Here is a 288,358-nt window from a genome sequence, read left to right as displayed (position 1 = left end):
GCAAGGGTGATGTTTCTACCCAGTTGGGATTTGAGTGCATCATACATTTTTGATAGTTTAATTAAATCTAGTAAAAAAGATATGAACCTTGATGTACATGGAATCAAAGATGTCATAGTTGGTTCAAGATATGTGGAAGATGAAAAATCAATGTTGTCTTGGGCCTTATACCCCCTACACAAAAGGCCACAAATTATTGATGTTGATCAAGCTTTTGATCATTTGATGACACTGAAAGTAGGGGTGACAGACCCTAACAAGGTTGCAGGTATGCAAGTGGACTTAGCATTGTTTAATCAAGCAAGTGTGAAGCAAGTGACATTTGAGAGGGATAACTGGAAGACATTATATGAAAATATGTTAAAGTCAAGGCAGCCTCAAGTGCAACCAATGATACAATCATCTGTTGATGCTCTGAGAATTGAATTAAAGAAATTGCAAGAAGAGAATGAAAAATTGAAAGATGTTTTGATGATTAGAAGAGAAGTCTCTAGCACTTTGATTAGAAATTGTTTTAAGAATTTTCTTGACAAATTAGGTCAGGTTTGGGATATTTACAGTACTTATAAACCCCTAGCTTTGAGACATAATGGGATATATAACAACATGGTCACATAAAAGAATATCCTTGAAGAAGATGAAGACATTTAGGAAGCAAAAAGGTTAATTGAGGATCATACTACATATTCATAGGAATTTAAGTTTTCTTTCAAGTTAATGGAGGAATTATTTATAGAACATAGAGTTATATCTTCGCATGATGAAAATGGGGACACCACTGACCAAGAGGGATGGATGGATATGTGTTATGTGATGCAGGGATGAGCCCTAGAAGCTGCACATAATGACAACTTGGAGATGTCAAAGGCCAACATGCAGATGGAGCAAATGTTTGAAATGGAGATCAAGGCAAGAGAAGTAATCAGAGATGTAGATTTACTAGGAGATATCAAATATGCAAAACACATCAGGGCACATTAGGAAATGCACTAATTTTATTGACTAATCATCATCAAAATTAGAAACATAAGTTTTTGTTCTATAAACTTATTTTACGTGCATATAGCTAATTGTTAATGAGTCAGTTAGTTGTAAATTTTGTAAACAAAGGGACATACCCTTTCACTATGTAACCAATCCAATGCCTATAATTATAAAGGGACAAATTTAGAATAGGATATCATATCATATAGAATTACTATCAAGACATTATTCTTATAGTTATATAGAGAGAAGTCAATTCTATTGTCTACTCTAGATTTGGGCTAGAACTGTCTGCATGTTTATGATAGTAAAATACTATGGAAAAATAGAGTGATTTATTACGAGAAAATTAAAGAAAAAGATTAGATAAGTTCTAGTTGTATGTTTGTTGTAATCTAATTGAACTTTTAGATCAATTTATCTTGTATAGAGAATGCAACAAAACATATTGCAAGTTGCATTTTTGAAATTAAAGTATTAAATATAGAATATAAAATATAAACATCTATTCAACTTTTATTATTCCTTAAGATTAATTACTGCGTACCTTCAAAGAATTGACTCTAAGTATCAATTCTTCTTCTAGTGCCTCTGTCTCCTCTATTATGTTTCTCTCGAGGACAAGGTTAAGAATTTCATCACTATATTTTGTTATGAGTTTATGGACCATGAATATGGGGTCAGCACTACACGTGATGTCATCTACAAATGATGCCTGTGTCTCAGATCGCATTTGATCTGCTGTCATTTTTTCTTTTCCCTATCAATAAGTAACAAGTAATGACATCAATATCAGTAAAATTCCATCAAAATAACCCCAAAGCCATGAAGAAAATAACATAATAATATGACATTTGTTTCTATATAATTTGTACAATTACACTAATTAAGGTTTACCTTTGCTGAAGAAGGTGTGTGAGCTGGTACATCCCCATATGTGCCTTGTGGTGTATCCATGTCACCCTATGAAAAAGATTAGTAATTCTTAGCAATCAATAGAAAAATGAAAGTAATAGACTTGCCAAAAAAATTTATTAATAAAATAGTAGATTGTATATTGGAGTTAATATTCCCGTATTTTCCTCACTCAAGGAAGATAGATCAAACAAATACTTATTTGGTGATACCTACAATCCATAAAATGAGAGACATACTAGGACTAAAGTTGATGTTGACTGTAAAGAGAATATATACAAATAAAAAATTGTATCTATAGGGTCTATTGACTTATACCTATCAATCCATGTGATTGTGCAAGATCCTGGTCAAAGGTGTTAAATAGCCTACATATGTAAATCATTTATCTTAAGTTTTCCAAAAATTACATGATATATATGCTACAAATTACATAGAAGAAAAAATTTATATGATGCATTCATCGAAATAATTGTATATTTTTAAATTCTTTTCCTCTACTTTATGTTCGGTAGCTATGTAATATCATTGTATATACTCCATGGCAGTAGAGTTCAACACATAATAACTTGATTATAAAAACATACAAGTCAAACAAATCTCTATAAATAGATCATGGCCCCATCATACTTGACATTTATCATACGTCGACATACATTCCATTGATCATCATCTTCATCCATGTCATCATCATCATCATCACCATCATCGTACTTGTCACTTTGATCATTGTCATCACCACAACCATTGTCATGGCCATCATCATCATTTTCATCACCCATTATCATGACCATCATCACCTTGATCATCACCATCTGCATCAGCATGATCATGATCGTTATCATCATCACCATCATTGTCAGCATCACCAGAATCATCATCATCTTCCTCTTCTTCATCATTGTGTAACATTCGTTCATGATCATAATACACTTCATCTTTGGATTCTTTAGTATCTTCTTCTTCCATTGCATTAAAATTTATCAGACTTCCTCTTAGATCATGTCTAACAACAAATGACCAACTTGGTTAAGGTGGAACACCAAAGTAAAACACTTGCTCACATTGGCTTGGAAGAACATAGGGCTCATCTCCAATTGGCTCAAATGACCTCGTATTAATCATTGTAAATGCACTATCATGTTCAATAGCAGTTCTATCATGATCATTTTGATTTAGTCATAGCTTGTACCATTTGACAACAAATAGAACTAATTTGAATGAATTAAATTCACACTCAAGTATATCATCCAAAATGCCATAGTATCAATTTTTCAGATGTTTTGGATGTATGTCATTTCTAGATGAAATACTGGTGACCTCAAAGACTGCACTTATCCCAGAATCACAAGTTTTCTTCATTTCATCTAACTTTTCTATGCAAAATTTATGGCCATGGTAGTACATAACTTTGTGGTGTTTGGTCTGCAATTATTCAAACATGTCAAGATTATTTACATCGATCTATGAGTTGATATTAAACTTATAAGTCATGATTAGTAATCTTCTACTTACCTTTCTATCTCTTAAGCCATGTGCTAGATCAAGTACCATTGGTGTAACACTGGGATCTCCATTACGATGAGATTCTTTAACCAATGATGCAACATCATCCCATGTTAATGAACAACCATTTTCTTGAGATTGTTGAATCCTTACCGTCATCCAATCAAGATTGTTTTGCAATGTACGAATGTAGTGCATCCCACTCAAGACCAACTATAAATAAAATAGTTAGACCAGTTAAAAACAACTTATATTGATGATGGATAATAATTAATTAAATACAATAACATCTTATAATTACCTCTTACTTTCCTCAATCTACCTTTCTCTATCAAGTACTCCCCTTCAAATCTATTAATGGAGTTAGGATCCCAAATGCAATCTAAATGGAACTTTGATGCAAACTTGGGAAGATATTCTCTAATGTACACCATGGTCTGGTATAACATATATCCCTCTACCATAGAACCCTTGGGATGTGCTCTTTGTCAAACCAAGCCCTTCATAAATTTCAAGTGTCTCTCAACCATCCACATTGATCTAGTTTGTACAAGTCCACACAATTCGATCTCCTCAACTTGATTTGGAGGTAGTGTTCTTGAGCATTGAGAAAAGTTAAAGGTAGAAAATTTTGCATTTCACAGATAAGTTGTGAAATTTTTCTCTTCCAATATTTTATATATTTTTTATCAATTTCTTTAGATGATAACCACCTAAAAGAGATTCAACACACAAGAACTTATAAACAAGATTTCAGATAAAACTATACAATAAATTACATAAAAAGTAAAGCAAGTCATAAATATAATATATCTACAACAAATTTAAGAAATAGCACTTCTAACCTCATCTATATTCCAAGATCATATATAAATTGTTTAATACTGTTGTCAAACTGGTGTGGGTGGGATAGAGGTAGGACGTACTACAATCATTTAAAAATGATCTTTTCAATATATTATGAAATAATACAATATGTAGTACATGCAATTTTACAAATATATTATAAATAGAGAACATGACTTACCTTGACAAAGGTATGTCAATCCTATGTTTTCAAACCTGACCCAAAATCAGGTTTCTTTGATACAAGACTGCTTATATTTGTAGCAAATCCTATGGAAAATTTTATTTATTACATGATTTCTTTTAATGCATCACTTTATTGCTCTATTAATAACTAAGGAAGGGCACTCGTATTTATGTGGTCTCAATTGTTATTTGATTCTATAAAAAATTTCAGTGCAATTGGATTCATGAATGTCATTACAAATTTTGGCAATTTTTTCTCTATCATGCCTTCCATCCAATATTTTCCATAGTGTCTCTATTACATTCTTTCTAATATGCATAGCATCAAACAAATGCATGATTAGGAGATCTTTCTAGTACAGTAACCTACTAAATTGAGTAGGATAACTTTTTATTCCTCTAGGATGTTGGTCATTGATGCCTTGACAAACTTCATGAGCATCAATTACATCATTACTAAATAAAATATAATATCAAAATATAAATTTGAAACTTTGGATCACAAATTGGACATTACCTTGGTGATTTAGTCGACTATATTCCAACTTCCATAGATGAGGTGTCATTCTTCTTGGCCTTGATGTTGTCTCTTCCTTCCCATTAAAAAGATGTTTTTTAGTAATTTGATACTTATGATTATTGTAGAGAAAGTGCTTAAACTCATCGAACACCTGCTTTCCTAAACTTCTTGAATGATAATATTTTATCTTCAAACCACAAACTAGATATGAAATTTTTTCCTTTGTCTAAAGACCTAAAAGATAATGTACAATTGAATTATGTAAAATTATCATGTGCAACTTGAACATATAGCAATAACTTGTAAGCACTATAACATACCAAAAATATGTGACCTTAACAATATAACATACTGCAAAAATGAGTTAGCTTAGGGGCATCATGTATTGTCCATACAAGCATTGCATGGAATTGAAATTGTCTTTGTCCTATTGGTCTAGAGATGGCATACATAGTGACCCAATTCCATGACTTCAACAATTTGTCAATAAGGGGCTCAATATACACATCCATATCTTTAACTTGGTACTTACCTAGTAATTGAATGAACATAAACATTACATAATTATTATGACCATTTTGATGCATTATTTATAAATTAATTTAAATTATCTATAAATGAACAAATACCTGGTACAATCATTGAAAACATTATGTGCTCCCTCTTTATGGACATCCAAGGAGGAATGTTATTGTTAATAACAAAAATAGACCACACTAAGTAAATAGATCGCATATCTTCAAATGGATTGACACCGTCTGCTGCCAATGCTAGCTTGAGATTATGAGATTCTTCTTTAAAGAGTGGTCATATTTTTTCTATCTCTGTAAATCTAGAACCATCCACAAGCATTCGGATAATGTCATCTTGACTTCTATTGTGTGCATGCTAATCTATAAATTGTGCCAAGCTAGTGCACTTGAATAATCATTCAAGATGTGGAATAATGAGAATGTACCAAAGAACCTTGTGAGGCAACTTTTTTGTTATTTGATCTGACCTATATCTACTAATATGACAAGTAGGGCATTTTATTATAAATTCATGTTGTTTATGATATAGAATGTGATCATTGGGACATGCATGTATTGTCTGATACTTAATTCCAATTTGATTCATAATGGTAGATAATTCTTGGTACGAATGAGATAGAATGTTTAATGGTGGTAACAAAAACTCACCTATCAACCTACAACAATAAATTTGAATTGTTAATATAATGAATAGTAATGGTATGCTAACATTGAGGATGACAAAAATGGCATACCTTAGCATATGTGACATTGCTACATTGGATAAACCATTCATAACCTTCAAGTTCACCAACAACACTATAATAAAGAGAAGAGTTGTTTGGGAGCCTTGGTATAGGTGCTTGTATGTCTCCTCAAGTATAGGTATATCAAGACCATCTTCATCATCATTATCAGATGCAATAGTACCATCATCATGAGAATCATCATCAGCTACACCAATACCATCTTCTTCAATCATGTCCTCTAGCACATTATCATCTTCTTCCATGGGAGTGTTATCCTCAGCTTGGATATTCACACTTCCATGTTCCTCCAGTTGGAAATCCACACTCACCAATCGACGAAAATCATGGCCCCCTCCAATGTGACCATGTTGCCTACAATGACTCTGGGCTGTTGTGATTAGAATTCTTTGATTCTTTAAGCCCTTACACTTTTTGTAAGGATAATTACATTTATCAACTTTTCTTCAGAACTGAGACTACAATCTAGCAATTGTCTCAATTTTTTTTTCTGGGTTCATATTACCAAGCGTGGTCTTTCTTCACAAGAAAATATATCTGTAAAAGTATTGGACATGTTGTACTTAATAGTTATATTTGCACATATGGTTTTGAAAGAAAAAAATAGTGTAATTAATGTGTATATCTGCAAAAATATATCTACACATATGGTTTTGAAAGAAAAAATTGGTATAATTAATGTGTATATCTACAAAAATATTGGACATGTTGTACTTAATGTTTATATCTGCACATATGGTTTTCAAAGAAAAAATTGATCACCTCGCTCAAATTCACCCATATTATAATAAATAAAAGTTGTCCACTTATAATGCTCTTTGTTAATATCCTCCTTTGTGTCACTTCATTCTTAGTTCTTCTTGAAGATGTAAATTCTTAAATATGTTTTATTTCACTGGTTTTTGAACTTCATCACTAAAACACCTAATTCTTATTTTTTGAGTGTTTTAGTGTTCAATAATGGAAAAAAAAATGGTTTCTCCTTAGACATGAATTTCCTACTATTCCTAAAGGTTTGGGATCAGTTGCTGTCCATTAGGATCAAAAATGCAAAAAGTTGTCATATTTGACAAGAAATTGCAAATATGCAAAAATGCAATTTTGGAAAAGTTGTCAAAAATGTCTTTTTGGCCTCCCAACGTTCATAACCATCAAAATTTGGTTTGAACTGATTGGATGAAGGTTTTTAAGACTCATTTTTTCCATTTCATAACTGATCATCAAGTTGTACGAAAGTATCAACATTTTATGAATGGAAAAACCTATTTTCTGGAGCAAATTTGTTTTGTACGGCTTTGTACAGATAGATGATGCACATGTGAAGTTGGATGCCTATGTGACCTTTCATTTGTAATTGATTTGGTTGAATTTTATTGAGTTTTGAGGTAGTTATAGCAAATTTTCTAACTGCGGGTCTAAAACCCTCATTTCAAGGGTTTCAAGCCAAGAAATGGCCATAACTTGTAATTTCACCATTGGAAATTGATTTTGTTCAATGAAATGCAAGTAGGTAGGATGAATTCTGAGACTTCAAAGGCTTAGGATAGGAAAATCCCATTAGCCACTTCAAACTTGATGCCCTAGGCTAAATATGATTATGCATTTAGCCTTAGAATGCATTGTTTGAGCAAGTAATCAGCAAGGGAAGATTGTGGGTCAGATTTTCTGGATGGAATAGTTCATTCTTGGTTTGTAGGAGGTCACCAAACCAATATATTAGTTTTATGCACCCAATGGAGCCAGTTCTAGCAAGCCCTAACCTAATTTCTAACCTATAAAATAAAATCCAGAAATAATCCTATAATTGGAAGTAATTATAGTTTGGATTGTAGTAAGAGTCGTCAAAACAACTCATATTTGGTGAGTTGTTCCCTATAAAATAGGATCCAAAAAATCCTATAAATATGTTGAACAAAATGTGTGTGTGTGTGTGTGTGTGTGTGTGTGTGTGTGTGTGTGTGTGTGTGTGTGTGTGTGAGAGAGAGAGAGATTATCTTGTGTATTATGATTTTTAAAAATTTATGTTTGGTTCTTTCTAAATTTCTATCAAGAAGATGAGCCTTAGCGATTATTGTCTATTAGCAAGATTGGTTTTTTGGCTTTCTCTTAAAGTAGTTGTATTTGATCCCAAGCTCTCTTTTTCTAGAATTGTTCAACAACCTCAAAGTAGTTGTATTGATCCCAAGCTCTCTTTTTCCAGAACTGTTCAACAACCTCAAAGTGAACATTTAGGGCAGTGAAGTAGGAGGTATGATGTTTATGTATGCTATGTATTAAAAAATAATCTAAGCTATTGATCAACACTACTTTGATTGGAGAGTGCAAGGGCTCTTTTCGTAGCACAAATGATACTTCTCACTATGAAATGTAGATCCTTGTAGTGCCTGCCCCTAAGTCGCATTTCTTTCATCATTGCCAAACTCTTTTAGGCCAATTTATGTTTGATGATTAGTATTATTATTTTAGAGATTATCAGATGTTGTTTTACACTCAATTTATTATATGATGAGATGACTTGGTACTCTATATTTCATGCATGTATGATGATTATTCAATGTTTTCAATTATCAATGATGATTAGTTATATGGTTTATTATCACACGTGCTTTCTTATGGATACTTACCCCATACTGCATGTGTATGGTGTGCGTGTTTGTTTTCTTTATGTATGGTGTTTCTGATGTGGTTAAGGAAGGGAGTCGTAGTCACCTGCTAGTCAGGATCTACACGATGCACCACTTCCTGCCATTGTCTGTTTAGCTTAGAATATTGTGTCTGTACATGCGTGGATTTTATGCAGGTTGCAGGTATCGGGTATCGACTTCTCTAAATTGCCAGGATGAGCGTACCCTATCGCATTATCTCAATGGTAAGAGAGGGGAGATAAACTCTTAAGTCCAATTCCTAAACCCTTTAGCCAATTGTCCTAATTGATAATTAGGACAAGTATCTGAGTTAAGTACCCTCCGAATGCATCAAATGATGTTATTTTGTGATTATAACCCTTTTTGTTTGATTTAGTATGTGTTCTTCTATGATGGGTTTTCATATGTTGCTTTATGAGTCCTTGATGTATTTTCTATTAATTAAGATTAATTAAAAGGATTAATTAATGATTTAATTTAATAGAAATTTATTATGATATTTTAATATTTAATTATATTTAATTAATTGAGAAATTAATTGAATAAAAAGTATTAAATTTGAAAATAAAAGTTTTAAGTATAATTTTAGAATGTGATAATATTTATTTAATTTAATAATAATATATATTTAGAGTTCATTTTTAAATAAATGCTAAATATTATTATTAATTGAATTACTAAATATTTTATCAATTAAAATTTTTTAAATAAATTAAAAGTGGAAAAGATATTAAATTATTAAAGGTTTCTAGATCGCATGATCTAAGCATGAGTTTAAATATAAAAGAAATTAATTAAAACGATTAATTAATGATTTAATTTAATAGAAGATTATTATGACATTTTAATATTTAATTATTATTATTTTTATTTAAATTGAGAAATTAATTAAATGAAAGGAATTAAATTTGGAGATAAAAGCTTTAAGTCTAAATTTAGAACGTGATAATATTTAGTTAATTTAATAATAATATATTTAGAGTTCATTTTTAAATAAATGCTAAATATTATTATTATTTGAGTTAATAAATATTTTTATCAATTTAGTTTCTAAAATAATTTAAAAAGTGAAAATATAATTATTTAATAAAAGATTCTAGTTCGCATGACTTATGCATAAGATTAAATAAAAGAAATTTATTAAAAGATAAAAATAAGTGAAAATAATAATGTTACTTTAATTTCATAAAGTGCGCATGAGATTAAAAGTAATAAGGATTAAAAATAGAAGTCAAGTGGAATATTAAATAAAGTTATTTAATAATTCAACTTAATGTGCATGAAAGATGAATGCAAAATAAAATAAAAGATAATAAAGGTTAATTTGGAGTTAACTGAGTTGTGCAAAGAGTCTTCTCGGGTAAACGCACAATTAGTGCCCCGATTTGAGGAGAAATTGCTTATCAAACGTTGGGGGTTCATTCTTGGAGGAGAAAATAGGAGACAACATTTTTAGAGATGAATTTGGACGCGGATTTTGGAGGCGAATCTTCTCACAATTCTTGGGTGTTTGTGTGTTAGCATCAGATTCAGGTAGGGTCTTGTGTTTTGATCATTGCTTGAATTATGCAATTTGATATTTCTGTCTACTTCGTGATTGTAAGAACTTGTCTTCTCAAATTTCATTGTGGACCTTTTTGCTATTCGATTTCATCTGTAAATCTAGATTGGAGAACCATTTTAGAAAACCTCATTTGTAGGTAAAAAGGGAATTTGGGATCAAATTGGGATCTGTGTTTAATTAATAGACTTAAAGAATTTAAATTTGGCAGGAGTTTGAATCTTTGGAAATAAAAATTGTAGTTGAAAATTCGAACGGTTAATAGAATTTTCTCTATCAGATTATAGTTGTAAATGTTATAAAAGAAATACTAATAATAGAAAATTAGAATTAAAAAAAAAGAATTTATTTTCTTAATATTAATGAGTATTTAAAATAACATAAAATAAGAATTATTTATGTATTTAAAACATTATTATAGGAATTGAAAATAAAGTTAAATACACTTTATTAAGGATAATTTGTTTTTTTATAATAAATAAAATATAAAATAATAAAGTTCTATATATATATATATATATATATATATATATATATATATATATATATATATATATATATATATATATATATATATATATATATATATATATATATATATATATATATATCCTTTGGGAAGGATGGTTTCAATGTTTCAATTTAAAAATAAATATTATAATAATAATAATAATAATACTAATTTAAAGTAATTTAATTGGGGGCGGGGGCCACCATATCCCCACCCCCACCTACTTGCTGGGCGACGTGACTGACGCTGACGCAGGGTACTGCGACAGCGACAGTCATTGACTGTCGCAGCCGCAGGCCCCTGCGGCAGCGCAGTGGCCGCGGCCTCTTTTAAAAGGCCGGCGGGCCTTTTCAAATAAACGCATTTCTTTTTTTAAAAGAAAAACAAAAAAAGGGGGGGGTTTTATTAAATTTTATTAATATTGTTTTAATAATAGTTTTTTTTTTTTTTTATAATTGGTTAAATTAATACTAATGAAATTTAATAAGTTCATTTTAATTTAGTTATTAATAATTTTTATTAAATAGTTTTGTTAATTATTAAGTAATTAATAATTGATAAGAAACTTAATATAGTTGTAGGTTTTAATTAAAATATTTGAATGATTAATTAAATGTTAATTATTTACTTATTTTATAAATAACTAATAATTAATTATATTAACATTGATTTAATTTAATTTAAATATAAAGGGGATTAATTTTGGATTTTACCTAAACATAGAAATGGGTTAATTGAGAAGGAGTAATTGCGAAAACTTATTACTTAAAACATATGTTTAACTAAAAATGGGAACCAATCATTAACTCAACAATATATTGTCAATCAAATTCATACTTTGAAATGAGAACTGAAACTTTACTTTTAACCCTATTGTGTATTTTGAGATCAACCCAAACTATGAAATGATACTGTCTTGATTATGTTTTGGGGTTGTTTTAGCTTTGACCAATCTTAGGTTGTTACCAGAGGCTCGGGGTTGTGAATGTGATGTTATGATGATTTGTTCTCGATCTTTTCAAACCAACCAAGGTAATGTGATAGTATGCTCTATGACATGATTGTGTTTACTATTTGTTATTGCTTTCCAGTTTCCTTGTGTGAAGCTGAGATGTATGTATTTGAGATACCTGACTTAACCATTTTCGAGTCTCGATCAGTTATATTGATAACCATTTTTGAGTCTCGATCAGTTATACTTGGATTGCTTTTCGGTCGCTTGAGAGGACTGAAGTGTTTGTTATGTTCTTGATGATGTCATGTTTTGACTTGACCATTTTGGAGTCTTCGATCAGTATTGTAATTTACTATTGGGTTACTTTCTGGTTGCTCATTGGAGGACCATTGGATTTTTGTGATTTATCATTGATGCCTTCAGTTGCTGATAGAGAACTGTCGTGATCATATGATTATTATTGGATGCTTATCTGTTGCTCATGAAGAACTGATGTAATTTTGTGGCTTATCTTTTATGATGTTTTTCAGTTGCTTGTATAGGACTGAGGTGATTTTATTATGATTCTTGTTTTGTGATTTCATGAGCCTAGGGTAGGTTATCTATGTGTAGAGTCGGGAAGTGGCTTGCAATGGGGATCGGGGCCCTAAGAGGCTGCCTGGAGTAACCCATTGTAAGTTGTTTTAATAAGTGAAAACATTTACACTAAATAAGGAAAAATGAACCTAATAAGATAATTGTATGTTCTCTCCCATGCCTTGAGTGCTAGTACAGACTAGGATGGGGTAGAGAGAACGCTTGGTTACGACCTTGCATTCCATAGTATGCCTCGTCAGTACGAGAGGATACTAATGGCCGCAGGGATCAGTAGGGACCCGGGATTCCTAAGGGATTGCTCGGGTAACTTCTACGTGACTTTTGCGATGACACTTTCCCGCTTGCATATTAGGTTTCCTACGTGTCTTGTGGTACCTCTGGGATTTAGATGTCGATCTTTTTAGGAACCCTTGAGTTAGCATACTTATAGGATTTCCTAGACTTAGAGAGTATTTATGATTATAGGTTTTGTTATCCTATTTGGGACTTGAGACTATCTCCTCAGCGCGGTGGGAGTGGACCATTTAGGTTCCACGCGGTCGGGTGGTAGTGCTTTTACTCTTACCATTGAGATCCGTTCCGTGGTCACCGTGGCTGGAGTTTTCGTGATTGGCATTTACCTTCACTATGTTCTTGGATTATTATGATGGATGGTTAGATTTTATGATAGATGTTTTATCATTATGGATGTATGGATGTATCATGTATGGTGAATAGTTTTGTATATATCTTTACTATACTTTGTATCATGGATTCATGGAGGTTGATGTATTTCTATTATTACATATGTATATTCTTTTAAGCCTTTCATACCCTGTGACTTGTATAGTGGATGATTGAGCATTCCGAATTAATTTGCCGAGAGGCATTCAGAACAAATGTATATTATGGACATGGGACTTTCTGATTATTCTTTCATATGTATGTGATAGTTGTTAGACTTAGATTTAATTAAATTTAAACGTGACTCAACGTCTTGGGATCTTTAAGAAATGTAACTTACAATGTATGTTGTCAATGATTACATGTTATTGCTTTCGCTACTATGTGTTTGATGTGTATGTTATACATTCTTACTTTTTAAAAAAAAAAAAATGTTTAAAAAACTTAGTAAAACTTTAGGTTAATTCTTTTGGATCCCTTGGCGGGGCGTTACATCTGGTATCAGAGCTTGAGTTTCTACATTGGGAGCTCTGGGTATATTGGAACGCCACTAGTGTTAACTAGTTGAACAAAAATGAAAACTTTAAACTATCAAAGTGAAACTTGAAACTAGTTGAACTGAAACATTGTGTAAATTATTAGTTACCTATTTTTCATACTTCAACACTTAAGTCTTCAAAACTGAAATTATACTTAAACTGAAATTATAGGTAAACTGAAAATTGAAAATATCCTATTTTCAAAACATGTATCTTTTATCTATACATCATAAACTTGTATATTTTCCAATGAATTTGGGATGTTGATCCTTGTTTAGAATGTTTTAGGGAATCTATTTTAGTATATGTTAAAGGATGAAAGTTGGATCAATATGGTTTTCGGTTTACTATTAAACCAGAATCATATTGCTCTAACTGTGTTGCAGTGTTCTCAGTGGAGTCATATCCTCCTACAAGTGGAAAGGGTCCAATGGGACCCGCATAGTGAGTCCTTAGCTTTTCTTTTGTTGTAGGCTTCCAGGAGTAAGCCTAAGTCTAGGGGGGGTTGATGTAGTGCCTGCCCCTAAGTCGCATTTCTTTCATCATTGCCAAACTCTTTTAGGCCAATTTATGTTTGATGATTAGTATTATTATTTTAGAGATTATTAGATGTTGTTTTACACTCAATTTATTATATGATGAGATGACTTGGTACTCTATATTTCATGCATGTATGATGATTATTCAATGTTTTCAATTATCAATGATGATTAGTTATATGGTTTATTATCACACGTGCTTTCTTATGGATACTTACCCCATACTGCATGTGTATGGTGTGCGTGTTTGTTTTCTTTATGTATGGTGTTTCTGATGTGGTTAAGGAAGGGAGTCGTAGTCACCTGCTAGTCAGGATCTACACGATGCACCACTTCCTGCCATTGTCTGTTTAGCTTAGAATATTGTGTCTGTACATGCGTGGATTTTATGCAGGTTGCAGGTACCGGGTATCGACTTCCCTGAATTGCCAGGATGAGCGTACCCTATCGCATTATCTCAATGGTAAGAGAGGGGAGATAAACTCTTAAGTCCAATTCCTAAACCCTTTAGCCAATTGTCCTAATTGATAATTAGGACAAGTATCTGAGTTAAGTACCCTCCGAATGCATCAAATGATGTTATTTCGTGATTATAACCCTTTTTGTTTGATTTAGTATGTGTTCTTCTATGATGGGTTTTCATATGTTGCTTTATGAGTCCTTGATGTATTTTCTATTAATTAAGATTAATTAAAAGGATTAATTAATGATTTAATTTAATAGAAATTTATTATGATATTTTAATATTTAATTATATTTAATTAATTGAGAAATTAATTGAATAAAAAGTATTAAATTTGAAAATAAAATTTTTAAGTATAATTTTAGAATGTGATAATATTTATTTAATTTAATAATAATATATATTTAGAGTTCATTTTTAAATAAATGCTAAATATTATTATTAATTGAATTACTAAATATTTTATCAATTAAAATTTCTTAAATAAATTAAAAGTGGAAAAGATATTAAATTATTAAAGGTTTCTAGATCGCATGATCTAAGCATGAGTTTAAATATAAAAGAAATTAATTAAAACGATTAATTAATGATTTAATTTAATAGAAGATTATTATGACATTTTAATATTTAATTATTATTATTTTTATTTAAATTGAGAAATTAATTAAATGAAAGGAATTAAATTTGGAGATAAAAGCTTTAAGTCTAAATTTAGAACGTGATAATATTTAGTTAATTTAATAATAATATATTTAGAGTTCATTTTTAAATAAATGCTAAATATTATTATTATTTGAGTTAATAAATATTTTTATCAATTTAGTTTCTAAAATAATTTAAAAAGTGAAAATATAATTATTTAATAAAAGATTCTAGTTTGCATGACTTATGCATAAGATTAAATAAAAGAAATTTATTAAAAGATAAAAATAAGTGAAAAAAATAATGTTACTTTAATTTCATAAAGTGCGCATGAGATTAAAAGTAATAAGGATTAAAAATAGAAGTCAAGTGGAATATTAAATAAAGTTATTTAATAATTCAACTTAATGTGCATGAAAGATGAATGCAAAATAAAATAAAAGATAATAAAGGTTAATTTGGAGTTAACTGAGTTGTGCAAAGAGTCTTCTCGGGTAAACGCACAATTAGTGCCCCGATTTGAGGAGAAATTGCTTATCAAACGTTGGGGGTTCATTCTTGGAGGAGAAAATAGGAGACAACATTTTTAGAGACGAATTTGGACGTGGATTTTGGAGGCGAATCTTCTCACAATTCTTGGGTGTTTGTGTGTTAGCATCAGATTCAGGTAGGGTCTTGTGTTTTGATCATTGCTTGAATTATGCAATTTGATATTTCTGTCTACTTCGTGATTGTAAGAATTTGTCTTCTCAAATTTCATTGTGGACCTTTTTGCTATTCGATTTCATCTGTAAATCTAGATTGGAGAACCATTTTAGAAAACCTCGTTTGTAGGTAAAAAGGGAATTTGGGATCAAATTGGGATCTGTGTTTAATTAATAGACTTAAAGAATTTAAATTTGGTAGGAGTTTGAATCTTTGGAAATAAAAATTGTAGTTGAAAATTCGAACGGTTAATAGAATTTTCTCTATCAGATTATAGTTGTAAATGTTATAAAAGAAATAATAATAATAGAAAATTAGAATTAAAAAAAAAGAATTTATTTTCTTAATATTAATGAGTATTTAAAATAACATAAAATAAGAATTATTTATGTATTTAAAACATTATTATAGGAATTGAAAATAAAGTTAAATACACTTTATTAAGGATAATTTGTTTTTTTATAATAAATAAAATATAAAATAATAAAATTCTATTATATATATATATATATATATATATATATATATATATATATATATATATATCCTTTGGGAAGGATGGTTTCAATGTTTCAATTTAAAAATAAATATTATAATAATAATAATAATAATAATACTAATTTAAAGTAATTTAATTGGGGGCGGGGGCCACCATATCCCCACCCCCACCTACCTGCTGGGCGACGTGACTGACGCTGACGCAGGGTACTGCGACAGCGACAGTCATTGACTGTCGCGGCCGCAGGCCCCTGCGGCAGCGCAGTGGCCGCGACCTCTTTTAAAAGGCCGGCGGGCCTTTTCAAATAAACGCATTTCTTTTTTTAAAAGAAAAAAAAAGGGGGGGGGGGGGGGTTTATTAAATTTTATTAATATTGTTTTAATAATATTTTTTTTTATTTTTATAATTGGTTAAATTAATACTAATGAAATTTAATAAGTTCATTTTAATTTAGTTATTAATAATTTTTATTAAATAGTTTTGTTAATTATTAAGTAATTAATAATTGATAAGAAAATTAATATAGTTGTAGGTTTTAATTAAAATATTTGAATGATTAATTAAATGTTAATTATTTAGTTATTTTATAAATAACTAATAATTAATTATATTAACATTGATTTAATTTAATTTAAATATAAAGGGGATTAATTTTGGATTTTACCTAAACATAGAAATGGGTTAATTGAGAAGGAGTAATTGTGAAAACTTATTACTTAAAACATATGTTTAACTAAAAATGGGAACCAATCATTAACTCAACAATATATTGTCAATCAAATTCATACTTTGAAATGAGAACTGAAACTTTACTTTTAACCCTATTGTGTATTTTGAGATCAACCCAAACTATGAAATGATACTGTCTTGATTATGTTTTGGGGTTGTTTTAGCTTTGACCAATCTTAGGTTGTTACCAGAGGCTCGGGGTTGTGAATGTGATGTTATGATGATTTGTTCTCGATCTTTTCAAACCAACCAAGGTAATGTGATAGTATGCTCTATGACATGATTGTGTTTACTATTTGTTATTGCTTTCCAGTTTCCTTGTGTGAAGCTGAGATGTATGTATTTGAGATACCTAACTTAACCATTTTCGAGTCTCGATCAGTTATATTGATAACCATTTTTGAGTCTCGATCAGTTATACTTGGATTGCTTTTCGGTCGCTTGAGAGGACTGAAGTGTTTGTTATGTTCTTGATGATGTCATGTTTTGACTTGACCATTTTGGAGTCTTCGATCAGTATTGTAATTTACTATTGAGTTACTTTCTGGTTGCTCATTGGAGGACCATTGGATTTTTGTGATTTATCATTGATGCCTTCAGTTGCTGATAGAGAACTGTCGTGATCATATGATTATTATTGGATGCTTATCTGTTGCTCATGAAGAACTGATGTAATTTTGTGGCTTATCTTTTATGATGTTTTTCAGTTGCTTGTATAGGACTGAGGTGATTTTATTATGATTCTTTTTTTGTGATTTCATGAGCCTAGGGTAGGTTATCTATGTGTAGAGTCGGGAAGTGGCTTGCAATGGGGATCGGGGCCCTAAGAGGCTGCCTGGAGTAATCCATTGTAAGTTGTTTTAATAAGTGAAAACATTTACACTAAATAAGGGAAAATGAACCTAATAAGATAATTGTATGTTCTCTCCCATGCCTTGAGTGCTAGTACAAACTAGGATGGGGTAGAGAGAACGCTTGGTTACGACCTTGCATTCCATAGTATGCCTCGTCAGTACAAGAGGATACTAATGGCCGCAGGGATCAGTAGGGACCCGAGATTCCTAAGGGATTGCTCGGGTAACTTCTACGTGACTTTTGCGATGACACTTTCCCGCTTGCATATTAGGTTTCCTATGTGTCTTGTGGTACCTCTGGGATTTAGATGTCGATCTTTTTAGGAACCCTTGAGTTAGCATACTTATAGGATTTCCTGGACTTAGAGAGTATTTATGATTATACGTTTTGTTATCCTATTTGGGACTTGAGACTATCTCCTCAGCGCGGTGGGAGTGGACCATTTAGGTTCCACGCAGTCGGGTGGTAGTGCTTTTACTCTTACCATTGAGATCCGTTCCGTGGTCACCGTGGCTGGAGTTTTCGTGATTGGCATTTACCTTCACTATGTTCTTGGATTATTATGATGGATGGTTAGATTTTATGATAGATGTTTTATCATTATGGATGTATGGATGTATCATGTATGGTGAATAGTTTTGTATATATCTTTACTGTACTTTGTATCATGGATTCATGGAGGTTGATGTATTTCTATTATTACATATGTATATTCTTTTAAGCCTTTCATACCCTGTGACTTGTATAGTGGATGATTGAGCATTCCGAATTAATTTGCCGAGAGGCATTCGGAACAAATGTATATTATGGACATGGGACTTTCTGATTATTCTTTCATATGTATGTGATAGTTCTTAGACTTAGATTTAATTAAATTTAAACGTGACTCAATTTCTTGGGATCTTTAAGAAATATAACTTACAATGTATGTTGTCAATGATTACATGTTATTGCTTCCGCTACTATGTGTTTGATGTGTATGTTATACATTCTTACTTTTTTTTAAAAAAAAAATGTTTAGCAAACTTAGTAAAACTTTAGGTTAATTCTTTTGGATCCCTTGGCGGGGCGTTACAATCCTAAACAAGAATTGGCATAAAATGATAAGACAGGGTGAGAAGAAAACAAGACACAACACTCTAAGCCAACCTTATTGGAAAGCATGCTAGGTAAAATTGAATTGAGTATCTCGTGCTCTAAGTAATAGGTGTTGCTTTTGATCTAAGCTAAGTACTTGAATCGAAACCTTAGCTAAGTTATTCAAAGAATGTAATAATAATGGAAAAGAGAAGCAACATTTAAAGCCTCAAACAGAAGCACAACACTACAAAATAAGCATAATATGCCACAGTCCTTTCATTGTTGAAATGAAAACCAAGCAATAAGATACTATATGAATTACAATATTTACAATATTTCTTGTGTTTATACATAAATCCTTAGAATATAATTCAAATACTCTCCCATACTTCTCATTCATCTCTCTACTTCTAGCATCACTACAAATATGATATAATTCTAAGTATTCAACTATTCTTCAATTGAAAGAGTCTCAAACACAATTCAATTTAAGAAGCTTCACAATTAGAATTATAAGAGTTAGAGTCATGAAAACATTAACTATTCACTTGACATAGATTCTTCATATAATCATGATGAGCTTAATATTAGAAAATCTTTGAATCAAGCATGATCAAGTGTTAAAATGATACAAACTTCACAAAAAATCAGAGTCTAGGGCAATCATAACCTTAACATAATATTGGAAATAACATATTGATGCCCATCAAATTCAAACATGGTTTGATATTGTCTGCTATATTGTTTTTTAGATCTTCTACATACTTTAATTATGTAATTGTTGCCAGATGACCTTTTCTTGTATATGCACTTGTTTTTTTGATGAAACATGCATTAATATTAAAAATTCTTTTCAAAAATACAAATATATCACTTAAAAAGGTGATTAAAGCTAGGCATTGATATAGCAAGAGAGAACCTTAATCATCATATCCAAATAGAGAAACAAATCTAATAAGTAGCAAGAGCTAAAGCACCAATAGTAGAAGGCGAGTCACAGTCATCTAATTGTCAGCTAAAGTAATTTATAAAATATTCCATTTAGAATATGATCTTGGGGCTTTATTTATCTAGCATCAATATTCAAGAATTTTTTTTTGAAAAACTCTCTTTATACATGCTATAATTGTCCATGGATAGCCATAAAAAAAATCAAGTATATTGATAAGTAGAGTGGAAGAACTTAGAGAATACCAATGATCCACGAGTCAAAGAGAAAGGCGGTGTAGTGGTGATTAAGATGATGAATGAGAAATATGAACAACCAACTGAGCTTGTGGGGATTATTAGGAATAGGATCACCAAAGTCTAAAGGGAGAAGAGATGAAATTTAATTTTGAGGTTTAAGAGGCAAAGGTGATGGAGGAGAAGTATTTGAATTAGTATAATTGTCATTTATTAGTAAGGTAAATAATGATACTTTTATGAAGAACATATTTGAAATAATTTGAGGAAAATGTATTAAAAGATGTGCAAGGGAAGGCTAGAGCTAACTTCTATGTTAAAAAAACAAAATCCTAAAAAAAAAGTCCTCATTATAGATCAATCATATCTAAAGAACACTATTTTCTCCAAAAATATCTCCTGAGGTCAACCTTTAGACATATCAAAATCTAATTAACTTTGAGCATAGAAGGTATAGAAATAATTGTATGAGATGAAATCCACCTTTATGAAAATCCTATCAACCTTTATGAAACTAGTGTTGGGTCTTGTTCTCAATCAACTGAATCAATAGCTTCAACCAATGGTAATAAAACTACTGGATATGGCCCATTGTTTCTAGAGGTAGCTGGAACCGGATATGCATATGGCTCATGTAATTGGTTGTAAAATATATGCATTGACAAAATCAAATATGATTTGTGTGTTGCCAACTAGTTGGCAACAACTACTGGATTCTATTGTGAGAGAAATTATCAACATGGATATCTCTAATATATTTATTTAAACAATTGAGATTGCTTCACAATCATCTTAGCTATTTAGGGGTTATTTTAGTAGATGCTAATGTTATTCTTCTCGTCATCGAAGTTTGATTTTTTGTGTTATCATTGTTTTATGCATTTATCTACAAAGGAATAAGTTATTGTATAATCATATTTATATCATTAATTTATTATTTTATATAGTTATTCATTTAGTTGAACCATATTTTCTTATTTATTCAAATGTTGTTAATTATTTGTTTTCAATAAATAGAATTTTATTTTTCATTTCATTAACTAATTTATTTAAAGAATATTTCATTTATGATTATGATATTGATTATGTTGATTGAATCTATGGTATATTATTATAGTATAATCAACACATGAATGAAGTTCCCATCCTTGTTCATGACACTCAAGTAACTTCATTTTTGCCAAGATCTTATCATTGATAAGTAGACTCAAAATAATCTCAATGCCCACTCTCTAGAAATCTATAATCACAAATGCATATAGTAAAATCACTTTCTATTCTTTCAATTTTGAGTTGCATACCTCTTACAAAGTTTCAGGTGTTTTAGGTGCCTCTTCAAACAATCCTTCAGACTCAATAGCTTCCTTGTACACAGGTGTATCTTTAAAGTCTGCTGCACCAAAATTGTATGTTCTGACTGCTACTCCACAAACAACAATCTACAGAAAGAAGAGATCAATCTCATTCGTTATTGAACACAAACAATAATCCCACAAATATATAGGCATATGTAAAGAGCACAAGAAAATAATATTGCTTTAAATCCTTCTGTCATTAAACATAGATGAAATCTTTCTAAAATTTGAGCTTCTCATACATTGCAAGATAAATTTCTTTGAATGCCTCCTTCTCAAACAAAAAAACCATCATCGAAGGGGAACTACACTATTGAAGTAGAGTAGCGAGGGTTCCCTAAAATTATATGGGGTGTTGCTGGTGCATCTTGTGGTAGAAAATTTGTGCATTGAAAACCTGACTCTCACTATCCCAACATTGCCCGACCCACCTCTACTCCCAACTTAAAACTTCATACACAATCTCACAATCTCAAATCCTAATCACAAAATATGTCATGATGTTGCTAGGCACAATCCTAGCAATCCTAAAATCCTCAGCTCCCATGAGATATCATTATTTGGCTCCTGCAATTCTCAGCTCCAATACCTCCAAGAAAAAATAAAAAATTAACAAACAAAATTTTGGCAAGCACCAAAAAATCCCCCCTCCCCCCCCAGAATAAAAAATCCTCCCCTATCTCCAAGTTCAGTTCCCCAGAATGCAAACCTCCAAAGTGCATAGACCTCCAAATTAGCTCCCACCCAAAATGCTGAAATTGTGAAATAAATCTCACGCATTCCTATTTTTTTGTTTTGTTTATGAGCCTGGTTTGGTCAAAATTTCAATCAAATTGGGCTCATAAACAAAAAAATAAAATTTAACAAGCCAAAAAAAGGCCTTGGTTGAAATTAAAGGTCAAAATTTGACCTAAAATGTAGTAGTGTAAGGAAGTGAAGACGAAGGATAAAGAAATTTCAACATCAGGATAGTATCCACAAGCAACACCAATTCCAAATCAAAGAGGTCAGAATTCCTATGAGGCCATGAAAGGCTAGAGTGCAATGACACATCGTGCGGAGTTAAAAAGTAAATCCTTGTAATTGATAACACACTATTATAAGTCTCCAAGGTAAATGATCTATCTACCATAAAAAATCACTTGCTAATAATATAAGATTCGATGTGACATGATAAACAAATAATAATCAACCAAAGGAAATAGTGGATCCCTGGAAGAATGAGAAAGATTGATAAAGTTCCCTTTCCCCCAAGTGTAGAAACACATAGAAAAGAGGATTTATTATGCTACTCACAATGAAGACCATGTATGACAATGAGCCCCCAAGATAGAGGCTGACAATGTTACATGGTGCAGAGAAACATAATAGGGACTTGAATGTTATTTAAAGAAATGTGGATTAACATAGATCTCATTATAAGGAGATATGTGAATAACCTTATTATCAATAATTTTTTTAATTTTCTAATGTAAATCTTGACAATCATTAGTAGAGTGATCATGAAAATGATGATACACACAAAATGGAAGATTCATAAGTTTTTGACTATGATTCTCTCTAGGTTTAGGTCTAATAATCATTTTAGCACAAATAAGTGTAGGCAAAATGAGTTCTTGATTAGTAGAAGATGGTATGGGAGAGGATGTGAACAAAGAAGTACTTTGTGGCACATAATCTAATGCATGAGCAACAATGGTGTTAAATGAATGTTTATGCTCTCCATCGCCTAATGACATATTAGGTTTGATAGGTTTCTTATGACTAGAAGTAGAAATGACATAAGTAAAGAGAGGAGTGAATTGATTGCTGATAAATTAAAGATCATTAATTCTACACTCTCCAATACAAGTTGGATTAAGAAGGGTCTTCTTTAGGTTCAAGTTTCTTCACTTCATATGTAGGAGGAGCAACCCGAGTATAGTTGACATTTAAACAAGGATTAGGCACATCGTCTACATGAAGGGTATACATAAGATTGTTATAAATAGACCTAACCTTGCAATGAAAAGTGGAAGGAACAACATGCATAGAATACAACCAAGGTCTTCCTAAGAGAAGGTTATACTTGAGAGGTCTAGGAACAACATGTATATGAGTACCCAATATCACCAGACCAACTTTCATAGGTATAGTCATAATACCCAAAGTGTTTTTATCAATGTTATCAAATCCTTGAATAGAAGTGTCATCTAGTTGAATAGTAGAAAGATAAACACTCACAACCTTTAACATATCTATATTACAAATATTTAAACCAAATCTATTATCAATCAAAGTTCTTCGTATAGTAGTTTTATCAATAGACACAACAACCATAAGAGGGTTATGAGGATCTTGAATATCTCTAGAAGGAAAATCCTCATGAGTAAACACAATTAGAGGTGAGACAATGGCAATGTGCATGCGTTGTAAAAAGTCATTGATGTTATCTTGATTAGGAGGTTGAATAGAGATATTGGATAAAGCTTTTCTCAAGGCTTCATGATATGTAGGAGATGTTTGAAGAAGTCCTAAAGAGAAATCTTGGAAGGGGTATTACATATTTGTGATACTAAATCATAACCTAACCTAAGATATTGAGAAAGATGAGGTGGAGGAGGAAGAATGGGTTGAGAGGGTGGAAGAGAAGTAGTATGTTGAGGATTATTCCTTGTACGATAGTTCTGAGCTACTTCTTGAGAATTCAAAGGGTCACTAGATTTTTTCTTAATAGTCAAAGAAGGAAAACCTTTAACAGTGAGAAGAGGGTAACCTTTAACACTGAGGATGGGTTGAGAAACATTAACTCGATTAAGATCTTGCATCTTCATAGATTCTTCATTAGAAGGGAGAACATTGAGATAACTATTAGCCTCTTTTTCTAAGCAATCAATATAATAGGGATTACGAATTTCCTTTAATGGTTCCGCTTTACTGGGAGCATCAAATGAAGGAAATGTCACATAGAGAAAACAATTTATAATGTGTTCATCTTGTTCTAAAATATCAAGTTTGTCATGTTGAAATGAAATTTCATCTATGATGGTGTCCTTATAACCTAAGGTTCTCTCATGAGGAAGTGAATAATCAATGTCATCATCCAAGGGTTCATCCCAAATAGGAGATTCATCAATGGGAAGAGTAGTTTCATTAAAAAAGCACACCATAGAAGAAAAAGAAGAGTGATTAAAAGTAGGCAGAAACTTATTCTTACCAAAAGCATGATTATAGATAAGGTATTTATTAGGAGAAAGGTTAACATTAATCCTTAATTGTTCCTCATAAAGAGAAATAAAATTAAGGGAAAGGTTAACATAATCTTCTTTCCCTAATATTTATGTAAGAGGGATTTAAGAGAAGAGAAGGAAACATGACATACAAAAAATGGATTCCTTTTAGGGGAAACATATTTTAAAGGAGGATATTGTTTTACAAAAAAGAGGATAGAGGAATGGTGGAAAATTGCACTAAACAACTTTTGCGACATGAAGGAAATGCTTTCAAGCTAAATCTAAACATGCTTGATGCAAAAGGAAACTAAGTAAATATAGAAAGAATAGATGAAACAATCTAATTCCACAAGATAGCTAAATCTAACTCCAAAATATAAGAAGAGAAAGATATAATCTCACTCCAAAGAAAGATGAACCCAAAATAGAATACAATGATCTCACTCCAAAATAAAAAATGGAAATGTCGTGTGTCAGGTTCACCAAAGATGGTAAACTATCAATATAAATAATCTAACTCCAATAGGAAACGGGCACAGGGTCAGGTTCACCAAAGATGTATATGGGGAAATGTGAATCAAGGAAGTAAAACCCTAAGTTCATCACATAACCACACTTACACAACTCAAAGAGGGAGTTAAGGAGATTGATCCTTTCAATTCCAACTCTAAGTTAACTAGATCTAGGAAGATTAGTGCCAACCGACTGATAAAGGATCACTAATACAAACAAAAATATAATGGTTATAGGGTTGGAGAAAGGATACAAAAGTTCTCAAACCCTAATGCAATAAGAGCTATAAAGAGAAGCTAAGTGGGTGTGCAATATAGAACTAATATATAAAGCAATGTATTGAAATGAAAAAGGGTAAATGATATACCTTGTGAAAAAACTAAAAAATGGGCTATCAAGTGATCTCCAAAAGATCTGATTCCCTAAATCTAATTAAAACCATATGCTACAAAAAATTGCAAAAATCATTCAGCGAGATGTTAGGGGTGACCTCCCTAATCACAGTCAAAATGACATGGTCAAAATGGATCAATTAGGGTCAACTTAGACTATCCAAGGTCGACCTAGAGCCAATCAGGGTCAAACTAGGGTTATCAAGGGTGAATTGTGCCAATCAGGGCCAAACTAGGAGCATCAAGGGTGCACTGCACCCCTAATTGAATTTGTGCCACACTAATTCTAATTTTACAGCTTTGATGAAAGCTGAAAAGAGTACTCAAATATGCAACTTGTTCTCCAACTCAAGATTCACGACTTGCCTAAAAATGGTTTTTGTTTGTTGATTGGGGGCTTTCCTTGGTCAAACCCCAATTTAAGAACTAACCTTGAATTAAAATAATTGGTTTGCATAAATGTAAGGCAAATGTATGAATTCACCTTACAATAGTAGGATCTCTTGAACTGAATGTAGTGTGTTCACTTCACTAATTGATTTGGATCAAGAAGATGAAGCTGAATGGATTTGGAAGATGCAACAAAGGAGTTTGATGAAGATCTCGCTAGATAAACTCCTTCAAATGCATGAATCCTTGATCTTCAATGAAGGAATTGCTTGAAGACTACTTGAAGACTTGAATGATTGAATACTTGAAGGCTTGAGTGCTTGAGCACAACTGCTTGATCTTGTGATATCCCTATTTTGGCAAGTAATTTAAATAATAAATAAATATTTTATATAAAGTAATAATATTATATTATAAGTAATATTATATAATAATCATATTATATATGTTGTATTATAATAGTAATATGAAAATACGAATGAAATAATAAATAATGATAAAGATATATTTTAATATAGCAATACTATATTAATAAAGTTGTAATGTCCCTTTAGGGCATTTTACGAATTTTCCCTAATTTGTATAAATTTGATTATATCTTCATTTGATGATCTTCCAAGTGTTATTATTCTATATATATATATATATATATATATATATATATATATATATATATAGAAAGAGTCATGTCCTTTCATAATATTAATTATATAATAATAATAATTATATTAATTATATATTTATATTGATAAGCTTTGATTATATTAATTAATATCATAAGATATATTATATCATAACACTTTATTAATATAGTATTGCTATATTAAAATATACCTTTATCATTATTTATTATTTCATTCGTATTTTCATATCACTATTATAATACGACATATATAATATGATTATTATATAATATTACTTATAATATAAGATTATTACTTTAATATTATTTAATATTACTTTATATAAAATATTTATTTATTTATTATTTAAATTACTTGACAAAATGGGAATATCACAAAAGTGTTATGATATAATATAATATATATAGTTGATATATTATTAAAATAATATGTGCTATAATATAATCATTAATATAACATATCTTATGATATTAATTAATATAATCAAAGCTTATCAATATAAATATATAATTAATATAATTATATTATTGTTAATATAATATAATTAATATTATGAAAGGACGTGACTCTTTCTATATATATATATATATATATATATATATATATATATATATATATATATATATATATATATATATATATATATATATATATATATATAGAGTGTGTGTGTGTGTGTGTGTGTGTGTGTGTGTGTGTGTGTGTGTGAGAGAGAGAGAGAGAGAGAGAGAGAGAGAGAGAGAGAGAATAATAACACTGGGAAGATCATCAGATGAAGATATAATGAAATTTATACAAATTAGGGAAAATCTGTAAAATGCCCTAAAGGGACATTACAAGTGGTATTAGAGTAGGTCTTCTTGCCAACTTGTGAAACTTTATCAGAAATAAATTTACCAAAATAAGAAATTGTTAACCAATCCTTAAGCATTACTACTCCTGGATAGAGATCCACTACCAGAAAGATCTTTGAAAAAATTATAGAAACAAATGTGGAAGGTTGAATCAATTGAAGAGTTGGGAATTCCTAAGTCGTTGAGAATGCAAGAGAAGCATTGGAACCTTTAAAACATGGAAGCATTGTGGCGGGGTATTTTCATCCATGGTTGCTGAGCCTCTTTTGATATCGCAACTCAAATATTTCAATGTATATAGAAGTCAAATCCTTCGTATGCGATTGTTGAATATAGATATTTAATATTCAGAAATAATGTTCAAATCTTGGAAGGTGGACATATGTTCAAAAGTTTCCACCAAACATCATGGACATTTGAGAAGGATTTAGTGAATTGTGTAGAGTCCAATCATTGAGTGAGAAGGAAGTACATCCATGTATCAACACCACACCATAACTAACACCATAACTTAGCATGACCATTGATTAATGCTGAGGGAAGAGGAAAAAAAAAAGATATCTGAATAAGGCATCTAAGATGATACAATGTCGAGCATGAGCGCCATGAGTAAAGCGTGAATTGTTGGCATAGAGCAATATGGAACAAAGACTAGAAAAATACATTCATTCAAATTATACCATTGAATTTGGAGAAAACTTTGGGAGTACTTAGAGCACATTAATACATAGGGAAGTTTAATAATAAAAAGAACATCTATTGGGAAGAAGAATGAGAAAGAAAAAATAGAATATAAGTGAATAAAACTTGATATCCTCTAGCCATTTAAAATTGAGATGGAGACAAAAGGCATATAAAATTAGAAAAAGTTCTTGAAAAATCAATAGAGGGGGCTCAATGTGATAAAGCAAAGAACTTATTTTTGAAAGACCAATGAGAACAATGACTCACAAGGGGGACAACCTTCATCCTTCTACAACATGCAAATTATTACACCACAAACACCAAAAACTAAAATGCTTGATCCTAACTTTTCATCTTTCGGTGCTTTGGCTAGGAGCACAATGACGACAAACTATCTAGGTCACTGGCATTAATATATATTGTTTCACCACCTAATGTGAATGCATGCCAATAGGAGATAGAAATATTATAAAAACCATACGAATAAAAAGGTAAATAAATAAATATTATAAAAAATCATCTTGGTTGAAAGCTAGAGTTCTCGTTACAACACTCTATATGCTACCATTATCTTGTATTGGCACATGAGTTTGTATTAGTTTCAATGCCCTAAATCAATTATGCTTACCTACAGTCAGGTTCTATGGTGACAAGAACATGGTCATACACATTTTTCTACAAGGGAAGTCTAGTGGAAGAGTCTGTTCTTGCAAAGATGAAACAATGATTGTTGGAGCCCAAAATATATGTCAATCTTCATAAAGGAAGATGTAGAGTGGTATCTTTTCATGAAGTTGGATTTTATACTGGACTAGGGGATGTGAAATTCTATTTAGGTACATCATATGATAGGCCTACTAGAGGTTGGGAAAGGACACATCTATCTCAAGCTACTAATCCCAGTTATTTGGAGGCAATCGATTATGTTGGAAAACTCGAGAAAAATAGTACTACTCAAATGATAAGGATAGGAAAAAGAACATGTCTACATTGACTCACAGAGACAACATGATGTTGTTTATGAGACATTGCATCTCTGTGCTCTTCCAAATGACACAACTGGAGGGACTATTCACATTGTTGTCAGTAATCAGGTTGCACTTACATCAGGGAGATCTTCAAAAAAAACTATACAAAAGTTGCAAAAGCTCTGAATGCTCCCATTTTCCATGTGAATGGCAATGATGTGAAAATTGTGGTGCACATTTATGAACTCACTGCTGAGTGGCATTAGATATTTCAATCTAATGTTGTGGTGGATATTGTTTGTAATCACAAGTTTGGACATAATGAGATTGATGAACCATCCCTCATACAACCAACATTTTAGCCATGTGAAGAGGCAGTAGCACTAATGGGTAATAAGGAAGATAATAAGGCTTATGATTTTGTCGAGGAACTTGAAGTGTTTCAAACCAACATACAAGCAAATTTTCTCTATCAAATCGAAGGCTTAGATCTCACCACATTCACAATTATCTATATGGACTACATGGATGACTAAAATGTTACTTTGTTTTGGCAAATCTTGTGTTTGCACACATATGATTTGATGCAGTAGTGATTCACTCTTAGTTGGGTTTGTGCAATCACCATCAGCATCCCATGTTCATGCAAATGTTGAATAATTTGGGTCAACTTCATACCTGATATCCTTGTTGGAAAAGTAGGGAGATGATAAGTAGGGAGAAATATAAAGAGAAATATAAAGGAATTAGTTGCAATATGGGAGAAAAAGGAGAAAATATATACACACTAAGGTTATAAACCCTAATGTCTCTTATGATACCATGAGAGCATGGTGAATGTGTTGCAGGAAACATCGAATTCTTTCACGGTTAAATAATACTCGTTTATGTGCAAATAAAAATATTATAATTCTTAGACAAAATGGAAGTACAATGAGTAAAGAAGCATGATACATAATAGTAAATTGATACAAAGAAAATGAAACAAATTAGATTGAGGTAAAAGGATATAGATCTATTATTACAGTGGATAGTGATATTGGAAGAGATATACATACAAAGAGTTACAAGGAAAGCACAAGAAAGGATTAAAGAAAATATTATTCAGAAAGCAATTTTGTGAATTAAGGCCTCCGCTTGGCTCTACCATCAAATAATGATCTTGAAGTAGGTACAATGGGACCCATTGCCTACCAAGAGAAGGTTAAATGAGGTGAATTTAAAGCGGTTCATCATGGCATATGAAAGGTAAAAATAAGGTATGGTTACATTTTTAAATTTCTATACATTATCAAATTAAATTTTATTTCTATTATTAAAATGAAGGATTATGTTATGTTTGTTTATAATATATAAGATACATGTATTTGTATGAAATTAGAAACATATATAACCTATAGTTCAAAATTATCATATCATTTGATAATTGAAATGATTGTTACAAAAATTATTATTAATCAATTAAGTTTAAATCTTGATTGACTTGTAATTGTTTTAATGAATTATAATGTTGGTCATCATCGTCCAAGATAAGATAAGGCCTGTTGTGGAATGGTTTGGGTGACACCACTCGAAGGTACTAGGTAAGGCCTGCATTGAGATAGGCATTGGGCTGCATCATCCAAGGGTACTAGGTAAGGCCTATGGTGGAGTGAATACCCGAGGGTACATCATACAAAGGCACTATCTTGGAGATGATGATCAGAGAGAGATAACAATAATGAGGGAGAATGGTGAGGCCCGTGATTGGGTAATAGGGCACCCTATTATAGTTTCTCCTCCTGTACTCAGAAAGTGATGAATTTTTTTGACAAGTCAGGGGATTGATAGAAGGAAATATTAAAAAGAAAAAAATTATATATAAATGTGTACTAATGATTTTTTTGTGGTTGCAGGTTCACAATTAAGGAATTACATAACACATGTCTTTATCTGCTTGCATCATGTTTGCTTTGCGTTTTCATCTGTCTACATCATGTATGCTTCATGCTTTCATGCATTCATGTGACTACTTTTGTCCACTTTGTGTTTTCATTTATTAAGATGTATATTTCATCCATCTTTTAGGCCTTTTGTATCTAGGAAAGAGCTTGTGTATGAAAGATTTTGCTTGAGGACAAGCAAATCTGAGAGGGGAGGACTGTGATATCCCCATTTTGGGAAGTAATTTAAATAATAAATAAATACTTTATATAAAGTAATATTAAAGTAATAATATTATATTATAAATAATATTATATAATAATCATATTATATATGTCATATTATAATAATGATATGAAAATATTAATGAAATAATAAATAATGATAAAGATATATTTTAATATAGCAATACTATATTAATAAAGTGTTATGATATAATATAATATATATAGTTGATATATTATTAAAATAATATATGTTATAATATAATCTTTAATATAATTATTAATATAATATATCTTCTGATATTAATTAATATAATTATATTATTATTACTACTAATATAATATAATTAATATAATTATATTATTATTACTACTAATATAATATAATTAATATTATGAAAGACATGACTCTTTCTATATATATATATATATATATATATATATATATATATATATATATATATATATATATATAATAACACTAGGAAGATCATCAAATGAAGATATAATGAAATTTATACAAATTAGGGAAAATCTGTAAAATGCCCTAAAGGGACATTACAGATCTTGTGAATACTTGATTTGAAAATGAAATGAGAAGGCTTCCTTTTATACATATCTCAAAGTGGCCAATGCCTCAAAATTTAAAATAAAGTGAGACCCATCTTAAAGTGGAGCAATCAATGAGACTTCTTAGGGGAGTAATTTAAGGATTATTAATTTGAATTAATAAATATATACCCTAATTAAAAAATAAGAGGAAACACATAATATTATTTTATATGGGAGATAAAACATTATCTAATATAGGACTAATTTTAATTATTACTTAAAATTAATTAATAAATGAGGACACAATATTTAGGAGAAATATGGGCCAAACCCATTTGTATTTATTCTAAATTAATAAAGGGTCCAATGAGATGAAATGCATCATTTAAATAGAGGAAAAATAGAAGATAAATGCAAATAAATGATAGAATCACATTAAATGGGTGCTAAACATTCATTAAATTGGAGTGCTTCCAATTTAAGACCATACAATATGTTTTTCTTTAACCATTATAAACATTAAAATATCTTAATTGGGTGACCCTAAAAGGTCTTTTGTAAATCCTCTAACAAGATTACTTCTAACAGGGTATAATACTTTAACAGGTCTCCAAGGAAATGCCTTGGCTGAGTAACATTTAACAATGCTTTTGTAATCCTTAACTGGCTAGGTTCCTAACAAAGCATATTCCAAAAGAGTACCATAGTTTTCACCCTAATCTGGTTTCCATGAGATATATCTAGTGTTATGATTGTGTGGATGTTCTTATGTGATGCATATTGGTTTAATGTGTACTTTACTTATAGGGTTGATAATGGGTTAAAGAAGTTTTAAAGGTTAATATGATTGGTGAAGTTTGTTGGGCCTATAAGTTTGATTGGGTTGGTAATTATTGATCACCCAAAGTAATCATTCCTATACCTACAACTACTATCAGAGAATTAGTTCCTTGATTTCATAATGCTTAAACAACCAGGGGCAAAGATCTCAAGATATGTAGGAAGGATTTCAACAATAATGTGGATGACTTTGACACATGGAAGCCAAAGGTTAAGCTACACTTATCAAGACTTTGAAATATTGTTGTCCAATATCTTACTTCAAAATATGTACCACCTACTAGAACTCTTAGTGAAGCTAATAGGAGAGAAAATATGCTTCATAACTTAGTAATGATAAAGCTTGCAAATGCTTTGAATAATTAATTGTATGTTGACATCAAAGGCTTAAAATTAAGTTAATGATTGAACAAGGAGTAAAATTGTTAAAGAAGGGAAATATATATTCTCTTGAAGAAGCCTTTGAATGAGATCTTCCAAGAGTTAGAAAGGTTAAAAAAAAATAGATGGAGATGAATAGATGGTTGAGTTTGATGGAGCAATTGATCCATATTACCTTGCAAAAGTAGGAGACACTAAAGATTACAATGTAGATAAGTGCTTAAAGATTGCAATGAGAAGGAATACAACTCATCACAATTAGTAGTCCAAAACAATTGTAGAAATGGAAACAACCCAAATTAGAGAGAAAACTATACACAAAGATGAGTTAATGATCCCCAACAACACATATAAGTTTTCTCAAGGGAAGACACTCATAGGAAGTACCCTAGGGAAGCACCTAAGAAAAAGTACTCGAGGGAGGAAAGCACCCGGGGGAAAGTACCCGAGGGAGAGTATTTGAGGGAAAGCACCTGAGGGAAAGTACCTAAGGGAAAGTCCTAAGGGGAAGTACTTGAGGGAAACACCTCAGGGAAAGTTCTTGAGGGAAAGTGCCCAAGGGAAAGTGTCAAATGGAAAGTCTCGATGGAACGTGCCTGATGGAAAGTGCCCAAGGGAGAGTACCTAAGGGAAAGTTCTAATGCCACAATTTTGTTTGAGGAATGTGCTAAAGGGAGTGAGCTTGAGATACCAAGGGGAAGATATATCAAATAATAGTCAGACACAAAAGCATATGCCAACACAACGATATAATAATTTATTGTTGAAACTCAAAATATTGTATTTTTAAAACAAAGATGGTGCTCCTGATGTGCTAGATTTGAAGCAACATAATACAAGATGGAATAGGGTGAGGGTTGAATCCCATTGAAATTGGAATAGCCAAGTAGGGAAGATCTTCCACTTTTGAAATGATGAACAATACTGAATTGCAACAGGAATTTTGTAGTACAAAGAAATAATCCAAATCACATACTAATAACTTCCTACATGCCACACATAAATACCCCTTTAGAGAAAACTCTCAAGGGTTTACAAAGAATACTGACACAAAAAATACCAATAGAGAATTAATAAAAATTGGGCCCCTTTGTTGAATAATTAAAGGTCCAAATAATATTATCTAAATTTTGGGACCATTAATTATTGAAAGTATTTAATTAAAATTAAGGATATTACAAATCCTCACCACATAAAGATTGCTTGTCCTCAAGCAATCCACAAACTCTAGGATCACAAACCATGTGTGGATGTGTATAACTGTATATGGTGGAAACTCCATGCTTCTTCAGGATCACATGGGCGTAATTGAATTCAATTAAGATGAGTAGACCACCACCAAGCCTCTTCTGTGCCACTCTAATATAAACAATGCTATGTACAAAACTACCAGGATCCCATAGAAGCCTATCATAAAACACATCGAAGCTCTAACCCAAAACCTTCATGAGATCACACATACCAACCTCCTCTACAATCTCATTAGTTAGGTGAATCTTGCCACTCCCATGAGGATGGTCTTGTATCAACATGATTGCAAGTGCATTACACTCCACCACTGTCATTGTTATTTGTCAACACTACTATCATATCAGTGAAGAGTGTGTCTACCTTTTGCTATTGAATTCTAATAGAAATATCCCTATCAAATTCATGTTGTGCTACATTGTCATGTTTGGAGTCACCAGGATCCCAAAGAAGCCAATCATAGAATACATAAATGTCTAGATCCATAGTTTTCATGTAACCATCAATATCCTCAGGAACCTCATTACTCATATAGGTCCTATGAGAAAGCCCTCCACATGGAAAAAATGCAATCAGGCACAACTAAAGGATAAACTCCATATTCAAGCAATTGTGGTTGCTCTTGGTGAGAATCATTAGTAGCATCTCCATGAAGGTGAATAGTTGTTGGTAGAGAATTTCCATCAAGTTGATCAATGAGTGTTGGTTTGATGAAATTAGTGCATGCATTTCTTCACCATTTTAGTCATCTTGAAGTTTCATATGCTCTCCACTTGTAGGTATAGCAAAAAATTCTCGCAAATCCTCATGTGACTCTTCATTTTCCTTTTGTGCATGTATGTTACATCCCAATTTTTGATCTAATCTAAAATATAGCTGTTGAGGTTCACATGAAGTTAGTTGGCAGTTTAATTTGTTATAATCTAGCAAAATGGTAAGATAGTTAGTCATTATAATTTCAAGTGAAGATATCAAGTTAGTTGATCATTTATCACGAATTCATAGAATTGAGAAGATGGTTAACGATTGTGATTATTTATGATTAAATAATTTATTATGATAATATGAATTTAATTACAAATAAATTCCTTACAGGAAACACGTCGAAAGGGGTGAAAGCATTGTCAAAAAAGAATTAGGCAGGAGCATAACCATCACTGGGCAGGCGGGTAGAGGACCTAGCGATTTGAAACATGTTACATGGTGGAACCGCATGAGCTATAAAAAGGAACATTATAATAATAATATAAAATAAACATAAATTCTTACCTTTAAAGAATCATCAAGTATTATTAATATTTAATTATTATTATACATTCTCAAATACAAACATATGTGTATAAAAATAAGATGATGCCAATACATTATAAATTATAATCTAATGATGCACCTTATCAATATGCACACATGAACGTAGATAAGAATATAACATAATAATAAAATAATATTAACCCTTTAACTTCTTACTTTTTTTCTTCTTTTCTTCCATCCTTCTTTTCTTTTCTTTTTAATCAATTTTTGTATGGTATTCGAATGAGTTCTTATTACCGAAAGAAGCCATAGAGTCAAGCTTTCTCTATATCATTGAGTATCATATTCGTATGGCAAGACATCTTCTTTCTTTCTCCCTATTGGCAGTGTCTCTCTTTAAGTAACTAAGATTATATCGATTGAAATCATTGCACTCGTTTTCCTTCTCTTCCACGTCCCTTTTTGCGGAAATCAAAGTCATTGAATTTGCATAACTAGAGAATTCAAGGATATACCTATGGAGCCGAGTAAGAATACAACCGAACCAAGATTATGCTATTTACATTTTCTTAATACCGAGTCTATTGAAATCACATGTTTGCATTATGTATGATTATGTCCTTAATGCTAAGTTTGATAAATCGCATAACTTCATAGCATATATTCTTTTTAAAAGTCTGTCGGATTCATATAGAGTTCAAGAGTGGAATGCACATGCCATAGTAACGTGTTTTCTTTTTATTCCATAAATCACACCATTCATGCATAGATTCCATATAGACCAAGTTCTAAGTAATATCATTTAGATCATAACGTATGAAATATGATAAACAATGAAGTTACTTTAGCATATCAATCATGAGTAGTAAATATCTTAGATTCAAAAATAAAAACATAAAAGTGTATATAATTGTTCATATCATACAAAGATGAAATCATGTAATTGAACACCAAGGAATTCACCAACAATGATGCCATCAATGGTGAAGAGGTGGAGTTAAAGAGAAATCAATTATGATTAATTAATTAATTAAACATCCATATTGAAATCTTTAATAACATAATCATGTGATCACCAAGTGTGAAATACTGGATATATGTAATCTTCTAGTATAATTGGCAGAACCGATTGATCTAAGAATTTATAACACTTGGGATTCACCCAGCTGTATAGCCAAGAAAAGGGGTGACGAGGTGAAAGAGAGGAATCTATAATAATATGACTCAGTATCAGATATGCCATAGCATTGTTTATCATTTTTAATGTGAATTAAGTAATAGCTCATGTATATTCCTATTATTGTGATCTCCTACTGCCAAGTTGTATGGTGTGTTACATACCAGAATGCCTAGTGGATGACAAGATGATCCCTGCCAATTCTGGGTAGGGAGGGCCTTTCTTGTTAGAGATCATGTGGGGATAAGTTGTGGTCCGAGGTTGGGTGGTTAAGCCTTGGTAATGTTGCACCTCTCTACAAGATGTCAGTCATGTGTCAGCCAAAGATAACTATACATTCAATTGTTTATCAGAAATAGGTATTATCACTTTTATTTAGAATGAGGTAAGATTAAATTGAGTTATTTCATTGTTACCATTATTTTACACCTAGATGCAAGAAATAGATTTATGGATTGTTTTTCCATTATATGAATAACGAATATAAGTATATTTTCTAATCTTGAGTTACTATCATAGTTAAGTAATCAGATGGAAAGGAATCTGAAGCCCTATTTGAATTAGTGGTATTAGAAGCCCTAATTGAATCCATGGTAGTGGAAGCCCTATTTGAATAAGTGGTATCAGAAGCCCTAATTGAATCCGTGGTAGCGGAAGCCCTATTTGAATAAGTGGTATCAGAAGCCCTAATTGAATCCATGGTAGTGGAAGCACTATTTGAATTAGTGGTACCAGAAGCCCTAAATGAACTGATGGTAAACAATGCCCTAATTATTACAATGGTATATGATGCCCTAATGATAAATATAATGGTATTTAATTATGATCGTCATTTGATTTTGATATAGCAGTTTTTAGATGATAGCCGTCATGTGTAATTGTTATAGTGTATTTGTGGACTAACTCGGGTGGTTGTCGAAGCATCCCTAGTTTGATTTTAATCTGAGTTTTCTGAGGTAGGTGGTTTTTAATTTTTGTAGTAATTTCATTTGATGGTATTTCAAGTTTTTAGTTAAGAAATTGTGTCTAAATGATTTTAATAGTAAATCTTATTCACATGAACATGAATGATATAATTATCTTCCCATGAAACGAAGTAATAATCATATTCTTTGAGTACGTTAGATGTTAATTTAGACCCAAGAAAATCGGATGTTACAATGTATTACTTCATCTTGTAGCCACTTATCAATCTCTCACTTTAGACCATTGTCGAAGAGTTTATTGTGCTAAAATGATGGATACTTCATTCACAATTCTATATAATCCTTCAGAGACATGTTTCTCTCCCATCAACTAATCACTCAATCTTACTTTATTTTCTTCAACATCTCAACCAACGTGGGAGTTCTCATTTCCTATTGCTCCACCCTAGGAATGAATGTTTTCACCGATGTCCTTGTGCATGTCAAGAAGTTGAGTGTTTCTTTTGCCCATTCGTTGAGCCTTTGTTGACTTCTTCTTAGCTCTCTTAGAGCATCAACCAACCCATCACTTAGTGCCATGATTTGAACTCAATACTTGATAGGATGGAAAGATCACTAGCTCTTATACCACTATAATGATCCCCAACAACACACGAGTTTTCTTGAGGGAAGAAACTCATAGGAAGTACCCAAGGGAAAGTACCCGAGGGAGGAAATCACCTGAGGGAAAGTGGAAATGGGAAAGTATCCGAGGGAAAGTGCCAGAGGGAAAGTACTTGAGGGAAAGTATTTGAGGGAGAGTACCAAAGGGAAAGTACTTGAGGGAAATTATCCAAGGGAATATAATGCCCAAGGGAAAGTGTTGAGGGGAAGTACCCAAGGGAAAGTGCTCGAGGGAAAGTTCTGATGCCACAGTGTTGTTTGAGGAATGTGTTGAAGGGAGTGAACTTGAGATGCCAAGGGGAAGATATAATGCACTAAATACACCAAATAATAGTCAGACATGGAAGTGTATGCCAACATATAGATATAACAATTTATTGCCAAAACTCAAAAAATTATATTTGAAAAAAAAAGATGGCGCTCCAGATGTGTCGGATCTGAAGCAAAGTAATGCAAGACAAAATAGGGTGATGGTTGAATCCCACCAAAATTGGAATAGCCAAGTAGGAAAGATCTTCCACTTCCGAAACGATGAACAATACAAAATTCAAATAGGAATTTGCATTGCAAAGAAATAATCCAAATCACATACTAACAACTTCCTACATGCCACACATAAATACCCCTTTAGAGAAAACTCTCGAGGGTTTATAAAGACTGTTGACACGAAAACACGAAAAATACCAACTGATAATTAATAAAAATTGGGCCCTTCATTAAATAATTAAAGGTCCAAATAATATTATTTAAATTTTGGGACCGTTAATTATTTAAGGTATTTTATCAAAATTGGGGACATTACAGATGAAGACCTTTGAGATCCCCATACATGATGAAGATTTAATATTTGTAGAGAACACAAGTTTTCAAAATATAGTTAGATGAATGTCATGTAGCGAATCCAATTAGTGAGGAAGGTGTATAATATGATCATTTGATTAAATAAAGAAGAAGGGTGGTTGAGGAAGGAAAGAAAAAGCACAAAGGATTTTTTTTTGCAATAAACAAGGGCAATAAAACAAAGGAGTTTACTTGTGAATAATTTCATGCAAAGGCAAGAAACAAAGTCCCCATCAAAGAAGAGCTTTGAAGAAATGCCTAAATGACATAATATAGAAAAGGGATAACTTAATAGAAATTTGCATTTCCTTAATTTTATTTATGTTTTAATTGATTTATGTGTATGCAATATAGATTTCGTAGGCATAAATGATGATTTTTAATGGAGAAGGATTCACAAGCCTTCAAGGAGTTGGGAAAAGAAGAAGAAGACCAATTGGCAAAGGAGAACAATATCTATTTCATTAAGTGGTTAGATATGGAAGTAAAAAAAAGTGATGATTTGAAAAGATATTTAATTTGGTAGAAGGGGACACCACAACTTGACTCCTCCAGTCAGAATGATGGTTCTATCGTCTATTCCGAACTCTTTTCTAGATGTTTGATGTAGTAGAAACCTGGAAGAAAAGGTAATCCCGAATCATTAAAAAATGTAATAGTTAGGTTAGTAAGATTCTCAGTGTTTCAATTATTGAAGCATGTTCATGTAAATATGATTTGAACCAAGAGGTCAATTTGTCATTGTGTATTCAAAATTTTGATACAAATTTGTACTAAGTTGAGCATTTATATTAGAAGAAGAGATAACTCCTTTCCAAGTGAAAATAATCCAAAATATGACTAAGATCAATTTTGAAGAAATTATTTTAATACTTTAATCATTTATGCTATAAAACCTATTTATCTAAGGACTTGTTATCCATGGCTCAATGATTAAGTTTAATATTCAAATTTGAAAATTGCTTGTGATTTATGAAATATTCTACCATGGAACCACTTGCTTTTCATGATAGAAATTGAAATTCTACAAGAAAGTGCATTTTAATTGCAACACATTCCTTTAAAATACATACATGTTGAGGTCAACAATTGAGAGCTTAAGGGGCTCTACAATGAACATATTATAAGACACAACACTTGTTAAATGACGTAGCAAGCTAAGTCTTTTTAACTTTGGAGGAAACTTTACGATTAAGCAGAGTAGTATTGGAATGGGTGGCCTCTCATAATGTCTGATACTTTGTCTTTATGATCATCACCTAAATACAATGAGTACTAAATAATTAATAATTTTCATATTTCACCATCACTTTTTTTACCTTGTGGTTTTTCTACCCTTACATGTGATGTGACTTCAACCTCTTTGAGTGGCTTTGACTAGTCCACCATAGACAATGATTCCAGTTGGCATTACTCCTCTAAGTGGTTCCCAATATCAGTTTTTGTAATTTCTCCCTTAATGAAAGAGAATGAAGAATAAGACAAACCAAAATGTGGATGATCCCTCCCGAACACTTATTTCGACTCTATTGATGTTGGAATCATTTTTTGTTGCACCAAAGATCTAACTATGAATGCTCGATACGAATGATGGATTTAATTTGATCCACAAGAGACAATTAAATCATGTCACAAATCTCCAAGGAGGTGTTGACCACCAAGTAAAAAATCTTTCCCTTAACACTAACTAGGCCTTCAACACCCATTGAAAAGAGACTCAAATCCATGACCCAAGACTTTGATACCAATTATTGGAATCATTTTTCGTTACACAAAAGTTTGAACTATCAATGCTTTATACGAATGCCAAATTTAACCCGACCCATTAGAGGCGATTAAGCTATGCCACAAATGTCCAAAGAGGTGCTGACCACTAAGTCAATAGTTGATGTATGAGGTAAACAAGATGATCCTAGTCCTCTTCCTCCCTCTATTGCCACTATCTTAACAACTTATTACAATTTGTTATTATTATTTTTATTGTTAACTTTTTAGACTTAACTTGTTTGACTCTTGTGAGATGATTTTATATCCCCCAATTTTTTTAATTATAAATAGTATATTATTATTATTATCTTACTACATCTAAATTATTTATATTTCCTTTATCTCCATTTATTTAGTTTTCTACTAACTTATATATATATATATATATATATATATATATATATATATATATATATATATATATATATATATATATATATATATATATATATATATATATATATATATATATATATATATATATATATATATATATATATATATATATATATATATATATATATATATATATATATATATATAAATGGATGATTTATATCTCCAAATATTATAATTTAAATGGATATTCTATGTGGTATTTATTAAATTATTTTAAAAAGTATATTCTATTTATATTATTATGTATTTAAAAGAAACATATTTTATATGCATCTCACAATATAGCCTCTCTTTAAGTCTAAAATGCATGACTATTAATATGTATGCCTGTCTTGTTATGCATCACAATCAAGTACTAATCTCAATGATATGACATGGGCATCATAATCAAGGCCATTACCACTCAATTCATGTTACAATTAAATGATATGATAAGATTGTGGACTAAAATAACGTGATGCTATTGTAGACTACTATTCCTTTAAAAGATAACTTGTAGTATCAATTGCCATAATAATAAAGCGATATAACATAATTTTAACTACAATTATATATGAAAAAACCTTCAAACAAATTGAAGTTTTATTTAGAATAAATTTCCTTAAAAACTAATTCCAAAAAAATAAAGAAGAATAAAAGGACAATCTTTGATATTCACTCAACACTCTTTACTTTGTTCATAGGAAACTTGATGATTGGAAGTGACAAACTATCGGCTTCAAAAAAAATTGATTTAGAGCATAACCCCAAGCATCCTTTCATGTTTTGCAGTTGCCTGCTTGATGGTTTAATATTTTGAGAACCGTCGAGTGAACTTTTCCCACATGTTGCTATCCAATCTTGGACATAGAAATCCCCTTCATCTCAAAGGAGGTATGAAAAATATTTTGATGACCAAGTGCTTGAATCTATCCACATAATTGCAAACTTGCAGATGTAATAAGAAGGGAAAATCAGAGTAACACTACTTAAAGGCTTTCATTTGCAAGAAGATAATTCTTATCGAAGTTAGCTCAAACAAACCAAGTGTCTATCATAATCTACTTTTGATATCAATCATAGAGATGGTAATGAAATATTATGCATACAAAGTCATTAAATCCTTATCAAAAGGTTTATAAAGCAAGGAAAGTAAAGATTAATACACCCAAAAAGACCAACCATTCATGTAATAATTACTTACTAAAACGAAATTCAAAGCAATTGTAAGATTCTTTAAATGACTAATTTGAACCTAAAATGATACCACAGAGTAAACCAAAAATTTATTACAAACTAAAACACAGGTAGATATTACCAGGTGATAAGTTGTCTCTCACAAAATATCTTGGGTCCATTCAAAAGGCCTTGAAACACAACGTCACAAATCTTGAATATCAGTGCTTGCAACAGTTGTTACATTTCAACAATAATCAGTATATTGAATGGACAATTGATATTTAACACTATAAAAAATAGACATCTACCAAAATATTAACAATTACAAATCCAATTTGAATTTCATTCATATGAATATGTTAAATACTTTTTTTATATGCGAGTCGTCTCAAATTTGTGGTTATTTGAAATACTCTGACCCTATATTTATAGCCAGAAGTTCAAAACATGACAAGATATATGCATAGTTTTTAGGAAAAATTAAAATAATAAAAAAATAGATGATTTTTTATTTTATTTATTATTTTAGAGATTTAAGAGTCTTGTATTTTTATTTAATAAAATAGATGATTATATTGATTATTTTAATTATTAAAAATAATATATACTTTTTGGTTTTATTGCCAAAATAAAAATTTAAAAAAATAAAAATTTAATTAATATAAATATGTTTTATTTCATAAAAGAATATTTTATTTAGTATTCTAGAGATTTTGATATCTTATTATTGTTTATTTAATAAAAAATACTTTATTTTGATGGTTTTTATTTATTTTATTTTATTTTTTGATGGAGGTCATCCACAAATAAGTTTTAGGTACCTAATACGGGCCCACACGTGCCTGAAACCTCTTCGGCTAAGAGCCAAGGACTAAGGAGCATCCACGTTGCTAAATTTGCCGGGGGCACAATCTTGTCCTCATCCCTTATGATGTCTTTGAGCCTTGCACTCAACAAGACTTGATCTATTGTGGGCTCTTTGTGAGCAATTCAACTTGACCAATAGACCAAGCGCCCATTGACACAGTTTTATTTATTAACAAATAGTATTTAAAAAAAAAAGAGAATAGTTATTTATTTTTTAATATAAAAATCTTACATTTTAAGTTTGTTTAAATTAAAATGGCGAGAAAGTGAAGAGTGGAAAGTAGAGCAATAGGCTCTATTGGTCATCAATAACCTCCATTAATTTAGGGCAATTATCCCCGTGACCTTCCAGCTCCTCAGGGCTAACCATCTGCTCCATCGATTTCTAGATCTATTTATGGCTTGTCCAAGGCTCTCATAGCCACTAGGAGCTCGTTTGTTGCTTTGAACAGTGTTTGTCCTACTTCAATGAAGGGTCTAGGGTTTTCTCTCATGGCTAAACATAAAGATAACTCCAATGAAGTTCATTTTCCCTCCCAGAGGAGAAGATTAGAGGATAATTCCTTCGGTGCCTAAAATTCGACTCCAAATGAAAACAGGGCACAAAATTTTGGGATTGCTAGAAAAAAAAAAAGGGTGATCCTAATGTGAATCCCCTTGAATGTGATAGGAATAAATTCTATTCCACTAGGGCAAGGAATGATTAGATTATCCTCTGATTCTGATCCACAAAGGAGGGATAACGCTGATCAAAATCTTCGTATGGTTAATCCCTTGATTTGTAAAGGAAATAGGGTAGATCCCCTAGTGATGAATGCAACTCAATCATATGTTGAGGATCACAAACCCTAACAATTAGTAATGAAAATTTAGAAAATTGATGGAAACAATGTGAATCTTAGGGTTTATTTGCAAAGTGGAGCAACTTGAGCCCTGCTCCAACTAAATTCTTTGTATGAATGATAACAGTGTTGGGCGACTAGGTAAGTATTACCGATCTCTCCAATAACATTATTTTTATTTATCATAAATCCAATGAACTTAGAAATAAATTTCATAATGAGGCCTCTCTCTTTCTGGAAGGCCAACATGTTAAATTCTTAGAATGGAAACCTAATTTTGATTTTTAGAATTTTGATAATCATAAATTAATGAAATGGGTTGCCTTCAAAAATATGTTTGTGGAGCTCCTCCGTGAAAATATTCTACAACAAATTGGAGACTCTTTGGGAGGCTTTAGAGGGATAGGAGAAAATTTTACTAACTCTATAGATGTCAAAATTTTGGTTGAAATCAATGCGAATGTTTCTTCTCTTAAACCCCTAAGAATAATCATAAATCAATTCATTTATTATCTTAATCTAGAAATCTTCATGGCTTCCTATGAGGGTAACATTCTGTAGTAACCAATATGTTTGACCAATAGTAGTTTTAGTGCCCCTCTTCAAAGGATTACTTTGTCTAGAAAATATTGGTTAAAAATCAGTAACTTCTCCCCTAGAGTGTGTTCTCCTGCTACCCCTTCACCTTGTAGTAATGAAATTCTAGAGGGGGCTTAAAAGAAATATATGCCATCTCTTTCACATATATGTAAAGTTCCTAAGACTTTTATGTGTCTCTTAACTCTTTTTGGGGGAGGATTTTCTATTATTAGAGGGAAGAATCCTTCTATTGAAGGACCAAACTTACCTCTATCTATGAAAGACAAAAATAATATGGGGATCCAAAATTAGAATAACATCCTAGATTTGGAGCCTAGAAAACTCTCTTGAGCAATCCTTGAATCAACCTGCCAACATGGGGGTTCTTTCTGATAACACTTGAGTAATTGCTTTCAAATTTCTAGATTTGATTGTGTATAGTTTTTCTACAGCAACATTTTGGATCATACTACATGATCTATCATTAGGATGCTAGAGAGAAAAGAACATGACGATGATGGATCATGTAGTTTGAGCTAAAATGTTGATGTAAAAAAAACTATACACAATCAAATCCAAAAATTTGAAAGCATTAGCATGGATTGTGGAAATCTAATAGATCTCAATCAAGCAATTGGGAATCACAACCTCCATTCTAAGGAAGGATCCTCTTGCTCTAGCAATAGAGGATCCTTTCTCGAAAGGTTAAGTAGAGAAGAAAAAGATGCCCTCTGTGAATAATTGGCAGAGGACATAATTAACACCTTTACAAAATATGTTGTCAAAGATATACAAAAATAGATGCTTATTGATCAATTGGTTTCCCTAGGTGGTGAAGGGTATACTATAGAAGATCTTCATGCTAAATTGGTTGAAATGGAAGAACTAGACAAATTAAGAGGTATCAAACAAACTGAGGCTTCCTTGATCTCTCCCAACATAGAAAGAATCTCTTAAAAAAGGGGAAGGAAAATTAATATCTCAGGCAGTGGAACACTAGTAGATTTTGGCAAATATTTGGCTATGTGACTAAAACTTTTAGTCACTCTACTAAAACTTTTGGTCACGTGACTAAAACTGATCAAATTCCACTATTTCTTTGCAATTTACATCTATAGGTGACTAAATAAGTGACTAATTTGATCACGAGATAAAATTAAAAGATCAATCAGATATCTAAATGATTAAATAAACTACCAAATAAATGAGTAAATAAGTGATTGGATAATTAGTCACCTACAATTAGTTACCTAAACACAAACTACTAAATAAACTATTGATTAAATGACAAAATAAGTGATTAGATAATTAGTCATTTGCACTTTCTTTTTTCACGTTATCTAATTTTTTTTTATCAATGGATTAGGTTGATTTTATTTTACATAACTCATTCAGGTCCCTTGGATCTTCTATTTCTTATACTAATCATGGTTTTACTTTTCATCTTCTAAGATACATGACAATTTGTTAAATGGCTTAGGAGATTGTATTTACCAATTTAGGAGATGAAACCTCATTTGAAAATAAAAGGAATCATTTTTACTTCTAGATGTTCTTACTTGCCGATAGATATCCACTACGAAATAATTATAATTTATTTTACTACATCTAAAATTATTTATATTTCCTTTATCTCCATTTATTTAGATTTTTACTAACTTAAGTTATTAATTTTAATTTTTTAAAAAGGTCTCCAAATATTATAATTTAAAAAGATATTTTATGTGGTATTTATTAAATTATTTAAAAAAATATATTCTATTTATAATAAGATTAAATTTTTTTGACATGCACATGGTTGTCAAATTTAACCTAGAAAAAAAAATTAACATTAACATGCTCACACCATCCCACTCCACCTATTTGCCATTGTAGAATGCCTATCAGCATTAACTATTATTATTATTATTATAATATAATGAAAATAACCTATTCATTGAAAACCAAAAAATAAATAAAAATAGTCCAAATCTCATGAAGATATTTATAAACCATCTAACAATACTTAGTAATTATGAAAGATTTGCTTTACAGATGGGGTCGAGAGTCAATTTTAGGCCCTTCTTTGTGCCGCCAATCGCTTAAATATCTACCACAAAGAAGCCCACGGTATAATTATGAAAATGAGTTTAGCCAGCAATACCAATAACTCATTACCGCAATCACGACGTAGGTACTCGCTAAACATAAGAAACGTGTCGGACTAGGTACCATAAAGCCCACGGTTTTTATTTTCTGCGGTCTCCAGATGGATGCTACCATTTGAAATAATTTAAACAAACAAGGAAGTACTCTCTGCTGCTTTGCACTGCAAAACCAAACAAGAAAAAAATTTCACACACAAAATGCTGTTATTTGTGCAAAGAAGCAGCAGGCAGGTTGCACGTTCGATTGCCACTCGAAGTCTGTACGACATTTCGAAAAGTCTCTCCAATGCCGCGGAAAATTTCTGCTATTTCTCTTTCACTCGACAAATTCACAGCGCAACGAGAGATGCAAGCAGGACTAGAGATGCAATTTATGTTTACGACACGTCGGGCCGTTCAGGTTTCGAATCTGATGCCGTCACTCTGGGGTTACTCGATTCTTTGTCTAAGCTTAAACCAGGCCTCGGATTGTTTTGTCCTGTTGATCGCTGCATGAGACGCGGCTACAGGTCGGAGATGTTCAAGAAGATCATGATGTTGCATGGCTGCGATTTTGCTGTCATGAAAGGTGTTACTATGGAGCGCGCTTATCAGCTCATGGCCTCCGATAGAGAAGATGAGCTTCTTACTGAAATTCTCGAAGGTCAGGTTTGAATGTTTGGACTAGTCTTGGAAAAAGTTTTAATTTATGGAATTAAATAATATGTAGATTCTGCATCCGAACAGAGAAAGCTTTCGTTTTAACATTAATATGTGTTCGTTTTTCTTTTGGTTTCTATTTGAGTTTTCGTTTCAGACAGTATTTAAACGTAATTTTTTTTCAAGTTTGAATTTTCTTTCCAATTCAATTTTCTCTTTAAATTTCTGGCGACGGAGAATTTTAGATCTTAGATTTGCTCTTAATTTTGGGGGAAGATATAATTCTAAAACTTTTTTGTGTGTTATATATAAACTGAGAAAAGGACACTGTATTTGAGTGTAGAAAACCAATTTTACTTCAGAAAAGAACGAGTTTCTTTGTACTTGAAATAAGTAGTATTTTTAAAATTTAAAATTTCAGATTTAATTGTTTGATATATTCATTAAAAAACGACGGAAATTAGTCTGCATTGTAACACACGTGCTCTAATTTTCTGGATTCGTTAGAGACTGGAAAATTAGTCCGCGTTTCAACATAGATTCTTTTATGGTTCGGTTTAAGTTATTCATATAAATGTGGAAAAAAATGGCACGCGTTTCGGTACATGATATTTTTGGTTTGATTTACATACACGATACAGGGGAAAATTTGTTTGCGTGGAATTATTTTCGAAATTAAATGTAGAGTTCATAACAGCCGAAAATTCGTTGAATATTTCTGTGAATCACGTTCTGCAAGTGGATCCTTTAAGAAAAGTTACTTGTTTGAACAAGGAAATCAGTTTGTAGTCGTTAAACAGGGAAGATTAATGTACATCTTAACAGAGATTTTAGGTTTTCTTTTGTTGAGTGACAAATTAGGTTTTTCTTCAAACAAGAAAAACTTTGCCGTGAGTTTTGTCTTATTAACTCGTTTTTTCAAACAAGAGCTGCAATGCAGCTGGAGTCCCGCCTTATGCTAAAAAGAATAGTGGAACTAAAAATAATAGCACGGAGAAATTTGATTACTTACATAATTTTTTTGTTATGTTATAATGAGTGAAAGGTGTAAGTTATTTATTATTCTTCACTTTAGTTGATATGAACATAACGACAGACAAGTTCAATTATCATTTGGTAACATCAAATATTGGATGTTCGGCTTCGCTAGAAAAGCTGAGCTTTGCAGATATGTTGCAGTTTGCAGGTTATGGACGCAAATTGAGTTTGAACAAGGCCATGGATGATATAAATGAGCATAGACTAAGAAACCCAGAATATGCTTCTGATTTAGTTTATTTTCCCTTTTTTTGTGTTGACCTCTGATCAAAAAGCAATATCATGACTAGATGAATCTGGATATTGATTCTATAGGTAGTTATTATACAAATGGTTCTGAATTAACATGAAGTGGTTCCCACTTTTGAAAAACATGTCAAATTCAAAGCAAGAGCCAATCTACTATTTATCAATTCCAACGACGCAAAAGAAACTAGGGTATAATAAGTTGATCACCAATAGATGATCCTACCAGTGGATGGACCTAAATTGATAGGATTTTCATCTACCAGTTATAGACCAGAACCTCCTCAGAGAAAGTCTTAGAGGAGAAGATCTATGGTCTGTAAAAACAGTGAAGAAGTTCAAAGCCCAAAAATGACTCGTATTGCAGTAGAGTGCAATATAAAAAAACAAATAAATGAGCATTCGGGGGTTTGAGGTCCCTCGTGCCTGAATCCTTTGTTCAAAGAGCATGCTTCAATATCCCATTTGCATATAACTTGAATCATATGCTTATCGTTCAAAAAATTGAACTCATTCCCTAGTTGTATTGTTTAAATGTATCGATTTAAATCAGGCTTTTCCAGAAAAGGTAATTTTTTTTTTTGTTATTGAACGAATCCACAACCTCTTCTCATGTGTTGCCGTAAATATTATAGAATTCTTCATCGCATGCTCCAAGCTTTGGATAGTATGTGTTTGTATTGTTTGGCAATCTTAGGGCCTTGAGAAGACCATCAGAGATTCATAAAACATGGACATTGAGAGGAAAAATCTCTTCGATCTTGCATTCTTGGTAGCTCACATTCGAGTAAGATTTCAACAGACTTGGCCGATTTTTTTCCCTCTGATCTTGCAATCATTGTAGCTTACAATCGAGTAAGATTTCAACAGACTTGGTCGGTTTTTTCCCCTCCTGCTGAAGAATTTCATCATATTAGTTTTTTAACCTCTCTCGTGTTAGAATGAAAGTAGAGGATGTTAAGATTATAGCTACAGTCGGATTGATTTAATCGTAAGATACAATGTTGATATATATGTCATATATCATATATATAATATTATAATTATACTACATACATACATAATATTATAAATATATATTATGAATATATATTATATTATATATAATATCTGGAGTAGTACTGGGATGGGTGACCTCCCGGGAAGTCCCGGTGCTTCACCCCTGTGAGCATCACCTAGATCCAATGAGTGCTAAGTGTTCCATTTATTCTCATGAGAGATGGATTCATGTTGAATCACTACTCATGAAACATGGGTCATCGAGTTTGACTCAAAATCACACAGTTAAATCCTGATATTCACATCACAATTTGACTAGCTGTGGAAATCATCTCCTACTTATCAATTGATGAGCTTAAGGGGCTTTCTAATGAATGGTTCATAAGGCACAACACTTGGTGAAGGTTTTGCAAATGGGGTTGCAAGCTTTGGGTTTAACTGTGGAGGAAACTCCGTAGTTAAGCGCGCTCAGGCTGGAGTAGTACTGGGATGGGTGACCTCCCGGGAAGTCCCGGTGCTTCACCCTTGTGAGCATCACCTAGATCCAATGAGTGCTAAGTGTTCCATTTATTCTCATGAGAGATGGATTCATGTTGAATCACTACTCATGAAACATGGGTCATCGAGTTTGACTCAAAATCACACAGTTAAATCCTGATATTCACATCACAATTTGACTAGCTGTGGAAATCATCTCCTACTTATCAATTGATGAGCTTAAGGGGCTTTCTAATGAATGGTTCATAAGGCACAACACTTGGTGAAGATTTTGCAAATGGGGTTGCAAGCTTTGGGTTTAACTGTGGAGGAAACTCCGTAGTTAAGCGCGCTCAGGCTGGAGTAGTACTGGGATGGGTGACCTCCCGGGAAGTCCCGGTGCTTCACCCCTGTGAGCATCACCTAGATCCAATGAGTGCTAAGTGTTCCATTTATTCTCATGAGAGATGGATTCATGTTGAATCACTACTCATGAAACATGGGTCATCGAGTTTGACTCAAAATCACACAATTAAATCCTGATATTCACATCACAATTTGACTAGCTGTGGAAATCATCTCCTACTTATCAATTGATGAGCTTAAGGGGCTTTCTAATGAATGGTTCATAAGGCACAACACTTGGTGAAGGTTTTGCAAATGGGGTTGCAAGCTTTGGGTTTAACTGTGGAGGAAACTCCGTAGTTAAGCGCGCTCAGGCTGGAGTAGTACTGGGATGGGTGACCTCCCGGGAAGTCCCGGTGCTTCACCCCTGTGAGCATCACCTAAATCCAATGAGTGCTAAGTGTTCCATTTATTCTCATGAGAGATGGATTCATGTTGAATCACTACTCATGAAACATGGGTCATCGAGTTTGACTCAAAATCACACAGTTAAATCCTGATATTCACATCACAATTTGACTAGCTATGGAAATCATCTCCTACTTATCAATTGATGAGCTTAAGGGGCTTTCTAATGAATGGTTCATAAGGCACAACACTTGGTGAAGGTTTTGCAAATGGGGTTGCAAGCTTTGGGTTTAACTGTGGAGGAAACTCCGTAGTTAAGCGCGCTCAGGCTGGAGTAGTACTGGGATGGGTGACCTCCCGGGAAGTCCCGGTGCTTCACCCCTGTGAGCATCACCTAGATCCAATGAGTGCTAAGTGTTCCATTTATTCTCATGAGAGATGGATTCATGTTGAATCACTACTCATGAAACATGGGTCATCGAGTTTGACTCAAAATCACACAGTTAAATCCTGATATTCACATCACAATTTGACTAGCTGTGGAAATCATCTCCTACTTATCAATTGATGAGCTTAAGGGGCTTTCTAATGAATGGTTCATAAGGCACAACACTTGGTGAAGGTTTTGCAAATGGGGTTGCAAGCTTTGGGTTTAACTATGGAGGAAACTCCGTAGTTAAGCGCGCTCAGGCTGGAGTAGTACTAGGATGGGTGACCTCCCGGGAAGTCCCGGTGCTTCACCCCTGTGAGCATCACCTAGATCCAATGAGTGCTAAGTGTTCCATTTATTCTCATGAGAGATGGATTCATGTTGAATCACTACTCATGAAACATGGGTCATCGAGTTTGACTCAAAATCACACAGTTAAATCTTGATATTCACATCACAATTTGACTAGCTGTGGAAATCATCTCCTACTTATCAATTGATGAGCTTAAGGGGCTTTCTAATGAATGGTTCATAAGGCACAACACTTGGTGAAGGTTTTGCAAATGGGGTTGCAAGCTTTGGGTTTAACTGTGGAGGAAACTCCGTAGTTAAGCGCGCTCAGGCTGGAGTAGTACTGGGATGGGTGACCTCCCGGGAAGTCCCGGTGCTTCACCCCTGTGAGCATCACCTAGATCCAATGAGTGCTAAGTGTTCCATTTATTCTCATGAGAGATGGATTCATGTTGAATCACTACTCATGAAACATGGGTCGTCGAGTTTGACTCAAAATCACACAGTTAAATCCTGATATTCACATCACAATTTGACTAGCTGTGGAAATCATCTCCTATTTATCATATATATTATGTATAATACATATGTTGTATTGTTAATAGATATTAACTAATAATGATTAATCATAGAGACATGTCTCACCTACTTTTATATTTATAAGAGATTGGGATCTGCATTTGGAACATACCTATAACAAAGGAGTGTGATTACATTTGTAGAAACCGATCCATGTTACTCAACATGGTATCAGAGCCAGACTGCAATTGTGAGGATTTCATAAATAGCACAGAGAAAGGGATTACTAAATTGGAGTTACAAACATTAAAGGGAAGACTATCGAAGAGATAGTAGTCAACATCAAAGAGAACGCAATCTATATTGGAGTGAATAAGAATATCAGAAATTATTTAAGGAAAAAGGACGCCTCGCAGCAAAATTAAATAATAAAAATGGAAGGGATCGAATTGGTCAAAAACAGTGAATATCGAAGCCCTTAGAAGACGGGGACAATGACACTCAGGACGAGCAGGGAGAAGAAAGATTAAGGACTGTTACCAAGTTAGCATACAAGTGAGACGAACTATCATCTGCAAGCTAAGACACAGAGAAACTTAACAACCCATGTGATATGCACAATGGGAACATCAAAAAAAATAAAGTAGGAGAGATACTTTAGTCATGTTATCTTCGTTGCCTCCTGTTCAAATCCAAGAGTATGGGGTTGTGCTTGAATACAAAAGTAGGAGAGTTGCGTGCCTTATTTTGACTATGACTCTGGCTGAACCTGTTTGGGTTGATTCTGGTCTAAAGCAGCATAGACTTACACGAGATGACCGAGTGCTTTGTGTCATTCTCTTTTTCATTTCCACCATTGAATATACGTTGCATGTTACAGGATCGAGGCTGCAACTAATGGGGAGCTCGCTATGGTAGATGAGGACAAGCGCACATACATATACATCTTACTATCTTTATTTGAATTAAAAGAAAAAATTAGTTAAGTGAAATCGTGAGGAAATACGTGTGGACCGGTGAAGACTTTATGAAATTATGAATGGCGACCCTTCATAGGTCTGACCACTAACAAATAAATAATGCACCAAACACTATTAGCATCCTCAAACAATCTCCACAAAATCACAAAATATTTAAATGGAAAAGTGTGTGTAAGCAGGTGATTGCATTTGTGCCTCTCTTAAATATATTATTGTAACTGTGGAAAAGAGAACATAGACGAGAATGAGATATTGTGCAAACTATTCGACCAGATGCAAATGAGAAAAGGGGAGGAAAATCAAATGAGAATGGATTGCCACATAGGTAAGATTAAAACGCAGTAGGCCAAACAAGAGGATCAACGAGTAAAAGGGGGTGGGCCCCTTACCAAAAGGAGAGGTCAAGTGGAATCTGCTCTCATAAGTCAATATTGCTGACAAGTCATAGTCTGCTGCTTGAAGAATATTAATACACCTAATTGGTGGGGCGATGGAAGGGGTATACCCCACATTCTAAGGTATGGAATATTGTTTGATGCAAATTTAAAAGTAAGCATATGTTTGTTCCTTTTGATTATTGGATCCTTAGAATATTATTCATGTTTGTTCCTTTTGATTATTGGATCCTTAGAATATTATTCAAGGAATGTGTCATCATTAATAATTATTTCTTAGTTATATTATATAAGATAGTATAATGTAAAAAATATATGGTGACTATATCTGTAATATATATATATATATATATTTTTTTGGATGAAATTGGTTTCCTTAGATTTTTATGTGGTATTAATAAAGGAAATAATATATTGAAAATATAGATCATAGTATATATATATATAGAGAAAATGGAAGATGTGCTTATATATTCCAAGTATATACATTTATCTATATTTATTGGGATGATCTTATATTATTATGCAAAATTATTCTTGAGTATTATTTCTTATCCATATTTCTATATGAGCTATGTGCCTTGATCTTTTCCTTCGAGAATGTTACTGCAAGAAGAGGGAAACTGATATTTGAGGCAACCTTAAAAGAGAGGGAGCATATAGAGATAATGATTCAGTCAACCTTTGTGATCTTAATCATATTAATTCGGAGGGAGTAAACCATATTGTGATATATTCACTAATGATATAAATTTGGAATACACAGATTGCAAGATGTGCATAATATAGGTTTAATCAAAAGATCAAACAAATACCTTTGCATGAATAAAGGAAATTTGAGTTCTTGTGAGATGTTAATGAAGTTCTTAAGAATTCATTTGAACCATCTACGAGTCTCTCTTTGATGAATGGAGCTCAATGTATGAGTTGTAGATTCATACATGTGGCACAATCATACTCAATCAAGATATTGGTGTATTGTGGATGAGTTTGAGAAAATGAAAGGACATTTTTGCTTCTGCTGTTAAGCTAAATGAATGTTTGGACCTTCAACGGACGAAAAGAGTAAGTTGGAACTTAGAAAGGAGTTGTCATATTTGATACAATAATCTCAAATAATCTAAAAAGACAATTTTTGAATCTTCATGTGTAGATAAGTATTCTTATCGTTACATTTATCTACTCTTTGTAGTCTCTCTCTATTTTTAATTCTACTATAAGGGTTATTTGCCTTGATCTTTACATTTGAGGATATTCTTACAGAAAAAGAAGGTTTGTTCTTTACATATTCTACCTAATATTTTGCAGACTCAATCTAATGATAGTAGCTCCAAAGATATTGATGATCAAGATGGATAAAATGAGGCTCTTGAAGCAAACATCTTTGATGATTGAGATTATGAGATTCTTCTACATTAAAGAGGGAGTGTGACTCTCATTTTAAAGCAATGCAAGAACTTACAATTGATATTCAGAGGGAGTCTAGAAATACATGTGTGTGATTGCATGATTTTGATGGGCCTACCCCGATGTATATCATGAGGAAGTGATGAATTATCATCATAAAATTAGATATCAGATTCAGAGTGAGTGTGACAAGAATCCTTGGGGAAGAGAGCCTCTAAGGGAGTAACTACTGGACCTGACTTCCCAAGATCATTATTCAGAGTGAGAATTTTTGAGGTGCAATCCTTTGTGAATGATATCTTCTCTATGAGTATAATTTTTAAGTGAAACTCCTTGTAATGTATTCCTCACTGTGAGAGAAAATTAAGGTGAAAGCCTTTGTACCACCCTTTGACTGGGTTCGTAGTGGTGACTATTTCACATATGATATGTAATGAAAGGTGACGATCTTTGATTGACATATAAAAACAAAAGGTAACCATTGTAAGGTGACGTTCTTATAAATAGTAGACCAATTATCATGAAAAACTTCATTAAGTTGTTATCTTAGAGTGTTGGAAGTGATGATAACAAACGTATCAACCAGAAGGTAACTATTGTAAGGTGACGACTTTATCAATAGTTGATCTATGTACTAACACCAAAATGTGTTGGAGCAAGTGTTATCATGGTTCTTCGGGCCTGATTTTTTCGGACACTTTGATAACCAACTTATCATGGTTCTTCGGGCCAGATTTCGCTAGACACCTTGATAACCAACTTATCATGGTTCTTCGGGCCAGATTTTGCCGGATACCTTGATAATCAACTCATCATGGTTCTTAGCGCTGAATTTTGCTGGACACCATGAAAATCAAATTTTTGTGGTTCTTCAGGCCGGATTTTGCCGAACACCATAACTTAAATCTAGAGACCACACTTAAGGTGGTGTTCAAATCTTGTATTATAATTTCTTTAATTCTCTCTTTGCTAAAGAGGGAGTGTTGAGGAATTTAGGCTCATAGTGAATTGAATCATGTTAAAGTATGTAGCTTCGATCAGACATATCTATGATCAATGGTATATATATATATATATACATATACCAGTATGATTACATAATGTTATATATACATACATATATAATCCATTTAAATAATATTCTACATATGATCACTGCTTCTAACTGATGTTAATATATATAATTACATCTGAGATCGTATATTAGTAATGATTGAGATATATTCCAATCCCTATGTGTTTAAGATCATTATCGATCTGCATTATTATCTCTATCGGGCTATGATTGAAACGAGTTCTTTATGGTCGGTAATTTAAGTTTAGACTTTTGTTATGTCTAACAAATACCATATCGGGTATGATAGTTAATCATCGAACAGGTGTGATAGTGAATGGTCATGTCTCCATTTAGAGACATGCCCATTCACTCTCACACCCTTCCTTGATGTATTTATACTCGATCTGCCTGATATTGCTAGGCATCGAAATCTATTAATGCTAGCAGATCCAAAGGAACATTAGATCACAGTTTAAAAGAACATTTCATCCATATTACTGTAGAGTATTACATATATTCTGGAATAAATCAGTTTCATTGTCATCAGAGTTTGAACCTGCAAATAAAATCATACATCAGTTAGTACTATTTTGAAATCTGATAGAAACTTTACATGGTATCATAGCCTTGTAAGTAAAGATCTTATTAAGTTTAAGAGATCATATTTTCACATTGAGTTGTAGTCTCTTACTATTCTTCGAAAATGACAAACATGTTAAGATTCAAACACCACCTTACAAGTGCCGACAACTTGGAAACTTGGAAACTTCGAATATTGATGCTATTAAAAGAGAACAAATTAGAATCCTTTGTAAAAGAAGAAAAGGAAGAACCAAAAGAGGATCCATAGAAAGCTCTATGGATTGAGAATAATGAGAAAGCTATGAAAATAATAGTGGATGTTGTTCGAGATCATATAGTACCTATTGTGGAAAAACATGTAACAATATATCACATATTTAAAGCTCTTGAAAATGCACTTATAGTAAATAACACTGGTAGAAAACTTGCTCTTAAAAGGCAAATGAATAACATTAGCATGAATAAAGGAGAATCAATAAATTCCTTCTTCATGAGAATCACTAAATTAACAGATCAATTATCTTCAGTTGGTTATGAGATTGACAACCAAGAGTTATCCCAAATAGCATTAGGGGGATTACCAAATTCTTGGGAGTCATTTGTACAAGGTATAAGTGCAAGATCTAAACTTCCAAAATTATTAAGATCTGATTGTCTTCAAGAAGATTCAAGACAAATGACTAAAGGAAAACAAAAGACTATGGATGAAGACATTCATGTTCTTAACACCAACTCTCATAAGAAGGGTAAGAGGAAAAACTCCAAAAGGAAAAGAAACTTTCATGGAAAAGGACCTTCAAAACAGAAGAAAGATTTGTCTAAAATTCAATGTTTCAGATGTGATCAATATAGACATTATGCACTAAATTTGTCCTGATCGATCAAAACTTCAAGCATCATTTGCCAAAACTGATAAATCAATCGAAGGTCAAGATCCTGAGAAGTATGCCTTCTACTTAGCCTTGTCTAGTCAAATATCAGCAAAGTCCAACACTTTTATAGTTGACAGTGGATCTTCAAGACACATCACTGGATATCAAGATAATCTAAAGATCATGGAAATAGAAACAAATAAAGTTACAATTGGTGATGATTCTGCACATTCCGCAAAAGGAATTGGGACTTGCATCATCAAATTAAAATCAAGAAAATTTATTCAGCTTTCTGGAGTTCTATATGTACCAAGTATTAAAAGGAACTGAATATCTATATCAGCACTTGAAGATGATGGTTATAGAGTCACATATATGGAAGGTAAAGTACTAGCATGGGCAAAGAATTCAACTATAAAGAAGGCTCAAACTATAGGAGTGAGACAAGGGTTGCTATATGAACTTTGCACTAAGACAAACCATGCACTTGTTCATGGGACCTTAGATTCAAATGAAATCTGGCATCGAAGATTAGGTCATATCAAATTTTGTGCCCTAACATCTATGGGGAAGTTGTTTGGGGAAAAACACAAAAAAATCAATTTCTCATAGTTTGAGCAAAATTAAAAATGTGTTAGAATTAGTACACTTTGACCTATGTGGACCTATGTCTACACCATCCTTAGGAGGTTTTTTGTATTATGATATTTTTTGATGACTTTTCAAGGAAGACATGGATATACTTCCTTAAGTGCAAAGAGTTTGAAGAGATTCTTTCTAAATTTAAAGAATTCAAAACTATCACTGAAAATTCCTCAGGAAAGAATATTAAAATTCTAAGAACAGATAATAGAAAAGAATACACTTCTGAAATATTTAAAGAATTTTGCAAACGTGTTGGGATTAAGAGGGAGTTTACAATTCCTTAAAACCCTCGACAGAATGGAGTTGTTGAAAGGAAAAATAGAACTATTGTAGAAGCTGATAGGGCTATGATATATGATCAAAGCTTAAGCATGTCATTTTGGGTTGAAGCATCTAATACAACAATCTATTCTCAAACGAGATGTCCTCACTCACATCTAGACAACAAAACTCTCGAAAAAGCCTTTTCAGGTATGGAATCTGGCATTAGTCATTTGAGGATATTTGGATGTCCTGTATATGTTCATGTACCTAAGGAGAAAATAACAAAATTAGAACCTACTGGAAGAAAAGGAATCCTTATTGGTTTTAGTGAAACAGTAAAGGGTTACAAAATCTACTTGGAAAAAAAACAAATTTAACTCAACGGAGATGTCATCTTTGAAGAAGACATTGCTTTCAAAAGAGCCAAAATTTCCTAAGTTGCCGATTCGGGTTCGGCATTTGGTTCGTGGGTTCGGGCAATTTTTTTTTCCCCATTTGGGTTCGTGGGTGGGTTCGTCAGTATCAGTATATATATATATATATATATATATATATATATATATATATATATATATATATATATATATAAACTCATGTAGTTGTAAAAGTAAAATTAAGTCATTCCATAGTATGAATATATCAATGTTACTTGATTATTGATCAATGCCAAATGTCAAAGATAAACATTAAATACTCACTCATTAATCTATGCTAATGTTGTAAATAAAATCATACATTGAATTACTAAAATGCAAAATGGAATTTCAAAACATAGACTACTTCATCAAATTGATAGATAATAAATTATGACTTAATAAAGTTTGAAACTGTGAAACATAGTGATAAATCATAAATGACTCAATGAGTCAAAGACAAATGTTTAAACATAGTTTATCAAAGATGCAAATACCCTTCAAGGGTCAAATGGGTCATCAAAATATGAGGGATCAATGGCTTCATCGTCATCTATATCATTGACATTTTCCACATCATTGGAACCCAAACCGGTTCCACTAGCCCCAGATGCAGCCACGTCCTCCTCCTCGTCCTCTTCAACATCTAGCAAAGAAATTCTAGATATATCTTAGAAAGTCATATCCAAGTTAGAAGTCTCAGGTAGTACATCCCACAACTTCTCTGGTCCCTTCTTATATCTTGGATCCTTGCCTGATAAGAGGCGCCAGTTGTTGTGAATAAATACCAAGTCCTTTGCTTTCTTCGAACCCAACCGGTTACGCTTCACTGAGTGGATAAAGGAGTATGTACTCCAATTCCGCTCAGCAGCAGAAGAGCTTGCAACTTAGAGAGACAACCAACGAATTTTAAAAAATTAACTAAGTAATTTTACAATACAATAGGAATTTAAGAGTGCTAATTCGACAAGCTAAGTGGTCATAAGAAAAGGAAAAAAAACTTAAATACATACTTGTGACAAGATCTTAATGGCAAGAGGTTGGAGGTACATGTAACTTTCCCCATGTAAGTACCACCATCCAATGGCATCCAATCTACTTTGGTCATTGATTGCATCAGGCTCTGCATTTTTGCTTGAGACAAAATCAACAAACTTTCTTCTAACATTTGATGCCACATCAGGATCACTAAAGAGCCTGTTAAGTGCCCTCTTATACCCAGCAGCAACTTCAGGATCTCTATATGGTGCCACTCTACCAGGAATAGCAAGTATCTCACTGCTATAATATCTAGGAGAAAGTGCATATGCCAAGAGGTGTAAAGGTGTAGTCATCTTGTTCCAACGATGTAGAACAATTTTCTCCACCTTAGTGTACAAGGTATCAGGATCCTGCTCTCTCCTCTGAATGACCTGGGATGTCAAATAATGTACATGTAAGTTATCTTGATGTAGTGTTAATAATTTAATTAAAATAAAAAATCAAAATCTCTCAATAAACAAGGATAAAGTATTGTATAAAAATTTAAACTTACTGATTTCATTCTTTCTAGCATAGAGTCCATGGCATCATATATGTTCCCCAAACAAGGCTCATCCATGTCAGCATACCGAAGCATAGACATGATGGGCTCAGTGAGTTCTAATGCATATTCCATCCTATTCCAAAAATTATCACTCAAGATCAAATCCTTTACAGTTTTGGCCTTTTTTGTATTAGCTTGCTTCCATCCACCCCATTTGTTGCTAATAACCATTTGACCCAATGCCTCTTTCACCCTCACAAGTCGTCTAAGGACGATTGTGTGTGAAGCAAACCTTGTTTCAGCAACCTATTACCATGTTAATTCAAATTGTAAGTTAATATGATAAGTTGATAACACAAAAATTTAAGAATATGTATTAAATTTTGTAAAGTATGACACAAAAATTAATATGATAAATGAGGCTAAATAAAGTTTAAAATTTACCTTCAATAATTCCAAGCGGGAGAAAGGTCTGAAAATTGCTTGTGACATATGGTGGTTTGTCACAAACATTTGGATCTGCTCACCCTCCTCATACACATTTTTCATCCATTCAATTTGGCTGCCCATTGTTTTCATCACCAAGTTCAAGGTGTGGACAGTGCATGTGTCCAAAAGATATGCTCATATTGTGCTTCTACCAAAGCACCTGCAACCTTACAAACTTTAGCATTGTCCGTTAGTACTTGGACAACATTGTCAACTCCCACAGACTCTATGGATTCAATGAGAAGTTGGGCAATAAAATTTGCATCCTTTACTTGCCCTTCACAATCAACCGCCTTCAAAAAAATTGCCCCCTTGGGGCAAACAACAATCACATTTATTTATGGACGGTTTTTGCAATCTTTCCATCCATCAGAGACAATGCTCACCCCCGTTTGGATCCAAGAATCTCTTATTGGTTTGAGGAGGTTTTCTACATTCTTTCTCTCCTTATGCAATATGGTGGTTCTCAACTTTTCATATCCAGGGGATTGGTAACCATGAGGTGCATCATTTATTACTTTCACCATCTCTCTCCAATAAGGGGATCTCACTAGATTGAATGAAACACCATTTGTAATGAGGCAACACCCAACCTTTATGTCAGCAATTTCTCTCTTGTCATTTTCAAATGCCGTATCTAATGGGCCTCTCTTGCGGGATGCGGATGTTTCTATTTCATCTTCATCCATAGATGGGGTAGGTAGGAAGGGATGTGGTTTACTAATTGTTTGAGAGGGTGGTGTTGGTGGTATTTGCTTTGACTTATCTTTTTTTGCCTTTGACACTAACCTATCAGCCTCTTCTTGTTCTTTTAACATGCTTGCTATTTGAGGAGCCGGCAACCTTTTTTACCTCCCTCTGGGGGCCCCTCACACATGGAAATCCCTTGACCTCGTGGATCTATCAAATGATGTTTAACCCGGAAATAGGAGCTTCTATATTGGTTTTGGCAAAAATTGTATTTCCATATATACCCTCCCCCACTAGCACATTGCTCAATTCTTGTTGTATACTTCCACAAAGGAGAGCCTTTATCAATTTTAAATCTTTGGGATCCCACCCCACCCACTGAACCCTGACTACTCATTCTTGGATTCTTGCAATCTATAAAAACAAATTTTAAAAAATATTTCAAAACTTATACAAACCTTGATAAAAATTTAGAACAATAAATATAAAAAATTTAAAAAACCAAAAACAAACTATGAAAGAAGCAAAAGGAAGGATCAAATGCATACCTGGAACACTCAGCACTGATTATTTGAAGGATTTGAGACTCCACAAACAATCTCTACAACCTTCTCTTCAAACTTGCAAAATGGCCACACCAAAATGAGAGAGCAAAATGACAAAGCAAATGAGAGATTAGATGAATGAAATGCATCTAATAGGCCTTACTTTAGGGTTTGGCAAAAAAAATAATGAAAAAAAATAATTTTAATGCTTTTTTGGGCCACTTTTTGGCCCCACTTGCCGTGGGTCCACTTGGATTCACCCGGGTCCACGACGGGTCTGGGCAGGGTCCGCATTTTGGCTTGCGGGTCCTCCCCAAGCACGGACCCGGGAGGACCCGCAAGCCAAAATGCGGACCTTGCCCGGACCCGTCGCAGACCTAGGCTCGAATCCGGACTCGAATGAATGCTAACCCGAACCCGAGCTCTAGGGTGCGAATCCGGTAACATAGAAAATTTCGGATGAATTAGATATGTATGATTCACCCCGTTCCCAATAAGAGGTTCCTACTGAGATTCAGAGGGAGTACCCTGAAGAGACTTCAAATGAAAATGAGATCCGTCCAGAGACTCAAGCAGAGAGTCTTGACAATAATTCTAAGAGGCCACTTTGGGCAAGAAAAATAATACAGGAAGGAGATGAATTTGCTGCACCTTCAAGGACATTTAGAGAAAGAAAAAGACCTCACAAACTAACATACAATGCATTCATGTGTGAGATTCCAAACTCTGAACCTTCCAATGCTTCTGAAGCTCTCAAGCATCAAGTTTAGAAAGATGCAATGGTAGAAGAATATCAGTCAATACTAAAAAATGATGTTTGGGACATAGTTCCTAGACCTAAAGGAAAATGTGTTGTTTCATCTAAATGGCTCTTCAAAGTTAAGTATGTTGCAGATGGTAGCATTGAAAAACATAAAACCTGTTTTGTGGCTAGAGGATTCTCACAAAAGGAAGGAATAGACTTTGAAGAAACTTTTGCACCAGTTGCTAGGTATACCTTAGTCAAAGCTATAATAGCCATTGCAATAGCCAAAGATTGGAAAATTCATCAAATGGATGTGAAAACTGGCTTTCTAAATGGAACTATTGAGGAAGAAGTATACTTGGAGCAACTTGAAGGGTTTGTGACTCATGATGCTGCCTCTTATGTGTGTAAATTAAAAAGGGCTCTATATGGACTCAAACAGGCTCCCCGAGCTTGGTATGAAAGGATTGATAAATATCTACTAAGTCTTGGATTCTCCAAGAATGATTCTGATCCGAATCTTTATTTTAAAGTAACTAAAGGTGATATGTTGACTCTAATCCTTTATGTTGATGATCTTTTGATTACAGGAGAAGACTATCTCATTAATCAATTAAAGAAAGAATTGACTTCTGAATTTGACATGAACGACTTAGGGATTTTTCATTAATTCCTTGGATTGGAAGTTCATCAGAGTCAGGAAACATCTTTCTACATCAAAAGAAGTATACAGTCGATATTCTGAAAAGATTTGGAAAGTGGAACAGTAGACCTATGTCAACACCTATGGAAGCCAACTTACACAAGCTAAAGGAAACAACTGTTGAATCTAAACTTATGAAATCCCACTTTATACAGACAGATAATTGGGTCTCTAATCTACCTTGTGAATACTCGATCGAATATCTACTATGCTGTAAATGCATTAAGTCAGTTCATATGTGAACCTCGAGAAGTACATCTTGTTGCTTTGAAGCATATATTAAGATATCTTCAAGGCACTATTGGGAATGAACTTAAATATGAGAACACCAACTTGGAGTTACATAGATACACTGATTTTGATTGGGCTGGAAGTGTAAAAGATTGGAAAAACACATTTGGATGTTGTTTCAGTTTAGAATCAGCTATGATCTCGTGGATTTGCAGGAAGCAAGCTTCAATCGCTTAGAGTGCAACCGAGGCGGAATACATTGTAGTTGCAATGGGAGCAAGAGAAGCAGTGTGGCTTCAAAAATTGCTTGCGATTTCATTTTGTGAACCTCTGAAACCTACCATTATTCACTGCGATAAACAAAGTTGCATCAAGTTATCCGTGAATCTAGTATTTCATGATAGATCAAAGCATATAGAAATCCCTTACGTAAGAGACGTGGAAAGAAGAGTTATTCAATTGGGCTATATTAATACAAGTGATCAAACAGTTGACATTCTCCCCAAGCCTCTTTCAAAGGTGAAAGTTGATCATTTCAGAAAGAAACTTGGTATGGTTGAAATGTGAGTGTATGAGATTGAGTTTCACATTGTAAAATTTTGTATTAATATAAATAAAGATGTTTAAAGTGTAAACTCTTTTGTCATGTGTGTGACTCTATGACTTATGGGCCTATCCTATGTACATTATTAAAGGTGAGAATCTTTTATAATGAAATGTTCACTAACATTATAAGGTGATTACTTTATAATGATTAGACTACTATCATGATGAATATCACGTGACTTGATATTCATGAACAAGTCATGATAGTTAAAAGAACATATTAATAGATATCATGTGACATGATATCTGTAGAAGATCATAGTGTTCACTTATCACGGTGGATAATATGAGACGTAATATCTATGGATATACCGTGACCTCTTATGGTAGACATCATGAGACTTGATGCCTGTGCACACTCCATAATTGGAAAGAATATCACGAGACTTGATTTTCTTAAGTAGAACTTATATATATGTACTTTGTCTTCCCTAGCTAAGAGGGAGTGCTAAAGAATGTAGCTTCGGTCAGACATATATGTGATCATTGGTATATACATATGTATATATATATATCAGTATGATTACATTTTGTTATATATACATACATATATATAATCCATTTAAATAATATTCTGCATATGATCACTGCTTCTAACTGATGTTCATATATATAATTACATTTGAGATCATATCTCAGTAATGATCGCAATATATTCCGATCCCTATGTGTTTAAGATCATTATTGATCTGCATTATTATCTCTATCGGGCTATGATTGAAACGAGTTCATTATGGTCAGTAATTTAAGTTTAGACTTTTGTTATGTCTAACAAATACCATATCGGGTATGATAGTCATTCACCGAATAGGTGTAAGAGTGAATGGTGATTTCTCCATTCAGAGACATGCCCATTCACTCTCACACCCTTTCTTTATGTATTTATACTCGATTTGCCTGATATTGCTAGGCATCGAAATCTATTAATGCCAGCAGATCCAAAGGAACATTAGCATCACAGTTTAAAAGAACATTTCATCCATATTACTGTAGAGTATTACATATATTCTAGAATAAATCAGTTTCATTGTCATCAAAGTTTGAACCTGCAAATAAAAGCATACATCAGTCAGTACTATTTTGAAATCTGATAGAAACGATACAAATCAAATTCCATATCTAATATATGTTAATATATATATGTGTGTGTTGATGGATTTATGTTGATATCCGTAAATATGCCATTATAGGAATATCACATTGAGATGATATATCTCCATATGCTTGAGAGCATATTGTGTTCCATAACGAATCCTCCCTATATATGAGGGAGTGTTAAGATTATAGCTACAGTCGGACTGATTTAATCATAAGATACAATGTTGATGTATATGTCAAATATCATATATATAATATTATACAAGTAGAACTCTTGTATGAATCTCTTGCAAGCAATAATATCAGCTGGTCTTTCACAACCTCAAAATTGCAAATACATTGAAGAATTGTCTCCCTCCAATGCAGATGAATTGTAGAAACCCTTGTTTCTCCCAATTCCCTAGAACAAACTTCAAGCCAAGTCCAAAAAGAATACCCGCATAATGAAATTCTTTCCTTGAAGAGGCTTTATATACTTTTTTGTACTTGGTTCAATTTCCTTCATTGTACTTTAAATCATTTAAAATGATATCTATATTTTTCCAATTTCATTGAATGCTTTTGTGAATGTAAATCAAACCTATGATTAGACTGTTATGTGTTATTGAACAGATTGTCTTCCAAAGAAATAGATACAAACTAACTCCAAATGCCTAGACAGGAAGACTAAATCAACACTAACCATTGGGTCACTTCGCTATTGAAAAAGCGTAAGTGCCTTTTGAATTTATCCGGGTACAACTTCCCGTGTAAGATTTACAATGAATCAACTACACTATGATCGATAATGCTTTTAACCTGAGAGCAAGAAAGGTTTACAAACATCTATCCATAAACATGACATAGATGTGGAAAAACTGACTGACTGAAAGGAAATAAACACTAAACGACACAAAGTTCATTTACCCGAATGGTGCATTACATAATAAACAGAGAGAAAGGTGAATGGTCCTTTTCAAACACACAAGCAATTAAAGCACAAAGTCTAAAATATAACTGTGATGGTAATCATATAGATCAAACTGCATTCAGAGATAACCAAGAAAATGCAAAGATCAACATTGATTAGAGATTTAAAACACAAACTCAAAGTTTTAGTGCACTAAAAATACCCTTCTCCGAATACAACAAAAACAAAACAGACTTCGCTGTTTGATACACACAAAAACCAGTATCCAGAAAAATGTCTCCCTTCTCTCCCTGTATTCACAGTCCCTTATTCTGCTGTCGCTCAAAGTCTCCCCTAGCAAAATTCGGAAAAACTGGAACCTTTTGCTTGGCTTTCTTTTGCATATTTATCTTCCTCACTTGATGATGCTTGTCAGTTTATTATAACTGATTCTTGAAACTATCTCCTATTAGACTCTTTAATCTTTTTTTTCTCCTTCTGATAACATTCCTCACCTTTCTAATCTGATATCTTCATAAACTGTTTATGCAAAGTTTAAAAGGATATAATTCAATATTTTAAATGATATTTGGATACGTGACGTATGAATGTATTAATCTAAAATAAAAATATTGTTGATGCTGGGTGGATTAAGAATAATTCTGACATTAAAAATAGGCCTTAGTGCGGGGGGCATAAGTTTTTATCCCACCGTTGGATCTTGTTGATTTTCAGATATGTTGTCGGAATCCTAGTCATCCACGTTCTCACCGAAGCGATTTGAAAAATAATATGTGAGTCAAAAGTTATTCACTACTGTTTGAAGGTCTGTCAAACTGTCATAAATCAGAATTGCTAAGATAATGTTACCAGCACTAACCTTGTATTTCCCATCTTTGCTTCCATCCATTTGAGAGATTCATGATTTGTTGCAGCCATATTCCCATGCTTGTGTTTCAAGAATCATTTTTCTTGTTGCAACTCTTATTTACCATAACCATATCACATTCTTGAACCGGTGAACTTGAATGAATCAATTTGAATCATGAAACTATTCCTCTAAACTGATGAGTAAAGATCCAAACTTTGAACTTCCGATCTTGGACTTGTGAATCATTTTTGAAGCAATCTGAACTTTGCTGAACCAGTGAAATCTAATTCAGGTAGGAATTTGAACTGCACATCTGCACTTATAAACCTCTGAATCATTTCACATAAGGATGTGACAATGGTCTTGCACACTCTGGAAACAATCGTTTGAACACACCTGTTGTGCCATATCGAAACAATAAACATGTTTGAAATGCGGATTGAACCACTGAACCTTTGAACCATTGAACTGAGATGGCTTACAATAACCCATTTGAACCTGCTTTGAACTTAGTTCAAAGAGTTTGAGGACCCTATACTGAAAGTTTAATTACTGGGTCTATACGGGTGCCAACATTATGGTAATGCCTATCTGCACATTTGAGAATTCTAATCTATATATTTTTGCTTTCAGGTGATAATCAAAGTGGAATGGATATGAATTAAATCAATACTGAAAACTGTTTGCCAAGTCTTAATATAATTTGATCACTGGTTTGAAGTCCCGATCTGAAGAGATAGAATCATTTATGAATTTTGATGATCTAATCCCTTGGGTTTATTAATTGATTTCCAAGAGATAGTCCAGATTTTGATCAAAATATGAAGGGAAGATCATATATAGTCCCAATTTTGATCAAAATATGAGGGGAAATCCATGTATGGTTCAGATTTTGTGTATTTTTAATTTGTACAAACAAAAAATGATTTTATTGAGGATTCTAGCCATTTTGAACGTGAGAAATCATATTTTATAAAGATTTTAAGGCGCTTATGCATGGAATATGCATTTATATGGAACTTTGAACAATTTGACAAGCCAAAATTTAAATACACTAGGATTTTACGTTCAACCCACTATAACATGATCTTGACAGACTGCAATTTTGATATTCCCACTTTAAAATCATGACCTGGCTACTTGATTTTTGCATTGCCCCTCAATCTTTTAAAGCTCTAAATTGCCAAATGCAATGCCAAACTCTACCTAACCTAACAACTACGTGCAAAAGAGGGGAACCCCATTTGCAATGGGGTGATGGTGTGAAAAGGTCACAACATGAGGCAATATTGTTTTGTGGCAGCTTTGTCTATGTCAGTAATGTCAATCTAAGAACATTTGACTATGTGGATATTGCTATTATTGGTTATATATTTCTTTTCACATTTTGCATTAAATCTGAAAAGTAATTTTCAGTTGTGGGTATTGCACAATATTGAACATTGGGGCATTATTTCTTTTTACATCATTGTTGCAAACATGTCCATTGCAATATGTATCTCTGTTCTTCCTATTCTGCATTCAGAGACAAACTCAAATCAGAAAAGTTTCAACGAAAATATAGAAGATTATATATTACATTTTTGTTGGTATATTAAACACCTTGAGTTTCCTTAATGGCATTAGTTGCATTCTGAGGCTTCCCATGGTGGTGAATTGGACTTGTTGGGAAGTTTTTAAATATTATATTTAGTAAATTATGGTGCATCTTGTATCCTTTACAATCTTGTGCTATAAGGCTAGATATGGAATTCTTTTTGCAGGTCAAATATTTGTAAGATATAAATTTATCATGCCATTCTATGTTCTGTGCTGATAAGCAATTTCAGATTTGTAATTGTATTATATGTAGTGGAACATTGCTTGGGTTGTGATTGTGGTCTTTGTTCAATTTTTAGATGTATTTGTGGTTAGATTTGATATTAAGTGCTGACATTATGCTTGAGCTATGTTGTACTTCTTTTTGAAGGTTTCGTTTTATTTTTGTATTTTGTTGGGAAATTCTTCATTGCCATCTACATTTTCAGTGGGTCCTACAGGTCAGATGCTGCTATCTATTGGCTGTAACAGTCTTGCATACATAGTAAATACAAATCTATAAATGGAAAGATTGGTTAAATAATTAAATAGACACAGGCTGTTGATTGTTTGTGATTTAGTTTCTGCATAAGTTGACATTAGATACAAAATTTGGGATCACATTGCTGATTTTTTTATCATTCATATTGCAGCATACATGACTTTCAGAGAGAATCACGACTTCATTGTCCTGGAAGGCACAAACTTAAAAGGCTCTGAAGATGGTGCTTTGAATCTGAATGTAGATATTGTATATACATTGAATACTGCATCGCTATTGGTTGCAAATGCTAAAAGGTCTTTCAATATAAATGACAGAAGTGTTGAATTAGGAAAAATTGATTGGAAAAAAGCACTACTTGATAATATCAAAGTCAATGAATTAGCTTTTAAACATAACCATGTTGATGTCATGGGAGCCCTGGTGTACAACTTACCAGGGATGACTAAAAATAACAATTCTTTACAGAACCTTTTCGAGGATAGAAAGATTGCATGCTTTGGTATGATACCTGAAGATAGTTTTCTGCAATCTTGTCAGGTAGCGTCTCCTTATTTCCATAGCTACCTTTTTCTATTCTTAGGGCATGCATCCTGCTTTATATATAATCTTGATATATTTCTTATTTTTGTAAAATAGTTTATAGAAAATAAGGAAAAATGTGAAAAACTTTAGTTCGGGCCTGCACCCCAATGACTACATTTTTATTCCTATCCATTTTAAAGCTTCTTTCTAGAAAAATATGTGTTATTGGTTCCCTATTTGATTAGTCTGGATAAGTAGCAAGGGACTTTGGTTGGATTGTTTATGATGAATCCATCAGCAAGTTACAAATCCGATTTGGCCATCATTTTCCATCCTGAATGTAACATGATCACTAATTCCTGCAAACTATTTGATTTGTACCTGCTGTAGCTTTACTAATCTGTTTACCATTGCAGAGTTCTATTTCAGTAATAAAAATTCTGTGTTAGTAGATTCTCCATTTCTTTTATATGTAACTTTCCTATGGAATATTGTTCTGAATTTCTTGTAGAAATATATGATATTAAATTATTAATTCTAGATTCCAAGTGTCTTGGGAGATGTTACTTATGTCGTTGAAACTTTCCTTTGATTTGAGCTTTTTATTGGCCTCTTATTCTGCGGTTGTCCTATTAATGCAGAACCAAAATTCTGACTGCATGCCTCCAGACCTTGCAACTCCCTGTACATCAATTGAGAGATCATCAGCCTTGGATAATTTATGCAGTGAAATTTCATCAGATACACCTCGTAAAATTCTGTAGGCATTGGTAAGTCTCATAAGAGCTATGTAGTTTTAATCTCTCATACCTGCTGCCATTTATTTCAAGAAAAGAGTTTCTTGTCGATTTATAGAATTCTTTTGATTTTTCTTTTCTCATTTTGCTTCTTTCACATTTATCCACCAGAATGGCAGCATCAGATGTTTATGTGATCTTTGACAGATATTATGGATATAACACCCTTTTATGCCGTAGTTTTGGTTGATTTTCCCATGCTTAATGTTTAGTAAGTCAATTTGAGCACCGACAAAGCTAATTGTTAGGTTACTATTTTTAATATTGTCAGTGGATTCATTTTTTCGTGTATTCTTAACATTTAAGATAGTCCTATGGTTTTAAATAAATTAATGATAAGGTATTAATTAGTAAAGTTAAATTAAAGATTTAACTTTATCGTTATTTTGAATTATTACATTGAAAGAACTATAGTGGTGTCAAATATTAAAGAGAAAGTGTTTTATCTAATTGAAGGGGCCTTTTGGATACGGATGCCATTTTACGAGGGAGACTTTAAGGGTTTAATTAAAGTAAGTTATTTTGCTAGCTTGGGGATGGGGTTCTGTAGAGCTATTTAACTGAGGTTGAAGTCCATTTAAAATATGCTGGATTTGGTATTTGATATTTTTCTAGTTCTCGAAGGAGATTGCTTTTCTAAGGTTTTGCAAGGAGGAAACTCCTTACAGGGAATATCTTCCATGTTGTTGAAAGACACAATCTAGAGGATTCTTTTGCTAGAGACTTGTCTAGCTAGTTCTATGGAGACGGTGGATGTCAAAGAAAATAAGCTTTTAGAGGCAGCAATGATGCTGAAGAAAACCATGGAGCAGAAGATGGTAGTTGTCTGTGGTTCACAATTGATGATGCAACAAGTGTCTAAGTTGAAGGTTTGCCTAGTGTCATTTACACCACCATTGGAGCCTACATCTTCAGGGATACCTTCTTTGTCTCCTCTGTCTTGATTTTCTTGTCTTGTATACTTGTTTGGTTGTCATCATTCCCATTTTGTCGTACATCGTGAGAGAACTTTTTTTTTTTTGGGGGGGGGGGGGGGGGAGGGGAGGGTGATGTTGTCCAGAAAGTATAATACATGTTAAGGTGTTGTTAATATTGTTAATGTTTCTAGGGGTCAATTTTTTTGGCAAAAATGTCTCTTGAGCGACACCATGGACGACTGTTTGTTCAACATGATAGCAGGCATTACAATGGGCCTTCCAAACGACAATGACCTTTCAACAGGTTGTAATAACCCCAACAGGTTATAACTTCGTCAAACACAAAGTCTTCTTTAATTCACTTTTTTGACATTTTGTCAAACACTTTGTAAGCAAGAGATATATTGCATATCTAAATTCTATTTGCTTTCTAAATGCCAAACTTTAATAAATATGCTTGCAGAGAACACACCAAACATCTAACAATGAAGATGCAATTGTTTTTGTATAACACTAATTACAAATAGGAAAATATGCATCTACATCAATAAGACATTAGGGCAGCAAATTCTGATATAAATCAGATTACAATAGATTTAGAAATCATACAAATGCCCTAAATATCTATTCTCAAACAATGCATAATGTAGTAGATAAAAATCTGAAATTGCTCTAAAGATATGAATTTTCCTGTGGCAAATCACTGTAGCGGCATCATTGTGGCAGTGATACTGTAGCAAAGTTACTGTAGTAGCGGTATTGTAGCAAATCATTGTAGCGACAACACTATTGTCGTCAGTAAATATTGTGTAGCCGGCGGGTCTCGTCGGGAAGGTTCTTGTATGTAGCCGACAGGTCCCTTTGGGAAGGTTCTTGTATATAGCCGATGGGTCCCTTCGGGAAGGTTCTTGTATGTAGACGACGGGTCCTTTCGGGAAGGTTCTTGTTATTTAGCCGATGGGCCCTTCGGTAATTGTCATGTAGCCGATGGACCCCTTCGGGAATGTTCTTCGGAAAGTATTTATACCCCCTTCGGGAAGCATTGTAAGGAGGAGATATCAATGAAGCATAATGTACTGTTTGGCTTATGCAAATAATAATAAGAAGAGTTCTGCTGTTCATGTTCGTGTTCATTATCTGTGTGCAATTCTTAATTAACCTATGTGGTAAACATTTGGCGCCATTGCCCGATGGACCTGGTAGGATGACAGGCAAATGAAGATTAAATGCCAAATCAGTTGAACAAGAATAAGAATAAGTTGAAGGAAAAGGATGAATTACGCGCAACACAGGAAAATTTAATTTTGGCACAATAGGCTGAACGCAGACGGAGATTTCAGCAAGTTACCGATGGACACAAAAGCACTGAAGAATTGTTGGAAGAGACTCGATAGCGGCTTGATTTGGTGGAAGAAGCAAGGGAGGAGTTTCTGAACCTGCATATGCCACGGGAAGAGAATCCTGACGGAAGGAGATCGACTCGCACGACTCGAAGTGCCGAAAGAGCACCAGTGTGGAGTGACCTCTTCGTCTGAGATATACTTCCGGAACGAACAACTTCGGTTGACGAAACCTCTTCTCCACCAAACAGCGTGGAAGTTGAAAACAGCGCGGGTGTTGCAAACAACGCGGGTGTTGAAAACAGCGTGAAAGCCGAAAACAGCGTGGGTGTGTAGAACAGCGCGTGTGTGCAGAACAGCGTGGGTGTTCAAAATAGTGCGGGAGCTCAGAACAACGCGGGTGTTCCGAACAGTGTAGGTACACAACAAAACCCCCAACATACAGTGATAATGGCAGGTCCGAAAGAAAAGTTGCCTAAATTTGATGGTGATGAAGCAGCCGATCCCATTCAACATTGTAAAACATGTGAAACGATTTGGAGAGCGAATGGCATAACAGATGCGAATGAATGGGTCCAACAGTTTCCAACCACCCTACGGGGTGTTGCAATTGATTGGTTTACTGACACAGATTCGCAGAAATTAAACACTTGGGATAACATTAAGAAGGAGTTTTGTGTAGAATTTCAAATATTGCGCGATGATAATGAGATCGTCAATGAGATATTCAATACCAAGCAAAAGAAGAATGAAACAGTACGAGTCTTCACCTAGAGGTTGAAGGACTTAATTAGTAAAATGGAGAATAAGCCGGCAGATAGGCTCCAGAAAAGATGGTTCATTGAAGGCCTTCACCCGAAGCTGCGGAAAAAGATGAAGATTGTGCCACCATCGACATATACTGAAGCATACAATCGGGCATTGAAGCTTGAAAGTGAATAGAAGACAAAGAAGAAGAAGACTAGCTCATTCGATTCAGATGATGATGAGGCTTCAGGAGAAGATAGCAGCGACGATGAAGGCAGCAGCAAGAAAGTCCATTCTCTTCAGAAGGACACGTGTCGAATGATGAAAGAGTTCAAAAACATGAATAAGGAGACTAAGGGCAATGACCTCTGGTGTACGGAGTGCAAGAAAGAAGGCCATACAAAGGGATCCTGCCCAAAAGATCAATTTTGTGATATTTGCCAGAGTATGGGACACTCGGTAAAGGAATGCCCTTTCAATTTCAAAACAAGAACACCGCAGCAAGTGTTCTTGACACAGGAGGCATCCCCGTCAAGAGGGAACGGGAACACCAGTACGGAAGGTGCCACATCGGGTGGATATAGAAACAACCGACATGGTCAAAAAAACAACAACAGCGGCAACAACAATAATGACGGAAGGAGTCGAATTCAGTATGATGCGAATGGTCGGCCAATAGTTCAATACCGCGCATGCAATCTGTGGGGTCACTTTGCCCGAGAGTGCACAACGATGAACACACCGAAGCTGCTATGCCGATGGTGTGGACCTGGCGATCATTACGATGCTAAATGCCCAAAGTCTGGAGTAAACTTGATTATCGTCGGGACGGACGAGGAAGAAGTTTTGGCAATCACTCGAAAGCAGGCGAAGCTATACCCCGATCCGATGGAGGAAAAGAAGAGATTGGAGGAAGCATGGGAAAAGATCCAGAGAGCAACGCAGGTAGAAACAGCACACCTGAAGGACACGCCTGGTACTTCCGTACAGAACTGCGCAGAACAGAACATCGTATGACAAATATTGCAAGCTGAGGTACCCGTCAGGATAAATGATTTGTTGGTCACTATGCCTCAGTTCCGATCGGCACACAAACATTGTTCCTATTGCTCAACTACCAAGAGAACATGGAAGGAAGCAGGAAAGTGGAGCAAGTACAGCGGACAAAAAGGCAAAGGAGAGGGGCGTAAGTGCAGAAGATCTGATGCTCTTAGCCCTCTCATCCGGACGCCACCTGGCAGTCGTCGAAATGGGAATCCTCGGGATTGTATTGACGAAAATGATTGTGGACGGAGGGTTTGGTGTCAATGTGCTACCAGAGGATACCTGGAAAAAGTTGGGACAGCGAACATTGTGGCCACCTACCTTCCAGTTGTTAACAACTGATCAACATGGAATCAAGCCATTGGGAATACTCACACTGCAACCAGTAACGATTGGAACACAACCATTCCTATTGGACTTCGTCGTGATCCCACTGAAGCGAAGAGGATATGATGCCATTCTAGGTCGGGGTGGCTGATACAAGCCAAGGCGAAGCACGATTGGAAGAAAAATACTTTATCACTTGAAAGAAAAGGCCGGAAGTATGTCATCGATCTACACACTCAGATGGTTGGAGACGAAGCTCTATCGTCGGATTCCGAAGGAGAAGAGGATGAGAGGAGGCAGAGTAGGGAACCTGATCAGGAGGGAGTCCTACGATTGGAAGGAGATGACGATCTGGATTCAGTAAATGGTCTTTACTACTGGCAGATGAAGGATTACGAGCTCTTTCCGAGTTGTAATATGCTAAGGATCGACGAAGGTAAGAAAGAAGGAAATGAATGTCCAAAGGAACACAGACAAGCCGAAGAAGGAAAGGCGGGTATGACTAAAGCTAAAGGAAAGAACATACAGTACGAACCCAAAAGAAGGAAAGATTCTATTGTACGACTGCGTAGGAAGAAATTATTACGTCGAACCACAGATATAGTAGAAAGGTATCGGCAGCAAAGAAGACACACGATACGGTTTGCACAGGCAACAAAGAGGAAGGGTTCAATAAAAGTTGTAGCAGTATAAAGTGAATGTGTTATTGACGGTCAAAAGGGGCAACTGATGGAGTCCATGGTACGAAGCTTCGGGAACAAACTAGGCGATATGGAAAACTTGAGGGAGAGATCGTGTAAGTTAAATAAGCCTCGACTATTGCAGGCACAATGGGCCACAGAGGTAACGCGGAACAGGCGCAAGGCGTGGCATGATAAGCACCTGAAATTGAACAGGTTCCAACCAGGTCAGTGGGTGTTGGAATATGACAGAAGGAACGAATTTAAACTAGGAAAATTCAAAGTCAGATGGGCTGGGCCATACCAGATTCAGGAGGTAGGCGACCATGGAGCAATAAAATTGTGGACTGTGGATGGACAAGAAGTGCTGCAGGCAGTGAACGGGTCGAGGCTAAAGATGTACCATGCTAGGAAGACTCTGTCGTCGCAGAATGAATTTTGAACGACTCCTTCGTCGTTGCAGAATGGCGAAGTTGGGATGGAAAATTGAGTCTGCTGTTCTGAATTTGGAAAAAAAAAAAGAAAAAAAAAGAAAAAAAAGAAAAAAAGAAGAAAAAAAGGTGAGTGTACGGCCTCTAAGTTACTTGAGCATGCACTGTACAGTCTACCGTACGGCGTACAGATATTGGAGAATATTATTGGCGACTTACAAATCACCGTACGGATTTTGGGGAGTTCTCTTCACCGTACGGATTTTGCAAGGAGGAATGCCTTTGCTGTACGGATTTCGAAGTTATCTAGAAGATGCAACCTGGCATTATATGGCAAATTGGGGTCTGTGAAGGATAGATTCATATAGCTGGTCGTATGGATTTTGAAGAAGACATTGAATCCCAGTTTTGGCGTAGGGATTTCCTTCCTAGTTTATCGTACAGATTTAAAGAATAGCGTTTGGCCTATGGATTTGAACAATATGGTACCTGATCACCACTGTACGGATTTAAAAAGTTAAGTGTCCCACCGTACGAACTTTCAAGTAGGGTTAAGATATTTCAATTCTCATCATTAATGCGTCCGTATGGCAATATATCTGAGGTGTCCATATGGCAAGTTTCTAGAAGGATATTTGATGCGTTTGTACAACGATCTTATCAAATGAGCACCGTACGACTTCTTCTAAAAGTTTGATGTCTGCACGGACCTTGCAGTTAAGAGCAGCAAAAATGTATATCTCTGAATGCAACCATACGGGTAGTAGCAGTATTTGATTTTGACTAGCGTACGGCCATGGGAGTGTAGCATATGAGCAGAAAGAAGCAGTTAGAAAGGAAGGGCAGAAGAAAGCAGTTAGAAGGGAAAGGAGCTTTAAAAAATAAAATAAAAAAAAAAGGTCGACAAATCAAGAATGCTCAGAATGAGTATTAGATGATGCCATAGGGAAGGGGAAGCACCAGCGATTGCCAGAAAGAGTGTAGAATTGGTAGAAAATGACATAAATATTGTGTTCCGTGCATTTTTCTGTGGGCTTTAGAGTGTTAATTTGGTCTTGCGGCGAGGGGCGCTGCCCCTCAACCCCGCCGTGGGCGTTGCCCCCTGGACCCCCAGTCGTTGCGGATATTAGTCGTGGGAAGTGTGACCAGTTGATGAAACCTGGAGCTACTGTAGGCATAGTGTGCCAGATGTGGAAAGATCTACGGAACAAGCATTTCGAGAGGGGTGTTACACTTGGAGTAGGTGTTGGCCGTGAAGCTTGTCTTGGTGGATGCAGAGAGAGCTCGGGAGGAGTCGATCATCCAATTGAAGGCACTTCAGTGACACTTGGCTTAGTGGACCCAAAGTTGGAAGCAGAGCAAGCGGCATAGGTGGCTATCAAGGTCAGCTTGACTAAGGAGACAATGTGTTTTGGAAACCAGTTTGGCGCAGGCACAGGATGAATGTGAGAGTGATGTGGCAGGTCAATATTGTGGTATTAGTTGTTTGAGTTTTGTTCTGTAGTCGTCAGGAGACGACTTTTCTCTTTGGGGGGGATGATATCGTCGGTAAATATTGTGTAATCGACGAGTCTCGTCGGGAAGGTTCTTGTATGTAGCCAACGGGTCCCTTCGGTAAGGTTCTTGTATATAGCCGATGGGTCCCTTCGAGAGGGTTCTTGTATGTAGCCGACGGGTCCTTTCGGGAAGGTTCTTGTTATGTAGCCGATGGGCCCTTTGATAATTGTCATGTAGCCAACGGACCCCTTCGGGAAGGTTCTTCGGAAAGTATTTATACCCCATTCGGGAAGCATTGTAAGGAGGAGATATCAATGAAGCATAATGTACTATTTGGCTTATGCGAATAATAATAAGAAGAGTTTTGCTGTTCGTGTTCATGTTCATTATCTGTGTGCAATTCTTAATTAACCTATGTGGTAAACCACTGTAGCAGTGGTACTGTAGCAAGTTACTATAGCAGTGTCCTTGTAGCAGCGATACTATAGCAGCAATACTGTAGCAATATCCAACTTATTCCTTACCCCAAAAATCAGAATTTCTATATGGTGAGATCAATCATGGAACACAGGATTCACTAAGAGCTTGATACAACTTTGATTGTCACAGCAGATAGTGGTAGGCTTCAGGGTTCACCAAATAGTCCCACAATCAACTTTTTGAGCCATATTGCTTCTTTAGCTCCCATAGAGGCTACAATGTATTCTGCTTCTATAGAACTTTATACTACTGAAGACTGTTTCTTGCTTATCCAAGAAATCATGGCTGATTCCAAATTGAAGCAACATCCCGAGGTACTTTTTCGATTAGTCACACTTCCAACCCAATCAAAATCTGATTATCCAAGTAGATCTAAGTCAACCTCTCCATATTTGAGACCATATCCAATAGTACCTTGGCTGTGGTTCACACATAAATTGATTCAAGGCATTCACAACAAAGTAAATGTTAGGTCGAGTGTTAATCCGATAAGTTGTTTACAAAGGGTAGGATTTGCAAATCAAGATTCTGTTGCTGTCTCCTTTAACTTTTTGGAAGTTAGTTTCCATGAGTGTGGACATAGGTCTACAATTTAGCATCTCAAATCTTTTCAAAATATCAACAATGTATTTTCCTTAATTTAGAAAAATACTATCAGGTTTCTACCAGACTTGCAAACCTAGGAAGTAATGTCAAATACCCAAGTCCTTATCAAATTCTGAAGCCAAATCTCTTTTGCATTGAACAATAAGGTGATCTCCTACAATCAGTTGGTCATCAACGTATAGAATTAACATTAACATGTCACTTTTAACAATTTTAAAGAATAGATTTGGATCTACATCATTCTTTGAGAAACCTAGTTTCCTAAGATGGCTGTCAATTCTCTCATACTAGGCTTGGGTAGCTCCTTTAAGTGTGTACAGGGATTTCTTTAGTTTGCATACTTGGGAGGATGCATCATGGATCACAAAACCTTCGAGTTGTTCTAAATAAACTTCTTTTTTGACAGTCCCATTCAAGAATGTAGTCTTTACATCCATCTGGTGTATCTTCCAACCTTTAGCTGCAAAATGGCTATGACTTCTCTAACATAAGTATATCTGGCAATATGTGCAAATGTCTCCTTGTAATCAATTCCTTCCTTTTGAGAGAAACCTCTAGCCACAAAACATGCCTTCTGTTTCTCTATACTGCCATCTGCAACATGTTTGATCTTGAAGAGCCATTTGGAGGAGACAACAAATTTCCCTTCAGGTCTAGGTACTATATCCCATACACTATTTTTCAGGATGGATTGATACGCTTCTGTCATGGCATCTTTTTTTCATGTTTGATATTTAAGAGGTTCTTTTACACTAGTAGGTTATGAGTTTATAATCTTGTTTATTAGAGCTACATAGTTTGCAAATTTGTTAGGCCTTTTGCTTTCTTTGAATGTCCCTTTGGGTGCTGCAAAAATTTCTGCTTGCTCAATAATTTTTCTAGCCCAAAGAGGTCTTTTCTTGTTATTGTTTTGATTTTCCTCTTGATGCTTCCTATGAGTCTCAAGATCAGTTTGGATTTCATTAGAGCTTTCTTTTGGTTGCTCCCTTTTAGGCTCAAAAGTAGCTTCTTCCCTATAGCTTGTATTACCATCTCAAATTCATGAAAAATAGTTAGAATTCCTTGCTTTTGGAAGTCTTTGTGCCCCAATGGTAGAGGTTATTCTTATAGGATAAGTTAAAACAAGTAGAGCCAAATTGGTAAGCTTTCAATCAGCCTTTGAGTTGGTGTTAGAGAAAAAAAAGTTAATTTAATTTCATTAATTAAATTACCTTTTTCTCCCTTCTTAAGATTTCGCTTTATGCACTTTTTGCATTCTCTATTTAATAATTAGTTAGTAATTATTAAATAGTTTTTTCTTTTAGGTTATCCTTTGTAACTTTTCAGGTTACCCTTTCAGGTTTCGATCTCCTTTTATAAGGATTGATCTTTTGTAATAATTAATATCTTTTCTTTATCTGAGAATACAATTTGCATGTTTTCAGATCAAACCCTTGCCTCCTCTTGTCTTTTTCTTCTCTGTGACAGGTTTTCTACATGCAGGTATTTGAGGGCTTCGTGGATTTGATTTGTGTATTTTCTCAAATCCTTTAGTGTTGATTTATTAGTATCACCTTTTCCAACAACTAGATAGAAGTGTAGTTAGAGATTTCATCTTGCCCATTACTCGTTCCGCGGGTAAGTGGATTCTTTTATGAAAGCTAAAAGGAAAGGATATTGGTAATACCCTTTCAAATCTCTCAACTTCTTGCTTACATTGAGTTGATGCAAGGAATGGTGAGAAGGGGGAGCCTTCCCTTTAAGGTAGTAGAGGCTCTGTCTTAGACGCTATGCCTGGTCTACCTATTTTGCGACTGGATTTTACCTTAAACTGTTGGTTGCAAAATATCCACCCAATAGACAGCGCACCCACCTCCCAGAAATTATAGAACTCATAATTGGGGCAAGTGTCCATGTAATAACCCCAATCGGTTCTCACTTCAACAAACACCAATTTCCATTGCTAATCATTTGTGACATTTCGTCAAACACTTTGCCAACAATTTCTGACATTGCTGTTGATAAATCCTAAGGCAACTTTCTGTGATCAATAGTGCAATGTAATTTCTTTTTTTGATTTTTAATGCTTTTTCTATTTTGAATTTTTGGATATATATTTAGGAGAGAAATGATAGTACTAAATATTTACCGAATTACTAATAGGCGAATACTGAAATAGATTCAATTGCAATTTTATTATGCAAGTCCAATAGATATTCCACATGTGAATTAGAAAAAAACCATGGAACTTGTAGAACTCCATCTTGAAGTGACTTTTAACAGTTAACCCCCTCCCCCCCCCCCCACGCAGGTCTGATCGCAGCTTTTAGCAGTCCCAGTATTACCTAATATGTTTTCTATTTGATCACCTAACAGCTGTTACACATCCCAATGTTGCACAATAGTCACTGACGACACTCTTTACACCCATGATAGGCACTAATATTGCATCTGCTGTCTACTGAACAAACACAACTCCAGTGATTGTTGCTTATGCTCCAAACATGCACATGCCCCTAAAGAACAAGTTGCAGGCCCTTAAAACTGAATGCAAGCCTTCCGAGTATGAATGTAACCCTGTAGAAGATAAAAAACTTCCTTAGAAGGTGATGACAGCTTGTGAACTCCCCCTCCACAAATTGCAGCCTAAATGTGGTTAAGTCACCAAGTCGTCAATACCTTCTTAGCAACAACACAAACAAAAGGAAGACACCAAATTTGAGGATGCCAATTCTTAGAGATTTAATCCACAATATGTCACCTATGGATTATATGCGCAACGCAAAACCAACCCCTTATACCTCAACAAAGGAATTGAAAGATTCATGCTCAAAAACCCTCGCATAGGCAACAAAACTAAAATAGACAATTGGATGCTTTTCTCATCAATGGGCTCATATTTATAATCTCCAAATGCCACAAGTTTCCAAAATGTGATTTCACTTAAGAAGCTTCCTCATCGCAATATCATTTTATAAAGTTTAAATATGATAAAGTACCTTATTATAATGTAAATTTTTTAATTATTAATTAATACGAACTTGTGCAATAAATATTTTCATCCATTGTAGGCAATGACGAACTAGTGCCACTATTTGCACTAGCAAATATGGCAATTGCCTGAATTGGACTTACTAAAAATAGTAATCCCACCACTGAGATCCTCAAATTACACTGTCAGCTCACGAAAGTCGCTGTAACAAACGAATTTTCTTGACATAACTAATAACTGATAACAAGTAGAAAATAAATTAATTATTCAACAAACTTCCAAACATAAGATCTATTTCATGAGATATTAGCTGAAATAATGATTAACTGAAATAACGATTAGCTGAAATAAGGATCTTCTAACATTCTTTGTAAAAAAGTAAGTACATTGCTACCATTTTACTATGATGCAAGAGGAAAAACAAATTCATAGCAGGGACACAAAAAGAACATACTAAAAGTAACTAGTGGGTCTTCAACTAGTTGTGCAAGCCTCAGCTTTCGGATAAGAGGGGAATCATTGACTTAGACTTAACCTCCCAACCGCAAACCATATTCATCCCCACACAATCTTTTGAAAAGAAAGGCCCTCCCTACCTTGGGGCTAGGCTTGGGGTACCACTAGTTTAATCTTAGAATGTCCGCACAGTTATGGATGAACATGTCTGGATAATTGACACTATTGACATCTTGTGATCTTAAGAAAGCAAGCATGCCTGGAACGACCTTGGCCAAGGTTTTTGGATGGGTTTAAATACCTGATCACCACCGCTCGACTTGTCAATAGGGAACAATACAAATGGACATGCATAAGCTACCATATGATTCCTTTTTAAAAATTATATATATTTGTTATGTCACATTTGATTCTGTTTCATGTTATTGCGGATTTCTCTCTCACCTCTTCACTCTCTTCCTTGGCCATACAACCGGGTGAGTCCCAGGTGTTTAAATCTTAGAGTAATTCAACTCTTTTGTTGAGCCTCAATTGGGGTAAGAATATTGCAAATTTCAGTATATCAAAATAATCTTAATGAGCTTGCAAGGAAATATAATTTGATTCTGAAAATTCTTCAGTAAAAAAAGGGTGTATGAACTTATCATGTTTGATTGGTCTTGACTCAACACAGAAAGATTAAACTCATTGACTATCTATTTGATATTGCAGTACAAAGGTAAAGTACAGAATTTCATGGACATATTCCCTTCTACTGTAATTTTGAAAGCAGTTTTAGAAAAGAAAAAAAACATGTTTCAATCTAAATTGAAAGGCGGGTCACATAACTTGGTCTGAAATGAAGAAACGTGAGCCTTGGCTTGACACTAAACAACGAGTTCCTTTAACGTGAGCAATCTGAATGCAAAACTCAGAGTAGATATGAATTACGACTTTCAGCAAAATGGTGGAACATGGAAATAACGTAGAAAAGAGTAGAGGTAATTCGTGTGGAAGGAATAATAATAATAATGTCTTTGGTTTCTCTGGGCTTCCATAAAATAAAGAGGCATTTGTAGATAGCAAAGGCTTCTAAGAAGTCGTAACTCTTGAACGGTTAAAAGATTTGTCTTCTTGAATCGCCGATATCATATGCCAAGTGTACATTTTGACCTCTTATAAGGAAATTAATAAATATGGAAAAGAATTTGAAGGTTATAAATCAAAAGGATAATTTATAAGCGTATTTATTTACTTGCACGTAAATACATTTTATTAAGATGGCACCATATTAAATGTTAATTCAAGGTTGTATCTTGTAAATAAGTATATCTAAATACATGCTTCATCTGGAAGATTATTTTATCTTCTTGTACACGCATTTAAATGTACGTATTAAATAGATAAAATCTTTTATAAAAATCATACTCTGGTGTCACCTTTATTTTTATATCTACGTGCATGTACATAAATATGTATTATAATGAAGTGATGGAAATGTCAATCATAATCCAATAAAGGTATGTATTTTAATTAAGTTAAGAACAGTAATGTTTTTAATGTTTCTCTAATAGATCATGCATGTCCAATGATTGTATCGTGCTATACAAGTGGCTAGGTCTTTACCAAGATAGTTAGAGGTCATACTTGTCGGTCAGATAAATGGACCAAGGTAATACCCCGTTCTGTGGATCCTGTTAAGCAATGCTTATCACCTTCATCTACTCCTGCAATCACCTAAACAACATTTTCCACAATAATAAGTTCCATGGTAAATCCATGATAACATTTAACATAGATATTAGCAAGGAATTTAACCATAATTTTGAGACCAAGCAACTGCTAACTACTATTATCATCATATGACAAATAATAGATACACTCATCATCATTAAACAGTTAGACAAAGTAATTGACGGAAAACAATTTCATAGGATACAATAGTTATTTTCAACTACCCTTTTCACATGATTAGGAGAGGAAAATTTATTCAACCCAACTACTATCATAATTTTTTAAATTAAGTCAAAATTTGGGATGTAATAGTTGTTCTGATGAGTTCACTCAATCAACTGTAGGAGCTTGCTACAAATGGGGATATTACAATTTGTAAACAAACAATAGAGGTGGAGGAAGTATTCCAATCATGCAAACATTGCTTTGTCTTGCATTTTGTCACCACAAAATGCAGGTAATAGTACGAAACTTTTTCAAACTAGTTTCACATTTCTCTAGGTTGAATTTGTTATTTATTTGGTTAATGTTGAGCGATCAATTAACTCCAATTCATATAATCAATTCTTTTACTAAAGGCTTTCGTCAAGTCTTTTCCATTTTGCTGTTTGTTGAGCCTATACTTGATTTTGAGGCCTTCATCGTCCTTTTCTTCGTTTTTAAGTGTGTGTTTGTTGATTTTTAGTCCTTTGGTTTTTCTCAAGTCATGCGTTTGGTTCTTCCTTCGGTTTGATTCATCTTAAGGCTCAATCCGAGTTGGCAATCAAAAGATATGACCAATTTAGTGCCCAAAAAGTGGACCCTTTTGATGCAACTGCATGAATTAAAATTTTTTTGTTATATTTTTAAATTTGACATTCACTTTTTGAAAAATATAACTTAAATTCACTTTATGTTATGTTTTTAAGCTACTTTATCATTTAAATTTTCACTTAAAGTAACTATAGTGCACTTTATGTTATATTTTTAAGTTGAGTTTGTTTTTTAATTTTTCACTTAATTGACTATATTAACTATATAGTTCAATTTAATTTTTGATACTTAAATCAAATGCTCTAGTACATATTGTTTATTAAATGATATTTGCACATTATATTGTTTTTTTTTGATCCGTAAGAGGCCGAAGCCAATATTAATTATTATGTGTTGTGATTAATTAATTTAATTTAATTATTAAGTGTGAGTAGATTTGAACCCAAGACCTTTTCGATAGAAGACTCACAATTTACTGTTGTGTTGTAGGCTCTTGCCTATTTGCACATTATATTGTTAATATGATAATGTAAATATTATTTATGTGCCGTTTAGGTGATATTTCATTAAAATTAAATTGACATATGCTTAATTGATAATTTAAGTTGTGTGCAACATGTAAATATGCAATTGCACCTAAAAGGTGCATTTTGGCCTTTGGATTGCATAGGCAAGTTTCAAATACATGTAATTGCACCTAAAAGGTGTGTTTGTCCAAAGACCTTCAGGTGCATCTCTTAAACCCGTTTTTGGGCAAAAAACATGTTTTTAAAATATGCAAATGCACCTAAAAGGTGTGTTTTGGTCTTGAGAAAGCCCATTGCATGTTCTTAAAACATGTAATGGCTTCTAAAAGGTACATTTGGGTCAATTATGCATATTTAAAACATGTAATCACACAAGAAAAGTCCGTTTTGCATTCAACTTCATGCATTTGCCCTTCCAAACCCTGTTTTTGAGGAATTTCATGACATTGGCTTCCAAGAACCCATTTTTGGCGATTTCTCCTAGATTTCTCTATGAAATGACTTGAAATCTTTCCCTTAAGAGGTTTTTTTTTCTTTTGAATGCTTTTCCATGCATTTGGTGTCCCTATACATATCATAAATGATTTGTGTTGACTCATTTTGGACTCATGTTTTGATGAAAAACTTCCAGATTTGAAGGTTTTGCAAACTCGTTTGGGCCCCAATAGAAGTCATTTTGGCATTTCATGATGTATACAAGGGATAAGAACCACGTTTTTCCATTCTAGAGTGAAGATCGACTTATGCAATGCACTTGGAAGTCCACATTTTTACGCATAAATGTCCCAAAACTTGCATTTAACAAAAAACTTTGGAGTTGGGAGGCTTTTTAGGGCATGTTTTTGGCATTGTGCATAGAAAACGTATATTTGGGTGCTCATTCGAATTCCTCTTTGCAAGGTTGAAGAAATCCAAGTTTGTTTGAGAATGTTTCAACATTGGAGTTTCTTTCTCCTTTATTTTTGGCACACAATCATCATGTAAGTGGATATTTTCCTTGATAATTAATTTGTGCTTATCTTGCTGATTTTGTGCATGCTTTAGCGTGATGCTTCACACTTGTTGATTTTGATGTCATGGAAAGTGCATTTTTCCTTTAAAAATGATGAAATGGTTCATTTTCATGTTTTTGGTTTTTTCGCAAACTCCAAATTTGAATTTGCATGCTGAAGTAGCTTATTTGTTGACATCTTTGAGTCTTTTGCCAAAGGTACATTTTTCTTTAAGTTTATTTTTGTGTTTTGTGTGTTTGCTTTTTTCTTTTTCTTCATTTTGAAGAAGGTGCAAGCTCTTTCCCAAGAGCTTGAACATGTTTCATTTCACTCCACCATCTATTTCATGCAAGAGCGTCATTTCATTCCATTTCCATCTTTGCATGTCATAACGCTTCACATCTCATTTTTCATATGTAATTCATGTATTTCCATCCATCATCCACATGTACATGTAATCTCATTTTCCATTTCCATTTTCAGTCACCCCACTTTTTGCCTCCAATCATATGACATGATTACATGTTATTGCATCTCTAGAACCCGTTTTTGACTAAAAGTCACTTTTTAAAAGTCAAAAAATGTCATGCAAATGTTTTCCAATGTACTTTGACTTCACTTTTCCTCAAAGATGTCTATAAAGTTCACTTAGCCTCAAGTCACATTGCATTTCCGTCTTTCCATATGCACTTACACTTCATGAGCAAAATACATGTTATTTCACTTCCTTTGCCATAAAGCATTTCATCTCATTTTTCACACGCACGTACATATAAGCTCATTCTCCATCCACAATTGCATGTCATCTCACTTTCCAATTGTCATGTCCCCGTTTTGGAGGCAATTTGATTTAATTAATTTAATTAATTAGGTTGTCCAAAATAATGAATATTTTATGAGGATGACTAATTAATTATTTTAATTAAATAAATAAGTGGTATTAAGTTAATTATTTATAAAGTTATCAAATAAATAAATATTAAAAGGTAACTTTATATTTAATTAATTTAATAAAGTGACTTGAATTATAAAATATTTTATAAAGTCACTTAATAGATAAAATAAAATAATGTTCTAGAAGCTTCTGGAGAAAGTGGAGGAAAAAGAATAAATAGGCACCCTAGGCTTCATTCTAATCATCTAGATTTGTTGTTGTTGATGTTGATGTTTGTTGATGTGCATTGTGGAGCCTAGGGTTTCTGCAATAGTCACAACTGGCCATTGAGAACGAAAACTCTCAATTGGTACGCAATTTTGAGGGTGTGAAATATCACTTGAATTATTGCAGCTGGGAGGAAGATACTTCAGTCTTCTATTTGTGCTACATTGAGAAAAAATATTTGTGGCCATTGAGAACGAAAACTCTCAATTGGTACGCGATCTTGAGGATGTGAAATATCACTTGAATTATTGCAGCTGGGAGGAAGATACTTCAGTCTTCTATTTGTGCTACATTGAGGAAAAAATATTTGAGTACAAAAAGCAGGCCGAAAAAGCAGTTTGAAAAAGCAGGCTGAAAAAGCAGTTCGAAAAAGCAGGCCGAAAAAGCAGTTCGAAAAAAGCAGGCTGAAAAAGCAGTCCGAAAAAAGTAGGCCGAAAAAGCCGAACCGAAAAAGTAGGCCAAAAAAGTAGGTCCGGAAAAGCAATCCAAAAAAAAGAAGAAGAAGCAATCTGAAAAAGCAAAGAAAATTATTACAGCCATTTACAATCAGGGGCGGCAGCTAGAGAGGCACGACTTGGGCACTTGAGGAGGTTATCTTCTGTTCAGTGGTATTGCAATACATCTATTCTCTAAGGAAACTTCATATGCCAGGTCTGATGTGTATTTTTATAGTTGCCTTTCACTATAGAGTGCTGTTGTAATTGTCATTTCGTATCCGACCTATCATTCATTAATAGATACATCATTCATTTTTACATTTCTCACAATGGTATCAGCAATCCATGGCTTTAGTTGTATTTAATTATGCATGTGAATAGCGTACTGCTGTAGGGGAGTAATGAAGTTAGATATTTAGTATTGCATTAGTTTTCATTGGAAGCTGTAGGTGCATATTACTTTACCAGCAATCATCATATTTTGACATCTTTGTAAATGCCAGGAGTCTTGGCTAACTTAGTATGAATATTGTATTGGATACTCATTCTCAATCAAGGAGATACAATTGCTGGTCATTAATAGTTGTCTCTGAGCATTAATATATCATTTCTTATCAGCTAGTTAGCTTGCATACCAACAGTTTGTTAAAATACCAGTTGGCTATAGGTGATCATTTTCATGATTAGAACTCATATATGCATTCACTATTGCCAAAATTAGTTGCATATTTATGTTAGGTCATTGTTTAGACAAATTTGGAGTCTTTTGTAAGCATTCTCTTTGAGGCAAATCCAAACAAGAATCACTGCAGCAATCTGAAAAGTTATATCAGTCAGAGGACCCTTGCTTGCAAAGTGTTTGACGAAATGTCAAACCACTGAACTATAAAGATTTTTGGTGTTTGAAGAAGTTATAACCTATTGGGGTTATTACACCAATCCTCATTACATGTTGTATATACATGTAATCTACTTTTTGTTTAATGACATCTTGAAAGGTCAAGTCATTTTTTAAAATCAAGAGTCTTCATTCACACGCATTCCCATGTGTTCCACCTTCATGTCTTAAATCATATCCATCTCTTTCCATTCTCACTTCATGGTTTTTCTTTCCATCTTTCATTTCCATCCTCTGCATATGTCTAATGTCTCTTTTTGATATCATCTTATCGGGTCTACAAAGTATCTAATCCGTACTTGAACCTTTGTTTCTTATCAAGAGTCAACTTTTTATGGCAATATCCTCTGATGATGTGTTCACATTTTGGAATTTTTGTGTTGCAGCACAAGCACAAGCACAAGAGATGCCCTTGCCATCAAAATCTAAGGGAAAAATGAAATACCAATTTGATAAAGAGTTGGCTCATGCAACTCTATCTCATATCACATCCGTTCTTGATAATATATTAGATACAAAGATCGGACATGTTGACATGAATGATTTCTTGCGAAGAGTAGAAACTCTTGTTGGTCATGAAATGAAACATATCAAGAGGATTCATATTCACTTGGTGTCTACATTTGTAAAGACCCCTATCGGTGATAGCTCAGATAATACCATTTCTCTTTACAATTCAATAGTTGACATTCCATTAAACATGCAATACTGATTAAAATATGAGGTAATAAAATGAACTCCAAACGTTTGTCAACTTGTATTATCCTTGATAATAAATTGCCACTCTAAAAAATTATAATACCCAAAACCAATCAAATTGCAAGGAACGTTTCTAAACACATATAACCTCTGTAAAATTATTGCATGTGCTGATGCCAACATCTAATAGAAAAAAATATTTGCAAACAGCATCAATTGTTTCACTATACTTGAATCAAATAATCTGACCTTCAATTCATAATTATCGTCAGCAACACAACTCACAACATGCTTGAATCTAAAGCAAAATTTGCCACCTCCAATTGCTCACACACTAATGCCAAGAAGTGATGCAATATGCAGAAATAACACCTTCAAATTCGAACAGACTGGAGCTGGAAAACAACACCAGATATAGGTGTTTACACTTGGCCAAAATTGCAGACAAAGTTGTCCCAACCTAGCGTTAGAGAACCAAAAATATATACTGGCTTCAAACGCTGCAGAATACCTCAGCAAAATCGCCCCTATGAGCAGGATACATTGGCGCCAAAATACAAGGAATACATGCATTCTAAATCTGCAAGAAAAGAAGAGCCTACAGGAGCTCGATCAGTGAATTATTAAACTGAATGTTAGCATGCGAAATCTCTGAACACTGGTGCTCACATACTCTAAATTTCTTGACACCAAACCAAACTTCAAGTTGCCTCCAAATCAATGTCTTAGCCTGTAGATTGGTAGATGGAGCTTGTAGCATCCAAAACACAACTTCTTGATATGCCGTCCTTAGCTCCAACACACAAATCACTACCTGTAGGTGTTGCCACCTTTCACTAATTTGCCAATCTCTTCACCCAAAATTTGCAAATCCCAATCAAACTCTGATTACTATAATGGAAAACGTCCACAACCAATCTCTCCTTAGCCACAGGGATTCAGTAGAGAGACTCAACAAATTGTATACAACAACACAACTTGTAATGAAATTACCAGAACAAATTCCAAGACTCAGAATTCTCTGAATTATAAATCCAATCTCCCAGTCACGGAAAATCACAGTTAGGAGATTAACCAATGAAATTACTATACATCAGCAGTGACTTAAAACAATTTTCAGAAACTCAGAGACCCTTATACTTTAGCAAGGGCGCACAATTCAGAACTCAGGAAAAGCTAGAAAGGCAACAATAAAACAAATATATATTCAAGCGTTCTTTTCTCAACAAATGGGCTTGTATTTATAACCTCTAGATTTCCTTTTGTTGCCAAAATGTAACTTCACTCAAGAAGCTTCACCACACAACATTAATTAGAAGCTTCCGTTAGATTCTCTCACTTGACTTGGCTTAGCTAATTAATAAATGACACTTTTCCAATGATAATTCAACTCTCAAGTGAAATTATAAAGTTATACTTTATAATAAGCCATTTAATAATTAATAATAATTTGGCTACTAAAAATATAATAACTCCCAAAATACTCATCATTTAAATACGCCGTTTGAAATAGGATTCATACCTATTATTTCTCCATGTGACCAAATGAACTTTCCAAAAATAGAAAGTGTCCATCTCGATCAACACCAACTTACCACAAATAGTAAGTACTCAAAACTAAGCCTAAACAAAGTCCCATCTGAGCCAAACGAAGACCAACCTGTAGCTTATTGAGACGCGAAGAAGATAAGACCCTCCCAAGCCAAGCCACTGCCACAAAAGACCCTCTATCCACAATAATTAGCCTACAAGGATGATAATAATAGGCTAATCCCTAAAACTCTGATGCCAACAAAATTGGGGATATTACAACGTTTCCCATGGCTGCCATGGAACCAGAGTTTGTTCTTGGATGCGTTAAGCGTTTCAGTCCAAAGTCAAAGATGATCAAGGATGCTGATGGCAACATTATTATAAGCCTTGATCCGAAGGTTATTGAGCAAATTTTCAAAGTGCCACATAATGTAGGGTGCATAGATCTGACCAAAGATTCATCTTTAGAGATATGGAATGAGAATAAGGGAGATTATTAGAAGTATGTGAATCTATATTGATTGGATACCAAGAGAAACAACTTCTCGAGATGGCCAAAGACTGTTTATACCATAGTTGAAAAATTTGGTTTTGGCAATATCTTGGTTGGCCAAATTTTTTTGAAAATTTTGGAATCGGCAAAAACTCGGCGAAAAAATCGGCACTTTTATCAAACATTAAAAAATATGCAGTTTCTTAAAATATATAATCTATTAAAATATCAAGAACTAAATTATGAATCTACTAAAATTTAAAATACTAATTAGTAAATACATTTACATATCGAAATGTATATAATCATAAAATCTATTATTAATCAAATGAAATACTGTTATAAATCTATTCGAATCAATTATAAATCTATTAAAATGTATTTATTATTAAATTTGAATCTATTTAACATTTTTAAAAATGCAGATTTATAAATCAGTTAAAAATTAAAATACAGTAAAGTGTAGATTTATAAATACTAAACATTAATACTGTTATATATTCATAATGTTTTATTTATAAATACTAATTTATTGAATATTAAATAGTAAAAAATTGTAAAACAAAAGTAAATAGTAAAATTTAAATACTAAAATTCATTAATAAATATATTAAAACTTAATATGCCATCACTATAGTCTAGAAGAAATATTATAGAATTAGGGAAGTGTGTTTTGTTCAAATAAATTTAAAATTTATTATTTGATAATGTTAAAATCTTAAAATACCCTACTCTCTCTATCATTGACTTCAAATGTCTACAGCTGTTGATCTCCATCGTCAATTTCGAAATCTCTGCCTTTTTCGCCATCAACTATGAAATCTTTTCCCTATCCGCCATCGTCTTCTTTTGATCTAGTTTCCAAATGTATAGTTGCTTGTTGGAAGACGTTTCGTCACTTGGATATGTGTTTGTGACTCTCTGCGGAAATGGAGATACCATATAAAAGCTTTGGACGCCTTTGTCAACAATGTTTGACCGTTTTATTTGACATTTACTAGTGATATTTCAGGAAAAAAACACAGCGATTTGTTTGGGATATCATTGCTGATATTTGCAGCAATATAATTGTTGACTGCCTGTTGATGTGAAATATTGCGATTTTGGTGATCTCGCTGAATTTTTAAACTATGGTTCATAGATCTAATTTCATGCAGGAGTACAAAGATCTTATTATTCTTCTCAGTAGGATTTGTGGTCTCAAAGATTTCAGTGATTTGGAACCATGGATGTATAAGTTTATTTTCCAGATCATGGAAAATAAGGAGCATATGTTTTGGGGAGAACTAAGCAGCATTCCACTCTATCAACTGTTGCTCAATTTAGGGACTTCAGTGCCTTTCTACATGAATTCCTACCTTGTTTATATTGTTGCTACCGTGGGATCTTTTTCTTTACTCTCAGCCAAAGGAGATCGTCTTCAAATTCCAGTTTGGGATTACTATGATCAGATTATTCTGGTTAATAGTAAGTTCCATTACATAAAAGTTCAGGATGCTTTCTTTGGGCATTTCTAGTGTCTTTTTGATAGACAGTTATCCATATAAAGGGTATCTAATGAAGCTTGGGAGAAGGTAAATTAATATGGATGTATCTTTATCTAGTTTCCAACCTTTACTTACTTGAGGGTTGGATACTTTAAAGGTGAGCCATATACCTTACCTAGGTATGCTACTAATAGGATCATTTTGATGGAATTAGCCAGACAACTTATGGAAGTTCAATCTTGTCAACATGATTTGCGTAGGCCACATTTTGGTATTTCTTTTGCCAAACCCTTGGTAATTGGTAATTATATGATCAATTCTGTACGTAAAGCAAAAACTATGGAAGCAAAACTACAGTTGATCACTTTGAAGAGATTCAAAGCCAAGCTTGACTTTAATTACAAAGAAATGAATTCTCAAATCAAGAGGGCCTTTACACATGTTCATCGTATCAAAGATGTTTGGATTGACATGCAGATAGAATTAGATATAGTGAAGATGGATTACTGTAGATTAACTTTGTAGTAAATCATTGACCTTAACATGCTTGAGATCCTGTCAAATTTTCAAATCGAAGATGATGGCAATATTCTTGATCCAGAATATCATCAGACCGACTTTGATAAAAAAGATGCCTTTTTCCAATTCAACGACAACAGAAGGAAGGTGCATCTATACTTGATAGATTTCAATCCATTTTAGCAAACACCAACAAGTGGCTGGAAATTATAGGCCTAAAAAGGGTTAATTCGAAATTGGGTTTGGATTGTGGAAGTTTTGGTCCTCCCGGAAGGAGGTCACAGCTAGAAATTACAGGTAAAGAAGGAGCTTCTTCTTCTGATGTGAAGAAGTCTCTTAAATTCGAGCTGAGGGGTGGAAAGGGACTTAAATCATCTTAGATCCCTGAACTAGTTCAGGAGTTAGAGGAAGAATCAGACAAAGAAGATGAGGAAGAAGGGGAAGTTATGATCATATCTCCCCCAAGACTTGCACAAACTCATAAACCATCCATGCAGGAAACACCTTTTCTAGATGAGATAGATGATGATGTGGATTCATTTTCTACTGTTTTCACACCACCTACCTTGGCTTCAGAAGTCAATACATTGGCTCTTCCTATATATTTGGCAGCTCCTCCCATTTTAACAAATGAACAGTATGAACTTTTGGGAAGTGTGTTCAAAGATTTTCCAAATCTCACAAAAGGTCAAGTTTCTCAACTTGATACGTCTCTGATAGGTTTTGAGTTATTCATGACAAAATCGTCTCATCGCACACCTATGAATTCAATTATGCAAACTGAATCTTGCTCAGTTACAATGGAGATACAATCAGGATCAATGCCAATGGTCTCTACTGTACCTGCTTCCACAGATGAAAGTTTCAACTTGCCTGCATGGTTAAGAGGATTACAATGAACAGAAGGAAAGTGAGCGCACCCTCAGATAACCTTCCTGTAAAGAAAACTAAGTCCAAATCTTTAAAAGATAAGATTGTTTCAAGGATCTTAGTTGATTCAAAGAAAACCAAGTTTGTATAGGTTGCTGAGCCACTGGTGGACAAACTTGTTGAAGAGCTTATCCGTTTTGATTACAAGTTCACCAAGGTAGAGATCGGAAAACAGTCATGACTTAGTTGCTTGCAAGATGCTCAAGATGCACGTTCCAATGTCTCAAAGAGTAACCATGAATTATGGGAAAAGAAAAATCAGTTCAAACATGAGGTTGCTCGCTTAAATGAAGTTATTCGACAACAATCTTCTTAAAATGCTATTGTTGTGTTTGTGACATCCAGGGAGAAAATGATAGTTGAAGCTGCCAAGTCTTGGGTAGGAGAAGTCATTTTTGAAGGAGTCCAAGCTATTACAGATACGGTTAAAGTCCTTAGATGTATCAAAGGTATGGATGAAATGGAACAAGATTTGGTTTCCTCCTTGACTAAAGAAGCTAATGATTTCAAAGGGATTCTTAATGATTGGGATGGGATTTCCAAGTTTGATTTAGACGCTATGGTTTCATCTGACATTCTTCCATCATGTAGAATATTCTTTAGATATCAAGGACTTATGAAGAAACATTGAAAAAACTGATAACAAAATTGTAGGCAATGCTTCGAGATTGCCAAGCAATAGAAATAGGGATCACATTTTACTTAGAGCAAATGGGATGTCAGATTCTTGATGAACACGGTAATCTAATTACAGTTGAAAGAATGACTTTAGAATATACAATTAGGGTCAATGCTGATTTAGATTTCGAAAGATTTTGGTTCTCACACAATAAACAAGTTTGCTTCGCATAAATCTTTGGCGAAACACTTGCAAGATTCTCTAGTGACAAATTCCAAGGTTGTGTAATCAACATATGCAGATGTAGTAAGGATAGAGGCAATATCAAATACAATGGATATTTTTGATCTTCCTACAGTGTGTGATGTTATCATCAAATTCAAGGTACTAAAAAACAATCTTTAAGATTGTTATTTTGTTTTTATTTTTGTTTGTAGATCAAAGAGGACGCATTGCATGAAAAGATGTAATTACATGTAATGCAAGTTGCATGTGTAGTTGCATGTAACTTAATAATTTCTCTTCTAGTTAGACTCGGTCAAAGTTGGTTGAGTTTCTCTCTCTTTTTCCTCGATCTTTTTTCTCAACTCTTTTGCCTAAATAAAGTTGTGCCCTCTTATTGTAAAATCATCTTTTATTGTATGCAAAGCTCTGGAGAAACTGTGACAGCAGAACTTTGATTGTGTAGCACTATTTTAATAGAAAAAGTGAATACAAAGGAGCAATTAAAACTTAAATTTGATTGAGTGCAATTGTTACTTGTGCGAATTGGTAGCTTTGTCTGTGATTTGCATATGTTATCTTTGGTTCATGTAATCTTTTGTTCTTGATAATTGAGTATAAAATGAGTTAAGATGCAATTGGAGCTTGAACTTTGACTAGGAGCAATTGTAGAGATATATTGACTAGAAGCTTTGTCTGTAGTTTATATCTCTTTCTTGATTCACAAAATAATTAGGATATCTTTACTTTTGGAATTCTTTGTGCCCTATTAGTAAAGCTTATTCACATAGAAATATGACCGGGCTTAGAGCCAAATCGGTGCACTTTCAGCTAGCCTTTGAGTTAGTGTTGGTTTATCGGTATCACTGTTCTCAGCTTTTAGATAGAAGTGTAGTTAGAGATTTCACCTTGCCTATTCCACGAGTAAGTGGATTCCTTCGTGAAAGTTAAGAGAAAGGAATATTGGTAACACCTTTTTACAAAAATCTCTCAACTTCTTGCTTCCCTTGAGTTGATCCAAGGAACGGTGAGAAGGGGGAGCCTTCCTTTTAAGGTAAGGAGAGATTGTCTCACACACTGTGGCTGGTCATCCTGTTTTGCTATTGGATTTTACCCAAAACTGGCGGTTGCAAAATATTCACCCAACACATTGCAGTGGTGACATTCATCCCTTTGAAGAATTTACACACGCTGCTACTGGTAAAGGAAAGGGGTTAGAAAGTAAAATTTTGCAAGACTTCATCTTTGTTGAGGAAAGACAATCTTGGAAAGAAAACGCTACTTTCCTTATGCAAATGACACTACCCTTTTTCCAGTTGAATAATGATGAGAGGGCCCCCGCTTGTCTGGATGATCTCCAAAGCATAAGATGCTTGGTTAATTTTCAAAAGTTTGAAAATGTGACTGTTGGTTTTTGGGTTTCCCCAAAATCCTTTGAGGAATATAGGTGGCAATAGACTAGGGTGCACGATTCCCCCTTTGTGCTTGATTCATTACCAATGGTGAACCCTACTGATTTCCTACAAGACACTGGCTTGTTATTGGAGGAACTCAGATGCTTAGAATCCCTAGATTAACTAGTGAGGCTAGCTAGGATTGCCGCAAAGCAGCTAGAAATTTTTTCAGAATCTCAGTTTGTGGCAATGTGATGTCCGCACATGACCAATGTCAAATGAGATCCAGATTTGACTATGCTGGGACCCATGCAATGAGGAAGAATGAGACAACGCCCTTCTAGGACATACAAATCTATCCAGAACATAGTCTTGAGACAACCTTTGCCTCACTACTGGATATAAATGCCAATGATAGTGAAGAAATATATCACATCACAGATGACTCGGAGGGGGAGGATACCTTGGGCATTGAGGCTATCACAAGCTTATCGGGGAAAAGATTTATCAACCAAACTTTCTCTAAGAAAAATAAGTGCAAAGTTGGGTAAAAGAAAAAGAGCGGCAAGAAAAAATTTACAACCAAGCTGGAAGATGCAGGCTTTGTCGTAGGGCAAACAAAATTGAGATCACGAAAGGAGTATCACTCCTTATCCCAGGGACAATGAAGACCCTTTAGTGGAATGTCAAGGGCTGCAATGCCCTTGAAAAAGTTCATTTTATCAAGCGTTGTCTTGATCAAACACGACCTGAAATTATTCTCTTACAAGAGTCAAAGTTAAGTGGACGATTTGGTTGGTTTAAGCAGGCAATTTCGACAGTGGTAGTGCTCTTTTGTTGACGCGCAAGGTGCACTACACCTGTTTTGGAATCTAGATGTTATTGACATTAATGTAATAGCTTTACGGGTTTCATAGCAGTTGGCTGGTGTAGTTTCTAAAGAGTTGAATGGGGCTTGAATCTCTTAAATTTGTATGGCCCTACAAGTAGAGGTGGTCTTTATGGACCTATGTGAACAAATTTCAAATACTCTTCTACAACACCAAGACATTTTTTTTTAATCATTGGAGAGGACTTCAATTCTATTCTTAACCCAACTGATACAGTGGGGGGACTTGGTTGGGAGATGCAAAACAAAGGAATTTTTAAGACTTTGTTACTCAACAAATTGGCTGAAATCGCTTTCCAGTTTGGGGACTTCACCCGAACCAACAGAAGGCATGGCTTTTTAAACATTGCTGGAAAACTAGACAGGTTCTTTACAATTGGTAACTAAGCTTCCCTTCCTTGAGATTTGTTTGCAGACATTTTACCTATAATAGGTTCTGATAATTTCCCAATCAGTTTATGTATAATGGAAAGTGTCATTCTAGACCAGTGCCCATTCAAGTTTGAGAAGATGTGGCTCCACTCTAAAGGTTTCATGGATCTGATCCAAAATTGGTGGCTGGCATCTCCACAATGGGAAGGTAACAAAGCTTTTAATTTTTTCAGAAAATTGCGGTTCTAAAAGGAACAACTAAAAAAATGGAGTACAATAGTCTTAAAAAACATCTCTATAGAGAAATTGAGAATTGAAAATGAGCTCAAAGACCTCAATGAAAAGATTATAAAAAATGGAATGACTTGTTTTGATTTTGATTCTGAGAAAGCTCTGAAGGAAGAATAGATAGATGTTCTACAAAAGGAAGGAACCTTTTGGAAACAAAATCCTGAAAGACATGGCTTCAAGAAAGGGACAAAAATACCATTTCTTTTCACAACTTAGTTAAAGCGAGACGATCTATCAATAACATCTATCCCATTAAGGACTCTGTTGGCAATTACTTTTGGAGAAACAAGCCTTCACAGAGAAGGGGTCAAGTTTTCCATTGATGCGTTTAGGGTTGAAGATGTCAACTTTCAGGATCTAGAGGGTATTCCTAGTTTTATCACACAATACGTTAATAAGGTTTAGAACAAAATGTTACTAGAAAAAGTTAAACTTGTGGAGATCAAATCTTCTTTGTTTGGAATGAGAGGGGATAAAGCTCTGGGGCCAGATGGCTTCTCTAAGCTATTTTTTCAAAAATTATAGGACATTTTTCGCCAAGACATCTTGGAGGTGGTGGAGGAATCAAGTATTTGCGGTTTCATTCTCAAGGACCTAAATAATTGAATGTTCCGAAGGCAAATTCGGCTTGAAGGAATCTCATTCCAAAGGGAATCTCCGTCCATAGGTAATCTCAATCCGAAGGTGACCCAATCCGAAGGGGATCTTGATCTGAAGGGGAACTCGGTTTGAAGAGAAACTCGATCTGAAGGGGAACTCGGTCTAAAGGGTATCTCGACCCAAAAGGGATCTCATTCCGATGACAATTTGTTCGTAATTGAAGGTGTGACTCGTTTGTATACCAGTTTCTTCGGTGTTAGGTGGTTAGAGGATGTGTACGGAAGGGAGAGAGCAAACTAGAGGTCTAGAGGGAGCTGTACAGTGGTGAAACAAGTGGCCGTATGGTGGGTAGTGAAGATGGCCATATGGAAGAGGCAAATCAAGGACCTTATGGTGAGGGGAGAATAGTTTTGTACGGTGGACACAAGCAGGAGTCCGCACAAGGGTCAATGCAAGCCGTATGAAGGGTGCAGTTCGTATAGTATCTACTGCAAGTCCGTACGGGGATGATTGCAGGCCATACAGTATATGTTGCAAGCCGTACAATGATGGTTGGATGTTGTATGAAGACCAAGGTGTCCGTACGGTGGTACAACAGGAGGGTGTACGGAAAGGTTAAGGTTATCATGACAAGGGGAAATGCAGAGGAATTCGACAATGCCGCTTAGAATGCAAATACAATATATTAAACACAAATAACTTGCAGATGCCAAAATTAGAATAGATACACTTGTTACAGAATAGCAATGATATTTCCACATACAAATAATGCTCCAATTTGCTAGATCCGAGCTGAGAAGTAAACAACGGAATAGGGTGAGGGTTGAATCCCACCGAAATCAGAAAAACCAAATAGGAAAGATCTTTCACTTCCAAAATAGCGAACAATTTAGAACTCCAATAGGAATTCGCAGAACAAAGAAATAATCCAAATCGCATACCTACAACTACCTACAAGCCGATATTAAATACCCGTTGGGGAAAACCTTGCCGAGGGTGTACAAAGATAGCCGACGAAAACACTTACCAATGGAAACTAAAAAACAGGTAAGATATATTAAATCAGTCGGAACCACAAATACAAATATTAACTTGGGCCCTATATTAATTAATTAAATTAACTAATTAAAGGTCCTAATCAATTAATTAAAGTAACTAATTAAAGGGAATCTAATTCTAATCAATTTAATATTATCAAAATGAACTATCTAGATGTGTATAAACATAATCATCAAGGTATCGGAAATAACATCATCATAAGGTAGAACACCACATTACATCAATAGTATAAATCAATGTTTAAACTAGAGTAACGTGACTCGCCGTGATTCACGCGATTTCACGATCTAACTTAAGGCATGCAATTCATGGTGAGTCGGTGAATCGACTCATCGATTCATGTGCCAAAAATCACCTGAATCGCTTGAATCGGCGATTTTTGTCAAAAATTACCAGAAATCGGCAAAATCAGCCCCAAAAATCGGCGAGTTGGTAAAAAATCGCCAAAAATCACCCATTTTAAAATCTTTGAATTTCAAGGCTTTTTTCACCTTTTCGACTCGTAGCCAATTCATAGGTGATTCATAGGCGATTCATGATTTGAGTAGGCCTTGCCGATTTCGATTTTTGGTTCTTTGGTTTAAATAGTGAAATAATGTATCAGGTCTCGAATCATAGGGTATCAAATATGAACGTATCATCTGATATCAATTTTCATTAAAACTCCTAAACCATAAAACCTTAATTTGTTTCCATCATCATTATCATCTAAGTCCATTAATTTTCTAAGACCTAAGTATGCGGATGTATCCTAGAGAACACATGCAATGTTTATTATTTAATAATTTCAAACAACCAAATAACTCATCCCAATACAAAAGTAATAACCACTTGTACATAATGCCCTAATAACCTTAACACACCATGATGTACTTTTAATATTTACTATTAGGTTACCCTAAGGGTACTTATAGTGAGTTGATAATCTTTATCTTCGAATCTCTAATGATTCTTAAGAGGGTAAGTATTACATTATATTATCGTAACAACCATCAAATTAAGATACATAAATAGCATGAATTTATCATAATGTCCTCAACATGGTTTCTAGCAAGAACCACAAAAATTTCCCATACCATCACCTTGTCACGCTCCTATATCCATTCAAATCTCCTATATAGGGATTTAATAGAGAATTTCATATTTAAATAAGTACATGTGAGTAGGGTTGTTTACATGCATAATGTGCAAAACTCTAGATGCATATAGTAGGGCCTTCGATCAGAAAATAAATTTGCACAAATTTGCTATCTTCTTCCACACTTAAGGGAACAACAAAGTGAGATTGGCAGAATCTTAGGCATTAAACTGGGAACCCTACTAGGAAAATACCTTGGAGCTCCGTTGTTTGGGTGGGAAGATGAATCTTGTCTGCTGAAAAATCTAGTAAATGATTATTTTAACAGAATGGGGAGTTGGAAAAGTAGAAAATTATCACCAGCATGCAGAATTCTTATGTTGAAATCAGTTATCTCGACGAATCCAATGTATTCAATGACGTGTTTTAAAATCCTCAAAAAGATTATCAGCAAATTGAACAAAAGATGAGGAATTGTTTTTTGGAATGGTGCACAAGATCATGATAAGTTCCCTCTTCTGGCATGGGATAAAGTTTGCTCAAATAAGGCTATGGATGTCAGCCAACTGGATGGTCCCGGCCGTGTTTCTGTAGCCAACGGAATGGTTGTCGTCGGTGGTTTGTATTTTGTAGCCGACGGACTCCTTCGGTATGGTTCGGCGGATAGTATTTATATCTTGTCTGGGATCATTGTAAATCATCTTCTATCATTAATGAATCATCTTATCAAGCATAATGTATGTCTGACATATGCGAATATAATTCTGCTATTCTGTTCCATTGTCTATATGCGTTGATTTCTTTACCAGTACGGTAAACATTTGGCGCCGTTGCCTTATGAACCTGGAAGGTGGGAGGAATGAAGATTAATGCCAAATCAGCTTAACAAGGCTCGGAATAAGGTCAAGGGAAAAGATGGAATCCGTACTGCACAAGAACATTTAATTCTGGCACAGCAGGCAGACCGTCGAAGGAGATTCCAGAAGATTGCTGACTGAAACAGGAGTGCGGAGGCATTGTTGGAGGAGACTCGGCAGCGGGTGGAATTGGTGGAAGAAGCACGGGAGGAGTTTTTGAATTTGTGTTCGCCGATGGAAGAGAATCCAGACGGAAGAGCATCGACTCGCACGGCTCGGAGTGCCGACGGAGCAAGAGCGTGGAGTGAACTCTTCGTCCGGGATACACTTCCGTGGGAGACAAGTTCAGAAGATCCTTTTTCTTCACCAAGGTTCGTAGCTGTTGAGTCTGACGGTGTGGGAAAATAGTCCGTCGGTGCGGGACTGCAGTCTGCCGGTGTGGGAGACCAGTTCGCTAGTGTGGGAGTGCAGTCCGCCGGTGTGGGAGACCAGTCCGTCGGTGTGGGAGTGCAGTTCGCTGGTGTGGGAGACCAGTCCGTCGGTGTGGGAGTACAGACTGTCGGTGTGGGAGTGCAGACCGCCGGTGTGGGAGACGAGTCCGTTGGCGTGGGAGTATAGACTGCCGGTGTGGGAGTGCAGACTGCCGGTGTGGGAGTGAAGAGTGCCAGTGTTGCAGGACCGAGAAACGCTTGTTTACAGAAACCAATTGTGATGGTGGGACCAAAAGAGAAACTGCCGAAGTTCAATGGGAATGGTACGACCGATCCCATTCGACATTGCAAAACATGTGAAACGCTCTGGAAGGCAAATGGGATAACTGATGAAGACGACTGGATGAGGCAATTTTCGGCCACCCTATGAGGCTTAGCAATTGATTGGTTCACTGATACAAATCCACAAAAGCTAAACAGTTGGGATAACATTAAAAAGGAGTTTCTGGCAGAATTTAAACTGTTGTGGGATGATAATGAAATTGTAGCAGAGATCTTCAATAGTAAACAGGGGAAGAACGAAACCGTCCGCGTTTACGCCAGAAAATTAAGACTTGATAAACAAAATGGAAAGTTAAGCTGGCAGACGGACTTCAGAAAAGATGGTTCGTGGAAGGCTTATGCTCGAAGTTGTGGATGAAAATGAAAATTGTGTCACCGTCGTCATACACGGAAGCTTATAACAGAGCATTGGACCTCGAAAGTGAGCAGAAAACAAAGAAGAAGAACACTAGCTCATCTGATTCTAATGACGACGAGCCTGTCGGAGGTGATAGCAGCGACGATGAAGGCAACAATAAGAAGGTTCGTGCCCTACAGAAGGACATGATCCGCATGATGAAGGAGTTTAAAAACATGCTGAAGGAGCCAAAAGGCACTGAGTTATGGTGCAGGGAGTGTAAGACTGACGGTCATACTAAAGGATCGTGTCCAAAGAACCAATTTTGTGATATTTGTTAGATCATGGGCCATTCGACAAAAGAGTGCCCCTTTAACATGAAGACAAGAGATCTCCGCAGGTGCTTCTTACACAGGAGGCTTCCCCGTCGAGCAGTAGGGGAAATACGAATAGCGCAGGTGCCACATCCGAAGGGTATAGGAATAATAACAGAGGGCAAAATAACAACAATGCGAACAATAACAATAATAATGGGAGCTGAAGTCGAACTTAGTATTATGCAAATGAACGACCGATCGTTCAATGCCGAGCATGTAATTTGTGGGGTCATTTTGTGCGGGATTGTACAACAGAAAACACACCAAAATTATTATGCAGATGGTGTGGTCCCAGCGCTCACGAAGATTCCAAGTGTCCAAAGTCTGGAGTAAACTTGATCACTATCGGCACGGATGTAGAGGAAGTTCTGGCAATTACACAGAGGCAAGCGAAGGAAAAGAGAAAATTGGGGGAAGCACAGGGGGAAATTGCAAAGGCATCGTCGGTGGGGACATCTCAGTTGAAGGACATCACCAACACCTTGGCAAGGAACTTCGCAGAACAAAACATTGTATGACAGATCTTACAAACGGAGGTACCGGTCAAGATAAGTGACCTCTCAATGCCCCAGTTACGGACGGCCATTCTGAATCATACACCGTTTTTGAAAGCACCGGAGGACATAGGAAGGGACAGTAGGGAAGTGATGACAACAGACCCAATGCTGTTGGCACTCAGATCCGGATGGCATCTGGCGGTCGTCGAGATGGGGATTTTGGGAAATGTTTTGACAGACACAATTGTCGACGGAGGGTCCGGCGTGAATGTGTTGCCGGAGGATACTTGGAAGAAGTTGGGAAAGCCGACGCTGTGGCCACCTACATTCCGATTGCTCACGGCGGACTAGCACGGGATCAAAGCGTTAGGAACCTTGAGGGCGCAACCGGTAACCATTGGTACGCAACCATTTTTATTGGATTTTGTGGTCATTCCACTGAAAAGAAAAGGATATGATGCTATTCTCGAACGGACTTGGTTGGTGCAAAAAAAAGTAAAACATGATTGGAAACGAAATACCCTATCAATGGAGCGCAGAGGCAAAAGATTCATAATTGACCTGCACACACAAATGGTAGGTGAGGAGGCAGCATCGTTAGACTCAGAAGGTGAAGGCGACAGTGACGATGAAGGAAAGAGGAGAATGGAACCAGATGAAGGAGTATTGACACTAGGAGGATCAAATGATGATGACCTAGACTCGGTGAATGGCCTTTACCATTGGCAGATAGAAGACTACGAATTGTTTCGGAGTTGTAATATGCTAAGGGTTGACGAAGGTGAGAAAAAAGAGGAAAATGAGTGTCTGAAGGAATACAGAGCCGCAGAAGAAGGAAAGCCGGTTACGCTTGAAGCTGAGGGGAATAACATACAGTCCAAAAAAAAGAAAGATCCCACCATTCGGTACATGGTGAACGGACCGCATAGGAAGAAAAGAATGCATCGCACCATAAAATTACTTGAAGGGTACCGACAACAAGGAAATAAGCTAGAGGCGCGACGACCGCAGGCATAGTGGGTGACGGAGGTGACATAGAATAGACATAAGGCATGGCATGACAAACTCAACAGGTTTCAGTCGGGGCAGTTGGTACTCAAGTATGACGGGCGAAATGAAATCAAGCCGGGGAAGTTCAAAGTCAGATGGGTCGGACCATACTAGATCCGACAAGTCGGTGACAATGGAGCAATTAAATTGTCAACCTTGGATGGGGAAGAGATCCCTCAGGCGGTCAAGGGGTCCAAATTGAGAACATACCACGCTTGGAAGATTTCATCATCGTCGCTGTTGTTGTCATTGCAGAATGATCCGACGCTGTTGCCATCGTTGAAGAAGTCGTCACCAAATGCTCAGAGGGCTCCTTCATCGTCATCGTTGCAGAGTGGCGACGCCTGGAGGCAAAATTGAGGTACCTCTGTATTTTTCTATATTTTTATTATTGAAAAAAATTTTTAAAAAAAATTTAAAAAAAAAAATGAAAAAAAAAAATGATGAAAAGTTCTCCGCGCGGAAGGAGCCCCGCGGTCATCTGTCCGCGGAAGGAACTCCGCGAACACCTGGCTGCGGGCACCTGTCCGTGGGAGGTGCTCTGCGGACACCTTTCTGCGGACAGATGTCCGCGAGGCTCTTTTCGCACGGAAAACCTCCCGCGGAGAACTTTTCATTAATGGATGGGTTCGGCCTTAGGAAGTGGAACCTTCTAATGAAGCTTTAGGAGCAAAATTGGTTTGGAACATGTATACCCAACCATCCCAGCTTTGGGTGAGGATACTAAAATCGAGATACTTAGACACAAACATAAATGATCATATTCTTACCATTAGTACCCCCCCAAAAGGCTCTCGCATCTGAAACTTCCTTGTGTCTTGCCATCTTGTCATCATGAACCACAATGTGAATTTTGAGAAAGATATATCTTACAAAGACTACGCAGATTTGAGAATGAGATATTTGAGAGGTGATATTTAATGATGATCTTAGAAGGAAGTCGAGTAAAGTAAATTTGTCTCCATTTGACAGATCCGGATCCATATCTGTGCAAGCGTGGGTAATGAAGGCCGATTCTTCCAACTTAATCCTGTGCCAGAAGAAGAAGCAATTAAATTTGTGGCATTATACTTTGAGGGAGTAGCGCATGAATGGTGACATCATAAGACCATCACATTAGGGCATGACCAAATAAATACCTATGAGGAATTCATTGAGAGATTGATAGACCAATTTGACGGTAATGATCCAGAACTTAATTTCAAAGAATTGGTGCAACTGAAGCAAACTGGATCGGTTGACTAGTACATTACGGAATTTCAGAAACTCTCTGTTTTGGTCATAAAAATTTTTGAAAGAAGAAAGATAGTGCTTTTCATGAATGGGCTGATAGAACCATTGAAGGGTTGGGTAAAAGGGTTCAATCTTGCCACCCTTTCGGAGGCCATCAATAAGGCTTAGAGTATGGCATCATCATTGATGTCATCCTCTCGAGGATACTCACATTCCAAATCGTCAGTGTTTCCGAGGGATAGAGATAATAAACCTTTGCCGAAGAAGTTGTCGTTGGACGAAGCTACCAATTGTGAGCTCCGAAGGAAGAAACTATGTTTCAACTGCAAAGGACCATGGGAACCTAGGCATAGATGCCTTAGGAACATAAAAATTCACTACATTGAAGTCGTGTTTGATGATGACGATGAACAGGAAGATATACCCTCCGAATACAACCAACCCCATGAGGACACCAAAATGGTTAGCTTGAACTGTATGGAAAGAATTGTAGCATTGGTACGACGTAGAGGAACTATCGCCCTAGTCGGGAGCTTGAGGTGTATGGTGTTTCGTGTACAGGGAACCCTTCAAGGGCAATGGGTCATGGTGACGCTCGATAGCAGAGCCACTCTGAACTTCATAAACCAATCTCTTGTGAAACGAAGAGGTCTATCTATTGAGATGCATGCAGGATTCCAGGTCAAGGTCACTGGAGGGACCTTGTACGCACCTTGTTCCCCAACTAAGTATCACCATGGCTAACCACACAGTGACAGAGAATTTCTTCATGGTAGACCTAGGTGATATGCATGTTATTCTGGGCATATAGTGGATGAAGACACTTGATAAATACACCTAGAGCTTCAAACGAATGGACTTCACTTTTGTTGTCAATGGGAAGAAGGTTGTTCTCCGCATAATGGCCAGTGAGGGACCGAAGGAAGTTTTAGCACATCAGATGGAGGCTATCTTTCAGCATGATGACATTGTATGGGTTGCACATTGTTTTGTTTCAACAGAGCTCGTAAAAGGACAACAAACACTTCCCCAGGATGACAATCTTCAGAATATCTTGAGTGCTCATGATGAAGTTTTTATGGACATTCCTCCAGGCATACCTCCCCATCATGGGTTTGAACACACTATTGAGTTGGAAGCAGGCACGAAGCTAGTCATAAGCACACCCTGCCGCCATCCCAAGAAATTCAAAGGTGAGATCGAAAAGATGATTCAAGAACTACTTGAGAAAGAATAGATCCGTCCTAGCTCTAGCCCTTTTGCATCATCAATGGTATTGGTTAAAAAGGAGGACGGGACGATGTGCATGTGTGTGGACTACCATTTATTGAACAAAAAGACGATAAAAAATAGATATCCTATTCCAAGATCGATGAGTTGCTGGATGAATTACATGACGCGGTTTATTTTTCAAAAATAGATCTCCATTATGGATACCATCAGATCTGCATGAGGGAAAAAGACGTGGAGAAGATGACCTTTTGTTGTCACTACGGGCATTATGAGTTCTTGGTCATGCCGTTCGGATTAACAAATGCACCTGCTACATTCCAGTGATGCATGAATCGCATCTTCAACAAACAATTGCGTAAGTACTTACTAGTATTCTTTGATGATATCCTTATTTATAGCAAGACATCAAAAGAGCACTTGAAGCATTTGGATGAAGTCCTAAGGATCATGAAGGATCAGTATTTGCTCGCCAAGCAATCCAAGTGTGAATTCGGTATGACAAAAATATTGTACTTGGGGCACATTGTCAGTAAATATGGAGTACAGGTTCATCAGGAGAAGATTCAGGCTATTGGCTCCCCCAAAATTACTTTTTGGGTTGCGAGGTTTTTTTTGGACTGTGTAGTTATTATTGGAGGTTTGCAAAAGGATTCTCTTAGCTCAGCGCACCATTAACAAATTTGACAAAAAAGGGTTCCTTCCAGTGGAATAAAAAGGCGCAACGCACTTTTGATAAGTTGAAGGAAGTAATGAGCACTTGTCCAGTACTCACCTTACTTTAGTTTACTCGACCATTCTTTCTAGAATGTGACGTATCCGGAGAAGGCATTGGCACATTACTAATGCAAGATTGACACCCAATAGCCTACGAGAGTTAGAAACTTACACAAGCAAAGCGTCTATATTCCATTTATGACAGATGTTGGCTATCATTCACGAACTAAGTTCTAACAGTATTTGGTGGGTGCGAAGTTTGTCGTCCATACTGATCATAATAGCTTGAGATATTTTCTGGAGCAACAAGTCTTGAATGAAAGACAACAAAAATGGGTAAGTAAGGTTTTTAATTGACATTGAATATGTGAAGGAAAGAACAATGTGGTTGCAGATGGTTTGTCTAGGAAACTTGCTATCTGCTTACTCAGATTTCAGTTGACTGGAAAGCACATTTGTTGGTGGAATATTCCAAAAACACATTTGCATGTGAGTTAATGGATGACAACACTCAGAATGAGCGGTACAAAGTGGTGAATGACATCATTTACTATAGGGACCGGATATACTTAGTGCTTGAATCCAAACTGAAGCAAAAAATCTTGAAGGAGATACACGATTCACCCTTGGCTGGACACCCAGGTTTCTTCAAAACTTTCAGACAACTCAGGGAGAGGTTTTCATGGAAAGGTCTTAAAAGAGACATATTGTAGTATGTAAGAGAGTTGAAAAACTTGTCTGGTTCAAGGCAAAGAACCTTGCCAATAGTTTGCGCAATAGCAAGTAAAAAAGACCAGCAAGGAATGGGGAGCGGGAGCCCAGGGAACTCCACCCAAACGGTACCTTAAGTTTTCGATCATTGGAAACAACAAAATCTCGTGACCAGCACTGAAAAACCAGGAGGGAGGACCTTATAGTCTAGGGGCCTCGCACAAAAACATGTTCGGCTTGGCTTGCATTGCCAAAGTCAAAAAGATAAAAGCCTTTCGTAAAGCTTTGAATGCCTTAAAGGCAAACACGCTGAGGTGTCCAAACTTTGGAAACCCATTCCCGTAGCGTGCTTTGAGGAGGAGTACGACCCACAAAATACCCAATAAGGGTTCGTTGCTCTAACTTGGTGCATGCAGTATCAAATTCCTTAGCATTCAAAATAATATTAGGAGAGGAATTACCTCGTGGAACACTTTGGGAACAAACTTGCATGGGTTTTTGGTTGGCGGAGCCATTAACTCTAGTAGTAGCAGCAACTCCAGCACCAACATCAACTGCCAGGCCGGAGAAGGCCGAACTCATTATAAATGGAAATATTCCTGCAGTAAATGCAGTATGACAAACAGTGGAAACCAGCAAGGATTCAGACGGAGGCCGTACAAACCCTAGCAGAGCTCTTCACTACTTTCTATTTTTATTAGTTGATGAATAATATAATACAATGCTTTCAACCTAAGAATGCATGGTCTTTCCTCTCAATCTCATGGTTCAGTTTTTACCAACAACAAATGTTCTTTATAGCCCCAAAAATTTCATTAGATGTTAATTGCATCTCATTGTATAGAATTGTATGCTTTGTTTGCAGCTGTTTTCCTTGATTACATTTTTTTTGTAGTTGTCTCTTTACCTTAAAAATGGAAATATTGAAATATTGTTTTTAAATGATCTTTTGCAGACTGTGTTGTCTGACAATATCAATTCAAACATACTTGAAAAATCGCTACAGAAGGTAAGTGGTTTTTGCTTAGCTTGCTATTAGCTATGTTTATTTATGCATTTGATGCTTAGACATCATATGTATGCATGTAGATATATGGCCACTCAGTAGTGTTGATATGATTTACTTCAATTCTGCTTATTTTGAGGTGACTGGATTCCGTCATTTTTAAATTTAATGTTTAACATTCTATATTTGCATTCAACGATTCTTATATTTTCTTTAATCGTGGTTTCTGTATGAGATATTTCTAGTCCAAACATTATAGACTTATTTTTAGCTTCTGAAACTCATACAAACTTGAGATGTTTGCAGGTTCAATCTGAGCTCATGAACCCAAAGATTTTTCAATACAATCTTTTTGCACAGGCAAAGCAAGAGAGGCAGCATATTGTCCTTCCTGAGGTATTTTTTAAAAATCCCGAATCTTAGAACTGATTATATTGATTTTTTTGGAGACCATACAAACGTTAATCGCAGTATTATTTATATTGTAAATTATTAAAAGTTTTTAATTGACACAGGAAAATGAGAGTATGTATTTATCCGACAGTGAAGAGAGATCCTAGACTATCTCAAGAGTGATCAAATGTCATAAATAAGTGGATAAGTTCATGGATATTTGTAATACCCTTAATGCATATTCTACCAATTTTCCTCATAAACAGATTTTGGCACAAATAGATGAATCATGCAAACCAAACCAGTAATATAAACCAACCAATGAACTGATAAATGCTCCTTGAAATACTCAGTTTGATACAATTTCAGAGTAGTAGTTGTACCATAAATCAGCAATACAACAACAATTTCTCATGTTGGAAACCCTCAAAAATTTCTATTGTATTATAATATAAAGGCATTACAATAGCATGTATAGAAAAACCAATCTTATAAACAGTAACAACACTCAGATTGGAAAAACATAAAGAACCTGTAAACTCAGCGTGAACTGTGTCTTGAATCCACTGGGGTGATGAACCAGGGCTATATCCAATCCACCAAAAATGGCTTGAAGGTTTGGGTCCTCAGGTCTGAAATAGAAGATGTAATCTCTCCCAAATTTTTCTCCAAGAGAAACTCAAACTCTCCAAACAAACAACAATCCAGACATTTCCAAATGGAACCATCTCTCCTTTTATTGTTAAATGCCATGACTCTTCAGCTTCCTCTACCTGTCTCCTTGTCATCTTGCCATTTCATCTCTTGCTAATGCCCATTAATATTAAATTGACCTTTTTATAAATCTGCACTAGGCTCTCATAAGCCAAATTAAATATTTCATAAATCTGACTTCAGAATTTTTAATTTCCCAAAAAGGGGACATTACAATATTCAAATTCAAAGCATAAACTATCTAAACTAGGCATCACTATGTGATGATTGAATTTCACTTTTAGAATACTGTTGAATCGCCTTAAACCTGAAAATTAGATTGTTTTATTTTGAAAGAAGAAATGTTATATTATTTCAAGGCTTGCCAAATTTGGAAAGTCAGTGGTGAAGAACATTAAAATCGCATGTATAATATAAAGCCTAAAATATATAAACTTGAATCTGTTATATTATGCTATGTCCTTCCCTTAAACTGTATTTAAGTATCATAATATATATGGGTGCTTTTGTGGATTTGTAAGTTGAGAGAATTATGTGTTCTCACAATTATGGGTTTGTTATCTTACTGTTTATGTAGCACTTCTGTTAAGACATACATATAGGGCATATCTCCAAGTTTGTCAATCATTTGCATCTTCAGGTGTATCTACTGAAAAAAAATTCTAGAATACAACTTATTTGGAATTCAAACCTGGACATGAAGGTTATATAATTGACATCTGATTTTTATTTTATCACAAAATTCGTATAAACTGAGTGCTTTGCTAGTTCAATTTTAAGTTGTAAAAACTAAAATTAAGATCCTACATTATGTGTTTGGTGGTACTTTTGAATTAATGCCATCATGTCTACTTTGATACATATTTGGTCTCGGTTAAGTCTTTACCATATCTAGAAAGATTAGAAAAGTTATTGGCAATACCCGTGGAGTCAGTTTGAGTTTCCAAGTTAGGAAATTGTTCCTGCTATTGAACTTTTGCTGAACCAAATCCCCACAATATCACCTAGACTGTTCTGTTAATATATGAAAGCTTTTCTGGCCATACTAGTAGGTGAAAATTGTTTTGGAAGGTTGAAATCTTTATGCTTTTACATTCCTCAACTTTCACTTATATTTATTCACTTTGTACTCTAGTTTGATTAAGCCTATATTGAAAAGGTCACCTCAGCTTTCACTTATATGTATCCACATTATACTCTAGTTTGATTAAGCCTATATTAAAAAGGTCACCTTCCATTTGATTATACTAATCCCTGTGTGTGCAGGTTGTGTGAGAGAGAGAGAGAGAGAGATGTAACTCGGTCAAGGAACTCAAGAAAACATTATGTGACATTCAAAATGTGTGTGAGAGAGATGTTTGGATAAAACAAATCTGGTAATTGGGACTCAAAAGTATATTCAATTGCATTCAAATCGTACTAGGAGAAAATAACCTTTCGAAAAACTTAACAATCTCCTCAAAAGTAACGCAGATACAAGTAAAGGAGATAAATCCAAAAGATTGAACAATTGGTTGTATCCCAAGTTGTATGATGAAAGACAAACATCAATTTATGGATCCAATAACAATATTATCTATGCCACTATTAGCATGTGGTCAGGACTTATTCTGTTGTAAGATCTAAAAGACCATTTTTACAGGTGTCAAATGGTCCTAACTTTTTATAGATGCAAGCGAATGTGAGCTCAATTTGTTGTTATAATCATTTTCGTGAATTTCTAGTTCCAAACAAGTGAGGGAATCATGTTTGCACTGTTTCTTTAGTTATCTTGCTTCTATTTGTTTTGACCTTTAATATGGTTTTGTGATGCTTCTGCTAGAAACTAAACATTACTTTTCATTGTGCAGGGTGAGGAATCTAGAACTATTCGAGCAGCAGCTTATCTGTTAAAGAATAATCTGTGTAACCTTACCCTTTTGGGAGATCCCAAAAAGATAAATGAACTTGCCAGTCAATTTAAAGTAGATCTCAAATGTGCTCATATCATTAACGCTTTAGAATCACCTCTCAGAGACAAGTATGCCACAATGCTATATGAATATCGTAAGGCAAAGGTGCGTCTTCATTTTCCTTAGTACTGCCATTAGAGAATTATCTTAATCATTTCCATTTTCTTCAGTGAAATGCAGTTGACTTGTGATATTCACAAACATTTTATGTTTTTTAAATTTACTATGGGCTAAAATATCTATTTCTACACTAAAATGTATATGTTTTGTAAACAAACATAAGTTAATAAAGTATTTTAAACATAAGTTACGAAAGTATTTTTCTTTATCTAAATTTGTGGTTCTTTAATGAATATCTTCATTTTGTACAAACTTCTGACACATTTTATGAAGATACTTTTATTTATCTCTTTTAATAGCATTGTTAAGGAACACAAGCTATTAAAAGAGTTGTCCATTTCTTGATTATTAATTTTTATTCACTAATGATCTACTATATATCATTCTTTTACCTAGAATACATACTTTTTGAGAAATTTTGTGGTCATCCTGATGTTTTTCAATACTTACTAGTCATTTGAAGATGAGGACATGCATATTAATTGGTAATTGAGTCATGATATGACCCATTCTTCTAAACTGTGCATGGGCCTAAGATGGACCAAGTTCCTTGTGAGTGCATCTATAGATGTTGGAAAGCCAATTAACATGCACACTTACCAATATTATCAAACACATGTTCATTAGACATTGTATGCTAACTATGATTTCTCAAGGTTGCATAGCACAATCATGGATTTTTATCACTTCATACAATAGGCATTTGAGGTGCAGGCGATTCTCGTAAGTGTCGGGTTTCACTATCAACACCAACATAGATGTCTGTGAATAAGTCTCAGAATGGTTACATACCTAATCCAAGGCTGCAAGCCTTTGAGAGAGATACACAACATGCTTTGGGGAAGCTGCTGCTTTCTCTGTGTTGTGTCTAATAGATGCTTAGTTCGTGCTTGAGTACAAAAGCTAGACACGTACTTCTCTCGAATTGATGATCGAAGATGAAGCAACCAAGTTTTCCACTTTGCATGGGATGGTACAACACGTGTAGTCATACCATGGTTTGATCACTAAAGGTCAGGGTTTCATCACCTCATATGATGGATTCTAAAAACCTTGATGATAAGTTTGATCAAAAGAATCTTGAACTTTATTTCAAAGATTTGATATAGCCCAAACAATGTGATGCAGTGAGAATTGTATAACAACAGTTGTTTGTGATTGTACAAAACATCATAAAGAGAAGATTGACTATGCTCTTTGTAGGCAACTATTATACCATAATAATACTTGTTAAAGGGTAGAATAAGAAAATAGTTGTTTCCAAATGGTGTGAGTTAGGGACGGTTGGCGGACTTAACCAATCGTCAGGTCTATTTGTATCCACAATGAAAGGAAACAAACAATTATTATGATTGTGAAGAAGATTATCATGTTATGAAAATCTATATCATTCTACAATATCTCATTGCATGTTTGTACTCTCTTAGTTAATTCTCTCTTGTTAATTTTGCATGTCGGTCCACAATACTACTGAATGGTTATAATTACATTACATTGGTTACACATCTCATATTAGGTATCTAACATTTTGGCGCCATTGCCTAAGTTTGAGCTTGGAGGTCCAAGGAAGTAGGATAGGTGGATGACGACATAATGGGTCATCCCTTCAACCAACAAGTCCTGGTAATTGATAGTGATGTCGAGTAAAATACTGAAGTGACTCGAGAAGAGCAATTGAAATATGATTTGGTTCACAGTGGAATGTGTTAGTCAACGAGTACGTGCAACAGGAGGCTCAAGAGAGATGAATCTCCCTTAGTGCAGTACGTGCCAAACTCACGGTGAACAGTCCATTGTATCATCTTTTGGGTAGCCTTTGTTGGCTTGCACATTGGTGGAAGTCCAAGAACAATGCGAGACAAGGGAAAAAGAACATTGCACACAACAAATACTCCAACAATATGAAGAAAGGAACCAGAGGGAAGAAGAAACATGTAACACAAGTGGGGATTGTACTTCCGTCAACCAAAATTAATTCCCCTTTTGCCAAATAAAGATAGAAGATGCACTAGGAAGCAAGCATAGTCGAAGGACATAGAGATTTCGGTAAGGAGGTCTCAGTTAAAAGCAATTTAGTATTTGAAACAATAGATGCCACCATAATTTATGTCTTTACAAACCATACATTTTGTTTGATGTTTTGTCTTGCCTTATATAAAGGCGTCAAAGGTAGGTCCTAGAGGACTAATGAGCCATAGCCCCCGCATGTGAGATGGACTCATGAACAACATCAGTAGGGCCTGTGTTTGTTTGTGCGTGTGTACGTCTGCCAGTGCTTGAACGTGCTCTAGCCTCCTCCTTTTCCATGACCACAATCTCAGGCTCTCTATCTGCCTGGTCAACCCACTCATGGTCTTCCTCAATGAAGATGTCATGTCCCCTTCTCAATCTTAGTTTCGGGCGACAGAATTAATCTATCTCCATATCCGGATAGATTAATATTGATTACAAGCAGGATGCTCTCCAGTCACAAAAGGGGAATTTAATTTAATTTATTCCAGGACTTTATTAAGGTGCAGAGCTAAGTCACTTTAATGTTTAAAGTCATTTACTTTAGAAATAACTTTAAGTGACTACAGGACGAAAGTAACTTTTAATCCCACATTCTTTGCACGTGGTACTTTTCCCTCATTCCGAGGCTATTTATGCATGAGTTTGCATTGGGATTAACACACAAGAATATTGATAATAAATGCTCATAAACTAACTGGTTGCTTGAATGTGATTGGAACTTCTTAAGGACGAAAACCCTTAAGAGTATTGGTAGAATCTAGACGTAGCCCTAGTACTTTGCCATCTTTGCAATTTAAAAATTACAGTTGTGCAATCTTTAGGAGAACCAACTGAAATTTCAGAGATAGGGAAGCATGACTGTTAACAGCAGTGCCTCACGTTGTAGGTGAGTGGAGCTAAGTGCAAGTTTATCAGCTCAGTGATGGAAGTAAGTTTATTTTGTTTGCAATCTGGGTTTTGAAGGAAAATCTGTTTCCTTACTGGAGTTAGAGTTTATCCGCTAACAGTAGTGGTATCAGTGGTTTGAGAATCAGTAGCAGGTTTGTTTCAGCGCAGTAAATATAATCAGTCTAGAGGCAGCATAACACATACTGAAGACACCGTGGACGGTGCTAGGATTAACGTGTATTGGGATGGAAGTTGCACGCGGGACTTTTACAGGAGTTTAACAACAAGAAGTGTTTGTGTTGTTTACGTCAGTTTGAGGGAATATCCATCATTGTTCCCAGGCGAAGGGCTTCGCTTAGACATAAGTCGGGTAGCACTACGTATGGAAAGGCCTTGTGCATTCAATCAGTAAGACCCACAGAGGAGAACGTGGTCACACGTGGTCGGGTTTTACACAGCACGTAAGAGAAATAAGTCATTAATAGGAGCCATCGGGTTACGTGAGCTGGGAGCTGGAACATTTCGTTTGAAGGTAATATCAGTTTCTAGTACCCACGATTGGCATCAAGCAAGCATGCACAGTCCAGACATTAAGTTTGGTATTTTCACCACCAATCGACAAAGTCATGACTCACTGGGAGTGCTATCGCAGGTTTGGGTTGGAACAGGTGCCCTCATTCTTTTCCTTGTAAACTCTTTGCTTCCATTATAACAGTTGTGAATATACTTGCGGATTCAAGGTGATATTATAACTGTAATTGTAACAAAACAAGCTTATGCTTATGTATTCAAGTTAATGTGGGAAGTTGACTGATGGGACATTGTTCTCAAACTGTTTGATTAAATGTCACTTTGTTGGGAGTCATAATATAAAAGAAATCTCTGTTGACAGTGACATAACTGAACTTCATTGACTATGGTTATTCTAATTGTTTGTAATGGCCCTCCTCAAATCTGCTCTCAAAAAATGCTGATGAAAGCTCAAGGAATTTCATCAAACAATTCACATGCAAGGGACGTATGACTGATGTAGTATTTCAGTTGGTTTTAAATGACTCTTTTTCAATTTGCATCAATGAGAATCTTGTGCTAGAAGACTCCAAATGGACCACACAATGGCCTAACATGAGTGTGCTACTAATTTTGACAATATTCAGTGCATATATATGATCTAAGCATGAGAAATGAACACCTACGGCCAACTGGCATTTTTACAAATAGTTGGTATGCAAACTAACTAGTTGATAAATAATGATATTGAACTGCTTAAATGACACCAACAACTATTATCTTCTTAATTTGCAATGAAATTACTAATACAATGCTCATGAAATATGGCCAAGACTTTTGGCATTTACATAGATTACAAAATGATAATGCTGGTATAATGCACACTTACAGCTGAAACTTATAACACCCTAAAAAGCAATACTAACAAAGGAACCTGGTTGTAGATGGCTGTAATAATTTTTTTCAATGCTACCCCTTCTGCTTTGCTTTTCCGATTTGGTTTTTCGACTGCTTTTTCGGATCCACTTTTTGAACTGCTTTTACGGATTGCTTTTTCAGCTTGCTTTTTCAGTTCCGCTTTTTCGGACTGCTTTTTCGTATCTGCTTTTTTGGACTGCTACCATTGTTGAATCTCAAGACCATATCTTTCAATGGCGTCAAGATTTTCAGCTTGAAGGGATTTCATTCTTCAAACTATTGAGACATAATCTCTAGAAAATTTTCCAATTTCTTTGATATTTCCAAGCATGGTTAAAAGAAGCTCTTCCATTTCTTTTATAGTGTTCTCACAAGGGCTCCATCCTTCGTTTTCTCAATGTGGGATAAAACATAACTCCTTTTATGTAACTTATGTCTCCAATGTGTTATAAAATAAAATGGACTCTTTTAATTTAAATATTTCCCACAAACTATATTCTATGCATTAATAAAGTTAAATATTTAAATTTAACTTTATAAAATAGCTTTATCAATGCATAACAAATCTTATCAGTGATAAACAAGTCTTCTTGTCGATTTTAAATAATTACCATCGACATACCGTTGCCACTGGATGTCCGCCCATGCCCAAGATGACTTACTATAAATAGTAAGTATGCCCAAAGTTGCCTCAAAACCCCTTAGAAAGACCTGCAACTGAAACTATCTAAGCCAAATGGCCTCTAAGTCCCTTTAATGTCCTGGTTAGCCTACGGGACCGTGGGGAAATAGGCTAACAAAAACATCATGCTATGAATGCTAAAAAGGGGACATTACATTGTTAAAGGGGTGTCCATTGTCTAACATTTGAAATAGAGGGTAGTTGACTAGTTGATCCAACAGTCATTCAAGGAGTCCCTAGTACTGTCTGCAAATTGTTCAATATAATTCCTCATAGGTATTGTATCCGGCATTTGGTTTTCAAAATTATATCAGAACTTTATTTCACCCTCACAGTGACAGATATAGAAACATTTTAAATGTGCTTATGAATTGTTTGACAAAATTACTGTACCTATAAACCAGCTGAATATATTTGAGAAAATCGCAACAGAGATTAGTAAACAAGACTATTGCATCGGCAGCCTCAGTGAGCCACTCTAACTCTAGATCAATCTCCTCTAGAATGATTGAAGAGGAGTCAACAGCCAAATTATGTTTGGTTTTAAGGTGGAGGTTGTAATGAACAAAGACAAGCTTATTCAACCTTTGCATAGACAACCTGTTTGGCCTCTTTGAGTGGATATGCTTGAAAATGGACCAACGACACTCACATCCAGAATCACTACTAGGCTGACTAAAAATATGGATGACAATCCTCTGAAGATTTGGGGTTGAGGTCTCAAACATTTGCCACCATCTATCTGAAATTAGGGAAAAGAAAAACAATTAGTCTCATTTTGAAAATTACAAGTACAATTAAGGCTAAATTATAAAATCAAAAACCAAAATGCATAACTTATAATCTATAACCATTAACTTTAATAATATATTATTTTACTTGGTTGTAATGATATTCGAGCATCTATGGATATCTTGCTAGACAAAATCGCCCCTTATTATTGAATTTGTCTAGCTTAATAATTGCAGTGAAGGCATTGCCATCACTACTCATCTTTTGCATCACTATATATAGGTCGGTTAGAACCTCCTCATCCACCTTGAAGTTAGGACAGAAACGATATGATGGATTCAAGTAATAGGCTGCTGCATAGATGGGCCCGTGGAGCTAATTATGCCATCTCCTATTAATGATCTCCCAAATGGGGGCATACTTCTTTCACACTCTTGCATATTGGGATCTAATAGCTTCCTTGGCCCTATCTATGCCCTCATATATGTAGCCCATAGAGGACTTCACCCCATCAGTAGTTCATTGGAGAGATACAACGGGCCTACTGATCTGCATATAATGTAAAAAAAAAAAATTGAGTCAAAACTTAAATATAAAACTAAATTATTAAACAATTTAATAATAAATGGTAATACTAAATGTTAAATTGTAAGAAATTTACCGTGATTATTTCTTTAGTAGGTGCCCAAAAAGCATCCTCATCATTGAGGCAATTCACTACATCTATCCTTGCAATGGTCGTAGCATAGTGATGCAAGGATACAAGGAATCACAAATCACATAATCACAATTTCATGACTTATCAGGGCAATATTACACACTTTTGCAAACTTTTAACCAAATCAACAAACTAGGAGAGAAATAGACCTGCAGTCACCAAAACGGCTCTAACTTCTGCAAAACTTAATGAAATTCGACCAAACCAAATCCAAAAGAAAGCTAACTCAAATAACTTTCCGAAAATATAAGTTGTAGGTCTACATCTATTCATATGTTCTTGTACCAACATAAACAACAGTCAGATTTTTGGAAAGGTAACTCATAAATTTATCATAAAACTCACAAAAATAAACTTCTCTTTATTTCACCTCTTCCTCCCGCTTCTGCAGCCATTACATTCTGAAAATAACGATGAATACATGATACTTTAAAGACTCTTCAAGTTCTATAACTAATTAATTACCTCCTATGACCTTTCATCTTCTCTCTTACATCAACTTTTTCATATTGTCACATTTATGATAATATTTTATTACATATTTGACAGCTTTTGACAATCTATTACAAATGGCTTTAATTAGCCGTACATATTGAATTATATGGATTAAAAATATATTTAAAAGATAGATTCTTTCATTATCATGGATCCTTTTATTTTTCTTTTTTGATAGATGCTCCTGCAACATACTCCCAGGGACAAAAAACCTTTAATCCCTTGGGTTGTCCTTCCTCTTTCTTGTCTTCCAATTCTTTGGTATTTGTTGTTTATACTCTTGCCAAGTACCCAAGTCAAATTTCATATCTTCATAAACCTCTTCCACATAAGATTTCAAGTATAACTCCTGCAAACCTGCAATAAATGGATTAGAAAAAATAAATGGGACTTCATCATATATGAATTCATCAATTTGGTTCACTATAGGAACCTTTGCATCATTTTTTTCAATGTCTTTATGAACCTTTTCATCATAAGGCTCATGAACAACTACCACTTCAATCTCTTTCCTATCTTCAAAACCTTTTTACCATAAGGTTCATCAGAAACTATTTGCTGCAAACGTTTTATATCAGCATTAATTTGTTCACTTTGTCCTTCCAATGGACAACTCTCCTCTTCATTGGCAACCAAGTTCTCTATTCCATCTTCACATGCCTTTGTATCCTCAATGAATGGCTGTTCCAAATCACTATTTTCCTTGTCCATATTTTTCTTCAATTCCTCTTTTAGTCTCTCTAAATTTTCTTCCCTTGTTTTTAAAGTTTCTTCATTAGGAATCTTGTTTCCTCTTCTATCTCTTGTTTCATTCTAGCTTCCTCTTCTCTCTCTCTTTTTTTTCCACTTCCTCTCTTTTCTTTGCCTCTTCCGTTTTTTTTTTTGGAAATCCCAATATGAAACCCATGCATCTAATAGTATCCTCTTATCACGAGATAAATCTCCTCTTGTGACCATTTTCTCCTATCTAGGTTCTCTGCACTCAACCTAGTCTTTTAGTCACTTTATAGGTTCTCTCCTCAACTTGTCACAACAAGCACAAATTCACAACTCACCTTTGCCCAAACCTTTTTCTGAGCTTTGATACCAATTGGATGAAAGGACACAAGGAATCATAAATCACATAATCACAACTTCATGACTTATTAGGGCAATACTACATACCATGACCTTGTTGGAAAGAAGATGAATATTTTATTCTTGTTGAGTTTTGGTTGCAGGTGCATGTTTGTATCATTATAAAACCCCAAGAACCCTCACATAACTCATGAATTTCCATCTTAAATACAATTTATTCAACATTATAGAGGCATCTATACATATCTCCCAACACAACATCCATCAACAAATAACAAATCAATCTTGAAAAACATAGACTTCAATTCTGCCATTCGAGATAGGCTTGCATACAGAGATTCATAACTTCTTAACCAAATCATATTTCTTCAATCTAGCCATCCACATTAGGTGAAATTAGGTTTTCAACAACATATCAAAAAATCAGAAACATCCAACAGTAGAATCCAAAGTCACGCCCTCACACCGAGAGCCATTTTCCATGACTCCGTTGAAGATGGTTAAAAACCAAATTTTCACTAAAATGGTCATAACTGATACAAAACTTAACAAAAATGTACCAAATCAATTTCATTAGAAAACTGATTCATTCCTCTTTCCATAAACATAAGTTTCATCTCTTGAAACAACAATTAAGCATTCGTACATGTAATGACCCTCCTCAAATCTGCTCTCAAAAATGCTGATGAAAGCTCAAGGAATTTCATCAAACAATTCACATGCAAGGGACGTATGACTGATATAGTATTTCAGCTGGCTTTAAATGACTCTTTTTCAATTTGCATCAATCAGAATCTTGTGCTAGAAGACTCCAAATGGACTACACAATGGCCTAACATGAGTGTGCTACTGATTTTGACAATATTCAGTGCATATATATGATCTAAGCATGAGAAATGAACACCTACAGCCAACTGGCATTTTTACAAACAGTTGGTGTGCAAACTAACTAGTTGATGAATAATATTATTGAATTTCTGAAATGACACCAGCAACTATTATCTTCTTAATTTGCAATGAAATTTCTAATACAATGCTCATGAAATATGGCCAAGACTTTTGGCATTTACATGGATTACAAAATGATAATGCTGGTATAATGCACACTTACAGCTGAAACTTATAACACCCTAAAAAGCAATGCTAACAAAAGGACCTGGTTGTAGATGGCTGTAATAATTTCCTTCAATGCTGCCCCTTCTGCTTTGCTTTTTCGATTTGCTTTTTCAATTGCTTTTTCGAATCTATTTTTTGAACTGCTTTTACGGATTGCTTTTTCAGCCTGCTTTTTCAGTTTTGCTTTTTCGGGCTGCTTTTTCGTATCTGCTTTTTCGGACTGCTACCATGTTGAATCTCAAGACCATATCTTTCAATGGCGTCAAGATTTCCAGCTTGAAGGGATTTCGTCTTTCAAACTATTGAGACATAATCTCCAGAAAATTTTCCAATTTTTTTGATATTTCCAAGCATACTTAAAAGAAGCTCTTCCATTTTTTTTATAGTGTTCTCACAAGGGCTCCATTCTTCGTTTTCTCAATGTGGGATAAAACATAACTCCTTTTATATAACTTATGTCTCCAATGTGTTATAAAATAAAGGGGACTCTTTTAATTTAAATATTTCTCACAAACTATAGTCTATGCATTAATAAAGTTAAATATTTAAACTTAACTTTATAAAATAGCTTTATCAATGCATAACAAATCTTATCAATGATAAACAAGTCTTCTTGTCGATTTTAAACAATTACCATCGACATACGGCTGCCATTGCATGTCCGACCATATCCAAGATGACTTACTATAAATAGTAAGTATGCCCAAAGTTGCCTCAGAAAGACCTGCAACTGAAATTGTCTAAGCCAAATGGCTTCTAAGTCCTTTTAATGTTCTGGTTAGCCTACGGGACCATGTGGAAATAGGCTAACGAAAACATCATGCTATGAATGCTAAAAAGGGGACATTACAGTCCGCCCTTCCCAAAATTGCCTGTCCCCAAGCAATGGTCGAACAACAACCCAATCAATCCACCTGGATCCCAAATGTAGTCATTAACTATACTGCTGTCAGTCAACATAGGCTCCTACAACAACCTCTGAAAATTAACCAAGAGGAATCCATAATCAAATTGGCGAATACAACTCACCCAAACTCCAAAGTCAGGAACCCATGAGAAACAGGCTCTCGAAATATCAGAACCCAAGTAGAGTAGATAACCCAAACTGCCAACATAGTAAATACCATCAACACATCCCACTAGCCTATGTGGAATGTACAATACAATTTTGCAACAATGATGAATACTCCTGCATGAAATTGCACCAAATACAGAGAATCCACACACTGCACACCTACTACAATTAACACAACTCTGCAGATCACCGACCACTGTCTCATAACCATAACACCCATGCACTACTGATGGTGAATAGTCATTACACGATAGATAGCAAAAACGTGAGCCTAGACCAAACCTGTCTACCATCAACTCCTCAACACATGGATCAAAAGCAAACCGATGAACATATCCTACAGTATAATGCCGGTAAAATGAACCAATCCCAGTCAAAGACTCATCCTACAGACGTGATACAACCAACTGTGACTAATCATCAGCTAAGTCAGAGGATGATATAGCCAAGTGTGCAGAATCAACAACATCATCACTAGTCTCTGTGCCCTCCAAGTCAAACATACCACAATGCTCAACTGCAACGCCCAACTCAGTTGAACCTGCCTCTAGTGGAAACGGACCAAATATGCCAATACTAGTGTCGTGGACAGATATATCCTCATCTCCACTACCTCTATCAACCTTGACCATGGACATCCGTGGGTCACCAGACACCACGGTCCGTGATTGTATAGAATTTGGTAAAGACTGAAGTCATTCTAACTCCATGGTCACCTTAGCTAAATGAAACTGTGACTCCTTGAAAGCCAACTGTGTACTCTCAAGAAACTTAGAAGTCACCTCGAGCTGCTCAGTAAGCTCACTCACCTCATCTTCCTTGACCAATAACGCCTCATATGCTGTACCGCCCCACTCCATAAGATAATCTCCGTCAACTACCAACTGCATATAATCCTATCTCAGAATCCGGATAGCCTTCCATAAAGAGTGGATCTCTGTCAAGGAAAGATAACTGCCTCCCTGCTCATCACTAGTAGGAGAACCCCATCCATAAACTGCTAACAACTAACGAGCAGCATCGAAATGCTCGCAAGCGATAGAAATGTCTCGCTCGCCAACTCTCAGCTGACTAGACACATGATTGTGCCGACTGGTCAAACTCCTATACTCTATCCCTGGTACACTATCCAAAGGAGTAACCTCAGAATAGCTATCATCTGTAATACTCAGATCCTGGGACTCTCTTATAAACTCTGTCATCTCTGAGAAATCATCAACATGTGACGTGACTGTAAAAGAAAACTGAGTCCCTGCTATACGTGCTAACTCTCGAACTGAGCTCACCTCAAGACAAAGCTCGTCCATATGTCTCTCAGAATCTTGGAGAGCCAACTGAATACATACCAAGGAATTCAGAGTATCCTCGAGCTCATGAGAAAACCAATCAACCTCCTCCTCCTCCTTCTTTAATGCATCTAAATAGATCCCTACAAAATTAAGGAGATGATCACGATCTGAAAGTAGGGGTATGTAACTTACCTTCATTGCCTCCATGCCTTCCTTGATCTGTTGTAAGTCGTCACAAGAAGAACCTGTTGTGACTCCTTTTTGTCTCTCTTGCAGTTGAATCATCCGAATATAATTCTCAATCAATCCATGTATCCTGTCATGATGAGATAAAGCCACAACAATATCCTTGTCCCTTGTCTTCAGCTGGCTTGCCAAACCAAGTAAAGAACTACTAGCCTCTATCTCATGTGAAGAAGCATCCAACTGTGTGTGATACTCATTTTCTGCAAAGTGTTGAATGCTCACTTTCTGATCAACTGTACTATCCTCAAACATGACAGTATCCTCAACTACTGTAACTTCATCTAGCCCCACTGCACTGAAATCACTACCTGTGTCATTCACACAATCCGGTGTGCCTGTGATATCACCTTCTAATGCTACTAGCTCAACCTGCATAACATCTGTAACCCCTTCTGCCTATGAAGATGATGCAGATAAACCATTACCTGAAGATGTGCTAATGTCTCCCTGTACCGAATCAGCATGTCTGTTAAACTCCTCATACAAGTTTTTTCTTGTCATAGGGAAGGTACAATCCTTAGGCCTATCAAAACGTTAAATCAGTCTCTCCGTAAACTCTACATATGAGGTAATGTGTGCATGACCCATAGTGACCATACCATGATGCCACCACTCGTGTGCTAACCCATCCAGGTGAATTGCTGCATACTTAATAGCTTCTTCCTCAGGCATAGGGTTCATTTGAAAGTATGTGTCAAGCTTTTGAACCCAAGCTCTTGCTGTAGAGTCCCCCGAGCCATCATAATATGGTAACTGAAGTTTTCCTACTTTCTTCCGTAGCTCATAGCTCTGGTTCCTATCATGTCCATGTGGCATATGCTTCATCCGCAAATGTATATACTCCCTAAAGGTAATTGCAGTAGTAAAATCTGGACCTCCGGCTTCCCAATCTCTCCTCAGCTGGTCTTGTATATCAGTGATCTGGGGCTCTAGTACGGGCTGCTCTAGAGCTCCAGGAGGAAATGTGGGAATAATGGGCCTCAATCTCACTCTCCTAGTTTGCTGGGGTGCATGACCGAAATTGTTCCCAACTTGTTCGCCTCCATTATGAGTCCTATCCTGATTATTACCATTCTGATTATTTACTCCACCCACATTAACTTTCAACCCCATTTGACGAGCCATCATCTGCATCATAAGCTCCAATCTCTGACTCTGTTCCTGTGCTCTCTGCTCTGCTGATCGTTGTCCCTGTGCTAAGGTGTCTAATAACTGTAAAAATCTTTTCTTTCCCTGATTTGGACCGGCATACATTTGTCAAACATTTTTCTCTTTATCTGGCTATTCCAAATTCCCAATAAGACCTCCACAGGATGGCAGGAAATCGCTTTGATACCATTGTAATGACCCTCCTCAAATCTGCTCTAAAAAATGCTGATGAAAGCTCAAGAAATTTCATCAAACAATTCACATGCAAGGGACGTATGACTGATATAGTATTTCAGCTGGTTTTAAATGACTCTTTTTCAATTTGCATAAATGAGAATCTTGTGCTAGAAGACTCCAAATGGACTACACAACAGCCTAACATGAGTGTGCTACTAATTTTGACAATATTTAGTGCATATATATGATCTAAGCATGAGAAATGAACACCTACAACCAACTGACATTTTTACAAACAGTTGGTATGCAACTAACTAGCTGATAAATAATGATATTGAATTGCTTAAATGACACCAGCAACTATTATCTTCTTAATTTGCAATGAAATTTCTAATAGAATGCTCATGAAATATGGCCAAGACTTTTGGCATTTACATGGATTACAAAATGATAATGCTGGTATAATGCACATTTACAGCTGAAACTTATAACACTTAAAAAAAACAATACTATAAAGGAACCTGGTTGTAGATGGCTGTAATAATTTTCTTCAATGCTGCCCCTTCTGCTTTGCTTTTCTGATTTGCTTTTTCGGATCTGCTTTTTGAACGGCTTTTTCGAACTTCTTTTTCAGCCTGCTTTTTCGGTTCCGCTTTTTCAAGCTGCTTTTTCGTATCTCCTTTTTCGAACTGCTACCCTGTTGAATCTCAAGACCATATCTTTCAATGGCGTCAAGATTTCTAGCTTGAAGGGATTTCGTCTTTCAAACTATTGAGACATAATCACCAGAAAATTTTTCAATTTTTTTGATATTTCCAAGCATACTTAAAAGAAGCTCTTCCATTTCTTTTATAGTGTTCTCACAAGGGCTCCATCCTTCGTTTTCTTAATGTGGGATAAAACATAACTCCTTTTATGTAACTTATGTCTCCAATGTGTTATAAAATAAAGGGGACTCTTTTAATTTAAATATTTCTCACAAACTATAGTCTATGCATTAATAAAGTTAAATATTTAAACTTAACTTTATAAAATAGCTTTATCAATGCATAACAAATCTTATCAGTGATAAACAAGTCTTCTTGTCGATTTTAAACAATTATCATCGACATACCGCTGCCACTGGATCTCCGACCATATCCAAGATGACTTACTATATATAGTAAGTATGCCCAAAGTTGCCTCAAAACCCCTCAGAAAGACCTGCAACTGAAACTATCTAGGCCAAATGTCCTCTAAGTCCCTTTAATGTCCTGGTTAGCCTATGGAACCATGGGGAAATAGGCTAACGACAACATCATGCTATGAATGCTAAAAAGGGGACATTACAGTACACATTGCTTCAATATGATTGTAATTTGAAAATTTGAAAACTTGTCATCCATAGAATACTCATAACTTTCTCAAATATGCATGAAATAAACTCAAACCAAAAGAAGTGGAAGTATTATTCATTTTCCTACTCTACCATATCTATAATACATCATTTGCAGGCTATACATGGATGTTCAAAGCCCGAAAACAACAAGAGAACTAAAATGTCGATCAAAATAACAAGTTAGAATCACTCTAAGTTTGCTTCAAATATTACTAATCCCTTCTATTCTGATTTGGTTCAACCTTAAAATGAATTTTATAGTTTCTTAGCCATTTTAGACCTTACAAATACCACCCATGACCTTTGTTATCTATAGTTTGTAAAGATAAAATGTATGGTTTGTAAAGATATAAATTAATAAAAAATCATTGACTCATTGTCATGGTTTATAAAGATAAAATGTTATCTCATTTTGTTTAATGACCCATAAACTAATAAAAAACCAGCAAACTCTGTAGTCTTTTTGAGAAAATTGTAAATACATGCTTGCACATTTGTTATAAAAACATTGTAGGGTTTGCAAGATTGCACTTTGCAAGTGTTGTTATTGACTCCTTAATGCTCCCAATGGAATCTTATAGCCTCCTCAAATTGATTTTTGATTGCCTTGATGCTCTTCTTTGTTGTTGGTTGCAAACCTGTGGTTTCTTTTTTCTCTGCTCTCTCAGTTTTCCTCCCTTCTTCTCATGCTAAACAATTAGAAGGCCTTTTAGGGTTATAAGAAAGAGAAAAGGTTTAAAAAATATTTTAAAAACTTGTAATTTTTAATGCTTTTGGCTTGACATTTTTTGCTGTCATGCGGCGAATTTATTTGGTAATTTTTGGCAGGTTTTGGAGAAATTGCCTAAATCGGTGATTCATGGAAATACATGTCAAAAACTTGGCAATCCAATTCACTGAGTTAGCGAAAATCGCCCAGGCTAACCCGAATCATTGAATTGCCTTAGTCGCATGAATCGCCACAATTTTTGGTTCTCTGATATAAATTCTTCTTAGATGTATAAAAGAGTGTCAATTGAAATATAATATTTATGTAAGCATAAATCAGTCCAAGATTATTGTACCTTTGCATTCTATCTTGATGATTATAAATGCTCTAATTCTAATTAATATGGGATTGCCCAAGTTCTTTGATTTTGCTGATTTGTTGCCTTACAATTCTATGAGCAAATTAAATTCTGTCTTCTTATTTGCTGACTGCTAAAAGCTTGACTTGGTCTTGATTAATCATTGACTATGTTGTAGTATGAATGGTTGGACATGAAAATTGTGTATGTTTGTAGAACAATTTATAAATTAATTCTCAGCTTATGATCCTTGCCCTTAATTGCTGTCCATCTTAGATTCTTCGCATTCTATGTATCTTTGTGATCTCTTGTTATATGTCTCCTTGTATCATTCCTTAGTGTGAAGTCTATCTTGGATAATCTTTGTAATGGATTGATTTGGATCCCTTATGTGCTGAATTAGTTTGCGTCTATGTTTTTGTTCTTATTGATTGTGATTTGGTGAGTAATCTAGGCCATGTCATATATGCTCCTATCTTATAGGTCATTCATATCATTTTTGCTTCTCTTGATTTTAGCTGATGTGGGAGGCCCAGTTACAACCTATGTATTCAAATTCTTACTGGTCCTCCTTATGTCTACTGTGGATATCTTCTGTTCTGATTTGACTTGACGTCTTATCCTCCTTTTCTTTTTGTTAGTATTTGTGATGACTTCGAATTTCTCCTCTTGGTCTTATGTTATTGGGTGAATGTAATGGTAGTAATATTGCTTTTGGTTTCTATCGTCTGTAAGTATTGTGTAGCCAACAGGGTTTTGTCGTCGGTAAAGACTTTGTAGCTGACGGGTAGATTAGTATTGTTATGTAGCTGTAACAACCTGCCTTGTTCTATTATTTTTTTAATGTTTATTTCTTCCTGTAATTTTGTCAAACAATTGTCTTGCAACCAAATTTCTTATAGTTTTCAGCTTGATGTTGATCAATGGTTTCTCAAGATTTTTTGTGTTTCATATGAGATGCAAATAGGAGGCAACATAGAACCATGTGCAACTAATAACAATGACCATTCATTTATTTCTTGTTTCAGATTATCAGGAAATTACAACTACCATAACAATAATATCTTCTCATTAAACTCAACGCATTATATCAACTATAAAGTTCAATGATGGTCCATACCCATTGCGGTTATAGCAGTGTTAATAGTTCTGAAATTGCTACAGTAACTTGCAACTACAGTGATCCGGACTGCGACAGTAACTTGTTGCTACAGTAACTCGCTGCTATAGTGATTCGGGCTGTTACAGTAACTTGCTGCTACAGTACCGTGCTACAATGATTCGAGCTGCTACAGTAACTCGCTGCTACAGTGATTCGGACTGCTACAGTAACTCGCTATTACAGTGATTCCGACTGCTACAGTAACTCGTTGCTACAGTGATTCCGGCTGCTATAGTAACTCGCTGCTACAGTGATTCCGACTGCTACAGTAACTCGCTGCTACAGTACCGCACGATAGGAGCTTGCTGTTACCATGTTGAATCTCAAGACCATATCTTTCAATGGCATCAAGATTTCCAGCTTGAAAGGATTTCGTCCTTCAAACTATTGAGATATAATCTCCAGAATATTACCCAATTTCTTTGATATTTCTAAGCATGCTTAAAAGAAGCTCTTCCATTTCTTTTATAGTGTTCTCATAAGAGCTCCATCTTTCGTTTTCTCAATGTGGGATAAAACATAACTCCCTTTATGTAACTTATGTCTCCAATGTGTTATAAAATAAAGGGGACTTTTTAAATTTAAATATTTCCCACAAGCTATAGTCTATGTATTAATAAAGTTAAATATTTAAATTTAACTTTATAAAATAGCTTTATCAATGCATAACAAATCTTATCAATGATAAACAAGTCTTCTTGTCGATTTTAAACAATTACCATCGACATACCGTTGCCACTGGATGTCTGCCCATGTCCAAGATGACTTACTATAAATAGTAAGTATGCACAAAGTTGCATCAAAACCCCTTAGAAAGACCTGCAACTAAAACTATCTAGGCCAAATGGCCTCTAAGCCCCTTTAATGTCCTGGTTAGCTTACGGGACTGTGGGGAAATAGGCTAGTGACAACATCATGCTATGGATGCTAAAAAGGGGACATTACAATCCGCCCTTCCCAAAATTGCTTGTCCTCAAGCAATTTCAACTCTGGATGCTATAATATCTGCTTATTTTCCCAAGTAGCATCCTCCACTGGTAGATTCCTCCACTTGACCACGTACTCCTTGATGATCCGCCTACGAAGCACCCTCTCCCTGGAGTCAAGTATAGCCTCAGGAACCAAGATAAGCTTTCCCTCATCATCAAGAGGTGGCAATACTACCGAAGGCACCACATTGTGGCCCAATGCCTTCTTAAGGTGTGACACATGGAACACATTATGCACTTTACTGTCTGTGGGAAACTCCAACTCATAAGCTACTTCGCCCACTCTAATAATTACTTTGAACGGTCCATAGGAGCGTGGTTTCAATTTCTCTACTCCACTCTTCTTGAGAGAGGACTATCTATACGGCTGTAACATGAGGTACACCATGTCTCCTACCTCGAAAGACCTCTCAACCTTGTGTTGATCAGCATATTGCTTCTGCTGATTTTGTGCCTTTTGCAAATTTTCCTTCAAGGATCGCATAATGTCCTGATACTCTTGCAAAATATCCTTGGCCTTAGGCACTCTACTGTCCCTAAATAATAAATCCAGAAAATTAGGAGCATCATACCCGTATAGTGCCATGAAAGGGGACATTTGAATAGACATATGGAAAGAGGTATTATAGCAGTACTCCCCTAGATCTAGCCAGTTCACCCAAGCCCTTTGCTGCCCTGCAATGTAGTTTCGGAGATATCCCTCAACCCACTTGTTCACTATCTCTGTTTGCCCATTGGTTTGGGGGTGGTAACTGGTACTCAGAGTGAGCTCTGTTCCACATAACCTGAACAACTCCTGCCAAAAGTGGCTCATAAATTTGCTGTCTCTGTCACTGACTATGCTTCGTGGTATCCCATGTAGTCTGAATACCTCTCGAAAAAATAGTTCTACTGTTTGTGCTGCTGAATATGTAGACGAAATTGCAAAGAAATGTGCAAATTTTGTCAATCTGTCTACCACAACAAAAATACAATCCCGACCCTGTGCCTTGGGGAGGCTTGTGATGAAATCCATGGAAATGCTATCCCACTTCTTCTTTGGTATGGGTAGGGGTTGTAGTAAACCACCTAGAAAGGAATGTTCCTGTTTGTTCTGCTGACATACTGGGCACTCCCTAACAAACTGAAGCACCTCTGTTTTGAGTCCTTTCCAAGTGAAGAGCTCTCTCACCTGCCGTGTAATGACCCTTACTATAAAGGCCACTGAAACCCTCAAACTGGACTTAGGAATTTTGTCAAACAGTTGGCATGTAACCGAATAAGGCTGCAATATTACTAATTGTTGTACAGCGAAACCTCAATATATGATGCCAATAATGTATGAACAACAATTCCAGATTATAACACTACCAATCTAAGAGATAGATGACAATATGAAACTCAAATATGAAGTCCAATGCAATTCTGATTTTTATGACAGCAAATAGAACTGATTACAATGAGAGACTGTCACAACTATGCACTTCTAATACATCAAGCTCTTGACAATGCAATGTTATGATATGAACAATAACCCAGTTCAGATTTGGAATGCAAATGACGAAACTTTTACAGCACCTGGAATAGCTCCAATTTTGCTGGACATGAATGGTGAATTAATGCCACACGAAGACCTCACAATCTGCCCCAAACCGACTCACAAAATTGCTGCTGCTGCCCAACTGACAGGGCCGTACAGGTACGGCCTGGTACGGCTGCTAGATAAAAATATTGCAGCATTTTTTGTCACTCCAAAAGCAATAAATTTGGGCGCCTAGGGTTGCTGAATAACCCCCTAAAATATGAAATTCATCCGTCAAGCCAATAAGGAGTTATGAGCAAAAACATGGGTCCAAACCCTCGACTGGCAGTCTGAAAATAATGCACAACTGTGTCTTCAAACCCTGTTAATCAATCCACAAATGCTAGGGCACAACTGAAACCCTTATTCCAACCAAAGTAAACCCTTATAACTGAATCTCAATGAAGTCCAAATGAGATGGCTGAATTACCAACTCCTCAAATGCAACAATTCAGGTGATATTTCACACCCTCAAAGTCGCCAATCCAAAGGAGTGATTCGTTCCCAAAGATCAAATAATTTGCAGACCCAAGAGACTACAAATTTGCTCCACAATGGAAGAAGTAGAAGAAATCTCAAATCCAAGCATGTCCAAAATGAGAGGCCCAGCCCTCTATTTATTCACTTTTCTAAGAAGTTGCTAGAACTTCTAGAAACATCCTTTATAAAATCTCTTTATAATGCACTTTTTCTAGAACTACTAGAAACATCCTTTATAAAATCTCATTATAATGCACTTTTTATAATAAAGTAATTTTATAAAATAAAAAGTGCAACTCAACTTAAAATTATAACATGTAGGCCCTAATAACACATAATAATAAAATATAACCTCTTAACACTTCTTCAAGAGCAAGATATGACCATCTGATCCGCAGAATTGACTCTCTCTCCACACCATTTGCCTACGAGAGTCTGAAATAGGCAAAATCCATGATCAATGTCATGTCGAACTAAAGAGGGGACATTACAGTCCGCCCCTCCTGAAATTGCTTGGCCTCAAGCAATCTCAACGCCGGGTGCTGCAAAATAGCTTCCCCCTCCCAAGTAGCATCCTCAATAGGTAGATCTTTCCACTTAACCAAGTATTCTCTGATCAGTCTTCTACGAAGCTACTTTTCTCTGCTCTCCAGGATGGATTCTGGCACTAAAATCAATTTTCCCTCATCGTCTAAAGGAGGTAATACTGCGGAAGGCACCACATTCTGACCCAACGCCTTCTTGAGGCGGGACACATGAAACACATTGTGCACCCTGCTGTCTGCCGGAAGCTCCAACTCATAAGCCACCTCACCAATTCGCCTGATAACCCTGAATGGTCCGTAATAGCGTGGCTTGAGTTTCTCTGCACCACTCTTCTTAAGAGTAGATTGCCTGTATGGCTGCAACATGAGGTAAACCATATCATCCACCTCAAAACTACGCTCAGTCCTCTTCTGGTCTGCATACTGCTTCTGCTGGTTCTGAGCTCTCACAATATTATCTTTGAGAGTAGCAGCTATATCCTTACTCTCCTATAATAATTCTCCTGCACTGGGTACCCGGCTGTCGCCCAACAACAAATCCAAGAAACTAGGTGCTTCATAACCGTAAAGTGCCATGAAGGGTGTCATCTGTATAGTGATGTGATATGTAGTATTGGAACAATACTCGCAGAGATATATCCATCTGACCCAAGCTCGCTGCCACATAATTCCTTAAATACCCTTCCACCCATTTGTTCACAATCTCCGTCTGACCATCGGTTTGGGGGTGATAGCTAGTGCTGGGTGTAAGCTCCGTGCCACATAACCGGAATACCTCCTGCCAAAAATGACTCATAAAACGGCTATCCCTGTCACTCACAATGTTCCGAGGCAATCCGTGTAATCTGAAAACCTCCCAAAAGAAAACCTCTGCCACCTGAGCTGCTGAGTGGGTAGTGGTGATAGGAAAGAAATGAGCATATTTTGTTAATCTATCTACCACCACATAAATACAATCCCGTCCTTGTACCTTGGGCAAACCTGTGATAAAGTCCATGGAGATGCACTCCCACTTCCTGTCAAGGATCGGAAGTGGCTGTAGGAACCCTGCCGGATAGGTGTGTTCTTGTTTGTTTTGCTGGCAAACAAGACACTCTCGAACATACTGCAAAACATTAGCTTTCAGCCCCTTCCAAGTGAACCACTCTCGAATTGACTTGTAAGTCTTGAAGTACTCGGGATGGCCTACTGTTGGTGAGTCGTGAAATGCTCTCAAAATCAGTTGCTTAACCTTCGATCTTGGGACTAGGTAAATCCTATTCTTGTAAATGATTAAATCATTTACAAGTGTGTATTTGGTATCAATCACTGTTCCCTCCACTATATCGGAGGCCCATGTATCCCTGTAATCAACACACATCCGAAGAGTTCCATCCTTCTTTTTTACCAAAACAACAGAAGATGCAAAAGGTGACTTACTTGGTCGGATGTGCCCCATAGCTAGCAACTCCTCGATGGTCCTTTCGATCTCATCCTTGAGTCGCTTTGGGTGTCGATATGGTGTGATCATGATAGGCTTAGCACCTTCCTCCAGCTCAATAACATGCTCAATGCCTCTGTCCGGTGGCCTGCCTGGTGGAATCTCACTGAATACCTTTTCGTACTTAATCCTCAATTTCTGAATATCAGGATTATATTCCGTCTTATGTTGCTCCTCCTGTGTAGGTGTCAAAGTACAAACTGCTGCCCACTCTATATCATTATGCCTAGTTAATCTCTCCAGCCACCTAAATGAGATAGTCCTGATGTCTCCATTACGGATAACCTTAAGCACGAGTCCTACCATTCACTTCGAATTGTATCTCCATATCCTCTAGTCTCAGGGTAACCACCTTCAATGAATGTAGCCACTGCATTCCAAGTACTATATCCATGTCACCCATGTTGACCACATGATAGTCCGCCTTAAACTCATAGTTGTTCAGGCGCAAAGGTAGGTCTCGTACCATCCTGTCACAACGAAGAGTGTATCCATCAGCTACCTTGACTCTTAGTCCCATGAACTCCTCAGTAATGAGTCCACGCTTCTCCACGAATCGTGCATCAATGAAATTATGTGTGGCACCTGTGTCCAATAATGTAATAACCTTCTGCCCAGCCAAAACTCCCCGAAGTCTGAAAGATCCCTCTCTCTGGATACTAGACAGTCGTGCTTCCTGTAAATGTAGCTCTGTTCCCTGCTGTTGCCCTGCACTGTCTATCTCCTGCTCTCCCTCTGCTTCATCAGGATCCTCATCATGATGTTCTGAACTATCTGAATCTGAGCCTTCGTAATAAGCCCACATTGCTCGGTTGGCCTTCCCTTTTGGCCTCATAGGACAGTCATGGCCATACTCATACGGGCCTTTGCAATAGAAGCATAGCTTCTTCCTACGCAAGTCATTAAGTGTCTCCTTGTCCAACCTCTTACTTTCCTCCTTAGGTAGTTGTGCCTCTCTATGAAAGGATTTCCTGTCCCTATCTTTTCCTGAAGGGAAAATCTTTGCCTGGAATTTATTTTTAGAAGCTGAAGAGGAATCCATGTCACGAGCTTTCTTAATGGCTTCTTGCAAAGTGGGAGGGTTGAGAGCTTTAATCCACCCTCTCAACGGATCAACTAGCCCATCCATAAATAAAACCAATAGCCTCCGTTCAGATACATCTGTTACTAACACTGCAAGTTTCTGAAACTCTGAAATGTATGTTTCCAATGATCCCCATTGTTTAAGCTGAGCTAACTTCTTGAAATGGAGTTCTGGATCCTTCTTATCAAAACGTTCAATCAGTCTCTCCGTAAACTCCACATATGAGGTAATGTGTGCATGACCCATAGTGATCATACCATGATGCCACCACTCGTGTGCTAACCCATCCAGATGAATTGCTGCATACTTAATAGCTTCTTCCTCAGACATAGGGTTCAATTGAAAGTATGTGTCAAGTTTTTGAACCCAAGCTCTTGCTGTAGACTTCTCCGAGCCATCATAATATGGTAACTGAAATTTCCCTACTTTCTTTCGTAGCTCATAGCTCTGAGTCCTGTCATGTCCACGGGGCATATGCTTCATCCGCACATCCATATACTCTTTAAAGGTGATTGCAGCTGTAAAATCTGGACCTCCTGCTTCCCAATCTCTCCTCAACTGATCCTGTATGTCAGTGATCTGGGGTTCTGGTACTGGCTGCTATGGAGCTCTAGGAAGGAACGTGGGAATCATAGGTCTCGAACTCACTGTCCTAGCTTGCTGGGGTGCATGACCGAAATTGTTCCCAATTTGTTCGCCTCCATTATGTATCCCATCCTGATTATTCCCATTCTGATTGTTACCATTCTAATTATTTCCTCCACCTATGTTAGCGTTCAACCCCATTTGACGAGCCATCATCTGCATCAAAAGCTCCATTCTCTGATTCTGTTCCTGTGCTCTTTGTTCGGCTAATCGCTGTCCCTGTGCCAAGGTGTCTAATAACTGTAAAAATCTTTCCTCTTGCTGATCTGGACCGGCATTCCCGCCTCTATCCATATTGTAGTCGTAGTCTTGATCAAAGAATACCTCCCCTGTGTCTGTATGACTGGATTCTATGTCCACCTGTACAGATGAGCTAGACTGTTCGCTCTGCAGGTCTGTAATCCTATCTTGTCTTGCTTTGGTATTGCGGAAATTATAAAGCCTCTATCGCATGCTCAAACATAAATGTTCTGATTTTTAGTGTTTTGACATTTCGTCAAACACTTTCTCTTCTATCCAGCTGTTCCAAATTCCCTATAAGACCTCCACAGGATGGCAGGACTTATAGCTCTGATACCACTATAATGACGCTTACAATAAAGGCCACTAAAACCCTCAAACTGGACTTAGGAATTTTGTCAAACAGTTGGCATGTAACCGAATAAGGCTGCAATATTACTAATTGTTGTACAGCGAAATCTCAATATATGATGCCAATAATGTATGAACAACAATTCCAGATTATAACACTACCAATCTAAGAGATAGATGACAATATGAAACTCAAATATGAAGTCCAATGCAATTCTGATTTTTATGACAGCAAATAGAACTGATTACAATGAGAGACTGTCACAACTATGCACTTCTAATACATCAAGCTCTTGACAATGCAATGTTATGATATGAACAATAACCCAGTTCAGATTTGGAATGCAAATGACGAAACTTTTACAGCACCTGGAATAGCTCCAATTTTGCCGGACATGAATGCTGAATTAATGCCACATGAAGACCTCACAATCTGCCCCAAACCGACTCACAAAATTGCTGCTGCTGTCCAACTGACAGGGCCGTACAGGTACGGCCTGGTACGGCTGCTAGATAAAAATATTGCAGCGTTTTTTGTCACTCCAAAAGCAATAAATCTGGGCGCCTAGGGTTGCTGAATAACCCCCTAAAATATGAAATTCATCCGTCAAGCCAATTAGGAGTTATGAGCAAAAACATGGGTCCAAACCCTCGACTGACAGTCTGAAAATAATGCACAACTGTGTCTTCAAACCCTGTTAATCAATCCACAAATGCTAGGGCACAACTGAAATCCTTATTCCAACCAAAGTAAACCCTTATAACTGAATCTCAATGAAGTCCAAATGAGATGGCTGAATTACCAACTCCTCAAATGCAACAATTCAGGTGATATTTCACACCCTCAAAGTCGCCAATCCAAGGGAGTGATTCGTTCCCAAAGATCAAATAATTTGCAGACCCAAGAGACTACAAATTTGCTCCACAATGGAAGAAGTAGAAGAAATCTCAAATCCAAGCATGTCCAAAATGAGAGGCCCAGCCCTCTATTTATTCACTTTTCTAAGAAGTTGCTAGAACTTCTAGAAACATCCTTTATAAAATCTCTTTATAATGTACTTTTTCTAGAACTACTAGAAACATCCTTTATAAAATCTCATTATAATGCACTTTTTATAATAAAGTAATTTTATAAAATAAAAAGTGCAACTCAACTTAAAATTATAACATGTAGGCCCTAATAACACATAATAATAAAATATAACCTCTTAACACTTCTTCAAGAGCAAGATATGACCATCTGATCCGCAGAATTGACTCTCTCTCCACACCATTTGCCTACGAGAGTCTGGAATAGGCAAAATCCATGATCAATGTCATGTCGAACTAAAGAGGGGACATTACATGCCGATATGTCTTAAAGAATCCGGGATGTCTTGCTAATGGTGAATCATGTAATGCCCTCAAAATCTTCTGCTTCATAGCAGACCCAAGTACTAAATAAATCCTTTCCTTGTAGATCATCAGATCATTTACAACAGTGTATCGACTATCCTGAATAGTTCCTTCAATAACACTAGATGCCCAACTATCCTTGGCATACTCTGCCAAGATCAACTCTCTCCAATCATCCATGACTATCCCAACAGCAAGCAAATGAGGCCTTCTGGATAAAGCATCTACGACAATATTTTTCTTCCCCTTGACATAGACTATGTCAAAATCATAAGCCTGTAACTTACTCACCCATTTCTGTTGCCTATCATTAAGATCCTTTTGTCCAAGGAAATGTTTCAAGCTGTTATGATCTATTTTTACTGTGAATCGGCTCCCTGCTAAGTATTGCCTGAACTTAGCTAGCGCGTGCATGATTGCTAGCATTTCTTTGTCATAGATGTTTTAAGTTCTCTCAACACCTCGTAATTTCCTGCTCTCATATGCGATGGGATGTTTGTCCTGCATGAGGACAGCTCCTACGCCCTCTCTTGAGGCATCACACTGCAGCTCAAAAGGCCTAGTGAAATCTGGAATGGCTAAAACAGGGCATGTACTCATCAGCTCCTTGAACCTGTCAAAACAATCCTGAGCCTTCTCTGACCACTTGAAATTGTCTCTTCGTGTCAAATCTGTAAGTGGTGCTGCTATCTGTGAAAATCCCTTCACAAATCTGCGGTAGAACCCGCAAAGCCCAAGAAATCCCTTGAGTTGTGAAGTGTTCCTCGGTAGTGGCCAATCCAGAATGGCCCTGATCTTGTTTGGGTCAACCTGAACACTTCCTGCACTAATAATATGCCCTAGATAGAGCAACTCTGTCATCCCAAACTCGCATTTACTTATCTTGGCATATAATGACTCCCTCTCTAGAATGTTGAGCACTGCATCAATATGCTTCAAATGTTCCTCCCAAGTACGGCTGTATATCAGTATATCATCAAAAAAGATCAACACAAACTTCGTCAACTGATCTCTGAATACTCTATTCATACAGGATTGGAAAGTGGCAGGGGCATTAGTCAACCCAAAGGGCATGACTAAGAACTCAAAATGTCCGTAGTGGCATCTAAAAGCTGTCTTCTCCACATCCACCTCTCTAACCCGTATCTGGTGGTAGCCGGATCTCAAATCAATCTTAGAGAAGTAGCATGCACAGTGCAATTCATCAATAAGCTCATCGATGCGTGGAATAGGGTATCGGTTCTTGATTGTCTTCTTGTTTAGCTCCCTATAATCAATGCATATCCTCATTGTACGATCCTTCTTCACCAATACTACTGAAGAAGCGAAAGGACTCTTGCTTGGTCGTATTTGCCCCATGTCAATCAACTCCTTGATTGCCTTTTCTATTTCATCTTTATATCTCTTTGGATGGCGGTAGGGTGTGATGATGACTGGCTTAGCCCCTTCCTCTAACTCAATAACATGCTCGATTCCCCTATCCGGGGGTCTCCTTGGAGGTATCTCACCAAACACCTTAGTATGTTTGGTTATTATTTTTTGTACATCGGGTGGATACTCCTGTTTATGCTGCTCTGTCACCTCAGGCATTACGGTGAACTCTACTGTCCACTGCACTTGGTCGTGTCTGAAGAAACTCTACATCCGCTTGAGTGACACCACTCGAAGTCTCCCATCTGACAGACCTCTGAGCACTATCTTCTTACCATTTGCCTCAAACCTCATTTCCATTTTCTGGAGGTTAAATGTAAACTCTTCTAGAGATTTCATCCAATTCATCCCAAGCACCATATCCTGATCACCAATGTTGACCACAAAGAAGTCTCCCACCATGTCATAATTTCCCAAACGAAGCTGCAAGTTGGAGATTGTGTTGGTACAGTCGATTTTGAAGCCATCAGCAACCATCACCTTAAATCCCCTATGCTCCTCTGTATGTAGCCCTCTGCGTGACACAAACTTCTCATCAATGAAGTTATTTGTTGCCCCTGTATCAATGAGTGCCACAAATCTCTGTCCATCCAAAGTTCCCCTAACTCTGAAAGTGACGGCCTCCTGTATACTGGACAGTTGAGCTATCGTGCTATCACTGCGTGCTTCTTCATGTGAAGAATTATCATCATCTCCATCTGGTTTTGATGACTGCTCTGAATCTCCATCCACTGACTCTTCGGCTGAAAAGTACTCCATCTGCTTAGCTTTTGCTTTCAATGGACACTTATGTGACAAATCCCAAGGCTCCCTGCAATGAAAACAAAGCTTCTTCTTCCTGAGATGATTAAGTGTCTCATTGTCCAACCTCTTACTTTCCTCCTTAGGTGGCTGAGCCTCTCTATGAAAAGGTTTACTGTCCTTATCTTTCCTCGAAGGGAAACTCTTTGCTTGGAATATATTTTTAGAAGCTGAAGAGGAATCCATGTCACGAGCTTTCTTAATGGCTTCCTGCAAAGTGGGAGGGTTGAGAGCTTTAATCCACCCTCTCAACGGATCAGCTAACCTATCCATAAATAGAACCAATATCCTCCGTTCAGATACAGTTGTTACTAACACTACAAGTTTTTGAAATGTATGTTTCTAATGATCCCTGTTGTTTAAGCTGAGCTAACTCCTTGAAATGGAGTTCTGGATCCTTCTTATCAAAACGTTCAATCAGTCTCTCCATAAACTCCACATATGAGGTAATGTGTGCATGATCCATAGTGACCATACCATGATGCCACCACTCGTGTGCTAACCCATCCAGATGAATTGCTGCATACTTAATAGCTTCTTCCTCAGGCATAGGGTTCAATTCAAAGTATGTGTCAAGCTTTTGAACCCAAGCTCTTGCTGTGGACTTCCCTGAGCCATCATAATATGGTAACTAAAGTTTCCCTACTTTCTTCCGTAGCTCATAGCTCTGGTTCCTGTCATGTCCATGTGGCATATGTTTCATCTGCATATCCATATACTCCCTAAAAGTAATTACAGCAGTAAAATCTGGACCTCTGACTTCCCAATCTCTCCTCAATTGGTTCTATATATCAGTGATCTGGGGCTCTGGTACGGGCTGCTCTAGGGCTTTAGGAGGAAATGTGGAATAATGGGCCTTGAACTCATTGTCCTAGCTTGCTGGGGTGCATGATCGAAATTGTTCCCAACTTGTTCACCTCCATTATGTGTCCCATCCTGATTATTCCCGTTCTGATTGTTACCATTTTGATTATTACCATTCTGATTATTTCCTCCACCTATGTTAGCATTCAACCCCATTTGACGAGCCATCATCTGCATCATAAACTCCATTCTCTGATTTTGTTCCTGTGCCCTCTGTTCTGCTAATCGCTGTCCTTGTGCCAAGGTCTCTAATAACTGTAAGAATCTTTCCTCTCCAGGATCCCGAGCATTCCTGTCTCCTATATTGCCAATAACCTGTTCATCTGTATCAATATGATCCTCTAGATTTCCCTGTTCCTCTTGTCCTATGTTTAGACGAGCCTTGGTTCTTCTTAAATTATAGTGATGAGTTAAAGGTTGAACACTCCAATCTGTCATATCACCACCTATTCATTGTGTTTGTACCCACTAGGATGGCAGGATAAACAAGCTTTGATACGACTATAACAACTTGCCTTGTTCTGTTATTTTTTTAATGTTTATTTCTTCTTGTAATTTTGTCAAACAATTGTTTTGCAACCAAATTTGTTATAGTTTTCAGCTTGACGTTGATCAATGGTTTCTTAAGATTGTTTGTGTTTCATATGAGATGCAAATAGGAGGCAACATAGAACCATATGCAACTAATAACAATGACCATTCATTTATTTCTTGTTTCAGATTATCAGAAAATTACAACTACCATAACAATAATATCTTCTCATTAAACTCAACACATTATATCAACTATAAAGTTCAATGATGGTCCATACCCATTGCGGTTACATCAATGTTAATAGTTCTGAAATTGCTATAGTAACTTGCAGCTACAGTGATCCGGACTGCGACAGTAACTTGCTGCTGCAGTAACTCGCTGCTACAGTACTGCGCTACAGTGATTCGAGCTGCTACAGTAACTTGCTGCTACAATACTGCGCTATAATGATTCGAGCTGCTACAGTAACTCACTGCTATAGTGATTCGGATTGCTACAGTGACTCGCTGCTATAGTGATTTCGACTGCTACAGTAACTCGCTGGTACAGTGATTCTGGTTGCTATAATAACTCGCTGCTACAGTGATTCCGACTGCTACAGTAACTCGCTGCTACAGTACCGTGCGACAGGAGCTTGCTGTTACCATGTTGAATCTCAAGACCATATCTTTCAATGGGGTCAAGATTTTCAGCTTGAAGGGATTTCGTCCTTCAAACTATTGAGATATAATCTCCAGAATATTACCCAATTTCTTTGATATTTCTAAGCATGCTTAAAAGAAGTTCTTCCATTTCTTTTATAGTGTTCTCACAAGAGCTCCATCCTCCGTTTTTTCAATGTGGGATAAAACATAACTCCTTTTATGTAACTTATATCTCCAATGTGTTATAAAATAAAGGGGACTCTTTTAATTTAAATATTTCCCACAAACTATAGTCTATGCATTAATAAAGTTAAATATTTAAATTTAACTTTATAAAATAGCTCTATCAATGCATAACAAATCTTATCAATGATAAACAAGTCTTCTTGTCGATTTTAAACAATTACCATCGACATACCGTTGCCACTGGATGTCTACCCATGTCCAAGATGACTTACTATAAGTAGTAAGTATGCCTTGTTTACCGTATGGATTAATTAAGCAACGCACACAGGAAATAGACACGAACAGCAACCAGCAAAACTCTTATTATTATTCGCATATGCTCACAGTACATTATACTTCGATGGTATCATATGATGTCCTTACAATGCTTCCCGAAGGGGTTATAAATACTTTCCGATGAACCTTTCCGAAGGTATCTGTCGGCTGATACAAACTATTTACCGTCGGCTATATAACAAGAACTTTTACCGAAGGGACCCGTCGACCGATGCACAATTTCTGCCGACGACATCATCCCCCCCAAAAAGAAAAAGTCTTCTCCCGACGACTAGAAAAATTAGGAGACAACCCACAGTCAAGAAAAAGAAATACTAGAGAGGAGGAGGGATCCCAGAAGAGTGCTATTGACGACGCAACTCATACACCTGGTCAATCCGGATGTGCAGATCTGTCTGAATCTGTGAATTAACTTCTACGGCCTCCTTCAGTAGAAGCGCAGCATCCATAGCCTGCCTCTTGGCCAACTGTAACTCATGCTCTGCTGCATCTTTATCCCAAATAGCTACGTCCTCCTCCTGTACCACTGCTGCTATATCCTTCAATAGTTTTGCCCGCTCTGCTGCCCATTCTGCTTGCTTGTCGGCCAAATCAGTGGCTAACTTTTCTCTTGCCTCTTTTTCAACTGCTAGAGATCTCTGAGCTGCAACATTGTCTGCTGCCCTATCCACCGCCGCGCGCTGCCGCGCATAGTAAACTTCTTTGTACAGTCCCACGATCTCATGTGCCAACTTCATCATTGGAGTGTCACTCGGTCCCAACTCTGGCTTAGTGGCCCAATCTGCCAACATCTCTGGTGTCTCAACTGCCGGCCAACCTCTATCTACAAAACAAGTTTGAAATCGATTAGGACAAATCCCACGAATATACGCTCGAATCAAATGCCATTCGCTTCGCCAAGTGAGAGCCTGAATCGCCACATCATGCCCCTTCTTCAATGCAGACTTTATAGTCCTGAGGTAGTCCCTGCACTTGTCCTCATCCGAGCCGTAATCCTCTTTGGCAAAGTCCTCGAATGACCATTCGGGATCACTATTGTCCTCATCAGCGGGAGCCATGCCGACATCCGGTGCCGCCTCCTCTACTGTCGGCGCAATCACGGCATGTGGCATTCCCTCCTCCTAAGACTGAGGCTCTGGTACACGTGCTACTCCGGAATAGCTGGGGGACTGAATGGACGGGCCACGCCTGTCAGGAACGAGTCGGAACTGTTTCCTCAGAAAAACATTGGCTCTATCCATGACCTCTGGCTGCGTTGGGTCTGTACACTCCTGTACTCCTCCATCTCATACATTCTCTACTGGAAGTGCCTGAGCTTCTGCTGACTGTACTACTGTAACAACTGATACTGGCTGACTTATGGCAGACGCCATGGGTGCTGCTACCGGAAGTGCTTTAGGAGCTGAAGAAGTCTCTCGGTCAACGGGTGCGGCCAGGTGGGCAAAGCTGACTGCAAATCCTGCCCCCGGTCGGACAGGAGAAGGCCGTACCCCATGTTTCCATGGTGCGGCTAGTGTGACTGCCTAGTGGGATCCTCCAGTCATCAATATCGGTCGCTGAGTCTGCCCAAATCCTGGAATGTGAGCCATGTGTAGGCCTCGGGGTAACAACTCGGAAGTCATAGGAACCGTAGTACGTGGAAATAGCAAGGGGGTAGCCGTGACAATCTGAACCGCTTCACTATCCTCGCCCTCGCCTTCTTCTTCCTCCACACTATCCTGCTCAGAAGATGTCTCCTGTCGGCCGCTGTCAGTATCATCTGCCATTTCCATCTGGGGCATCTTTTGACCTACTGAACCCTTCTGCCCAGAGATTGTGTCCAAGTGCTTCCATTGCATGATAGGAGGTTCTCCTGGAGCTAGTGGTCCAGGCTGTGCCTCTATCTCCTCCGTTGGAATCAACCATGCTACAGCATCGAGGAACAGACCAATGGCGTAATGGGGCATATAGAAGGTCTTGTGCTAGAGAGTCATGAATTCATGCATCCGTTCAGCCAGCACAGACGCCCAATCATACACTTTCCCAGTCATTATGCCGTTCATCATGGATACCTGCGGAAATGTGATATCCGATGCCCTAGAGGATCCCGTGAGCCTGTTTTTGACCAAGTCCATCAGACACCGCCATGGCCCTTCCGGAATGTCGGTTTTCTTTAAACCCCTCCCCTTTGATGTCTCGGCTAATGTCGCCTGTTTTGCTTCAGTCAAATCTCCACATACTAATTTGATTAAAAATAGTTTTCCATCCTTTGGAATTTTCTTTGGCTGAATCTTTTTGCCCTGCTGCCCTGGAATGCCAAAAACCCGTGTGAAATCTGCTGCATTGAATGATACCACTAAGTTCCGTCCTAGATACTGAAATGTGCTTCTGCGAGAGGCTCTGCCATATGTCTCAATCATGGTACACAGATACCCTTCATACTCTCTAATGCAAAAAATCGGCATCTGAATGGCCCATTCAACCTGCGCTCTTCTGATGCTTGCTTTGACTGGATGGTCATCAGGGGTTTCTTGCCACCATTTCCGGCAATCCATTCCATTTAATCCCTCAAATTGTATACTCTGTGGTGTGACTTCAGCTACTGCAGGTGCTACGGTCTTACGCTTCTCCTTGCCGTTGCTCGAGCCTTCATTCAAATTACCTGTACCTGCCATGCTCCTGCCTTCCACAAGTTTGGATTGTGCTAATTGTTTTTTCCACTGCCGTTTACTTGTAGACTCCATTATATTTATCTTTTCCTAACGGTCTTCCAATTTCGTGCGGTGATGAATTTGAGAAATCCGTATAGCAGCAAGAGCACAAATCTATAGAGTGGTTGCCCTAAAAAAGTCCGTACAGTGGGTTATGGGAATGGTGTGGTTACCGTACGGTCATGCCATGAGAACAATTTAGAATCCATATGTTACCACTTGCAATTTGTATATTCTTTTGCAAATACCTGCCGCCATGGAAAGAGCAAGAAAACCTTGTGGGGATTTCAACTGAGATGATCGGTGAATGCTATTGTCCTCCTCCGCTGCACTGCAGGATCCGTACAAGCTCAACATCGAAGAGGGCTCATCAATTTTATTTGCAACTCTGTCTTTGGTACCCTCACAAGGCCTATATATTATAAAACCGTGTCTTCAAACCTGTACTTCATATTTGCATACGTACTACACATTACTTTTGAAAGCCGTACATTGCAAACCGCACTACACATTAGTTGTCTGGAAGCTGTACCTTGCAAACCGTACCACACATTACAAAGCCGTACGTTATTCCTCCTTTACTATGAAATCCGTATGGTGGTGCTCCTTGTTTCATGTAGTAAATACCTTACAGTGCTCTTTACTGAGAAATATGTACGATATCAATAAAAACCGTATTCTGGCAATGAATTCCATACGGTATCACTGAAATCCGTACTTATAACAATGAAACCTTGTACGGTACTATGCAATCCGTACCTTACGAATAAAAAACCATACAACACTGAAAATCGTACCTTGCTATGGAAAACCATACGGTGCTATGAAATCCGTACTTTACTGATGGAAAACTGTACGGTGCTATGAAATTCGTATTTCACTAATGAAAAACCGTACAACACTATGAAAACCGTACCTTGCTATGGAAAACCGTACGGTGCTATGAAATCTGTACTTTACTGATGGACAACTGTACGGTGCTATGAAATCCGTACTTTACTAATGAAAACTGTACGGATGGAAAACCGTACAACGCTTTTTGTCTCTCTCTCTCTTTTTTTTTTTTGCTGGTTTTTTTTTTTTTATATTAAAAAAATAGTCAATTTTCCCTTCGACCATCGTCACCGTCGATCTGCAGTGACGGAGGGGTCTCCCGAAGGCCATTTCCTGATGCAGAAGTTTTCCGCTCGTGATATATCTTCAACTTCGACCCATTGAACGCCTGAGGCACTTCGTGTCCATCCAAAGTCCATAATTTGATTGCTCCATTGTCCCCTACTTCCCGGATCTGATACGGCCCAACCCACTTAACCTTGAACTTACTCGGTTTGATCTCATTTCGGCCGTCGTACTTTAATACCCGCTAGCCGGGCTGGAACCTGTTCAGCTTCAGGTGCTTATCGTGCCATGCCTTCCGCATATTCTGTGTTACTTCAGTTGCCCACTGTGCTAATAATTGCCTCTCTTCTAACCTGTTCAGTTTATACAGCCTCTCCCTTAAGCTTTCCATGTCGCCCAACTTGTTTTCTAGTGCTATCTGCAAGCTTGGTATCATAAATTCTGCTGGTACGACGGCCTCCTATCCAAACATTAGTTGAAATGGCGTGTGTCCTGTTGTGACTTTATATGCCGTACGGTAAGCCCATAGAGCAGAAGGTAATTTCTCCTCCCAATCCTCCCCTTCGACGGTGTAGGATTTGTATATAATTGATACCAGGATTTTGTTGGTAGCTTCGGCCTGTCCGTTTGCCCTTGGGTAGTACGGACTTGACAACGAATGGTAAATTTTGAATTCCGTGGTGAGCAGTCAGATCACATGGTTTACAAAATGTCCTCCTCTATCGCTTGTTAATTGTAATGGAATGCCGTACCTAGTAATAATTTTCTCATAAATAAATTGTGCTGTACTTACCGCTGAGTTGTCCGGTAGTGCACGCGCCTCCACCCATTTAGTCAAGTACTCCGTGGCAACCACAATGTATCGGCATCTTCTGGTTCGGCTCGTCTTCAGGGGTCCTATGAAATCCAACCCCCATCGTTCAAAAAGCTCCTAAGCCTGAGAAGGATTCAGAAGCATGAAATCTCTTTTCAAGGGTTTTCCAGCTCGCTGACATGTATCGCATGCAACAACCCATTCCCTGGCGTCATTGTATACTGTTGGCCACCATAATCCTGCTAGAAGTATTTTTCGTGCAGTTGTGTCCGGCCCCATGTGTCCTCCTGCCGGTCCTTTGTGCGCTTCCTTCAGTACCCGTGGAATTTCTTCCTTCAGGATACGCCGCCGCAGGATCTGATCGGGTCCCATTTTATACAACAATCCATTAATCAGCTGTAATGTTCCACTCCGTATCACCAACTTCCGTTTTTCATTCGGTGGCATGGTATTTGGGAACTGTCCTATTGACAAGTATTCGCCGATGCTTGTATACCATTATGGTAGTGCAGCAATCTGAAACAGCTGTGCGTTAGGAAAGTCATCATTTACACCGTCTGCTAGTTCTCTTGTTCTGATACGTGATAAATGATCCGCGCTTACATGTTTGTTTCCTGGCCGGACAATAATCTTGAAAGTAAACTCCTGCAACAGGAGTAACCATCGGCTGATTCTTCCTTGAATGACTGGTTTGTTGATCATATACAACAGGGCCTGATGATCAACATAGAACACAAATGGAGTGGCCAACAAGTAATGTCGAAATTTCTGCACAGCATAGACCATCCCCAAGGCTTCCCGTTCAGTTGTACTATAATTTTGTTCAGCTTTTGATAACAAACGACTGGCGAAGTAGATCGGATGATCCAACCCGTGGCTTTCCGTCTGTGCGAGAGTCGCTCCGATCGCATAGTTTGATGCATCCACATGGACGTGAAACTCCTTCTTCCAATCAGGGTATGCCAAAATAGGTGCGGTAGCCAGTCGTACCTTGAGTTCGTCGAATGCTTCATCCTGTTCCTTGTCCCATCGGAATGATTCTATCTTGGAAGTTAACCTATCCAATGGATAGGCTATCTTGGCAAAATTCTTGATAAAACGCCTGTAATACCCTATATGCCCAAGGAAAGATTTTACCTCTGTCACATTGGTGGACGGCTGCATCTCCAATATGACCCGCACTTTGTCCGGATCTGTCTTCAGTCCTTCCTTACAGACTATGTGTTCGAGCAACCTTCCGTGTGGAACCATAGATCTGCACTTCTTTGGGTTGAGGGCCAAACGTGCACGGCGACACCTTTCCATACACTCACCTAAGGCTGCCAGATGTTTGTCCTCCGCACTGAATACTGACCAATCATCCAAAAATGCCTTGAAGTTTCCGATGGACATCTTGTCAAAGATGTGTAGTATGATCTGCTGAAATGTTGCGGGCGCATTGCACAGACCGAACGGCATCCGATTATAGGCGTAGACCCCATCTTCTACGAAAAATGTCGTCTTCAGTTTATCCTCTTCTGCGATTGAGATCTGATTGTAGCCGAAAAACCCATCCATAAATGAGTACATCTCATGTCCCGCCACCTCCTCGAGGATGCTATCCGTGAATGGGATCGGGAACGGATCCTTGATGGTGACTGCATTCAAGCATCGGAAATCAACACATATTCGGATTTGAATGGAGTCTTTCTTCAGGGAGATCGCGATCAGAGAGACCCATTCACTGGTCTATACCTTGAAAATAATTTCGGCTTCTAGCATCCGATTGATTTCTTCCGTAACCCGGGCCGCATAATTTTTGTTCATTCTGTAGGGCCTTTTCCGTACGGGTATTGCTCCTTCGATCAATGGAATGCGGTGCACACATAATTCAGGTGGTACGCCCTTCAGGTCCTTGTACATCCATGCAAAGACATCCTTATATTCTAAAAATATCTTGAAGGCTGCTGCCTTTAGTACTGGGTCCCAATTGTCCCCTACCAGTATGTTCTGTGGTTTTGCTTCATCTCCCAAATTCATGGTCTGCAACGCGACTTCATTATATTTGATGGGTTCTCCTTTAGTGAACTGATGTGCCGGGGTCACATCGAGTGATGCATCCCCTTCCTTTATTTCAGTGAATTCCTTTGGAAAGGCATCGGTATTGTTTTCTTCTATTGTCAGTACGTTGCAGGTTGGAAACAATTCATAATCCTCTATCTGCCAATGGTACAGACCATTTACTGAATCCAAATCGTCATCTCCTTCCAGTCGTAAAACTCCCTCCTGATCCGGTTCCATAATTTGCCCCTTTTCATCCTCTTCTCCCTCAGAATCTGACGAGAGGGCTTCGTCCCCGACCATCTGAGTGTGCAGATCAATGACATACTTTCGGCCTTTGCTTTCGAGTGATAAAGTATTTTTCTTCCAATCGTGCTTTGCTTTTGCTTGTATCAGCCACCCCCAACCCAAAATAGCATCGTACCCCTTCCGCTTGAGAGGAATCACAACGAAGTCCAACAGGAATGGTTGCGTTCCGATTGTCACTGGTTGCGCTGTGAGTATTCCCAACGGCTTGATTCCATGTTGATCGGCCGTTAGCAACTGGAAGGTAGGTGGCCATAATATTGGCCGGCCCAACTTTTTCCAAGTATCCTCTGGTAGCACATTGACACCGGATCCTTCGTCGACGATCGTGTCCGTTAGTACAGTCCCAAGAATGCCCATTTCAACAACCGCCAGATAGCGTCCAGAGGAAAGAGGTAACAACATCGAATCTTCTGCACTTGTACCCCCCTGTTTGTTGTTGTCTTGCTCTATGGGTTGCTTAGCACTTGGGACTATATTTGTGAGGGCCGTACGGAGTTGAGGCATCATGAGCAACAGATCATTTATCCTGACGGGTATCTCAGCTTGCAATATTTGTTGTACAATGTTCTGTTCTGCACAGTTCCGGACGGAAGTACTCGGCATGTCCTTCAGGTGTGCCATTTCTGCCTGTGTTGCCTTCTGGATCTCTGCCCTTGCTTCCTCCAGCCTCTTTTTTTCTTCCGCTGGGTCAGGGTATAGCTTCGCCTGCTTCCGAGTGATTGCCAGGACTTCTTCCTCGTCTGTCCCTACGGTAATCAAGTTTACTCTGGACTTCGGGCACTTAGTATCATCATGATCTCCAGGTTCACACCATCGGCATAGCAATTTCGGTATGTTCGTCGTTGTGCACTCCCGGGTGAAGTGACCCCACAGATTGCATGCGCGGCATTGAACAATTGGCCGACCATTCGCATTGTATTGAATTCGACTCCTTCCTCCATTGTTGTTGTTGCCACCATTGTTGTTATTGCTGTTGTTGTTTGGACTGCGCCGGTTGTTTCTATATCCGCCTGATGTGGCACCTTTTGTACTGGTGTTCCCGTTCCCTCCTGACGGGGATGCCTCCTGTGATAGGAACGCTTGCTGCGGTGTCCTTGTTTTCAGATTGAAGGGGCATTCCTTTACTGAGTGTCCCAGGATCTGACAGATTTCACAAAATTGATCTTTCGGGCAGGATCCCTTCGTATGGCCTTCTTTCTTACATTCCGTGCACCATAAGTCATTGCCCTTAGTTTCCTTGTTCATGTTTTTGAATTCCTTCATCATCCGTATCATGTCCTTCTGGAGGGCATGAACCTTCTTGTTGCTTCCTTCGTCATCGCTGCTATCATCTCCTGAGGATGCATCGTCATCTGAATCGGACGAGCTGGTCTTCTTCTTCTTCTTTGTCTTTTGGTCACTTTCGAGGTTCATTGCCCGATTGTACGCTTCATTGTATGTGGATGGTGGCACGATCTTCATTTTCTTCCGCAGCTTCGGGTGAAGGCCTTCAACGAACCATCTTTTCTGGAGCCCATCTGCTGGTTTATTCTCCATTTTACTGATTAAGTCTTTCAACCTCCTGGCAAAGACCCATACAGTTTCATTCTTCTTTTGCTTGGTATTGAATATCTCTGCGACAATTTCATTATCATCACGCAAAAGTTGAAATTCGGCGATGAACTCCTTAATGTTATCCCAACTATTTAATTTCTGTGGGTTGGCATCAGTAAACCAATCAATGGCAACACCCCGTAGGGTTGCGGGAAATTGTCGGATCCATTCGTTTGTATCTTGTATGCCATTCGCTCTCCAGATCGTTTCACATGTTTTACAATGTCGAATGGGATCAGCTGCTTCATCACCATCAAATTTAGGCAATTTTTCCTTCGGACCTGCCATTATCACTGTATGTCGAGGGTTTGGTTGTGTACCTGCGCTGTTTTGCACTCCCGCGCTGTTTTGAGCACCCGCGCTGTTCTGAGCTCCCGCGCTGTTTTGAACACCTGCGCTGGTCCGCACACCCGCGCTGTTCTGCACACCCGCGCTGTTTTCTACACCCGCACTGTTTTCTGCTTCCCCGCTGTTTTCAACACCCGCGCTGTTTGTTGAAGAAGAGGGTTCATCAACTGAAGCTGTTCGTCCCGGAAGTATTTCTCGGACGAAGAGGTCACTCCATGCTCGTGCTCCTTCGGCACACCGAGCCGTGCGAGTCGATCTCCTTCCGTCAGGATTCTCTTCCCGTGGCGTATGCAGGTTCAGAAACTCCTCCCTTGCTTCTTCCACCAAGTCAAGCTGTTGTCGAGTCTCCTTCAACAATCCTTCCGCGCTCTTATTTCCGTTGGAAATCTTCTGAAACCTCCTTCGACGCTCTATCTGCTGAGCAAAAATTAAATTTTCCTGCGCAACGCGTATGTCATCTTTTTCCTTCAGCTTACTTTTATCTTTGTTCAACTGATTCAGCATTCAATTCATATCCGCCTGCTTGCGTGCCAGATCCATCGGGCAACGGCGCCAAATGTTTATCGTATGGATTAATTAAGCAACGCACATAGGAAATAGACACGAACACCGAACAGCAACCAACAGAACTCTTATTATTATTCGCATATGCCCATAGTACATTATATTTCGATGGTATCATATGATGTCCTTACAATGCTTCTCGAAGGGGTTATAAATACTTTCCGACGAACCTTCCCGAAGGTATTTGTCGGCTGATACAAACTATTTACCATCGGCTATATAACAAGAACTTTTACCGAAGGGACCCATCGGCCGATGCACAATTTCTACCGATGACATGCCCAAAGTTGCCTCAAAACCCCTTAGAAATACCTGCAACTGAAACTATCTAGGCCAAATGGCCTCTAAGCCCCTTTGATGTCCTAGTTAGCCTATGGGACCGTGGGGAAATAGGCTAACGACAACATCATGCTATGAATGCTAAAAAGAGGACATTATAGTAGCCGATGGACCCCTTTAGGAAGGTTCTTCGGAAAGTATTTATACCCCCTCTGGGAAAATTGTAAATGTAAATCATCTTATCTGATGATCTGTATGTAATCTCTTGGCATATGTGAATGATAAACGAAGTACTGCTGTTGTTTTTCTTGTTCATTGTTTATGTGCATTAATCAATTAATCTATGTGGTAAACATTTGGCGCCGTTGCTCGATGGACCTGGAATAAAAGCTGGAATGAAGACTGATGCCAAATTAGTTAAAAATAAGAATAAGCTGAAGGACAAGGACGAAATCCGCACAACTCAAAAAAATTTAATTTTGGCGCAGCAGGCCGAACGCAGACGGAGGTTTCAGAAGATTGCTGAAGGACATCGAAGTGTTGAGGAATTATTGGAGGAGACTCGACAGCTGGTGGAATTGGTGGAAGAAGCAAGGGAGGAATTTTTGAACTTGTATTCGTCGAGCGAAGAGAATCCAGACGGAAGGGAATTAACTTGCATGGCTTGGAGTGCCGAGGGAGCACGAGTGTGGAGTGAACTCTTCGTCTGCTATACACTTCCAAAATGGGAAGACCCTTGTTCACCAGAGAACACAACTATTGGAGATAAGACAACTGTTGGAGAGAGTGCCGGTGTGGGAGTACAGATCGTTGGTGTGGGAGTGTAGAGCATCGGTGTGGGAGTGTAGATTGCCAATATGGGAGTGCAAAGCCACGGTGTAGGAGTGCAAAGCGCTTGTGTGGGAGTACAAAGCGCTAGTGTGGGAGTGAACAACACTAGTGTTGTAGGATTGAACAACGCCCGTGCACAAAATCCAGTAGTAATGGTAGGACCAAAGGAAAAGTTGCTGAAGTTTGATGGCGATGGTATGGCTGATCCGATCCGACACTGTAAACCATGCGAAATGATTTGGAGGGCAAATGACGTAACAGATACAAACAAATGGGTCCGGCAATTTTCGGCAACTCTACGGGGTGTCACAATTGATTGGTTTGCTGATACAGATCCCCAAAAGTTAACCAGTTGGGACAACAATAAGGAGGAGTTTATCACAGAATTCCAACTATTGCACGATGACAATGAGATCGTGGCAGAGATATACAACACAAAGCAAGGAAAGAATGAAACTGTCCGAGTATACGCTAGGAAATAAAAAGATTTAATAAATAAAATGGAGAATAAGCTTTCAGATGGGCTACAGAAAAGATGGTTTGTATGCCACGCTTCTCCACCATCCTAGCATCAATGAAATTATGAGTGGCACCTGTATCAACCAAGGTTATGACTCGCTGTCCAGCAAGTACTCCTCTCATCCGGAATGACCCTTCTTGCTTAATACTAGTGAGACGAGCTTCCCTAAGTTGCCCATCTCCTTCCCCATCCTTGGACTCCATTTTAGACAAGTTTTCAGCCTTGTCTTCCTCTTTTTCACCATCTATTTCCTCTATATCAGACTGCTGATCTGAATTATCTGATTCTGATTCCTCATAGTATGCCCACATAACTCTGTTAGCTTTTCCCTTTGGCCTAAGAGGACAATCATGGTTTGCATCATAGGGTCCCTTACAGTAGAAACATAATTTTTTCTTCCTCAAATCGTTTAATGTTTCCCTGTCAAAAGGTGCTGGAGTTTTATCTATAGAATCATTTTTAAAATCAGTCCTCTCTGGTTTTTTATAAAATGGTTTGTTATCCTTACTAGAAGATGCTCCTTTGGACTGAAATTTGTTTGTTGGGACTGCATGTTCCATACTTCTTGCCTTTCTCATCGCTTCCTGTAAAGAAATAGGATCAAATGCCTTTATCCAACCTCTCAGTGGTTCGGATAGGCCCTCAATGAAAAGAACTATCAATCTATGCTCTGAAATGTTTGGCACCATGACTGCCAACCGCTGAAATTCACCAATGAAATACTCCAAGTTGCCTGTTTGTTTCAGCTGTGCTAAGTCTCAGAAGTAAATCTCTGGATCTTTCTTGTCAAATCTTTCAACCAACCTATCCACGAAGTCCTGGTATTCTGTCACTTGGTTATGCTGAAGTGTTACCATACCATGGTACCACCAATGATGTGCTATTCCCTCCAAATGCAAGGTGGCATATTTGATAGCTTCAATCTCTATCATTGGCCTCAGTGCCAAAAATGTGTCAAGCTTATGAATCCAAGCTTGACCTGTCATCTTACCACTCCCATCAAATGTAGGCATAGTAAGCTTGCCTGTAGCCCTCTTCAGCTCACTATTTTGACCTCTAGACCTCCTATCTTGTCTGAGTGACCTGTAATGCTCTCTCCTCTGATTTACAAAGCGTTCAAAGGTCATCCTCTCCCGAACCTGCGGAGCTAATAATTCCCATTCATCATTTGCAGCCATGAGTGCATCTGCGAATATGGGGTCTCCTGTCGCCTACTCTACCGGAGCTTCTTCTGGCTCCTCCGAAACAAATGTAGGGCGTGTAGGCCTATCAGCTGTTCTGGAATGGGTCCGTTGTGGTCTCTGATTACCTATAGCACTCCTGTTATCTCCCTGTTCTCCTGGCTCCCCATTTTGTCTAACAGGTGGGTTCATCCTTTCTACCATAGTAGTGAGTGCCTGTAATGCCTGTGCCATCTGCTGCTGCCCTGTAACCATAGCACGGTAGAATTCTCTGGTATCCTGATCATCATTATTCCTACTGTTTCTAGGTGGACTACCATCATGCCTCTCTTCCATATTTCCTGTTTCCTGTAACTGTTCTCTTTCAATCAGAGCTCTCCTACGAGTATGGTACCTGTGTGGTCCAATTTCCAGTGGCTGCATATGACTCCCCAAACCCTCAGGATGGCAGGAATGAGGCTCTGATACCAATGTAAGAACCCCAAATAGGCTCTATGCTGATCACTGTTTGTTTCCCTGGGTGTAATAATTGTTTTTGGTTTGTTTTGAATGTTTTAAGCTGTTTTTGGGTTTTTGAGTTGATGAAAAGAAAATACAAATATTGAAAACTAATCTACCTCAAATTATAACTCAAATCTGATTATAATGCTAATCAAATTCATTTATTCAGATGGCTCCTAATGTTTGTACAATACTTATTGCTGGAAGCATACATTAAAAAACATCATCATTAATAGTTGAAAAAACCTGATTTTTGTCTCCGATACGCAACCACGCTGCTGGTTGCTTCCTCCTTGGGCAGCGCCTATTAAAAACCGCAATATTAAATCTCTGATTTTTAATTCACTGTAGCGTTGTACTGTTCACAGCACTGTTGCTGCTGTTATAACCCCTTCCAACCTGTAAATAGATTCATCCACTTTTTCCCTACTGAAACACAATATTGACTCCAGAATGAAGTCAACTCACAGGCAAAATTCAAGTGATATTTCACACCCTCAAATTGCATCAACTCTGAAGATACTACGTTCTCCACAGTTTGAATTCTTCTTAAACTTGTAGAAACCCTTGTTGCCACAACTTCAAGAAATTTCACAAGGCAAAGTTTTTAAGCAATTCTCATAACCTGCTCTTGAAGGAAGACAAGGTTTGTTTATAAGGACTCCTCAACTCCAGAATGAGTCTCCACGCTCAATGTGGGATAAAAGATATAATAATAACATAAAAAATGTTATTACATTAAAACTTAGAAAACCCCTTTTAATTTTTCCATAAGCTTGGACCCACAATTAATTGAAACGATGGCCCCTTTTATGATATCATGACCCTCACTTAAGTTATATATTATAACTTAACAATATAGGCTCAAAACCAATAATGTTTATTTTAACTAAATAAACATTAATATCTCCATTATTACTCAACATTTTTGAATGTCGTTTGGACTGGGAGCTAACATGATAGAACTTCATATGACCATACCCCTTTTCTAAAAATAGCCTGACCAAGCCAAACTCAAAGGAAAACTCATCATAAACAAACTTTGGCAACCCAGAAGAGTACTCTGCTCTGGTCCTTGCGGGATCTCCACACCAAGGTGACCCTCTATCCAATCTTATTAGCCTACGAGGGTCTCTGATAGGCTAATCACCAGCTAAAGTGATGTCTCTAGCTAGAAGGGGACATTACAAATTATTATACGGATGGTGTGGACCCGACAATCATGAAGATGACAAGTGCTCGAAGTTCGGAGTGAACTTGATCACCATCGGGATAGACGAAGAGGTGTTGGAAATCACACGGAAGCAAGCAAAATTGTACCCCGACCTAACGGAAGAAAAGAATAGGAAGTTGGAGGAAGCACGGGCGGAAATTGGAAAAGCAGAATAGGCAGAGACATCTCAGTTGAAGGACACCACCGATATCTCAACAAGGAACTGTGCGGAACAAAACATCGTACGCCAGATATTACAAACTGAAGTACTCATCAAAATAGGCGATTTGTTTCTCACAATGCCTCAACTTCGATCGACACTCACAAATATCGTGCCAACTGCCAAGTTACCAAGAGAACAAGGAAGAGGGAAGGAAATTGCCATAGGTGGAGAAGATCTAATGCTGGTAGCCCTCACATTCGGACGACATCCAACAATCGTCGAGATGGGGATTTTGGGAAATGTGCTGATGGACACGATTATCGATGGAGGGTCCGGTGTGAATGTCTTACCCGAGGATACTTGGAAGAGATTGGGACAGCCGACATTGTGGCCACCTACATTCCAGTTACTGACAGTGGACCAACATGACATTAAACCTCTTGGCGTCCTGATGGCACAACTGGTGATGATTGGCACACAACCATTCCTTCTTGACTTCGTCGTGATCTCGTTGAAGAGAAAAGGATACGATGCCATTCTAGGCCGATGATGGCTCATACAAGCCAGAGTTAAACACGATTGGAAGAAAAACACTCTATCACTTGAAAGCAAAGGGTGGAAATTCGTCATTGATTTACACACAAATGGTAGGTGAGGAGGCAGCGTCGTCGGATTCTGAAGGTGAAGGTGGAGAGGATGACGAGGGAAAGAAGAGAATGGAACTTGATAAAGAGGGAGTATTGAGACTAGAAGGAGGATCGACTGACGATGACCTAGACTCGATGAATGGCCTTTTTCATTGGCAGATAGAAGACTACAAACTCTTTCCAAATTGTAATATGTTAAGGGTCGACGAAGATGAGAAAAAAGAGGAAAATGAATGTATGGAGGAATATAGAGAAGCGGAAGAAGGAAAGGCGGTTACAGCTGAAGTTGAGGGGAAGAACATACAGTACAAACCCAGAAATGGAAAGATCCCACCGTCCAGTATATAGTGAACGGACCGCACAGAAAGAAAAGAATACACTGCACCATAAAATTAGTTGAAGGGTTCCGACAGTAAGGAAATAATCTGGATGAGCGATGACCACAGGCACAATGGGCCACGGAGGTGACACAGAAAAGACGCAAAGCATGGCGTGATAAGCACCTGGAATTGAACAGGTTTTAGCCAGGGCAGTTGGTGTGGAAGTATGACAGATGAAATAAACCAGGAAAGTTTAAGGTTAGGTGGGTTGGGTCATATTAGATCCGGGAGGTAAGTGACAATGGAGCAAAAAAATTGTGGACTTTGGATGGACAAGAAGTGCCTCAGGTAGTCAACGGGTCGAAGTTGAAGATTTACCATGCCAGGAAGACTCCGTTGTCGTTGCAGAATGGGCAAGTCCGTATGACTCCCTCATTGTCGCATTGAGTTGCTGTATTTTTCATAAAACAAAAAAAAAGGTGGAAAAAAAAAGTAGTGCCTGTTCTTGTGGATGTTTTTCCCCGTGGATATTTCTTGTTTCCCGCAGTTGCCTTATTTTTGTTTAGATGATGTGTTTAGTTCCCTCGTGGATGCCTTCTATTCTCCCGTGGATGCTTCTATCTCCATGGATAGTATTGTTTATGTAGGTTGGTGGAGCTTGTTTTCCGCAGAGTAATCTTCTCTTCTCCCGGGGATGAGATCCGTGGCAAAGTTTTTTTGCGGAGTTAACTGCTTCCCCGCAGGTTATCTTGTTTTTCCACGGACAGGTGGCTGAGGCGTTGTTTTGTCCCCGCGGATAGTCTTTTTCCCGCAGATGCTCTTATTCTCTCTGCGGCTTGGACCTCTTCTTTCCGGGTGCACCATTTCCTCTTTTTCGCAATAACATTCTATTCTACCATAGTGGTTGCCTCTATCTCCCGCGGACGGGATGCCGGTGTTATTTGCATCGGTGATGGGTTCACTTCTCCAACTTTGGCGTAGTATTATCCCCGCGGGTTGCAACATTCAACATTCTAGGAAGGAGCAAAAAGGAAAAGAAAAAAAAGACGACAGATTGAAACAGTTTGGAACGAGTAACAAATGATGCCAAAGGGAAGGGAAAACATAAGCAGTTGCCAAAAAGAGTGTGGAATCAGAGGAAAATGATAAAAATAGTATGTTCCATGAAGTTTTGTGTGGGTTTCGGAGTGCTAATTTGGTCTTGGTGGCGAGGGGCGTTGGCCCTCGACCCTGCCCTGTATTGCGAGGGGTCGACCCTGCTGGGGGCGATGCCCCCTAGACCCCCAGTTGCTGCGGTTATCAGTTGTGGGAAGTGTGAGCAGTTGATGAGACCTGGACCTGCTGCAGGCATGGAGTGTCTGTGTACCAGAGGCACTTGGAGTAGGTGTTGGACATGAGGTTGTTTTGGTGGATGCATAGAGAGCTCAGGAGGAGCTGATCATCCAGTTAAAGACAGTACAACGACACTTGGCTCAGGGTACCCAGAAGTTGGAAGCAGAGAAAGCGGCATGGGTGGCTATCAAGGTCAGCTTGATTAAGGAGACAGTATTGTGTTAGCAGAGGCTACAAATGCAATGTGAGTTGGAGACCAGTTTGGTGCAGGCACGGGACAAATGTGAAAGTGATGTGAGAAAAATAGATTATCTTATTGTAGTTAGTCAGTTAATGTATTTTGTTTGTTAATTTGTATTGGATATTTTGTAATTGTCATCCGGAGACGACTTTTTCTTTTGGGGGGGATGATGCCGTCTGTAAGTATTGTGTAGCCAATAGGGTGTTGTCGGTAAAGATTTTGTAGCCGATGGGTAGATTAGTATTGTTATGTAGCCGACGGATACCTTCGGAAAGGTTCTTCGGAAAGTATTTATACCTTGTTTGGGATCATTGTAAATCATCTTATTTGATGATCTGTATGTAATCTCTTGGCATATGCGAATGATAAATGAAGTACTGTTGTTGTTCTTTTTCATTGTTTGTGTGCATTAATCAATTAATCTATGTGGTAAACAGTTTCAATTGTGTGAGTGTAATGGTTTTCAATTTGTCTTTTATGTGGTTGCCAAAATTCTTCAATGATTGCCGACAATGGACTCCTTTCTTCTGTTCTCACCAGTGGACATCTCTTGGTACCCACTTTGCCTAATCTCTATGCTGAATTTGTAATAATCTCTTTTGTATTTCTCATACATTGATGTGTATTCTTCTTTTCTTTCTCCTGCTGGGTATATCCTAAGCCTCACTAACATTGAGTATGAATTACTCCATTATTGCCAGTCACCTGCGAATTGTTTTATGCCTCCTTCCAAGTTCCCCCTAGCACTTATTCGTTGTGTATCTATGTATCAACAAAGTTTCCTGTCTTTCTATGATTTCCCTGAATTATTTTCTTCTCCATACTTATATTGCTTTGTAGTCTTGTGTCTCACCAAATAGATGTGACTCATGGTGGTAGTGTGGCTGTCTCAAGGACATTGGTGACATTTCTTAACGAGATCAATACTGTCAAATCTTTAATGGTTAGATTATATTATTGATGATTATTATCAATGATATTATATCGATGGAAATTATATGGATTGATATTGTTTTATAATATCATATTGGTCTAGTATAATATTATAATATATATAATTAAGACATAATATTATTTTATAATATTTCTTGATTACATTGTAAAACTATTATTTATAATTAATTTGTTCATTAATTTAATTTCAATTTATTATTAAACTCTATTCTGGAAGGGGCATTAGAGCCCGCCCTTACCAAAATTGCTTGTTCTTAAGCAGTTTAAATCTTGCAATGTAAGTGGTGACTTACTATGTCAATATGTTATCCAGTAATCCTACAATGGTGATTTCAGCTTGAGGTTAGAATTGCAATACATTAATACATATAAAATTATCAAATTGGAAATACTTTACCATATTATTCAATTTAGAAAACAATTCAAAAATAAATAAATTTATCTAGTTATCTTTATTTGTTGTAGCACTTCTTCCTTGATGCATTGCTCAATAAGCTTTTGAAATATAGAATCTCAAGAATGCCCTTTGCCAATAATGACAACAATCTTTAAGAATGTCCTCTGCCAAGAATGGCAATGCTCACTAAGAAAGCCCTCTGCCAATAATGATGACTCTCACTAAGAACACCCTTTGCCAATTATGGTGGTGCTCACTAAGAACACCCTTTGCCCAACATGGTGACATTCACTAAGAACATCCTCTATCAAAAACGACGATGCTTTTCAAGAAGGCCATTTGCCAAGAATGACGACACTCACCAAAAGCGCCCTCTACCAAGCATGACAATGTTCACTAAGAACATCCTCTATAACTGACATCCATGAAGAATGCCCTCTGTGGCCAACACTCAGGTGTGCCTTCTGTGGCCGATATTCAAGAATGCTCTCTGTTGTCCTACATTTTGTCACCACAAAATGTAGGTAATAATATGAAACTTATTCAACTTAGTTTCGCATTTCTCTAAGATTACTTCGTTATTTAATTGGTTAATATTGATCGATCAATTGACTTCAATTCATATAATGAACCTTTTTATTGAAGGCTTTTGTCAAGTCTTTTTCATTTTTCTGTTTGGTGAGCTTATGCTTGGTTTTTGAAGCCTTCAATGTCCTTTTTTGTGTTTAAAAGTGTGTTTTAATGTGTTGAGTCTTTTAATTTTGTTCAAACCCTTGCTTTCGATTTTCCTTTTGATTCAATATATCTTAGGGCTTTATCAGGTTTGACAGTCAAAAGATATGACCATTTTAGTACCCAAAAGGTGGACTCTCCAGATGCAATTGCATAATTTAAAATATCATGTTATATTTTAATGTTGACATTTAGTTTTTGAAAAATATAACATAAATCACTTTATGTTATGTTTTTAAGTTACTTTATGATTTAAATTTAACACTAAAGTAACTATAGAGCACTTAATGTTATATTTTTGAGTTGAGTTGCTTTTTAATTTTTCACTTAAGTGACTATTAATTATATTGTTTGATTTTTGTTTTGTGTAACTTTATGTTTTATATGAAACATCTAAGTTAAATATTACTTTTTGAAATAATATTTGCTCTTAATATGTTAATTCTATTAAGCAAATGTTATTTTTGACTCAATTAAGTGATATTTCATAAAAAATCAATTAAACATGTGCTTAATTGATCACTTAAGTTGTGCAAAACATGTCTTTCAACTCATTTGCATGTAAATATGCAAATACTTCTAGAGACCATGTTTTTGAACGAAAGGCATGTAAATGCATGCAACTGAAAATGTGCAATGGGCCTTCTAGAGTGAGACTTGCATATTTGAGTGTTTTTAAAATATGCAATGACCTCCAGAGAATGCATTTTGCATTAAAAGTCTTATTTTAACATGTTTTTAAAATATACATTGCCCGTCCTAGAATGTGTTTTGCATCTAGATGAAAAGTCCAATTTTTAAAAATATGCCAAAGCACTCCTAGAGTGTGTTTTGCATGAGCATCACAAAAGTATGTTTTTACAATATGCAAAGGCACTTTAAGAATTGCATCCCATTCTCCACATGTGATTACATGTAATCTTACCCTCAATCTGCACTTACATGTAATTTCATTCGTTTAATTAAAAAAATTAAAAGAATCTTCTAGGAGGAATTAAATATTATTTTATTTCTTCCAGAAGGAGGTCCATCTATTGGAGGAAAAGAATAAATAGGGAGGCCAGCTTCATTGTTGAGCATCGAATGTGTTGCCATCTACTCTTCTGGATAGCTAATTAAATAAATTAAAAGAATCTTCTAGAAGGAGGAATTAAATATTATTTTATTTCTTCTAGAAGGAGGTCCATCTATTGGAGGAAAAGAATAAATAGGGAGGGCAGCCTCATTGTTGAGCATCGAATGTGTTGCCATCTACTCTTCCGGATAGCTTGTAGAGCCAAGGTTTTCTACAGTTGTTACATTGATAATTGGGAACGAACACTCCCATTGATTTGCATAACTGAGGTGGTGAAATATTTTCTAAAAGGTTGCGACTGTTGGAGAAGACAAATCAGTCTTTTCATTGTGCCAGATTTGTGGCCTAGGGCCAGATTTGTGGAGAAGGAATAAGTTGGATATTGCTACAAGAACTCTGCTATAGTATTGCTGCTACAGTCACCTTGCTACAGTGACGTTGCTATAGTGTCATTGCTGCTACAGGATCTTGCTACAGAAAAAATCTAGATTGCCTTGAGCAGTTTTCCAAGTTCCTATCTATTTCATTTGTAATGCATGGAGGTTGGATTTCAATATTTTAGGGCATGTAGAGATAATTTGTAATTTGATTTATATCAGAATTTTACATCAGAGTTGTTGCCCTAATGTCTTATTGATATAGATGCATATTTTCTCATTTATAGTCAATGCTCTATGATTCAAAAAAATACAAAAACATTTTGTTGTCAGTTGTTGGAGTTTTTGCAAGCGTATCAATTAAAGTTCGGTATTTAGAAAAAAATCAGATTATATATATATATATATATATATATATATATCCCTTGTGTGCAAAATGTTTGACGAAATTCTCAAGTTAGCAATCAGAGATATATATATATATATATATATATATATATATCCCTTGTGTGCAAAATGTTTGAAGAAATTCTCAAGTTAGCAATCAGAGATATATATATATATATATATATATATATATATATATATATATATATATATATATATCCTTGTGTGCAAAATGTTTGACGAAATTCTCAAGTTAGCGATCAGGAAATAAAATTCAGAATTGCACAGGATTTTAAGTGGTATAAGAGCTTGCTTGCAAAGTGTTTGACAAAATGTCAAACAAGTGAATTAGAGAAGAATTTGTGGTTGAAGAAGTTATAATCGGTTGGGGTTACTACAATTAATCAATCAATCTTCTTGTTGATGCCTTTTTCATTGACACCATCGTGCTTACTTGTTGACGAGTTATCCCAATTGATTATATCTGCTCATTCACGCTACTATCCCATTGGTCAATCCTTCGTCCTGTCTAAATATCCTTACAGAATTTGCTTATCCATCTGTATATGAAATTATATAATCAATAGTCGGTGTAGACGAAATTCACTTCTGTATCTTCATCTCTGATCTATAACAATCTTTATAAATTTCATGTGGATAGGTTGTTGATACTCGATGTTTATTTTATCTTTTTATGATGATGTCAAAGGTATGTAACTGTCATAATAATCTCATTCCTATTTGAAGGTGATCGTCAACTTTTTCTTTGTCTAATGACTACGAAACTGTTTCATTTTATAAGACATACAGTTTCCTCACTCCTTATTCTCCTACCATACTAAAATGTATTCTAGCTAAATCTACTCTACTAGCTTCTATCTACTGTGAGTGTCCAAGGACTACCACTTCTTGTCCACAAAATGTCTTGATGCTCTAGTAGAATTGGTTAAAAAGAAAGGACATCACAATTCACAATTATGTAGGACTGTAGGTGTGTTAATCTCACATTTAATATTCTGCTATAAGATTAAGACACAAGAATCCTAAATATCTTCATTCTAAAACTAAATCATAATTATGAAAAGGAAAATACTAACAACTAAAGTGCTTGAGTATAAGCAGAAATTACATCAACAGTAACTATTAAAATCATTTCTTAAACAAACCAAATGTTGGATTGATCTATTTCCTTTAAAGCCCAAACTCAAGTGGATGAGGAATTGGAGACATGAAAACAACAGACTTAGGTTATCTTAAAAAGCAAGAGTTGATTTCATATCATTTGGTTTCTTCCCTTGTTGATGCTTTAGTCTTGCCTCTGCAAATTATTTCCATTATTGCCTTTAAAGAATGTACTGCTCTGTTTTTTGATTAAACTTGCTCTAGCTTCAATTATGCAACAATATTAAGAAATTTTATTTCCCTATTTGTTTAAGATTAAAATAAAGAGAAAGCATTGCTATTGTATTCCTTGTTACTTAGCTATTATAGTGAATTTACTAGTTACATCTAATGATGATTTTATTCATAGAACCCTTATATGTAACGATAGTATTTAGAAAAATTATACCTCCATAAAGTTTTTTAAAATAGAAATAAACAGAAAAACGAAACTTTGCTTCTATTGTACAGGGTATTACAAAGGAAAAAGCATATGATCTTGCAAAGGATGTAACATATTTCGGTACATTAATAGTTGCTGCTGGAGATGCAGATGGTATGGTTTCAGGTGCTATACACACAACTGCAGATACTATCCGTCCTGCGTTGCAGATTATCAAGGTAAAATGTATCCCAGCAGCTTTTGTGTTGCAATGTTTTCTACATCAAACATCAATCTCAATATGATTTAACACAAGAAATATGACCTTTGGAATGTGCAACTTGTTGCATGTCAGTAATTAGTTTGTGTAAAACTATCAACTTGAAGTGACTTTATGTGTCTTGTGGTCCTTCCTAGACAGAACCAGGTATAACAGCATCAAGTGTCATCTTCATCTGCTTAAAGGACAAAGTGCAAGTTTTTGCAGATTGTGCAGTGAATGTGGAACCAACTAGTAAAGAGCTTGCTGGTATAGCAGTTGCATCTGCTGAAACGGCAATGGCATTTGGCATCAAACCATTGGTTGCCATGTTATCATATGTAACTGGTGACTCCAATGAAGGTATTTTATTTTTTAACTAATTTGTTTGGAGTCATGACTTCATAAGTTGGAGAGCTTATTTTTGGTGCCTTTTGAATTTCAGAAACTTAGTTTAAAAATTAGCAGAAATCACGAAAAACAGCATGACACCCCTTTGCTAGTTTTAGACTGTTTCTGATTTTCATATCTATTGAAGCTTGTATTTTATAGAAAAATGAGAAATAAATAAATTGTATGGATGGTTGACCATCTGGACTCAAGGCACAACCAATGGTTATTTGTAGTAAAAACATAAAAAGAAACCAAAGAGGGTTAATAAAGGGATGTAAATCCTAGAATGAATTGAAATCTTCAAGATTAATGAAAAATAATCTATACCTAGTTCAAAGGATTCATGTAATGAAGACATGGGGTGACCATTTTAGAGAGCTAGGTTTGCCAAGTATAATCCCCCTAGCATCCAAGGATGACTAGCTTGTCATAAAATACTTCACATGATGGATCTGAGTACATCATTTGGTGATGCTTTAGCTCATTATGGTTTGCTGGAGTATAGTCATCTTAATGTCAAAGATTGAATTTCTATTACTAATAAATATAGTGATACGGTTCCAATCACACAAGTTCTCAAGCAGGGGTAGAGAGAGAGAAACTATATGTTGTAAGGTTTTCACACCATTGCCCCAAAATTTTGGGTACCCCCTTTTTTTCGGTTGCCTTAGCAATTTTTCGGTCCAGAGGTTGCGAATTTGAACATTTCACAACTTGTGCGCCTTCAGGCCAGGAGGGATGTGGTTGGATTTCTTTTTTTCACTCGGTGCCAACTTGATTTTCCGGAGCCTGTAATTTTATCCTTAGGCTAAGCAAATTTCAAAGCAACATTTTTTCGATGGTTAGAATAATACTCGGTAGGATAAAATTGTAAATTTTGTACTCAACGGATTTTGGAAATTGGATGTAATTGTATAGACTTGAACATTTTCAAATGAAAATTTTAGATTTAATCGTTTTGGAAAATCTTGAATTTTTGGTGAAGAGGGAAATTTCGTGATAGTGAAATAAAAATTGGAAAATCGATTTTGGAAGCTAGAGAAAATGATTTATTTTAAAAAAAAAATTAAATTGGATTGCAAAAGTGAAAATGGATTTAATTGCAAAATTTTGCATTAAATTGGTTAAAATTGCCTTGACAATTTTTAAAATATTAAAAAAGATTGGTAAATTAAAGTTGAGAATCGATTTGAGCTTGCTAAATCCAATTTTAAATGATATTTTAATCACCAAAACATCATTAAATGAAAACTCTAACATCTCCAAGGCTTTCTTAATTTTATTTTGCAATTTTTGGTCCTAACCGGCAATTAAATGTGCAAATTTCACTATAGGCAAATTAATTTAATGTTGCATTTAAATCTAGGCCATTAATTGGGGGTATTTCAAAATTTTAGAAGGAAGTGAAGTTGAAATTAAAATCATATTTTTTGGGTTAGGTGTTTGTAATTTGAAAATTTAATTTGGCCCCCTTTATGTGTTAAATTAAATGAATTTTAAGGCCTAAGAGGTGTGAAATTCAAGGTAAATTATTGGGTCCACAATGGGGAAGGTTTAAAGCTATATTAGAGGCCTACATGACTTTTTTTAAAATTTTAAATTTTAGGGCATATGGTGATTTCGGATTTGGCTAATTTAATCCCTCTTATTTAATTTTATTTCCTTCCAATGCAGGTAGGCCCTATTCAAGGAAGGAAAGTGGTATAAGAGGGCTCCTCCCTCTCCCATTTTCTCATTCCATCACAAGCCTTCTCTTGTTTGGCAATTTTTTGAAGCAGCTTTCTTCTCTAGCTTGGCGATTTTTCTCTTGGAAGATAATTTCAGACTTAGTGATTTCTATTGGACTGGATTTCTTGTGGCTTGGCACCATTTTTTTTCCTTCAAACTAGGGCTGCGAATTTCCAGCCTAGGCAATTTTGAGCCAAATTCAGAGTTTTCTTGCTTGGGTGAATTTTATGGAGGCCTGATTTTTGGGTGAATTGAGTGGAGGATTGATTTTTTTTTTCTTGTAAAGGGGCTGCTATTTTATATTAGATCTGTTCATGGGCAGCAAGCTAAGGTTTTGAGGCATGTGTTAGCATCCATTTTTGGCAATAGAGAGGACAATTTTTGCACTTCTTCTTCAGCACTCCATTTTGGCGATTTTTGGGTAAGTCTCTAGGGTTTTAGCACCTCCATTGTGGACTGTTTTGGGCAGCATTTGTTTCATTTCCAGATCTGATCCTTTGGCGTCAATTCCAGTTTTCATAAGGCAGCAAAATCCATCACATTTGAGCACCTTCATTTTGGGCAATTCACATGTGCATGTTAGGGTTTTATTGGCGGCAACTTCTAGGGCATTTTGGACAGAATTTGGATAGTGTTTTGGAGATCTGATTTATATCATTTATGACAAATTTGAGGGCCTGGTTTGACAAGTTTTATTGCAGCACTTCATGCCCTAGTTGGGTCATAACTAAACTCTAGCAATTTTCATTGACATCTTCTACTATTGGCAATTTTTTTGAAGGATCTTGAAGGCAGATTTGAGGACATTGTTTTGTGCTCTAGATCAAGTATTTCAATGACAATTTCAAGAATTTGATCAAGTCTGATTTGGACAACATAAGGGCAGATTTTCTCACATTTTGGTGCCCTAGACAAGGAGTTTTAATAAGCATTTTCAGTATTTGCATAAGGTGGACAGAATTCCAAGGTCTTATTTCACTTGCCATGACTTCACATTCTCGCTTGGAGGGCTAAATTTTCAAATGGTGGACAATTCCAAGAGCACTAAATTCTGATTTTTCAGCTAGGGCCTCAAGATTTGCAAGGGGTTTGAAAATCTTAAGTCTGATCCTAAATTCAAAAAGAAGACCCGGCCATTGGTAAAGGTAACTTCAAATCATTTAGAGTTGAAAGGGGCCCTTAAGCTGATTTCTCTCATTCGTTCTTGTCTAGATATTGTCTCCCTTGGTTCTTCTTGCATTCATCATCCACCACTTTATCATCCTATCATAGGTTGAAGTTTGGAGATTGATAAGTGTAGAATCCATGATAGGACATTTGAAGAGGCAGAAATAAGCTAGACCATCTTAGGTATTGGAGAGGGAGATATAAGTGTAGTCCATCCTAAGGCAAAGGCGAGGCAAAAATAAGTGGTAGTCCCACCCCTAGGTTGAGGATTGAAGATTGATAAGTGTAGTGATAGGGCATTTGGTGAGGTAGAAATAAGTGTAGAATCCATCGATAGAAAGAAGGTTGGAGATCGATAAGGGTAGTCCATATCACTTAGAACCAAGGGGCAGAAATAAGTGTTTAGGATAGTAGATGTTAGTGCAAGCAGGAACCCTAGGGGAACAAATACTAAGAAAGACAAAGAGGACATGATGCCCAAAGAAACTTTCTTTTCGAAAATGAGGCGAATAACAGATACCAATGTCGGTATAGTAAATATGATACAGGTAAAGCACAGACTAAAGGTAGGACAATTCCCCATGGCAAAGATCTACAAATGTAGGATTGGCTACAGAAAGGCAAGAGAGGAGTCACTAGGTCATCAAGGCTCACCATGGAAGATTTCAAATTAGAGTATGGAGATCTCATTCCGCTTCTTAGCCAGATCATGGGCCTAGCTCAAGGTATGCAATTCAGAAACTGGATGTACTTCTTTATTGATGAAATTGAAAAAGGAAAAGAAGATTTGATTGGGCTAGGATCATAAGCAAGAACCTAGAATTGCAACTTAGGACCGTACAAAATCAAAAGCAATTCTACATGGGGTCCTACCTCTTTTATTTGATTTAGAGGCGATGAAAATTGAAAAGTGAATCTCAAGGAAGAGTGAATTTCAAGGAAAGCAAATTTGGAGGAAATGATTTGAGAATATTTGGGGCTAGAGGCCAAAGAGGTTAATTCAAGTGGATAAGAGGAGAACATCAATGAGGCAGAATTTGGGTCAAGATTGGATGAGTTGGGGAAGGTTTCCATCAAGGAGAAACATTTGGGCACCTTTTCCTCCCTCAATGCCTTTATTGGATATGCAAAAGAATATGAGGACCGTGAGAAGACATTGCAAGCAGGAAGCAATATGATGAATTCAATTGAGCTCAAGATGAAGCACACACTTTGCCTTCCCATGAAGGAAGTCAACGAAAAGCTAGCTAAGTTCATTGCTTCGGCTAAAAAGATGAAAGAAAGCGGTAGAACTATATTATAAGATCATTTGATGTAAACCCAAGTGGCAATTTCTCTTTCTTCTAGGGTAGGACAAGTGTCTAATTCTGATTGGCTACCATTTTGGTGCCTTTTCATTGGTTGCCATTTTTCTTTTTTTTCATTGGTCTATCGACGAGGTGGCATTTTCTCATTGCTTGATGGGGTGGCAACCCTAAATAGGGTTTCTAGGATCCAATCTGGATTGTTGATTTTGCTTTTGATCTGTCATGTCCCCAATTTCTGCCCTTCCTTAGTGACAACATTTCTAGCAGGGTTGATCTATTATCTGGATCCCATAGGCCAACAGAGCGTAGAGGGAACCAAACGAGGGGCTTTGAGAGTCATGCATGAGCTTCCCAAGTAGTTTGGAGCAGTAGACAATAGTTTCCTACAATTTAGGAGGGATTCCTAATTTGTAGGGATTGACTAGGAGTGGTTTAGGAAGCATTTGGAGACCTCGGCGAACGTTTTTGAAACTTAGAGTGCATCTCCTATTTTTTAGGAGGCATTCTTATTTTTTAGGAGGAACTCCCAGTATAGTGGCAATTCTCTCAGAGGTGCACATAGTAGGGCAGAGTCATTGAGACTCAATTTTGGTTGATTGGGGCTGTCTCCTACTCTTTAGGAGCATCCCTAGATTTTAGGGATGGACTGCCAGTTGACCCATCTTGTTCAGCATTAGTCACAGATAGGTGACAAGGTCAGATTCATGTTTGATTAGTCATTTTGGGCCTTTTGAGACCATTTGGGAAATATTTTAATATATTTTAATATTTCCTAAGTTGGTGATCAAATAAATTAAATAAAGTTAAGTTTTAGCCATTTTGGAGTAATAAGGGGTTTTTTGGCCTCATCTGGATGCGCATCCTATGGTGTGATAGCTCGTTGGAAAGGTCTCAAAATTCTCTAAATCTTTCTCTTTGGTCTCAAGGCATTTCAGTGAATGAAATTCTATCTATAAGGAAAAAGGTCATTTTCTAGTAACATGACCACTTCAAAATAAGAAATTATAACATTTTCACCACACAACACCACTTGGAGACACTTAGGGTTCGATTCGCAATTGAGAGGGGGTTATAAGGAGATGGAAGCTTCATTCTAAGATCATCTTTTGCATATTGAAAAACTTGTTTTTGTGAATTGGCTCTGAGAGAGCAATTCTTCATCTGGGACGCAAACCTCAGGTTCTAGATTGGCTGGGACGTAGCCTTCAGCAGTTATTGGCATTGCATTCTTCAGACAGTGTGCGTTGCTATCAGGGATAGAGTATACCATTTGTTATTGTGGATTCGGGTTACAGATTTATGGTTTCAGCGTTACAAATTGATTCTTTCAGCTGGGACGTGATTCCTTGTAGTCTTACGGTTGCCATTTGCAGTAGTTTGGCATCATTGTTGGGTGTAAGTTCCTTGGAACTGCATTGGATTTATTATTTGGCTTTATAAATAAGAAATCTGCCTGGTACGATTTATAGCAATTCTGATTTGACTCTATGTTCTTATTTATTTTCAGTCTCCTCTCATGTTTATTGTTAATTATTCATTACTATTGTGAAAACTATCAAAAACCACAGAACAAAAACAAAACTTTCTGCAACTTCTATCTATTTTCAAAGACCATCAAAGAAATCACAAGAAAATATAGTTTATTAATTTAAAAACTACAGTAGATCAGCAAGGGCATCTATCAGGGATCTTTCAAAAGAGGCCATTAGATATTTTTACGTAGGGAATTGGGATAAATATTGTCCCATATGGGATGTCATTGATCAACGATGACGCAATCTTCGTCACAGGCCTAAATATGTAGTTGCTTATCACCTTAATTCGACTTTCCAATTTGGCCCATGTTTCAAGGCCATTGATGAGGTGTGGAGTGGGCTCTATGGTGTTGTATAGAGAATGTCACACAATTCATGAGTGGGAGAAACTGTAGTCCATTAGATAGAAATTGATAAGAATTCACAAGGAGACTTATTCTCACGAGACATGCAAGAAAAATTAGACACTGTTGATGCTAGGTAAAAACGTATTTGCAATATATTCAATAGTACACCGAAGTTTTCCACCACACGTTATGATCCACTGTACCCAAGGGAAAGTACCCAAGGAAAACCACCCGAGGGAAGCACTTGAGGAAAACACTTGATGGAATCTAAGGGAAAGTACCCTAGGGAAGCATCTGCGGGAAAGTAGTCAAGGGAAGTCTATAATGTTAGAAACAATAGTCCACCAAGATAATTGAGAGGGCGGGGTGAATCAGTTATCCAACAATTAAAACAGTTATCTTCTTTAAACAAACTTAACCATTCAACCAAAGTAAATAGCAACCATACAAAGATGCACATAAACAAATACACTAGATATGTTTACTAGGGAAATCCTTGTTCAGAGGGAAAGCTCCAGTGGGAATGATGTCCACAAGATGATGTACTAATATAAATATTCTTTGTTAGAGGATGGACCGTGTTAGGAGTCTATTACAACATTTAGTACAATGAGTCCCTGTTAGGAAACTTTGAATCCCTGTTAGTAGATTTCAACGTTGTTAGGAGTTGTGCCAACCTGTTAGGAGTTGTAGTACTATGTATGCAAGAAGAGCCCACTGCCCAAACATGCAATTTCAACTACAAGAAGAACTCACTACTCAAACAAATAGTTTACTGTTATTTTCTTCTTTCCTTGTTCTTTCCTCTGTCCTGTCAACTGAACCAATCACTATCAAACATTGTAGACCAAGTCACGAACCTTGGATTTGAATACCAAATCTCATATCACTTAGCAAAACCTTGGCAATGAAGTTTCCTTCACTTCTGTACTGCTCTGCTCAACTTTGCATTCCGCACTCTCTACTGCTTTCCGAACATTCACAATTTGCATATACCATACCATGATAAAGGAAAATATCCTTCCTTTATACCAAGTTCATCAAACAATTCCTTGAGTCGGTTGCTAGTCCTTCTCAATTAATTATTATAGGACCACATTAAGAACACGTTACATTTAGTGATAACACAAATGTTTCATCTTGCAACTTGAATAACTTTCTGTACACGCTATATTATGACAAGTGAGCTTATCCACGTCATCCTCAACATGAGTTCTCCATGTCCTCAACCTCGATCCTCAAGATATCAACTCTGCTACGAGATATAACAAGTTTACTAGAACATGCCTTTGCAAACTCTATCTTAGAACAGTTATCACCAAAACCTACATAACTTCTTCTAGAGTTATCCTTTCTGCTTCCGACATTAACTGCATATGCTAGATACTCAGACGTATCTCCCATAACCTCGGGTGGTTATCATGCTCAACTAGTCATCCGTATAAACTTGATCTATCCGTTGTTCTTCTATCAGATACCACAAAAGACATCAAACATGCTATATTGACATCAATGACAAACTCAGTCATGAATGTAACATATCATGATCAAACCAATCTTCCAACATTCTCCCCCTTTGACATTGATGGCAACAGAGATGAAAGACATCTAATTCCAAGAATACCAACAAAAGATTGTCCATCTTCAAATTGTCATGTCCCTTTTCTAAAGTGGACATTAGAGACGATAGAGTTGGCCTATCATTAGAGTCCCGTAGGTTGGCAGTGATTTTTAGGGACTCAGTCAGGGTACACAGTGTTTGGATTTGGAGTTTCAGACAATAGGAGAGCAGTTGAAAGTAGTTCCTAAATTTTAGGAGGGGTTTCCTACATTTTAGGAGGTGGAGATGGGTTACATTCTTGAGTCTCTACGAGATCATTCTATGGTTTTAGTTTTGGGAGATTCAGAGACACTCCTATTTTTTTAGGAGTATCCCTAATTTTGAGGGATGGGACTGTCAGTTATTTTAGATTATCTAGCATCAGTCACAGGAGGTGACGAGTTCAATTTCACCTTGTAGAGGTGTTTTGGCTATCAATTCGCTATTTGGAAAATATTTTAATATATTTAAATATTCTCCTAAGTTTACATTTTAATAATTTAAATAAGGCTAAGTTATAGCCATTTTGGAGTAATAAGGGGTTTTTGAGCCTCATTTGGGTGAATATCCCTTGGTGTAATAGCTTGTTGGAAAGCTCTTGAATTTTTATAAATATTTCTCTTTTGACTCAAAGCATTTCGATGAACGGATTTCTTTCTATTGGGAAAAATGTCATTTTCTAGATCCTTGACAACTTTAAAAATGAGAAATATATTATTTTATAACCCAATGCCACATGGGGTTCGAGCTAAGTTTAGTGGGTTATAAGGAGGGAAAGATAAAGTTCGAAGGCATTATTGACATATTACATTTTGGATTTGTGTTTTGGGCTTTGATTGAGCTTTCAGCATTTGGGATGCCAAACCCACTTGCTTTGCCTGTTTGGGACGTAGCCCCCAAAACAGTGGTTTGGATTCTTGCAGTCAGAAGCATCGTGGAGATTGTGCCTTGTTTCTTCTGGGAAACGTAGTATTGAGTTGGAGTTTTAGCTGGGGTTTGGGTATTTTACCCATGTGTGGGCACTTTGCAGCTGTATGGCCACGCTTGGCAGCGATCTACTTTTTCACGTACAACATTTGAGAGTTGGATTCTGACCATAGCTTCCTTCTGGGCTCATATTTCACCTTCATGCCCTCAGGTTAGCTTTATTCTTGGTTGTAATCATCTGGATATTATTGTAAATCTTGATCTGGTTACATATTAGGCGTATATTCAAAAAATCTGTTTGAAGCGACTTTGCTTTAAATGTATATGGAATACATTTTCAGAACTGGTTCATGTTATTGTACTTCTGTTATTACTTATTGAGAAATTATCAAAAATATAAAACAATCAAACCCTTCTGCAACTTTTGTCTAGCTCTGCAAGAAAATTTTAATAAATAGGGAAAACATTTTTAAAAATATAAAATTACAGTAGATCAGCGGAAGAGATCCATCAGAGATCTTTCACAAATCCTTTTCATTAATCATACTCACCCATGGATATACCTCAATGTGCTCTATACCAAACTGTTATTCCGTAATCATACTCTCCCATTGATATACCTCAATTGACTCTATACCAAACTGTTATTCCGCACATTGTGCTTATGCCGAACATCTTACTTAGCATACTGCCAAACTTTTCTTCTTAGCATAATACTTCTCCCCATTTAGCATAATGTTTTTCATGCCAAACTTCTCCCCCATTGACATCAACGTCAAAGGTTTCTGCAACCCATATCTCTACAATCAACTGATACTTATTTAGCTCGAGTGTCAAAAGACATTGTTTACAACAATATCAATCAAGAGTCCTAGATGACTCTGTCCATCACAGATACTCCCCCATATAGGAAGCTCAACATCCAATCCAAACAAACAGTTTTGCTTTGTTAACCTAGACTGATGCATTCTTGCATCTTCTACTCTAATGTAGTAAGGGGCATAACCCCAAGCATATCTAGCAAATACTCAAAAGTCTCTTTGGGAAGAGGCTTAGTAAATATATTTGCAATTTGCTCTTTTGTGCTTACATACTCCAATCTAATTTCTTTTTCTGCAACTTTTTCTCTCAACATATGATACTTAATAGAAATGTGCTTAGTCGTCGAATGCAACACTGGATTCTTAGGCATATTTACCGTCCTTGTGTTGTCACAATGAATAACAACAGGTTCACTGATTTCTATCCTTTAGCATTTGTTTCATCCAAATAACTTGATTGCAATTATTTGCTGCTACAACATACTCTACTTTTGTGGTACTTTGAGATGTACAATCCTGTTTCTTGCTTAACTAAGAAACCAATCTTCCTCCAAGAAAGAAGGCTCCTCCACTGGTGCTTTTTCTGTCATCCATACTGCCTACCCAATCTGCATCATTATAAACACTTAGAGTAAATTCATTAGCTCTGTCATACCATTATCCAAATTTTGAAGTTCCTTTCAAATATCTAAATATCCTTTTTACTGCTGCATAATGTGCTTCTCCGGGATCAGCCTGGAATCTTGCAACAATTCCAACTGCATTTGCTATATCCGGCCTTGTGTGAGTCAGATATTGCAATCCTCCGATCATAGATCTGTACTTCTTTTGCTCAATAGTAGGTCTCTCATCCTTTGTAGATAACTTATGTCCAGTTACCATAGGTGTTCCAACAGGTTTACATGTTTCCAAACCAAACCTTTTTAGTAAATTCTTTAAATACTTAGTTTGAGAAATAAAGATTCCTTCTTTATTCTGTACTATTTACAATCCTAGTAAATATTTCATTTCTCCTATCATACTCATTTCAAATTCTTTCTTCATTTCTTTTGCAAACTTTTTGCTTTCTTCATCATTACCTTCAAATATAATGTCATCAACAAATATTACCAAAATCATCAAACCATTATTAATTTCTTTCCAATGCAGATTGCTATCTGCCATACTTTTGCTATGTCTGAGCTTTGTCAAATGCTTGTCTAACTTTGCATACTAGGTTCTGGATGCTTGCTTCAATCCATGCAATACTTTCCTCAATTTGCATACAATATCTTTGTCATTTGTTAAAGTATATCCTTCAGGCTGTTCAATGTATAGCTCTTCTTCGAGTTCTCCATTCAAAAATGTTGACTTGACATTCATCTGATATATTTTGAATTTCTTTTATGCTGCATAGGCTAAAAATAGTCTTATTGCTTCTATTCTAGCCACCGGAGCATATGTCTCTTCATAATCTATTCCTTCTTGCCGTGAGTAACCTTTACATACCAATCTTGCTTTGTTTCTTACAACTTCTCCTTGTTCATTCATCTTGTTCTGAAATACCCATTTGGTTCTTATCACATTCTTGTCTACTGGTCTAGGGACCAATTCCCATGTTCCATTCTTTTCTATTTGATCCATTCCTCTTTCATGGCTTGTTTCCAGTAATCATCTTTGCATGCTTCATCTGCATTTTTTGGTTAAACTTGAGATATCAAGCATAGTTCTTCATTTATTCTGCTTCTTGTCATCAGACCTTTATCTTTGCTTCCTATGATCTATTCGGATGGGTGATCCTTTATCATGTCCTTTTCTAAAGGAGTTGCTATCTCAACTCTTGGTTCCATTGAAGGTTCTGAGCTTTGTTCCTGCCTTGGTTCTCCTTCATTTTGCAAATCATTGTTAGTCTCAAAAAATATCTCATCATTCCTTGGCTTAGTAACAACATCATCATTTGAATTGTAATCAACTATTCTCTCTTGTATTCTGAACTTCTCATCAATTCTCACATTTGCACTTTCCATAATAGTCTTAGTTCTCTGATTATAACATCTGTAAGCCTTGCTTTTCAATGAATAACCAAGAAACATACCTTCATCACTTCTAGCATCAAACTTACCAATATCATAATCATTCTTTATGTAACACTTACTTCTAAATATTCTAAAATACTTAATTGTAGGTGAGTGACCAAACCACAGTTCATGAGTTGTCTTGTTTGTGTCATTCTCAACTCTATTCTTGAATATCTTGAACTTGTCAGATGCCTCCGATTTCTTTTTAAGAAATGCAACCCACATCATTCTAGAAAAATCATCCACTAGAATCATAAAATACCTTTCACCATAGAATCCTTTAGTCTTTGTAGGACCACTGGGATCTGTGTGTACAATCTCCAACTTCGCCATAGAATCCTTTAGTCTTTGTAGGACCGCTAAGATCTATGTGTACAATCTCCAACTTCGTTGTAGTGGTAAACTTCTTGCTAGGAAAAGTTCTGTTATGTTTTGCCAAAAAAAACTCCTTGCAAATTGTGTTAGTAGGCTTTACAATCTTCGACAAATCTCTAATGGAAAACATTCTACTTGTCCTCACAATACTATCAAAGTTCATATGACAAAATCTCTTATGCCATAACCAACTGTCATCTAGCTTTGCAACCAAACATGTTATTTCAGTAGGATTCAACAGAAATACATTACCTCTATAGCTGGTTCCTATTCCAGTTACCTATCCATCTTTATCTTTGATCATGCATGTCTTTTCTGAGAATTGCAACTGATAACATTTGTCTACTAGTTGTCCAACACTCAAAAGATTGTGCTTTAAACCATCAACAAAGTATACATCCTCAGTATTAGTTTTACCATCAAGAGTTATAGATCCAATACCTTTTACTTGGCATGTTGCATTGTTTCCAATTTTGACAATTCCTCTATCCTGACGTTTGAAGTCAACAAACTTGTTCATGTCATCAGTCATATGATGTGAACAACCATTGTCAATTATCCAATTAGATTTCTTCTCAACCTGTGATACCAAAGCTACCTTCTCTGGAATTTCTTCTTTAATTGCCACAAATCCAATTTCATCATCACTAGCACTCAATGCTTGTTCATCAGAATCATAATCTTCATTTGCATACAAACAGTCTCCATCTTTAAGCTTATGATTTCCCTTATACTTTTTCTCCCTTTTAGGACACTTAGATGCATAATGATTATATTCATCACAAGTCCAACATTTAAAGATTTTCTTACCTTCTTTTTCTCTTCTTACCAAAAATGGCTACTGCTTCATCAATCTTTCTGTCTTCTTCGGATCTGCTGCTGCTAGCAAAATCTCTTCGAGCACTTGTGCTCCTCAATATGTTAGGTTGAATACCTAAGGCACTGAAAGCTGTCTCTGTTCTGGTCAATTCTTCAGACTGTCTAAGTTCATTCTCAACTGCTTCAAGTCTTCTAAGCAATGTCTCCTTTGTGAAATCTTTGGTGCATTATATCAACATCTGTATCATCTGAACTGCTGAGTTAAATAGTGGTGTTAGAGTCTTCAATATCTTCCATATAACTTCATCATCATCCTTGGTTCCTCCTTGAGCTTTAATAACTACAGTAATTTCTGATATCCTGCCTATATATGTTCTTACAGATTCATCTTCCATCATCTTGGCATTTTGAAATGCATAAATCCAATTTTGTAGCTTCAACTTCTTAGAGTGTTCATCATCTTTAAAACTATTTATCAAAGCTTTTCAAATCAAATGTGAAGTAGCAAGTGATTTTATCTGATTGCACTCAATTTCAGGAAGTGCAGTCAATAGTGCTTCTCTAGCTCTCATGTCACACATGAAAAGATCTTTTTCTGCCTCGGTGCAAGTTTCTAAGTCCATTTCTTCAATGATTGTTTACGCTGTTTTTTGTCAAGATCCAATATCTCAGACCCATACACAACAAATGTGTCTTCATCTTTTCTTTTCAACTGTAGTAATTTGTTCCATCAAACTTCAGACTATCTTTCCTGAACATATTTGCCATGGATCTCTGAAAGCTATTAGACTTTTTCTTTTAAGGACCTGAAACTCTGATACCAATTGTTAGAAACAATAGTACACCAATATAACTGAGAGGGGGGGGGGGGGGGTGAATCAGTTATCAAACAATTAAAACACTTATCTTCTTTAAACAAACTTAACCATTCAACCAAAGTAAATAACAACCATACAAAGATGCACATAAATAATTAAACCAGATATGTTGATTAGGGAGACCCTTGATTAGAGGGAAAATTGTGGTGGGAATGATGCCCACAAGATGATGTACTAATATAAATATTCCTTGTTGGAGGATGGACCCTATTAGGAGTTTATTACAACATTTAGTACAATGAGTTCCTGTTAGGAGACTTTGAATCCTTGTTAGTAGATTCCAACCTTGTTAGGAGTTGTGCCAACCTTGTTAGGAGTTGTAGTACAATGTATGCAAGAAGAGCCCACTACCCAAACATGCAATTTCAACTAGAAGAAGAGCTCACTGCTCAAACAAATAGTTTACTGCTATTTTCTTCTTGCTTTGTTCTTTCCTCTGTCCTGTCAACTGAATCAATCACTATCAGACCTTGTAGACCTGGTCATGGACCTCGGATCCGAATACCAAACCACGGATCACTCAGCAAAACCTCGGCAATGAAGTTTCCTTCACTTCCACACTGCTCTGCTCAACTTTGCATTCCGCACTCTTTGTTGCTTTCCGAACATTCACAATTCACATATATCCATACTATGATAAAGGAAAATATCCTTCCTTTTTACCAAGTTCATCAAACAATTCCTTGACTCGGCTATTAGTCCTCAATTATTTATTATAGGACCACATTAAGAATACATTACACTTAGCGATAACACAAATCTTCCATCTCGCAACTTGAATAACTTTCCGTACACGCAATATTATGACGAGCGAGCTTATTCACGTCATCCTCAACATGACTTCTCCATGTCCTCAACCTCGATCCTCAAGATATCAACTCTGCTAAGAGATATAAAAAGTTTGCCAGAACATGCCTCTGTAAACTCTATCTCAGAACAGTTATCACCAAAACTTACATAACTTCTTCTAGACTTATCCTTTCTGCTTCCGACGTTAACTGCATATGCCAGATACTCAGATGTATCTCCCATAACCTCGGGTGGTTATCATGCTCAACTAGTCGTCTGTATCAACTTGATCTATCTGTTGTTCTTCTTTTAGATACCATAGAAGATATCAAACATGCTATGTTGACATCAATGACAAACTTAGTCATGAATGTAACATATCATCATCAAACCAATCTTCCAACAATCTCTCCAATCTTCCAACATATAATGTACCTATTCAACGAGTAGTGCATGTGAGTGCTGAGTCTTTACTTGTGCAAGAGAATGGATTGTGCATCGAGCGAGAAGAGGGGATTGTATGATGTAAGAGCTAGAAGGTGATCGTACATTGGATTGAGCTGAGAGATCGTATTATGGTGAAGAAGTGCAAGAGTATGGACCGTTTGTCAAGAGAGAGGACAAGACTGTTTGGCGTGAGAGATAGAAGGTGACCGTATAGTGGAATAAGTTTAGAGACTGTGTGGTATGGTGAAGAAGTGGTCTATACGGTGAAAAGAATAGACTTCATTGGGAGAATGATGGTTGATCGTATGGAGTATATGAATGATGCCATACGGTGCTAGGCTATATCATACAATGGTTGTAGAGAGGTTGTTGTGTGTTGTACAGTGGTTGCATGCATACGATAGGAATGACACATGGTCAAGTCTTTCCTTCTAGTGTTTGGTCTTTGCAACATATAAAATTGCCCTTATCTTTTTGACTGAATTGGAATCTTGGAAAGTAATAGATGAGTACTATTGTTGAGGTTATTATACAAGAAACAATACAACCAAAGTTGCAAATTGGCACAAATGGAGATTAGTCACCAAAATGCTAGCAATACTGGAAAAATCCAGATTAAACAATGATAGTACTTTAGATTACAACTTTGGACAAGAAACAAGTGATTACAGATTTGTCTCCAAGTGAAGGGGATCAAAAAATTTGGCACACAAAGTGAAATATTAGAGTGATATTTTCAGTTGTAGACTAGGGTGGGTGTGAAGCATCGAAGTTGCATTGACCAAATAGGGAGGATCCTTCACCTCCAAAATAACAGACAAGAACTCCAAGTGTAATTTGCCTTACAAAATAAAATCCAACACGCATACCTTCTACAAGATACAAGCTTGTATAAATACCCCTTTGGATAATTTCCTTAGGGTTTACAAAAGGCTTTGAGACAACCACCTCCTGTAGATAAATAAAAATAAAAATGGCCCCAAGCAATAATTATGTTTCTGGACCATACATAAATAATAATTACTTTAATATTTAATATTGGGGACATTACAGTATTATGTTAATAATTTAAAAGTTAAATCTTAAAGTGTCTATCTATGATTCTAGTACTATTACCAGTGTATGTTGATATTTTTCTTGTTTTAGATGTATGGTGGGAGATGTTTGGTACTTCAACGCAAATCTACAGAGGATTATAATTTGCATCGTGAGCCAACCATGTAGTGCCTCAAAATGCGAGCACAAGATATGTTCGAGCATATACACTTGAAAAAGTCCAACAAGTTGGTAGTGAAAAGAGAGATTGAGCTTGTGTTTGTTCATTACAACATGCACCTCCATCATAGACAAATCTTGGGCACTGACACGTCTCTTATCATTTTAGAAGAGGTTGATGCACTGTCAAAGTGGAACACTAAGGTTGATCCTGTATTCAACTTCAATGATGAAGACTTCGAATGGATTAATCAGGTCGATTGAGAGGCAGACTCGGTAATGATGGTAGAGGAGGCTAGAATGTGAGGAGAGCCATTGCAGGAACTTGAGGTTGAGAATGAGGTATCTGACTCTAAGGGTGATGAGGATGAGGATGTGGATGCCAATGAGGGTGAGCTTCAGACACAGGGAAAGAAGATGGATGCAGATTCTTCCATGACCTATATTAGGTGTACACATAGGAAGATTGCAGGGTTGACTTGTCCCTGATATAGGCTACTTTGAGCCTTAGTCTTCTATGCTCTAGCTTCTATTTTAATATATATTTTGGAATTTCAATTACATGGATAACATAGTTCATGATTTTTCTAGAATTTGATAGTGACAGTATCTATATTTCTAATGTGTTATTTAGTTTGACTTATTTTCTTCAAAAATTTGCATTTATACATATGTGATCAATGTAAACTTGTGTATGTGTGCAAGGTAGCTTCAATGTATCTCAATTATTGTGTCTTGCATATTGATTTATTAAACAATGCATGCAAAATGTTTTAAATCCTTGATAATCTTTTGATTTCTTTGGTTTTTCAATTTGCCAAATCCAAACGATGAGTCCAAGTCTTGTAACTATGATGTCAATATTGCTAAATATGAATTTGGGGCATACCAACTTTCAATGCTAGAAGGATATACGCTCCTCGACTCCATGAACATTATGCATCCAACCCCATGAACATTATGCATCTTAAAATCCTTACTTTCAAAAAATTGAAAAATACAAAAAAGTGTGTAAAACGCAAAAATTGTAAAGAATTAAATCTGTCCATCATTGAAACCACTTCAATGATGCTATGGATAAGTACCATGGTGAAACTGTGTCTCGTGCACCATGTGATAACTACATCCAGCATCTATTTAATCCTCTTGTCATCCCTACTAGTCCATTACTTTCCACCCATTTTAATTCACCCCCATTCATGGGTTACATATTTTGCTTGCACACGTTAACACCATCCCTTGCTACTATAACCATTTTTCTATCTTGTGGAGATCCTACCCTTTAACTCCACCTTTCATTCCCACAATCATGCCACACATTTCCTAAATTTTTCGTCACCCCACATATGGTAAATTACTAATCTACCTATGTTAAGAATATGGATCTACTACTCATTTCCCATCATATTGAGATTTTCCTAGTACACTGAGCTTGCTATCTCATTAATTTCATCTTAGCCCCCATTATACTGAGCTTTTGACTTGCGTGTATTACAAACCAGTCCTCTGCACGGTTTCACATTAAATCAAATCTAGAGATATCATTTTACAGTTGTCATTCATTCCTGCATATGTTGCCTATCTCTCATTACAACATACATCATCAATCCTTTCCCTTAGCGATGTATCCTTCCCAAGACTGAAATAATCAATATCTTCTCATCTCATGCTTGTGTATGTCGCTAAATTTGTGGGCTGAATGACCACTTGGTCATGGGGTCTTTTGATTTGGTTTTATGTTTTGTCTATCATGTTTCCTTTTCTGGCACACGTTGTATGCTGTTTTCATTAGCCATATTTCTCCATGGTCTCATAGGCCAACCATGACTTTTAAGGGACCTTGATGATATTTGGTGTAGGCAATTTTAGTTATAGGTGATTTCGAGGTGTTTTGAGATAGTTTCAGACATACAATTTATAGTAAGTCATTTTGGACATGGTTGGGACCTCCAATGGCAATGACATCTCGATGGTAAATGTTTAGTATTGATAGAGGATTTGTTTATCATTGATATGATTAGTTGTGCATTAAGAAAGTTACTTTATAAAGTAAAATCTGATTATTTAACTTTATTAATGCATTGTCTGTAGTTTGTTGGAAATATTTAAATTAAAGGGTCCCCTTTATTTAACAATACATTAGAGAGATAATAGTGTTTGGGGACTTAAGTTGAAGGAAAATCCTATGAAATGGGATGGGAAAAATTAAGGAAAAAGCAATTGCAATAAAATAGGGGTGAAGAAATGTTGGTAAACAGATTTGTCACCGTAGAATTTGCCCAATGGACTGTGTGGCAAACCGTTCACAATAGTTGGATAGGCCCTTGGTATGCGGCTTTCCTCTGCGTTTAGAGGGGCAGCTCCCTCATATGATATAATTTTTAAAAAGATTTTCAAATAAAGAATCTAAAACTTCAAAGATCAAGAGAAAGCTGTTCAGGACGAATGCACCACATGCCCTCACAACCTTCTTGGGTAAACAAGAATGATAACAAAGGTGATCGAGAACTACGCTCAAAAGAAACTAGCATTACCAAGCACATTCATTATTCATAAACACTCGCACAGTACCATGAGAATGTCTACTACAACATGCAACAATTTTGATTTTAGAATAAGAAAGCAAAAGCACATCTCATTTCATTTCCTTGCACCAAGAAGACAATAGAGATTTTTCGATTTTAGAGATAAAAAGTGTACATACTTTCCAAAATTTATCTCTTGATCAAAATTTCAGCATAGTGTTCCCTTATTTTTAAAACCAAAAAGTTCCCCTTTACAAAGCCAAAAGGAGTCCTTATATAGACATAGAGGTTAATAACTACCTCTCCGTGGTTAATAACCACCTCCCAAATACGTGATTTGGGTGAGGTTAATTAACCTCAACAAAATTAACCTTAAACAACAATGATCACTAATTGAAATGTATGGCCTGGAACATGTCTTCAAAAGGTTGACTCATCGACTTGTTGAGTTATTTGATATAGACTCTTCTTCGTGATCATCGCCAAGTTTGACATATTGGGTATTGACAAAGAAACAATCATTCACAACATCAATTGCACATGCACTGACTGTAGTCTAGATAGTGATACTACAATCTTGTCTTCCCATTGATATAGGTTATAGAATTTTCAATCCTTTGAGACTGATTTTGATGAGCCATTATCATATCCACCCGTTGATGCTTTATTGACTTTGAACCATTGACTCGAGCTAGACTGTAATAATGGGGCGTGTGTCCAAGGTCTGACATAGTAGAACAATTCTCCTTTCCTAATACAGGTGCAAAGTGGTGTGGCCTATGAAAGCCTCATGTTGACGATGTTAATTCCACCATTTTCAATAATCTACGGAACTGAAAGGGTCATGAAGAGTGACAAGAAATAGGTAACTTGGTTGGCCATTAATAACTTTCTCTGTCAATGATCGCATTATATTGATGCCATGTCTTTCTATGCATCGATCACATGATATCCTTGCATGGTTTGGGCTCATTCTATACTGATCATAAGAAGGGATTGGAAGCCCATGATCATGATGAAGTGACCAATTGACATGCAACATGTCTCTACTCGATTCAACAAAAATTGCATCTGCTTATAAGTTTCCAAGGCCGCCTGAAGAAATCCATTCTGGGCATATCCAGCAATTATTACATTCCATGAGATCACATTTCTTTGAGGCATTTCTTTGAAGAGCCTAAGAGCCTCCTCAAATTCACCATTTTGTGCATATCCTGCAACCATTGCAGTCCATGAGACCACGTCTCTTTCAGGCATTTTGTCAAATAGTTGATGTGCCTTGTTTAGACTTCGGCATTTTCCATACATGTCAACCAGAGCATTTGTAACTATGACATCTGAAGGAAACCCAGTTTTGATTATGTTTTGATGGATTCCCATGCCTTCTTTCAAAGCACTTATTTTGAGTATCACCAGCTGTGTTAGTGAGTCAAATTTCTGGCGTGAGGGTGTGTGATATAAAGCTGGCTACATGATCATACCGATTGCTCACATGTGGAAAAGAGTACATCCGAATTGATATGTATGTCGCAGCCTCATAATACTTCTTATGACTGGCGAGCTTATGATTTGGAACCTCTAATTTCATGGGAATGATGCGTATGAACAATTTCTCATTCATTGTGCAATGAAATTAGGAAAGACCGCGGGTTTGAAGGTTATTAACAACTGCGGTATTATCATGGTTGACAATGATCAAGGTGGTGCGAGACCCTTCTAATAAACTGCAAGTTCATGCATTCCTTTGAGCTGTCTTCACCTTGCCACATCTGTAAATATGGCTAACGCATTCTTCTCATTCAGCCATACAAGTTCACACTACACACTGAATCTCCGAGTTAGTGAACTTATTCTCACATCTATTTCATTTGGTAAAACAAATAAGGCACATACAAGCCTCAGATCCATGTCTATCAATGAATTGAAAGCTAGAATTTGTCCCTGTCGCGTGATTTGTAATGGACTTCTAGGTAGTAGACTGCGTGGTGGGCATCTGGACTTTTGTGTGGCTTGTAAAATAAGAAATCATTTGGGTTCCCATCCAGCAGTAAATACAAACAAATTCCACCTTTTTGCAAGTTGTCTGAATATGTTCTTTTTCTCCTTTGGCATGGCATTGACAATGTGAACTCGAACGCATTTTTCTCATTCAGCCATACAAGTTCACACTCCACACTGAATCTCCGAGTCAGTGAACTTATTCTCACATCTATTTCTTTTGGTAAAACAAATAAGGCACATACAAGCCTCAGATCCATGTCTATCAATGAATTGAAAGCTGGAATTTGTCCCTGTCGCGTGATTTGTAATGGACTTCTAGGTAGTAGACTGTGTGGTGGGCATCTGGACTTTTGTGTGGCTTGTAAAATAAGAAATCATTTGGGTTCCCATCCAGCAGTAAATACAAACAAATTCCACCTTTTTGCAAATTGTCTGAATATGTTCTTTTTCTCTTTTGGCATGGCATTGACAATGTGAACTCGAACACTACTTGTGTTTGTTTTTGTCCTTCCTAAAACTAAATACTTAAACCTATTCTCAATGGCAGAGACCCATTGTGGCTATCTCCGAATCATCTCAGCAAGCTTTTCTGAAATTACTCCATTGTCAGTGTTTTATGCTTGGCGACAATTGAATCAAGAAAGTGAGAATGCTGTTCATTCGGAGAGATTAGATGTGCCAAATCTTGTGCAGGAGATTGAACAGAAGCTTCATTGATGGCTATGGAATTCTGACCATACCTCATAGGAGAAGTCCAGTATCCCTATATCCACTATTCATCTCATGCTCCCATCTCGACATTTCCTGTTAGATGATCTTACTTCCAGTCCTTGACCTTAATCGGCTAAACAAAAGAGGTTAATAACTGTCTCAAAGAGGTTAATGAATACGTGTTTTTGGAGAGGTTAATTAACCTACTCCAAAATGCGTGTTTTGAAAGTTATCATTAACCTATTTGAGGGGTTAAAAAAAAACACATTTTTGGAGAGGTTAATTAACCTACTCCAAAATGCGCGATTTGAAAGTTATCATTAACCTTTCGAGAGGTTAATGGTTAATGATAGACTTGAAAATGCATATTTTGGGTCTCTCCATTAACCTGCAATAACTTGAGGCTCAGAAGTCGGATTTTAAAAATTTCAAGTGCTGTGCGGAGCTGGGAACGAGCCGGAGACATGAAGATTTAGAAACTCACAAAGATTCGGAGATAAAATGACCAATTTAAAGCTTAAAACAAGACAAGTTTCAAAAATTAACCGTGACTTATAAAATCGAAACAATTTTATAACCGGGCAACAAGAAACAAAAAAACCCCAAAATAGGAAAGGGCATAAAATGTAATTTTGTTTATTCCACATTGACAAGGTGAGTGGATGAGCTTTTAGAAAGTGTTATGGAAGAGTTTGAAGAGGTCTCTTTTAGTATGCTTGAAAAATATATAAAATTGATGGAATTGTTTGGAGAATTTATATTCTTAGGCTTGGAGGATGAAACCCTCTTTCCCTAGCGATCACGATGCTGTTGGAAGACACTATTGGGATTTAAATTGGAGTTCCAAGATAGATCAAAATTTGTGTTGAGTTGCCATTTCTATTATCTAGTTGCTGGGAAGTTTTATTTAGGGATAAACCTTTTCTTTCATATGAATGAGTTTCAGTTTTCTTGGTTTGGTTCATTATTGTTGTTGAGTGAGATAACACGGAGTTTGATTCATATTTTTGAAGCTTCGACTGGTTGTTTGAGCTATTGAATATTTATCTTGATGGCCATACCAAGTAGATATTGACAGGGAGTTTGTAAAGCAGTCTTAAATTTGGAGAGTGCTGGAAGCTTAAAGTACATATCAGGGTAGCATTTGGAAGCATTATCAAGTCTGAGATTCAATAAAGATAGATTTGCAGGTCTGAGTAATTTTGCCAAAAGGGGGTGTCCTCTAGGGTCTTCATCTGGAGAAGTTTACATCTGAAAGTAGAAGGCGCTGCTGCTGTTTACGTATCAAATCTGACTATTGGAGCACTGTGTGTGGCTCTACATTGACATTCCTACAAGTTGCAGTAAGCTACATATTCTATGCTCTCATCATTCCATCACTCATCCCTTTCTTTGAATGGCTTCATCATGTTGTTGTTCTTGTCTGGTGTTATTCTTTAGTTACAACGATCTTTCAGTCTAGAATGTTATAGATCTGGAATAGTATGCGGATAGGATATGAACAGGAGGCCTTTGAATGAAATCAGCTATTTAGGTGGGAGAAAAGCTGAAAAACAGGGTTTTCTGGGAGCACTTCTTATAAATGGATAGCAAGCTTTGAGCAAGGAAATGAGGTGCATATGTGTAGATATACAATGGGAAGGTCATTTAATCGTAAATGGGGTTTTTATGTCTTATTACAAGTTATCCAGAGTGCATTGGATACCTACAAATGGGATTTTGAAGTCAGTTTGCGGCCTTGGTAAAAGCATCAAAAACTTATTTAAAACACTTAGAGGTGGGCTTTTTGCACTTTTTAGGCAAAACAAGCCTATGAACGGGCTATTTAAGTTTGCACTTGAAGGAAAAACACATAATTGGGATTTTTCTTTGTGGGAAGAACTTACATCTCTTCTTGCCTCATTTTGCGAAGAACTTGTATTGTTGGGAGAACAATACAATCAAACTTCTGAAGCTAAAATTCCTTTTTTGAGTCACCTACCATGTAGAAGAATTGCTCAAGGATGTGATAGCAAGACAGCTGAAACAAGAATAACTTGCACCCCTCAGAACCAAAATTGCTGCTCTAAATCTGGATAGAGATAATTCAATGTTTTTGGATTAATGCTGTTGTCCTTCATTTTGTCATGACAAAATGGAGGTAACAGTACAAAACTTTTCCAATTGTGTTTCGCATATCTCTAAGATAACTCATTATTTTATTGGTGAAAATTGATCAAACAATTGTTGTCAATCCATATAATGAGACATTTTAGTGAAGGTTCTCATCAAGTCTTTTTCTTTTTCTTTTTTTTGTTTATTAGCTTATACTGATTTTTGAGACCTTCAAAGTCCCTTTTGCGTTTTTCTTTTTCCTTTTTTAGTTTATTAGCTTATTAGCAAGTAAATATATGCAATCAACTCTAGAAGTTATGTCAGCGACAAATAAAAAGTAGAAGAAAGAAAAAACAAAGATGGGTTTTAAAATAATTCTCGGTAAAACATGTTCATTGAAATATAATCTCTAAGCTCTAAAAAGCTATCTAAAGAATTGTAAAATCTCCATCTAGAGTTTTGTAGTCTATGATAGCGGCCATATGTTTTGGGAACTTGGATGCTTAATGTAGTCCGCATGTGCATTCACTAAAGCTTGCTCTACTGATCTTATGGTACATTGACTCTTGATTGCAGGTCCCTCGGTACAAAAAGTTCGAGATGCCAAAAATATTGCCCTACAGTTGCAGCCTAATTTATGCATTGAGGGTCCTTTGCAGGTGAACAATTCCTTCAAATTTAATTCTGCAGTTTTGTTTTTTGCATTTTTATAGTTGTAGAATTTAAAATACTGAGATGAAAATCTTCTTTTTCTTGTTTGCAGTATGATGCTGCTGTGAATTTGACAGCAGCTAAAGTAAAGCTCAAAGGACAAGAGAGTACAGTGGCTGGAAAGGTTTGTCTTTGCATACGATGTTGAAATGATATAGGGATCCCCTTTTGCACATTTAATAAATGCTAAAATGTATATCCACTTTTTGAAATATAGAGTAAATAATTCAGATGGCATGATTTAAAAATGATTTAACTGATATTATAATGCTAAACTGAATGATAACTGTGCATGTTTGTGGATTTCTTATTGCAGCGATAGTTTTCATATATTCTTTTCTTCCCTAATACAATTTATGTGTATGTGTAGTCTATGTATCTCAGTATCTAGTGGTTTATGATTATCATATATATTAATATATTAATAGAACTGGAAATTATATATCTATTATGAAAGAAGCATAACTATCTCAAGAAGTGTGTTTATGATTTGGAAGTCTTCCAGTCTATTTAGAGTAGATTGTTAATGGTTTTAACTTTTAATCCAATAAGAGCACATCTTTAAGAATGTCTTCAACTATGATTTATTTTCACTTCATTCAATCACAGTGAATATGTAAGTAAATCATGTTACTCTACATCGTACCATACATCACTATTATGTGTTATGTCATTGTCATTTGCGATTTTAAATTCTTCTTTGTTCACTTCTATTTATTGTAAATACACATCTTCTTGTTGCAGTTTTCTAAAAAATGCCAGCCTTTTTAATTGATATCACCTCTTCCTTATTCTTTCTATTTTTCACATCCCTTATTTGTTAGGTCTAAATTCAAACCTTTGCTTGAACCCAATATAGAGTTTCTATGTTCCTTTGATTTTACAAAGCTTTTAGCTTTGACTCATTGTCTACCCCTGCTTTTGCACTTTATGTGCCTCAAAAGAATCTTACTGACATTTTACTTTTTCAAAACTTGTAGGCACATTAACCTCCCAAATTTAGTTGGGGGCGATCTGGCTTAAGTACTTGTTGAGGACCGCCTTAAGGTAATTTTGATGGCTACTTTTTCTATTCCCTTGGGTTCCCTCTTGTTTCCATCTTTTGTCCTTTAACCTTCTTATCAGCGTCATCTTCCTCGATGTTATTTTTCTTGCTGCATGTCTGTCCCTTATAGTTCTCTTTGTAAACAAACATCATTGCCAACTCAATTGTGTTTTTTTCTGCAACTTATATTCTGCACAGCATCGAGTGTTCTGGGATGTTCTTTTCTGGAAATGAATTTTAACGAAAAACTATTTAGATGGTACACACTGACATTTTTAAACAAGGAACAATCCCGTCTGCTTGTGCTTTCATTTACCCTGATAGGTTTAGAGAAATGAGTTTTAATTAAATGACAAGAAGTAGCCAAGGCAGGGCCTTTGAAGATTTGTAGATAGGCATTCACTGTCAATGTATGCCGAGTCTCTAGAGTATCTAATTGTGATCTATGTTGGTGATATATAATTATGATTGACATTCCATTGCTTGAGTTGTCAACGTGAGTTTTATTCATTCCAACAATAAATTGGCTATGCAAAACAATCATGAATTAGTCCTAGATTCTTGATTGTTGCTAATTAAGATTATAATTTCAAAAGAAGAATATGACAGTAGATAGAGAATGTAAATGAACATAAAAATCAAGTACAACAATGCCCTTAGACCTCTGTAAACCAAATGTGAGAGAAAACTCTTGAAAACTGAGGGATCACCTATTCAATCCACTAATTCTTGCTGATTGAGGAGGATTACTGCCTTCTTGACATCCTCATGGACTTCTTTGACATTCAAATAGATGCTCAAAGTTCAATCACATACCCAATGATGCCAAGTCTTTCTAAATTCTATAGTTACAATCCGAGATACACAAGATCACTTGACTGATGCAATTAGACCTAAATATTGTGAATTACAGCATGAAAGAAAACCCATTTGTATTACAGATTAATATTATATGGTTCTAAAGTCTAGATACTCTTGGAGGGCAGTGGAAATGCTTTTATTTTGCACTTGCGACATATTTGTCCATGGTAAAGTCATTGTTTGTCTTATCACTAGTGATGATTCTAGGTGTGGGAGATATTGCCCCATGTACAAATTTGATCATAATCAAACCAGTATTAGTTGATTGATTTTTGTGTAAAATCTTATCAATGCTCTTTTTTCGTGAGGGTGTTGTCGGGTAATTAGCATTTGTTAGTGTTAATGTTGAGGGGTCGGCAGTTAGCTGATGTTTGCCAACAGTTGGCACTTGACACCTCTTTATGTTTACATTGTACTTTCCTTTGGAAAATGTTATTAGCTGTTATGTCATGGTGTATAGTCATAATGCTGTCTCTAAATTACATTGTAGTGATTCTGAGATCAATAAATAAAGAGTCTTGAGTACTCTCAAATACATTGTGTATGCTGACTGTATGTTTTACATGAATTCTATTATGTTCTGAGCATAGACCCTACAGGTATAACATTTGGCATTGTTGCCTAGACGAATCTGGAAATAAACTACCTGAGGGGACAGTAGGGTATCACATGATGAGAATCATATAATGGGTCAACTAATGGGGGAAGAGGGTACCTGTAACAGTCATAAAGAATTATTCGAAAGAGAAAGGGCATTGATAGAGGATTGTGCAAACATATTGCAGGAATCCATTTGGACGGACTTCTAATGGCAGGCAACACGAGAAGATGAGGAGAGTGTGCTGTGGAATTCACTCAAGGAAGTCTAGCGGTGGACAACACTTACCAAGCCTTTTAGCACAACACTTCATTCGCCTTCATAATTTGTGAGAAGAAGAAAAGAGAAGATTACTGCCAACAAATCTTATAGTTGTACTGGGAGAACACCGGAAGGGAAGAGGAGCGTGATGAGAGTCATAGAGGGCAACACATTCTTAATACCTATAAAGGGGGTAATTAAGGCGACCAAACTTGAACAAGAATAGAAATCGTATCTCAAAGGGGCAAGAAGGCGACTACAAGACCATCTAGAAAGCACTGGGGTTGGAGAAACAAGTGGAGAGGAGATAATGCCTATGGAGAATTGTTTGAAGGATTGCTTGAAGGGGAAGAAATGTTACCTAAATTTTCGCTAAATTTAGGTAGAACTATAGTTACGAGACATGACAATCAGAGGTGCATTTTTGTGTTTCGCAACGTACGAGAGATTTGATTTCATGTAAAACAAGAAGCTGAAACATTACATTTGATGGAGAAAAAACATCACATAAAACTTATTCTTACATGCTTTTCTGAAAATGTAATACTTTATTGATCAATATGTTCAAATGTTTCACACAAGCTGTGAAACTAGCTAAAGAGCGGATCAGAGCTTGAATTTCAAAACATGAACAAGTGTGAAAAGAAGAACAAGGTATAAGAGTCATGGGGCTAGTCATTGTCTGCTTGAATGACTAGCGGTGTTGTTCCTCTCTTTGACCATATATGCCCTCATTCCCTGCTGTTCCCGCATCTTTGTGTCTTCACTGCCTTGTATCCTGGAGAGACTGAAAAACAAGAATGTGTTAGATCCAGTGGATCCAAGCAATGCCTAACCTATCTCATCATTATATCCCGCACATGCATCCGCACTTCCAAACACAAACATTGATCTGCTCTCTAACTAGTTTGTCTTGTATGCAGTAACAAATATCTCAACTTGTTAAAAAGGATCAGAAATGCATTTTGCAAAGATCAAGTGTGCCAACATCAATCAGCAACTACAGAAAAAAGGCATAAAATTGTTTTCATGGTAAAGCAACAGTTTCATATGGGCAAAGAAATGATACTGTTTCAAAAAATGGTGGGCAACCAACGAGGGAAATAACAGTCCTCTTCTGCCGCAAGTATGAAATACTGAAAGATAGTATAAAGGAAAGAATAGAGATCTCTGAAAATAACTGAATGCGAAAAGGGAAATTATTAACGTTCAAAGTTGTAAATGGAACAGTTATAAGCTTTGATGCTGCTATTCTGAAGTTTGGAGCAGCAAATGAAGTATTTTATTCATGCCTGGACACATTAAAGCAACACTACTGTTTTTCAAGCAGAGTGACAGTTAGTGTAAAGAAATGCTAAATCTGAAATGATTTTTTTTTCCTGTTTAGAAGCGAAGAATTCAACTTTGACCAGCATATCACAAGGTATGATCCTACAGATGAAAAACAAAATATTTATCATAGATGCAACGATTTTTGTAATGAAGCAACAATCATTAGACTGTTTGATCAATAAGTGGTATCTATTGTCATAAGAGGGGTACATTCCATAAATCAACAAGGTAAGCATGTTGTTTGTCATACGGACAAGGGTTTCGACATGTGAGCATATGGTGTACAAACAGTAAAATCTATCAGGAAAACAAATTGTAACAATTTTTCAACATGAGTCCAAGAATGCATAGAAATCTTTAATAAAAAGATGCATATGATATTGAATGAATAAGAAGGGAGATTCATGACAGTCAAGTATGTGAAAGAGCCTAGAACATCAACACAATGGAGGCATTTGGATGAGTATTTCGCATTGAAGATCATGATAAGATGGTTGAAGCTAGGTGTAAAGTATTTACATCTACAGGCCAATAGAGACAAATTTTTGTATACAAGTGAAGTATAAAAGGACAACATTATTTACAGTCATAAGATGGTGCAAGTCATCTATTTGAGGGGCAAATACATTAATTGACTTATCATAGAGCTTGAAGGATCAGTTTTTGTGCTGAATGATACAAATACAGAAATGACCATCACTAATAGTACCAGCCACAGATCAATGCAAGAAACTTTCAAGTAGCAATGAAGAGCATAGACTTTTGTCCACATAACTGAAGCATATAAATGTTAGCACAAAATCACCTTATTAGTTCAAAAAGCATATCACAGTCAAAAGCACAAATTACAGAATGCATCAAAGTCTTAAGCCAACGATTCATTTAAGAAGTTACAGAGCTCAAACCCTTATGCTATCTTTTGTAATGTCCCCACTTTAGCAGTTGTCCAGTTGTGTGTTATAGATTGTGGTGACTGATCAGGAAAGTACTGTACATACTTCATAAATAGTGGGGTTCGGAAAAAAAAATTTGGGCAGTAGCCGACATATTATGGCCGACATATGGCCGACATGTTATAACCCTAAAGCGGTTTAATACTTGTATAAAAGGGCTTAGGGTTGGGTATTTTTCATAATGTTGTGATGCAAAATTGGTTCTTGCGGCGGTATTGAGCTGTAAGGGATTACGGATTGTAATCAGGGTGTCATCACTGGATTGTAATAAGATCAGACTTGCTGTTTGGTGGACGTAGCCCAGGGATTGGGTGAACCACGTTAAATCTTGGTGCCTTGTGTTCATTTTTTGTGTGTTCTATTATTTTCTGTTATTGGTTATATTTGCATGTAGTTTTTATTTATGTCCGTGGTTTATCCTAACAAGTGGTATCAGAGCAAGGTTGTCTTTCATTTATCCTCTGCAGGAAAGTCTCACGGTTAAGTGGGAATCTCATAGTTGAGTGGGAGCGATGGCAGATGAGGGTAAGTTGAGGGTTGACAAGTTTAATGGGCAGAACTTCCAGTTATAGAAGATGCAAATGGAAGACTATTTATATCAGAAGGATTTATGGAAGCCGTTGGAAGGAAAAGCCAAGAATCAGGGAACTATGTCAGAAGCTGAATGGGATCTTTTGGACAGAAAGGCACTCGGAAGCATTCGGTTATGCTTGGCACCATCGGTGGCATTTAATATTACAAAAGCAAAGACGACAGAAGATTTGATGAAAACCCTAGCGACACTGTATGAAAAGCCCTCCGCTTCAAATAAGGTATTTCTCATGAAGCGTTTATTTAATATGAAAATGGCAGAAGGTGGATCTGTTGCAGATCATTTAAATGAGTTTAATACTATTACTAGTCAATTATCTTCTGTGGGTATCAATTTTGATGAAGAAATTAGGGCTCTCTTGATTTTGTGTTCTTTGTTTGAAAGCTGGAATGGCTTGGTAATGGCGGTGAGTAATTCTGTTCCTGGATCTAGTACCCTAAAATATGATTATGTGATCGGTGTTATTTTAAGTGAGGAAACTCGTAGAAAATCCTCAGGTGGATCTACATCAGGAAGTGCTTTAAATGCACAAAGCAAGGGCAGAACGACTGAAAGAGGAAGTAACTCTGGAAATCGTGGGAAATCAAGAGGAAAGTCAAAGGGGAGGAGGTCTCAATCCAGAGGACCAAATGATTGCTGGTACTGTGGGAAACCAGGGCACAAAAAGAAAGATTGCTGGAATCGAAAGAAAAATGAAGGAGATAAATTAAATGGAGACAAGGAGGCAAATGTGGTAAGTAACAAATCCGAAGAGGATGCTTTACTTCTGTCTTTAGAGAGTGTTGATGATTCATGGGTTTTAGATTCTGGTGCTTCATTTCATGCTACACCTCATAGAGGTTATTTCATTGATTATGTTCAAGGGGATTTTGGGCTTGTTTATTTGGGGGATAATGAACCCTGTCAGATTGTTGGAAAGGGAAAAATTAAGATTAAGTTGCAGAATGGGAATCATTGGCTACTACATGAGGTAAGACATGTTCCAAAACTAAGTAGAAATTTAATTTCAGCAGGGCAACTCGGTGATGAGGGTTGTGTAGTTACTTTTAATGATAAAAATTGGAAGGTTTCAAAAGGTTCCCTTGTAGTAGCAAAAGGTGTGAAAGTAGGCACCTTATATCTTTGTACAAGTCATATTGTTCTTTCTACTTTGATTGTTTCAGAGAAAAATGAGTATTCAGGAACAATTACTGCAGTTGAGCAGGGAGAACAAATAGCTGCTGTAGATTCTGATACAGCGCTGTGGCACAATAGACTTGGGCACATGAGTGAGAAAGGTATGAAAGTACTTCATTCAAGGAAAGTTTTACCAGGTCTAAAATGTGTGAATATGGATTTCTGTGAAAGTTGTGTGTATGGAAAACAAAAGAGAGTGAGTTTTGTAAAGACAAGGAAGGAAAACAAAAAGGAGAAATTAGAGCTTGTGCATACAGATGTATGGGGACCGGCTCAGGTATCTTCCCTTGGTGGCTCTCATTATTATGTTACATTTATTGATGATGAAATTAGAAAAGTATGGGTTTATTTCCTTAGACAGAAATCTGATGTATTTCAAACTTTTAAGAAATGGAAATGCTTAGTTGAAAATGAGACTGGTAAGAAATTAAAATGTCTCAGATCTGATAATGGTGGTGAGTATTGCAGTCATGAATTTGAAGATTATTGCTCCACTAATGGTATTCGTAGACAAAAAACTGTTCCAAGGACTCCACAGGAAAATGGAGTGGCTGAACGCATGAACAGGACTATAATGGAGCGCGCAAGGAGCATGAGGTTGCATGCTGGGTTGCCCTTACAAATGTGGGTGGAGGCTGTCAATACTACAGTATATTTGATTAATAGAGGTCCCTCTACTCCTTTGGGCTGTGGTATTCCAGAGGAAGCATGGACTGGTAAGAAGGTGAGTTATTCTTTTCTCAAGACCTTCGGTTGTGAAGCTTTTGCTCATATAGACTCTGAAAATAGAACCAAGCTAGAAGTTAAATCAAAGAAATGTGTCTTTGTTGGATATGGCATTAATGACTTTGGTTATAGGCTTTGGGATTTTGAAAATCTTAAAATTATTAGAAGTCGGGATGTCATATTCAATGAGAAAGTGTTGTACAAAGATCTGTTGCAGCAACATGAGAAGAAAGAAGATGATTATGTAGTGCTGGATGATACTCCAAAAGCTGATGTTCCAGCCATTCCTCATGATGTGCAACAACTGCAACAACAAATACCACACACACCAGTAAATGTTAGACGGTCAACAAGGCAAATTAGACCTCCACAAAGGTTTTCTCCCTCTTTGTATTCTATTTTATTTACTGATGCTGGTGAACTTGAAAGTTATGATGAAGCTGTGCAGGTGGATACTAAGATTCAGTGGGAGTCTGCAATGAAAGATGAAATGGACTCTTTGCTGAAAAATAAGACGTGGGATTTGTGCAAGTTGCCTGCAGGTAAAAAGGCTTTACAGAATAAGTGGGTTTATAGGTTGAAAGAAGAGGAAGGAGGTAAGAAAAGATTTAAGGCCAGGTTAGTTGTAAGAGGATTTGCACAGAAAAAGGGAATTGATTTTGATGAGATATTTTCTCCTGTTGTTAAAATGACTTCTATTCGTACTGTTTTAAGTCTTGTGGCTACTGAAGATTTACATTTAGAGCAGATGGATGTTAAAATAGCCTTTCTTCATGGTGATTTGGATGAAGAAATATATATGGCTCAGCCACAGGGTTTTGAGGTCAAAGGTAAGGAGAACTTAGTGTGCAAATTGAAGAAAAGTTTATATGGCTTGAAGCAAGCACCTCGGCAATGGTATCTGAAATTTGACAGTTTTATGCATGAGCATGGATATAACAGGTGTCATTCAGATTATTGTGTTTATTTTAAGAGGTTGGATGATGATAGCTACATTATTTTATGTCTATATGTTGATGATATGCTTATAGCTGGGTCTAACATGCATCATATTAAGGGGCTAAAACACTAGTTAGCACATGCATTTGCTATGAAGGATTTGGGGGCAGCAAAACAAATCCTTGGTATGAAGATTTGCAGAGATAGGAAGAACAGAACCTTGACGCTATCTTAGGCTGATTATGTTGAGAAGGTGTTGCAACGTTTTTGTATGGAGAATGCTAAATCTGTCAGCACACCTTTACTTGGTCATTTGAAATTGACTAAGGAGATGTGTCCCAAGACACAGGAAGAGGAGGATAAGATGTCCAAGGTACCCTATGCTTCAGCTGTAGGAAGTTTGATGTATGCTATGGTATGCACTAGGCCAGATATTGCACATGCAGTGGGAGTCGTTAGCAGGTATATGAGTCATCCAGGATTTGAGCATTGGAATGCTGTCAAGTGGATTCTCAGATATTTGAGAGGAACATCCAATAAGTGTTTACACTTTGGGGGCTCTACTACTGATTTACAGGGCTATGTTGACTCAGATTTGGCTGGGGATATTGATACCAGGCGGAGTACTACAGGTTATGTCTTTACTGTTGGTGGGGCAGCCGTGAGCTGGGTTTCTAGGTTACAGAACATTAATGCTCTCTCCACTACAGAGGCAAAGTATGTTGCTGCTACAGAGGTAGCCAAGGAGATGATATGGCTTCAGTTCTTTTTGGAAGAATTGGGACATCCTCAGAAGGATAATTATTTGTTCACAGATAGTTAGAGTGCCATTCATCTTGCTAAGAATTCAGCTCTGCATTCTAAGACCAAACACATACAGTTGCGGTACCATTTCATTCGGTCAGTTTTGGAGGATGGACAGTTAAAGCTGGAGAAGATACATACCAATGACAATCCTGCAGATATGTTGACAAAGGTTGTAACAAGGGAGAAGCTGAACTCCTCTTCAGCTTCGGTTGGTCTTTTAGACTGAACATGAATAAAAGAACAGTAGAGTCCTGCTAAGAATTCAGCTCTGCATTCTAAGACCAAACACATACAGTTGCGGTACCATTTCATTCGGTCAGTTTTGGAGGATGGACAGTTAAAGCTGGAGAAGATACATACCAATGACAATCCTGCAGATATGTTGACAAAGGTTGTAACAAGGGAGAAGCTGAACTCCTCTTCAGCTTCGGTTGGTCTTTTAGACTGAACATGAATAAAAGAACAGTAGAGTCCGGGATGGTTTGATCCAGTGGGAGCCCCATGTGGTAGTGGTATTGCTACAGGATCAGTCTCCAAGTGGGAGATTGTTGTTTAGTGTGGAGCCTGATCAGTCCCCAAGTGGGAGATTGTTAGATTGTGGTGACTGATCAGGAAAGTGCTGTACATACTTCATAAATAGTGGGGTTTAGGGCATCGCCCCGATATTTTTTTTTGGGTAGTAGTCGACATATTATGGCCGACATATGGCCGACATGTTATAACCCTAAAGAGGTTTAATACTTGTATAAAAGGGCTTAGGGTTGGGTATTTTTCATAATGTTGTGATGCAAAATTGGTTCTTGCGGCGGTATTGAGCTATAAGGGATTACGGATTGTAATCAGGTTGTAATCACTGGATTGTAATAAGATCAGACTTGCTGTTTGGTGGACGTAGCCCAGGGATTGGGTGAACCACGTTAAATCTTGGTGCCTTGTGTTCATTTTTTGTGTGTTCTATTATTTTCTGTTATTGGTTATATTTGCATGTAGTTTTTATTTATGTCCGTGGTTTATCCTAACAGTGTGACTATTAGCCTATTTCTGCGTGGTGCCGGAGGCTAATGAAGAGGTCAGTGGGATCCTGAGATGTTTTGGCCTAGTCATTTCCAGTTCGGGCCAAAACGGAGTTGATTTACATGGTGTTGGGCAAACTTACTATTTTTAGTAAGTCAGCAGGGCATGGGCGATGTCAAAATTAGTGATTGGGTTTGATGCTCCTCAATGAGAGCTTTTCGATGAGCTATCACTCATATTATTTCGAGCCCGATTACTATTTTATTTTAATGCCTGAAGCTTATTAAAGTAACATTTAAATTAAATGTGAAAATAATAGAGTGTTACTTTAATAGTATTCATGTTGGGTTGTGTGTTGGAAAAGGGAAGCCCAAGGGAGACATAAGGTGTTATTTTATTTTATTTTATTTTAGGACACTTTATCCCATATTGCTTGTGAAAAGTGGGTCGACCCTATGAAGTAGAAATAAAAAAGAGAGCTTGTGGCCTTTGTTTGACATGTTGAATATGAGAAGAAATTGGTGTGTGAGTTGCAGATCCGTTCTTGGCATTAGAGGACATCTATTCTCTCTTGTGACATTCTAGATGTCATTCCTTTGGGATTTGGCCTTTGGAATGCATGGCTATCAGCTTTGCTATCAAGCAGTTTGATTGCATTTCCAACTACAGGTGGATTTGATATTTTGCTCATATCTTCTTCTCTGCTTGTCTAACACTTATGCCACTTTGAAGGAATAATTTTATGAAGGTAGTGGACTGTTTGAAAGACAAAGTACTGTAGCAACACTATTCACGCGACACTATTCATGCTGTACTATTCACGTCACTGTAGCAACAAATTTGAAAGCATGGGCTAGATTATTATGCCAATGATATTGGAGTAATTAGTGAGTTGATAATTTGCCATGTATTTGATTTAATTAAATTCTGAAAGTAACATTTTATCGGCAATAGTTTATTGTCCACTTTGCATATTATTGTAGTTTCTTTCTTGTTTACGTTGTATGATTCCTATTCCATGCACAAAACACAACAGACAAATAAACGTTTGATCTCTGAAGTTATAAGGAATTTAAACATCAAACGGAGAAATAAGAAGTTGAATGCAAACTGTTTGACATAATTCCTTTCGACAGTTGGTTTAGTTTTATGAGGAATTTAGGGGTGTCCATTACAATAGTATTAGAGCTATAAGTCTTGCCATCCTGTAGAGGTCTTATAGGGAACTTGGAATAGTCGGATTGAGGGAAAAGTGTTTGACAAAATGTTTTAACACTAAAATAAAAAATAAAAAAAAACAGTCTAAGCATTTATGTTTGAGCATGCAACAAGGGCCTTATAATTTTTGCAATACCAGAGCAAGACAAAATAGGATTCAAGACTTGCAGAGCAAATAGTCTAGTTGATTCGTGCAAGTGGACATACAATCCAGTCATACAGACACAGAGGAGATATTCTTTGATCAGGACAGCAATATGTGTGACCGAGATGATAGGAATATAGGATTAGGCAGAGGCGGGAATACCAGTCCAGATCAGGGGGAGGTAATGTTCAGAAAGTTATTGGATACATTAGAGCAGGGGCAACATATGCAATAGGAGCTAAATAGGCGAATAGACATGATGTTGCAGCTTATGGCCAAACAGATGGGCATCAATATTAATCCAGGTGATGCCAAAAATGGAAACAATAACAATGGGGGAAAGAATAACAATAGGGGCAATGATAATAATGGAGGCCGAGGCAACAACAACGGTTCTGAGAATAACTTTAATGGTAATAATGGACATGGTAACAATGGGAATGAAGCTGATAACTTTAGACACATTGCATGCCCAGCTCGAATAGCGAGCTCGAGACCTCTTCTACCCACCTTCCCACCCAGAGATCCGGTTCAATCAGTAAACAAACCGCAGATTACCAAGATACAGGATCAATTCAGGAGGGACTGGGAGGCTAGTGAATTGGAGTTTTAGGTGGACATTTCCTTTAGAGATTATATGGATTTGAGGATGAGACACATGCCTAGAGCACTAGGGAGGAATCAAAACTTTGAGTTGAGAAAGAAATTTGGAAAACTTTTTTTACCTTATTATGATGTTTTAGGGAAGATGACTACATGAGCTTGGGTGCAGAAGGTAGATACATACTTGCAGCTAAATCCTATGCCTGAGGAGGAGGCTATAAAGTATGCGGCTATTCATTTGGAAGGACCAATGCATGAGTAGTGGCACCATGGCATGGTAACCTTCGGGCATAATCAGATCACATCTTACAAGGAGTTCACTGAGAGGCTCATAGAGAGATTTGATACCAAAGATCTCGAGTTACAGTTTACGGAGTTGGCACAACTCAAGCAGTTGGGATCAGTTGAGACATATATCAGTGAATTTTAGAGGTTAGCTATGTTGGTCATAGATATTTTAGAGAGGTGGTTAGTAGTGTTGTTTATGGACAGACTCTCAAATCCCTTGAGGGGTTGGGTCAAGGGGCATGAACCAACTACATTACAGGAGGCTACTAAGAAGGCTTGTGACTTAGCACCTTCTTCTTTTAGGAGCAGATTTCAGCCTAGGGATTCACATACGAAGAAGGATAAGGAGAAGGACAAAAAACATTTTCATTGGGATGCTTAGCCAAAAAGGGATAATAAGTTGGATAATGACACCCTGAACAAGTTGAGGAGGAAGAAGCTATGTTTTCATTTCAGAGAGCTTTGAGACTTATCTCATAAGTGTCCTCTCAAGGCTAAGGCAAATCAAATGGATTATTTATCAGCAGAGGAGTCACAGTCAGAGAGGGAGGATCAGTACTCTGATTTAGATGAGGGTAGCACTATAGAGGAGAGCAGCATTCCTGAGGATGAGATGTCATTAGCATGATTAATGGGGGCTCAGAAGGCAATCACATTTTAGGTTAGGGGTACTATCCAAGGGCAAAAAAGTGATCTCACTCATTGACATTGGGGCTACACATAATTTCGTAGATGCACAATTGGTAGTCAAGAGAGCATTATAGACCGAGGAGCATGTTGGGTTTAAAGTCATGGTGATGAACGGTGACAAATTATTATGCACTCGGAAGATATCTAACCTTAATATAAGGTTTGGAGATGGCTATGAGTTGGAGGATGAGTTCTATGTAGTAGACATGGGAGATCTTGATGTCATCCTTGACATGACATGGATGGCCTCGCTGGTTGAGTTCACACTCAACCTAGCGAAATTGGGGATGAGTTTCCAACATGAGGGAAAAATTGTTGTACTTAGAGGACTTTTAGATGGGAGCTGTAGAGTAATCTTCTTGAGGAGAATGCAGAGACTGTTTCGACATGATGATGTAGAGTGGGCGGCAAAATGTTTCACTATGCCAGCCTCACAAGAGCCACAGGTGAAGAGTCATCCACTAGATATCCAGGAGATACTTGATAGGCATGCTAAAATTTTTGGTGAGATTCTGTATGAGGTTCCTCCCAACAAAGGGATAGAGCATGTTATTGAGCTTGAGGAGGGTGCCAAACTAGTTATGATTACTCCCTATCGTCATCCTAAGAAATGCAAGGATGAGGTAGAGAAGGCAATCAAGGATTTGTTGGAGATGGGTCATATTAGGTCAAGTAAGAGCCCCTTTGCTTCAACAGTAGTATTGGTAAAGAAGAAGAATGGGACGATGTGCATGTGCATTGATTACAGGGCATTAAATAAGAAGACCATTAAGAATAGATATCCCATCCCGTGGATAGATGAGCTGATTGGTGAGTTGTATGGTGCATGCTTCTTTACGAAGATTGATTTACAGTTAGGGCATCATCAGATCAGGACGAGGGTGTAGGACACTGAGAAGAGAGCCTTTCGGTGTCACTATGGCCACTTCGAGTTTTTGGTTATGTCATTTGGGCTAGCCAATGCCCCTACTACGTTCTAGAGTTGCATGAATTAGGTATTTAGGGGTAAGCTTAGGAGATTTTGTCCTAATTTTCTTTGATGACATTTTGGTCTTTAGTAAGACTTGGGAGGAGCATTTACAACATCTTGAGATGGTGTTATCCATTTTGGAGAAAGAGTCACTATATGCCAAGGAATCTAAGTGCGAGTTTGGATTGATTGAGTTACTATACCTTGGGCATATCATCAGTGCTATGGAGATTGGGTAGATCCCGAAAAGATTAGAGCTATTGTTGATTGGCCTACTCCTACGAACCTCACACAACTTAAGGGGTTCTTTGGTCTTTGCGGGCTTTATAGGAGATTTGTTAAGGGATTTTCACAGATTGCTACACCCTTAACAGACCTTACTAGGAAAGGGGCCTTCATATGGATAGGGGCAGCTCAGAGATGCTTCAATCATTTCAAGAAGGTGATGTCACCATGTCTAGTATTAGCTCTACCAGACTTCACGAAGCCATTTGAGCTTCATTGTGATGCATCAAGTGATGGGATTGGGGCAGTCTTGATGCGGGAGAAGCATCCTATTGCTTTTGATAGTAGGAAGCTCTGTGGAGTGGAGAGGAGCTATTCCATCTATGACTAGGAGATGTTGGCCATTATGCATGCATTGGCCAAGTTTCGGTCCTACCTAGGTGGGGGGAAGTTTTTTATCAAGACTGATCACAACATCATCAAATACTTCATGAGCCAGTGTGACTTGAATGATAGACAACAAAAGTGGATTACGAAGTTGCAGGCTTATGACTTTGACATTGAGTTTGTCAAAGGTAAGAAGAATGTGGTGGCAAATGCTTTATCTAGGAGACCTCATATTTGTGCTCTAGCTGACATTACAAGAGATTGGAGAAATAAGATTATAGCAAAGTATGCGAGGGACACTTGGGCTTCTGGAGTGATTGCAGGCACCATACAAGATGATCGTTATGTGGTGATGGATGGATTGATCAAGTTTGAGGGTAGGATATATTTGATTCCTTCATCACAGTTTAGGGAGGTAATACTGAAGGCATTTCATGATGCATCTATAGCTGGACATCCTGGGGTCTTTAAGACCTATAGGCAAATTCCTGAGCAGTTCACTTGGAAAGGGCTCAAGGATGATGTTTAGAAGCATGTCAAGGAGTGTGCAGTTTGTCAGCAGAATAAGGGAGAGCACACATATCCTACAGAGTTATTACAACCTTTTCCCATTCCGGATAGGTAATGGGGAAGTATTTCTATGGACTTCATCACCGGGTTATCACGAGTATAGGGGAGAGATTGCATCTATGTGGTAGTTGATTGACTGATGAAGTTTGCTCACTTCTTTGGTATTCCATCCACTCACACAGCAGCATAGGTGGTCAATCTTTTCTTCGGAGAGATATTCAGGTTACATGGGCTACCTTGTTTCATTGTCAGTGATTGAGATAGTAAATTTATGAGTGCTTTTTCGCAGGAAATGTTTGGGTTGTGTGGCACAGATCTTACACCTAGCAATAGTTATCATCCATAGATAGATGGGCAGATGAAGATTGTGAATAAATAGGTGGAAGGATATCTGAGTAACTATGTGACCGCACAACAGAAAGCTTGGGTCAAATGGCTACATATGGGAGAGTACTATTATAACACCACTTATCATATGTCCATCAAGATGACTCTATTCATGGCACTATATGGTTATGAAGCACCTAGCTTCATGGATCTAGTTTTGGGGGATAGTAGAGTGCCCAAAGACAAAGACTTCTTACAGGATAGTCAGGATATTTTGAGGGTGCTTAGAGAGAATATATAGCAGACCCAGAATCAATAGAAATTGTATGCTGATCAGCACTCGATAGAGTGCAACTTTGAGGTAGGGGATATGGTTTTCTTGAGGCTACAACCATACAGACAGTCATCACTCAAGAAGAGCGGAGTAGGTAAGTTGAAGCCTAGATTTTATGGTCCCTATAGAGTGATTTGTAGGATGGGCAAGGTTGCCTATGAGATTGAGTTTGCAGAGGGTAGTCGGGTGCATAATGTGTTTCATGTGTCGAGGCTTAAGAAAGGCATTAGTCAGAGAGTTGTGCCTTCTGCAGATTTTCCACCATTGGATGAGGAGGGGAAGCTTGTATTGATTCCTGAGGCTATTCTGGATACCAAGGAGAGGACTCTGTGGAACAGGGTGGTTAAATAATATTTAGTCAAATGGAGAGACCTGCCAGAGGAGGATGCTACTTGGAAGAGCGAGCAGGTGTTACAACAAATAGGATTGAGATTGCTTGAGGACAAGCAATTTCAAGGGGGGCGGACTGTAATGTCCCCACTTTAGCAATTGTCCAGTTGTGTGACCGTTAGCCTATTTTTGCGTGATCCCATAGGCTAACAAAGAGGTCAGTGGGATCTTGAGATGTTTTGGCGTAGTCATTTCCAATTTAGGCCAGAATGTGAGTTGATTTACATGGTGTTGGGCAAACTTACTATTTTTAGTGAGTCAGCAGGGCATGGCTGAAGTCATAATTAGTGATTAGGTTTGATGCTCCTCGATGAGAGCTTTCCGACAAGCGATCACTCATATTATTTCAAACCCAATTACTATTTTATTTTAATGCTTGAAGTTTATTAAAGTAACATTTAAATTAAATGTGAAAATAATAAAGTGTTACTTTAATATTATTCATGTTGGGTTGTGTGTTAGAAAAGGGAAGCCCAATGGAGACATAAGGTGTTATTTTATTTTATTTTATTTTAGAACACTTTATCCCGCATTGCTTGTGAAAAGTGGGTCGACCCTATGAAGTAGAAATAAAAAGGAGAGCTTGTGGCCCTTGTTTGACATGTTGAATATGAGAAGAAATTGGTGTGTGAGTTGCAGATCCATTCTTGGCATTAGAGGACATCTATTCTCTCTTGTGACATTCTAGACGTCATTCCTTTGGGATCTAGCCTTTGGAATCCATGGCTATCAGATTCGCTATCAGGCAGTTTAGTTGCATTTCCAACTACAGGCGGATTTGATATTTTGCTCATATCTTCTTCACTACTTGTCCGACGCTTATGTCGCTTTGAGGGAATGATTTTATAAAGGTAATGGACCATTTGAAAGACAAACTATTGTAGCAACATTGTTTATGCGGCACTATTCATGCGATACTATTCATGTGGAAGTATTCACATGGTACTATTCACGTCACTGTAGCAGCAAGTTTGAAAGCATGGGTTGGAGTATTTATGCCAATGATATTGGAGTAATTAGTGAGTTGATGATCTGCCATATATTTGATTTAATTAAATTCTGAAAATAACATTTGATTGGCAGCAGTTCATTGTCCACTTTGCATATTTATTGTAGTTTCTTTGTTGTTTATGTCATATGATTCCTATTCCATGCACAAAACACAACATACAAATAAATGTTTGATTTCCGAAGTTATAAGGGGTTTAAACATTAAATAAAGAAATAAGAAGTTGAATGCAAACTGTTTGACATAATTCCTTTTAGCAATTGATTTAGTTTTTCGGGGAATTCAGGGCTGTCCGTTACATATTTTAATACCCAGATAAGAAAAAAAAAATGTATGAGAGCTTCATAAGAGAAACAAATATATCCATGCCCAGGTTTTCAAAACTCAGTGATCTTCAAGAGCCACAACCATGTTTTGTGCAAGGAGGGTTTTCAGATGTCAAGTTCAATCAACATGAAAAAGGCCATCAAAATTAGTGACAACCACAAGGTTTTTTAAGTTACGACATGCCAAGGTTGACAAAACAGAGTTTAAAATATCCAATGGTGGCTAGAAATCAACGCACATGTTTTTACAAAGATTTGCCAAATGCAAAATGAACATCAAAATACAATACCCAGGAGTCACCGTTGTGTGCAAAGAAAATACAAAGATCTCAAATTTGTTTCAGCTATCAGTTAAAGCTCGAAATACTTGAAGGAATATGTGAGAAAAAGAGGAGAAATTTGAGGAAAGTGCCCAGAAAATCTCCAGCAAAACCCTTGTTTTCCTTCCACAGGAGCAGCCCAACATTGCAGACCAGCAAATGGGGAATTATGAAAAGTAAAATACGGCAGCTGATTTGAAGGATGACAATCTTAAGCACAATGGCTTAGATTTGAGCCGCAAAATGGCTTCAAAAATGTCATTAAAACACTTGCATATCCTCTCATGGCGGTCAGCAAAGATTGAAGGCTTCAAATCTTAAAAAAGGAGATGAATCTGCTGTTACAGTCCGAAAAAATGCCCAGAAATGTGCATTTTGAGCCCAGCAAAATGCACAGCATGCACCAAAATTGCAAAAAGTTCAGCATCAAACCCTCATGGCAGTGGTGGCAGCAGAGCTCCACACTTTCTCAAAGTTGCAAATGAAAAATGAAGTGGATTTTGTTATTTTTAGGGTAGTCATTTACCCTAGAAGCTTTGTGGGGAAGCTTTGAGTTTTGTGTGAAATATTTTATTTATTCCCGAGTCTTTTCCCTTTGCCGTGGATTGCCTTTTCCATGCCAAGTGTGGCCTTGTTAGACGGTTTGCTAAAAAAAATGAAAAGGTATTAAGATATTTTAGTTAGACTTATATAAAATAAAATAAATGTTATTTATTTTTTCCATCACATACTTTTTTATGATTTATAATTTATTATTGTATTGTTAATATTTATTAAGGGATTGTTTAAATCACTTAATGATATATTCTAAATTGTAAGTTGAAAGTTTCAAATAAAATATTTAATATTTTTATTTTATGTTTATTTAATACATTGTTTTAAGTTATTATTTTAATATATATTAATTAATTAGATTAATAATATTGTTAAGTGTTTAAAATTATCACTTAATATTATTAATATAGTTAATATATATTTAAATGATAATTTACGAATTGTGTAGTAACTAAATAATAAGTAATAAGAGGATTACTTTTTTTATGGCTCATTTGTTCAATCAATTTTTCTTCTGATTTAATGTTTGAGATGGAAGAGTAAAGATATTTACTTTACCTTCTAAAAGTCAAGCTAAGATATTTTTTAGAGTTATGGGAGACTTCTAAGGGCTATAGTGATTGGACGAAGAGTTAGACATAATTATTGCATTTTAGAGACTTTTGAGTGCTTATTTTGGAGATATGACTACATTTATGATGTGGCTTTATGATGATATGTTGGGGCCATGCCTTTTGGGCCATTCGTACACCTTTTTGAAGTCTTTGTAGGGGCTCAAAAAGTGTTTTATTGACTAAGCTCGCCCAAGGAGTTGGTGTTTTGCATTTATGATGCAGTTGGATGTAAAAAATGCATAAGTATGAGCTTGAGGCTCATTTGTAAGGTTCCAGTGTTTATGCAGAGGCAATTTTGGAGTGATCTCTTTGAGTCCATGATATTTTTGAAGATTACTTTGTAACCAATTTGATGAATGCTATTGTGTCACCTTTGGAGCTTGAACAAAGAATAGTTTGGAAGCCATTTTGTCTTCATTTTGTCGTGTGTAAGTAGCTAATCTGATGTTAATTTTGTGATTTGTTTTAAATCCTTGAGTTAATGTCTCAGTTTTAACATCTACTAGTGATTTTTGGAATATCCATATAGGTTAAACGCTGTGAAATTGTGCTTCATTTTAGGTTGTTAACTGTTTATATCATTATTTTTGTTAGCATTTTGTTTGCAGTCTATCCTTCTTATAAATTGATTATATATGAGTTTTTTGAGATCAGTATTGTTGCAATATTGAACTGTTTAGTAAAGCTTCATTGTGTCAAGTTAGTAATCTTCTCATCTTAATGTTTTGATGCATCACCTTAAGTTCTAGTTAAGTTTCCCTTTTTTGTTTCTAAATTTCCTGCAAGAAATCCTTCTTACCATTTTCCAGCCAAGCATTCTAGATTCTTGCATCGATCTTAGGTGAAAGTATCTCATAGGAACCGACTTAGAATTTAGAGACCCACTCTGTTTTTTGGGTAGCCCATAGATCCAATAGTATTTCCATGTTTCTCAAAGTGACTGGGTCTTAGGACTTAGTTAGGGTGCAACTTTTAGAGATAACAGGAACCACGAAAGTTTTGAAAGGTAAAAAGTGAATGAGTGGTGAAGGGGGTTCCTGTGCCAAAGGTTACGAGTGAATGAGGGTTCCGTAGAGGATGCCTTTGTCAAAGGGGCCTTAGTGGAAGGTGATGAGATATTTGAGTTGATTGAAAATAATCGACATTGTTTGGTACAGTTGACCCTTGCACTGCAAGGAAGTAGGGATTGTCAAGGGGTAGAACCAGAAAACCAGTACCAAATGGAGTCAAGGAGTTCGAAGGCAAGAAAACCACAATGCAAAACATGTAGAAGAAGATAGACACATAAGTTATACGATTGCAATCAACGGTGTTGAGATGACACATGGGTGTCGTAGTCAAAATAATTTGTTCGGGTTAAGTGCACCAAACTTGGGAGCAATTCCTACCAGACCTAGTACTCAATGTGGGTCACACAATGCAACTACCTCGTCTAATGTTGATGTTTGGTAGCTCCAGTTGGATAAACCTATATATAAATAATTATATATGAGATATAATTTATATATGTGTTCATCATAGATGAGATATATGTTTATTGTTATATGAGAGAAATATACACACACACACACACACAACTATGATTAAATTTTTATTATATTAATTATCTAATTAATGAATAGATATGTCCTATGAAGGATCATGTCTCTTCATGGCTTATTCTAAAGTTTCTGCAAATTCTGTGTGATCAAACTGAAATAATACCTTCTCCAATGCTTGCTGAAGATTATCTTTATTCAAACTTGTATAAGAGATTTCAATAATGAAATTATTATTCTGAAATCTTTTATTTCTAGAAGTGTTCGAATAGGGTAGACTCACTTAAAGGAGTGAACTTGATGTTCTTTGTGTGTCCTTTAACTACAACCACACCCTACATAAATACCATACCCAAAGGGCATGTCCCTTGAAGGGACATGACCCTATCTAGGTTGGCCCATAATGCTTTTTTATAATTGGTGCCCAAACAAGGTATTGAATATATAAGTAGACTTAACTAAGATTAGTTAACACAATCATTTCAAGAATGGACACCAATCATGCCTAGAAGGAGCAATATAAATCTTAGGCCTTCATAAGGCATTTTGTGAATTATAAGGTTTGTGCGATTTGTGCAGTCAGATTAGTATGGTGATTAGAGTTATGGATTTAACACTTATTTCCATATATATATATGAGTTTGCTGCCATTTGGAAAACACATACCTAATAAGGTAGTGTTTAGTACATTTGCAATGGTTCTAAACCCTCAATGTGGTATCAAAGCCAATTTCTGAATGTATGAATAAAAGAATTAAATCTTAGTCCTACATGCTAGAGATTTGCAAAAATATAATCTTAATCATATTTAGGAAAAGGAAGAAATAATGCCATGTGAAATGAGAATAGATTGCACACCGAGTGCTTGGTGTGAAGACCAAATAAAGATTGAGTGGAGGAATCACATTTGGCAGCTCGAACAATGGGAATAAATCATAGGAGAAAAGATTATTATTTAATCACACATGATAGTGACTACTGCCTGACAAATGGGTCGTAGAAAGGATAGATATATCATAATTGTGAAGTTTGCCAGATGTGACATGAGGTTCTAAATTATGGAAGTACATAAATACATACAATGTTCGTAATTGGCAGAAGTTCATAAATGTGACTATGCTAGATGTGACATTAGAACTTCTGCCACCATGGAAGACTGACATAAATCAAGTAGGGATTATGAAAGGCGATCAAAACATTATATTTAAATGGACAATACCCTTGATTTGACCTGACTAATGTAGCACGTAAATACTATCGCTCAACAAGTATGTGCCACCCTCCAATGGTCTTATGTGCCACACGGAGATGAAGGGACCCACTAGCATTTTACATAATTAAAATCAAAGACAAGGGCCCACGAAGTGTGATCGGGAAGATTAAAGATCGAATAGCATAGGGAAATACTGAACACACCTTGCACTGAACATGAAGGCTTGCCACATGATTTGGGCATTTAACATCCCATTAATGGGATAGCATCACGACACCAACCTACATTCTCCACCAAAGTTATATTGGGAACGTGATTCTCTCGCCAACCCTTTTTTAGTATGTTCGATGGTGATCAATGTTGAGTGACAAAGGATTTAGTATTTCAAGGTACGCATTGTATCGAATTAACAATACTTTATTTGTTTATACTCTCCCCAACATCTATGAAATGGTGGGCCCCTCCTTTTCTCAGTTATTTGGGCATGGTATATTTTTTCTTCCCTTAGACAAATATTATATGGTGGTATGATAAGTTTCCTTTGTTATTATTATTGAATAATATTTTAATTGGTGTATTAGTTTAAGGCTCCTCTACATTTTTTTTGGATGTGTGTGTGTTTGTATGTGTGTGTGTATATTTGTTAAGGCTTTATAGAATATGGAGTCATGCCCTCAAGTGGAACCAAGAAATAAGGAAAACTAAAAGGTATGATTATATTTGATTGTTCTTATATTATGTTGGAGACAATAAAAATTTCATTGTTGTTTTATATATATATATATATATATGAACATGCAAGTAATCTAAGATATTTCATTTATCTACTCAGTGCAGTCTCTCCTTATGTTATTTTTAAATACTATAAGAGCTTTGTGCCTTGGTCTTTTCCTTTGAGATCGTTATTATAGGAAAAATGATTAATATCCGATTTAGACGGAATTTGACACTTTGTTAAAGGTAAGTTTGGATAAGAAGCTCAAAAGATTGATGATCAGTGGGAGACTGACACATTTATTTGAAGGACCAGATAGAGGATATGTTTCAGTCGATCCTTGAAGATTTTGATCATATTAGAATCAGAGGGAGTTTTGACTTCATTTGGTATCATGCATATGACTACATGTTTTAATGAGCTTGCCCCCTGTATACATCACGAGGAACTGATGACTTCCAAGTGATTATCACTTGTATTTGCGGAAGTTATTGAAAGGTGACAATCTTACAATAACTTAATTTTCAATTATGATGGATATCTTACGATATCTATGGAAATCATGATAGATTACACTTTGCATGTTGAATGTTTATATGGTATGCATTATGAGAATGTGTGTGCACATACCTTATAAACATTTTTTGAGTACATGGTGAATGTTATGAAAATTGGTGTGTTGGAGGACCATTACACAGAGTACTTGGTGAATATCATATGACTTGATGTTTTGGAAGGCCATTACTCAAAGAGTACTTGGTGAATATCGAATATCGATATTCTAGGAGATCAATACTCATGATGTTAGATGTGATATCAAAACCTTTTGAGTACTTGGTGAATATCAAATTTCGATATTCTTGGAGACTAATACTCATGATATCAGATGTGATATGAAAACCTTTTGAGTACTTGGTGAATATCATGAGTTGATATTCTAGGAGACCTATACTCATGATATTAGATGTGATATTAAACCTTATTTGAGTACTTGGTGAATATCATGTTTTGATATTCTGGAAGACCAATACTCATGATATCAAAATGTTAGTTAGGGTATTTGGTGAATATCATATGTTGATATTCTGGAAGACCAATACTCATGATATTAAATGTGATATCAAAATGGTGGATACCTTTTGATCAAAGATATCCTTAAAATTTGTTATTCCTAATATAACCAATTGTGTAATAGTTGTCTTGTGTTTATCCTCCCTAGATAAGAGGGAGTGTTGATGTTTTGTAGCCTCAATCGGATAAACCTATATATATATATATAATTATATATGAGATATAATTTATATATATCTACACATATATGAGATATGAGTTTACTGTTATATGAGAGAAATTAATATGTTGAAATGCCAAATCACACTCTTTTGGAGCCTTCACATGTTTAAAATATATGTATTTGGAGGTTGAGAAGGGAAATCACATTCTGCTTTCCCAAACACATGTATTTGGCCAGTTATGCAAATCACACTCTCCATGTGCTATTACATATTTTAAAAACTTGTAATACGATAAGGAATGCAAATCACACTCTCCGTCCTCTATTACATATTTTAAAAATATGTATCATGTAATATGCATTGGGCAATTTTGGCCTTGGAAGGAAAAAATGTGGACTTAGGATGCAATTACATGTTTTAAAATGCCAAATCACACTCTCCAAAGACAATTACATGAGGCGTATAAAGACAAGTAACATTCATCTTTATCTACTTTTCCTATAGCTGCCCTGGAACTTGAGTTTGTCTTAGGATGCGCTTGCCATTTCAGTCCTAAATCCAAAACGATGATAAATGCAGATAAGGAAGTTATCATCAGTCTAGATCTGAAGGTGATTGAAAAGATTTTCTATGGTCCCTCAAAGTGCAGAATGTGTAGATTTATCAAAGGATACAACTCTCTATTTGTGGAACCGAAAAGAGTTAGAATATCCAAAGCATATGAATGAATCTTACTTGACTGCCCAAAGAAATAAGTTTTCTAGATGGTCAAAGACTCTACACAAATCTGACTTTAAACCAAAATGTAAAGATTTGATTACCCTTCTCAGTCGAGTATGTCGCCTTAAGGAATCTGGTAAATTCGAACCATGGATGTTCAAATTCATTTTCCAAATCTATGATAATTTTCCAAATCAATGATAATAAAGAACCCATCTTCTAGGGAGAGCTCATTTATACATCTTTGTGTGAACAATTGCTTAACATGGAAACTTCAACACCATTCTATATGAATTCATACCTAGTTTACATAGCTGCATTTTGGGAACTTTTTTAGGATTATTCACCAAGGGAGATTGTGCTCTGGTTCCCATTTGGAATCACAATGAACAAATCACATTGACATAGAGTAAGGTACATTATAGGAGAGTCCAAGATGCATTCTTTGGACATTTCAGATGTCAATTTGATAAGGAGTTGGTGATTAGGAGAGCATCAGATGAAGCCTGGAACAAGGCAAATCAGTTTGGTTGCATCTTTCTATAGTTTCCAACTTTCACTTATCTAAGGGTTGGTTATTTCAAACGATCGCCGCATACACTACCATTGTATCCTATTGATAGGATCATTCTGATGGAGTTAACCAAGCAGCTTATGGAGGTACAATCATATTAGAATACTCTACATAAGCCAAGTCTAGGTATCACTACCGCTAAACCTTTTGGTGATTGGGGCTATATGCTCAACTCAATATACAAGGCAAAAGACATGGAGAGAGAACTTCATTTGATTACTATGAAGAAGTTCAAGACTAGGTATGATTTTGATTACCGAGGTTTGAATTCAAAAATCAAGAGCATTTAGTCATGTTCATCACATGGAGGATGTATGGATTGATATGCGCATGATGTTGGATATTATGAAGATGAATTACTGTAGGCTCACCTTGCAACAGATCATTGATCTCAACATGGTTGAGAGAAAACCATTTGGTAGGCTTTGACATGCGTTGTCCATTTCCCATCAATTGGCAACACAAGTAATGCGTCTCTATCTTTGCTAAATTCCAGTCCATCTTGGTGAATACCAACAAGTGGCTAAAGATCAATCGTCTCACTGGGGCAAATCCTAAGCTTGGGTTAGATTGCAACAGTTTTGGACCGGTTGGAAGGATATCTATGTAATGCCCCCTTCTTGAATATGAAATTAATAATAATAAAGATAAATTAAAACAAATAAAATGTAACATTGAAATAATGACATAAAATCCAATAATAAGTAATTAAATAATAAAATCAATAATTTATAATAATTATAATATATTGAATATTATCATATATATATATATATATATATATATATATATATATATATATTTAAATTAGAGATTAGTCAATGGAGAAAAATCATTATAATATAATTTTAATAAAATTATTTAAATATGATGTATATTATCATAATATGAATTTGAAATATATAATCAAACAACAAATAAAATAATAATAGATTCTCTTTGGGTTCTCCTCCCTCTTTTACCTTATTGTTGAACCTCAAACTATTCTTGATTGTGGTGCACCTACCCCCCTTCCTTTCCCCACCTTTTTATCCTCATTGGGTCTGCAATCTTTCCACTTTTTTCCTTCAGCTCTCTCATCCTGATGATGGATCACAGAGTGTGATCCGAAACGTTGATGCAAAAATTGTAACACAATCTACCCAGAAAACACAGCTAAGAACAAATAAAATAATATAATGATCTATGATAAATTATAAGAATATTTAGAAATACATCTATAAAGTTTATCCTAAATATAATAATATAAATACTTGTATATTATATTTTAAATATAAATCTAAATTAGTCAAACTATTTAATTGATATTGAATGTATTACAACAGATCTGATATAAATTTATATTAGACAAACAACTAAATGGATAATCGTGACTTTTCACCCTAGACACATATATTAGAGAGGAAAACTTACATTTTTAGGGCAGAGACTACCATCAATAAAATAAATAGAAGAAGAATTCACCAATAGAAATAACTAATGAATAGTTCTTTCCAAGCAATGAGAAAGCAAGGTCCAACTTTCGAGAGGCATCTAGATGGGATAGAGACATCTGACAGAATAACTATGATAATATTTACTAGAGGATATCAGACAGGAGTTGGCCCGTCAGCTAGCAGTCGGGAAACAGAGGAAAGGAAACAGCGAATAACCACCTTGGATAGCATCAAATCAATGGGGGATACATAGCAATAAGAAGATATTGCTGCTCAACACTTGCAGTAATTATAGAAGGAATATAGAGCAATACAGAATAAAATAAAATAAAGAACGTAAAATGGACAGTGAACAAATACAGGAAGGCATGCAGATACATCTCTTTCTTTCATCATGCAATATAGGTAAGACAGATCTGAGCTGATAGAAGGAAAGTTTAAGAGAAGGAAAAGATCTCACACTTGTCCATTGAGAACTCAACGTCCAGATTAAACTCACAGAAAGAGAATATTCAGAACTCACCAATCTAATACTACTTGGTCATTTACATAACATAAATTCGTTATCATATATTCTGAACGCAGACTATAGGGAACTGTAGACTAATTAAAATTGCATGCCAATTGTTTGGTTATCAGAGAGCAAGACACAATGAGATGACATACACTTAAATTGATAAGAAGATAATATTCCAGCATACTAATGTGAGTAACAGTAATCCATTACAAAGGAAGGATTAAGGAAAGTTTTCAGTTCTTATGAAAGAGATATATATATTTAGAAATGGTGATTTAAGAAAAATAAAAAGCAAGAAGCACATGTAAGGCATGAATAAACTGATTTCCACACCATCAATCCACTGCAAGCAATAGGGAGTCTGGAGTTATACAGCAGCAAATCAGTCATACATACTAATACAAGATTAGCTCATAGCATTCAGATAGAAATCTATTTATTTACAATCGATAGAGTTCAACCATTAAGATTCTGAAATTCATGAGATAAACTTTATTAAGGATTAGAGGATAATATATACCTGTGAATAAAAAATCAGAATTACAAATATGTGAATCTCTAAAGGATCTAATAGTGTATCTGAGGTGTGCATATGTGAGGATTGATAAAAGATCATACAAGGATAATGATGATAGAAACAATTCACAAATTAAATCCTATACATTCATTGAGACAAAATAAACAGTTGGGCACAAATGATAAATATAAAGAGGCCTTTTGTAGTGGGAACTCTAAGAATTTTGTACAAAACCGTAGTGTTCTAACTAGGGACATTACAATCTAAGATGGAGATTGTGAGCCAAGATGGTGCATCTTCTTCAACACCTAAGAAATCTTTCAAGATTAAGCTCAAAGGTGGAAAAGGGTCAAAGTCATCGCAAGAGCCCTCTCAAGCACCAATTTAGGAAGAAGAAACCGCATCTGAAGAGAATCTAATAAAGAGGAAGAAAGAGAAATCGTGATAATTTCTCCCCCAAGGCCACCAAATGTTCAAAAACCACCTACTTAGGAGGAAACCCTTTTGGATAATGTAGAAGACGTGGATTCATTCTCCATTGTCTTTACATCTACCACAGAGGTGAACATGTCATCTTTTCCTATCTCTTCCGCAACTCCTCCATTCTCATAGCAGAACAGTGTGAACACTTGGGAGATGTTTTTGAGGATTTCCTAAACCTCACAAAAGGACAATTTTACCAACTTGACACTTCAATTGCTGGTTTCAATATGTTCATGATGGAATCTGTCATGTCCCCAAATTTGAATGTAATAATTAAATTAAATTAATTAATTAACTGGTCCTAAGATTTAAATAATCTAACTAAAGGACCTTTGATTAGTTACTTTAATTAATTAAGATGAGGCCCAAGTTAATAATATGTGTATTTGTGGTTCCAATTGATTTAGTATATCTCGGACCCATTTTTATTTAATTGTTCCGTAGGTGTTGTAGTCGGCTATCTTTGTACACCCTCGAAAAGGTTTCCCCAACGGGTATTTAAGCACATGTAGGTAGTAGTTGGTATGTGATTTGGTTTATTATTTCTCTGTACTGTGAATTCTTGTTGGGATTTCTCTATTTGTTCACCATTTCGAAAGTGAAAGATTTGCCCTACTTGGCACTTCCGATTTCGATGGGATTCAACCCTCACCCTATTCCGTGGTGTTCTACTTTGCTTCGGGTCTGGCACATCTAGAGTCCCATCATTATTTGCAATTATATATATATTCTGAGTTCTGGAATTGTTGCCTCATTTATTGTTCTAAGTTAACTGGCAAATCTAATCAATCTTGTTTGGCATGCATACTATTTCCTTCGCATTCGAACTGCCTGCTATACAAGTACGGACATAGTCATCAGCCATCCACCCAAACTCCATCCTCCTACCATACAGACTTCACACCATCATCGTACGAGCATTCTCCCAACACCGTATGACCTGCCTTTGCATGCCGTACAACCTCCTTTTTACCATCTGTATAGCCACACCTAGATACCGTACGACCAACATCCTTGCCTTTGCATACCTTATGGCCTCCATTGTGCCATCTGTGCGGCCATGCCTAAATACTGTACGACCAACTCCATTGTACCGTATGACCAACACAATAGCACTGTGCAACCTATCGCAATTGCATCACACGACCAACTTAGATGCCGTACATATCCTGCTTTTGTACCACCCCTCCAGCTACTTTAATGGGACAGAATTAAGTCACATAGGAACCATGCCTTCAACTGTTGAGGATTGGAACATTATAGTGGTATCAGAGTTGGTGATTCTGCCAGCCTGTTGGGAGAATGGAGAGCTTATTCTTGGATTACACTATGGCTCATTTTCCATTAGATTGGAGGGCACATCTGTTAGTCGAATACTCTAAGAATACTTTTGCGTGCCAACTATTGAATGGTCAAGTATAGGATGACAGATACCAAGTGGTTAGCGAAATCATTTACCGTACAGACAAAATTTGCTTGGTACTTAAGACCAAGATGAAAGAATTCTGGAAGAAGGTACTTGCACAAATATCATTGAACCAATGCTCGAAGATCAACTTGGTGGAAATCTAGGTTCTACCAGCGACCCTCCGAATAAGCAAGTTCTTCTGATACTTGTTCAGCCTCTTGGTGATGCGGATTCAATCGAGGATTATTTGTAGGAGCAATCTTTACAATTGGCTGATTGTGAAGTCTATTTCCCAGTGGCAATCATGATGGATAACATAGATGAATTTCAAGTTTGGGATCTTGGTGATTCGGGATGAGACTATTTATATCAGAGTGGCATAGTGAAAGTTTGACAGCAATGTGGTGTTGCAGAGGATTGATGTCATTTCACTTGTCTCGCTTGTGCGTTTGATTTGGGACCCTGGAGCTGTTGGCGTTTCGTCTAATGACGGATTGCTTGAGGGCAAGCAATTTTGGGCAGTGAGGATTTTTCATGTCCCCAAAATTGAATGTAATAATTTTATTAAATTAATTAATTAATTGGTCCCAAGATTTAAATAATATAACAAAAGGACCTTTAATTAGTTATTTAAATTAATTAAGATGAGGCCCAAGTTAATAATGTGTATTTGTGGTTCCAATTGATTTAGTATATATCGAACCCATTTTTATTTAATTGTTCCATAGGTGTTGCCGTCGGCTATCTTTATACACCCTTGGAAAGATTTTCCCGACGGATATTTAAGCACGACATGTAGGTAGTAGTTGGTATGCAATTTGGTTTATTATTTCTCTGTACTGCAAATTCCCATTGGGATTTGTTTGTTTTTTCGTTATTTCGGAAGTGAAAGATCTTCCCTACTTGGCTCTTTTGGTTTTAGTGAGATTTAACCCTCACCGTATTCCGTGGTGTTCTACTTTGATTTGGGTCTGGCACATTTGGAGCGCCATCATTATTTGCAGTTATACATATATTCTAAGTTCTGGAATTGTTGCTTGATTTATTGTTCTAAGTTAACTGGCAAATCTAATCAATCTTGTTTGGCATGCATATTGTTTCCTTCGCATTCGAACTGCCTGCTATACAAGTACAGACATGCTATCAACCATCCACCTAGACTCCATCCTCCCACTGTATGGGCTTTACACCATCACCGTATGGGCATTCTCCCAACACTGTACGACTTGCCTTTGCATACCGAATGGCCACACCTAGATACTGTACGACCAACTTTCTTGCCTTTGCTTACCGTATGGCCTCCCTTGTGCCATCTGTGGCCACGCTTAAATATCGTACGACTAGATCCATTGTACTATATGACCAACACAATAGACTGTGTAGCCCATCGCAATTGCATCGCACGGCCAACTCAAACGCTGTACACTCCCTACTTTTGTACCACCCCTCCAACGAATTTACGGGGACAAAATTAAGTCATAGAGGAAGCACGCCTTCAATTGCTGAGGCTCAGAACATTACAAAATCATATCAACAAGCATCTATGGATTCAACTGTACAGTCTGGGGCATGCACAGTTACAACTGAAATACAATCAGGATCAATGTCTACCATAGCCACTGTTCCTATTTTAGCTAATGACGGTTTCAGTTTGCCTGCATGGTTGGGAACTATTACTATGAAGAGGAGGAAAGTCGTGCTGCCTCTAGACAATTTGCCTGTGAAGAAGACCAAATCCATATCTTTGAAAGACAAGATTATTTTGAGAATTGTGGTTGGGTATGAGAAAACCAAATATGTAGAAGTTGCATAACCCTTAGTGGATAAACCAGCCGAGGAACTTAATTGTTCAGATTATAAGATCACCAGGATTGATCTTGGTAAACAAACATGGATGGGATGTTTGCAAGATGCTTAAGATGTGCTTCCTAATGTGTCTAGAAGCAACCTTGAGCTTTGGGAAAAGAAAAATCAGCTTAAGGAAGAAGTCACTCGCCTAAATGAGGTTATTTGATCATAGTCATCACAACCTACAGCTACCACTTCTCATACAACTAAGGAGAAAAAACTGATTAAAGTAGCCAAAACTTGGTTTTCTCAGAAGGAGTGTAGGCCATCAAAGATGCGGTTAGAGTTCTTGAATGCATTAGAGAAATTGAAGAAACTATACACGACTTGATTTTTTGTATGAATCAAGAAGTTAGCACTCTAAAAGGACTTTTGGTAGATTGGGAGGAGATAGCTAATACTGATTTGGATGGCATGTGAAGTCATTCCGTCTTCAAAGATGTATTACAGATGCCACGGTCTCATGGGAAAGAAGGAAGAGATACTAGAAAAAACTATTGACCAAATTGTAGACAACGTTGGAAGACTTTCGGACATTCGAAACAAATCTTATATGTAATTTGGAACAAATAGGATGCGTTGTTCTCACTGAACATGATAATTTAGTCCAATAGAAGAAATGACTTTAGAGTACACAAACAAACTCAATATTGAACTTGATTCTAAGGAATTTGGCTCGCAAATGATGAATAGATTTGCAGCATAAAATTAGTGGTAAAGCATCTACAGAATTTGATTGCAGCAAACTACAAGATTGTAAGATCAACTTACAATGATACAGTCAGGATTGAGGCCATATCAAAATCAATGGAGATCTCAAATCTTTTGATAGTGCGTGATTGCATCTCCAGATACAAGGCACTTCAGAATAATCCTTAGGATTATTACCTCTATTTCCGTCTTCTTGTTTCTTTTCATTCATGTAGTTAGAGAGGATATATTACATGAAACTGTGTAATTACATGTAATATGATTTGCATGTCTTTATGACATGTAATCCAATAATTTATCTCCTTAGAATGGGTCAAAGTTGGTTGAGTTTCTCACACTTTTTCTTCCTTTTTTTCTCAACTCCTTTGCCTATATAAAGGAGTGACCCCTCACTGTAAAAATCATCTTATATTGTATGCAAGAGAGCTCTGGAGAAATTGTGCAAGCATAACTTTGATTGTGTAGTATTATCTTGGAAGAGAAGTGAATACAAAGAAAACTATTGAAGCTGAACTTTGATTGAGTACAATTGTGACTTGGGCAAGTTGGAAGCTTTGACTATGATTTGCATTTGTTATCTTTGATTCATGTGTTTATTCGTTCTTGATAATTGAGTATAAAGAGTTAGGAAGCAGTTGGAGCCAAAGCTTTGATTAGGAGCGGTTGTGGAGATATATAGACTAGGAGTTTTGACTGTAGTTTGCATCTCTTTCTTAATTCACCAAAAAGTTAGAATTCTTTACTTCTGGAAGTCTTTGTGCCCCAATAATAAAAGTTATTCTTATAGTATAGATTAAGGCCGGACTTAGAGCCAAATTGGTATGCTTTTAGCTAGCTTTTGAGTTAGTGCTGGTTTATCGGTATCACCATTTACAACTTTAGATAGAAGTGTAGTTTGAGGTTCATCGTGCCCTTTACTCACTCCACGAGTAAGTGGATTCTTTTTTAGAGTTAAGAGAAAAGAATATTGGTAATACCCTTTCAAATCTCTCAACTTTTTGCTTACCTTGAGTTGATCCAAGGAACAGTGAGGAGGAGGAGCCTTCCCTTTAAGGTAGGAAAGACTTTGTCTCACACGCTGTGGCTGGTCTATCTATTTTGCGACTGGATTTTACCCAAAATTGTCGGTTGCAAAATATGCACCCAACGAGTTCTTTCTTGCACCTAAAATCTTTCGTCAATTCTCACACTTGCACTTTCAACAATCTTCTTTAAGTCTTAAGTTTTAGCATCTATAAGCCTTACTCTTAAGTAGAATAGCCAAGAAATATACCTTCATCACTTTCCTATTTCATCATCTCTTTCGATATAGCATTTTCTTCCAAAGATTTTAAAGTACTTCACTGTAGGTGTATGACCAAACCAAAGTTCATAAGATCTTACCTAATCCTTGCCTTATCAAACTTATGTTCAAGGTATATACTGTAGTTATTACTACTTCTCTCCAATGTACATGTGCTATATTACCTTCAAGTAACATCACTCTAGTTGCATCACAAACGACTTTGTTTCCTTTTTCAGCTACTCGATTTTGTTGCGGTGTTCTAAATGATAACCCTTGTCTACAAGTTGTCCAACACTTAGCAAGTTATGTTTCAAGTCATCAACAAATAAGACATCATCTGTGTTAGTCTTACCATCAAGTGTTTTCGAACCTTTTCTTTTTATCAAGCAAGGTGTATTGTCACCAAATTTGACAGCACTTCCATCACACCTTTTCAGCTCAACAAACCTGTAATGTCATGTGATGTGAACATCCACTCTTTATAATCCAATCTGATTTCTTCTTCTCTACATGTGAAACTAATGTTTTTTCTTCCTTAGAAGAACTTTCGTCTTTAATTGCAACAAATCCTATCTCATCCTCATTATCGCCGTCCTCAAAGTTTATTTCTTTAATTTCAAATTCATCATCACTAACATAAAGACATTCCTTAGGAAATTTTGATTTGTAGGGTTTAGGATTAACCTTAGATCCTCTTGTAGGTTATCTTGATGCAAAATGACCAAGTTTCTTGCATGAATAACAGACTATAGGTAACTTGCCTTTAAATATTCCCTTACCTTATTGTTCTATTTTTGTGGTCAAAGCTTCAAGTTCATCCAACTTTCTCACTTCTTCTATTTTTTCCCAATCATTGGCATAATCTCCAAAGTTTCGACTACTAGTGCTCACACTTTTTGTTAGTACCCTTTTATCCTTACACACACTAGCCTTAAATACAATTTCAACTTTGGGTAAAGAATCTCCTAAATGAAAAGTTTAGAAGCTTGTAAGTTACCAATTAGCATCTCCTTGTTGAATCCCTTGAGAGAAATAGCTTTCTCAAGAGCATTGACTTTGGTTTTTGTTACTAAATTTCTACACATGCTGAAATTTAGTTTTGATTTCAAAGGGTTCATAGAATTTTATAAACATTTCTACATTTTTTTATACAATTCATGCATATTGAGATCATGTCCACTATGTGCAAAAAGAATGACAAATGTCTTTGTATTATTTATTTCGAATATACAATTGATATTTACAAAAGAACTGTAATAATCAAAGAATGCTAAAAATAAAATTCTCTCACACAAGTGACCATGAGAGTACTCTTTTTATGATATATATTCTACTCTAAAAAAGTAAATGATAGAAAAGAAAGAAAAAGAGTAGAAGCCGTGGGCACCTGTCATTGCTTGTAATGACTAGTCGTTTTCCATTCATCCGCTTCCACCCATCTGCTACCGTGAGCCACACTCCATCCACGGATCCAAAACCTGCATTCATTTTAAAATTTGTTAGATCCAATGGATCTAAGCAATGTAAGCATCTCATTCATCTCATTCATTTTCCTAACATGCCATTCATTTTCATAAAATAAAACATATATCAATAAGTAAAGAAAACTATCACACTGATATATTTTACTATTGACATGTGCAGCGTTTTGTTTCTAACGGGTATGTGGATATAGTAGTAGGCTCACACGAGGGTTATTGAGCCCAACTTACCCCTTAGAAATAGAACCTACGAAGCTGATCAAGACAAGTAAAACAGAAGATACAGCATTAAAGGGACATTACTAACAATTTTGAAACCTTTTGTTTTAATATATGCAAGTGTGTTTCAGCTGTTTCAGCAATATGCAAAAAAGATACAACAATATGAAGATAGAGGGAACTGCAAGCTGTAGTTAAAAGGCGTCAAATGATAATGGAATATAAACTTAGGAAGGAGGAAATGGTATATGGTCAAAGTGCAGGATTCAAAAGCTACAAGATTAGCAGTAACCATGAGTGAAGCAAAAAACCACTAAGAATATTTTCAATTTGATCATTATCATGTTGTGATAAGAGAACACCAAAGACAAAATTGCCCAAAACTTGTAAGAAACTTGTAACTCTAAGTGGAACAAGACGGGAGCATTAATTTTCTACAAGGTAAAACAGACGCAACAACAACATGTGTATTGAGTAATATAGGTTCCACTATGCAAAGGTTGATTGAAGATTCATGGTTACCTTTTACAGTTGTTCACAATTTGAAATTAGTTCTAAAAGTTTTAGGAAAATCATAAAAGCACTTTAATACCAAATCTGAAAAATACCATCAGTCATTCACTTATGATTTTTTCATTTTCTACAAGGTAAAACAGACGCAACAACAACATGTGTATTGAGTAATATAGGTTCCACTATGCAAAGGTTGATTGAAGATTCATGGTTACCTTTTACAGTTGTTCAGTATTTGAAATCAATTCTAAAAGTTTTAGGAAAATCATAAAAGCACTTTAATACCAAATCTGAAAAATACCATCAGTCATTCACTTATGATTGTTTCAATAAATATGAAAAGAGTGAAGAACAAAGTTTTCATCAGGAGAAATCATAAAATTTCTAAGTCATGGTATCTGTCATGGAAATATCAGATACATTAGTACAAATTGCATTGGAGTATAGGTACATGCTTTCTGTAGTTAAATTGATCAAGGAAGTCCAAAGTGAAGTGCTTGGATGAATCAGAGAGCATCAATTTCCTTTTCTTGTCAAGTTTCACAATTGAAACAGGTTCAATGTGATTTGTGCAGTCGGTGGCATTGGGAAGGTTGAGATATTTGTGCCAGAGGGTATTGTGCGTGCTGGTACACAGACTGGTAGACAAGCAGGATTCCAAACCATGGAGGTACATGACAGTAGAGTGAAGTACATTATTTAGAACATCTTAGGAGAAAAGGCAACAAAGCATCTAATCTCAACTTGCAAGAGAGTTTGCTATTTGTAGCTGTTGGTGTGGACAAATCTGCTTGGTGCGGACAAATCTGCTCTCAGCTTATCATTGAAACTGGTTAGTTTGTCAGAATAAGAAAATTCTGGAAGCTAACAACAAGTGTAAAAATGATCCAAACCCCATTACTGTAAACAACAGGATAAGAAACTCATATCGGGTTTTCAAAAAATGGAGTATGAGAATCAGACGCGAGCAAGAAAAATCAAACTCACAGTATTTGCAGCAGTCATGAATATCACATCGAGTATGGATTACATGTAATGTCCCCATTTTAGCAGTTGACCAAGTGTGTGTGCGTTAGCCTTGTTCTACATGGTCTCGAGGGCTAAAGAAGGGTTTAATGGGATCTTGGAGTGTTTTGGCCTAGTCATTTCTAGTTTGGACCAAAACGAAGTTGATTTACTCAGTTTCAAGCATACTTACTATTTTTAGTAAGTCAGTAGGACACAGTGCAGGTCAGTTTTGGTGATTGGATTTGATACTCCTCGGTGAGAGCTTTCCGATGAGCTATCACTCGCATTATTCGGAGTCCGATTGCTAATACATTTTAATGCCTGAAGTTTTATTAAAGTAACGTCTAATTTAATTGTAAAATATTAAAATGTTACTTTAATATTTATTTTATGGGGATGTGTATGCAAGGGAGACATAAGGGGTATTTTAATATATGTTTTATATATTACACATCTTTTATCCCACATTGCCCATATGAGTTGAGCGGACCCTTGGAAATAGAATAAAAGGAAGCATTTGTGGCTTCATTAGGGAGGTTGAATATGAGAAGAAATTGGTGTGTGAGTTGCAGCTCCGTTCTTGGCATTTGAGGATGTTTATCCTCTCTTTTAACATTCTAGACGTCATTCCCTTGGGGTTTGGCCTTTGGAATTCTTTGTTATCGGCTTCATTATCAGGCAGTTTAGTTGCATTTCTAGCTACAGACAGATTTGGTATTTTGCTCATATCTTCTTCACTACTTGTCCGACGCTTATGCTGCTTTGAGGGAATGATATTACGAAGGTAGTGGACTGATTGAAGGACAAAGTACTGTAGCAACACTATTCACGCGGCACTATTCATGCGGCACTGTAGCAGCAAGTTCGAAAGCATGGGCTGGAGTATTATGTCAATAATGCTGAAGTAATTATTTCTTTCTTTGTAATGGGCACCCCTGAATGTCCCAAAAAACTAAACCAAATTGCTGAAAGGAATTATGTCAAACAGTTTGCATTCAACCTCTTATTTCTCCGTTTAATGTTTTGAGTTGCAGGTCCGTTCTTGGCATTTGAGGACGTTTATCCTCTCTTGTAACATTCTAGGCGTCATTTCCTTGGGGTTTGGCCTTTGGAATTCTTTGTTATCGGCTTCATTATTAGGCAGTTTAGTTGCATTTCCAGCTACAGGCAGATTTGGTATTTTGCTCATATCTTCTTCACTACTTGTTCGATGCTTATGCTTCTTTGAGGGAATGATATTACGAAGGTAGTGGACTGATTGAAGGACAAAGTACTATAGCAACACTGTTCACGCGACACTGTAGCAGCAAGTTCGAAAGCATGGGCTGGAGTATTATGTCAATAATGCTGAAGTAATTATTTCTTTCTTGTTTATGTTGTATGATACCAATTCCATGCACAAAACACAAAAAACAAATAAACCTTTGATTTCCAGAGTTATAAGGGGTTTAAAATATTAAACACAGAAATAAGAGGTTGAATGCAAACTATTTCACATAATTCCTTTCAGCAATTTGGTTTAGTTTTTTGGGACATTTAGGGGTGCCCATTACAGTGGTATCAGAGCTATAAGTCCTGCCATCCTGTGGAGGTATTATAGGGAATTTGGAACAGTCGGATAGAGGGAAAAGTGTTTGACGAAATGTCAAAACACTAAAATCAGAAATAAATAAAAAAAACACAGGCCAAGCATTTATGTTTGAGCATGCGACAGGGGCCTTATAATTTCCGCGATACCAAAGCAAGACAAAATAGGATTTCAGACTTGCAAAGAAAACAGTCTAGTACATTTGTGCAGGTGGACATTGAATCCAGCCATACAGACACAGAGGAGATATTCTTTGATCAGGACAACAATATGGGTGATCGAGATGACAGGAATATAGGATTAGGCGGAGGCGGGAATGCCGGTCCAGATCAGGGGGAGGTAATGCTCAGACAGTTACTGGATACATTAGAGCAGGGGCAGCGTATGCAGCAGGAGTAGAATAGGCGAATGGACATGATGTTGCAGCTCATGGCTAGACAGATGGGTGTCAATATTAATCCAGGTGATGCCAACAACAGAAACAATAACAATGAGGGAAACAATAACAATGGGGGAAACAATAACCATGGAGGCCACGACAACAACAATGGTCTTGAGAATAACATTAATGGTAATAATGGACACGGCAACAATGGGAATGAGGCTGATAACTTTAGACACGTACGCCCAGCGTGGACTGCGAGCTCGAGACCTCTTCTACCCACTTTGCCACCCAGAGATCCGGTTCAACCAGTAAACGAGCCGCAGATTACTGAGTTACAGGATCAGTTTAGGAGGGACTAGGAGGCTAGTGGACCGGAGTTTCAGGCCGATATTTCCCTCAGAGATTATATGGACTTGAGGATGAGACACATGCCTAGAGCAGGAGGGAGGAATCAAAACTTTGAGCTGAGAAAGAAAGTTGGAAAACTTTCTTTACCTTATTATGATGCTTCAGGGAAGATGACTGCACGAGCTTGGGTGCAGAAGGTAGATACATACTTGTAGCTAAATCCTATGCCTGAGGAGGAGGCTATCAAGTATGCGGCTATGCACTTGGATGGCGTTGCACATGAATGGTGGCATCATGGCATGGTGACTTTGGGGCATAATCAGATTACATTCTATGAGGAATTCAACGAAACATTGATTGAGAGATTTGACACTAGGGATCTCGAGTTACATTTCAAGGAGCTAGCACAGTTAAAACAGTTAGGTTATGTGGATGCTTACATTGCCGAATTTCAGCGCTTGTCTGTACTTGTTACTGATATCTCTCCTAGGAGATTGGTGGTGTTATTTTGTGATGGTCTTGCTGATCCATTACGAGGTTGGGTGAAGGGACATGATCCACTCACCTTAGCTGAAGCAAGTAAAAAGGCACGAGATTTAGTCCCTTCAGTATAAAAAGGAAAAAACCATTCAACAGATTCTTCCTACCACAAGGACAAAGACAAAAAACCGTTTCAGAAAGAGTATAGCAAACCCAAAGAAGGATCAAAAGGACTAGACAATGAAACCTTGAATGAACTTCGAAAGAAGAAGCTGTGCTTCCATTGTAGAGAGCCTTGGGACTTATCTCATAAATGTTCTCTCAAGGCTAAGGCAAATCAAATGGAGTATTTTTCAGCAGAAGAGTCAGAGTCAGAGGGGGAGGATCAACACTTCGATTCAGATGAGGGTAACACTATAGAGGAGAGCAGCATTCCTAAGGATGATAGATCATTGGCACGCTTGACAGGGGCCCAAAAGGCAATCACATTTAAGGTCAGGGGTACTATCCAGGGGTAGAAAGTGATATCTCTTGTTGACACTGGGGCTACACATAACTTCATAGATGCACAGTTGGTAGCCAGGAGAGGGTTATAGACAGAGGAGCATGATGGGTTTAGAGTCATGGTGGCTAACGGTGATAAATTATTATGCACTCGGAAGATATCTAATCTTCGCATCAGGTTTGGAGATGGCTACGAGTTGGAGGATGAGTTCTATGTTGTGGACATGGAAGATTATGATGACATCCTCGGCATGACATGGATGGCTTCACTAGTTGAGTTCACACTCAACCTAGCAAAATTGTAGATGAGATTCCAGCATGAGGGCAGAACTGTGGTACTTAGAGGACTTTCAGATGGAGGTTGCAGAGTAGTGTCCTTGAGGAGAATGCAGAGACTTTTTCGTCATGATCACATAGAGTGGGCGGCAGAGTGCTACTTTATGCCAACTTCACTAGAGCCACAAGAAAAGAGTCATCCACCAGATATCCAGAAGATACTTGATAGACACGCTAAAGTATTTAGCGATATTCCTCATGGGGTTCCTCTTGACAGAGGGATGGAAGATTTTATTGAGCTCGAGGAGGGAGCCAAACCAGTTATGATTACTCCCTATCGTCATCCTAAGAAACACAAGGATGAGATAGAGAAGGCGATTAAGGATTTGTTGGAGATGGGGCATATCAGGCCTAGTAAGAGCCCCTTTGCTTCAGCAGTAGTATTGGTAAAGAAGGATGGGACGATGCGCATGTGCATCGATTACAGGGCGCTGAATAAGAAAACAATTAAAAACAGGTATCCCATTCCTAGGATTGAAGAGTTGATTGATGAGTTGCATGGGGCATGCTTCTTCACCAAAATTGATTTGCGATCCGGATACCATCAGATTAGGATGAGAGCAAAGGACATTGAGAAAACAGCCTTCCGATGTCACTATGGCCACTTTGAGTTCATGGTTATGCCATTTGGTCTAACCAATGCACCCGCTACATTTCAGAGTTGTATGAACTAGGTATTTGGGAAGCGGTTGAGGAGATTTGTCTTGATCTTCTTTGATGACATCTTGATCTTCAGTAAGACCTGGGAGGAGCACTTACATCATTTGGAGGAGGTGTTAGCTATTTTGGAGAGAGAGTCATTGTATGCCAAGGAATCTAAATGTGAGTTTGGCATGACTGAGCTCCTTTACCTTGGGCATATCATTAGTGCAGATGGCGTTCGAGTTGATCCCGAAAAGATTAGAGCTATTGTAGAGTGGCCTACTCTCACAAACCTTACACAGCTTAAGGGATTCTTTGGTTTATGTGGTTTTTATAGGAGGTTTGCTAAGGGATTCTCACAGATTGCTACACCCTTGATAGATCTTACTAGGAAAGGAGCTTTCGTGTGGACAGGGGCAGCACAGAGGTGTTTTGAGCATTTCAAGCAGGGAATGTCTTCATATCTAGTTCTAGCTCTACCGGATTTCACGAAGCCTTTTGAGCTTCATTGTAATGCATGAGGTGATGGGATTGGAGCAGTATTGCTGCAGGAGAAGCATCCCATTGCATTCGAGAGTAGGAAGCTCCGGGGAGTTGAGAAGAGTTATTCTGTCTATGATCAGGAGATGTTGGCCATAATGCATGCATTGGCCAAATTTCGATCATATTTGGTAGGTGGACATTTTGTGATCAAGACTGATCACAATAATATTAAATACTTCATGAGCTAGCATGATCTCAATGACTGGCAACAAAAATGGGTGACTAAATTGCAGGCTTATGACTTTGACATAGAGTTTGTCAAAGGTAAGAAAAATGTGGTGGCTGATGCCTTATCTCGGAGACCTCACTTATGTGCTCTGGCAGAGATTTTAGGAGATTGGAGAGATCGGATTATAGCAGAGTATGTCAAAGATGCTTGGGCTTCTGGATTGATTTCAGGTACCATACAGGATGATCGCTATGGGGTGATAGATGGATTGATCAAAGTTCAGGACAGGGTTTATTTGATTCTGTCATCACATTTGAGAGAGACGATACTGAAGGCATTTCATGATGCACCCACAGCTGGACATCCGAGGGTCTTCAAGACCTACAAGCAGATCGGAGAGCAGTTTTCATAGAAAGGGCTCAAGGATGATGTTCAGAGGTATGTCAGGGAGTGTGTGGTTTGTCAACGGAATAAGGGAGAGCACACATTTCCTGCAGGTTTATTACAGCCCTTGCCCATTCCTGATAGGAAATGGGAAAGTATTTCGATGGATTTCATCACTGGTTTACCACGAGTGCAGGGAAGGGATTGTATCTATGTGGTGGTGGACCGCTTGACGAAATTTGCTCACTTCTTTGCTATTCCGTCCACTTACACAGCAGCACAAGTGGCCGATCTTTTCTTTAGAGAGATATTCAGGTTACATGGGCTGCCCAGATTCATTGTCAGCGACCGGGATAGTAAGTTTATGAGTGTTTTTTGGCAAGAGTTGTTTAGGTTGTGTGGTATAGATCTTACACCTATCACTAGTTATCATCCGCAAACAGATGGGCAAACAGAGATTGTGAATAAAGGGGTGGAAGGATATTTGAGGAACTATGTAACTGCACAAGAAAAGGCTTGGATCAGATGGTTGCATATGGGAGAGTATTGTTATAACACCACTTATCATATGTCCTTCAAGATGACTCCTTTCATGGCACTCTATGGTTATGAAGCACGTAGCTTCATGGATTTAGTTTTGGGGGACAATAGACTGCCCAAAGCCAAAAAATTATTGCAGGATAGTCAGGACATCCTGAAAGTGCTCAAAGAGAATATACAACAGGCCCATAATCAACAGAAATTGTATGCTGATCAGTACCGAATAGAGCGTAGCTTCGAGGTAGGGGATATGGTTTACTTGAGGCTACAGCCATATAGATAGTCATCGCTCAAGAAGAGCAGAGCTGAAAAGTTGAAACCTAGATTTTATGGTCCCTACAGGGTGATTCGCAAAGTGGGCAAAGTCGCCTATGAGCTTGAGCTTCCAAAGGGCAATCGAGTGCACAATGTGTTTCATGTGTCTAGGCTTAAGAAAGCCATTGGTCAGAGTGTAGTGCCTTCTGCAAATTTACCCCCTTTGGATGAGGAGGGGAAGCTTGTGTTAGTACCCGAGGCTATTCTGGACACCAGAGAGAGGAAGCTTAGAAACATGATAGTGAAGGAGTATTTGGTCAGATGGAAAGACCTGGCGGAGGAAGATTCTACATGGGAGAGTGAGCAGGTTATTCAACAGGCTGGACTGAGATTGCTTGAGGACAAGCAATTTCAAGGGGGGCAGACTGTAATGTCCCCATTTTAGCAGTTGACCAAGTGTGTGCGTGCGTTAGCCTTGTTCTACATGGTCCCGAGGGCTAAGGAAGGGTTTAATGGGATCCTGGAGTGTTTTGGCCTAGTCATTTCCAGTTTGGGCGAAAACGAATTTGATTTACTCAGTTTTAGGCATACTCACTAGTTTTAGTAAGTCTGTAGGACACAGTGCAGGTCAATTTTGGTGATTGGATTTGATACTCTTCGGTGAGAGCTTTCCGATGAGCTATCACTTGCATTATTCGGAGTCCGATTGCTAATACATTTTAATGCCTGAAGTTTTATTAAAGTAACGTCTAATTTAATTGTAAATTACTTTAATATTTATTTTATGGGGATGTGTACCCAAGGGAGACATAAGGGGTATTTTAATATATGTTTTATATATTATACATCTTTTATCCCACATTGCCCATATTAGTTGAGCGGACCCTTGGAAATAGAATAAAAGGAAGCATTTGTGGCTTCATTAGGGAGGTTGTATATGGGAAGAAATTGGTGTGTGAGTTGCAGCTCCGTTCTTGGCATTTGTGGACGTTTATCCTCTCTTGTAACATTCTAGACGTCATTCCCTTGCGGTTTGGCCTTAGGAATTCTTTGTTATCGGCTTCATTATCAGGCAGTTTAGTTGCATTTCCAGCTACAGGCAGATTGGTATTTTGCTCATATCTTCTTCACTACTTGTCCGACGCTTATGCCGCTTTGAGGGAATGATATTACGAAGGTAGTGGACTGATTGAAGGACAAAGTACTGTAGCAACACTGTTCATGCGGCACTATTCACGTGGCACTGTAGCAGCAAGTTCGAAAGCATGGGCTGGAGTATTATGTCAATAATGCTGAAGTAATTATTTCTTTCTTGTTTATGTTGTATGATACCAATTCCATGCACAAAACACAAAAAACAAATAAACGTTTGATTTCTGGAGTTATAAGGGGTTTAAAACATTAAACGGAGAAATAAGAGGTTGAATGCAAACTGTTTGACATAATTGCTTTCAACAATTTGGTTTAGTTTTTTGGGACATTCAGGGCTGCCCATTACATTACAATAGATTAAAATAAATATGAACCTCAGAATACCTTTGATGTTCAAATCTGTCAAAAATCCAAAGAGTAACCATAGGGAAAATGGTGACAACAAGAGTGATATTCCACCACATAAACAACAACAAATCCAAAATATGGTGGCTTAAGTATAAAATGTGCCCAGAATCACAACTCATGTCAAAGCCTCCAAATGAAGAATAGCATGTAATGTCTAGTAATCACAATGTCCAACAAGCATAAAAATGTTTCCTTAGGAAATTGCAAGAATGGGAAGAGAAGTATTTTTCTTATTTATACAATTTGGAGGAATTGCAAATAAACTGCAGAAATTCGAATCCTTACAAACAATGCCAACAGCAAATGAAGGGAATGGAACCCCAGGATTCAAGCAACGAAAGAGAAGATATGGCAGCTATAAATAACAACAATACCTTCATTAATGGCAACGACAACAAGCTCAAAATTGCAGCCAAATGTTAAAATAATGCCCAGCTACACATTGGATGCAAGAAAGTCTTCTTTCTAGTCATGACGGCTCAAACTCCAAACACCTCCAATAACAAAGAAATCATGCATTCCCTCAAAGGACTTACAGAATGCAGAAAATGTGAAGGAATGAGAAGATACTAACAGAGCAATAAGTGATGGCTCGAAAACGTGCCCCACAAGCCAATAGAAACATTCCATCATGGTGGTTGGTAAAATCTCTCCCAACAAACCCTAGCTCTTCTAGAGAATTCGAAAAGGCACAATGAAAATGCAAATGAAGGATGAGTTGAATGGTTTTGTCTTTAAGGTTGCTTGTTAATACTTGGAGTAAAATTTGTCACATTCCCTTTTCCTGGCCAAGTGGTATTTTATTCATTTACCTTGCAATACTTCTTCCAATTGATAATATGTGTTTAGATGACCATAAGGAATTTGCAAACATTGATGTTTTGTTTTATTCATTTTTGCATTTTTCCTATTGTAATTAATATTACTTATTTTGATAACTTATAAGTCAAATAAGTAATATTGAAATTTCAATGCAAAATTGATATTAATGTTTCCAGATTAGGGGTGATAAGATTGTGACTTATTCTTTGTGCTATATAGAGGTGATTTTGAGTAGGAAAAGGTCTTTTGGTTGGATAAATTACTAGTAAGGAGGTGATTGAGTTGTATTTTTTCCAAGTATAAAGTTTGACTTGGGATTGAGGAATAATTTTAGGGGTTGGTCTGGGTTGAATTTGGACTTTGACCAAGCATCTTGAGGGTCTTTATGATCTGTTAGAGAGTTTCATAGATAATTATGAGTGAGTCATAGGTACCTTTATGACTTCTTGCAGTTTATTAGGCAACGAGTCATCTTTTTGATAAGATTTGACCCCTTTTTTTGGATCATTGTTTCATGGATTTGACCCTAATAGTTTGTACTTAGTCTTTTAGACTATGGATTTGAAAAGGAGTTCTGATTATGCGGAGGTGATTTTTGGTGACAATTTTGTGTCCTTAAAGAATTTTCTGCATATTTTGTAATTAATTTTTTTTAGAGGATATTTGATACATGTATTGAGTTATTTAGTGATATTTTTTTGATCTAGCTTTAATCCTTTTTGTTACTGTGTGTGAGTAATATCTAATTGATAAATTGTTATGTGAATTTTAGGATTCCTTTTCATTTTGTCTTGGTAATCACCAGTGTAACACGGGGATGCTCCCCCCTCCCCAAACTAGGCTTTCTTAGAGGCAGGACGTCCTCGGGACGGGGGGATGGTGTCTCGGCATTTTTAGCGGTGCCATTTAGAGCGCCACTGCTGCCAGAGACGACGAGACGTCTCTGATTGTGGGGATGCGGGGGACGCAAAAGAGTCTCCTTCATTGCGGGGGGATGCTAGGACGTCTCCTACGGAAAGAAAAAGAGGCACTTTTAAAGATTAAAAAGTTTAAGGCATTTTTATAATGTTTTTGTTACTCAATTTTCACTCATGTTCAAATGGAGGAAAACATACATGCTTATCACTTTTAAGTAATACTCAGAAATGCATTAAAGGAAAGCATTTTATTTATGTTGAAATAATATACAATGTTTGTATGATGGAACAAATCATGATGGAAATAAGATGCTAAAAGTAAATTTCTCCCACACATTTAATTGTGAGAGTAGTCCCTATGTGCTGATATACATCCGTACTCTACTGAAATTAGTAATATAAAAGAGGAGTAAAAGGAGAAAAAGGTCATGGGCACTAGTCATTGCTTGTAATGACTGGTGGAGTGGCATCCATCCGCATCCATCTTTTTGCTGTTCTGGATCTTGCCCTTTCCATGCTTCCAATTCTTGCACCCACAAAAGAGAATAGGTTAGATCCACTGGATCTAAGCAATGCTGATAACTCACTTCATCTCACATTAATCATCCTACATGCTATTCATCTCAGCAAAATAAAGACATACATCAGCAAATAGAGAAGCCAATCACAGAAAGTAAAAGTATTAAAGGGACAAGTCATTTCGATTTGAAACTTTTTACTTATAATAACTGGAGAAGACAGGATAAGCATAGCAAGTGGGATTGGTATGCATACCAGGATTAGGAAAATGAAACATCAAAGGGACGAACTTTAAAGTTTTGAAACCTTTTGTTTCACATATGCAAAAATAATGGATGCTACAGTGGAAGTATGATAGAATAATGCAATGTGAGAAGACAGATTCAGCTATACTTATCAGGGAAAAAGTCAAATAAAACTTTCAGAGCAACAGACTGGTTCCATGTCAAAGCATCATAATTGAATGAGTACGCTATATGTAGAATGAAGAAAATAATCAGATCTATATGTTGAATTTTCTCAAAGATTAGCAATACTGGACAATGCTGGAAGATTGAAATGCAAAATCTTGATTTCATCACGGAATGGCAATAACAACAAATAAAACATCAAAGGGACGAACTTTAAAGTTTTGAAACCTTTTGTTTCGCATGTGCAAAAAGCTACAGGTGGAGTTATTTATTACAGAAAATAACCATTTTCAGCCAGTGATAAAAATGCGTCATAAAGGTAGCAGATGCAAGTCATAGCAATGACAGAAGCAAAATAATGCTCATTAGTATTAGTAACGAAAGTAAAATACAGCATTATATGGAGCTTTGACAATAATTTCTGAATGTGTAAAGATAGGGCAGCAAGCTGAAGACAACAGAGTTAACAACTACCCTTAAAATCACAACAGGCAAATGTGCTAAGAGTCCTCGAAGATGGAGATCTATAGACACTTGGGCTGATAGATTATGATAAAAGATTAACTCACTCTTTTACAACACATCCAAAGGCTGACCCTGTTACTGGAGAGATGTTTACATTTGGCTACCAATTTACTGCTCCATATGTTACATACCATGTTATCACTAAGGAAGGTTATATGCTTGATACAGTTCCAATAATGATTCCAAAACTTGTCATGATGCATGATTTTGCAATAACTTAGAACTATGCAATTTTCATGGGTCTTCCTTTATATTTTCACCATAGGAATATGATGAATGGAAAGCTTATTCTTACATTTGATCAAACCAAGAAAGCCCGGTTTGGAGTGCTTCCCCGATATGCAAAAGGTGATCTTCAAATGCATTGGTTTGAGCTTTCTAACTACTACATTTTTCACAAATGCCAATGCATGGAAGCAAGGTGATGAAATTATTCTTTACACATGTTGCCTATTGGATTTAGATCTTGAAATGGCTACAGGGCCTTTGAAAGAAAATCTGGAAAAAAAACTATAGATATGAATTCTATGAAATGTGACTTAATCTAAAGATTGGAGATGCTTCACAGAAAGAGCCTTTCTGAATCTGTGGTAGATTTTCCATGTATCAATAAAAAATTACATCAGAAGGAAGCAACGTTTTGCATGGAACCATATTAGATCCATTGGCAAAGGTGAAAGGTGTTGCTAAGTTTGATCTCAAAGCTGAACCAGAAGTAGAAAAAAAATAAATATAAATATGGTGCCCAGTTTATGACAACTTTCAACAAAGAATCACAATCTCCAAGCGTTCAAGCAAACAAAATAAATTCATGCGCAAATTCAGCATCCATAGCAAAAAATAGAGGAAGAAGCCCTAAATCTGAAGCTAAAAAACCGGCAGAACCCAGCAAGGAGAAACTCGCCACCAGTTAATATAACAACATACTCCAAGAAAATACTACGGTATCTGTTTTATAACAGCAATCTATTTCAAAAACTAGTACTTACCGTAGTATGTAATCTCATGCCACAAAATGAGAGGAAGATGGAGTGCCAGGTGTCCAAAATAATATCAGCAATTGCAAATGGAAGAGATTAAAACATGGCGCCCATCATGTGACGTTTTCAGCAAAACAAACCAAGAAAATCCAGGCGTCCAAAACCCCAGTTTGTTGTTAAGTAAAAGAAAGGAGAGAAATGGCGCTCACGGCCAATAAAGCTCAATGGAAAAAAGAACCCACAAAAAATAGCAGATTTTGGCTCCCAAACAACAAAGAGTAACCAGTCGGCATCCTTGGAAAATCACTATTTTTCATGCCAGGAATTGTGAATTCACCAGGCGGCTAGATATAACAGAAGAACCACAAGATAATGGCGTCTTTCAGCGACCAAATTGTAGGATCTAAGCCATTCATGGCGGCTAGAGTTTCAAAATAACCCTGCCGTGTTTCATCTTTGCTTCCTCATGCATAATATAAAATGACAAAATCAAACTCTCGACTTCCCTTTATCAATTCGTTAAGGGTCCGTTTAGTGAGCAGAATAGGAATACATATTCTGGAATACGTATTTTGGAATACGTATTCTGGAATAGAACGTATTCCTGTTCTCCGTTTGGTTTAGCCAATATTTGATGGGAATTCACGGACCCGAAAATTTATGTTTTTTAAAATTAAAAAAAATGGAATAGGAATACATATTCCAATACCACCTATTTTGGTGGAATTGCAAAACCCCATTTTTGGGCCAAAAATGGAATACGTATTCCATTTTTACTTCGTATTCCAATCTTGTTTTGGTGCATCCAAACAAGGAATTCGAAATTTTTGGAATACGTATTCCTATTCTGCTCACCAAACGGGCCCTAATTGCTTTGTATGAAGTTTTCAGGTCCATGAAATAGGGATAATAAGGATGTTTTACTTTTTATTATTAAAATAGTAACATAGATTTTATCTTTTAATATCTATGTTATTATTTTAATAATTTATTATTATTGCATTGCATTTCATGCAAATTGTAAATCTTATTTTTTTTAGTTGATAAATTATAAATCAACTACTAGATGATAATAATCTTAAATGCAATATAATAATAAGTTAAAAGAAAAAAGGGGGAGAGTTTGATTTTAAAAAGGGAGTTTGCATTGTAATTTTGAGTTTAACTAGGCAGTGAGAAGGTGTTAACATTTTTTAATACCAAATTTCAAGGGGGAGTCTCAGTTGCTATTTTTTGAGGCCTAGTTCAGACTCGGGAGTTTGGAGTCCATTATGGAGTTATTTGTGGCAGTTTTGGAGTCTTTTTTAGACTTTTTCAATGCATGGATGGTCAAGGCTCAGTTTGAGATACATGAGACATTTTTGGAGCTGTTAAGAGGTTCTTAATAAGGAGTTAACTCATTATTTCGACCCAGACTTCCTGATTTTATAGGTGGTATTTTTTTGGAGATTGTTATATACCCCTCTTGTTTTTCAAGAAAGGGTTCAGACTTTGGGAGAAGGAGGATGCTTATGTGATTTTGTCCTTGGTATCTTTTTCTTCATTATTCTGAGCTATTATGCAGATATATTGTTATTTGGGCCTTTGATTGGAATACAGTTTTCACTGGAATCAGCTTTGGAGTAAAGGACTTGGTTGTATGCTTTAAGGTGATTGACGTTATTCAATTGTGTTTTGTTGATAGACCTTTTAAATTATGTCTTGTCTTGCATCTTCCTTATCTAATATTTGTTTCATAGTTTTGAGTTGTGTTTTCATTGTTGATATATGCGATTGTGATTAGTTTCCTTTCATATATTTTCAAATCCTAACCTTCTCTTAAACTATTGATATGAAATAGCAATTTTTCCAAGCTAAGGTTTTTGTGATTATCTGTCAAAACTTTCATTGTGTTTCAAGTATAATAGGATTTTGCGTTATCAATTCTTGTGTAACACCTTATTTTATACATTAGCTTTTCATGTTCAAGTTTGTCTTTTTACCCTTTTCCATGCAAGTTTTCACATCTCCATTAGCATAAGTAAGGTATCGAATATATCAGATAGGAACCGGCCTAGAATCCGGAGGTTCAACCAGGCCATAGGTTACCCACAACTTCTGATTAATCCAATGTTTCTCCAAAATCGCTAAAGGTTTTAGGACTTAAAGCAAATTAGGGTGCAGATTTTGGAGATAACAGTTTTAATGTTTCTATTTTTTTTGCTATTGGGTTGTGGGGCCCATTCCTTCCTCCTTTGTTCAAAAGCCTTCTATTCTTCTTTTTTATTCTCGTTTGCATTTCTCATTGTTTGCAACAGCAAGAAGAAGAAGAGTGAAGAGTTGAGATAAGGGTTTGTGCAAGAGTAAAGAAAGTGTTTGCAAGTGAAAAATGAGAGCCTAGGAGCAAGAAGAAGAAGAGGAGGAGGTTTACCAGCTTGTTGAAGGAGTTTTTCAAGCAAAAGGTAGGGTTTTTAACTTGTTTTTTGATTTTCAAATGCATGTTTATAAATTATTGCTCAATGTTTTTAGTTATGACTGTGTGTTGTTTCGTTTTGTTATAGTTATGATTATCATTCATTCATTGAATCATTTATAAATATTAAATAATAGATTAAGATTCTTGATGTTTCATTTTGCAAATTCTTGTTATTTACTATTTAGTTTTAACTTTTAGAAAATTTTAAAAAGGGCATGGGCTGAAAGTTTGTAAACTCAAATTGGTAACTTTATTAATTTTTTTTTCATTTTGTGAATTGCAGTGTCAAAATGAGCTCCCACATTGATACTCATAGTGATGATGAGATGAAATGTCATTCAGATAGTGGCAGTGAATCAGAATATGAACTTGAGCTTGAGGTTGGGTCTGAGGATGATGATGACACCGTTGAGAGGGTTGAGCATGAGAGTGACATTGGGGCTGGGCCAAATCAGCAAGGGCCCCAAAATAGTTCCACTTCCATGGGTACTGATTTTGTATTATCTGGTACTCCATCTATTGATTGCCCCTCCCCATCTTTGGCAGAGTGGGCTAGGGGTAAGTTCGATCCAAAATCTCCTTTAAAACAATTTGCCACTAGAATAACAAGCAAATCAGGAACAGGTGGCACAAGAAAGTGGAGATGCAATATTTGTGGTGATGTATGGTATGGTAAGATCACTTGAGTGAATGTACACTTCTTCTTTTGGACAGGTAAAGGTGTCTTACCATGTAAGTTTTTGACTAAATCCAAAAACTTGAAGTTTAGAATTGAATTCAACAAGCTTTGGGGAGTTCTAGAGGACTTGAGCCTTCTAGTGCCTACTACCTTGGCTGGTAGGTACAAAATTCAGACTATAAAGGAGGTGCATGAGCAATAAATACAGGGGTAACAACACTGACGCAAATCTTCTTCTAGACCACAACATAGAGCTTCATCTACTACATTGCTAGGGCAGCCTCCACACCTTCCTCTAGTTATAGCTCTATAGGTGTAGCAGCAACCCAAATGAGCAAGGGGAAATACAGGTTATAGTCTAGTGACAACAACCCTATAGTATAATTGTTTGCAACCCAGACAAGAGAGAAGTTAGATGCATGCATTGGGAGAATGTTATTTGCCAATGGCGTTCCACTTCATATTGCTCAATCTCCTTATTTTAAGGAGGCATTTCACAATGTAGCAAAGGTAGGGTTACCATCATATGTACCACCAGGTGAGCACAAATTAAGGATTAAAATCTTGGATGATGAGTATGTCAAGATTAGTGAGTCCATGGAGACCATGAGAGCTATTTGTGAGGAATCGGGCCACAACATTATCATGAATGGGTGGACGGACATTAGACACTGTTCACTCATCAATGTCATAGTCACATGTACAGAGGGCCCATTCTTTCTTAGGGCGGTTGATTGTTTAGGGCATTGAAAAGATGCTGATTTTCAGTTTCAGATTCTTTGGAAATCCATTGAGGAGATTGGGCCACAAAATGTCGCCCAAGTAGTGACAAATGCAGCTCATGCATGCAAAACTATAGGGAGGCTTATTGAGACCACATATCGACATATTTGGTGGACTCCTTGTTGTGTGCATGCTATGAACAATGCTCTAAAGGACATGGGGAAGATTAGTTGCATAAAGGGAGTGGTGAGTGATGGTGGAGATGTGCAGATGAATATCTGCAATCGCCACACCTCACATGCACTATTTAGGAGATTCGGTAGGAAGGAGTTCTTGAAGCTAGTTGAGACACGATATGCATCCTATTTCATTCTCTTGGAGAGAATGCTTGAGTTGCAGGAGCCACTGCAACTAATGGTTATGAGTTATGACGAATGAATGGAATAGGTGGGATGGTTCTAGGTTAGAGAAGGGGATGAGGGTGAAGGATATAGTTGAGAGATGTATTTTGGAGTGATGCAAAATACATTCTCTATTATTAGGCTAGTCTTCAAGGTGATCAAGTATGGAGATGGAGATGGGCCTACACTTGGAGAGGTGTATGATTGCATTGATTCTATGCTTGGGCAGATGAGGGCAGTTGTGCGAGAGGACCCCACATTAGCCTTCTACAACGATCACATTCAGCTTATTATTCAGCATAGATGGGACAAACTTAACACACCCTTACACATGGCTGCATATGCATTGAATCTGAGGTGGTACATGACTAGGCTTGGTAGAGTTACACCACTTCACGATGATGAGGTGATTTATATTATATAACACTTTAAGAATTTGTCTTAAGACTTAGATTCTTATCATTTTATAAATTAAAATCATTTACATTTCTAACATCTTGATTCTTCTATTCGTTAATAATTTCTACTTTTTAAATTTCTTTAGATGAAGGAAGGGTGCTTCAAGTGCATAGATAGGATGTATACCTTGAGACAGCAGCTAAGGTTTGCACAAATTTGCTACTCGTAGGGGTTACAATCAAACGACAAAGGTGGATATCAAGAGTATGGCACAAGAGGATCCCATTTTGTGGTGGTCAGCTTATGGAGCAAAATTTACAACCACCACACTAACTATTCGTTTGCTGTCCCAAGTACTTAGTTCCTCAATTTTTAACTTTTCATTGTTCATTGTTCAACTTCTAATTCCCGAGTCTCACATTGGCCAATTATTTTTCATCTCAGGTTTTTGGTTCCTCAGCTTCTGAGAGGAATTGATCTACATATAGCTTTATCCACTCTCTTAAGAGGAATAGACTTACCTCTTAAAGAGCAGAGAAGCTAGTGGCTGTACACAGTGTGTTGCGTTCGGTGACCGCAAGACAAGTGTGTACAAGGAGAGCCCAGCATCACGATGAGATGTAGACCCTGAGGAGCCATCGCAAATTGATGAGGGGGAGGATGCTTTAGATCCAACTGCATGGCTAGTTGGTGTTCCCTTTTCGGCTCTTGATCTTGGAGAGATTGATAGTTCCAGTGGTGATGAGTTTCAAATTCTAGCCTCCAGGGGATGATCATTAATCATTGATTTGGCATTTTGATTTGGACTCTTGGAGACTTGTAGTTTTTGTTTGCATTATATACTTATCTTGATATCATGATTCTTGGCACATGATACTTATTGTAATCATCTTTATGTCATGACTTATATGATCATTGATTACTATTAGATAGTAGAATCTAGATACTCATACTATTGCTATGAAGACTGATGTATAGACTAATATTTATTATTTTTTGATGTTCAATGTTCAATGTTCATTGTTTGTTTTTCATTTGATCATGAATCATGATGTTCCAGTTGAAAACTTCAATGCAATGTTCAATGTTTAAGTTTTTTACATTTTTGTATCTTATAATGTATAATTGTAGTACATCTTTCAATAACTAGCATTTTAAGCACCATTACACCCTCGCTCCCTCTGCTTACCCCATGTCTATAAAAACCCCGTCTGGTTACGTCTCTTTAACACCAATTTTCTGTGCAAATTTACTATTTGATATTTTGTCAACATTCAGCAAGAACACTAATACCAAATATTGATAAACAATAAGCAAAGTCGGGGCTATGAACATCTATTCATCAAATTTCAGTCATGGTATGAATTGAACTATGATCCCAACAAAGTAATATCATCATATCATTCACTGTAAAAATATTGTGCAGATCACAATTTATTTAGAATAGAACTTTGAACCTAATGATATAAAACCAATCCTGGCACTGCCTTATTAAACAGCAAAACATCAACGCTGATGCAAGGAAGGATAGGGAAAACTAGGGCCAATGGCACACCTAGCTCTCCGAACCACCTTGCAAGAGTTAACACAACGAAAGCAAACACAAAGAATAACAACCAAAGGAGGAAAAAGAGTAAAATGCCTTCATTGATTCTTCAAATATTCAACATACATGCCCAACTGTAAGGCCTTCTGGGTTAACAGCCAAATACAAATACATTCACATTAAAAAATCCAACAGCAAATTCGCACTTTCCAGTTCTGCTCTGCAGTTTTCTTCCAAAACTGCCTAAAAACTTTCAACTCCTGAAAAACTGTTCTAACTCTAAGCCTAAACACCCTATTTATACTAGCCCAAAACGGCTTACAGATCATTCTAGAACATGGAGAAGCCACAAGTTGTCTTTCAGCAAATGTTAAATGAAAATAATCCAAAATTAAATACACAAGTTCGCCTGCATTAGCAATTAATTGTCTTGAAATTGATGTTCGAGAAAAATTGCGATATCTCCTAGCTCCGATTGAGTTAGAGCTTGCGCTTCGAACTGTGGGTAGATATCTAGGTCCTCTACAATCCCCTAAGTTTGAAAAGTCTGATTCATCAAGGAAAAGTGCACATCAATTCCAAAAGTTGAGCACAGAAAACTGTCACGCAGAACTGCCAGAAATCGATGTTCCAGGAGAATTTCCATCTCTACCAAACTATAAGGAGTTAGGACTTGCGCTTTGGAACATAGATATTAATCTAGTTCCTCTTCAATCCCTGAAGTGCACAACTCTTCATTCATTAAGGAAAATTAGTTACATAGTCTGCAACAGGCACCCATAAACCAGAAAACGCAATTTCAACAGCAATACAAAACTAAAAACATGCAAGATAGCAATGCAACCCAAGATGCTCTTGCATGAGACAGCTAGTGTTGGTAGAAATAATTCTCCTAAATTATTGAGATATCACAACCGGAGTTGAATCCAACTCAGATTGAGAAATCTTTGAAGCATCCTCCATAGGTCTGTTCTTCCACTTCACCAGATATTCATAATAATCTTTTCCCCTTGTGCTCTTACCAATTCTCTGATCCAATATCTATTCAACTTCTTCAATCTGCTTCTTAGGATAGTCCTCTGATACAACAACTTCATCATCCGACTCATTATTCTTGTATAAATCAACAACATTGAATATAGGAGATATATCCATGCCATCAGGTAACTCAACTTTATAAGCATTTCCACTGTCAAATTTCTTCAAGATCTTACAAGGTCCAAACTTCTTTATCTTCAACTTATTGTATGTTCCAACTGGAAATCTTCCTTTCTTCAAATGAACCATGACCTCATCACCAACTTGAAAATCATGATGTCTCTTAGACTGATCAGCATTCTCCTTATACTTCTGATTACTTTGTTCTATTCTCAATTTCACTTCCTTATGCAAAGACTTCATATAATCAGCAAATTCTTCTCCTACAACACTTCTCTTTTCTTCACCAGTAATATCTGTCAAGTCTAATACTTCTCTAGGCTTCATTCCAGTAACAATCTCAAAAGGTGTCTTTCCTGTACCCCTATTCACAGAATTATTATATGCATATTTAACTTGTGCCAATACCATCTCCCAATTAGTTGGCTTATTCCCAACTAAACATCTTAGCAAATTACCCAAGCTTCTATTCACAACCTCTGTCTATCCATTTGTTTGCGGATGGAATGTAGAACTAAACTTCAATTCAGTTTCCATCCTCTTCCACAAAGTCTTCCAAAAATAACCAACAAACTTACTGTCCCTGTCAGAAATAATACTTCTTGGTAATCCATGCAATCTCACAATCTCTTTGAAGGAAAGTTCAGCAACATGCTTAGCATCTGATGTCTTCTTACATGGTATGAAATGAGCCATCTTAGAAAATCTGTCCACCACAACAAATATGGAATCATAGCCTTTCACTGTCTTAGGTAATCCAAGAACAAAATCCATAATCATGTCCCTCCAAGGTTTCTTAGGAATAGTAATAGGTGTATACAAACTAATATTTTGACTCACTCCTTTTGCAACTTGACGAACTCCACAACTCTTTATAAATTTCTCAACATTCTTATACATTTGTGGCCAATAATACTTCTCTTTCAACAAATTCAATGTTTTGTCAATTCCAAAATGTCCAGCCAATCCACTACTATGCTTTTCCTTAATCATATTCAACCTCATAGAACTCCTAGGAATACACAACTGAATACCTTTGAACAACACACCTTCTTGAATGAAATATTCATCATACTTACTAATGTGATCTGTCAGATTTGGTGTTTTGCACTCTCTCCACACCTCAAAAAAATCAGGATTAGCATCATACAACTCTTTCATTGCATCAAAACCAAGAACTTCAACTTTCATTTCAGTCAGCAAAGAGTGTCTTCTACTCAATTCATCAACAACTTTGTTAGTAATTCCACTCTTGTCCTTAATCACAAATGTAAAATTCTGCAAATACTCAACCCATTTCATATGTCTTCTGAGATGACCCTCACTATAAGAGTCTTGAAAGAACAATACTGAACTGTGGAAATTCGTCAAATACTTGACATACACATGATAAGTGAGTAAAAATGTAATGTTTCAAACAATTCACCAAATGAGCTAGCTGTAACAAATGCAATTGGACAATGATAGTACCAACAAAATTATTTTAAGAACAGATCTGTTACAGTATAACGAGTTCTTCCCATAACCAATAACAATCCAATTGAAATGAATAACAGAGTCTGTACCTAAACAACCAAGCAATATTAAGAACCTGGGATTATTGCTTCCATTGTTTGCTGTTTGAATGAGATTAGCTGAATGGCGATCGATTCAGATTTTTTTTTAATCCGTCCTCCACAACTTGGGACTATAGCTGATGCCGCAGAATTAATTCATATAGTGCTAATTTTGCCCGCCTGCCAGTATTTACTATACTGATGCGATTTATAATATCATTCGCACCCTGTCTAATCTGAGTCCGCCTGGTATAAAGATGCAAAATGCATTGGGTCGCATGCAATATGGATCAGCTACAAAGATATTAAGTTATCCTCCAGTCCTCCTGCAATGAAGATTGCGGATTTGCTTTCAGTCCATGACTAATCAATACGGAAGTCTCTGGGATGGGCAAATTCCAAATCGCTTCCCAACCTCCTGTTATGTCTTGAAACTTTTAATTTGGACTCCAGAAAATAATGCAATTCGAGCTGTAAATTGCTCCTAGTCCTGGTTCGAAAGTTCACGATTAACTCAGGCTTGCGATTTTTTAAAATGATCCTTTAGACTCCACACCAATGTTGAAGGTGGCTCATAAAATGGTCGTTGGTGTTGGAGGTTAGCTCCAAAATTATTGTTTATGAAGAACGCTGCTCCATAAGAGGTTAACCAATGGAAAATTGCCCTGAATTGTAGAATTTCGAATTTGCTATAAACCCTTTTTTGAAGGTGCCTCCCTGAATGTAACAAAATTTGCCTTACTTTCCTTACCAACTTCAGACCAGAGTAACGAGAATCGCGCTAAAATCGCGTGAATCGCCGATTCAGCGATCAGATTCATGCACCCCGATTTTTTTGGAGTCGGAAATCGTGATCGGCGATTTCATCGGGTGAATCGCCTGAATCGCATGTATCGGCGATTCACTCAAAAAATCGCCTGAATCGCCATTAGAAATCGCCAAAAATCGGCTAGCAACAACATGCATGTTTAGTTGGAAATAATAAAAAAATCACTTATGTTTTTTGCTTTCTTTTTTACCTTTCCTCTTTGTTATAACCCTAAAGGGCCTTCTAATTGTTAAGCATGACTAGAAGAGAGAAGAGAAAAGAACCATAGGTTATAAAAAAAAAAAAAAAAAAAAAACGACAACAAATAAAAAATGTTTAGAATGCATAACGGATGATGCCCAAGGGAAGGGAAAGACATAATCAGGTAGTAAAACATCAGCGGTTCCCAGAAAGAGTGTGGGATCAGAAGAAAATCACAAAAACACTGTGTTCCATATAGTTTTGTGTGGGTTTCAAAGTGCAAATTTGGTTTTGGCGACGGGGGCGCTGCCCCTCGACCCCGCCCTGTATCGCGACAGGGAGCGCGCCCGGGGCGCTGCCCCAGGACCCCGCGAGGGCGCTGCCCCTCGACCCCGCTGGGGGCGTTGCCCCCTAGACCCCCAGTCGCTGCGGTTATCAATCGTGGGAAGTCTCACCAGTTGATGAGACCTGAAGCTGTTGCAAGCATGGAGTGTCTGTGGTGGAGAGAACAATAGAGCAAGCCTTTCGAGAGGGGTGATATGCTTTGAAGCACTTGGAGTAGGTGTTGGATGTGAAGCTGTCTTATAAAAACTCTTTACCCCATGTGGTAAACACAAACTTTCATGTTTATATATGTTAAGTTTCAACTTCTATTTGATGATGTTATAGTGTGTTTAAGTTATATTCAATAAAGGGTGCATGAAATAAGGCTTAAATTGTTAAAATCTCTACATTTAAAAGGTTTTTTCAAATTTGCCGATTCATCGCCGATTCACCGGCGATTCACCCCCGATTCACGATTCGATTCGGCCGTGCCGATTCCGATACGATTCCGATTCTCGTTACTTTGCTTCAGACCCTTAAAAATCGATTCTCAAATTCATCCAACATGAAATGGCTGAATACCATCTCCAATGAGCAACCCTTCGGAAGATATCTCACTTCCTCAGTTATGCAGATCCAAGGGAGTTTTCGTTCCCAAAGACCCAATGGAAACTTGCAGACCAAAGACTGCAAATTGCTTCAATATAATTAGAAGTAGAATCCACAACATCGCTTGTCCAAATGGGTGCCTCTTGCCCTCTATTTATTCACTTTTTTAAGAAGTCACTGGGAGCTTCTAGAAACATCTTTTTATAAAATTTGATTATAATGCACTTTATTATTAAATAACTTTATAAAATTAAAAGTGCAATCTCAATTCAACATTAGAACATGTAGGCCCCACTTACTGGATGTAGGATTAATTATAACTCTCCGAGAGCAAAATGCAATCATCTGGCAACAGGATGACTCTCTCTCCAAAATCATTTGCCTACAAGAGTCAATGATAGGCAAATCTACTGTAGGAATCATGTCGCTAGAAAGGGGACATGACAGTCCGCCCTTCCTGAAATTGCTTGTCCTCAAGCAATCTCAAAGTTGGATGCTTAAAAATTGTTTTATTTTCCCAAGTGGCATCTTAAACTGGTAGATCTCTCCATTTAACCAAATATTCTCTGATCACCCTTCTACGGAGCTGCTTTTCCCTGTTATCCAAAATGAATTTTGGCACTAAGATCAATTTCCCTACATCGTCCAAGGGAGGTAATACCGCAGAAGGTACCACATTCTGTCCCAACGCCTTTTTGAGGCGCGATACATGGAACACATTGTACACTTTGCTATCTGCTGGAAGCTCAAGCTCATAAGCCAATTCCCCTATTCGCTTGGTGATCCTGAAAGGCCCATAATACCTAGGCTTAAGCTTCTCTGATCCACTCTTTTTGAGAGTAGATTGTCGAAATGGCTGAAGCATGAGGTAAACCATGTCACCAACCTCAAAGCTCCTCTCTATCCTCTTTTGATCTGCATACTGCTTATACTGATTCTGTGCCCGAGCTATGTTATCCCGGAGAGCATTAATAATGTCCTTACTCTCTTGAATCAAACCCCAGGCACATGGAACCCGAACATCATCCATTAGCAAGTCAATAAAGCTCGGTGCATCATACCCATATAATGCTCGGAAAGGTGTCATCTGAATAGACATGTGAAAATTGGTATTATAACAATATTCACACAAATAAATCCATCTTGCCCATGCCTTCTGCTGATCAGCCACGCAATTCCTCAAGTAACCTTCCACCCATTTGTTCACTATTTTCGTTTGTCCATCAGTCTGCGGGTGATAACTAGTACTGGGTGTGAGCTCAGTGCCACATAATCGAAACACCTCCTGCCAAAAATGACTCAAGAATCTACTATCTCTGTCGCTTACAACACTTCAGGGTATCCCATGTAACCTGAAAATCTCTCTGAAGAATACCTCAACTACCTGTACTGCTGTGTAAGTAGTGGTGATGGGAAAGAAGTGAGCATACTTCGTCAGTCTATCCACCACCACATAAATGCAATCGCGTCCCTGAGGCTTGGGCAACCCTGTAATGAAATCCATGGATATGCATTCCCACTTTTGATCCAGAATGGGAAGGGGCTGTAGGAGTCCTGCTGGAAAGGTGAGCTCTTGTTTATTCTGCTGACAAACAGGACACTCACGAACATACTGCAACACATCTGTCTTGAGTCCTTTCTATGTAAATCGTTCTCGCACCTGTCTATATGTTTTAAAGTACCCGGGATGACCAGCTATAGGTGAATCATGAAGAGCCCTCATAATAGCCCGCTTCATCTTGGATCCTGGGACTAAAAATATCCTGTTCTTGTAAATAATCAATTCATCCACAAGTGTATACCTGGTATCAACAATTGTCCCATCAACTATCCCAGATGCCCAAGAGTCTCTAGCATACTTTGCAATAATCAAATGCTTCCAATCCTCAGAGATCTCAACCATCGCACTGAGATGTGGTCTGCGTGACAAGGCATCTGCTACTACATTCTGAGTCCCCCTAACGTATGATATATCAAAGTCGTAGGCCTGCAGCTTACTCACCCATTTCTGCTCTCTATCATTGAGATCTCTCTGTCCAAGGAAATGTCTCAGACTGTTGTGGTTAGTTTTTATACAAAACTTACCACCTACTAGATACTGCCTGAATTTAGCCAATGCGTGCATGATAGCTAACATCTCCTTATCGTAAATGCTGAATGATCTCTTGGGCCCACAGAGTTTCCTGCTCTCATATGCAATAGGGTGTTTGTCCTACATCAAAACAGCCCCAATACTATCTCCTGAGGCGTCACACTGGAGTTCAAATGGCTTCGAGAAATCAGGCAATGCTAATGCCGGACATGAAGTCATGATCTGTTTGAATCTGTCAAAACAAGCCTATGCCTTCGATGTCCAGACAAAGGCTCCCTTTTTTAGCAAATCTGTCATAGGAGCCGCATGTCGTGAATATCTGCAAACAAATCTGCGATAGAAGCCACATAAACCAAGGAATCCTCTCAGCTGGGTCAAGTTCTCAGGAATAGGCCACTCCACTATAGCACGGATCTTATCAAGAGCCATCCATACTCCTTCTCTACTGATAATATGACCTAAGTATAATAACTCGGTCATACCCAAATCACATTTTGGACTCTTTGGCATACAAGGACTCTGCCTGCAAGGTATTCAATACTGTCTCTAAATGCTCCATATGCTCATGCCATGTCCGACTGTATACCAAGATATCATCAAAGAAAACCAACAAAAACTTCCTCAGCTGATGGTGGAAGACCTTATTCATGGTGGACTGGAAAGTAGCTGGTGCATTGGTCAACCCGAATGGCATAACTATAAACTCAAAGTGCCCACAATGACATCTGAAAGAAGTCTTCTCTATGTCCTGTTCTCTGACTCTAATCTGGTGGTAATCGGATCTCAAATCAATCTTACTAAAGTAGCATGCCCCATGTAGTTCATCTATCAGCTCATTGATTCGTGGAATGGGATATCTATTCTTAATGTTTTTCTTATTCAACACCCTGTAATCTATGCACATCCGTAGTGAACCATCTTTCTTCTTCACCAAAACTACTGAAGAAGCAAAAGGAGACTTACTAGGTCTAATGTGTCCCATTGCAAGAAGCTCCTTGATGGTTTTCTCTATTTCATCCTTGAGCCTCTTTGGATGCCTGTATGGAGTAATCATAACTGGTTTAGCACCCTTTTCTAATTCAATGATGTGCTCAATCCCTCTATCAGGTGGAATATCGCTAAATACCTTGTTATACTTATTTCTCAATATCTGGATGTCTGGGTGATATTCTGTCTTTTGTTGTTCCTCCTTTGTGGACATGAGAGTACATATGGCTGCCCATTCAATATCATTATGCCTCACCAATCTTTCCAATCACCTGAGAGAAATGGTTTGGATTTCACTATTCCTGTTAGCTCTCAACACATGCTGCTTCCCATCTACCTCAGACTTGATCTCCATGTCCTTGAGTCGGAAAGTGACCTCACCCAATAAACGTAACCATGTCATACCCAAAACGATATCCAAGTCACCCATATTGACCACATGGTAATCTGCTTTGAACTCATAATTATTCAGGCGTAAAAGCATGTCTCTAACCATCCTGCTACACTTAACAGTGTAACCATCAGCAACTTGTACTCGGAGACCCTCAAACTCCTCTGTCTTAATACCATGGCACTCAACCAGACGTGCATCAATGAAGTTGTGCGTAGCACCTGTATCAACCAATGTGATCACCTTCTGTCCTGCTAGAACACCACGTAACCTAAAGGATCCCTCCTGCTGAATACTAGACAAACGCCCCTGTGATAAATGTAACTCAGGTTCCTCTTTTTGCTCTGAATTCCCCATCTCTCCCTCAAGCTCTGTATCACTATGATCATCCTCATGTGCTGTACTTTCAGAATCTGATCCTTCGTAATATGCCCACATAACTCTATTGGCCTTTCCCTTAGGTCTCAAAGGACAATCATGGTCCCTATCATATGGGCCTTTGCAATAGAAGCGTAGCTTCTTCCTACGCAGGTCGTTTAGTGCTTCTGCATCTAGGGGTGTAGTGGATTTTCCTTTGGTATCAACGCTCTTCCCTTTATTCTTATCAAACTTCTTATTATCTCTAAAAGAAGAAGTACTCCTGGAAGTGAACCTGCTAGAAGTTGCTGTAAGCTCCATACTCCGTGCTTTCCTCATAGCCTCCTGAAGTGTTGGTGGGTCAAATGCCTTAATCCAACCCTTGAGGGGTTCAGACAATCCCTCTGTGAACAAGATAACCAACCGTCTCTCAGACACATCCTGTACCATAACTGACAACCTATGAAATTCACTAATATAAACCTCCAAACTGCCTAACTGTCTCAACTGTGCGAGGTCACGAAAATAGATCTTTGGATCCTTCCTATCAAAACGCTCGACCAATCTATCCACAAAGTCTTGGTAAGATGTCACTTGATTGTGCTGCAAAGTAATCATCCCGTGTGACCACCAATCATGAGCTGCGCCCTCCAAATACAAGGTGGCGTACCTGATGGCATCTATCTCCGACATAGGCCTCAATGCTAGGAAAGTATCCAACTTATGAATCCATGCCTGTGCTGTCATCTGTCCACTACCATCGAAAGATGGTAAAGTGAGTTTACTAGTAGCTCGCTGCAACTCATTATCATGACTTCCTCTAGGCCTCCTGTTCTGACGGCTACTCCTCATATGCTCTCTCCTCTAGTTCAGGTAGCGATCAAAGTTCAGTAGCTCACGCACATGGGGTGGTAATGCCTGCCATTCTGCAGTAGCAGCTCTGAGATCATCCTGAAAATCCTCCGGCAAGTCATCTTCTTCTATCTCCTGGGCCTCCTCCCTAAGGAAAGTGGGACGAGTAGGCCTATTGCTGTCCATGATCTGCGCCTAGGAGCACCCTGTGAGCCTGCCACACTTCTATTATCATGATCAGGCGTACCTCTACCCTGTTCCTGAATCCTGGGCGGAACAACTCTCTCCATTATGGTAGTCAATGCTTGTAATGACTGGGCTATTTCTTGCTATCTGGTAGTCATGATTCTGTAAAACTCTCTGGTCTCATCGTCATCAATACTAGGTGGACTCTGTGACTGTCTTTCACCCATATCTCTGAATTTCTGTTCGCCCTTTAGTGTTGCTCTTCTACGTATATAATACCTGGGATAAGGTTTCATAACATGTTTTACCCAACAGGATGGCAAGAACACCGCTCTGATACCACTGAGATGACCCTCACTATAAGAGTCTTGAAAGAACAATAGTGAACTGTGGAAATTCGTCAAATACTTGGCATACACATGATAAGTGAGTAAAAATGTAATGTTTCAAACAGTTCACCAAATGAGCTAGTTGTAACAAATGTAATTGGACAATGATAGTACCAACAGTATTTAGGAAAAAATTATTTTAGGAACAGATCTGTTACAGTATAATGAGTTTTTCCCATAACCAATAACAATCCAATTGAAATGAATAACAGAGTCTGTAACTAAACAACCAAGCAATATTAAGAACCTGGGATTACTGCTTCCATTGTTTGCTGTTTGAATGAGATTAGCTGAATGGTGATCGATTCAGATTTTTTCTTAATCCGTCCTCCACAACCTGGGACTATAGCTGATGCCGCAGAATTAATTCATATACTGCTAATTTTGCCTACCTGCTAGTATTTACTATATTGATGCGATTTATAATATCATTCGCACCCTATCTAATCTGAGTCCGCTTGGTATAAAGATGCAAAATGCACTGGGTCGCATGCACTATGGATCAGCTACGAAGATCCTCCAATCCTCCTGCAATGAAGATTGCGGATTTGCTTGCAGTCCATGAACAATCAATACGAAAGTCTCTGGGATGGGAAAATTCCAAATCGCTTCCCAACCTCCTGTTACGTCTTGAAACTTTAATTCGGACTCCAGAAAATAATGCAATTCGAGCTGTAAATTGCTCCCAATCCTAGTTCGAAAGTTCACAGTTAACTCAGGCTTGCGATTTTTTAAAATGATCCTTTAGACTCCACACCAATGTTGAAGGTGGCTCATAAAATGGTCGTTGGTGTTGGAGGTTAGCTCCAAAATTATTGTTTATGAAGAACGCTGCTCCAGAAGAGGTTAACCAATGGAAAATTGCCCTGAATTGTAGAATTCCGAATTTGCTGTAAACCCTTTTTTGAAGATGCCTCCCTGGATGTAACAAAATTTGTCTTACTTTCCTTACCAACTTCAGACCCTTAAAAATCGATTCTCAAATTCATCCAACATGAAATGGCTGAATACAATCTCCAATGAGCAACTCTTCGGAAGATATCTCACTTCCTTAGTTATGCAGATCCAAGGGAGTTTTCGTTCCCAAAGACCTAATGGAAACTTGCAGACCAAAGACCGCAAATTGCTTCAATATAATTAGAAGTAGAATCCACAACATCGCTTGTCCAAATGGGTGCCTCTTGCCCTCTATTTATCCACTTTTTTAAGAAGTCACTGGGAGCTTCTAGAAACATCTTTTTATAAAATCTTATTATAATGCACTTTATTATTAAATAACTTTATAAAATTAAAAGTGCAATCTCAATTCAACATTAGAACATGTAGGCCCCACTTACTGGATGTAGGATTAATTATAACTCTCCGAGAGCAAAATGCAATCATCTGGCAACTGGATGACTCTCTCTCCAAAATCATTTGCCTATGAGAGTCAATGATAGTCAAATCTACTGTAGGAATCATGTCGCTAGAAAGGGGACATGACATCTTTGATTTAATTTATGTTGACTTCCCAAGTATTGTAAAGCTTTATGATTAGTATACAACACAAACTCCTTGGGAATCAAATAATGTTTGCACTTCTTCAATGCTTGAACAATAGTGTAAAACTCTTGATCATACACAAAATACTTCCTTTTACCATCATTCAACTTCTCACTAAAGAAAGCAACACGCTTACCTTCTTGACTTAATACAACTCCTATTTCATTACCACTTGCATCACATTCAATTTGAAATACTTTGTTAAAATCAGGCAAAGCCAATATAGGTAATTCAACAACCTTTTGTTTCAAAGTCTCAAAACTCTTATCAGTTCCATGTGTCCGCTTGAATTCCTTTTCATCTCCTGTCATTGTCTGAGTCATAGCATTATAAACAACATTGAAATTCTTTATAAACTTTCTGTATAAACTAGCCAAACCATGAAATGATCTTACCTCACCCACATTCTCAGGTGTAGGCCACTCCAAAAATGCTTTAACCTTATCAGGTTCCATCTTCAATCCATAAACTAAAATCACAAATCCCAAATACACAATCTCCTTTTGCATAAAAGAACACTTTTTCAGATTAATCAGCAACTTTTCCTCTTTCAACCTCTGTAATACTTGTCTAATATGCTCAAGATGTTCTTCCTTAGTCTTACTGAATATCAGAATATCATCGAAATAAACAATCACAAACTTACCCAAGAATCTTTTCAAAATTTCATTCATCAACCTCATGAAAGTACTGAGTGCATTAGTCAAACCAAAAGGCTTAACCAACTATTCGTACAAACCATCTTTTCTCTTGAAAGTAGTTTGTCATTCATCACCTTTTCTGATTCTAATCTGATGATAGCCACTCTTCAAATCAATCTTGGTAAAATACTTTGCTCCACTCAAACAATCCATTATGTCATCCATCCTCGGCATAGGAAACCTATATATTTAACTGTGATTTTGTTAGTAGCTCTAGAATCAATACACATTCTCAATTCTCCATTCTTTTTAGGTGCTAATACAATAGGTACAACACATGGACTCAAACTTGCTCTGATCAAGCCTTTCTGCAACAACTCATGCACTTGTCTATTAAGTTCTTCATTCTTTGTAGGTGTCAATCTATATGGTGCTTTGTTTGGCAAACTAGCTCCAAGAATCAGATCCATACATTGACTTATGCTTCTTACTGGAGGTAAACCATCAGGAATATCATTAGCAACAATATCTTTATATTCATTCAGCAATTCAACAATTTTTGATGTTACTCTGTCATTACCAATTTTTTCTGCTCGGTCATTACTACCAACACTCAATCCTTACTACCAATACTCGGTCCTCTAGGATCTATAGCAAAACAAACTTGATTCTTCTTTACTTCCTTTTCAAATTGCTTTCCATTAACCATGCAAAATTTTATTGCAGTACAACTAACCTCATCTGAACTTTCAATCAAAGGCAACAATGTTTGTTTCTTCCCATTTACCCAAAGAGTATATTGATTCAATCTTCCATCATGTACAACATATCTATCATATTGCCAAGGTCTATCCAACAAAATATGACAACAATCCATGGGCATAATATCACACAAAACTTCATCAAAGTAATGTCCAATTTTGAACTTCACAACACATTGTTCACTTACCAATATCTTATGCTCATCTTTGATCCATGAAACATGATAGGGTTTGTGCTGTTTCAGCCTCTGCAATTGCAACTTTGTAACCAACTCTTCTGATGCCAAATTTGTAGAACTTCCACTATCAATGATCACCTTGCAGCATTTTCCATTCATCTTACATCTGGTCTTGAAAAGATGACTTTTAAGGACAGGTTCCTCATCACTTCCCTTATTACATAAAGTTCTTCTCACCATTAGATTTTCTCCAGCCTCAGGTTCACTTGGTGAACTCTCAATGTCTCCTTGAATCACAACATTTCTATTGTTTTGCCCACTTTCAGAAGATCTTCATTCAAAAGATCTATGTCCTTTACCACATCTGAAACAATTACCACGGAAACCACCTCTAGGATAAGAATTACCTCTTCCTCGGTAAGATCCAGTACCTCCTCTGTATGAATTATCACCTTTCCACTTGGCCTTTTCTTTATCATCATTCTTCCATTTAGATTTGCCTTTATCCTGCACAAAACTTTTAGATCTGCCACCTTCACCATAAGATCCATCTTTGCCTCTTTGGAATCTACCACCTCTACCTCTTTGTCTTTGTTCATGCTTCTTTGTCAAGATCTCCTTAGCCTTCAAGGCATATTGGTATGCTTCTTCCACACTTTCCAACTTCACAAAACTTATTTCATCTTGAATACCAGATCTCAATCCATTTATGTACCTTGCAATTTTTTCAACATCATCATCCACATTGTCATCGGTAGAAATTGTGTATCGGCCGACGGGTCCCTTCGGAAAGAAAATTGTGTATCGGCCGACAAGTCCCTTCGGAAAGGAAATTGTGTATCGGCCGACGGGTTCCTTCGAAAAGGAAATTGTGTATCAGTCGACGGGTCCCTTCGGAAAGGAAATTGTGTATCAGCCGACGGGTCCCTTCGGGAAAGTTCTTGTTATGTAGCCGACGAGTAAATAGTTTGTAGTGGATATGATGTATCTGGCTGACGGATACCTTTGGGAAGGTTCGTCAGAAAGTATTTATAACCCCTTCGGGAAGCATTGTAATCATCATAGGAGATGAGATCTTATCATGGAAGCATAATGTAATGTTCTGGCATATGCGAATAATAATAAGAAGAGTTCTGCTGTTTGTGTTCGTGTTCATTATCTGTGTGCAATTTTTAATTAACCTATGCGGTAAACATTTGGCGCCGTTGCCCGATGGACCTGGTACGCAGGCATGCGGATATGAATTAAATGCCGAATCAGTTGAACAAAGATAAGAATAAGCTGAAGGAAAAAGATGATATACGCGTTGCGCAGGAAAATTTAATTTTGGCTCAGCAGACAGAGCGTCGAAGGAGATTTCAGAAGATTGCTGACGGAAACAAGAGTGCGGATGGATTGTTGAAGGAGACTCGACAACGGCTTGATTTGGTGGAAGAAGCAAGGGAGGAGTTTCTGAACCTACATACGCTACGGGAAGAGAATCCTGACGGAAGGAGATCGACTCGCACAACTCGGAGTGTCGAGGGAGCACGAACGTGGAGTGACCTCTTCATCCAAGATATACTTCTGGAACGGACAGCTCCGGTTGATGAAACCTCTTCACCAAACAGCGCAGAACTTGAAGACAGCGCGGATGTTGAAAACAGCGCGGGTGTAGAAAACAGCGCGGATGTAGAAAACAATGTGGGTGTGCAGAACAGCGCGGGAGTGCAAAACAGTGCAGGTAGACAACAAAATCCTCAACATACAGTGATAATGGCAGGTCCGAAAGAAAAGTTGCCGAAATTTGATGGTGATGAAGCAACTGATCCCATTCGACATTGTAAAACATGTGAAACGATTTGGAGGGCAAATAGCATAACAGATACAAATGAATGGATCCGACAATTTCCCGCTACCCTACGGGGTGTTGCGATTGATTGGCTTACTGATGTTGATCCACAAAAATTAAACAGTTGGGATAACATTAAGGAGTTCATCGCAGAATTTCAACTTTTGCGTGATGATAATGAAATTGTAGCGGAGATATTCAATACCAAGCAAAAGAAGAATGAAACAGTATGGGTCTTCGCTAGGAGATTGAAGGACTTAATTAGTAAAATGGAGAATAAGCCGGCAGATGGGCTCCAGAAAAGATGGTTCATTGAAGGCCTTCACCCGAAGCTGCGGAAAAAGATGAAGATCGTGCCACCATCAACATACATTGAAGCATACAATCGGGCATTGAACCTCGAAAGTGAACAGAAGACAAAGAAGAAAAAGAAGACCAACTCATCCGATTCAGATGACGATGAGCCTTCAGGAGAAGATAGCAGCGACGATGAAGGCAGCAGCAAGGTCCGTTCTCTTCAGAAGGACATGCTTCGGATGATGAAGAGTTCAAAAACATGAGCAAAGAGACTAAGGGAAACGACCTATGGTGCACGGAGTGCAAGAAAGGAGGCCATACGAAAGGATCCTGCCCAAAAGATCAATTTTGTGAGATTTGCCAGATTATGGGATACCCAGTAAAGGAATGCCCTTTTAATTTGAAAAGAAGAACACCGCAGCAAGTGTTCCTGACACAGGAGGCATCCCCGTCAGGAGGGAATGGGAACACCAGTACGGAAGGTGCCACATCGGGTGGATATAGAAACAACCGACACGGTCAAAACAACAACAATAATGGCAGGAGTCAAATTCAGTATGATGCGAATGGTCGACCGATAGTTCAATGCTGCGCATGCAATCTGTGGGGTCACTTCGCTTGAGACTGTACCACGGCGAACACATCAAAGTTGTTATGCAGATGGTGTGGACCTGGTGATCATGAAGATGCTAGGTGCCTAAAGTCCGGTGTAAACTTGATTACTGTTGGGATGGATGAGGAAGAAGTTTTGGCAATCACTTGGAAGCAAGCGAAAGTGTACCCCGACCCAGTGGAAGAAGAGAAGAGATTGGAGGAAGCACGGGTAGAGATCCAGAAAGCAACATAGTCAGAAACAGCACACCTGAAGGACACGTCGAGTACCTCCGTACGTAACTGCGTAGAACAGAACATTGTACGGCAAATATTGCAAGCCGAGATACCCGTCAGGATAAGTGATCTGTTGCTCACTATGCCTCAGCTCTGATCGGCACTCACAAACATCGTTCCCGCTGCTCAACTACCAGGAAAACATGGAAGGAAGTAGGAAAGTGGAGCAAGTGCAACAGACAAAAAGGAGAAGGAAAGTGGCGCAAGTGCAGAAGATCCGATGCTGTTAGCTCTTTCATCCGGATGCTATCCGACGGTTGTTGAAATGGGCATTCTCGGGACTGTGCTAACGGACACGATCGTGGATGGAGGATCTGGTGTCAATGTGTTGCCTGAAGACACCTGGAAAAAGTTGGGACAACCAACGTTGTGGCCACCTACCTTCCAGTTGTTAACAGCTGATCAACATGGAATCAAGCCATTGGGAGTACTCACAGCGCAACCAGTGACAATTGGAACACAACCATTCCTGTTGGACTTCGTTGTGATTCCTCTAAGGCGGAAAGGGTACGATGCTATTCTGGGTCGGGGGTGGCTGATACAAGCCAAGGCAAAACATGATTGGAAGAAAAAAACTTTATCACTTGAAAACAAAGGCCGGAAGTATGTCATCGATCTACACACTCAGATGGTTGGAGAAGAAGCTCTATCGTCAGATTCCGAAGAAGAGGATGTAAGGAGGCAGAATATGGAACTAGATCAAGAGGGAGTCCTATGATTGGAAGGAGATGACGATCTGGATTCAATAAATGGTGTTTACCACTGGCAAATAGAGGATTACGAGCTCTTTCCAAGTTGTAATATGCTAAGGATCGACGAAGGTAAGAAAGAAGAAGGAAATGAATGTCCGAAGGAACACAGAGAAGTCGAAGGAGGAAATGAATGTCCGAAGGAACACAGAGAAGCCGACGGAGGAAATGAATGTCTGAAGAAACATGGAGAAGCCGAAGGAGGAAATGAATGTTCAAAGCAACATAGAGAAGCCGAAAAAGGAAATGCGGATATGATTGAAGTTGAAGGACAGAACATACAGTACGAACCCAAAAAAAGGAAAGATTCTACTGTACGACTGCACAGGAAGAAAGTATTACGTTGAATCATAGATATAACAGAAAGGTAGCGACGGCAAGAAAGACACATCATACTATCCACACAGGAAACAAAGTGGAAGGGTTTAATAAAAGTTGCAGCAGTACGGAGTGGACATGTTATTCACAGCCAGAAGGGGCAGCTGACGGAGTCCATGGTACGGAGCTTCGAGAACAAACTGGGCGATATGGAGATGACATAGAACAAGCGTAGCAGGTTTCAACCAGGAGAGTTGGCGTTGAGGGATGATGGACAGAATAAGATCAACCTAGGCAAGTTCAGAGTTAAGTGGGTCGGACCATATCAAATTCAGGAAGTGGGTGATAATGGAGCAGTAAAACAATGGATGCTAGAGGGAAAGGAAGTTGCCGACACAGTGAATAGGTCGAAGTTGAATGTTTGCCATGAAAGAAGTAATGCACCTCCATGGACGAACAACAGAGAGAAGAAGACTGTAAGTACTATACATATGTAAATATTGTACATAGTTGTTCAAAAATTTATATAAAAAAAAAGAAAAAAAGTACCGTATGGATTTTGTCTACTCACCGTACAATTTTCACTTGGTTTTTGAGTTGCACAGTTTTTAAGTTGGGAGCTGTTGTACGATTTGAAATTAAACTCTGAAGCACCGTACGGATTTAACCTGCTCATCGTACGGAGTTTGGAGGAAGAGTACGATTTTGCAGATTGTTGTACGGCTTTCTCCTGTACGGATTTCCAGCAAGTATACGGTTTTTTTTGTACGGGTTTCAATATTTGAAGACAGTGTACGATTTTGAGAAGCTACACATTGTAACATCACTTTGAGACCACCGTATGTTTTTTTAAAATAGTTTGGGAATGTACAGATTTTTTCATTGAGAGGATTTCACTACTCACCATACGGATTTTCTAATGAAGATGCAGTGTACGGGTTTTGAAAGGGTACCGTACGGTGTTTAGCAGGCAGGCTATGTACGGGATTTATGCAATGACCGTACGGCTTTTGAGTCCCTGTCACCGCACGGACTTTTCAAATGTAGTGTAACCGTACGGATTTATCAGATGCAGTTAGATAGGCACCGTACGGATTTGGAATTTCTTTGCAGGGCTGTGCACAGATTTGGGAGCCAGTCATTGTACGGATCTCGGAAGCCAATCACCGTACGGATTTTGGAGGTTGAGGTTACCGTATGGCTTTGTTAAAAAGCTTGTCGTACGGATTTTCTCATTTTTTGTACGAAATTTAGGAGTCTCAGTGCAGACTTTTTTAAAACAGCCATTGTACGGATTTTTCAACATGGTCACCGTACAGATTTTCTGAAGCAAGCAATGTACAGATTTTTAGTATAATATGGTGTACGGGTTTTGCATAAATGATAAATATGGCGTACAACTTCTACCTGTTATTGCATTCAGACTTTCGAGGACGTTACAAGATATTGCATAAGGAAGGAGTCGATACAGTGGCAGGATGTATGGTGTAGCTGTACATTGGTAGCATAGAAGGGTGATAGGAGGTTTTCTTAAAAAAAAAAAAAAAGGGTCGACAAATCAAGAATGCTCAGAATGAGTTACAGATGATGCCAAAGGAAAGGGGACGCATCCGTGGTTGCCAGAAAGAGTGTGAAATCGGCAGAAAATGACAGAAATGGTGTGTTCAGTGCAGTTTTGTGTGGGTTTCGAAGTGCTAATTTGGTCTTGGTAGCGAGGGGCGCTGCCCCTCGACCCCGCCCTGTACTGCGATAGGGAGCGCACCCGAGGCGCTACCCCTCGACCCCGTCGGGGGTGTTGCACTCTGGACCCCCAGTCGTTGTGGATATCAGTCGTGGGAGTCTGATCAGTTGAGAAGACTTGGAGCTGCTGTAGGCATGGAGTGTCTGTGTACCAAAGGCACTGAGAGTAGGTGTTGGCCGTGAGGCTGTCTTGGTGGATGCGTAGAGAGCTCGGGAGGAGCTGATCATCCAGTTGGAGGTAGTGCAGCGACACTTGGCTCAGGGTACCGAGGAGTTGGAAGCAGAGAAAGCAACATAGGTGGCTATCAAGGTCAGCTTGAGGAGTCAGTATTGTGTTAGCAAAGGCTATAGATGCAACGAGATGAATGTGAAAGTGATATTGTTGTATTAGTTGTTTGAGTTTTTGTTCTATAGTCTTCAGGAGACGACTTTTCTTTTTGGGGGGGATGATGTCATCGGTAGAAATTGTGTATCGGCCAACGGGTCCCTTCGGAAAGGAAATTGTGTATCGATCGACGGGTCCCTTCGGAAAAGAAATTGTGTATCGGCCGATGGGTCCCTTCGAAAAGGAAATTGCGTATCAGCCAACAGGTCCCTTTGGAAAGGAAATTGTGTATCAGCCGACGGGTCCCTTCGGGAAAGTTCTTGTTATGTAGCTGACGAGTAAATAGTTTGTAGCAAACATGATGTATCTGGTTGATGGATACCTTCAGGAAGGTTCGTCGGAAAGTATTTATAACCTCTTTGGGAAGCATTATAATCATCATAGGAGATGAGATCTTATCATGGAAGCATAATGTAATATTCTGGCATATGCGAATAATAATAAGAAGAGTTCTGCTATTTGTGTTTGTGTTCATTATCTGTGTGCAATTCTTAATTAACCTATGTGGTAAACACACATGTCTAGATTTGATGTCCAATCTATAGAATTCCTCAGTACACTCTTTCACAGTCATGTTTTTTTGCTTCAAATTTTGCATTTTTCTTAATAAGCTAACTTGGTAATCAACAAGAAGGAATTTTTTCTTTACCTTGTTCACCATCTTTGGCCAAGTTCTGATCTTCTCCTTTACTCTCCTTTGTCTATCAGTTTGCAAATGCTGCCACCATAGTGATGCATGACCTTTTAACCTAGTAACTGCAATATTCACCACCTTATTATCAGGAGTGTTTTCATACTCAAAGCACTTCTCCATATCTGAGATCCAATCTAACAAAACATTGATATCCAACTTTCCATCATAAGGAACAACTTCTACAATAGGCTTTGAATTTTCCCTAGACAACACTTGCAATAATCTTTCCTCATCTTGATCTTCTTCAAGTTCTGGATTATGGTTTGGTGCTGCTGCTTCATCATCACTTACATCATCAAGATGTGCTCCTCTCCTCTGCGCTGTCTCTACAACATCTAGTTTGGCTACAATTTGTCTCAATTGTTCCAATATAGCATTATCAGCATTTCGTTTACCATGAACCATCTTTAGAAATCAGGTACCTACAAGATCATAACCCTCTGCAAGTTATAGGTCAAATCTACAGATTTTCCACCCTACAACCAAATTGAATTAGGGTTCTACACGATCCAATCTCCACAAGGACGAACCTCATGCTATGATACCACCTGATGCAAGGAAGGATAGGGAAAACTAGGGTCAATGGCACACCCAGCTCTCCAAACCACCCTGCAAAAGTTAACACAACAGAAGCAAACACAAAGAACAACCACCAAAGGAGGAAGAAGAGTAAAATGCTTTCATTGATTCTTCAAATATTCAACATACATGCTCAGCTGTAAGGCCTTTTGGGTTACGGCCAAATACAAGTACATTCACATTCAAAGATCGAACAGAAAATTCGCACTTTCCAATTCTGTTCTGCAGTCCTCTTCCAAAACTGCCTAGAACCTCTCAACTTCTCGAAAACTGTCCTAGTTCTAAGCCTAAACACTTTATTTATACTAGCGCAAAATGGCTTACAGAGCATTCTAGAACATGGAGAAGCCACAAGTCAGCTCTTAGCAAATATTAAATTAAATAAAGCAAAATTAAATACACAAGTCGGCCTGCATTAGCAATTAACTGTCCTGAAATCGATGTCCGTGCAAAATTGTGATATCTTCTAACTCTAATTGAGTTAGAAGTCACTCTTCAAATTGTGGGTAGATATCTAGGTCTTCTACAACCCCTTAAGTGCGCAAAGTCTAATTCATCAAGGAAAAGTGTGCATCCATTCTGAAAGTTGATTACAGAAAACTGTCGCGCAAAATTGTCAGAAATTGATGTTTTGGGAGAATTGCCATATCTACCAAATTATAAGGAGTTAGGACTTGCGCTTTGGAACATGGATAGTACTCTAGGCCCTCTTCAATCCCTAAAGTGCACAACTCTTCATTCATTATGGAAAATTAGTTACATAGTTTGTAACAGGAACCCAGAAATCAGAAAATGTAGTTTCAACAGCAAGATAAAACTAAAAACATGCAGGATAGCAATGCAACCTAGGATGCTCCTGCATCAAATGCTCAGCTGCAAAGAGAATGCAGCTTCAAGAGTAGTCCTCACAACAGTGATTTACAGTGTGACGTCAAGTCATGAATTCGCAAACACACCAATTTATTTCTGCCAATCACTGATTATTGGTCACTCTGCACACTATATTGATTCCACAGATCTGCCAACTTACAAATGTCTGTAGTAGCAGATTTGGAATGCCAATTCCTAAGGAAAAGATATGCGATAGGTTTCAGCAAGGACATGAGACAATGCAGATTGCCCTCTTTGCATTATTCCTCCTTGACACTTTATAATCCGGTAACAAACCAATGCTCAGTCTCACGTCTAACTGAAACAATCTTAGACGCAGCCCAAATGATAAAACAACAGTCCCATTCTTTCCAATCTATTATCAAATTGATTTCTAGATGCACATAGTACAATCAATTTCATTCAAAATACCTATCTCTGTAACTACAATAATCACAACAGATTTGACAAATGTATACCTCAACACAAGTGTCAATGAAAGAACTAAGAAATTCTTCAAAGCCTCGCTAGCTGATATGAGCAAATATATATACTTCAGAATTATTCTCCTTAGCTACAGGAATACAATAGGAGAAAGTTGGCCAATTGTATACTTAAGCACAATTGCCAAGAACTTTTTAGTCGAGACCCTTATATTTTAGCAAGGGCTCATACGTTAGAAATCAGGAAAAAGCACAAAGGCACAAAAACGAATGTATATTCAAGTGTGCTTTTCCCAATGAAGTGAGCTCTCGTTTATAACCTTTCGTTGGCCAAAGTTTCTTAGAAAACCCCACTTCAGAAATTGTGGAAGTTTCCCAAAAGAATTCAACACTAGAAACTTTCCAACACGCTTTTTAGAAATCTCTTGAAGTTATTATTATAATAATATAGACATTATTATAATAATGCAACTCAATGTTTAATAAATAAATAAGAGCTCATGCAATTTATTACTTTATTAATTGCAGGTGATGACCAATTGCTGAAGCCACCCACTGCACTGCCAAAAATAGCAACTGTTGAAAATAGACTTACTAAAAATAGTAAGTCCACAACTGAGACCCCCAAAACACCTTGTCAGCTCACGAGGGTTTCAATGATGAGCTAATTCCATCAACTGCGTAGACCTACCAAATTCGTGGACATTACAGTCCTCCCTTCCCAAGATTGCTTGTCCTCAAGCAATCCGACATCATACAAAAACTTCCACCGGGATCCCATAGGAAACAAGTGATGTCCCTCTCCTCATTGAGCCAATAGAATGCCAAAACCATCAATAGAACCAATAACATGACCTACAATATAACATCGAACACTTGTGCCCAAGTGTCACTTGTATTCATATCCATAGAAGGTCCTAGTATGTCCTCCGCACTAACCCAATCATTAGACTTTTGTGCAACATATGATCCTGCACAAAGCTGAAGTAGTACAGATTCCCCCTAAATATTCCTCACTAGAATCTTGACCATCTCTAGTAACCCCTATAGAAATGAAGCCACAGGAGAATTAGGTGCAGTATATGGTTCTTCGTTGCTCCCAACAAATGCACTCACCTCAATTGTATCCACAATGCCCACATACTCATCAGAATCGGAAAATATAGAAACACCACCAACTACCACTATAGGAAATTGAATTGTATCTGCAGATGGTGTAAATTGAGCCTAGCTCCACTTAGGTGAGTGATCATCAACCTCAAAATCAATAACGTGCGTACTATCAACAATACACACCTGAACATCTAAGGTACTACTACTAAGTGCCTCACTAGATGACTCATTTATCACAGAAGTAGTTGTAGATATACATCGCACACACTTAACCCCATTACCTCAGATTTTGCATCCCTAGGCGAAGTACGCCTTTTGCGAGTATAATATCTACCTAGAATGAATCTCCTGTCACCATCCATGTCACTATACCGATCACAAAAATTAATCTGACAATCTCAGAAGTAAGCACCAACCAAAATAATAGTTGAGCCCAGTTCCTGCAGGTTGGCAGGAAACTGCTTTGATACCGCTGTAAAAACCCTGTCTGGTTGCTGCTCTTTAATACAACAATTTTCTATGCAAATTTACTAGTTTGATATTTTGTCAACATTCGGCAAGCACACTAATACCAAATATTGATAAACAATAAACAAAGTTAGGGCTATGAACATCTATTCATCAAATTTCAGTCATGGTATGAATTGAACTATGATCCCAACAAAGTAATATCATCATATCATTCACTGTAAAAATATTGTGCAGATTACAATTTATTTAGAGTACAACTTTGAACCTGATGATATAAAGCCAATCTTGGCACTGCCTTATTAAACAACAAAACATCGATGCCCAATGGGAAAGAGAATGCAACTCCAAGAATACAGTCCTCACAATAGTGATTTACAATGTGACGTCAAGTCATGAATTTGTAAACACACACCAATTTATTTCTGCCAACCATTGATTGCTGGTTACTCTACACACTGTATTGATTCCACAGATCTGCCAACTTGCAAATGTCTATAGCAACAGATTTGAAATGCCAATGCATAAGGAAAAGGTATGCAATAGGTTTCAGCAAGGATGTGAGACAATGCAGATTGCCCTCTTTGCGTTATTCCTCTTGGACACTTAACTATCCAGCAGCAAACCAATGCTCAGCTTGACGTCTAACTGAAACAACCTTAGATGCAGCCCAAATGATAAAACAACAGTCCCACTCTCTCCAATCGATTATCAAATCGATTTCCAGATGCACACAGTACAATCAATTTCATTCAAAATACTTATCTCTGTAACGACAGTAATCATAGCAGGAGATTTGACAGATGTATACTCTAGCACAAATGTCATTGAAAGAACTCGGAAATTCTTCAAACCCTCGCCAGGTGATATGAGCAAATATATATAATTCAGCATTGTTCTCCTTAGCTATAGGAATACAGTAGGAGAAAGTTAGCCAATTGTATACTTCAATAGAATTGCCAAGAACTTTTCAATCGAGACCCTTATATTTCAGCAAGGGCTCATAAGTCAAAAATCAGGAAAAGCCACAAAGGCACAAAAGAAAATATATATTCAAGCATGCTTTTCCTAGTGATGAGCTCTCATTTATAACATTTCGTTGGCCAAAGTTTCCTAAAAAGCTCCACTTCAGAATTTGTGGAAGTTTTCCAAAAGAACTCAACACTAGAAACTTTCCAACATGCTTTTAGAAATATCTCTTGAAGTCATTATTATAATAATATAAACATTATTATAATAATGCAACTCAACAATTAATAACTAAATAAGAGTTCATGCAATTTATTACTTTATTTATTGTAGGTGACGACCAACTGTTGAAGCCACCCACTGCATTGCCAAAAATAGACTTACTAAAAATAGTAAGTCCACAATTGAGACCCCCAAAACACTGTCAACTCACGAGGGTCGCTATGATGTGCTAACTCCATCAACTACGTAGACCTGCCAAATTCAGGAACATTACACCGTCCCTCATTCCTGTCCTCCCTCCATCCCCCTGGCGTCCCCAAATCAAGGCCCCTTTGTCCCCCTATCTCGGAAGCTTGTCCCTCTGTCCCCTCATCTCCCCATCTCCCAAGGTAGTGTAACTATAGTAATCACCTAGTTGCAGTTTGTGCTTTTACTTGCAGGTTGTAATTTGTGTCTTTTATTTTGGGGCTGTTTTGTGAATGTTTTCACGTTCCTCAACTCTCCTTATCATGACCTTGTTATGAAATATTAATGCAAGTTAGTATAGGATTTAAGTGTTGATCAATAGGGGAAATTTCACTGTTTTTTTAATAGTCATGTCTTCAGTATCCGTAAGCTTTTGGTGCATCACCTATTAGATAAAGTTCAGTTTTAGGTTTATTTCTGCATCTTTCTCTCTTTACCTACCAAGTTCCCTACCAATTTCAGTTCGTTTTAGTTACAAGAGACAAGAGCTTAGGTGATTATCCCAAGGAGCCAGTCTATAACTTGGAGATTCACTCAGCTTCATAGGAAAATCCCATTGCCTATGAGTGGTTCAATGTTACTTGAAATTTCCAGTTCTTTTCATTGAGTTTGGTTGGGTGCAAATTTAAGGTCTTAATAGTCTCATAGGATGGTGTTAGAGATCTGAGAATTTTTAGTACTACTGCATTGTTTGATATAATTCCTTGTGTGTTGTTTATCCCTATTTCGATCTTTGTGATTCTTTATACATAAGCTCTGATGGTCTCATCTTCCTGCATTCTAGCATTCTTTAATCTAGCATTCCAGTTTTACAACTATGCCTTCTCTATATATTCATCTCCTCCATACAACTTTTCTAATTTAATGCAAATCTCATAAGTAGAATCAAGTTCTTTTATCTTAGTAAACTTTGCCTTAGATAATGCACTAATCAATGCTTCCCTTACAATCATGTTGTACTGAAATTGCTTCTTTTCCTTATCTATGCATGAAGATTGTAATGTTCCAAAGTCGAACTTGGCCTGAAGGCGATATCGATCCAAAGGAAATATTGGCCGGAAGGGGATTTCATCTAGAAAGGGATCTCTATCCAGAGGCAATCTCGATCTGAAGGGAATCTTGACCGAAAGGCAATATCTTCCTGAAGGGGGTCTCGACCCAAAGGCAATGACTTTCCTAAGGGGACCTCGACCCAAAGGCAATCGCTTTGATACCACTGTAATGTTTTGAAGGTGAACTCAACCTGAAGGCGACCTTGATCCAAATGAAATATTGGCCCAAAGGGAATTTTTTCCTGAACGGGATCTCTGTTTGGAGGCAATCTTGATCCGAAGGGAATCTTTACGCGAAGACAATATCTTCCTAAAGGGGGTCTCGACCCGAAGGCAATGACTTCACGAAGGGGATCTTGACTTGAAGGCAATCGCTCTGATACCACTGTAATATTCCTATCCTACCGTACTCCAGTCTATATTGATTTCTCCACCAACACAACAGGTAGCCATACAGTAGGTGGGTGACTGTTTGTAGAGGTCGTACAGTACAAAAAGGTGAAGATGTACTACAGCTTAAATATCTATACAATATTCTATATTAATTGTAACAGATTTCCACAATCCATAAAATTCTGTATTCGCTTCTGGGTTTGATTGTGTATGTTTTTTTTTAACATCAACGTTTTGGATCATACTCTATAATCCATCATTCTGTTTCTTAGCTCTCTTTATCATCCTGATGATGGATCATAGAGTATGATCCGAAACGTTGATGTTAAAAAAAACATACACAATCAAACCCAGAAGCGAATACAAAATATTCTATATGTTCGTACGGTTGCAAAATGTGAAGCCATACAATTAAGGAGGGAAGACCATACGATGTAATGGGGTATTTATACAATTGGGTTGCAAGGCCGAACGATTTGAGTGGGATGGTCGTGCGGTGCAAGAGTTGACCGTATAGTGTACAATTGAAGGGGGTTGTATAGTGGAGGCAAGGACAACGAGCAACACATGTACGAATGGGTGCAGAGATGTTAATAGCCTTCAGTCCACCAAACAAGATGCACAATAATACGCACAAGACACCAATTTGGAACCAAATCTATATTATAGTTGCAAATAATGATAGCGCTCCAATTTGTCATATTTGAGCAAAACCATACAGGCTGAATAGGGTGAGGGTTGAATCCCACTGAAACTAGACTAGCCAAGTAGGGAAGATCTTTCACTTTTGAAATGGCGAACAATAGAGAATCCTAACCGAAATTCACAGTATTATAAAATATAATTCAAATTGCATTACTAACAACTACTTACATGACGCACATAAATACCCCTCTGGAGAAAACTCTTGAGGGTTTACAAAAGAGTGCCAACACGACAAACACCTATGAATAATTAATAAAAATTGGGCCCTGTTATTAAATAATTAAAGGTCCAAATAATATTATTTAAATTTTGGGACCCTTAATTTTTTAAAACATTTTATTAAAATTGGGGACATTACAAAGATAGCTCTCTTTTTGTTTTGATATTGATCTTCTATTTTGTGATTATCCAATAATCAATTCCCATACATATTAGATGTGTTCTCATCTTGTTCTTCCAACTGTCATAATTATTACCATCAAATCTAGGACTCTCCTTCCTATATGCCACTATAGATCTCCTCAAGTTGCTAAGCTTCCTTCTCAAAGAGGACCTGATACCAATTATTAAAAAGTAACGGACACACCTCAACTGGGGTGGGGGGGAGGGCGAATCAATACTAGACAATTATAATTAAAAATTTTGTTTTTGGATTTGATTGTGTAGTGCCTCTCCCATTTGACTTTTGTAAGTCGTCCTGATGGATGCAACCTTGCTGATCTTTTGTTGTGATGGATCTTGATTGTGACCCTGAGTGGTCTATACCGTTGAGGTGTTTGGATTTTTTTTTTTTATCAGTTGTTTTGATTATGCTTCTGACTGATCTTTGAGATTATGATGTGATTTTTGGTTCACTGAGGTTTGTACCAGTGGTTACCAAGATCGATGTGGTATCATGAGGTTGTTCCGTGATTACCCTGAGATGTGTGCAGAGATTGCACTATGTTCTTTTACCATGCTACACTGGACGAGGTTCCTATAGCAGTGGTTAGTCATGTTTATGACTGTGTTTGCTTATGTGTTTTAAATGCCTTTTAAATGCAGAGTAGTCAATCTTTATTAAATGCATTAGTGATTAGAAATGGTTTGTTCATGTTGGATTCTTTGGTTCTGTGCTGTAGACATTTACCTTGTTACATTTCTGATTAGAGAGATATTTGTTACTCATGTTATGTTTTACATTTGAGATGACCTTAGGGTCAGATGTTACTCTTTGATTCCAGTATCATAGATCTTAGACTACTATGTTGTTCAGTTAATCATATTGCATGATGATGCCATTTTGAGACAACAGTGTGTTTTATGATGATATTTGGTTATTTGGTATTTGGACATACCTCTGATTTTGTTATGTGATGGATTTAATGCTATGGTTATTTACTTCATTCCTGCATTGCTATGCCTTATGCGAACGTGAGTGATGTAAATAGATTATTTTAATATAATTAAATAAATGGTTAAATTAGGTCATTTAACACATTATTGCTTCGACCATGTTATTATATGCAATTGCACTTGATCGTGTTGTTTAGTGTGCAGGATTTATATCCCTGGCAGTGGCACATGGAGTTAGTGATTCAGCCATTCATATTTTACCAATGTCGTCCTTATATGGTCGACGTATCCTTTATTAAATGTTTAAATTAAACCATTCGGTGATTATTAAATCCGAACTCATTTGCATTTGTGATTAGACCAGTGAGCGTGTCTGTGCATTTAGAGTTTCGCTTTTTCGCGAAAGTTGTTTAGGTGATTTATGTGTTTTTGGGTTTTTGGGCTTTTTAATTGATTTATTTTAATTTCTGGCAGCTTTGCCATAGATAAATTTCTATTTATAGGAATAGCCTGTTTTTGTTTGGGTCGATTCGGGGTTTAACTAGATTGGCTGGTTAAATGCCCTAATCGATTATTCACCAAAAAAGTGAATAAATATCCAAAGAGGAATTTAATTCCTCACTTCTCACTTTTGAATTGGAAAGTTGGAGTGTAAAACCCAAAATCCTCTTCATGAGGATCGACTGTTTTGTTTGTTGTGGGAGCTACGGGCGTGGGATCGTCGTGAGGTTGGGCTCGTTGGATCCAGCTCGGGAAAACTTTGGATTGCCGCGATTTTCAGCTACTGCGGGATATTTATTTTATGATTCAGATTCCCGTTTTGCCCTTTGGGCTATGAGGTAGGGCTTTCCTGTTTTATTGTTTTTGCTCTGTTTCTGCTTTTGTTTTTGGTAGCCGTTTGGTTGGAGGTTGAGAACTAGTGTTCCCCTCCGTTTCTGTATGTTAGTTCTACTCAGTTGGGCGGGTATGAACATTTCCCTTTTTTTGGGATGAGGGTTTGAGATTTTGCACCATTATGCTGGCCGTTTTTGCATACGGTGTCCGATTTCATTTATTTTTGGATTTTTGGGGTTTTCGAACCCAAAGGCCAAATGGGTTTTAATTTTAAAATTTTTCTAAAATTTGGAGTTTTTACCTCTTTTTGCGTGCCACCCTGTTTTCTCGAGTTTTCTTGGCACAATGTGGGTCGTGGACTTGGATGATCCGTTTGGATATCAGTCAAACCACTTTTGCACTTTTATGTTGCATTGGGATGCGTGTTGCATCCGCACTCCCGACGTTGTGTTCGGTTGAGTGATTTTATACCTATTATGGTTTCTGTTGGACCTTTGCTTTTGTTTCATGAGCACTAGGATTCGTGTAGAATCCATACTCTCGGATTGAGGCCGGTTGAGTAAGTTCATGACTTTTGGTTTTGTTACATCATTGGGATTCGTGTAGAATCCATACTCTCGGATTGAGGCCGGTTGAGTGATTTTATGATGTATGGTTTTATTGGCTTTGGGATTCGTGTAGAATCCATCCTTCTTGTGTTGCTTTCAGTTGGGTGTTTTCTTTGCATTGTGTTCTCATTCCTATCCTTGTGTTATGATCTTCGTGATGGTGGTGCGCCACACACGAGTACGTCCGCGTACATTTGTTGGGTGACTTGCGAGGTCCGATCTTCTGTGGATTTGTCGGAAGTTATGATCATTGGGGTTGGTATGGGAGTATGCATGCCCACGGGCACTTGTTGTAGGATGAGCTTTGGTAGGGTAGGGTAGCATATGGAGGGGGCTTATATCTCGCAACCTGGTGACCTTAGTCCCATAGAGTTGGCGGAGGATAGGAAGTTTTAAATAAGTGATAATTAAAGAAAATGTGACTGGTAATAAAACTTAAGATAATAAAATGTGTGTGCGGGGCCCTCCATTGAGGAGTTGAAACGCACGATCCAAGCTTGGGCTTTTCGATCCCAAGCGACTCTCCATGATGCTAGTCCTTACATAGTAGCCTATTGAGTGTCTGACCAAGACTTGTACTCCTTGCATTGTCTTAGGTTCTTGGTTGCAGCCATCATACTGTCTAGCGTGAGTGTTAGCCATGGATGTTGTGTTTTATGTGGGTTTGTGGTTGAATCATTATCTCCATCGGCACGACGGGTGTGGACCTACGGGTGCCATGTGGTTGGGAGGCGTAGCTACCTTCACCACTGCTAGGGACTGGTGTACAGAGACGGTCTTTTGTCCTAGTGCGACCGTTGCTGGATGTTTTCACTTGGTACTTCAGGTTCCGGAGTATGCTTTCTTGTGATTTATGCTTTCTTTGGGATGCTTGGATATCATGTTTAGATGATGTTAGTTTACTTGACGCATTCCCTTATCATGATGTTTAGCATATGATTAGATGATGTTATTTGATTTAGTAGTATATCTGTTGCTTATTGCTGTTTAGCATGCGATAGGTGATGTTATCTACGGTAGGATTATCTTATGCATTATCACTAGCATGTTAGATTTTCTTATGCTTATATTGTTGCATGTTTTAGTAGTGACGTCCCTATTACGACAGTACTGACGATTTGGTTGGTGGCTTGGGATGTTACGTGCGGGGGATGGCTAGGACCCACGATGGTCTTATGATGCTATTGACGGTTGGGAGGAACTGCGTACTTAGTTTGTTTGTTCAGTTCATTGCGATGTTGCTTTTGTTCTCTTCGATGTTTATTTCAGTGTATTTTTTGCTGCTATAGTTTAGATGGATAGATGTTCTTTTTTTTGTGTTGTTCTTGCACTCGAGTGTTCATTCCTCGATTTGCGTGGATCCGGTACTCCCTAGTGTGGAAGTTCTTTGCTTTATTTTGGTCCCATTTGCTTCTGGGAGTGTTTTTGTTTTCTATGGGTGACATTTGTTCAGTATGGTGCGACACTTTAAAAAGTATCGCACGCCTATGCAAACTATGTCGTACGACACTGTAAAGTATCGCACGCCTTCTTGAGAAATGTCGTACGACACTGGAAGAGTGTCGCACGCCTTCTTGAGAAATGTCGTACGATGCTGAAAAGTGTCGCATGCCTTCTTGAGAAATGTCGTACGACACTGGAAGAGTGTCGCACGCCTTAAGGAGAAGTGTCGCCCTCCCTTAGTAAAAAGTGTCGCACGATTTTTGTGAAAAACCTGCGCGTGCCGGCAGCGGGCACTTTTCTTCGTGATTCAAACTTTTTGAGAGTGGTTTTGGATACCCTTTTGGGCGTTCTTCGACCCTATGCTATTGCATTTTGAATTCTGTCGTTTTCTCTTGAAATCGAGTTTTACGACATGCATTATAACATTTTCACAAACACTTGGCACACATTCAATAGTATATGAAAAATTTGGAAACTCTTTCAATCTGCTAATAAAGGGTGATTTTTAAATGTAGATGTGCACTTACAGCTGCCTTAAAGGCTACAACAACTATGAAGTGACATTAAAATGCATAATACACATCATAACATTTTCACAAACACTTGGCACACATTCAATAGTATATGAAAAATCTGGAAACTCTTTCAATCTGCTAATAAAGGGTGATTTTTAAATGTAGATGTGCACTTACAGCTGCCTTAAAGGCTACAATAACTATTCAGACTTGTATTCAACAATTATTATGCAAAATATCAAAATTTGACAGAAGAAACCTGGAATTAGTTGCCGTAGTATTTTGCAGATGTAGTCGGCCAGCCCTCCAAACTTCTAATCAGCCAAAAAAACAAGTAAAGTTGATACCAACACTGTTCACGCCGTACTGTAGCAAAATACTGTTCATGCTGACTGTAGCAAAATACTGTTCATGCGGCACTATAGCAATAACTAACTTCAGATCTGCACCTCAAACCCTTGTAAATTTCTTTATGCAAATGCCCCAAATGAAACCCAGTGTGTTCCCTGAAGTGAAAACACCCTTGATCCTCCTGACTGTGTCTTCCAACAGCGAAGAGAATGCTAGCAAAGAGGGATTCCGTCCTCCAAGCCCGATAATCAGATATCCAGCAACATAACATTAATCTTCATCCAAGCATACAAGAAAAAGCTCTTCCATTTCTTTTATAGTGTTCTCACAAGAGCTCAATCCTTCGTTTTCTCAATGTGGGATAAAACATAACTCCCTTTATGTACCTTATGTCTCCAATGTGTTATAAAAATAAAGGGAACTCTTTTAATTTAAATATTTCCCACAAACTATAGTCTATGCATTAATAAAGTTAAATATTTAAATTTAACTTTATAAAATGGCTTTATCAATGCATAACAAATCTTATCAATGATAAATAAGTTTTCCTGTCGATTTTAAACAATTACCATCGACATACCACTGTGACTGAATGTCCGGCCATGTCCAAGATGACTTACTATAAATAGTAAGTATGCCCAAAGTTGCCTCAGAACCCCTTAGAAAGACCTGCAACTGAAACTGTCTAGGCCAAATGGCCTCTAAGCCCCTTTAATGTCCTAGTTAGCCTACGGGACTATGGGGAAATAGGCTAACGGCAACATCATGCTATGAATGCTAGAAAGGGGACATTACAGCCCCAACATCTCTGTATATGGTGTGTTCTCGACAGCTACAAGGACACAATTTTCAATAAACAGTTTGCCAAGAAAAAGTTTGACTTAAAGTAACCAATTTTTATTCCCTTAAGGAAATTAAAAAAATAGATTCAACAATAACTAAAAGAAAGTTGGACAACTACTGCAATCATCTCAAGAGTTTCTGGATTTGATTGTGTTTAATGTTTTTTTGCATCAACATTTTGAATAACACTTTGTGATGAAACATAGCATAAGAGAACAGAAGGAAGGATGGATCACAAAGTGTAATTCGAAATGGTGATGCAAAAAACATTAAACACAAGTGCATCCAGAAACTCTTGAAATGGCAGTCATGTATTGTGGAAATCTCTTTCCTTTGATTTTAACTACTGCAATGTTGTACTCAATCCAAAGAAAAATATACCCATTTCCACTATAATAACATGTCTTCCACTGTTTACTGTGAGGAGCATTGGGTCTACAAAAGAATTTACAAGGATCTCTATGTGGATTGTTCTCATATGGTTCAGCACGTGTGGTGCTCATGACAGGCATAGTATCATAGTGGTCTTTAAGTTTTATTGGTACTTCTTTCTGCAATACTAGTCTTAAGATGTTTTTTCTCAGATTTTGTACACAGGAAAGTACTTGCAGCATCATTTGTTTCCCTTCACTTTGCCATCGCTTCCTTCTCAATGTTGGCACTAGCATCCTGTAATCTCTCCTCCCCATGAGGGTCTGGATACATGGCCTTCTTCGCTTATGCACTCATGGACGCCAACACTCCTTGCTCATTCGACTTGTCGATGCTCAACAGTTTGTGCTTTAACTGGCAGGAAGCTGTTTTTGTTAGTGCTTGAATAGTTTATCCTCAATCTAAAAATCTTGCTCGAAGCCTTAACCGTTGACACTTTGAAACTTGTATTTGGGGCAAAAATGTAAAGCCAAACCCCCTTTATCTTGAGGAGTGTGAATGTTTGTAGGTTCCTTGGGTTTTAGGTTTAATTAAGTCTTAGGGAGCTTCTTGTATAATTTGAATAATGGTTATACCATGCACATTGTTCTGTTCTTGGTTGGCTTGAAATAGACAAATTAGACTAGTAACAAGTACATGAATTCCTTTGCATTGTTCTTTCATTCTTTTTGTTAGTCTTTCAAATTTGTTTTATTGTTGCTCACTCTCGGATTACAATACATAATAATTTGTTGCCCCATGGGTCACCCTTAGGTCTTTGATCAATTGTGATTGGAAACATGTGTATTTCTTACTACGTATTATTTCATGTTCAACGTTTCAAGATCTTAACAAATTGTGAACATGTGCCTGTCTGGAATGATGTGATTATCCGATTTCAATAGATATGACACCTATTTGAATGTTTGATAATTGTACTACTCTATCCTGGTTTATTTGTCAGCCTCACTGTAAGTTGAGAATTTGAAGGTGTTGCAGATGCATTGCAGTAATCATAAATAGCATATGATTTGATGAATTTGGCTTCTATCAAATCTTTTAAAATGAAAAATGTGTTTTTTCTATGTATGGTATGACACATAGTTTTCAGACTCGGACTCAGAGAGTACTCGGCAGGCCCAAAATTTTCAACTTGGCAAAAATTCAGAGAAAACTTAACAAAAACTCGGGCAAAACTCGGCAACTTGGAAAGAACAAAAATAAAATCTCTTAAAGAAACATGTTTTTTTTTGTAAAATTCAAAAACAAAATGTGTTAAATTAAGAATTGACATCTTGAAAGAGAAAATGCATGCTTTTATAGAAATAAATAGTATGTGAAAAACATATTTCAACCATCGCTTTACTTGCTTTGATATTTCTACCCATGATTTTTTGTATCTATAAAAATGCGAGAGTTAAACTTGAGAGTACTCGCCCAACCAAAAAAATTGAGAGTACTCAGCAACTTCGGGAGTACTCGGAGAGTTTGCAAACTATGGTATGACATAATTCAATATCTTTTTGTTTTATATAGTAACATGCAATTCATTCTTGTAATTATTTCTCTATAACAAAAATACTCTATTTGACAGTTTTTTCTAAATTGCAGGCCAATATACTTGTTTTCCCAGAACTAAATGCAGGAAATATTGCCTATAAAGCTGTTCAGCAGGTAATTCATTTTCATAATTTCTTCATAAATGTTCTGTCTGACAGCAATTTGTACTCTACTAATCGTTTTCTTAAAATATCCACAGGAAAAGCTCTCTTGCACATCATTATTTCATATGTGATTTTTATTTACTACTTTATGTGGTTATTTAACCATTGGATTATAAACTCTGCAAGATTACCCTTTGTTACCCTAAGAATGTACTATTTAGACAAACTAGATCCACAGACCTTAAGACAATTTTATTAAGACGGAGCCAGCTGCAAAATCTACCCATTTCTGCCTGGAATTCAAAATGTAAACTCATTTAAGTGTGTCTGTCATTGTCTCATATGTGCTTTTTAATTCTAGAAGAAATAAGCATTGTAAGTGGCAGCTAAAGCCATATAGATTTATAAGAGATGTACTTCCACTCTTAGGCTGCACTTATCTGCCTTCCCAGCTGTCATTCAATTTCATAATTTCGCTTGAAAATTTGGACTGTACCTTTTCATCTCGCAATCTGCACAAGTGAATAATGTTATTTAAGGATATCACTAAACTTTTTCTTTCTTTGACATTTCACAGAGCAGTGGAGCAATAAGCATGGGTCCATTGCTTCAAGGTTTACGCAAACCAATCAATGATCTAAGCAGGGGATGTACTGTAGATGATATTATATCCACAGTAGTCATGACAGCTTTGCAAGCTGCTCATCAGAAAAAGAAGCAAACTTCTATCAAATGATGAAATTTTGCTTCCAAGTCCTGTATAAGTCGATCAATCTTTACCAGTGTAGAATTTGTATATAGTATAAATTGACCCTTCTTTACCAACCATCAGCTGACATGAAAACATAATAATTGCAGAGCTATTTTCTAGATCATTAAGGGAGCTTGCTCATGAGACGAAAAAATGTTTCCTTATTTCAAGTGTAGGTGTTTTTGAGTGTAGTTCGTTATGAGATGATTGTACCATAAAGTTGGCTACAAATATTTATGTGTACACATCTTGGAATGTTTAGATGAAAGTGTTTTCTCAGTATTATGCTAGTTCAAAGCCAATATCTGAAATGACAATGGATGTAGCATGTTAAGAGGGAAGAGTTTTAGTTGAGCGAGACCAATAAAGTTCATATAATGAAGGAACCTAATCTGAAAGGCACTATAGAAGATACTATTATATTATAAGTGAAACATAAGTTGTTGAGTCCTTCTAATCCTTGTCAAGATTTTACCCACATAAATCAGTTTCTTATGTGTTATTCTGTAATTCCATTTTGTTAATGTATAGATTAGTCAAAACATAAATTATAATGATCTTAATGAATCTGTGATTATTTATGTTATTGTTATTGTTACATATGTTTAGATATTAAATGCAATGATATATATATGCAGATTTTATATTATAAACATATTTCAATATAATGGAATCGGTAACCTTGATGACTTAACTAATCGATTGCATTATGGAATTGCTGAATTAACAAACGACAGTTTACTAATGTTATCGGTCATAAACATAAGTATCGGGGGCGACTTTGAGTCACGCCCGATAGACGTGACTCCAGCATGAGTCACGCCTATCGGTCGTGACTCACTGTCTGTCCTCCATCATATTTATATAACCTTGAACCCCGCTGACAATCACAACGAACACAAAAATATCAATAAGTCTTTCAGCGGATTCATTATTATATCATTCTCTTTGCATTTAGCAATAACATCTCAAAATTATTTTAATATTTTAATATTATATTGAAACAATTTAGAATAGTATTTACTTATAGTCTGATATTTTAATATGGTATCAGAGCAAGTTTAAAGAAGTGATCTTGAAATCAGATTTTAAATACTTAATTAAAATAAAATGGTGAACAGTATGAGGCTTGAAGAAAAACTAGAAGGTGATTTAGATTTTGCAGGCTGGAAGCTACGTCTAAAACTTTTACTTAAAGAACATGATCTAAATAAGTTTATTGAAAAATCTTACCCATCACCTAAAGGAAATGATGAACTAGAAAAATGAGAGAGTGACAACAATAAAGCTATGAAAATTATTGTGGACGTTAAAACTCATCTACTCCCTGTAATCTCAGAACTAGACGCTGCACATGAGATGTACAAGGCTCTTGAAAATATGTTTGAGATAAACAATGTTGTTCGGATCATTACATTAAAGGACAAAGTGTCAAATATTAAAATGAATAAAGGAGAGAAAATTTCCTCTTACTTCATGCGAATAACTACACTTCAAAATCAACTCTCATCCATAGAACACATTTGTGATGGAAAGGAGTTAACAATATTGGCTCTTAAAGGACTTCCATCATTATGGGATACCTTCAAACAAGGGGTATGCTCTTGGTCAAAACTACCTAAATTTGAAAGATTTAAAGCTGATTGTATACAAGAAGAGTGTATGCAAATAGCTCGAGGCCAAAATGTTTCCTCTTTAAAAGAAGATTTTCAAGTTCTCTCAACTCAAGTAAATAAGAAGAAAAGAAAATGCAAAGGAAAAATTAAGCCACCTAACTTCTCCAAAATGCAATGTTATAGGTGTGATAAAACTGGACATCCAACATCTAGATGTCTTGATAGAACTAAGTCACAAGCTTCATTTGCAACCACTCAAAACTCTAATGGAAATTTTGAACACAATGCTTTCTATTCAACACTCTCCAGTGAAGCATCAACTAGATCAAGTACTTGGGTAATTGATTGCGGAGCCTCTCGACATATCACAGGTTTTAAAAGATAGTTAGACTCTCTAAAAGAAGACTATGTTGATGAATTAACCATTGGAGATGATACAAGCTATCCTGTAATGGGAATAGGAACATGTACTATTCATCTAAAATCAAGAAAAACAATTGAACTTACTAAGGTACTATATGTACGTGGTATAAAAAAAAAACTTGCTTTCTATCTTTGCTCTTGAAGATGGACTCAAGATTACATTTATGGAAGGAAAGGTCTTAGCTTGGCCTAAGAATTCTAACATAAAAAATGAATACAAAATTGGCTCTAGACATGGATGTCTTTATCAGATTAACTCTCTCTCTCTCTCTCTCTCTCTCTCAGCTCTAATTCATGATTCCTTAAAAAAAAAAATGAAATCTGGCCCAAGAGACTAGGTCATTTTCATTTTTGAGGATTACCTTCTATAGAAAAAATGGTAACAGGTATACCTAAACTTAATCCATACCATGAAGGAACTTGTAAAGGTTGTGCTCTAGGGAAGAATATTAAAACTACATTTTAAAATAGTCAAACCAAATACAAAGAAGTTCTAGAACTTATTCACTCAGACTTATGTGGTCATATGTCAGTTCCTTCTCTAGGAGGTTCTCTATACTATATCATATTTGTGGATGATTTTTCTAAGAAGGCTTGGATCTATTTTCTTAAAAGTAAAGAATTTGAAGAAATTCTAACAAAATTTAAAGAGTTTAAAGCCTTTGTAGAAAACCTTTCTAGAAAGAAAATAAAAGTCTTAAGAACAAACAATGGTAAAAAGTACATTTCTGACATCTTTATAAATTATTGTAAAATTGTTGGGATCAAGAGGGAGTGTTTTGTTCCTTATAATCCTCAACATAATGGAATAGTTGAGAGAAAGAATAGATCAATAGTTCATTCTTCTAAAGCAATGCTTCATGATCAAAATCTTGAAACTTTTCTTTGGGGTGAAGCTTCAAATATTGTTGTTTTCCTTCAAAATAGGTGTCCTCACCTTTATCTTGAATTCAAGATCCCTGAAGAGGTATTTACCAGGAAGAAACTTGATCTTAAATACCTAAGAATTTTTGGCTGCCCTATCTATGTACATATTCCTAAAGAGAAGAGAATCAAATTAGAGCCCTCAGGAAAGAAAGAAATCTTTGTAGGTTATAGTGAAACTTCCAAAGCTTATCCCATCTATATCCTTGGACAAAGAAATATCGAACTAAGTCAAGATGTAATATTTGATGAAGATTTGGCCTAGAAAAGATCTAAAGATGAAAATGAATCAAATTGAGAAGAAACTATAGAAGAACAAAACTCTGATAATGAGAGGGTCTCTAATGGAGGAAGATAAATCAATTGAACCCATGGACATTACTTACACCTTTGAGGAAAAGAAAAGGCCACCATGGCTCAAAAAGCTAATTGAAGAAAACAATTCCATTCCCTCAGATTTCATTAGGGAAAGAAAACATCCTAATATATACTCAAGTTACATTGCATTAATGAGTGAAATCTCCAAATCTGAACCATCTGATGTCAAAGAAGCTATAAAACATCAACATTGGAAAGATGCCATGATAGAAGAATATAACTCCATACTTAAAAATGATGTTTGGGATATTATTCTTAGACCCAAAAATAAATCAGTTGTCTCCTCAAAATGGCTATTTAAAATTAAACATGCTATAGATGAAAGTATTGACAAGTACAAAGTAAGGTTTGTAGCAAGAGGATTTTTCCAAAAGGAAGGAATAGATTATGAGGAAACTTTTGCTCCAGTAGCAAGATATACTTCAGTCAGAACTGTTTTAGCCATGGCTGCATCCAAGGGATGGAAAATTCATGAAATGGATGTAAAGATTGCATTTTTGAATGGTGTTATAGAAGAAGAAGTTTATCTTGGACAACCAAAAGGATTTGAAGTACACAATAAAAAATCTCATATATGCAAATTAAAAAAGGTTTTATATGGATTGAAACAAACTACTCGAGCTTGGTATGAACAAATAGATCAACATTTAACTAAACTTGACTTCTCTAAAAACATTGCAGATCAAAATTTATATTACAAGGTAATACAGGGGGATATGTTAATCATGGTTTTATATATTGATGATCTTTTGATTACAGGAGAAGATCATCTAATTGAAAAATATAAACAAGATTTCATATCTGAATTTGAAATGAAAGATCTAGGAATACTACACTACTTCTTGGGACTAGAAGTATGGCAGCATTCAAAAGGAATCTTCTTAAATCAAGGAAAGTATACTTTGGATCTACTCAACACATTTGGCATGTTGGATAGCAAGGCAATGAAAACTCCTATGGAAACAAACCTCTTGAAACTAAAAAGAAGCAACTGAAGATTCTGAAAGTGTTGATCCTACTCTATATCGACAGATAATTGGTTCTTTAATGTATTTGGTAAACACAAGACCTGACATTTGTTATGTTGTAAATGTTCTCAGTCAATTCATGTGCAAACCTAAACAAACTCATTTAGTAGTAGCAAAACACATTCTCAAGTATCTCGGTGGTACAATTGGATATGGTCTTAAATACACTAAAACTAAACTAAATCTAAGAGGATATATAGATTTTGATTAGGCAGGAAATTTAGAGAATCGTAAGAGCACATCAGGATGTTGTTTTACCTTTGGTTCAACAATGATATCTTGGTTTAGTCAGAAGCAGTCTTTAATAGCACAAAGTTCTATAGAAGCCGAGTACATAGCTGCATCTATGGGAGCAAGAGAAGTTGTATGGTTGAGGAAACTTCTATTTGGATTATTTGGAAAGCCACTTCCACCTACTACTATTTATTGTGATAACTAGAGTTGTATCAAGCTATCTCTTAATCTAGTGTTTCATAATAGATCGAAACACATTGATATACCATACCACTATGTTTGAGACATGGTTGAGAAGGATGTAATCAAGTTGGAATATATTAGTATAGAGGATCAAATTGTAGACACTCTTACCAAACCACTTGCTAAAACAAAAGTGGAGCATTTTCATAAAGAACTTGGTATGATTGTAAAATATGAGGAAATGTCTCAGAGAAATTGATTATTGTACATTTCATATATTATAAATTTATAACCTGTGCTAATCATTAAGAAGTGACGAATTCAAAATGATTTCACTTATATCAGGAGAAGTTGTTGTAAAGTGACGTCCTTACAATAACTTGTAGCATGATTCATTTTTACGAAATTGTTTCATGTAAAGGCTTTATCTTATATATCAACAACTAGGTGGTTGATATCATTAATTTGATTATCTACAATTTGTTTGTATAGATATATTTTCGGTACTTGGTGTATATCTTGCCCTGATATTCTAATAGGCCAATACCATTCTAAGTACTTGGTGATCATCATTAAATTGATGTTTTTGATAAGCTATTACTCTTGAGAGCTTAGTGAATATCATATTATAGATATTCTAATAGACCAACTCTCATGTTATATGATGTCAAATATAAGTTGATGAATCAACCATATCTGACATTAAGAAGTCTTCTGATCAAAGACTTCTTCTGTGTATTTCTTTCTTACTAATCTAAGAGGGAGTGTTAATGAATAGTCAAAACATAAATTATAATGATCTTAATGGATTTGTGATTATTTATGTTATTGTTATTGTTACATATGTTTAAATATTAAATGGATCATATGTGTGTGTGTGCAGATTTTATATTATAAACACATTTCAATATATTAGAATCGGTAACCTTGCCAACTTAACTAATCAACTGCATTATGGAATTATCGACTTAACAAATGACAGTTTACTATTGTTATCGATCATAAACATAAGTATCGGGGGGTGACTTTGAGTCATGCCTGATAGACGTGACTCTAGCGTGAGTCACGCCTATCGGTCGTGACTCATAGTCTGCCCTCCATCATATTTATATAACCTTGAACCTCTTTGACAATCACAATGAACACAGAAATATCAATAAGTCTTCAGTGCTTTTAGTGGATTCATTATTATATCATTCTCTCTCCATTCAGCAATAACATCTCAACATTATTTTAATATTATATTGAAACAATTCAGAATAGTATTTACTTACGGTCTAATACTTTAACACATTTCATTTCATTTCATTGCCTTGTTATTTCTTTGTGACTAAAGCCTCTTATTTGTTATTTTGTTACTTCATTTCATTATCTCTATTATTTCTTTACAACTAACTATGATATTCAATTTTTCGAATCTATGCTTATGTGCCCACAACATAAAAAAATGTTACAAATTTGCAGTTTCAAGTGAGTTGCCATATTCGCCCAGAAATTGTAAAATTTTACATTTGATTCATTGAGATTCGAAGTCTGCTCAAATTCGGTCCAAATTCCCCCGTTACCTTCGAAATTCCTTGTGGATTCGTTGTTTTGGAACTTGGTTGAATTTTGGGGAATTCGTAGTGAATTTGTTTGATGTCAGCAGAGCTCGAGAGGAATGTGAAACAAATTTGGGAACCATGTCATTTTGTTGATTTTTCCTCTGATGCAAAGCGCTTTTTGAGCATGTTGAAACCTAAAACATCTCTGTTTTGGCATATTACAACCTAAAACGATGCCATCAGTGCATGTTCCACCCCCATTTGGGATTTTTGGTAGTTGCAATTTTAGATTTTTGGCAGCTTTGTATTAATCATTTGGATGGGTTTTCCTCACTAATAGATTGATAGGATCAATCGTTGGTTTTCTTTTCTTTGATAGAGGCAAGGTTGTTTGGCAAGCTTCCTGCAGAGAGCCATTCACAAATAGGCATATTTCAAATCATTGGAACCCAAATAGTTATTCACTAAGTCATGACCCTCTACAGTAGGCCTCTACACTGCTACAAGTATTTACTATTTCAGAGTTTTGTTAATTTTTTAATCTTATTATAATTATGTTACAATGAACTATCAGAGGAAGCTGCTAGGAGGGCCAATTCTTCACATTAGTTGGAAAGTGGTAGGCTTTCAAAGAAAGGAAAAACATCATCTATTTCTTCAACTACCATTCCTACTGAACCATCTACAAAAGGCCATCCATTCTTGTGTCATCCTCAACAACAAATTGTAAGAGAGCAGTGGGACCCTTAGGATCATCATTCCAAAATGAAGCTGGAGACATTGTTGATCAAGCCATAGCTAGATGCGTCTATGCAAATGGATTGTCATTTATTGTTGTTCACTCACCATATTGGCAATGCATGGTGAGGGAAATTAATGAGGCTCCAAATGGGTTCAAAGGCCCTAGTTATGAGAATATACACATCACTTCATTGGATGATGAGGTGGGTCGTGTAAGAATGCCATGTTTCTCATCAAGGGTTTATGGGTCAAAACAAGTGTGGCAATAGTATTAGATGGATGAAAAGATGCAAGGAATCATCCTTTTGCAAATGTTATTGCAATGTCTACAAGGATGGTCCTTTCATTGCAAACATTCTCATCCAAGCTATTGAGCAAGTTGGCCCTCAAAATTTTGTTCAAGTGATATCTGACAATGCAAAGAATTGTAGGGCTGGTGACTTATTGGTTGAGGAGCGATGTGAA

General features: G+C 36.8%; 2 protein-coding genes across 3 annotated transcripts; one reads left to right on the top strand and one right to left on the bottom strand.

The window, feature by feature from the left end:
- Window positions 1–47,300: 47,300 nt before the first annotated feature.
- Window positions 47,301–281,279, top strand: LOC149558056 (uncharacterized). Of its 2 annotated transcripts, XM_089832467.1 has the most exons (10): window positions 70,892–70,974; window positions 109,902–109,955; window positions 110,259–110,348; window positions 112,910–113,116; window positions 165,650–165,799; window positions 165,978–166,182; window positions 190,132–190,214; window positions 190,319–190,390; window positions 280,019–280,081; window positions 280,649–281,279. In XM_089832467.1, exons 3-10 carry the CDS (start codon window positions 110,274–110,276, stop codon window positions 280,805–280,807), a joined length of 1,014 nt encoding a protein of 337 aa, XP_089688593.1. In that variant the 5' UTR covers window positions 70,892–70,974; window positions 109,902–109,955; window positions 110,259–110,273; the 3' UTR covers window positions 280,808–281,279. The 2 variants fall into 2 exon arrangements, 1 of the variants encoding a protein (XP_089688593.1); XR_016364971.1 differs by lacking the exons at window positions 112,910–113,116; window positions 165,650–165,799; window positions 165,978–166,182; ... (2 more) ...; window positions 280,019–280,081; window positions 280,649–281,279 and adding exons at window positions 47,301–47,843; window positions 69,831–70,219 and having other exon boundaries at window positions 70,846–70,974; window positions 110,259–110,317.
- On the bottom strand, window positions 60,195–60,850 carry LOC149558057 (uncharacterized). The gene is made up of 2 exons (XM_089786085.1): window positions 60,742–60,850; window positions 60,195–60,619 (listed from the first exon to the last, which is right to left on the bottom strand). The coding sequence occupies exons 1-2, from the start codon at window positions 60,829–60,831 to the stop codon at window positions 60,209–60,211; spliced, it is 501 nt and encodes a 166-aa protein (XP_089642211.1). The 5' UTR covers window positions 60,832–60,850; the 3' UTR covers window positions 60,195–60,208.
- Window positions 281,280–288,358: the final 7,079 nt, after the last annotated feature.

Source organism: Cupressus sempervirens, chromosome 5, assembly GCF_028749045.1.
Source record: "Cupressus sempervirens isolate cs-2001-9-10 chromosome 5, ASM2874904v1, whole genome shotgun sequence".
Lineage (NCBI taxonomy): Eukaryota > Viridiplantae > Streptophyta > Pinopsida > Cupressales > Cupressaceae > Cupressus > Cupressus sempervirens.
This window is presented reverse-complemented; position numbering and strand designations above follow the sequence as displayed.

What these genes read in the sequence shown, in the direction of transcription:
- LOC149558057 (XM_089786085.1), bottom strand. Translation starts at nt 60,831, where the DNA reads ATGTCTATGCTTCGGTATGCTGACATGGATGAGCCTTGTTTGGGGAAC. An exon ending in TGCTAGAAAGAATGAAATCA is followed by an intron (nt 60,620 to 60,741) that starts GTAAGTTTAAAT and finishes TTGACATCCCAG; the next exon opens with GTCATTCAGAGGAGAGAGCA.
- LOC149558056 (XM_089832467.1), top strand. Translation starts at nt 110,274, where the DNA reads ATGAACCCAAAGATTTTTCAATACAATCTTTTTGCACAGGCAAAGCAA. An exon ending in AGCATATTGTCCTTCCTGAG is followed by an intron (nt 110,349 to 112,909) that starts GTATTTTTTAAA and finishes TTCATTGTGCAG; the next exon opens with GGTGAGGAATCTAGAACTAT. An exon ending in ATGAATATCGTAAGGCAAAG is followed by an intron (nt 113,117 to 165,649) that starts GTGCGTCTTCAT and finishes TCTATTGTACAG; the next exon opens with GGTATTACAAAGGAAAAAGC.